The sequence below is a fragment of the Thermobia domestica genome, chromosome 7 (genome assembly GCF_964235325.1).
Source record: "Thermobia domestica chromosome 7, izTheDome1.hap1.1, whole genome shotgun sequence".
NCBI lineage: Eukaryota > Metazoa > Arthropoda > Insecta > Zygentoma > Lepismatidae > Thermobia > Thermobia domestica.
This window is the reverse complement of record NC_137460.1, coordinates 241,679,602-241,895,931: the sequence shown is the minus strand read 5'-3', so window position 1 is coordinate 241,895,931 and position 216,330 is coordinate 241,679,602. Positions and strand designations below refer to the sequence as shown.

At 35.5% G+C, this 216,330-nt stretch overlaps 1 protein-coding gene and 1 non-coding gene across 4 annotated transcripts; both read left to right on the top strand.

Moving 5' to 3' along the window:
• Positions 1-10,823: 10,823 nt before the first annotated feature.
• On the top strand, positions 10,824-203,646 carry LOC145690788 (uncharacterized). 3 transcript variants are annotated; one of them, XM_081766060.1, is made up of 9 exons: positions 10,890-10,981; positions 63,579-69,811; positions 122,124-123,383; positions 144,758-146,110; positions 151,426-151,601; positions 156,951-157,054; positions 170,283-170,631; positions 176,684-176,772; positions 195,122-203,646. In XM_081766060.1, the coding sequence occupies exons 2-9, from the start codon at positions 63,718-63,720 to the stop codon at positions 195,987-195,989; spliced, it is 10,293 nt and encodes a 3,430-aa protein (XP_081622186.1). In that variant the 5' UTR covers positions 10,890-10,981; positions 63,579-63,717; the 3' UTR covers positions 195,990-203,646. The 3 variants fall into 3 exon arrangements, with proteins under 3 accessions (XP_081622187.1, XP_081622186.1, XP_081622185.1); XM_081766059.1 differs by having other exon boundaries at positions 195,119-203,646; XM_081766061.1 differs by lacking the exon at positions 122,124-123,383 and having other exon boundaries at positions 10,824-10,981; positions 195,119-203,646.
• TRNAR-UCG (transfer RNA arginine (anticodon UCG)) lies at positions 52,484-52,557 on the top strand. The gene has a single exon. It is a non-coding gene; the product is annotated as a tRNA-Arg (tRNA).
• Positions 203,647-216,330: the final 12,684 nt, after the last annotated feature.

Sequence of the window (216,330 nt, the reverse complement as noted above, 5' to 3'; positions counted from 1 at the left end):
CACATACACACACATTTTGTAACACATACTTTTGCTGGTGCAGTTGTTAAATGCAACCCATTTAGAAATTTGTTTTCATCCTCTCTCGTATACAGGGCCGTGCCGTGGAAAATCAGCGCCCGAGGCGAGACTATACGACGGCGCCCCCATACATATATTCCAAGTAATTTTTCCTTTCTTTTGCACCTTTTTCTTCCGATTTTTTCGCCCCCTTACTTCGGCGCCCGGGGCCGTCGCCCCGCTCCCCCCACGGCACGGCCCTGCTTGCATAGTTTTCTTCTCATTGATCTGAATATCCTTCTTGTTGTCTCTGTAGTTTAATTTTCTTTTCTTCTTTAGTTGTTGCTGAATCTTCCGTTTCTCCCTCCTCTTCTTGTCTCCAGCATTTATTTCTCTTTTCTTTTCCAAATACACCTGATATTGTCTCATTGAACTTCTCACTGAATTTGTCATACCTCTTGTAATTATTAATCCTGATGGTCCACCTATTCTCATCACAGAATCATATATGATCCGTTGAGCCACCAGAGATTTAAGTTCTCAACAATGAGAATTTTATTTATTGTGAAACCACTTTCAAAAAATGCGTTTCCGTGAAAGAAGATAAAACAATTTTATAACTGACCATAAGTCAACGAAGTTCTTCCCATTTCCTAAAGTATTCGTGCCGACTCGTGAAGCTTGACCTAGATTTACTGATTTCACCACCCAATAGAACGAGAGGGTGTGTACCATTCGTCAACCCCCACCATCAAATTTTGTCAGTGTCTTCTCTCGCGCTACACGGAAAACATCTCCCGAGAGTACAGTGTTGTCGGATTGGCGCCAAGTTCCGTTTTGTTAATTCTTTTTTTTTATTGCGTTATATTTTCGTTGTTACTATTCGTGTTATTGTTACAATTTTTGAACAATTGTTACACTGGTTAGTGTTGTGGGGTGTTATTATTGTAATATTTAAATGCTTTTTAAATATTCATTTACTATGTCTTCAAAGTTTGGCAACATTGTTGGTGAATATCAGCTGTTTGACGTTTCCCCAAGTGTGTGCGAGGGAAGCGGCTCCACGAATTGTACCGAAGTTTTCCGATGCATCGGAGCTCAAGCAAAATATCTCTATGATTGGTTTAGAGCCCAAGCTTCACGACTCGGCGCGAATATAAGTAAAAAACTCATCAAGTCTAATACAATCTCTCTCATTGGCTATAAATTCACTCGGGTGTTCCTTAAATTCTTCGTGTCTTGGCTTTCACTGTAAGCTGGAGATACTATTTCTTCGCGTTCCCAGCCACTTGTCCAGATATCCTCTTGGCACCATGCAATTCTTCTAGAACAGCGTCTACCCTTGTGAGCAAATATGCCAGGGTGCAATTAGATGTTTCTCTCAGAAAATTAGTTTCAACAACTATATCTATATCAAAGAACACTGACTTTCACAATATCATCATTGAGAACACCAGATTTTGCACCCATTAATAGTAAAGAAATCAATCCTATTTCATAAATTCAATGATTGAACAATGAACCTAAATCGATTTTTCCCTGACCAATCTGCCATTTCCCTGACTTCACCTGATACATTTTACTTCCTGACCTTTCACTGACTTTCACTTATTTTCCAGAATGTGGACCCTGGTAAAGGTTTTGTATGTATTACTGTTTCATAGAAAAAATGGTGCCTTATATTCGCCGTTGCGTGAGTACGTAAGTAGTTTGTTACAAACTACTCGCCCAAATGAATATTCATGAGTGTGTACTTTTCTGACATGGTAGCACTTGGTAATGCACGTTTTAAAAAAATGGATACACCCTTTTACGCATACTAATGACACATAATGTATGCAGGTGCGGCCGGAGGTAACATGACATATAATAAATGGTTTCCGGTCAAAAGAAATGTTAATTGGACAAGCAGATTACAGAAAAAAACCTTTTCGGAAATAAAATATGCAGATCACACACGTAGAACAAGGTAATTCATTAATATTCAGCACATGTAACGCGACAGCTGCTGCTGGAGAATATTGTAGAAATTTTGATCGTCGGAATGAGTGAAAGAAAGCACTAGAAGCTTCCAGATCTTTTTTCTAAGCTTATTATTGTTGGAATAGGGGAAAGAACACTCTCGAAACTTCTGGAAAGGTTTCTTGTAGTATACTTGTTCATTTTTTATATGGGAAAGGGACATATTGTAATTGTTGGAAGTATAAGGGGGACGGAACTGTTTGTTTTAATCGGGAATTGATTGCGGATTTTCCGGCATTGAAAAAATATGACTCGGTGTACTTTTATGGAATTATAACGTGACTAAGATATAGTATAATGTAATATGTAGGGAATCATCATTAATGATTGCACTGGGACTCGAATTACTATTCTCCCACGTGGAGAACCGTACGCTAAATGTTATGCTTGCATTGCGAACTTGTTACTTATAGGTAGCTATGAATTGTGTATGACATAACAGGTATATATAAATTATTGTACAGAAAGTTAGCAGAATGCGCCCCGGGAAACGAACCAGGACTCTTTTACGTGAAAAGCCGTACGATAAACATTTTGCTTAGCAGATGTTACTTATATGTAGCTATGAATTGTGTATGACATAACAGGTATATATAAATTATTGTACAGAAAGTTAGCAGAATGCGCCCCGGGAAACGAACCAGGACTCTTTTACGTGAAAAGCCGTACGATAAACATTTTGCTTAGCAGATGTTGTTACTTATATGTAGCTATGAATTGTGTAAGACATAACAGGTATATATAAATTATATTGTACAGAAAGTTAGCAGAATGCGCCCCGGGAATCGAACCAGGACTCTTCCACGTGAAAAGCCGTACGCTAAATTTTATGCTTGCAGTGTGAACTTGTTACTTATACATAGCTATGAATCGTGTGAGACGTATAACTGGTATTTAGAAAGTATATGGTAAAAATTATTATTATTATTATTGTAAACTATTGTGTTTTTGTTTCATAAACGCTAGTGTAACAATGAGGTTATATGGCGACAGAACGTTTAACGTTACCGCAGATTGAATTTAAGGGTTTTTCATGTTGAAAGCTAAGGCAATAAAAAGAGACCCGAGACTGTTTGAACATATTACCCAGGATGAAATGTAGTAGTGAAGTTAAAAGGGAAACTTTATACTTATAGTTTGTAATTGGAAATCGTAATATAGCAAATAATTAATTTTAATTCTTTTATTGTTTTAGGTGGTGAAGGAAATAAAAATCTTAATAGAAACAGTGGAGAACAAACCTTATTTTCCTGAATTGATTGTTGTTGAAATATAGCGGAGGTTTTTTTAGTGAAAAGGAGTTATAGATTGGTCTTAAAATATGGATTTACTGAAACCGTTAGATGTTAGTTGTATGAAATATCGAAAATATTGGATAATGTGTGATATGAATATTGAATACTGAAATATCGACATAAAAGTTATTGTAAGTTTTTACATCCAACGAATATACTGGCTATACTAAAGGAGTCGGTGATGAGAAATTAATGAATATGGTGGAATGAAGAAAGTGGGAAGAAGCATGAGAACCACGACAAAAACCCACGCACATAGTGTTTGTGCACCAAAAAGCTAACTTGAAACAAGCTGGGATTGAACCAAGGACTCCATGCACCAGAGGTGAACGCTGTATTGCGTACTCACCATAGCTTTTTCTATGTATTATATTTGGATGAATAAAAGTACGCATGTATAAGTTGGTGGAACGAGAATGTAGGTGGAAACGGGAGAACTTTACACTTACACAATGCTTAAACTAGAAATACACTTTGATTAAGGTCAAGCATTTTGTTTTAGAAGTGACTTATTTTTATGATCAGCGCTATTTAATGTTTATGAACGAAGAAAGAAACTGTAGCAGTTATTGGAGAATTATACTATTGAAACTCTTTATACAAAATTAGGTGTTTATATAACTTCATACATACTAGTAAAGAAGATATATTTAATAACATGTATTGTACGTTAGGGACAATTTTGACATTATTTAAACAGTGTAGGTAACGACTCTTAAGGCAATACAAGAGACGGACAATTATTTGACAGCGCAGATTAGTTTTATATGCAGATGGAAACAATTGCTTTAAATAAGAGATAGCACTTTGAACGTATAGTTTGGTTAAAATTGCTTTACTTTAGAACTCATAACATTAAGTACAAGGTAACCAACACCATTGGCGATAACTATTAGCAGGACTGTGACCGATGGGAATTAGCGTGTTGGAGAGACAGATACATTTTGCGTACATAATAATAATGAGTATGAATATTTGACTTTGGCACCTAGAAGATTATGCAACCGACAAGTTAAAATGTTTTGAGGATTGCATATAATATTTACAGACAGTCTGATACGATTTTGTATTTTATTTGAAGTGTGATGAATGTTTGTTGAACTAAAAAAGGGTATTTTATTTATAGGTCTTGTTTGTAAGTTAGAAAAATAAGAAAATATTCTTGTAATGGTGTTATGACCACCAGAAACGAAATAATAGCTAACATGTCCTTTTTACAGTTGAAATAGATTTCTGTCAATTTAAACTTTAATAAAAACTAGTCTGAATTTCGACAATTTTAAACTTTGTTGTAATTGTTACAAGTGCATAAGAAAATAGTATTTTAATGTTTTAGTTGTCTGCATATACAGCGCAGATATATTTGTGAGTGAATACATGACATACAGTTATAACATATCAGAAGTGATGTACTCCCGAAATTAGATCTTCCTAAACGTTAAAGAGATTATATTGTGCAGTTTTCACTTATTGAGTTAAATTTGGTAATTTAAGACGAACTGTGGTTTTGCTTTTTACCCACTGCAGTTGTATTGGATTGAAATACTGAACTTACTATATCTGGATTTTTAGTTACTGTTTTACTGGTTCTGTATGGTTGCGAAACATGGTCACTTACTCTGAGGGAAGAACATAGACTGAAAGTATTTGAGAACAGGATCCTGAAAAGAATATTCGGACCCAAGAGGAACGGGAATGAGGAATTGCGGGAACTTTATAACGAGGAACTACATAGTTTATACGGTTTACCCAACATTGTTAGAGTCGTCAAGTCTAGGAGGCTTAGGGGGCAGGTCATGTAGCTAGAATGGAAGAAAGTAGAAACGCTTTCAAAGTCTTGACTGGAAGACCCATAGGAAAACGACCATTAGGAAGACGTAGGCGCAGATGGGAGGATAATATTAAGATGGATCTCGCAGAGATAGGAATACAAAGTAGAAACTGGATGCAATTAGCTAAGGATAGAAGTCAGTGGAGAGCTTTTGTGAACGCGGCACTGAACCTGCGGGTTCCATAGGCGATAGAGTTAGTTAGTTTACTGGTTTTATGAATGATTTGGGAGGGCTGTTGTTTAAATTGGAATTTGAACCATTACTAATGCTTGTAACGAGAAACTATATATATCTATTGGGAAGTGTGGACTTTCTTTTACGCAGATGAGAAGTAGCCTGTGTGTAAGACAGCAATACGAAAACGAATATTTGCACAACGAATTGAATTACTATTGCTTACAACAAGATTTATTTTAACTGTACCTGGGACTTTTAATTGATAAGTAAATTAGTAAATTATATTTTAAGCGGTGTTGAGATTTATTTTGTATTAGGTTATCGACTACTGTTTGGATTATTTTTAATTTATGTTTTATATAACAACAAGGTTATAAAGAACAATATAACAGCAATATGGGTTTTCGAACCACAATAGGGATAACTTTAATACAGTTGTTGTGTACATGAACTGTTATGGAACATTAATCACTTAGTATATATCAGTTTTATATTATTGTAACTGCAAGAGAACTGTATTATAAGACGACCTAACACATGTAAATAATAGTTAGAGCTAAAATACTAAGTTACTGGCAACTGAATTGTCAGTGAGAGTAATGTATTTTTAAAGAAATAAACTGATATTAGAAAAAATAATCTTAGTTGTTTGTATGCTATATGAAGAAACTAGTGTTTAAGAAACAGTGCATTAAAAGAAAAAAATAATTGTTTAAGAAGAATATGGTAGGAAACTGAAACTATTTAATACTTTATTTTAGATTTTTAGAGACATTACCAACGTAAGTAAATGATGAACTATTGTCGATTGAACGGGAATCACCGAGGTTGATACCTTGTGTTTAGTTTATGATATGAAGACTTTAACATTTTTGTTTACACAGTTACTTTTAAATGAATACTACATATAATCTTGTATGCAAAATGGATTGAATTAAGGGCGTACCTACGCGAGGGATTCATTGGATGCGGACCACATTTAAAACTTTATAACCCAACAAACATTTCAACACTTTTTTAAAGAGAATTATGGTTGCAGTAGGAGAGAAATGTGTGATATACTGTAGAAAACTCGATGTTACAGTACCCTTGTACTCTTTATGTCTTATAAAAAGAAGTTAGTGTACTCTTTTGCTGAGAATATAGATAACAATATTGTAAAATTACGTGTCGTTTTATTGCAACTAGAATAATGTTACTTCAATAATGCTTAAACGCAGTCACTGTTAGTGCAGAATCCACCCTCCAACAATTTTCAGGATGTGCAGACCCTTACTTGGTATATGATTTTTAAAAGAATAAACATTGTACGCCCACCCAACCAGGTACATTCTAGGAACGTGCCATTTAAGTTCCATATGTACCGTTTACGTACCTGGTACTTGAAAAATGTACATTTCATATGCATAGTACGTGTCGCTAGGTACGTGCCTTTCGAGGAATTTCTGACACTTGAAAGGTACTTTTACATGCTTCACTGGAATGTGAGGAATGTGAATGGCACATACCCCATGTACCATGGCATGGTTGTGCGTAAGTTGCTTCGTATTGCGACTAGGGTTGCCAATTTAGCCACTTTGTGACGAGATCTGGCCATTTTGAGAACGTCGTTAGTCACATAATTTCCAAAGAGCCAATAGTGGCTTTTTAGCCATATGCTTTTCACTTCTATAGCCACTTTCTGAGTTTAGCCACATTGTAATATATTGTGTGTGTCAGTTTGCAATTTTCTGACGTTTGATGCGTTCTCTAGGTTGTAACATTCTAAACCCCACTGGCAGAATTGTCCTCATAAAATTAGCATTGATGGTTATATTGTGACGTTACACAGCAGAGAATTAGTTCAAAACCTGTACGTTAAAACTAGACGTTAAATAAAATTTTCGGGAAGATGTAAGTTTAAGTATAAACTAACTCCTTAAAGAAATTCAGCCTGATAATATAGACGTCCTTCAGGAAATGGTTATCCTTCCTTTTCCATTATTATTTGGCTATGAAACAAATGCCGGAGACATATACAACCGCTATATACAACAGTGTGGTGTTGGAATGTGTAATGATTAGGATGTGATGTTTTATTTTATTTTTTTGAAAGTTCAACACTTCCAATGTACCCGTAAAAATGTACTAAAGAAATAGTGCCCATGTTTCTTAAATATTCAATTAGAACTGGACAATCTACATGAAATTTGCAATCGATCAGTGAAAACGTCATCTTTCTAGAGCCTGTAGTTTCTGAGATCTCATTGTCGAGAAACGTATATGTGTATTTTAAAAGAGCTCCAAAGATGGCAGCACAATTCATTTGCATGTATTTCGGAGAAGGCTTACTAAAGGCAAAGGCCTTTGAACAATAATTTAAAAGGATAAACTTTGTGAAAAATATTTATTTCAGTAATTTATTTAAACTACACTCTTTTAAAAATATTTGTCTTTGTTATAAGCGTGAAATCACAAATAACCGTAAATCAAAGGTTTGAATGCTAAGATTATAGGTTAGAGCTCGGTCGCTCGTAAATGTTACTGGAGTATTTTAATAGATAGTTAAATTGCCACACAGATGCCGGAGGAGGGCATATATTTTCAGAGTTAGTTGCTTGGCTTTTTATAAAAGTACAAGTTTCTAAATTCGAACGTAAAAATGAAGCGTTACGGTTTTAGCATTTAAGTACTCGCACCCCCAGTTGCATAGCACTGCCCTAAGGAACATTACTGACATGCCTAGTACATTCCTGGCATATGCCAATGCCAAGTAAATGTGTCAAGTACATACACGGTACGTGATATACACATAATAGATACATTCCTCGGTATGTGTCATGCACGTACTTTTGGGCGGAAGTAACCTTATTCCTTACATGTGTATTTCACATGATTGCTCTATTCACGTACCTATCATGTACATTCCAATGTACCTCGAGGAACATTCTTTACACATGATCAGTATGTACTTGTGTTGGGTGGGCGGTAACCTCTTGAAACTTGTAGACCCACAGTGAAGTATAGTCGGATATGGGGGAGGGCACGGTGACTCAGTGGTAGAAGAGATTTTTGATGTTTGTGATTTAAAAACCGAGCAAGTGAACTTTGTGGTGGACAACATCTCTTTTCTCCGGGTACTTCCATTTCCTACATTTATTTATTGGCTTAAATAGCTTATCCGATCTTTCTCTCTTGTAATAGAATCATTGCAAGGCTATGATCATACCTTATAATTATTATTAAATAATCCTTATTGAAGGTTTAATTTACTTCATGATTTCTTTGGAACAATAAAAATTTTTTGCTTGAGATGGATTGTTTTCTCAGGGAGGAAATGTTAGAATCATGAGAACTTGCTTACATGCTGTGTGCCAAACATAATAAGCCCTTGGCGGGCTAAGATCGAACCATGGACCCATCACGCGCCAGAGGTGAACGATTTGAAGGCGATGAAGAATATTTTATAATCCCACAGTAGTATTAATAATTGTTTGAGATTCTTAGTATACTATGTGATACACAGGTTACACGAATTTTATTTTGTTCTTTTTGAACTAATGTTTAAGAGGACCAGAAGGATAGATTTCAAGAACCACCTATGGTTCAAGGATTACAGTTTTAATTTTACAGCTTTATACACATGCATTCAAAATTATATGGCCATTAGATGGTTGTATAAGATTCTTGATGGACTTGATTTGATTTGAGTTTAACGTCTCTTTTCATCAGCGAAGCTATATGAGACGTGGACCTACTGATTAACGTGGAATCCGAACCACATGAGCTCCCACCGGGAATCGAATCTGGGTAGACTTTTGTTGGAATAAATGTTTTCGCTGGAACCTCGTATCCACGAAGTGAAATTTCTCGAGTTGCTACTCGCCAAATTTCACAAGTTTCATGGATACGAGTTTCTTCTTTTCAGGCTTGAGAGCAAATCGAAAACACTTATTCTGGCAAGTATATATGAGTTTCTGCTTTTTTTTCTGGCTTGAGAGCAAAGAGAAAACATTTTGTTCTGGCATGAGTCTTATATACTCATCTACTCGAGACATTTTACAAGTAGGCAACGTTGAATGGTTAATGATTGTAAAAATGTTGAATATGAAGAAAGTGGTAGGAAATGGAGAACCCCGAGAATATCCACAGAAAACTATAGGAATTGCGTTTTAATTGTAATTCAAAGCAATTAATATTGCAATTGCACATTTCTTTCAATGTCATGCTTGCAGTACTTACTGTATTTCATTTTCTAAGAGTAAAAACATTCATTTAATGGCATATGTGGAATTAAAAGTATAAGTTGTTCATTAATTTCTAGTTTCAATATAATTTCTGCAAAACAAGCATCATTATTCATTACTATGATCAATATTGTCCCTTCTATTTATTTGTTTTGCAAATTTATTAAATAATCTAATCACACAATTTTCCAGACAGAATTTTAAGATGTTCATGAGCAAGAACTAAAATCTCTTCTTACACTTTCGTTGTTTAAGAGTATAAAGGGTTAAAACCTACCTGTATTACTCTTATCAATTTACTTAATAAAATATTTATTTATTTATTGAACAATTCCCAGATACAGTATAACTTTGCCAGTTTACACAGTGAAATGTTAACAAAAGAAAGGAAAAAAGGAAACAAGACAGCAATAACAACAACAACATAGAACAGTATAAAAAGAGTGTAAAAGTAATATTATTCCGTCAAAACTCGTTTAATTGCTCTATCAAACACCGGGTAGCTCGAAAAAATGTCCAGACTAGTTGTTGCTTGATTATAACAGTTTGGTATTCTGTAAAAAAAAGAGACCTCTGTATAATTGCGAACCTAGGACGGGCAAGATGGAATAGGTGAGTATTTCGGGTGATGCGGGAAGGGACACGCAAGGATAGTTCCTGAAGTAATATTTCCGATCTGCGGTATTCTAAGTGAAAAAATATAGTATCCTATTAGTTATACAACCTTTCATCAAACATTGTTAGAAAAAATCAGGAAATCTAACATTGATATACAATTATTCAGATCATGTCTTGCCTCCCCACTTTTAACGTCCAACCGCCGCCACTGGCTGATGCCTAATTTCTCATCATCTACTTTTCCGTCGCCTAAACTTCAGTTTATCATCAAGTTCTAGTGGCTACAGGCGTTCTTTCGTTGTACATGATCCCGGGTTCGAGGCCTGTTGGAAAAACAACAAATATTTGAACATATTATGGTGGTTTGGTTCTACCTTAAAGTGTGAGTTCACGCCTCATACAGCCTCGGTGCTGAAAAGGAAGCGAAGTGTCAATAAACAAACAAACAAAAAATATCGTCCATGTTCCAAAAACTTTACCTCTCTCCCGATAGGTCCTATATAAAATCCTTATTTATCAGCAGTTATAAAATATAATGTACTGTACAGTAAAATGTATAGAATATCATAGTTTATTCGTTATGATATGCAGCGTTGGAGGAGAAACAGATTCGCAAGTGTGGGGATTTAAAAATACCTAAATAGTATGAAAACCTTTCCCAGGGCTTGTTCTCTGGATAGATGTTACGTGAAATTTCTCATACCACTCAAGGTCACGCGACACAAAACAAAATTGCGTGCGAACATAAAATGTGAACTCGCATGACAGTGAATGAGAAGTGCAGTTTCTTAGTTAAAATATATTGATTCTGGTAAGTAAGCAAATCCAGAATGTTAAATAAACATGTACTTTATATGTTTGATACACAGATAGGTGTGACATTGTATGTCATTATGCATAAAAGGTTTTATTAGGTTTTTAAAGAAAGCATTAAGTGCAAATCGGGGAATTCCCATTTGTTTGACAAAGAAGAATTTTACAATTCGTTTGCAACAGGGGACTTCTTTTGAGTGTTTCATACCGCTTAGAGAGTATTTTAATACATGAAAATACGATACTAGGTATGACTTCCTACTGTCATTTGACCATATTGCGTGTACAGTGTTTTATAACAAGATAAATGTTACAAGTATATGGCGTTATCAATAGTAATGAAGGAAATTCTAGGTACAAGGATGGTAGCAAAAGCAAGTTCTTGATTATTGATCATAGAAAGTTACACTTAATATAGACGTTTTCAAAGTGCAAGGCTAAAACTTCCAAAATTATTGCAGTGTATGGTTTTTGTTATTTTCTAGACCGGAATCATATTTCGATTTCGATTTCTGACACGTAGGCAAATGTGAATTCAAGGCTTTAAAGTGGTCAGAGAATTTCTATCTGCTAGTCGAAGCGAAGATATTATCGAACGTGTATTTAGACGCGCTGTTGTCCACTATTAAATTATATCACAGCACTTTGTTTCGACTGAGTTGAACAGACGGTTCTACCAAATAGAAAATTTGTAGGTAAAATACAATGTGAAACGTTTTTCGTGAAGGGATGAGAGTGTGAATATAAGTAATTACTTTCAGTGCACACCATATTGAAATGAATTTTGAGTGATAGGGAAAGTATTGTAATTGTAAGTGTACTTTTCCACTATCGGTTTTCGTATACCCTTTTGCACTCTTACCCTGACTCGGTTAGGTTGCATTCGTTGTTTTTAGTGGCCACCTAGCACAAATTAGTTCGCATTTTATGAGTTGTTGTTTTTATGCCACACGTCCCCACTATTTATACTGAGCTCCCTGCAGTCAACCTGCAATTGGTAATGGCGCTCATTTAGTGCATGATCAGTTAAAAGAAATACCAAGGTCTAGCCTAACGTGAAATGTAAGAAATGTGTCAAACTTTGGTAGAACCGTCTGCACGAGTGTTGCCCTTTGTTTGTGTAAGTAAGACTCTGAATACATTCTAAGTTTGTTTTTCTTCACATTCCCAGAGAATTGTGGGCGTATGTTTAGCTGAGGGGGTCCAGCTCTTTTCTCTAAAAAGTTTTAAAATTTTGGTAATTTCTGTTCACATTCGGTTAGTTTAGGGTAGGTTAGGTTAGTTTAGTTTATGTTATATTAGTGTAGGGGTCCCGCATAATTTTCCAATAAATGTTAGAATTTCGCTTATTTCTATTAATATTAGGTTAGGTTAGATTTGGTTACGTTATGTTACGTCTAGGTACTTGTATCATTCATTTCTCCTGTAAATCTTGTGTTTTTTACGTGCTTCTGGACTCTTTGTACTAAACATACTCTGAATTGTGTACAGATTGATAATAAGGCCGTGAAAACAACTACTTGTGCAATAAAAATGTACCAACCTTTGCTAGAAGGTGATTACAAGCAAGAATTACATTGATACCGTTCAAGGTGAAGATGGTGGGTCCATGCAGGGGTGTTTTCTGCGGAGCAGGCGCTAAGAAACAATGGGTATGCATATAAAGATTCTCTTAAAAATTACAGTCACGATTCATATAATACCTTATGTAGTATTTATATTTCATATCCCATGTTTATTTTGCACAGTACCGAAAGAAATTCCGAAAAATATATGTAGTCTAGAGTCCCAAGTTCATGCATCAAAGCTATAGGGGATTGCGATGATGATGAACGAAATGAAATTTTAGTACAACGTCCCATGATTATGTCCTTCAGCCTAAAGGAGATAGATGAATAGAAGTGAATCAGTAAAATAAAATGTTTGTGCTCTTACCGGAAGTCGAACTCGGGAACACGTACATGAAAGGCGCATACGATAACCACTGGACCTGTGGAGAGAGCTGAATGAAATGGTGGAATTAGGTGGGAGGGAACAAGAACTCCAAGAAGACTCATTTACACGATGTTCGTCGACCAGAAACTCCATTTGCGACGACCTGGGATCAAACCAAGCACAGAGATGACAGCTCAACTATTGAGCCACAGCACCTCCAGTGCAAATTAATGTCATGTTCGCCACATTTATTATACTTGATTGGTCATTGAGTAGGCCGCATTCAAATGGTTTGACATTTCATTCATTCTCACCAGGCTCGTATCCAGGGGGCCGCCCCCCATAATTTTTGCTGGCCCCCTCTAAAATTTTCACGGTAGGCTTGCAAATGAAATATAATATGGTGATGAACTATGATATTGTTGGATCGCCCCCCCCCCTAACTTCAGGCGGGACCCCCTAAATTTTTGGGCTGGCTACTGGCCTGATTCTCACCATCTGCTTTACCCTACACGGTATAACTATGAGATGTAAAGCTGAAAGCTTTGGTTCATAAAAGCTGCTTATACGGCAGTGGAAAATATTGATGGGAGAGAAATTTCAAATTACTTAACTGGGTGGGATGGGAAGATGTGTCATAAATATTGAGTCTGTTATAGTTTTTGCGCTTCGTTAGCTGCATTTATACTTTAGTTTTTCCAGGGACGGACTTCTGGGGCGGTGGGTTGTAATACTGCTACTTAGAGCTCCAAACTATGTGATGGGTTTTATTTATACATAAAATAAGAGTTTCCTCTTCTGGGGGGAATGGCCGATGGCCCCCCTGAGTTTTTCATTAGATACACCTCCTGGTACACCGTATTTGAATCTCCTGATTTCATGGCTGGTATATGACAATAGCAAAAAAAGAAAAATGACTTGCTGGAGAGAGAGAGAGAGAGAGAGAGCAGATACTGGACAGTTTTTGAGGCAGTATGCATTCTTACTGCACCGACTTGATAAGAAAATTAAAATACGGTACGAAGTTGTTTTATATTTTGATAATTCCTTTGTTTTATCCATAATGAATATTTAGGATCAGAAACGCGTGCAGGATTTTTCCCTTCGCAAAGGGGAGGAGGGGAAAGACGGATAAACAAGCAAAGTTGTAAATATACACAATTTCATGCAAACAATGTTCTTCATGTAATATGATTGTTAGTGATACACATAGCATAGCTTTATTAACTAGAGTAAATGTATTAAATACTGTAGTGAGTGAGTAAGCAACTTTAAATTGTCTCGGCATATATTTTGGAAGAACTAAGGTCCGTCATGGCTAAGCGACTAGCGTGGGAGACTCGCGTTCGATTTCCGGCGGGAGCTTATGGGATTCGGATTCCACGTCTCACATCGCCTCGTTGCTGAGAGGGTGGCTAAACTCAAAATCCACTCGACCCGATTTTGGAAGGGCCGAATCCTTTTCGAAAATCCATGGAATGGGTAGTTGTCCCTATTTACTCTCAGCTGTGGGCATCTCTAGAACTATTCTATAAAACCACCGTAATACCTAATATGGCGTATCTCAATCAGAAGAGGACGGAGTCTGCGGGCCGTTAAAGCATGACGCGCCCACCATTGCTTCCCCTAAAGCTACACTGCTGCTAAAATTATTTATTCAGTTTTGCACTACCCCCAAGCTTCTTTCCAGAAACTTTTGTCTAGGGGCCAGGATGAAAATGTGAAGGATCTGGACTGGATATAATTTATATTTCTTAGCTCCGTGGGAAGGGGGCCAAAATCCCCCAAATTATGCCCGGAAAATACCACCAAATGCATATTTGTTCTTTGCGGGTTTGTGTTTTGTGAATCAGTCTTCTCTTGTTCCCAAACTGTTGCGACTCGCCCACCTTACCAACTGAGTCAAGCTCTGCCAAGTGGAGGAATTCGTAACTATTTTAGAAGTTAACTATTTACTGATTGCTAACGTTGCTGCAACTGCTGACGATCTGTGCGGGAAGAGGGCACAAATGCAAATACAAATGCAGTCTCCAATGTTAAGAAATAGGAGCTATCTGCCATATGCTGAATGTTAATGAATCCAGTACCAACTTCGTTGCAACTGAAAATGTAAATCTCATCCTTTTTTTTTTTTTTTTTTTTTTTTAAATACAGATGCACCAATGGTGTCTTGCACTCAAGTGCAGCAAAGGATTATTTTTACTGAAATACTACTTTAATACTTAAAATAAATCTTTACGGTTAAGAAAAATATACGGTTGCACAACCATGCAACATATAGTACCAGCCGCCTCTGTCTTATATTTTTTGTAGTGGTTGGACGTGTATGGCGTATAGAAAATAAGTTTAATGTTCAAATATTAATGTAAGTGTCAGAATTTTCAAGGACAATAGGACTTCTTAGTGCCTGTAATGGTTTTAGACCAGGGTTGGCAAAAACCATGGTTTTTATTGAAAAAAAAAAACGTTTTTTTAATTTAAATAATTTGGTCTATATATTTATATTACATAATGACAAAATTAAGTTTGCTTCGCCTTGGTGTTATTGTGCGACAAGCGGGTTATGCTGAAAGGGGTCACATAAGTTGAAAGCGGAATCCAAACCGCTTCTCGGCGTACATCCAAGAGAAATTTTCCTCCATTTGAACTCGAAACCGGGACTAATTGGGCACAGATGCGATACGTCTGCCGACTCACTCAAGAAGGACTTCTGATAAAAATACGTTGTACTGATCTCTACCTGCTTATTAATATACTTGTCAAGAGTCATTTCAGAAGGACAAAAAGATAAAGCACCTGCACAAGTGAAACCATTTTACAGAATTACATATGGACAATTTCAAAATACTAGAGTGTACAGAAGAACTAATTTAGTCCAAGTTGGTTCATTACGACTTTTATTAGTTCAAGTTAAAGAAATACAACGACTTAATTTGCATATCAGTAAGAAAAGTGAATAAAGATACGAATTATTTGAGTCCACTTTGGCTCTGACCCATTTATATATAAATAAATACCAAAGATACTTCTGATTTCAATAAACGAATCTCCTGGGATTTCTATGCCTCCTCCTCTCAAACAAAAAAGTACAGCATTTCGATGTATTTTTATCAATAGTAAACATTATTAAAACAAAACAATATTTAGAATTTGTCTTTGATTGCAACTGCATAACAAAAATAACATACTATTTAAAAGATCACAAAAGAAAGCTTTATAAAATTAGAAAACTAAAAAAGTTGCTCTTGTAGTATAATCTCTTTGAGTAATGAATGAGGAATTTAGATCTGAATATAATACGAATAATGTACGAGATTGAAACGTGATAACCTACAAATGTGCGTTCATCAAGAGTTTAGGAACACTCATACTTTTACGAACATTTTTCGTTGTTTGATATAAACCAGCCAACCCTGTTTTAGACTAACAACCTTGATCTTGTACACACAAAATTCACCTGTCTTATTTTGTGGAAAAATGAAAATTAATATCTTACGCGTCTTTTTTTCAAATTGCGTTCGTTTTAGCCATAAAATTATCATTATTTGAACGACAGCTCGTAAACCTATACCTCACGGAAGTGAGAAAGTAAAAGGAAGCTAAATACGGAACCCAGGGAAGTTATACATTATGATCTAAACTTATTTACGCTCTTATATTGCTGTTTTACGGACCTCTCGCTGCGAGTTATCTCGGACTGGATTATGCAGTCGAACAATAGATAAGGAGTTTAAATAAATCTTTTGTATCAACTCAACCTCTAATGCTTTAATAATATTACCTTATGGGATAGTTTTTGGTATTTAGTATTTTTGGACGAGATGATTGGGCTCGTTCGATCACTTCTTTCAACACTGGACTATATGAGACGTGGGCTTACTGCTTAACGTAAGATCAGAATCACATTAACTCTGGCCGAGAATCGATCCCATGTGTACCCAGGGTTTGCCCAAGTGGGCCCAGCCTGAAAAAAACCGTTTTTTTTTTGGCCTGGACCCATCTGAAAAAACTCACCTGGGTTTTTAAGCTTTTTGTTAATATATTATTGGTACAACTAAGGTAATCACATTGAAAGTAATTTTTATCAGATTTTGGACTTTCTTTGGGCGAATTAAATGCTTTCACATTAAGGTATACAACAACTTTCTACATAAGACCTTTATAAAGTTCTGAATACACTGAATGAAAAAAAAAAAAAAAACCTTACCGTAGCTTGAGATAATTATATAATAACTTAATGTATGGATTATGCTTATAGCCTATTAAAAAAATGAAATTTTATATTTTACAAAATACTTTCCGTGAATAGTGTGCTCGGCGACGCCAAGGGACGTTATCCCTCATAAGTTTGACGAGTTTCAAGCCATAGGTGCCAGTACTACTAGTAAATATGTAGTGAATTAGTAAAACTATTAGTATTATTTCTTACCTTTGATGGTAACAAAAAGTATTCTTAAGTAAAATTTAGTTTTCCAACAACAGCAGTTTAGTTCAAGACTCAGGGTTGGCAAAAAACATGGTTTTTATTGAAAAACCCAAAAAACCAGGTTTTTTGGTTTAAACCAGGTTTTTTTGGTTTAAATAATTTGCTGTATGTATTTATATCAGATATGGACAGAAATAAGCTTGTTTCGCCTTGGTGTTAGTATGCAACAACCGGGTTATGCTGGAAGGGGTCACATAAGCTTAAAGCAAAATCCAAACCGCTTCTCGGCTTACATCCAAGAGAAATTGTCCTTCATTTGAACTCGAAACCGGGACTAATTGGCCACAAATGCGATACGTCTGCCTACTCACTCACGAAGGACTCCTGATAAAAAATACGTTGACTGATTTTTACATATTTGTTAATATAATCGTCAAGAATCATTAGGTCAGAAGGACAAAAAGATAAGCAATTGCGCAAGTGGATCCATTATACAGAATTACATATGGACAAGTACTACAGAGTACAGAAGAACTAATTTAGTCCAAGTCAGTTCACTACGACTTTTATTAGTCTAAATTAAAGAAATATAGCGACTTACTTTGCATATCAGTAAGAAAAGTGAATAAAGATACGAATTATTTGAGTCCACTTTGGCTCTGACCCATTTATACATAGATGGTTACCAAAGATTCTTGGTATTTCAATAATTGCCTCCAGTGGGGTTTCTATGACCCCCTCCCCAAAAAAGTACGGCATTTCGATGTATTTTATCAATAGTAAACATTATTAAAACGAAACAATGTTAGAATTTTCCTTTTGTTGCATAACAATAATAATTAACTATTAAAAAATTCACAAAAGAAACATCCATAAAGTTACATAAAAAAAGTTACTTTTGTAATATAATCTCTTTGAGTAAAGAATGGGGGATTTAGGTCTGAATATAGTACGAATAATATATGGGAGTGAAACGTGATAACCCACAAATATGTGTTCATCAAGATTTTAGGAATAGTTACTTTTACGAACATTTTTCGCTTTTTGGTTTAAACCAGTTTTTTTTTTTTTTTTTTTTTGAAAAAAAAAAAAAAAACAGCTGGTTTAAACCATGGTTTATACCAGCCAACCCTGGTTCAAGTATTTGTTGGTACTCTTCAAATGAAAATTCTGTAGAATCAACACCAACAATAGCGTAAAAATTCTTGTCAAATTTAAGAAGCTTAATGCCCAGAGTTCCGAAAACTACGTAAGGCTTACTATTTCAAGTGCTGAATTCAAACTTTCTTACGTGGGAATTTCGATGTACAGTAAAGAAAGCTGCATTTGCGAGAGAAAGTCGCGAAAGAAGTGCTCGGGAATTTCCCGCAATTGAACGCACAAAGCATCGGAACTCAATACTTCAACAATAAAGCTATTTATTTTACGCTGGAAGATATTTCCTTTCATTTAAGATATTTTGAAACATTTACTTTGTAAAATATTAATTATCTCCGTTAATTGTTTTAAATTAATTTTCTGGAAAGAACCGTCTTGCAACAAGTACTCGGGAAATTCGCGTAATTAAACGTACAAAGTATCGAAAATGAACTTCAACAATAAAACAATTGATTTTACGCTGTTAAATTAATATATTTAATGTTCATACTTGCCAAACGTCACTGAGGCTTCTAGGATGATTCGGTGTACATTTTTAGTTTGTCTACGTGTACCACACATACTACAGGGTATACTTTCGGTCTTGTAAGTTCAAATTTTAAGGGTACAAGCACGAGACACTAAATTTCCTGTATAGATTTTGGCGGCATACCAACATAAAATTTCAAAACGGTGGCTTTTTTTTTATTATTATTATTTTTTCATTTATAAATAAAGGGTATCCACGCTACAAAGCGCAGTTTTCGGTCTTTTAAGTGGAAACTTTTAGAGTAGAAGCAAGAGACACTCTAAATTAGCTGTATATATTTTGGCGGCCATTCATCGTAAAAGTTCAAAATCGCGGCCATTTTTTCTAAACAGCAGTGAATGGAAAATTGTTGCAAGTTGTGACAATGATAATCTTGAAATATAAATCACATTTTGGCACTTTTACCACAAAGACATTGAAATATTTCGAAAAAAAAAAAGAACAATTAAACCCGAAGAAACCCATATGGGCCCAGGAGGGTTGGGCTTTTTCAAAAAAGCCCGGGTTTTTTCAAACCCTGGGCGTACCACACCGAGGTTGCGTAGTTTTGTTGTGGCATGTGGGGTAATAGTCCCAACGTGAAATATGGAAAAATAGAATGTCAACCAACTGCCGAATGTCCAGATTTGCGAGAAGCTAGTTTAGTATTCATTTTATAACGATTTATGAATGGATTTCCGCTGATTCTCCACGGGTGCTTTCAGCGTATACCAACAACGTGAATGGAAAATTGGATGGGCCGCGAAATTTAAGGTCTGAATCAAGTAGCTCAATCAGAGAGTTTGGATGGCATTTAATATCTCCCCCAAATCCATCGACGGAGCCGGTACTGTCACTTAGAGTGAGGCGTTGTATACGATCTCGTTCATGTGCATACCCACCATCACCGACGCGCCTGCTCCCTACGGTGGCACATTCTCGTTGCCGCTTGGTCCACCCTAGCTTCGCTCCCGCCCTGACTCGGGTAGATAGCGTTCATGCTTTTTAGTGCCCACCTAGCACAAGTTGATTCGTGTTTTATGCAGTAGTTTTTATGACATACGTCCACACTGTTAATACTCATCTGGTTGGCGTTTCGAAATATCGCCAAGTTATGGCGACCAGAAATTTCACCAAGATGTCTGTTGGTCACGAATGTCAGGAAATCTAGTTTTGGTGTCACTATTTTTTGTTATCTGTACTAATATAAGTACAGATTGGAAACAAAATTTTCCAATAAAACGTCAAAATTCACCACCAAATTCCCTCTTGAGAATGTTACTATATTTTATGGTTTGGTAAAGAAAAGGTCACGAAATTTCATTTTGGAATTTTAGTAGACACCCTGTTCACGCAGTGTAGTAATTGTCGCTTACATATTGTTATTTCTGTCTTATATACCTTTTTATTCTGTGTGCTGTTAGATTATTGTCTGATACACTGGATGCATGAGTTTTATAATAAGACTGATAGTGACATGTTCGGAATAGAGGTGTTATGAATAAAGAATAGTGGTCTTTGAAAAAAAAAAAAAAAAAAAAAGTTGAATGGTGAACGTTGGAATTGTTTGGATAAAAGAAGGGGGTGGGAAGGTGATAAAGTAAGAAACCTTTTAAGGGAACTAACTTAAACCAAGCGGTGTTGATGCACATTCGCTTCGATGTCTCCATTTTATGAAGGATTTCAAACCAACTTTTGATACGCGGAGTTACTAAACTCTTCAATTTAGGGTGGTTCCGAATTTTAACGAAATTTAGGTATTTCGCAGTATTATAGGGTAGGCGCTGGCTAAGTTGTAGAGCGCTGACCTCTGGTGGGAGAGGTCCCTGATTCAACCCCAGGCCATGGGAGTTTGTGGTGGACAGTATAGTGTCTTCATTTTCCCGATTCTTTACACATTCTCATTCCACCGAAAATCTTTCGCTTTCATTAATTCTGTCGACTTTAGCGTACAGAGCACAGTCATGGGACATAAAGCTCGAAATTCCATTTTATTTATTTATTTATTTACAAACATAATTCCAGATACGGCTGAACGGAATTACACATATCAACAATCTAAGAGATGATAACATAAGATAATAATAATAGTCAAGTAAAGGTTGACAATAGTTGATAGAATTTATCCACTAAAATAAGTCGTAGTACAGAGTTGTACGCAGTAGCGTGGCCAGGATCTGTGTTTGGGGGGGGGGGGGAAGTGCTGTTATAGGTACATATAGAGTAATTACAAACAAAAAAAATATATAAAAATTACAAACATCAAAGTACCAAAGTACATTGTCGGACCTCTTTGGGTGGGGCGGACCCTTTGCCCCCCCTTCCCTACGCCACTGGTCGTACGCAGTTTCAGAATGAAATAAATCTACGAATGTACGTGACATTTCGTTGTATAAGTTAGAAAGCCTGTAGAACAGAGAGCGTTGAACTATTGACAGTCTAGATGTAAGTCTACTATATGGAAAAGATGTATGTTACGTGTTTGTTTCAGTGCAATTCGGAAATACAATTTTGAAAGCAACGTTTTGGATCTGAGTTGGCCATGTGTGAGTTTGTACAGATATTTGATATCGCTGATTTTATGACAAGCGTCAGGTAGTTGAATATTTTGTATTCGTAACAGTTCATGCCTTGTCTTCGCACGTGTGCGAGGTACTCTGAAATGTACTATTGCGAGGAAGAAGTTTAGAACTGGGTTTAGTTGGGATACGTTTGTAGGAGCTGCCATTGTCCAGATAGGTGAACGATATTCCAATTTAGGAGAAACTATTGTCTTGTAGAACGTTACTAAGGAAGAGAGGTTCCGTATATCTGTTAATCTATACAAAAGTTCTAGAAGACGCATTGATTGTTTAGTGATAGCGTTTATATGTTCTGTAAAAGTTAGTTTTATGTCAAAAGTAACTCCAAGATCTTTATGACCATCGACTCTTGTGATGGGTTAACCATTTATGTTGTATGAGGTGTGTACAATATTCTTTAGGGAAATTATGAAGTATGTAGGGAAAAAGTGGTTGCCGTATCAGCACGGTAGGCGTAGAATATCTCAGTCCGCGTCCCATTGACACATTTTCTCTCTGAAATTTAATTTATAATCTAATTTTAATTTTAGCGTTTTAGTTTGAATACCTAGCTTTTTAATTTTTTTCTTTCTTTCTTCAGACCCACGAATCTCCTGGCCATTGGTACCAGAGCTTTGTTCTGCTGCTGCTTTATAAAATAAATACAGGGCGCAAAATTTCAGTCAGACGCAATCCCCAATCCAAAAATGATAGTAGCCAGTATCTCTCACGTACAAATTATTAGAACACCCCCTCCCTCCCACACACATACGGGTCATTCCATGTGAAATCAACAAATTAAACAGGGATTTCTGACCCGACCATCTTAGATTTTTTACCAAATTTTAGTATTTCGTAGGGATAGTCGAGATATGGAATTGTGCAAAGTTGTAGCTTCCTGTATGACGAAGTTTCTGAATTATAGGGGGTCAAAAATACGAAAAAAATCGTCCACTTTGGTACATACACGAAACTTTCGGACAACACTGCTCTTGATCTAATTGGCGTAGAGAGCTGATTCTTGTTTTGTTTGAAAGAGCATAAAATAAGCTATCCAGCGATATATCGCATGCCTAGTCCTGGAAGAATATCTATTTAAGGTCACCCAGTGTGACTTTTTACCTTGAACTTTTGAGGATGCATATCTTCGATGTTTCTAAAACTCGCATATAATTTACACACAAGCTTACTCTATGACATAACGGAAATAGAAGTTGGGACAATAATGAGAACTTTCAATAAAATTGTTTTCTTAGTAACAATTTGTTTGTACCAAACAGAGTTTTAATGTATAAAGCAGTTTGCAACACTAACATTGCACAACAGCATGATAGGTTACGCAGTCATCTTCTACAGAAAGGTTTGGAAGATTGAGAGGAGTGGATACGTTAGTTAGAGGAATGTGTTGATAGGGGACTGAGTCCACACGTTCAAATATGCGATTGAGGTGTTTATGTGCTGGTGCTGACTTTGTACTTGAAAACAGAAGTTTGATTGTGGTGTCTGTTCCAATGGTCAGTCTTATTTAACGAATTATTATATCAGAATAGCGCCATCGTCGAGATTTAAGAAGAAAGTTTGCTGCAATCCATTTAATATAGAAGGTCATGAGAATGTCAAAAAAAAAAAAAAAAAACATTGATAAATATGATGCCATGGATGATTTCATGTTCATCGCTAAAGGGTGGATTTAAAATTGGTGATTCCTGTCGTAAGAATCTAGCAACATCTTGTGATGCGGGTGCGACTCCTGTAATAACAGAGAACGTGATGATTAGCGGCACCGATGCTGAAAATAGTGATATTGAGCAGTCGTCAAAAAAAGTACGTTAGAATCTCTGAACCGCAGCCCAAAAGATCACAAAATTATTAGACATTTCTACAGAGTATGGGAACCAAAATGCGGCAGAAAGTGAAATTATAATACAGTTGAAAGAAAAAATTCGAATAGCGGATAGAAGTGTGCAAATAAAATTGCTAATTGTACTTCCAAAAAGTTGACTTGTCAGAAAACATCAGCAAGAATTTCACTGCACTAACTACATGACTCGTAAAGCAAAAGAACTTACTCATCAACAATCTTCATATCTTAAGGATCTGAAAGAAAAACTTCTTGATAAACAGTGCATTGTTCTTTTCGATTTTACAGAAAATTATTCGTTCGTTTTCCTAGAAGCGTTACAAGGTTTCCACTGGAATAACGGTCAAGCAACTATTTTGCTTACACTCCAGAAATCTCCAGACGTCTACAGTTATAACTGACAATATGATCGTCGGATATGACTGTCTCGAACATAATACAATTTTAGTGCACCTATTGCAGAAAATACTTATTACCTTTGAGAGATAAATTCGGTTCTGAAAATTTAACAGAATTATTCTATTTCTCCGATGGAGCAGCAGCTCATTACAAAAATCACAAGAACTTCATCAATATTAGATACATTAAAGCGATTTTTCCGTACCTGTTGAATGTTTTTTTGCCGCCGCACATGGAAAAAGTACGTGTGATGGACTCGGGAAACTTGAAAGAGACTTGCTGCAAGAGCAAGTTTGAAAAGACGTTATAGTGACCAGATAATAACACCAAAACAATTATATGATTGGACAAGGCAAAATATAAAACATATGGCCTTAAAATATGTCACTAATAAGGAATACGAAGCGGAAGCGTCACTCCTGTGGCTTTCGTGGTACATTATTTAAAAAAAAAAAAAAAAAAAAAAAAAAAAAAAAAAAAAAAAAAAAAAAACTCTTTTCCAATTTGGACACAATATTTTATTAGTAGTACATTAAATGCAGTGTTGCAAACTGTTTTATACATTAAAACTGTCTGGTACAAACAAATTGTTACTAAAAAAAAAAAACAATTTTATTGAAAGTTCCCATTACTGTCCCAACTTCTATTTCCGTTATGTTATAGAGTAAGCTTGTGTGTAAATTATATGCGAGTTTTAGAAAAATCGAAGATATGCATCCTCAAAAGTTCAAGGTCAAAAGATCATACTTGGTGACCTTAAATAGACATTCTTTCAGAACTCGGCATGCGATATATCGTTGGAAAGCTTATTTTATGCTCTTTCAAACAAAACAAGAATCAGCTCTCTACGCCAATTAGATCAAGAGTAGTGTTGTCCGAAAGTTTCGTGTATGTACCAAAGTTGATGACTTTTTCGTATTTTTAAGCCCCCATAATTCAGAAACTTCGTCATACAGGAAGCTACAACTTTGCAGAATTCCATATATCGACCGTCCCTACGAAATACTAAAATTTAGTAAAAATCTAAGATGGTCGGGTTGTAGGCTTTGTTGATTTCACATGGAATGACCCATACAGCCTTTTGGTTTGACAAAGAAAGAGACTGCATCAGGGCATAAAATTTCAAAACCAGACAATTAGATTGAGGATAATCAATTTTGAACAATAAATGTTCATATACTTATTTAACAAAAAAAAAAAAAACTTACCTTAAGACTTCACGATTGTGTAACGCTCTCTCTCTGCACTGAAGTACCAGTTGACAGTTGTCGATTGCAGTTTTCGGATCCAAGTCCTTAAGTGAAGAGCCATTGATAGAAATTGTCAGCAAATCATCCAGTGTGTCAGTCTTCAGTGAATTCCTGTAGGTAGTGTTAACTCCGTTGAGACTCTACAAGTCTCTTTCACATGAAGCAGTATTTACAGGAAAAACAGCAGAAAATGTGACAATTAGAAGCAAATTTGGGAATTTCTTAATCAAGTTTTCGATTGAGGGTAGGAAAGGAGGAGCGAATTACAACGTTGTCAAGACTTCACATTCCGTGTTTTCTCTCACCCGGTGACAATTATTTTCGTGCGGAATAGAAACTGCGCAGCCCAGTGAGTTCAGGCAGAAACCATTTCTACTGAACACTGATCGCCAGCTCTAAATTTCTAGTCGCCAATGGCGACCTGGCGACCAGAAATGTTAAGCCCTGATATATTTATAAATATATATATATGCGCATTTAAATATTTTAATGGTTAAATCTAGTATCTTGCTACATGCTTATATTATGTTAGTATGGTAGTGTGATCATATTCTGACATTTAAGAATCAATTTCAATGATATGAATGTTACGGAGAAAGCATTTGTTATGATCATATGTATTTTCAATTCAAGAACAATTGCAGTACATGCAGTAAATACCACTCTATGCACAGCCATTTAAGGGCGAATTTTACGTATTTCGTAAAATTAATAGCATGTTACCGCGGATATTATTTTTCATTCTTTCCTCTCAGTGCGTCCATTACTCTTCGTCTTCGATATTGAGTACGTGTAAGTGAATAACTCAGACATAATTTCATTGTTTATGTGGTGAGAGTTTTGAACGAAAAGAAGTTAAATCTTCGTTCCCCTCCTGAGCATTCCTCAAAATCCTTTCTAATTTCTCCGAAACCTAGGGTGCAAGAAAATATTTACTCAAAATTTCAAGGTTCTACGTGTGATAGTTTCGGATATCTAGCCAAAGGCAAGAAACTAATTGAACTCCTTTAGGGAACACATTTCGCAGAATCCCGTTTTATCTGCATCTTAAGTTGCAAAGAGAATATTTATACAAAATATCAAGTGTAATGTATTCCATTGCACAAACGTTGCTTTTAACAGACTTAAATATGATTTAAGCTACACGCTGAGCAAAACAATACGTTTATCGTAAATACAGTGGAACCTGGATAATTCGAACCTCAATGGACCAGTAGAAAAATTCGAATTAGAAAAGTTTTTGTAAATGGTTGAAATAAACAATCAAACTTCAGGTTTTAACATAAAGACCATTATTGGAGCTAATAATAAGTGTTTTAAGTACCATACACTCATTGTAAAACTAGAAAAAACATAGGTTAATACAATATGAAGTAAAATACTGTACTGTAATACGTACGTACACACACTAGCACTGTATTATGCATGAACATTGAAAAAATCATAAAAACAGAAAAGAATATTACTGCATTAATAGACAAATAACTGTCATGAGACTCAAAAAAATCAACATTTTTCAAAAAAATGCGACTGCTGAACTGTGTCGGGAAGTGCCACTATTGTGATTTATAAGCAGTAGAGACGTGTGCAAAACAAAACAGGCGGCCGGCCAGCGCATTGGTGTACGTGCTGGGAGAGGATTGGAGGGGTGGGTGCGATGACCTTCAAGCTGAGTAGACTGCGGGCGGGGCGGAAAGCCTGCTACAGTACGTATCTTCATCCGTTTCTTGGAAAATCCGATCCGATGACTTGACCTCCTTTAAGATTTACACGGCAAAAACTTCGAATTATCCAGATTATAATTCGAATTAACCATGATTTTTTTTTTTTTTTTTTTTAAGCAGTGTTTGTATATAAAATTCTAGGGACCAAGAGAAAAATTCGAAATAAAGAAGTTTTCGAATTACAGAAGTTCGAATTATCCAGGTTCCACTGTAATACTGTGACGATGTGCAGACTCCAATTTTAATCATTTAGCTCGTTTTATTCCACCATAATATAGAGATCTGCTCACGCTAATTCTGTAGCGGATGTCACAAAGAAATATACTTGAATTACACCATGATTTTCATGGGAAAAGTGGTTTAATCTAGGGGAATGACAACATTATTTATAAAAAGTAAGTTTATTACATAACTAAAATGGTAATATATAACAACATTTGATTTAGTGATTCAACAAAAGTAATGGAATATCTGATAGTTCATTTGATAGATTGATACCTTAACTTATATATATATATTGATTGACAGGCTAGAGATTGAAATATTAAGTTAGAAGAAACGGAAGATGAAATACAAGTATGTGACAACAGTTCGTAATCTTGAAAGTTTTATGGTAGGTACACAATTCATTTTGAAGTACCGCATGACATCTCTAAACTTGAATTTTATGATGCAACAAGAGATTATACATACCTTATGGTAGTATTCTTGTAACTCTTAGAAACTTTGACGATGATTCTGTCCGGTCACAACCGACGTCTCGAACCTCTGCACCTTTGCACCGGAACTTGTGAACTTCTCCATCCGTTTGAGACCTTGAGGTTCTTTTATATTATTCTCGAGGGTCACACCCAAGCCTCACATCCGTCAGTACATCCGTTTTATCATCTCCACAAATATGGAAACTTATTGCTCTTTTGCATTTTGATTGGCTCTTAGAGACTGCCGCACCCAAAATACGTGGCGTGACACACATGTACATACGTGTACTGTCACAGCCGGAAGAATTCAATAGCGTGATCTCTAGACTTATCTACAGATTCATATCTGTATAACCAATTTCAACATATTAATGCGGTGTCACGTTGCCAAAATCATGATTATGTATCCTGTAGGATGACTTATGAGTAATCTTCAACAAGTAAACTTCCTACAAAATTGCGCAGCAAAAGCAACATTAGTCACTTTCAGAAAGTTTTACGTATTTCCTGTTTCTGTTGCTAGCTTGTAGCAAGTCAAGAGAGAGAAAATGTCTTTTATAATGCATATTAATCTAAAATAGCCTTCTCAATTCCTTCAATAAAGAGCAATGTAACCATATTTTTGAACTCAGCGTCACATTCCCACTGCTTCATAATTTTCGACCTCGAAAATCATCAAGAAGCGAGCGGTGAAGCTGGAATACAGATATCCTTACTTTCCGAGTGACCCTCGTAAAAAAAATTATATTGAAAAAAAAAAAGTTTTCGCAAAGTGAAGAAAGCATAGGTTATGTATACTTATGAGTCTGTTGTCTGCATAGTCGCATTTCGTCTTTCCTTAACAATAATACAGAGAACGTTTATAACAAAATGGTGTCTCTGTTCCTTCACATAACTCAGCTAAATGGAGATACAGGTGATTATGAATGAGTAACTTCTACTAACAAGAATATTTTAGTTTGACACATCATATAACTAATGTACTATAACAAAGTTAAAGATCAAGAACATTTCAATGTGCTAAAATTTGCAAGAAGTCACTCGAATGAAATACTACACTAAGGTTGAAAAGTCAATGACATATTGAACATGCTACATTAAGAGAAAAAGTCAATTTTCTCAATTATCATAAATGCTACGATTGCAAGAATGCAACAGGAGAACAACCTACATAATGTTCATTAACAACTAACAGTCCTCAGTTCTAAAGATTCATTATTTAAAAAAAAAAAAAATCTTGCATAAAAACCTTAATGACAAACATCCACATTTTATTGGAATTGTAATATATGCAAAAAGGACAGAGAATAAAGTAATGACAGAGAGTGAATTAGACTACTGGACAATAACAGAGAACCGTTCGGTTTATCATTCTAACGGTGATTTTGTAATGTTCAGCACACTATCTTAGATTCAATTCAGTTTCTTTAGTACAATAGATTCACTAATGGCAAATTCTGAACTTTAATAAAAATAAGTATTAATATACGGTTACGTACGTTAAATACTACAATCTAGTGAGATGTGTACCATCTCATACTCAACGAAATAGGGTCCCATTAGAAATTTAACACTACACAAGTAAGAAATAGTATTGTTATAATTAGTAACAATGTAATATACTCAGGAGCACAATAGTTTGCATTATTTCATTACATTATACACATATTTTAATTTCAATATTGTGCTTATGAAGTGATTGAATGAAATAAGAGAACATAAACCATTGATTAAGAGATTGGCACCTAAGATGAATGGAAAAGAAGATATGCCAATACATAATTTGGGGTAATTACATAGCAAGACAGCCGTGCTTCGTTGTTTACAAGGATAAATGAATGATTACAATTTAGTCACCCCAAGTAATTGGTAATGACTAATTAGTAACGTCAACTATTAATGGGGTTTAAATAGAGATCTCTACAGTTACATAGCTCGTAGAGATTTGGTTACATAAGGATTCGAGATATCAACAAGGGTTGAATTACTATTATTGACTACCATTGATTTGTTAATTTATTATAATGAATTCCCAATATTTAAGTTCATGTAGATTCAAGGAAGAACTACCGTCAAACTGTTGATATTATGATCTTAAATTTTAATTTATCTCTTTACTATAGGTTATATTATTTTAAGCGTGACAAAACAAACAAATAATAGTTCAATATTGAATTTACTCGTAGCCGTTGCCTTGAGTCTACATGTCATGAATTTAAAATTTATTGGAACCCTGTTTCGTTTTAAGTAATCCTCCAAAATATTGAATAATCCTCTCTTTCCTTTCTCCTTTTTTTTTTTTTTTTTTGTGCGTTTTAAAAAGTGTACAGGTGTATTCAAAGGAGCGAGGAAGGAAAAGGATCCTTTGTTGTTTTTCGGGAACTTCGGAGAATCGAACCAATACTTAGTTAGATTTGGAACCTCCACACCTAGTGGTTCTTGCTTCCGCTAAAGGTTGTGGGCGTTTATCAGGTATACCGAATTTAGCCAATTAGAGAATTTTAATCATTCACATTTTACTAACTTCTCGCTGGCATTAAAGTATATTGCCACAGGCGATTATTCGCAATCTTAGATTAGGTAAAACCGCAGGCATTTCCTGTTTACTGTCTACAATTTGCATAGACAGGAAGCGTGTGCCAATTCAGCTAGGAAAACGTTTACAAAATTTCCAACTGAATAAGAAGTAATGCTATATTCCTTTTTGTTTTTACTGTTGGAACCCACAAGAATCAGGGGCTTAATTGTGAGTGTTATTGAGTGTTCATAATTCACAAATAAAGTGTCGAGTTGGATACTCCTTATTCGAGTTAATGTTCTAAGGATGACACCATACATCATATAAGGAAAGTAATAGGTGTCTCAATTCTTTTTGGTCTATTAATTATTTCCAATAGCGGATGGGTGGATGCCGGATATTTTGTATTATGCAAAGCTTGTGACCACGTAGTCAAACGTTGGTAATTCGCGGATTGACATGCACATCATAGTTACTCTTATTCTTGAGAGTCGCGAAGTGATCGTAATGTAGGTGTTTGTGTGAATGTTGTTTAAATAAGAAATGCATATTGAATGCAAGTACAACAATTCTTACTAAAATATAAAAGTGCGTTTAATACTACGGGTAGTTTGGGACTTAAATCATTTTGGAAATATTATAATCGCGTCGGCGTGATTTACTTCAGCATCCTACCTATGGATTACCATGGGAAAAGTGTCCAGTGGTAAGTAGAAACTTAGAAACTATATTCTGACATAGTATAATACTCTAACACTTGAATGTAATGCCACGTTTTGAATTAAATACACCACTATACACCATTAAAGACAATTACTTCCTGAAGTTGTAGTCTGATGTCCGAAGTACAGTAAGGATTTCCAAATTATTTCCAATTTTACAAATTACAAATTTTACTCTTCTTAGGCATTCTTCCATTTTTCAAGGAACAGAACTCACACTCAGAAGTCAATTAGATCCATGAAAATAGAATAGAACACGATTAATTTATAATTTACCATTTTCAATTAAAAGATTTAAATAACTAATAAATAAATAATAAGGTAATTCTTCATTTAACTAAAAGACTGATATGATACACCATAGTATAAGCAGAATTTCCTAACGCAATGTTGATAAAAATTTATATAGATATAGCAAATAGTAAAAAAATGAACTTATAGTAAGGAAACAAAATTAAAAGAAAAAAGTATTTGGAGCAAAGAAAAATAAAATTCTTTGCAATAATAAATGGTAGTTACAATGATTAGAAAGTCTCACTAATACAAGGAGGGAGCGTATCCAATATTGAGCGCACAAGAAATACGCACAGGAAGCTATGCAAGTAGTCACAATGGAAGTAGTGGTACTAGAAGAAGGTATTCAAATAATATTTGTTATAGGAAGTAATACTTGTTTTATACAATAATTGTTATAGGAAGAGTAATGAGGGCAATTGTTATGTACCATGTACATTCTTCAATTAAATGTAACGAATTTAAGTAAGTGGGGATCGATGGTAATTTAGACGAGGAATCGAAAAGTGAATAGCTTATATATGCTCATTAGTATTACTATTTAACTTAGATGACAGTACAAATCACTGTTATTATTATTATTATTATTATTAGTATTAGCATTATTAGTATTGCATGAAAACTTATGGGTAAGGTTGCTGCTATTCAACTTGACCTAATTCCAATAGTAGAACTAAGAGTGTGTGCTGATAACAGTTGAGTAAGGAAGTAGATAACTTACTTCCGGAATGCAGAAACTATGCAAAAGAACATTATTACATAATAGCAGATAATACTGTCATTAAGTAAGAACGTTGAGAAAAGAAACAATATTTGATTTAACAAATATGAAGTATATAACAATATTTTATTTAATAAATATGAAATACATAACAAAACATATACTTGATTGGAGAGGGAGACCTTTAAAAAGGGTACAGAACGTTGCAGGATCAGGCCGGAAATAGACCGGAAAAAAAAGTAAAGGGGAAAGAAGTCGTCCTAGCTTCGTAACAGAATACTATACCTACATTCATGCCAATGAAAAAAAATAAAGAGGGGGTACACAGGTATTTCGGGGCTACTTATAGTGCTTACGCAAACGGTGAATTGTGAATCGTCATCCATCTGCAATATTTGTAATACAATAATGTATGTAACTATAATACTTTATATAGAATATACTATAATGTTGCATTGCAACAATACAAACAAAACAAGACGTAATTACTTACGACCAATGGCAATTAATAGAGACTTTTATCTGTAAAAGGAAGCAAAACATGATTATACAAAATTAAGATTGTTGTCGCTCGTGTTCTTTTCTTGTCTTTGTTTTTGTTTTCAAATGACAATTTCATCGTTCTCACTGCTTCATTATCTAATGCTTTAGAGTAAAATAATACTAATAGAAATATGGAAACGTACACCTTTCTGCTATACGAGGACGAAGCACACAGTGATTCATGATTGGTTATCTTATGATATAAGGGAATATAAATTATTATATCAGTCCCTTTTATATATTTTTATTTCCTTAGCTATCTCTTCTAACTACTAATTACCTGCGCAGAAATGTAAACAGTAAAAGGAAAGAAAATAAAATTGAAAGAAATACAATGAATAAGATAAAAAAAATACCAATGCTCGCTTATTTTTGAGTTTTATCTATAGGTCTTACATCTTGAGAGTTCTATCCTTATTGTTAATCTGTCTATCACGGCTGGCTTTTATTATTATAATGACCTCCTATACCACGGCCTCTATTATTATAGAATCATTGTCTTCCATGATTTAGCAGTACACTCTGTCGATTGATTTTAATTTGGGTTGACTGTATTTCACATTATTGAGTTCCAAGGGAACACCAGAAAGAACACGTAAACCTACTTAACCTTAGCAGATCCATTCAACTTTAGTCAATCAACTTTATTTATACTCGACCTGGCTTAAGAGTAAGATATTTTCCAACGCGCGGGGTCCAAACCTTCTAATATTTATCGTTTTCACTCATATTAAATCTAGTTTGTTACATACTCCTTGAACTGCAAAAATAATTCGAAAAACTTTCATGACATTTATTTTTTCCATCTTGCCAGTCAAGGCAAGTGGTTAACTAAGCTCAAATGAGGCTGCGAAGGCAAGAGCCTATCTTTACCTACAAAATACAAAGGCGTATCCTTTTTTTTAATTATTATTCTCTCTTTGTAATTATATTCTCATTAATGCGATTCTCAATTCTTCTAACGGAAGTTTTACCTTTAGCAAATAAAAATAACTTTTGTTTTTCTAACCACTTCTCTTTTTTCTTTTCACTTGGTGTTTTTTGTTTTGTCTGTCTGTCTGTCTGGCCATCGGTCTGTCTGTCAACACCAGGAATATAATACCTACGCAAGGAATCAAACTGTTTCCTTAGTTGTATATATATATACATATATTCTTCTTATTCTCTTTTCTTTTTATTCTTTTGTGGCAGGGTTTCCGACCATATATGGATTTAAACTATCTTGTACTTCTCTATACTACTCTTTTCTCTATTTATTTCTTCCTATACACATAGATATATTTACTTAATTGGTTAGGTACCTATTTACTTATTTATTTATTGATTGGTTTATTTATGTATTAACATAACATTTCTTTCAGAAAGCCTGCATCAACATTGAATTTCACGTTAGAAGTTCCTACGCCTATCGCGATAACTTATTAAAATAACATTTTTAATTTGACTATGCAGTGTGGGATGATCTAACAAAATCGATCAGGTTTGGAACTAGAGAACTATAATTTCATTCGTTCAACATTAACTTTCTTTGGCTGATCTTCCTCGTTTACATTTATGAAATAACCCCGGCTTAGTTGCCAAATTTCTAATGAAGACTAAATCATTTTCCTTTTACGTATGGGCTTTCCTACACTTATCATTTTTTTTTTTTTTTTTTTTGGCTTTTGTTTTTACTGCTGACTAATTAAGGTCTTTTGAACTAGTTTTCTTATACGACTAAGATTCTTTTTCACGAGTTTCCCATACAGGGTTCGACATGGTGTCTCGACTTCGATACCTAATACAGCCTTTCTACCAAACACCAATTCAAAAGGAGAATAAGGATGGTGTTCGTGTCTCGCAGTATTATAAGCGTAACAAGCAGTTCTAACAAATAGAGGCCAACCTTCTGGAGAAGTAGACACATATTTCTTCAATTAGTTTGCCAAATTATGATCATATTTCTCGACTATGGTCTGATATTCATCAAGGAATCTAGTAATAGATTTTTTAGGACTTCCTTTAAATTTCGGCAATTTCAATACCGGTACACTGGCTACTCGATCTCCATTTTCTTCTCTTGCACTTGATTCATCAAGGTTTTGTCTATTTTCTACTTAGGGTTCTTCCGGAGGGGGTGAATTAACTTCTATTGCCTTATTCTCGTCCAAGGGTAATGAATCCTCTGAGGGAGTTTCACTTCATGATTATTTAAAATTTCTTGCCTAATATTATTATATAACAAAAATTCAAGTGCGTTATCGACAGTGGGGGAATATTTCATTTGAGGAGGGTGAGAAGCAACTTGCGGATATGTAGGAAAACTTAGATTTTCAATACACGGTTCTTCATTTATAAACTCTTTGAGTTCTTCACCTGAGTCATATGAGAAAGGACTCGGTGTTAGTACGTCACGTGCAGTCTTTTCCTGATAGAGCTCCTTCTTTGCCAATTGTTTAATTTCGTCTTCTGAATTACATTTACTTGATTCAGGTGGTGAATTTTCTGGGAGTTTACCTTCCAGGGGTTTTTTCACGTGAGGTGGTATATCAAATGCAAAATAAACTTAATCCTCAACTATTTGCTGCTGTTCTTCTTTCTTTACAGGTGTTGACGCCAACTTGGGATCGAACTCAAAATCACTCGTCATATTGCCAGGAGATTCTTCAGAGGAACTAACTGCACCTTCATTAGAAGGGTTAGTAAGTTGTTCTGGCTTAAGGAAAATTGTGCGTTTCGCGACCACTGGTTTATACTGTGTACTGTCCAAAGGAGTCAAGGATGGCATTTTATTACAAGTTTCTTCAAACTTAGCTAAATTTTCTTTATAACGCTGCGTTTGTGTTATCGGTTGCCTATCCACAGGATCCGGTAAACTATACTGCTGTGGATGGTTTAACCGCGGTTCAAGTAAAGTAGGCGAACTGGCTACTGGGAAACTGGCTTGCTGCACGGGCAGATCTGTTGCTTCTTTTGCCAGGGGACATACTTCGGAGCGCAAAGCCTGCGTAAGCGCGGCGTTCTCAGCAAGAATTTTTCTGCAATATTTGCAACTTGCTTCCCCCGATTTTGCAATATACCATTCATGAATTTTTGGTGGGGATTTCTTAGGTTTGAAAAAGGGGAACCAATGGGAAGACATTTCGAATTACTGTTTTCACTATTTTTTTGTTACTCAAATCAAAAAAAATAATGGGGGGGTATTTCACTATGAGCAATATAATCAGATCATTAATTTCCATTAGAACACAATTGCAGTAATGCGACAATTTACATAATTCACTTAAATTAACATGCACTATGAAAATAGTATCAAAACCTAACATAAGACACAAAATAGAAAAGGAAAGATGTCATAGCAGCACCACAAAATTTTTCGTCCCGAAAAATGAAAAAGAAAGAAGAAAAGCTTTGGACGAGCCCCCATTTGTGACGATGTGCAGACTCCAATTTTAATCATTTAGCTCGTTTTATTCCACCATAATATAGAGATCTGCTCACGCTAATTCTGTAGCGGATGTCACAAAGAAATATACTTGAATTACACCATGATTTTCATGGGAAAAGTGGTTTAATCTAGGGGAATGACAACATTATTTATAAAAAGTAAGTTTATTACATAACTAAAATGGTAATATATAACAACATTTGATTTAGTGATTCAACAAAAGTAATGGAATATCTGATAGTTCATTTGATAGATTGATACCTTAACTTATATATATATATTGATTGACAGGCTAGAGATTGAAATATTAAGTTAGAAGAAACGGAAGATGAAATACAAGTATGTGACAACAGTTCGTAATCTTGAAAGTTTTATGGTAGGTACACAATTCATTTTGAAGTACCGCATGACATCTCTAAACTTGAATTTTATGATGCAACAAGAGATTATACATACCTTATGGTAGTATTCTTGTAACTCTTAGAAACTTTGACGATGATTCTGTCCGGTCACAACCGACGTCTCGAACCTCTGCACCTTTGCACCGGAACTTGTGAACTTCTCCATCCGTTTGAGACCTTGAGGTTCTTTTATATTATTCTCGAGGGTCACACCCAAGCCTCACATCCGTCAGTACATCCGTTTTATCATCTCCACAAATATGGAAACTTATTGCTCTTTTGCATTTTGATTGGCTCTTAGAGACTGCCGCACCCAAAATACGTGGCGTGACACACATGTACATACGTGTACTGTCACAGCCGGAAGAATTCAATAGCGTGATCTCTAGACTTATCTACAGATTCATATCTGTATAACCAATTTCAACATATTAATGCGGTGTCACGTTGCCAAAATCATGATTATGTATCCTGTAGGATGACTTATGAGTAATCTTCAACAAGTAAACTTCCTACAAAATTGCGCAGCAAAAGCAACATTAGTCACTTTCAGAAAGTTTTACGTATTTCCTGTTTCTGTTGCTAGCTTGTAGCAAGTCAAGAGAGAGAAAATGTCTTTTATAATGCATATTAATCCAAAATAGCCTTCTCAATTCCTTCAATAAAGAGCAATGTAACCATATTTTTGAACTCAGCGTCACAATACTAACGTGCAACAGTTTCATCAACTATCCACATTGGCTTCAACAGGCACAAACAAAGTAGTGTGTGATGAAGCCAAAGTGGATAGTTGGCAAAACTGTTACATGTTAATATTATTGACAATAAACGTATGGTTTTGCTCAGCGAGTAGTTTAAATCAGATTAAAAAAAAAAAAACATCAAGATTCTACTAGTAGTAATTTTGGAGATCTGTTGAATGAAGAAGAAGAAAAAGCCCAACAACTCCTATTACGATAAGCGTTCCGTAATAACATCATTTTATCTGCAGCATGGGGTGCAAGATACAAAATTTAAATTTTCTACGCCTAATGTTTTCAGAGATCTGGAGAGTAGGATTCACATTTCGCAAATTCATGTCGTATCTGTAGCTTAGGGTGGAAGGAAAATTATTATTATTAAATATTCTGCCTTTTGGCAGGTCCTGGGACTAGTGAGGAATTTTATTTTATTTTATTTTATTTTATTTTTTTTTTTTTTCAATTTTAGATTTTGGCCTGGAAACGTTTCTTCCACTTTTGTCGATCTTCAGCTTCCTCTTTTAACTCCCAATATTTTCTCCTATCTTTCAAATCATCGATCAACTGTTCTTCTTCTTCCTATTCCTCGCTTCCCTTCCATCTTTCCTTCTATGGTGGCGGAAGGAAAATATTCATACATAATTTCAAGATTCTACGCCTAACAGTTTTAGAGACCTGGCGTTATATTCCTTCAATACAATCGCCTTTCCCCTTCTGCCACACGTGTGGTAGGCGTCGTACACCATCAGCGTGTTCATCTTTGTCCATGTCCCGTAGGGCACTGATGATGGGTTCTCTTCTTCGTAGTTCTTCCCTCTTAAGTGGTTCTTTCAATTTGAGGTAAAGATCGTAATCGCACGGGCAGGTAAATGCAGTGAATGTACTAGTAACTGCCAGTGATGCGAGCTCCGTCACAGTATTAGACATATGGCGCCGTACATTATCTTGAAGAATGATGGAAGTCCGTCTCTGAACGTGCCGTCGATTTCTCCAGAATGTAGGGTAAAGGTGTTGTCACAAGGAATTGTGGTCGTACCCTGCATTGGCCGTCTTCCCATGAGATACAGTATGGTGCACAACAACCGAATGGATATCGTAAGCCACTATAAATCTTACATTCACACCACCATCTTATCCAGGTCGCATGTTCTTTGGGCGAGGAGAACCAGAGTATTTCCATTCATTGGATTGCCGCTTCAACCGTGGTTCATACAACCGAGCCGAGGTTTCATCCATAGTGACAATCTTTTAAGAATGTCTTCACTCTTCCTGCACTAGCGATTTAGCAGTTCCTTTGCAACTGCGTAACGAATTGTTTCATTTTGGTGATTTGATGTGCTATCCAGCGCGCTGCAGTTTTGCGGAACCCTAGAAAGTAGTACAGAATGTGTAGCGCTCTTTTGTGGCACACGCCTACCTCCGTGTTAACTCACACGCAGTTCATCTGCGATCCGTTTGCAGCAGGCTGAATTGTGTTGTTGTCCGTTAGGGTTTGTCCCGAACGAGAGCTATTTTGAGCGGCATCCCTGCGTTCACGAAACCCATCGCGCCCCCGCACGATGCCGCAACACCTATCACCATACGCTTGATGAAACCCCTGAAAACATTGTTGCCCACTGGCCACTTCAATCTTGATCTAATACACTCGTTGTTTGTCTTTCCAAAACATTGTTATGGCGCTTTCACTTTCCTTTCTGTACTTTTTAGCGCTGCTGCTTTTAACTGAAAAACACGCCACACTTCCTCGTCGTTCAGTGGTAGAGAGTTCACCTCTGGTGCATGGGGTCCGTGGTTTGATCCCAGCTCGTGCCAAGTGAGCTTTGTGGTGGACAAACAGCATGTGCGTGGGTTTGCTCGGTGTTATCCCGTTTTCTCCCATTTTCTTCATTCTACCATTTCATTAATTTCTCATCATTACCGTCTCGTTTAGTCTAGGCGGCATAATCGTAAAATGTAAAACGTAAAAGATTTTATTTCGTTTTTAGTTCCTCGTCTCACATTCCCTTATCAGCTACGGAACTCTTGTAGCGCTGCGACTTCTTTCTGATGTGAGAACAGTGTTGGCACTACATTCCATCGTACCCATGTGTATAAATACAGATTAAGTACAGAATTTCTAATTACAATTAGTAGTGCGTGTCTTCATAGTGCATAATTAGAAGGAACGAAGATCCAGCAACACATACGTAACACTTATTAGCTGCTAGATTGAATTAATAACTCTTTAATAAAGCATTTTTCATCATTGCATATGAAAATTAGTAGCCCCGCAGTTTTATGGCCTGCACTTTAACAATACCCTATATGCATTCATAAATTGAAAGAAACAAGTTATCACATCAGAAAATAAGTAGGAACGTTTCACTTACATATAGCTTTAGCTTTTATTTATTTATTTATTTATTATTTTTAAAAAAAGAAGCGAAACGTGCACTTCACATATCCGTTCACTCACTGACGTCTCTCCAAACGCGAAACATATTCTTCTAGCGGCCTCTGCCGGTTTGTTTCTTAATTTGTACTCGTAAAGCAAAATAGGCCTCAAAATTTCTCTTTCCAACCACATGTTCTGTCGAAGATTTCACTTCTTACAAAACCGATAGCAAAACGTGCGATGAACTGAACAACTCTCTACTAAATAAGGTTTTAAAGGAAATGTCATGTGAAGCGTCATAAACATATGACATCATGAGAATCAATTTGATCACACTAACGCGACAAAAGTAACAGTTCTCAAAAACCGCACCAACTTTCTTGGTTATCTGATAGATGCGTGATAGACCTCACCTCTGAAAATTAAGTACTTTTTCCCCATACGATTTATCAGAGCAGAACGTCTGAGGCAGATTTGCTTTTGATTTTTGTTTCTGAAAAGCTGTAGTTTGCTTTTTTGTAAGTGCTACATAGATGAATACTGGCGCGTTTACCCTACTTGAAGAAACGGCAGCTCAGGCCTAGTTTCCCCTTGCTACCATAAGGGAATACGGACATGATGCCGGTTTCTCTACATGTTCTTGATTCTCATATATGCTGTTGAAACGCTCCGTCCCCTCCAATCTCGCTCCGGTTTGCTTGCTAGCCTGGTGTTACTCTGGTTGTGACACAGGCGAACTTCATCCGAAGATAATTTTAAATTTTGTTGACCGCATACTTAGCATACTCACAAGCAAATCCGTGAGAATGGAGGTGGTTTCAAAAAGGAAGGTAGGTATAAGAAAGAAAATAGGAGAGGGGAAAAGATTACACTAAAAGAATCTAATAGTAAATGATAAAGAGAGGTAGAAAGCAAAAAAAGATGGAGAAAAAGGGGGAAAAGATGAAGGAAAGAGAGGAAGACTAGGGATAAGGCATGAAGGAAAGGATAGTTGGAGAGGAAGGGAAAGATCCCCGAAAGTACGTCGAAATCTAAACTTAAATTTACTTGCTTAATTACTGAATAAGTACTTTTCGGCAACTTTAAAGAGCCTTGTTCACTCTCTAACTTGAGAGAACGTTATTTACTGTGTCGATATTAATTATTCCTTACTTGCATTTTGTCTTTTGTGTCAACATCACATCTGTCATCAATTATTTATAAACACACATGTTCGAGGTTACTTTCATAAAAGAACAATTATCATTTACGCAAAGTATACGATTGAGAAAATAAATATCATTTCTTCTAATATACCTGAAAATAATGTTATATTATTACCTTATGTTTATGTAAATATATGAAGTTTTATTCTCTAAGCTTTGTTCTGTTGATTCTTAACCTTATATTAGAAAATATTTATACATATATGTACCCTTATTCTAATCATAATTTAAAAAAAAAAAATTCAAGAAGTTACGAATTAAATACATGAATACCATCTTTCCTTTTATTTCTATTATAAGCATACTACTCTACAGCATTCCAATATAAAAATGCATATAAAAAAATACTTGAAGACGATATGTATTGGCAATATCACAACACAATAATAGAATATGCGTATATTTGAATATCGCAGCAAAAATCCAAATTATCACAGTTCGTACTTAATATACTGATTAATTTTAGCTTTGCGAACGCAGTTATTCAAACCTTTATTTATCATTCAGTTATATATTATTACATAAGCACAAGTTATAATATGAGAGACAATAAAAATCCTCTATACTCAGTCTTGACTGGTATGAATATTGAGTATGGTGAAATATATATGTAACTTCTTGGAATGGTTACAAATCTTACTATAAACAACAGTAAAAGTAGCATCATTTATGTTACACGCTAGATATTAGATATTCGAGTAGTTATGGAATATAAAACACTTGACACACCATGTTTAGAATGCTTAATGATTCATGGTTAAATTATACTAATATGTAGACAATATAGAACAGTCTTTAAATGAACAATTATTTAAAACCGAGTTTAGTATTTAAAAAGGTGAAAATAAAAAAAAGAAAAAAAGTTAAAAGTTAATAAATGCACATAACATGAATATTAGTCTTTGATATTACCTCGTGTAATATCACAGTTATTTAGTACCTCACGAAGAGTCTTTCCAGTTCGTTAGTCAATATTTTACCCAACATATCTATGTGCAGTAATACTGGTAAGTTATTATTTGCACTTGAAGAAATTAATCCACATTGAGGTTTTCCTTTGTGAATTAGTTCGAAACAAAGTAATTGTAATAGTGAATAATCTGTGAAGAATGTGAGAGTGTAATAGTGAATAGTCTGTGAAGAATGTGAAAGAGTGTAATAGGAAATAATCTGTGAAGAATGTGGAAGAGTTAAATAGTGAGTAATCTGTGGAGAATGTGGTATAGCAAGTAGTCTGTGAAGAGTGTGACACTACTGTCAATAGTCTGTGATGAGTATGAGGATGGCCGGCTTTGGCATGAGTCTAAGAGTTCGTGGGAGCAAGAATGAAGTTGGAGTATGCAAGTGGACTTGTTAGAAGTACTGTGAAGAATATTATTTAGTAGCATGGGGATAAAATTTAGTAAAGTACTTTTGAAGTTTGTGTGCATGTACCCGTGTCCGTAAATAAAGAGTACCTTAGTTTGGAAGTAGTTATTTTAATAGTAAAAGTAATAGCAGTATAGCGTGTATAAGTTTCAGCAGTATAGCAACAAGTGGTATCGGATACCATTAAATTATGCAATGCCGATGGTAGACCGTTAGACACTAAAGGTAAAATAATGGTGGAAGTGCAGTGGAAAAGTAGTAAGTGGCAGTTACCATTATATGTACTGGATGCTAAACTAAACCAACCAATTGTGGGACGTTCATGGATCAATATACTTTGGCCTTGTTGGAAAGAACAGTTTAGTAGTAATATTGCTTCGATAGGAACAGATGACGCAACTGTAGCTGATAACTTAGCAAGTAAAATCAAAGATGAGTTCAAAGAAGTGTTCGAGGGAGACTTAAACACACCAGTTAAAGGGTACAAAGTAGTATTACCAGTGAAAGAAGAAGTGGTACCAATTTTCAAGAAGGCATACGAAATACCGGTAAGTTTGAAACCACAAGTGAAAGATGAGTTAGACAAGTTAGTGCAACAAGGAATTTTGACGCAAGTGGATTATTCCGATTGGGCGACGCCACTGGTATTAGCGAGAAAAAAAGATGGAAGCATCAGGTTATGCTGGGACTTTCGCGTGACGGTAAACAAAGTTCTGGAAAAAGTATCGTACCCACTACCACGCATTGAAGACTTAATGAACAAGTTGAAGGGTGCCAATTGTTTCGTATTGTGTGATTTAAAGCAGGCGTACCAACAATTGTTGATCCATGAAAATTCATTAAAATACATGACGCTGAACACACCTTGGGGCTTATACCAACACAAAAGACTAGCATTTGGGTTGAGCTGTGCAGCACAAATTTTTCAAAAGTTTATGGAGTCAGTGTTGCAAGATTTACCGTGGGCTGCATGTTTCTTGGATGATGTGATAATATGGGGAAAAGATACGTATGATTGTTACGAAAAGACACGGATACTCCTACAAAAATTCAAGGATCTGAATATCAGACTGCGGGGAGACAAGTGTGTTTTCTTCAAACAGGAAATAGAGTATTTGGGACATCATATTAGTCCAGAAGGAATTAAACCAATGGAAGATAAGGTGGAAGCGATCATGAAATGTCCCGAACCGACGAATGTAACGCAACTGAAGGCCTTCCTAGGCATGCTTTCATTTTACCATAGACAACTACCTGGCTTAGCGTCAAAAATTCCGTCGTTGTATGCATTACTAAGAAAAGGAGCCATATGGTGTTGGGAAGAACGACATGCACAAGAATTTACACATGCGAAAAAACTGCTAAAGAAGGCGGAAATACTACACCCATTTGATGAGAAGGAGGAGGTGGTACTCATTACTGATGCATCACAGGATGGAATCGGCGCTATGCTGTGTAACAAAGTGAATAACAAGTTGAAGACGGTAGCGTGTACGTCAGCAACATTGAGCAATGCAGAACGTAACTATGCCCAGTTCGAAAGAGAAGCATTAGCGATAATACACGGAGTAAAGAAATTTCATAAATATTTGTTCGGTAGACGTTTTACAATTATTACAGATTCTATGCCAGTCAAGATCATATTCGGAGAAAAGGCTATTCCAGACGCAGCTTCACCAAGACTCCAACGATGGATGCTGTTCTTGTCTTCGTACGACTTCAAAATCCTTTATAGTAAGCAAGTGGAAGTAGCAGATTTCCTATCCAGACTACCGATTAATGAGGCACCAGTGGATGTAAAAATAGACGAAAAAGAGTTCATAAGCCAAATAATGTTGGCACCATTAACGCTCCAAGAAGTCATGGAGGCATCGGAAGAAGACCGACTATTATGTCAGGTGAGAGAATGGATAATAAAAGGCTGGCCCAGGAAGTTGAAGGAAGAACATAATACTACAGAGTTAAGAACATTCTTTAACAACAAGCAAAGACTTTCAGTTGTGAACAAATGTGTGATTATGGAAGGCAAAATTGTACTCCCACATAAGCTAAGGAAGAAATATCTGGAACAGCTACACAGGAATCACCTAGGGGCTTGGAGAATGCTGGCTGTAGCTAAGGAAGCAGTTTGGTGGCCAGGTTTAGACCGTGATATCAAAAAAATGAGCGAATTTTGTGAAACGTGTAATAGCATGCATAGGAATAACTCGAAAAAGCAATATAGTAGTTGGAAAGCAGAAGCACAACCGATGGGAAGAGTGCATGTAGATCACTTTGATTGTGTGGGATCTAAATTTTTGCTGTTAGTGGACAGTTATTCAAAATGGATCCAAGTGTGGAATGTAAATTCAACGACAGCATCTGAAACTAAACAAAAGTTAGACGAGTTTTTTCAAATTTTCGGGTATCCAAAGACTTTAGTATCAGATAACGGACCTCCTTTCACATCATTTGAGTTCACGACATACCTAAAGGAAAGAGATATCAAGGCAGTGCTAACCCCACCATACAACCCAGAAAGCAATGGAATCGCTGAAAAAGCCGTGCAGACAGTAAAGCAGCTTTTAAGAAAACAGTTTTTAGACAATAAATATACATGGAACCGTAGATTAGGAGAGCATAAGCTGAAAGAAATATTATACATGCTTCGTTTCACACCGAGTAAGGCAACAGGGAAACCACCAGCGGAATTGATGTTAAATTTTCAACCACGCACAATGTTTAATGTTGTACAGAAGGGAGTGTTTGAACGCGGCAAGAAAGACAGGAAAGAAGTGGAGCAACAAGCAAAGAATGAAGTGGTCTGGGTGAAGAACTATCGCGATCGTTTTCCTAAGTTTATCAAAGGTGAACTGGTCAGGCAGATGAGCCCAGTCGTGTTTTTGGTAAGAATACAAGGAAAAATACGGAAGTGCCATCGACATCAAATAATTTTTCCGCAAGCAAAGGGAGACCAAGAAGATAACATGCCAAGAAAATGTCAGGAGGATATATGGTTTCTTTGCCGGAAAAACCCGCTCACAAACGCAGCAGTGGAAGATATACAACACGTACAACTACCTAGAAGTCCAAACATAAATTCAGAAAGTGACAGAACATCAGTCAGAGAGCAAGATCAACACCTACCAAGACAACACCCAGAAGATGGCAGAACATCAGCAGAGCAGCAAGATTGGCAGCTACCAAGAAGATCCGGAAGGATCAGGAGACCACCTAATAGATTGTCATTGTAAAAAAAAAAAAAAAAAAAAAAAAAAAAAAAAAAACCGGGGGAAGAGTGTAATAGTGAATAATCTGTGAAGAATGTGAAAGAGTGTAATAGGAAATAATCTGTGAAGAATGTGAAAGAGTGTAATAGGAAATAATCTGTGAAGAATGTGGAAGAGTTAAATAGTGAGTAATCTGTGGAGAATGTGGTATAGCAAGTAGTCTGTGAAGAGTGTGACACTACTGTCAATAGTCTGTGATGAGTATGAGGATGGCCGGCTTTGGCATGAGTCAAAGAGTTCGTGGGAGCAAGAATGAAGTTGGAGTATGCAAGTGGACTTGTTAGAAGTACTGTGAAGAATATTATTTAGTAGCATGGGGATAAAATTTAGTAAAGTACTTTTGAAGTTTGTGTGCATGTACCCGTGTCCGTAAATAAAGAGTACCTTAGTTTGGAAGTAGTTATTTTAATAGTAAAAGTAATAGCAGTATAGCGTGTATAAGTTTCAGCAGTATAGCAGTAATATGTCCTCGAAATTAATGCTCACACAATTTAAATCTCCTTATCATAAATTGGTCAAACGATTATAGTCAGATTGAGTTACTATCCTTTGAATCGGAGAACAAACACCTTTAGCTGAATAGTTCGGGTCCTTAAATGTATTGATGTTTTGAACATGGTTGTTCGATGAATATACTGCATTACTGGTAAATAATCTTATGAGTTGCTGTTACACATTAGTCGATATAAAGATCTACGAGGCAGAAGGCGGTGTAACACGCACTTGCACTAAATTCATAAGGTAGGCCTGACTTAATAAATTCACTGATAAATTTACTATGTGGTACTGGATTCACTTGCACTCGGATTCAGCTTGCACTCAATGCTAACAGAACTGATGATTTACAGATCTTTACTATCCACTGATATTAACTTAACGAGGATTGCCTGACGACTCGTATTAAATCTCACCAATAATAAATCTTTTAATAACAATTATAATACAATTTATGGCAACAGACAAAATATGTCAAACAAGCAGTTCACATTATTTTTATTTATCATAGATGGCAGTTACGACGACGCATCGAAGTTCCATGTATGGAAGTCAATGATAACTTACACGTTTCGTATGTTCTGGGCTTACGAAACTAGTACTATCTTAAAGCATTCAATGTTCCTATAATACAAACAGGGATCTCATTTCTAAATAGTCATATAAACTCACAAAATTACCGATCTCAAGTAGGCAAGAGAATGAGCTGCACTGCACTTGCCGAAAATAACCTTGATTTTTTTTTAAGATTGCCCTCTTCAATGAGCGCAGAAATCAAAAATAGCTACTAAATAGTGAAATATCTTAAACCCTTTTTTTTTTCACACGCAGTATAAATGAAATATTATGAACCTATAACATTAATCCTTCAATTGTTACTCAGCTGTCCCTACCACGAAGGCGGAAAGAAAAAAAAATGTCGGGTTGAACTACAACTGTAAACTAATTTTGTTTTCATAAACGGCTCATGAGAAATAAGTTACCTCATATGTAGTTAGCGTATAAACTATTTTGGACTACTAACGTTAGTTTCTAAAACTTCTGTTGTATTGATAGAACTTATCAAATGTCAAGAAAGCAACTCACTATAATTTCTACTATCTAATATGTACTCGACCTCTGACCAGTTACGAATTTTTTTTTTGGACAAATGTATGGAGGCAAAATGTTGAAATCCAGAGGAAGTATAGTTACGTGGCCTATCAATTTGAAAAAGGTGGCCTATCACTCGCTTAGACATACTCAGCAGATATTAGATGACTTACATTTATTTTATTTTAGGTAGACTACCCCTTGATATGAATTTATTTTAGCCTATCTCAATTATTTAGATGAAAATCAACCTGTCAGATCATATACTGTTACGATGGATACTCTCATGATGGTATTGAGTGAAGCATATTATAAAAAAACAAGCACCATATCCAAATAAACCATAAAATATGGTATCCCTTGCATCTTTGAAGCGAAGAGCCCCAAACTCAATATATTTTAAACGAAGTATTTCACAATTACCATGAATTATAACAAAGAGGCGCATACAGCTGCGCTCTAATCTACTCAGGGACTAAACATCATATACAAGATTCGTAGTATTTCTAATACGTCGACGTAAACTTACAATGGGGCTACACAAACAAACTAACAGTCACAACGAAAATAAATGGAGTAACTGGTGCCTACACATAAAAAGCTTATTTCACTCAATTACTAAACCACACTGTCATTTATTAGAGAACACTCACTACTATCAATTGAACCCATGCATAATTATACTAGCAATTTACCTATCCATCATTCTACAAAAGGTTTTTTTTTTTTTTTTTTTTTTTTTTTTGGTAGGGATAGCTACACTTCAATATGCTTAACTAGCGTAAAGTAAATAATGGCATATGCATTATAAGATTGGCACACCCACGTAACAAATTTTACTTTCTCTGCATAGACATTGGCTAATGTTTATTGAGGATGCCAAAATTTGATGTAATATCATTAATAACAGCTAACAGGAATGCTGGTTCTGATCAATGAAGGTTGAAACACTTCCAATAATTATTAGTATCGGCGATGAAACAGTAAACTCGAAGCGGCAAGGATTGTACTTCATATTTCAATTGTTAAGTGTCTATATTATTATCCTATATTTCAATTTATAAGGGGTTATTGACAGGTCCTACAACGTCATTACTTTATTACTCTAAGACAACACAACTATCTGTTCTCTAACTAAGGAAAACAAAATTTCTAAAACAGCCCTCTCTTGGGGGAAGAGAAAACAAGTTTAATATCTTGTGAAGAGAATATAACTGCGCATTAATTCGGTCAATATAATATAACATATCTGATTTCAAATATGGGATACATTTCAGAATATAAACATGAGAATTTACTAAATAAACGCGATAACGCAGGAAGAAATGACATTGATATACTAACTTAACACATGCATATAAATATTGAAGACACTCAGATGGTATTGGTTACTATTTAATTCAGCTTAGAGAACAAAACTTAATTGTTATGATTTCGGAATTCTACCTACAAGAGCGCATTGTTGACATCGTGGGAGCACTAGAGGCAATTCAAGATGTTAAGGCATTTTGCTTAATTTTGGTCGCCCTACTAAGGAGCGACCACTGACAGCAACTTCCTACATGGCTAGCAGTTCGGCAATTAAACTTACTCGCACATGGTAACACTTATCATTACGCCTATTAATATACACAATATAACTGCCATGTTTCAATACGTAAAATCTGCAAAACACGAATTCTTAACTTACACTATTCATTTGCTGTCAGGCATTTATACGATATATATATTTTTATGATATGGTGCACTAATATGTCAATCGAAGGTAAATCAGATCTGTACAATTCCTAGCTGTTTCACCGATTCACAAATTAAATTACAATCCCGTCATGGCCTACCTGGACTGATTTTCACAAACGTCCACTAGACCAGATGAAGAATGGATAATTTCTGGGTATACAACCTTTTTGTTCTACGTTTCACAGACATGGAACGTCTAAATTTATTTTAAACTTGCTTAAAATTGAACAGATGGAGAAAAGCACCTCCACTTATAAAAACCAGTTGTTCAGTACAAAGAGGATTGCGCGTTATTTTCACCTTTTCGAGAAAATACGAAAAACACGATTCGCTTTCCCACGTTTTTAATAAAAAAACGAATGCATAGCTTACAACCCACTATCTATTGCTTCGTGCAGCGATTGAGCAACCCTAAAGAAAGAAACTAGAGAAATTAGAAGGCCCGCAAAAGTTAAACCGAACGCAAAAATTAAATACAGAATTTCTATTAAAGTTTATGAATGCAAAAAGAAACGGCGGGGTATAAATTTCTGGCTAATATGTGACGGTACGTCACACTGTATATATTTAATAGAAAAATACATCGATGGCTGGTTTGAACCAGCTGTTAAAAAGCTTTATACCGAAAAAACGAAAAATGTTCGTAAAAGTGTGTGTTCGTAAAATCGTGACGAATACGAATACATATTTGTGGGTTATCACGTTTCGCTCCCGTATGTTATTCGTATTATATTCAGATCTACATTCCCCATACATTACTCAAAGAGATTATACTACAAAAGCAACTTTCGTTTTTTATAAGTTTATGAATGTTTCTTTTGTGATTTGTTATAGTTCATTATTATTGTCATGTAGTTGCAAACAAAGAAAAATTCTAAATATTGCTTCGTTTTAATAATGTTTACTATTGATAAAAAGCATCGAAATGCAGTACTTGTTTTTTGCCGGGGGGGGGGGGTCATACAAACCCCACGAGAGGCATTTATTGAAATCAGAAATATCTTTGGTATCTGTTTATGTGTAAATGGGTCAAAGCCAAAGTAGATTCAAATAATTCGTATCTTCGTTCACTTTTCTTACTGATACACAAATTAAGTCGTTGTATTTCTTTAACTTGCACTAATAAAAGTCGTAGTGAACTTACTTGGACTAAATTAGTTCTTCTGTACTCTGTAGTGCTTTGAAATTGTCAATATGTAATTTAGTATAATGGTTTCACTTGTGCAGGTGCTTTACCTTTTTGTCCTTCTGAAATGACTGTTGACAATTATATTAACAAGTATGTAAAGATCAGTACAACGTAATTTTATTAGGAGTCCTTCGTGAGTTGGCAGACGTATCGCATTTGTGGCCAATTAGTTCCGGTTTCGAGTTCAAATTGACAGTTGCTCTCGGAGAAGCGGTTTGGATTCCGCTTGAAGCGTATGTGGCCTCTTCCAGCATAACCCGGTTGTTGCATAATAACACCAAGACGAAACAAACTTATTTCTATCCATTTGTGATATAAATACATAGAGCAAATTATTTAAATAAACAAACAAAAAACGGGTTTAAACCAAAAAACAGTTTTTTTTCTTTTTCTTTTTTAAAAAGATCGTTTTTGCCAACCCTGGAAAAATACGACCTACACAAGCTCTTAAAGAAAGAAAATTAAAATCCAGATGAGATTTTAGTGTTTAAATGAATGTTCGCTGAATCCACAATGGGACTGTACAACAGCACAAATAAATGATAAAATAAGCAGAAATGCCTGTTAGCATGTGCAATTAAATCCCAACAATTATTATCGACTGACTATAGAACTAACAAAAGACAAACGTCGTCTCCAGAAAATGGTAATGCACCAACGCAGTAAATTTGAAAATGTGCTCCGAAATCCATATCGGAAACTCTGAAGGAACCGGATTTTTTAAAATTCAAGGTTGACCGAAGGAAGGACACAGACGATTGTTCTTTTGATATTTTGTGCCATTTACAAAAGTGACATGTATCAGCAGTTTGTCTGCGGTCCCGGGAAAGAGGAGGGTGGTTCGTGAAAGCCAGGGGGTGGGATTAGTAACTTATGTCTGGAAGGAACATTGTTTTTAGGGAAGATGAACTTTTTTTTTTTCTTCTGTCCTTAAGATGTGAATTCAACTTTTCCCTCAAGCTGATTTTAACTTAAAGCATTGGAAAGTCTCAAAGAAAGCTTTTGGGAAATTTTTAGCAAAATTATCGTTATCAACCCTACCTCTTTTTTTTCCTAAGATATGTATAAATTAATACGTGCAATAATTATATACGACAAATAGAATTTGTTCAAATAATACGTAAGGGAAGAGCTTTTCACACTTTTCTTTGACTTAATACTGGTAGTTTTGTTCGAACCTTTGCGCCTCTGCATCGTCAAAGAACAACACATGAAAATTATGCGGTCCCAAAAGATGTGTTAAATATTTTTGTTGTGCGTCCTTGAACAAAATGAGAGTGACTGTAGTAATTAGCTCACCTCCCACTTTTGCGAATTTTATTAAAAATAACTTAAAAAACAATCAAGGATGAAAAATGCAGAAAGTGAGACAGGCAGTATCTATGAAACGCTATGAAATGAACTAGTAACCCTTTTAAGACCTTTTCTTATAAATCAGTTTATTTGGGTTGCAGTTATGATCTCATGGTTGTTGAGCACACAAATTTATACATTAGACCAGTAATCGCCAAACCGTCGATCGGGAACCAAATCGCGTTAGCACTCCGGTTGGCTAATTTTGATTCTTCCATTCAGCTGACGCTAACGACAGGGGCCGCTGATGGCAAACGTTGGTAGTTCGTTTGGTTGGTAGGTCACAGTAAAATTTAAAAACGGTACGGTAGTTTCATAAGTTTCTCGACCAGTGCACTAGACAAAAGGTCTTCAAAACGACTATTACATGATACCCCCAAAGCAGAACGGTTTTTCTACTTTCTGGGACGAGTTACGAAAAATCCAAACACTTTCTGCTGGTATTTTAGTAATGGCATAGTAAAACTATAACAAAATTTTCATGCGCATACATTTTTATTTTTTTATTTTTATTTATTTATTTATTTATTTATTTTTTTTTGTTACTTATAGGCGCTTTATTTATGGAGAAATACACAAGGAACTTATAGGGCTGTGTAATAGCTGAATAAGTAACCAATCAAATATATATATATATATATATATATATTTCGCGCCTCTCAAGTTTATTGATATATTATTACTATCAAACGTTGTATTGTTCCAAATCGTGCTTTATTTACGGGGAAAGAAATACCTCTGCAACCGTAATTTATATTTACGGACTAAATGATCTTTTCTGAAGCAGTAATTTTCGTCTAGAGGTTAGCCAATCATTCTGCAGCCCGCTGCGACATTGTCGCCTGTTGTTCTGCTTTGGGACATCATAAAATAGTTTTTTTTTTCTTTTAAGGTACTGTCTGGCTGACTTCCTAAATTTCTGGTATTCTTCATTGTTTTCAAATTATTTACTAATATTTAAGAAAACAAATAAATAAAAGTAAGGGTGAGCTTAGGGAAGAGCCTTAAATCGTACCACATAGACACAATTAGGTTATTAGGTGGCTAAATATACAGTTACACAAATATTACTGCTCAAATTTAATTACTGGTTGCTCCTTTTCTTATTTTGAAATAATTAAATTCAGAACAATACAGGTTTTAAATTGCAATTAAATCGGTTACAAGAGCTCCTTTGTGGCTAAGCGGTTCGCGCACAGGACTTTGGCATGGGAGATCCATCTTCGATTCCCGGCGGGAGCTTGCCTTGTTTGGATTCTACGTTAAGCTGTAGGTCCACGTTAAGCTGTACCCTCACTACTACAAGGGACGCTAAACTAATGAATGAAATCGTAACAGTAGTTTTAAATAGGCGAATTCCCTGTATAGTTTAACATCCTATACCGTAGGTAGCGACATGTGTCTATGGCATTATTTATTATTAGGATATTAACCAAATCCTACGCTCTGCAAGTTGGCTTTGTTGAGAAACTCATCACTGCTCACATGCTACACGAACTTTTACTGTATTAAGACAGGAGCTAATGGCCCCGCGTAGCGTAGTCGCTAACGCTCTCGCCTTCGGTGCGAGCGGTCCCGAGTTCGATTCTCGGTGGGGGCACTCGGTCGAAAAAGTGTAACACGCTTCTTAAGGCCAGCCACCCTGAATGAGGTTTTCTTGGGTTTTCTTCATTCACACCAGGCAAATGCCGGAGTGGTACCTAACTTATAGGTCCCAGGCCTCTTCCTTCCCTCCCTTTCCCCGGATTGCGTGCTCGCCGAGGGACGTCATCCCTCAAGACGTGACGGGCTATATGGCCTTAGATGCCGACAGCCCAGAAATCTAAAACCTAAATCCTAAAACAGGAGCTGGCTTGTGTTTGATATACAAACCAGTGACAAACTGCACGACTGGATCGAGAATTGAACCCGGGTCTCCGCCTTACCATACCAATGTGTTAAAATTTCGTTGTTTGTCCACTATCTAAATAGTCATACATTCTTCACTCTTGAAGTTGGTGCTCATTTACTCAAACCAAAATAAATTGAAAATTATAATTTCCATGTTGTATTAAAAATATTTAAGTTTTTGTAAATGAACTATTACTTTGTTCCTCACTCAAGTCTTGTCTCTTAATATTTCGAGTGTGACGGTGGGAACACCTATCCTCAGGGGCACACAATGGCGTATGTCCTTTTGCACAACACTATCTTCAGTTTTTTGTGTTATTAACATTAATTAACATTAACATTTATTACCACTGTTGACACCAGGGTCGATTGATTTAAATCAGTCTGATTTAAATCACTTGATTTTTTAAATAAAAATCGTTCATTTAAATCAAATTCCGAAATAAATTAATTTAAAGTGAAAATAAGTAAAATCCAGCCTCTGTTGTGTTATTTCAATTATAGAAGATAATCATAATACAATAAGATGCAAATGTATGTACAGCACAGTATGAAAACGAGTGTTTCATGCAGATGATGATTAGGAAAAATCCCGTTTTGAACGGGTAAAGGAGGAATTCTGCTTTCTTATCTTCGTAACATAAGGTTTTTAAATCGTTAACTATTCCAACGAGAAAATCACCATGGACATTTAAGACGAAAATTCTTTTGTGTGTGCGTCAGTTTGTTTGTTCCCATATAATAGGGGCGTATTTATAAAGGGGTCCGATTCCTTCTCCAAAACTTAATTTTTTCTTTTTAGATTTTATAACTTTAGGCGAAATTTGCGTATTTTATATGTATTCCGTGCCCCTTGCTAGTTCTTTCTTTCTTTCTTTTCTTTTCTTTTTTTTTTTTTTTTTTTTTTTTTTAAGGTATGCCCCTGCCAAATATGAGTAACTTATGTGAGAAAAAAAAGTATCATGTCGATAAATCGTACTTTTTCCTTGGTGCTTATGAAACATTGTTTGTGATTAGAGATGCGAAATAGCCGGCTTTTTTGAATTGACTTTTTTTAAACATAAAAAGCCGGGTTTGTAGGCAAAAAACGGAAGTTTTGGCTTTTTACATTTTCATGATTTTTCTATCTAAATGGCTTTCTTATAGTATACTCTAAAGTTAAACAAGATTTCATGACCTAAATGCCATATTTCTCTCTAAAATTCACCATCATGATGGATGGAGCACATGTTTTATGAATTAAACATTAAGTACGTAGTATTTGAGAAGAATTTAGGCTATATAACTTTATTTTAACTTCTGACTATCGACATTTTCTTCTTCTTTAGATCATAGGTGGTAACAGATTATTACGTATGTAGTAAATGAATAGAAAATACATTTTCAACATTTCTGTTCCATTTCAAAGAAGTTTTTGTAGGGGTAGCAAAGGCGGAAGCAAGAGGTACATTAACAAATTAAGTGATTTTTGAGCGTCCCATACAAAGATTGCATTTTTTTTCAATCTTTTAAAGCAATACGTTGAATTGTAATAAAACAATGATTATTTTTCATTGTTACTCTAGTACGAATGTTTGTGAAAATCTCGGAAGTCAGACATAAACTTATAGGCTATAGCAGATTGACGAGGGAATTACATTTATTTATTTATTTATTTAACAATCACCAGATGCAGCTCAGAAGCTATTTTATACTAAATATCTAACAACAACATGGAAAGGATTTGGGAAAGGATTTGGCCAGGGCCTATTTTAGTAGGCACCATCCCGACATTTGCCTGGTAGGACTGAGGGAAACACTGGAAAACCCGTCAGGATGGTCGGCAGCGGGAATCGAACCCATGACCTCCCGAATGCGAAGCCAACGTTGTACCACTTGAGCCACTTGATATACGTAATGAACAAAGAGAAGAACATGTTATTTTTGAGAAGGCTACGGCGTCGAAACTTAAATTTGTTTCGCGCGTTTGTTCAGTAAATATATTATTATCCTCCCGATGCGTTATTTGTTTGAACTCTCACAAATAGTACAATAAATTCTGTATGTCATGTAACAGTTTTTCATTGTATTTTTAATTCACAATAAAAAATATTGCTTTAATGCATATAAAAGTTAAAACTTAACTGCAATTTATTATATACATGGATTAATTTTTTGGGAATCATAATAAAAATGTGTTAAGAATTAAAATTGTTTGAAATATGTTTTCCTAATTCATGTTTATTTTCGAGGTTTTGTATTATCTGCATCCACTACTACTTAAATGAGTTTTTGTATTGTAGAGAAAAGTAACAAAACCTGTTGTATCAATTTAAATCAGAATTTGGAAAAAAGCCCAAAATTTCCCAAGCAAAAAAGCGAAGCAGAAAAAACCGAGAGGTCCCCAAAAAAGACCTTTTTTTTTCGAACCCTTGCATCTCTATTTGGGATTGAAATAAGTTAACGACTGGCAATCAATTCAAAATTCAAGCCCAATACTTTTACTTAAATGGCATAATTAACATTTAATATTAATTTATAATGTTTTATCTTCAGTTCGTGACTTGTATTACGCGAGAAGAAAGATTTGATTTAAATAAAAAAATGATTTAAGTAAAAAAATCAACGAAAATGTTTTTTTTTTAAAAAAAAATCATGATTTTTTTCCACCCTGGTTGACACACACACACACACACACACACAAATACAAAAAAAAAAAAAAAAAGAAAAGAAAAAGAAGATCCTGTTGTGGAAATGGACATAAGCATTGTGTACCGATGAAAATGAGTATCCGAGTATCACACTCTAAATATTGCAGGGAAGATTGACAAGAACATTACTTTTTTCTGATTCTTTTTCTTTTCTCCTTCTTTATCATATTGCTTTCTTTTCTGTCTTCTTCCGTCTTCTGTCCCTCTCCTATCTGTTTTATCTCTTTCGCGATTTTGTACGGAATGCAGTTTGTTTTAGTTTATGCTTTTATTCTAAGTTAGGACAAAATTTCCATTCTACGATTAAGTTTCAAGGCCCAAGTTAGTTAACATGTCATTTTTTAAATATGTATCTATCGAAAGTGTGTCTATGATTCCTACTGTAGAGTTACAACATTCGTCGTGCATGATGTACTCCATGATGCACACTGTGGGACCTACCGTAGTCGGATTAAGACTTAACTTAGGAACTAGTATGTGCTTTATGTTTCAGAATCCTGAGGTACCTCCACAACATTTTTTATAGAGGGAGTTTGGCTGCGGGCATATAATTTGAAGCAGGGTTGGCAAAAACCATGGTTTTTATTTAAAAAAAAACAAAAAAAAAACGGTTTTTTTGGTTTAAACCAGGTTTTTATGGTTTAAATGATTTGCTCCATATATTCATATCATATATGGACAGAAATAAGTTTGTTTCGCCTTGATGTTGTTATTCAACAACCGGGTTATGCTGGAAGGGGTCACATAAGCTTAAAGCGGAATAAAAACCGCTTCTAGAGTTACATCCGAGAGAAATTGTCCTCCATTTGAACTCAGAACCAGGACTAATTGGCCACAAATGCGATACATCTGCCGACTCACTCACGAAGGAATCCTGATAAAAAAAAAAAAATACGTTGTACTGATCTTTACATGCATCTTAATATAACTGTCAAGAGTCATTTCAGAAGGACAAAAAGATAAACAGTTGCACAAGTGAAACCATTACACAGAATTACATATGAACAATTTCAAAGTACTACGGAGTACTGAAGAACTAATTTAGTTCAAGTTAGTTAACAACGACTTTTATTGGTCCAAATTAAAGAAATACACCGACTTAATCTGCATATCAATAAGAAAAGTGAATAAAGATACGAATTATTTGAGTCCACTTTGGCTCAAACTCATTTATACATAAATAGATACCAAAGATACTTATTTCACTAAATGCCACACACACACACACGAAGTACGGCATTTTCGATGTATTTTATCAATAGTAAACATTGAAACGAAATAATATTTAGAATTTTTCTTCGATTGCAATTACATAACAATAATAACAACTACAAAAAATCACAAAATAAACATTTGTAAACTTGTAAAAAAAAGTTGCTTTTGTAGTATAATCTTTTTGAGTAATGAATGGGGAATTTAGGTCTGAATATAATACGAATAATATACGGGAGTGAAACGTGATAACCTACAAATGTGTGTTCATCAAGATTTTACAAACACTTACATTTTTACGAACATTTTTTTGTTTTTTCGTTTAAACCAGTTGGTTTTTTTGAAAAAAAACAGCTGGTTTAAACCTTGGTTTAAACCATGGTTTAAACCACCTTGGTTTAAACCAGCCAACCCTGATTTGAAGTACTCACCAACTGCCTCTATAAAAAATGTTGCGGAAGTGCCGCAGGATTCTGAAACAGGGATTTTTGGATAGAGCACATACTAGGTCCTAAGTGAAGTCTTGAGCCGACTACGGTAGGTCCCATAATTTTGGGGCTATGGGCCTTTAAAGTTTATTTTTTCATGTTTTTGGCAGCTTATAACTCCGAAAGGAAGAGTTTGTACACCCAGGTTGGTCTATACTTTTTGTCTTATCTTGGTGTCAGAAAGCACCTCCCAAACGTTATCGGTGTTGTTTTGAAACACCCTGTATATATATATATATATATATATATATATATATATAAAATTAAAGTGAATATGTTCGTCTAATAACTCTTGAACCACCCGACCGATCTGGATCAAATTTTCAACGTAGATGAAGTTCGGAACTGGGATGGCTTTTATCTTTCATTTTGAGGTGCAACTCAGGGGAGAAAGATATATTTAAAAAATGATCGAAAATAACCGATATTAGTATCGAATTCATAGTTTTCGGCTTCGCTGAGATGAACAGTGACACTTGCTATGCCGTTTAAATCCAAATTAAGCCCTGTAACTTGGGGGAAGGGGATATATGTAAATTATCGAAAATGACCGATATCAGAGACCACTTTAATAAAAAAGTGACTGACTAATGGAACATATTATTATTTTTTGTTAATTTAAGCCAGCAATGTGAGTAATTGACGCTAATCTATTATATAAAAGTGAATGTAAGTTTCTGTCTGATTGCATCACATAGTAGCTACTGAACCACTTAAAATGATTCGTGGTATGATTATCAACCTTAGGCCTGTCAAGGATCTTATAATATTACATTGATTAAAATGCATATCCTAAGGGATAAACCGGGAAGTGTCAATTTCTGCGAAGAGGAAAGTGATGACGTAAAAATAATCGAAAACGACCGATATTAGTGTCGAATTCATAGTTTTAGGAGTCGCTGAGATATAGTGACACTCCCCAGTTCCCATTGGCATGAAGCAGGGATGAAGAGGAAGTGAAATCGATTTTTATTATTACACTTTCATTGTGATGTGTAACCTAAAGGGAAAAAAAGGGGGGTGCAAGTATTTTTCATCATAGACTGTTCGCCCCGTTCGAATATACGGCATGTTGTTTGGACATTTAAGCATCTAGGTTATAAAATCGAAGAGGAGCTAAATCTTCTATCGAAACTGAAAAAATAAAAGTGATTCAGAAATATAGTTTACAGTCTGTGAAAAAGAAATATATATATTGAGCTAACCTTCGACAGAAAAAAAAAGACAGTTTGAACCATTTCCAGAAATAGCCCGATCAATAAAGTTACCAAAACATCAAACTTCGGAAATAATTAGGATAAACCTGAATTTTATCCCATTGATAGACGACTAGCAGAGGAGTAATTCTAATAATCCCGGTGGTGCGTACCCCAGGCCCCACTTCAAAGCTTGACAAGATGTTAGTATTTATTGAACAATCATTATCTTTGTTACTAACGATTGAATAATGCTCAATTTTTTTTAATGGGTTAGAAGACTTTTTTTTTTTTTTTTTTTTTTTTTTTAATGATGGTTGATTATCCCCTGTGCTGTTATTCATATGTTAATGTTTTAACAAACAGTGGTGTGAAAATATATATATAAACTCTTATTGTTCTGGTACAGTAATTAGTGCAGTAACCTTAAAAACAGTCTATTCTGTATTCTTTTTAATAATATCTAGTCCTGTGACGTTCTGCTTTCCATCTGCCTTCCAACCTCGAGCAATGCTTCCATACTTTATGTTGTTGCCAATATATACAAATTTTAACTTACAATGTTTGTTCCTGTCTGTGTTTTATTTTTTATTTTATTTTTGTTTTTAAGTATTAATAAATTTTTTGTAGTCTTAATTTTTTGTTTTTATTAATGTAATTCGTAATAATCGTGTCCCGGTCCTCAACAAGGTTTCCTTTTCCGGTGTTAAAAAGTGGGTTTCTAGTTCTAATGTAACAAGCTTCAGATACATTCCTTTCGATGTTATTGGTGTCCTGATGTAATACCTTTACCTTTTGTACAGAATATTTTGTACGAAAGGAATGTACTTGAAGCTTATAAGTCATTCACTCACTCGATTGCCTAGGAAATCCTAGGCTCAATACTGCGTTCGCAAAAGCTTTTCATTGACTTCTGTCCTTGGCCAACTAGCCTTAGCTCGATGCTCTTCCAGTCCTACCAAATGTATAACATAATCTTCCTGGGCGTCAGTGTGAGCTTTTCCACAAATTGTGGAGTTTCTTCTCGCTTAGTGTTGTTGTCGGTTATGCACTTTTTATCATAATAGGATCAACCGTTTGAGAAATGGCTCGAGTGCGTTACGTTTCAGTAAAGATTTACCAATATAAATTCGATCGAGTAAATGTTCCAAAGAGACTATCCGGTTTGTCGTAAGGACTAGATTGTGTTAAGTGATCAGATCAAAAGTCACGTTGCGAGCTAAATTGAATTTTGGAGATTTCAAATCCAGATGTGAGATATTTAAAAAGCACGTAATCTCCGCGTGGGCTGCCCTGGGAAATTCGAAGAAGATACATATACTTTATCATTATCATTGATTTTACTCAAACAACTTGACTTTTGACAATATTCTATCCATATTTACCTTACGTGCGTTTAAGCTCTTCATTATGTCTTTGCAGTAAGCTTTCAATCAACCATATCCTTATTATAGTTTTTGAGATATGTGGACAAATTCATTCTCTTCATTGATTTTCCATGACTTTAATGTTCATGTTTCGTGGTTGTTTTACTATGTTCCATCCATTTTAGTACAGTTTCTTTTTTGGATGTTGAATCTGTTTAAGATGAATTTATAAGCCATTTCCCTCTTTTGGTTTTTGAGATAAGTGGAGGAATTATTTATTTTTCCATGCTCAAGGGATCAGGAAACAATGCAATGAAAGTGTTGACCTTACTTACTAACAAGATCTATCTTAGTGGAGAATGGCCAAAGGATTTTCTTGATGTTACAATGATTGCATTGCCCAAGAAGAAGGAAGCAAAGAAGTGCAGCGATCACAGAACCATTAGCCTGACTTCCCACACTGGAAAGATTGTTGCACGCATACTGAACAGGCGGCTGGAAATTAAGATAGATGAGAGGTTAGAAGAAGATCAATTTGGATTCCGGAAAGGAAAAGGGACCAGAGATTCTATTGGATTGATGAGAATTATTTCAGAAAGAATTCTTGATGTAAAGGAAGAGTTGTGTTTGTGCTTCATCGACTGGCGAAAACCTTTCGACCGGGTCAATTGGACGAAACTTTTGAAAATACTTAAAGAAATCGGAGTCAACTGGAGAAATCGACGACTCATTCAAAACTTGTACATAGGACAACGAGTGAAGATGCGCTTGAATGAAAGAGAAACCAATAGTGTGAAGATTGGAAGAGGAGGCAGACAAGTATGTAGCATGTCGCCTCAATTAGTCAACATAAAGTCCTAGGCTAGTCGAGAAAGCGTTACCCCCTGTAGCGAACGCGGCCAAAGTGGCTATTCAGTAATTTTACTTTCACCAGATGTGTAAATCATACTGTGAGCCAGTCAGGGTTTCCAGGTCTTTTTGCCAGGTCCAGGTGTGTAATAGCAGAGTTCCAATACTCTGCACAAATCATCTTCCAAGCAGCTGTTTCTTGCTACAATCCCTTTGACTGGTAACACGTCTTTCCTTTTTTCGTTCCTTTTGAAATCTTTTAAACAGCAGGCGGTCTATTGTTCCGACCCGCACCAAATACGCTCGAGCTGACGTTTTCTCAGCGATTTTTTTTTTTTTTTTTTTTTTTTTTTTGCTTTCGCGTTTGTGATTAGCCATCTACATTTAAATACATGGTCAGCGTATTCCAAGAGTACGCATGAGCAATAAATACGCTTTGCGATCGCCTCAAATAGCTGGGTACTTACAGTGAATGTTTAATGAAGGAAGCATTAATGGGAATTGGAGATTTCAAGATTGGAGGGCAGATCATTAACAAGATCAGGTATGTAGATGATACGGTTATAATAGCTAAAACCGAAGGAGGACTACAGGAGATGATTGACAAAATAGTTGACACTGGAAAACTATATTGAATGGAATCAACATCGAAAAGTCGAAAGTCATGAGAATATGCCGTGGAAACGTGCCCTTACGGGTCAGAGTAGAACAAAGAGAACTTGAAGAGGTCGATCATTTCATGTATCTGGGAAATATTTTGACGAGAGATGCTTAATGCACCAAAGTGATCAGATCGAGATTGCCATAGCTAAAGAAGCATTGAACAAGAAATGATCACTGTTAACTAGTAGGCTCAGTATTGGACTTAAGAAGAAGTTGGTCAAGTGCTATATTTGGAGCATTGTACTGTATTGTTCAGAGACGTGGACATTAAGGAAGTTAGAGAAGAAATATTTAGAGAACTTCGAAATGTGGTGTTGGAGAAAAATGAGAAGATTAAATGGACGGAGAAAGTAACAAACGAAGATTTTTTAAAACGGATAGGAGAGAAGAGGACACTTCTATCCAGCATTCTTCGTAGGAAGGCCAATTGGATTGGACACATCTTGCGAAGAAATTGTCTTCTTCACACCGCCATAGAACAGATGGAAGGGAAGCGAGGAATAGGAAGAAGAACACAGCTGATCGATGATTTGAAAAATAGGAGAAAGTATTGGGAGTTAAAAGAGAAAGCTGAAGATCGAGAAACGTGGAAGAAACATTTCCAGGCCCAAATCTAAAACAGTCAAAAAGCACGAAACATTAATTGTTATAAGTATTCTCCTGTCGGCAGGTCCTGGGACTAATGAGGATTTTCTTTTTTCAGAATCCATTTTAAGACAATTTGCTTTTGGATTATAGAATCTATATAATCTCTTCTACATTTAAGCTGAATTTCACCCATCGCCCTGTTTTGGTTTTTGAGATAAGCAGAAGAATTATTTGTTTTTCATGGATTTTCCATTGACATTAATGTTAATATTTCGTTCTTTTTGACTATGTTCCATCCATTTTAGGCCATTTTGCTTTTGGAGTATAGAATCTATTTAATCTCTTCTATATTTGAGCTGAATTTCAGCTATCGCTCTTTTTGGTTTTTGAGATAAGTGGAAGACTCCATTAACATTAACGTTTTTCATGGATTTTCCATTAACATTAATGTTAATATTTCGTTCTTTTTGATTATGTTCCATCCATTTTAGGACAATTTGGTTTTGGAGAATAGAGTCTATTTAATCTCTTCTACATTTGAGTTGAATTTAAGCCATCTTCCCCAAAGTCGGTTCATATCATTGCAATCGAATAGGCCCTTTGAGTCAGATCATATGGCACCCAAACGTCGAGCTTCTTTCTGTAATTGGCTTTCTCCAGACGGTTTAGCTCTGGTGATGAATGTTTAGGTCATTGGCGATGCCATGACTTTATCTGTCGGTCTTGCTCGATTTCTGCCGCCTGCGATTTCAACCACTGGCTTACACCGGCATGCAGTTCGCCGTCAATATCAAAACGTTGTGTAGCGAGCCATGTCTTTTTAGCTAGGAAGAGGTGGTAGTCGCTCGGCGCCAAATCCGGGCTGTGTGGTGGGTAATCGGAAAACCATCAAAGAGCTCTTGGATACGCTTGACTGTGTGTGGACGTGCGTTGTCTTAAAAACAAAACAAAACAAAAAAAAACTTCCCGCTAAGTTTTCCCAGCACTTGTTTTCTGATGGATTTTAATTGGCTTGTAGTTTTCTGTCAACAAAACTAATCACAGAACGCACCTCACAAGAGGCGGAATTTTCTATTGCAGCGCACATTGTAACAGGTCACAGAAAGCACAGTAAGAGCGTCAAAGAGTCCTCACACTACTTCAACGCGTACTTGAGTGTGGCAACGTTCTGACACCGAGATGGCGACTCTAGCCCCGCCCACTGCCGCGATAGGCCAAAATGTCTGGTACTTTCTGGACAGCCCTCGTATTCAAAGACATCAACATTTCCAGAACAAAAGCGACTGAACCACGTTTTGGCTGTTGCTTTTGATAGCGTAACTTGCCCATAAACAGCACTTTTTTTCACGTGCTTGCGCAGAATTTGCGTTTTCATTGAGATAAAATTATAAAATATAGCACAGTTTTGCAGAAAGTTCACTTATTTTCACGGCGCAATACCTTACGTCTGACTACAAGAATTCCAATACTTTTTGCATATGTACTAGCTCCCAATTGTCAGGTGTGAAATGACTGACCGTGCGATGTGGGACACTAACGCCATTTTGTGCGCAAAAGGCTCATTACTTTGTAAACTACCTGATACTTCACGAATCACGTAAAATAGCATTGCATAGTCTATAGATGGTAGTTAATACATTAGTACAACGAGGAACTTAAGATTTTTTTCTGATTTCAGGATATCAAACTGGTTAGTTGAAGTGTACTTGTTATCAGGAGGATTTTTTTCTTAATTGAACAATCATGTGACTGTCGTTTTTTATAGTCTAGTTCCGATGTAGTGTCACTCTACGTACATTATCTGTTTACAACCAAACATGACTGCTAAGGAATGCATATACGATAGAGCTGGTGTTGTTAAGAAAATGCCTAGACATGGAATGGATGGAGAGTTGGAAGCGATTTCTAAAAATTCTGTAATAAAAGTATTATTTACTTTAGAGCAAGTATACATCAATGGTTCAAAATATGTTGAGTCTGAGTATCATATGTTGAAAGGAGCGTCAGTTCACTTTGACGCGTGTCTTGTTGATTCAGAAACTCTTCTGTACTCAGCGTTGCTAGTTTGGATTGGAGTGAGACCTAATGACACAACATTTGGGGAAAGACAAAGACATAAAATTGAAACTGGGGCTGTATATAAGGTTAAGATTCAAGAACATTTGCGACATTTTCGTGCATTTGCAGCGCTGCTGGATGAATACCCTCCAGTGCCTGTTCTCATTTTGGAGACTAGTTTTATTAATCTCCCAAAAGGAGATGACGTTTTATCCTTTTTCGAAGAAACTGTTAGTAAGAATGACATGGTGAATGTTATGGTGAAACCAGTCAGTGATATGGAGCTATTTGATTGGATAGGTATTATAGCGTGGAAGGAACAAAACAGTGGGCCTCAGTCATGGACATTGAAGCAAGACAGTGCATTCTACAACCAGACCATTTGGAGAAGTATTAGACGATTTCCAGATTTAGAAGAGAATGGTGGGGCTTCGGATAGTAGGAAGCAGATTAATTTAGTTGGAAGAGTGGCTTTAGTGATCACCCCATCGATTGGCCTCATTGTGTTCCGATTACTTGATCGCGAGGAAAAGGCCTTGTTTATGGTTAATGATTTGTACATTGATGGTTGCAAAGTAACTCGGATGTCTGTGTTGAAAGACATTTTGGAAGTCGGAACAAAAGTGTGGTTTGATGCAGTTCGTGTAGATTCACTCACACGCTATGTAGCAGAGATAGTGTGGACAGGGCCGAAACCGACTGTGAGGAAAGGTCAAGTAGCAACTGCATCTTCAGCTAAACGGTCCGATAAGTCTGTGATGGGATTAGTAATAGAAATTACTTCGTCTTCATATGGTCTAATTTCCAGTTACATTGATGGGGAAAGACGTATGGTTCTCCTAAATAGAAGCCATCTGTATGTTGACGGAACTCGATGTCATACGAAGCCATTGAGTGATTCAGTGTCTGTTGGGACGTTTGTGCGTCTTATTGCTGTGAAAGACTACGATGAGAGAAACGGTGCTTCGTACCGTGCTCAGGTAGCATGGGTTGGAACTCGACCTCATAATATAGAAGCGATTCGAGGAGAACCGTCTTTACAAGTTGCTGCTTCGGATGAATTTCTGGGAATAAAATCTACTAAATATAAAACACATTCTGGAACATGTGACGTAGAACCAGAGAGAATTGTAGCAATGAATGTTCCCGGTTATATTCTCACTTTAGGGGAGGAATGTGGGACTGTTGGTTTTAAACTTGGTGACAAATCAGAAGAAGCTTTCTTGTTCAGAGAGGATGTAATAGTGCAGGGGAAAAGGATTAAATCTAACGTGCGATTAGATTTCATTCTGACTGTAGGGCAGAAGGTCATAGTGGATGTAGTAGAAAGTGGTATCATACCCTGGGTGTACTTTGTTTCGAAATTAGTGTTAATAAATGAGGAGCCAGATGTTTCTAAAAGCAGTCAGGACGCTAGTTGTTTACTTCCTGACAGCTATTCTATGTCTCCCTTAATAAGCAGCACATCTTACGGAAATGACTACAATAATGACAAAGCAAAAACTAAAAATGTGTTTGATCTCAGTACAAGTAATGAAAGTTGTAAGAGTGCCGCTAAAAAAATTATCAAAGAGAGTTACAAACCGGTAGGTATTACTATGAGTCCCAAATCATCAAACACTCATGGTTCTCCACATAAATTGCTTGTCAGTGCAGAGTGTCCTGCAGTGGTTACATCAGCTAAACCAGATTTGTATGCAAAGAAATCATACGGCTTTAGCTCATCAACGGATGGTATAGCACCTACAGTACATTCATCTACAGAGAGTCAGATGTCTACTTTAGTCTGTTCTGAAAAGAAAGGATCTTCAAATCCAGGCCCATCCTTAAAGGCAGGATCATCTCCTATTGACTTGTATAGAAAGACTACGTCAGGTGATTTGAAAGACCTGACTGATAAAAAGAGGTGTAAGACTGAATGTTCACCTAAGAAGATACAAAAAGGTAATACAGTGAGTAAATCAAATAATGGATCCTGTGAAGTACTTAATAAATCAGCAGCGAAAAGTAATCCAGATATTATATATGGAGATCCAGTTGAAATTGCTTGTACGTATTATGAGTTAAACTATTCAGATGTAATTTCATCACCTGGTTTTGTTGAACGGAAAAGCCTGCGTGGGAAAATTACAAAAGCAAGCGTAAAAAGTGGTTTTGTTGATTTCACTGTTGGACAAGAGAAGGAGTTAAAATTCCCCATGCAACACGTATATGTTGACCAGAAAAAGTGTTCTCCTGGTGATTGGAAGGAGCACATCCAAGTTGGGAACGACCTAAATTTTGATGTATTTGGACAATATAGCTCTTCCGGCTTCGTTAATTGTTATATTTCTCTAGCTTGGATAGGGAAAAAACCAAAGATCCAGAAGCGGAAACAAGCTTCAGAAACCAAAGCCACAAGGACGGAAATGTCTAATTGCAAACTGAATACTTCTGGTAGCTGTGCTTTTGCATCTGAAGTTACAAGCAAAGGAAAATTTGAAAAAACAGATAGTTACAAGAAAGAATGTACTCGTATGACAGTAACACAAAAGGACATTCCTGACAAAGACTCTAATAAGAGCTGCAGTAAGACTGAAAAATCGGAAATCACAAAAGAAGCACGAACAGAAGTAAAACATGATCTAGACAAATTCTCAGGTAGATTTGGAAGTATTACCTTATTCACAAGCAGCAGTGCTGAAAAAGCATCCCCCAAATTGAGTGCGCAGAAGAAATCGATAAATGAAGAATCGAAACAAATAAGTAAAGCGAATGAAAATATCAATGATCATAAAGTGACGTCATCGTTCCTGTGTAATGTAGATAAGAAAAATGAATCATCGACCGGTAATAAGAAAGATACTTTGTCACGTTCTGATTTGCATGTTACAGAAAGAGATAACAGCAAATTGAATACACATTTTTCAAACATACTACCAACACATGATAAGCATGAGTTGAATGTTAAACCAGTTGCTAGTGTATGTTCAAATAAAACTGATAATACAAACCAGGCATCTAACACACGCACTGACAGAACGAAGTTCACTTTCGGAGTAAATAATCGATCTGATCCTGAAGATAAAAAGTCTTTGACGAGAGACAGTGGAAGATTAAAAGATGGTGAAATTTCTGTCGAACACGAAAGAGTATCTAAACATAATCGAATTGAAGACTGTAAAACTCCTTTGATTGCTGAGGAATTATCAAGGAGTGAAGTTACAAACTCAAGAAATTCTGAAAGTCAAAGTTATGACCATGGCCAAGAATCATCGGAAATTGAAGTTGTTAGTTCAGGGATCGGGAAAGCTCACAGTCAGGATAAAGCTAAGGAATCAACAAAGGGTGAAGCTGATAGTTCAGGACGCGAGGAAGTTCATGGCGACCACAAAACTGATAAAGCATTGAGCAAGAAAATTGTTACGTCAGAAAATTCTGAAGGTTACAGCGTAATACCAGTGGGGAGTGACGTATTAAATAAAGTCGAAGAACGGTCGAAGAGTGAGATTTTTAATTCTAAACATGAGACTCGTTGCAGCAATAATGCTGATGAACAATTGGGGAAAGACGTTAGTTCACGAGAAGGAAGAGTGAATGAAAGTACATGCACGAAGCCACTGGATGATAAACATTTAGAGAAGAAACCTGAATTGGCTACAGAAGCTTCAGATGATGTAAAGAATAAGCCTATTTCACAGTTTTCATCTTGTAATAATTCTCCCTTAGAGAAACTTAGCAGAAGTGTGTCGAAGTTTTGTGAAGACGTGAGTATTCTCGTTAAGAAAATCCACGATTTGCCGAAGATTAATGAGGAACGTAAGAGCTCTCCAGGGATGGACCAATGCAACGAGGAGGCTGTAATTACAAAAGATTCAGTAATTGCTAGGGAGTCAGTGAATACTGTTAAAACATGTGAAAAAGAAGAGAAGTTACCTACTTCAACAATCAAGTCAAATAAGCGCGATGGGGTCATAGATATTGAGTGTGTCTACGATTCTGTTCATTCAGGAAGTGCATCTGAGTTTGTGAAAGGACAAGATACTCGAAAGATTGGAAAGGATTCAGGTACAGAAGTAAAATGTTCATCGTTTTTGCAGGATTTAGAGAAAATGTCAGATGATATCTTGAAGGCTGGGGAGATTTATGAAGCAGTTGTAACAGAGGTAGTGCCACCGCATGGTTTTATCGCCTCTGTGAGACTTGGTGGGAAAATATATAGTATGTTTAATCAAATTCAAAGTTTCCAAGTTGGAAGTGAACATGATAAAGAACCGCTAAGCAGTGAAACTGTAACTAAACTCGTCGCAAAAGATGACATAGTGAAAATTAGGATCAAGAACAGAATGTCAGCTGACGAAGAACGCAAATGGATGTCTACTGTTGCCTGGACATGTACGAATTTACCACAAGATTCAGCGTGTACACAAACCACTAATCCTGAACTGGTAGGCTCATCACTTCTCCCGCAGCCCGAAATGAAAGGCATAAATGCAGAAGATGAAGATGGAAATTCGAAACGTGAGCACATTATAAAGAGTAGCGATTCAACATACATGATGACTGATGAGCTCACTCAAAATACTTCTGCTGCGCGTTCAGAGCAATTAGATAGTCAGAATAAATCGGCGACATCATGCATTACCGAAGATGTACAATCACCGTCAAGTAGACCTGAAAATAAGTTATCAAAAGTTGAAGCTAAAAAAATTGCAAAACCTCTCCGCGTAACCGAGTGCTGTGGCAAAGTATTACGTTTCCTCTCAGACTCTGAAGGTATTCTGCAATTAAATATTTTCTCTGGTGGTACGAGTGAGGTTCTATTTAATAGGAACGTTTTGTGTATTAATGGATCGTCTTGTGATGGGAAGAAGCTGTCCACATGTTTGAATGTAGGAAGCAACGTTAGTTTCGATGCTGTAAAATTGGATCAACCTCATAGTTGTGGTGCTGAGTACGAAGCAACACGTGTGTGGTACTTCAAATGTACACTGAATTGCCCAAGCTCTGTGGAATCAGACAGTTTAAATAGTAAAAAGGAAGTATATACGGGTGGAACTGGAAAAATCAACTTCATAATAAATCGAAATGAAGCTGTGATTGTGGGAAACGTAAAGAACGTAAACTGCAAAATACTTTGTAATAGAAATATTGTGTTTATTAATTTAGAAAAATGTTCTCCCAAAGTCCATATCGGTGATTGTGTGATGGTTGGAGCGTGTATTTATTTTGATTGTGTTGCTTTACCAAAGAAGCACCAAACGGGAGCTGAATATGAGTGTGTGTTGGCATGGGTTGGTAAAAAACCACGAAATGTAATACCTGAGCAAGTAACAAGTCCTTCAAGCTCAGCTGAAACACAGAAATTATTATGCTACAAAGATATATTGAACGTTGAAACCATATATGAAGGTGTTGTAACAAAGTTTAGTCCACCATATGCATTTATTATTACTATCAAGCTCGATAATTGTTCTATTGAAGTGTTTGCTTTAACCAGTTTCTATAGCTTGAAACGTTTAGGTGATAAATTACGATTTGGAGTTTTCGCTCAGCAAGTGGTCGCGATTGGCGACACAGTGGAAGTTAAAGTACAGAAATCTGATAAGTCTAAGGTGCATAAGAATAAGTACGATTGGGTAGCAGCTCATGTTTGGAAAATAAACCGTGAAGAAGGCAAGAGTGATACGGAAGAAAGAAACGTAGTTGGTGACAAAATCAGTGCTGCTGTAAGTAACGATGAAACCAGTGCGTCATCAGAAGACAAAGTTGTTGTAGTGTGTGGATCTGGAAACTCAGTGGAATTCGAGAAGAACAAGTGTGATCTTGGAGTGCCCATGCGAAACGTGAGTTTGGCGGAGGTTCCTTCTAAAGGTGAGTACAGCTTTTTCAAGTACGTGTTTCATGAAAACAACAGTACCGGTCTATCCCATAAACTGTGCAACATATCTGCACTTGAAATACAACACAAAAGTGACAAAACTCAGAACACTTCCTGGCGAATTCAGCTCCACAAGATACATCACTATTAGTGCTAAGCAGACATAACATGTATGACGATAAAATTGTTTCGTTTTGTGCCTCTGTCTTTTTCTTTTTTAAGACAAAATAAAGGGCATGTCGCCAAGATCGTTTCGTAGCGTCGATGGCAGAGATACAAGGACTCGGAAAAAAAGGACTCTTTAAAAACAAAGTTTTTTTTCTGCTTCGCTTTTTTTTTTCTTTTTTTGCTTGGGAAATTATTGACCTTTTTCGAAATTGTACTGCAAACTGATAAAGCAGACTTTGTTTCGCTTCTCTACAACACAAAAACTCATTTAATTAGTGGTTGATGCAGATAATAATATGAAACCTCAAAAATAATCCATGAATTTGGAAAAGATACATGTTTACATTATAAATCCGAAAGGATTAACCAATATATATAATAACGTTTTTTTTAATCCTCTTTTATACAAAAGTAAGTACTTTTTTTAAAAAAAAAGAAAAAAGAAAATACAATCCTGAAGGTTTCGGAATTTTTTACAAGGGAATTCAACGTATCATTAACCGGCTTCTATCGAGAAGTCCGGGATTGAATCCCGTATTCGACCATTCGGACAAAAGCTTTTAATAACGTTGGTGAATGTAGAGATAGTGCGTGTACTATGAGTCGTGGCCGTTTAAATCGTTTTTGTTACTAATTATCAGCAGTGACGGATTTTCGAAGTGGGTTAAGGTGCGAAGTCTTTCGGTCGGAAGCGTGTTCCACGAAATTACGGAATTTCTAAATCAAACGAAATATTAGTTATGCCTCTACTCATAAACTTCAATCTCCTCCCCCCAAAAAATTAGAGATATTTACAATATATATATATATATATATATATATATATATATATATATATATATATATATATATATATATTAATCAGAGAAACTCCTTCCAGAATACTTTTCTAAATCCGCCACTGATTATCAGTAATGTCCGGATTTGTATGTAATTACATATTTTTCCTTCATATGTAAGTTCGTCTAATCCTTAAATCTTTGTGATACACACCTGTAGGGTGCTTCAACTCAAGTTTCATATTAAATATTTTTACATATTTTGACCAATATTACATATTTCTATGGTTTCTACATACTTTTTACATAACACTGTCTTAAAATTTTGCGTTTACTGAAACTTTAATTTAAAAAAAAAAAAATTAACTCCTACTGTGCAAGGCTTGCATCTAGATTCAATCTTCATTTTAAACATATTTCAAAATCATGAAATAACATTTATTAAGACCTTTTTGCTCCTGCAAGCGATCTTTTCATTTATTTTACTCTCGTTAAGAGTACACGGAGTGGGCTACAGAATATTTCAATATAAATTAGTAATTCTCAACTTATTCCATATCACGCCTCCCTTTTATTACATCCTCTTGCCAGTGACTCTCGTAAGTACCTTCTTGGTTGTAATAAGCGTTTTAGGTAGATTTTAAAATTTACCTACTATGGAGATTTCACACAATCTATCAATATATACACGGCAAAACAAAAGTCTTCACCATTCTTGTGTGTTGAGAACGGGTTGAGGGAGAATGATGAAACTTGAAAGTGGTCTGACGCATCAGATGGTGCTATCAAGCATCATGGCGTACATCTTTGCTTGGTATTCGAAATTTCAAATACAAAGGGAGTCATGTTACATGTTTTAAGGTTAGAATTTTAGATTAGATTAGATTTATTAATCATTCTCTGGACCATGCTACATGTAGATTTGTACAAAATGGTATAGAACTCGTCAGTACATAATTTCGATACGATATTTAAAACAAATACAATGCTCTAGTGTTCAACAACTTGTGAAAATAGATATAGGCTAAACCAATTCTACAATCTATATAATATATATATATATATAAACTTAATTATTATTTTAAGTACTGTATATTTGTATAAAAACTACATCAACTGACATAAATCTAGTATATACAATTGGAATTTAATTACTTTTGGAAGTTTCAAAATTTACTGCTAAGATATTCATTTACAGTATAAAATGTGTTTTCTAATAGCAGTTTGCGCACTGAGTTCACAAAGAAACTCTTTCCATGACTATTTTTGATGTACCCAGGTAGTTTATTGCACAGCTTTACACCCATATAGATGTGTGATTTTCCGTATGCTGATGTTCTATGATACACAGTGGATAAGTTATCTTTTCCACGCGTAAGGTAGTTGTGAGTATCACCATCTCTTTTAATATTATCTAAATGATCCCAGGTAATTTTCAGAAGTTCAAATATGTATAAAGAAGGGACTGTCATCATATTCAAGGATTCAAATATTTTCTTGCAGCTGGTGCGTTTCGATGATTTAGTAACGATTCTTAAGACACAGTTTTGTTGTTTAAATATATTCTGAAGCTCCGGCGAAGACCCCCAGAACGCAATTCCGTATTTAATATGAGAAAAGAATATGGCATTGTACAGGGACAGAATTGATTGCAGATTAAGTATTGGGACTAGAGTTCGTATTATGTACATAGCCTGGGCTAATTTTTTGTTTATTTTCTCTACGTGTTCTTGCCATGAAAAATTATCATACCTAAAAATTTTACAGTATCAGTACAGTATTACAGTATGATTATTATTTTACAGTATTGTACAGTAAATGTACATACTTCATAATTCAATGATATCTGTGGCAGTTGATTTGATATTCTGTGAGATAAATGGTAGAAATCACACTTTGTTTTATCTGCATTTAGTTTTAATTTATTTGAAGAAAACCAATGCGTGAGTTGGGATGTTGTAAGATCAATGGTTTCGTACAAGCTATCTCTGTCTTTCTCAGTTACTATTACTGTTGTGTCATCAGCAAAAAGGAGTAAATTACCCTTCTCTATATTTAAGGATAAATCAAAGATATAGAAGAAAGAGTATTGGTCCTAATACCGATCCTTGTGGAATACCTTTTCTATTTATTCTTTCATTTGAGTTTATTTTGCTCAGACTTTTAGCTGTTTCGTCCATATGAAGAATTTGTACGATTTATTTACGATTGTACAAGTATGATTCGAACCACTCCAAATGCCATATTTTTCTAATTTACCAAAAAGTATATCATGGTCTACACAATCAAACGCTTTTGCCGACAGTATTGGCTTTCTGATCAACAGACGTTATAGCTACTTTGATATGTTCATATATGGTAGTAATTGTGGATTTGCCTTTTATAAATCCGTGTTGCGTTTTCGTGATTAAGTTTCGTTCATTAATGAAACTTAGTAGTCGCTTACATACTATTTTTCAACAAGTTTTGAAAAAACAGAAGAAAGTGATATGGGACGGTAGTTTTCTATTTCGTTTTTACATCCTTTTTTGAACAAGGGTTTAACGACTGAGAGTTTTAGTGCATCAGGGAAGATTCCTTGGGAAAATCACTCATTAATGATGTCTGCTAATGAAGGTGCGATAATGTGGACACATTTCTTCAAAAGAAACTGTGAAATATGATCCATTCCTGCAGATTTTTTATTATCCAATTTACTTACTGCTTCCATGAGCTCTTGTGGGGAAGTTGGGGTAAGGAAGAATGACCTACTGATGTACTTAAGCGGCTGTATTCTACTTGTGTCACTTGGGGTAGGTATATCACGTATAGCTTTCTCTGCAACCGTACAAAAGTAATTATTTAAGCACTCAGAAACCAACTTTGGGTCATTTGTAGTAAAGTTACTGCCTTTTATACGTAACCCTATATTTTTGTGTTTTTCATTTTTCTTTCCTAATTCACACTTTATTATTTTCCACGACTCTGCTTTTATTCTGTGCGTTGTTTATTTTATTACTATAATAGTCCCTTTTGGCTTTATTAATAACTTTTTTGTACAGGGATTTATATTTTTTATAATAATCAAGATTTTTTTTTTTTGCTGAGTTTGAACAGCTCTTTTAGTTTCATACTAGAAACCCTAATGCCATGTGTAATCCACGATTTGTTACGTGTGTTGTTTACTTTTCCATTGGATAAAGGGAAGGCACTTTCAAATAATAGTTTAAATTTACAAATAAAATATCTGTACATGTCATTAACGTTAGGATTGACAGTTTCGTCATTTACAAAATTTTCGCTTTCAAGCAAAGAGAGAAATGTTGCTATTTTGTGTTCGTTATAGATCTTTTCCCTAACATCCTTATAGTTTGTTCGCTATCTTTGGAAAAACGTGTCAAATACAACGCTTGTGCTACGTGGTTATTCAATGTCATGTTAAGAGTATGGGATCTGTAACAATTTAGATGAAGATTTGTAAATACATTGTCAATTGAACTGCAGGAAGATCTCGTGAAATGAGTTGGTTCAAATATTGTCATATGTAAATTAAAGCTTGATAAAATATTGAGGAATGTATCACGCATTGTGGTTGATTCTTTTGCATCTATGTTAAAATCACCACATAGTATAACTGTATTATATTTATTGGTGACTTCACTTAAAACCTGTTGTAGTTTTTTTGAAGAATATACATACTTTGGAGTCTGGGGTGCGATACACTACAATAATAATTTAATTAGTTGTTTTATTTGGTAACTCTACTGCAGTATATTCAAAATGTCTATCAATGTTTTCTATTTTATCAATTACTTTGGGGCGTGAAGGGTTAAGTGTGTTTTTCATTAATATGCAAACACCCCCACACTTCATTGTATTTCTACAATAACTACAAACCAAACTATAACCCGGAATAATTATTTGTTCATTTACCTCAAGCCAGTGTTCTGAGAGACATAATACATCATATATCTCTAACATAATTTCTAAATCAATTTGTTTATTCCGAACTGATTGTATGTTTTGATAATTCATTGGACTCTTTGTATTTAATTGAAATCTAAAATTTATTTTCCATTGAATTATTTTCGTCTGTAAGCCTCTGAATTGAACTCTGTACGAAGGACAATTCAGAGACGTTCACATGTTTCCCTGTTTCTGCCACGAAAGGGTGAAAGGAGAAATGCAAAATGCACTAGTCCCCTGTTTGTTCAAAATAGCATGGAGAGCTTTTGCAATAACGCTCTTACCTGATCTATTTAAGTGTTGGCCGTGGCGTGTGAAATATTTTCTTTCTACTGACTCTGTTTCCAAAAAAACTAAATTTTCAAATTGTTTATATACCTTTTCTATCTTATTGTTTGTTTTTCTAATAGCAAGATTAACACAGGAGTTTTGTAATAGATCATTTCTAAGTGGTAGACCAACAACAATGACTTCACTTGTTACATTTCTTTATAGAGTGGAGAGTAATGCTGAAACTGCCTTATTTCCTTCATTATAGGCGACGTCATTTGACCCACTTATAATAATTATACAGTCAGAAGGATTCCTAGATGTATCAATACCTTTCATTACTTCATTACTTCTAGCACCTGGTTTCACGTACCCAGTTATAGACACTGATGGGTTCTTTTCTTGAATTATCTTGGCCAGACCTCTACCATGGCTGTCAGCATAAACACTTATGCATTTCTTTCCTTTATCCTTACCTTTTTCTTTCATTTTTAGATTTCTGACTACCACTTTCATTACCTAACATACCATCACTTAATAAAGGAGCTATTTCTGTTATTAGTCACGGATTTACCACATGTCACCGTGACTGCTTTCTTAACAGATCCTTTCTTTCCAAAACCTGACTCTAACCTATTTTGCACTCTAGTTACCTTGGTTTTTTTCTGGTGAGATTTTATTGTACTCTGCACCGTTTAAAATCTGAAAACGATTTGAAGTACATATAGGTGAGGGGTTAACACTTAAGCTGGAGGAAGGTACTGTTCCTTTCACAACTGATGACCACGTTGGTTTGTGGGATGCGATTATATCCGCATTCCTAGTTAACACGTTGCTTCCTGCATAAACTTCGTTCACTCTGCTAGTGCGTTCTTTTAGTCTATTAATATCTTCAAGAAGTATGTTTGATTTCTTCTTTCGAAGCTAATTCAGCAGTCAGCTTAATACATGAAGAGCACGGGACCAAAGAGCACACATTTTCATGTTCGTCTTCAACGTCCCTGTTTGATCAGTAGTATGGACATACTGTTTCGATTTAGATCTTGTTGTTATTTGTGAGTAATTTCTTATATTGAGGTTACATGTAGAACATAGTGATTGTACACTATTACTGTTTTTGCACCTTTTGCATAATGTGTTATCCAAGTTCATTCTAGATTGATACATTGTGGGCATTTTCTGCCTCAATATTTATAATAATGCACTGATATATAAAATAATTTAAAATATTTTAGCACTTCACTGTAGTAATCACATTGTTATACATAACCATCTACACAACGAAATTATTTCTATTTATTATAGTACGTATTTTCCTTATTACTATTTATTAATTTATGTTAAATTCTTGATTAATTTCTACGATTTTTATGCATACTTAAATCCTCCGTTTCGTTTAATTTGAAGAGGTAACACACTACGATTCACCATCGGTCGTTAGTGAGTGTAAAGCGGTCCGCTCAAACTGTAGAATCGCATTCTGTGATGCGAGAGGAACGTGCTTTATATGGTGGGAAAACAATGGCGGCTAATTAGCGTCCCTTGCGTCCTTGAAATTTCTAAAGAAAATAGTGTATTGCTAAACTGTTATGTGTAGCCACATGAAAAATGCACGTATTTCTTCTGCGAGCACTATAATGTCTTAGAAAAATATGGAATGTCCCCCAGAAATACAGTTATTTTAGCCCCAAAAGCAAGTCATTTCGGAGTTACCACCGCTTCTGAAAATGTTCTAGTTATGCCTTTAGGGGCTAAGCTCGCGTTTCGTGGAGGCGGGTGAGATTTTTGTTGCAAACTTTGATTACTATTTCAGAACACGATGCTAATAAAATTATTTTGAAGTAATAAATTTTCGAAAAGTAATGTTTGAAGCACACACCATGTTGTGCTAACTCTAGAATATATTTCTGGAAGCCTATGTAACTGGTTGTTTTTTGAGTCAATAATTTATTGAAGAAAGGTAATACTTGGGACATTCAAAGCCCAATGAATCCAAATCCATTGTCAATCAAGTTCAGTTTTGCTTAGCAAATGAATTCTATTTCAAAACGTAATACCTTCGCAGTCAAGAGTTCAAAACAAATGTTATTAAAACCATGCAAAAGGCGTGGGATATTTTCATAGGACAGCCGCTAGACAGGTGCGTCAGTGGGACTTGAGGGCAACCGCTCCCATTCCCACCCTGAATTTCAGATTTTGAGGACAGCAAGGCAGTTTTAGAAATCTTTTAATGAGCAAACTCCAAAGGAACAAGCTTGAGGTCCTTACACCGAATAAATACGGAGAACATTCAGATGATTAGAAGTGGGAAGTTAGTTAGGCAAAATTTCCAGAATTTTAAGCAGGCCCAAAACTTGAAAGTAGAGCCACCTTTGGAATCCTTGGGCCAAATATATATATATATATATATATATATATATATATATATATATATATATGAGAGAGAGAGCAATATAGGCTTGTAGCTCTTTACGGCCAATGGTAATGGATTATAACTGATCAAAATCCGTATTTATTCTATGTAAGGACTTCAATTTTTTTCTGTTGGACTTTGCTCAGCAATAGATTTCTAAATCTGCATTATTGCCCTCAAAATCTGAAATTCAAGGTAGGGGGCGGATGACTTCTAAACAGATGCACTTTTAGCGTCAATCATATAAAACTAGATTGCACCTTGTCCGTCCTTGTCACAAAGTTTTTCTTTCTTTCGTTTCGGATTCGTGGTTGCGAAGATATGACGCTTTCCGTCAGTATATTCTTTTTGACACACCATGCATTTACGTAACGTAATTATGCATCATTGACTATGACATTCGGAGCTTGACTTGTTAACAGGGTGGAAAAAAATCATGATTTTTTTCAAAAAAATCATTTTTGTTGATTTTTTTGATTTAAATCGATTTTTTTGATTTAAATCAAATCTTTTTCTTCATATAATACGAGTCGCGAACTGAAGAAAAAACATTAGGAATTGGCATTAAATGTTAATTATGTCATTTAAGTGAAAGTATTGGGTTTTAATTTTGAATTAATTCCCAATCGTTAACCTATTTCAATCCCAAACAATTAGTTTTAAATTAATTCCCAATTGTTAACCTATTTCAATCCCAAACAATGTTTCTTCAGCATTAAGGAAAAAGTACAGCAATGTATATCAACATGACACTTTTCTTTTCACGAAAGTTACTGATATTTGGCAGGGGCATATTTTTAAACAATTGGAACTAGCTAACGGCACGAAATACATATAAAGTACGTAAATTTCGCCTAAAATTAACTAACTCACTCTATGACCTATGGAACCCGGAGGTTCAATGCCATGTTCACAAAAGCTCTCCACTAACTTCTATCCTTAGTCAACTGGATCCAGTTTTTACTTTGTATTCCTATTTCTGCGAGATGCAACTTAATATTGTCCTCACATCTGCGCCTAGGCCTTCCTAATGGTCGTTTTCCGATTGGACTTCTAGTTAAAACTTTGAAAGCATTCCTACTTTCTTCCATTCTCGCTATATGTCCTGCCCACCTGAGCCTCCAAGATTTGATGACCCTAACAATATTTGGTGAATGGTATAAATTATGCAGTTCCTCATCATGAAGTTTTCGCCACTCCTCATTTCTGTTACTTTTGGTTCCGAATATTCGTTTCAGGATTTTATTCTCAATTACTTTCAGTCTGCGTTCTTCCCTCAGCGTAAGCGACCATGTTTCACAACCATACAGCACAACAGGCATAATTATCGTTTTATATATTTTAAAGCTTCAAATTCCTCGACACAATTCGCGACGATAAGAGATTTTGAACTGAATAATAACACGAATTCCCTGCAGCACTTCCAAAATAAAAAAAAAAAATCAAGATGATCAGTTCCAGAAGAAGAAACACTTGTGATTGTTAAAAATATGCTTTATGTGACGTGAAAAACAGTTTAAATGCGAGTTGTCCGTGCATTTAAGACATCTATACAGCAGGCACGTTTTTATACTTTTCTGTTGGCTATTTTATTTCCTCTGACAATTTTTCCTGCACAGGCGCGGCAAATTTTCTGCGATCACATCGCAGATCGCGGCATGTTCTGCAATGGGGTCAAGTATACACTTTATCAAAAGTATTATTCGATATTTTAACGCATCCAAAATTTGTCATATTACGATCCCGAGGAACTTTATGTATTTAGTACATAAATTTAACCCCAAATTTTTAAATTTTTTTGTTTGTTTGTTTCGGAGAGGGGATCGGACCCCTCTAAATACGCTCCTATTATCTGGAAACAAACAAATAGACGTAGACACAAAAGAGTTTACATCTTAAATGTCCATGGCGATTTTCCCGTTGGAATAGAATTTTTAAAACCTTGTGTTACAAAGACAAGAAAGCAGGGTTCACCCGTTACCCGTTCAAACGGGATTTTCCCTGATCATTCTCTACATTATACTTGTTTTCATACTGTGCTTACATACATTTGAGTCTCATTGTATTATGATTATTATCTTCCATGATCGAAATGATAGAAGAGAAACGGGATTTTACTTACTTTCACTTTACATTAATTCATTTCGGAATTTGATTTAAATCAACGATTTTTATTTAAAAAATCAAGTGATTTAAATCTTGATTAAAATCGTGATTTAAATCAGACTGATTTAAATCAATCCACCCTGCTTGTTAATCATTCTCACCCTGCAGCGTGCACTATATAATGTTAATATCTTAAATTTATGACAGAGGAGGGGGAAATTAGCCCTTTTGTTTCATTTATTTCGGACTCCTGGCTACGAAGATCCTACCTTTGCTGAACAAAACTGAACCTTTCTGAAAATGGACTTGGATCGCTTGTGCTCTAAAAATATTTTATAAAAACTGAGTTGGATGCAAATTTATCCTGCAATCCAAGTTTGTTCGAAACGCATACAATTAATTTGTTTAGTTAGATTGATTACAGTCTTACATCAGTAGCAAGGATATATTAAACAGAGCTTTTTGTTTAAAGTGGGATCCGAACCACAAATTTTGAAATTTTATTTCGGATTTCAGTCAAAATCTATACAGCAAATTCCGACGTCTCGTGCCTCTACTCTCAAAATTTAATGTTAAAAGACCGAAAATTGCTCCCTGTAGCGTGGTACATACATACAGACAGACGAACAAATTGAGATCAACTTGTCCCAGAAACACATTCGGCACTGATGTTACAATAAGTATCACGCTTTAATGGTTAATTACGCGGGAGACTGCCATACCTTGTGCATTCTCTCGTGGTCCCTTCATACAAGCTATGCCAAGATGTAAAGTTTTTAAGAAAATTTAGGACTGAGGTAGGGAAGGGGGACGAAATAAATTTTTCATAATATAAGGAAAAAAAAAATTGTTGATACAAAATTAATTCTTACCTGAAGTTTCTAGTTGCATCTCAACCAATTCACTGACGTTAGAGTCATCAGAAGCAATTTTCGGATCAGCACTATTACCAATTTGTTTGAGTTTCCAGTTTTTTCACAGTATTGTATTTTTCGTAATGATTCTTCATTCATTTAACTAAACCAACCATTTCTTCCTTACACGTTTTGCAACGAGCTCGTATGGTCATTTATCTGATGGAGTTTGAGTTACTTTAATAAATTTCCTCGAAAATATGTACTTTTTTCTTCCCGTAAAACTCATGTTAAACGATTCCAAGTTGTGCGGAAACTGAGAACCAACATGTACTGTATCAACGAATGCCTGTGACGTTTTTATTTCAGAACCCCAATTTAGCAAATAACCTTTGGTTGCTTGCTTTCTGAATACAAAACAAAAGATTGTTTCCATGATAATTATTTTATTTATTTTTTTAAATATCAGTTCTACAAGTAATCCAACCTTAGACTACGACACTTTCTCGCAGGTTAACTGAGAAGCATTTAAACAATACAATATACGTTAAAAATAAGGGAAAAAAAGAGATAAAATAAATTGCAGATCACCATATTGACTTGCTGTAGCCACGAAAAATCAACACATTGACATGGGAAGAAAATAGTCTTCTGAATGGGAGCACTTTTTGACAATATTCCTTCTCTGGCAGATTTTTTCACAAAAATAAAATAGAATAAAAATAAACATGTTTAAAACAAGTCTTAAAAAATACACGTGTTTAAAACAAAATGTTTAAAACGTATACATAATTTGTTTTAAACAAAACAACCCTGGTCCAAAGTAGACAAAAGGCAAGCCTTAACAAAAGTGGACGTGAAATACTTCGGGGGGAAGACGGAAGTGTTAGGGACCACCTGCTCCACGGTTCATCGTGTTCGGAATAATGCGTCTTGCGATGTAATTTGTCACGGTATATTTCACCTATTTTTCACGTATAAGCGTTAAACAAAACATCAGAGCACGCGTTATTCCGAAAACGAGGGACCATAAAGCTGGCTGTGTCTAACACTTACGATTTTTCCGCCAAAGCATTCTATGTCCTCTGTTGTCAAGACTAGTCTTTTATCTACTTTGGGCTCCCTTGAAATCTGAGAATTCTGTTGATAACATGTCTGGGAATTATACCTTATAGAGAATCTATTGCACACCCATCGCACGTTGATGAAATATGCATTTTTGGATTGCATATGTATGACTTCCTATGGTGCTAATATGAACCACCACTCCACGGTTTCTCGAATTAGGAATAGCATGTGTTGAAATTTAACTTTTCGATGCTTTAAGACAGCCCTGGCTCTGAAATTATGCACGTTTTCCAACAGATCTATATGACCTTTTTCGCTGACTTTCATGTGAGGAATCACCTCGTTTATTTTGTCAGTATCGTTCGTTGACGCCCTGTATAATATATATTGATTGTATTTTAATCTTATAACTACTGTATAGCAAAAAAAAAAAAAAAAAAAAAAAAAAGTTATGAATATGGACCTACCATAGAGCTCTATATTTTCGACTCGAGGAAACTTCACAAAATACCTGTCATATGCCCATACACTACTTGAGACGCTTCCTCTGTGAGAGTCAGCTAAGCTAAACTTATATGTTTAAGTATAACGTGCTTGTGTGGATTTAAATGACTCAAAACTACACTTGAATTGACATTAAATAAACGTTTGGCAGAAAAGTCAACACATGTTTTGTGTTGATTAGTGTAGAGTCCCTGGTTCGACCCCAGCCAAGTTTGTCGTGGACAACATCGTGTCTATGGATTTTCTTGGGGTCAGGGCCGTTTTTAACCTCCCCGACGCCCTAGGCACTTCAAATTGTTACGCTCCTCACTATTTCCAGAGAACCCTTACCAGTTATTACCTTGCCAGTTTTGGTTCGGAAGGATTTTCCCCTTTTAACTCTCTTACTCTTTTCCTTCTCTTTGTTTTTGCTCTTTGGAAGGTCTTTCCATTATCCACCACCTATGGACCCGCTTTGTCCCGGACTGGCAACCGGCAGCCATAAGGAAAGGATGGTGGCATGATTTTTGCCACCCTTGTTTATTTCTTACGTTGTATTGCATTTATAGGTTTCTCGTAAATTATTGTAATTAAAAAATGCACAAGAAATCATTTCCACTGTTTCAGCTTTTGTCTGCTAATAGCAGAAAACATGCATTTTTCCTAATATTAGTACAGTTAATAATTTGTATTCACCCTCATTTACCAAGTAATATAAATCTCTATTTTCAGTTAACAAAAGTAAAATTATACATACCATATTTACATTAGCCGCCGAGATCTAGTTTGTTTGTAACCAGGTAGTTCAACCGGAACGGAAATGACGTTTTCTGCACCAGCGTATTTTAATTTTTTCCCTTTTTACGCCCTCCAATTTTTGCGCCCCAGGCACGTGCCTAGCGTGCCTAAGTGGAAGAGCGGCCCTGCTTGGGGTACTCTTTCTTCCACATTCTCATTCGACCAATTCTTCCATCATCATTCACTTATCTTAATCATCCATCTCCCTTAGTCTAAACGACATATCGCAGGATGTTAACCTGAAAGATTTTTGTGTTGATCAATTCATCTGTTCGTTATGTATTAGTATGGAGCAGAATTTATAGGACGGCTTGATAGAAACATTTTTCATACTAGCTCAGTTACCATAGGCTTTCGTTACTCATAAAAGTGCATAAGATTCTTCCTACCTTTGAACAGTTGCCAAAAATTTGAACAGTATGCATACATTTGATGGCGTAATCAACTGTTTTCGCTCTGTGAACACTAATCGTGACTGCTGCTTTTCAGAAAATCGAAATGTGATCTTTTATAAAGACGTACAATTGTAAGGAAAATCAGCGAAGCAAATCGATCACGAGATTGAGAAAGTATAAGTAAGTAATTTTCCGATGTATGAGGTTCTGAAAATAATTATTTCAAGCGCGCAATCAAATTTGGAAAGTGTATCATTAAGCAGTGGAGAATTTTTTCTGCTTATGCAGGGGTGCCCACAAGGGGGGCTATGACGCAAACTGCGTCATTGAAATATTTGGGGGTGTTAAAAATCTATATAAATATGTTTGAGGGGGTGTAAAAATTAATCGAAAAGTTTTTTTTCCCCATGGAAGAACACCTACGGATAGACAATTGAGGGGGGGCGTCACGAACATGAGGGGGGTGGGCACCACTGGCTTATGCAAAGAAAAAGTGGGATAAGAACATCAAACACTTTGTGGGTAAAAGAACGAAACTGTAAACGAGAAAAGTAGAAACCCTATGAAAATGCGTTCACATATTTCCTGTTGCCCATAGTCATTCATTGCGCCCATGTAATCGTGAAACTTCGTTGTGACTTAGACTACGAAACTTTGCACCAATCACCGTATTCCTGGACTCTACTTCTCGTTTCGTGTTTCGCCGACTCAAAGAGACTCTGGTAAAAAATGGTGATGGCTGAAATGGAAAAACTTTTTGCAACGCCAAAGTACAGAGTTCTATAATGGAGGCATAATTTAGATGTTGCCTGAAAAAAATATATATGAAAGTTCGCAAAGTTCACATCTAGACTAGTGAGAAATATATGAGGGCTATTTTCATCTTCATTAAAAGCCGTTAGGGGAGAACCACTTGAAATGACGAAACGAGGATTAAACAGAACTGTTCATTGGACGTTGTCGCCATTATTATTTAACTTTGTGCTGGAATACGCCATAAGGAAAATCAAAGATAGCAACCAGGGCCTAGAGTTGAACGGCATTCACCAGGTTATGGCATATGCTGATGATGTAAATTTAATAGGGGATGATAGGAGAACAGTAGAAATAAATGCAGAGATCTTATTAAACGCTTGCAGGGACATGGGTTTAGAAGTAAATGCAGAGAAAACTAAATACATGGAAGTGCGTCGGGACCGTAATACGGCAAATTGTGGAGGCGTTAAAATATTAAATAATGCTTTTGATAAAGTGGATACTTTCAAATATTTAGGATCAATATTAACAGACGAAAATCATATTCACGAAGAAATTAAATGTCGACTAAAAGCAGGGAATTCGTGTTACTATTCGGTTCAAAATCTCTTGTCGTCGCGAATTCTGTCGAGGAATTTGAAGCTTAAAATATATAAAACGATAATCATGCCTGTTGTTTTGTATGGTTGTGAAACATGGTCGCTTACTCTGAGGGAAGAACATAGACTGAAAGTATTTGAGAACAGGATCCTGAGACGAATATTCGGACCCAAGAGGAACGAGAATGGGGAATGGCGGAAACTTCATAACGAGGAACTACATAGTTTATTCGGTTTACCCAACATTGTTACGGTCGTCAAGTCTATGAGGCTTAGGTGGGCAGGTCATGTAGCTAGAATGGAAGAAAGTAGAAACGCTTTCAAAGTCTTGACTGGTAGACCCATAGGAAAACGACCATTAGGAGGACCTAGGCACAGATGGGAGGACAATATTAAGATGGATCTCGCAGAGATAGGAATACAAAGTAGAAACTGGATGCAATTAGCTAAGGATAGAAGTCAGTGGAGAGCTTTTGTGAACGCGGCACTGAACCTCCGGGTTCCATAGGCCATAGAGTTAGTTAGTTAGTTAGTTCATTGGACATTGCCCTGTCCCCATCCAATAGACAGACTCTTGCATTTAATCATTGTGGAGTGGTAAACTTAAAAATATACAGAATACAATCGAAGCGCGCACCAAGTATGAACTACATAATGATTCCTGCAGGCAGAAGGGTATAAGGAAGCCACAATTCGTCACAGAATGAGTGGAGATAAAACAGAGGTCTGTATTGGCATTGCCCTCTCCCCATCCGATAGACAGACTCTTCCGTTTAATCATTGTGGAGTGACAATCTTGAAAACCTGTAGAGTGCAGTTAAAGCGCGCGCCAAGTATGAACTACATGATGATTACTGCAGGCGGAAGGACATAAAGCAGCCTCAATTTATCGTCGGAATACTAAGGATTATGTCTATGGTGTGATGCTTGTATGCAAGACTACGAAGGCGGCGAAGGGTTAAAACTATGGCGGCAGACGATGTTGAAGCGTGAATCACGTGATTCGCGAACGGCGTCGATAACTGTTTCTGAAACTGTCTGCCGAGTTCCTTGTAACTTCAAAATCAGCACTTGGAGAAATCTGGGCGACTCTAATGACTAGTTTTGTCTTGTCTTCGTTTTATTATCTCATCTTCGTTCTTCTTTGGCAGATTAGCAAAAAAAAAAAAAAGTCTTTTAGCATTTCTTTTCGCTTTCTTTTCGCTTTCTGCTAAGGTACGAACTTCATGCATGGAATTTTAAAATTAGAACGAAGGCCTTTCAGTAGGATGTGTATCCTTCTTCTAGCCTTTAATTAAAACGGATCGTCAGTGGTGGAATTGCAATTTTTAGACCCTCCACCGGACTACTACTCAGGACTCAAGTGATAAAACGTTCAGTCTAAACCACCACCTCTTGCATTTTTCTGAAATCACTGTGTTTCATTACGCTCGAAAAGTGATCACAGATAATAAGAAAGAGAGTATAGTTGACGTATTTTGTGATCACTGTGAATGAAAAGTTCAATAAACATACTGTTACTCTCAATAAAATTTACCTAATACCGGTTAACACCTTTTCTGTCCTGAATAACCGTCTAAATTCTGTTCGCAAGTGATTTCACAAAGTGTGCAGGCGATGTGAATCCACTTACCCGTAAGTGGATTACGTAGTGTCAGCAAAGTACGAGGATACCTATTTCTGGATTTCACTCGTTGTGAAAGGTTTAAGTATGGGAGCTTCGATGCTAGATCAGGTGCGAAACAATGCCTGAATATTCCTCAAATCATGTACGAATTCTTTGAACCTTACGAACATAGCAGTTGGCGTCTTGGACGATGAAAGTGTCCGCCGCATATTCATCATACAGATATTAAAGAAATGACAATAACTGATCAATGAGAATGCTAAATAAATATGCTGGTTCATGTTCCCATTCATCTGTATGAATAAGCCCATTCGATACTAAAGGTACCCTTACACCATAGCAGGACCGGCATCTGCTTTGAACTACACTTTTCTTACACTAAGTGCACTCGACGCCTTGCGTCGTTGATTTACAGACAAAAACGTGACACGTCGGATTACACTACACGTTTCCAATGTAATACAATTGAGTCACAGTGTTCTTAAACCCATTGAAGACGTACAGCTTGTGGTTAGCCGCATATTGACCAGAGGAGAGGCCAAACATGCTGAAGGACAAGAGTGCGGAGCAGGCCTGAGTGCATTGAGCCCCATCAATCAAAACGTTTGTGAGGCCTTTATCTAGCACCAGCGCGGATGAGTATGCGGTAGGATTTGTTCCATTGTTTTCCTGCCTCGCCTTGGCTGTCGTACTCGTTAGCCAATATATGGCTACCCTCTTACCCTCACAAATTGACTCGTTCGTGACTCCAAATCATCCGCGAAATTCATTTTGTAGTGTTCTGTCGGAAGTTCGTTGATTAGGATTTAGGAATTAGATTTCTGGGCTTTCGGGATCTGTTAGCCATGTGAGCTCGTCACGTATGAAGGGTGACGTTCCTCGGCGAGCACACTATTCGGAGAAAGGGAGGGAACAAAGGATTGGAGAAGGAAGGAAACTGCCTGGGACCTATAAGTTAAGTACCTTCCCGGAATTTACTGGCCTGAAAAACCTTTTTACACCTTTTTCAGAAATCGAACCCAGGGCCTCTCGCACCGAAAGCGAGAGCGTTAGCAACTACGCTACGCGGGGCCACGGAAATTCATTAAGATGGACCTGCATTCACGGAGTGCAGTAATTCCCATCATATTTAAAAACGATTTTCCTTGCGTCGTCGTCGGTTCCTTGGTTCTGATGCAGTTTTCTGTTTAGACGATGTTAGATCATTTCTGACACCAGGTGAGACAGCATCTTGGCGGAGGAGTCTGGGTTCAGTTCCTAGTGGGAGAGCATGTGATTCGGATCCAATGTTAAGCACTAGGTCTATGACTCACATGGCCTTGGTGCTGAAGAGGGAAGTTAAACTTGAAACCAACCAGCCAATCTGCATTAAGATTTATAAAGCACGATGCAAATTACAACACTTCTGAGCGTGTATTGTGATGCTTTAAGAATATTATAACGTGAACACGACTGTTTTTAGCAGGGGTGCAGAAGGCGCGAAGTATGCAGAGCTTACGAAGGGAGGCGCCAGGTGAAGAAGGTTGAGAACCACTGGTGTAGAGTAGTGTCAGCGAGGGGAAAATTTGGAGACTGGTTTCCGTTAAAACTCCTTGCTTCGGCCCTGCTTATGTGTATCATCAGATACAGTAGGAGTACAATAGATTACAAACACAGAAGATATAAATTTGGAGCATTTCCGTTGGTCTAGTATTAGCGTGCGTCTTCGGTGAATGCAGTCCCAGGTTTAATTCTCGGTAGAGTTGCCAACTGGCCGGTTTTTCACGGGCCTGGCCGGAAATATTGCTATTATTTTCATTAAAGCCGGTGACCGGTATAAACTTCTTGGCAGCCCCTGTATGACCGGTTTTTGTTTCAAATTTATATTTAGTTGGGAACAATTTCATGTAGTTCGAAGTATAAATTTAAAAAGTAAGGGAAGTTCCTCTAAGAGCGCGCGGCCTCTAAGAGTACGCTCAACAATTTGCCAGATCTGGCAACGCTATACGATGTTTGTTTGTATTCCTGCAGAAGCGTCGTTGTATGAAAGGTGGTTGTACGCAAGTTGTTTGCTGCCAGCATCTGTGCTCCACGTTTTATTAGTAAGTTAATATTTTTGACACTTCCAGTGTAATAATTGAGTTCCCACTAATTAGTGTGTGTAGTTGAATACAGATATATTCTGTTTCTAAACTTAGTATCAAATGTTAGGTGTCACAATCAAGTTTGGGCATAAGGCAGATAATACCATCATATCTGGAAATTACTGCACACTTGCGATAGATTTGTAAAATGAGTGCGATTCCTCTAAGAGTACGCAATTTCTTTCCTTCAAGAGTACGCGCGCACTCTTGGGGACCGGTGATGCCGTACTTTTGGAGGACTGTGTAGACAATTGAATTTGACTATCAGAGAAGAACACCTTGTCAAATTCTTTTCCAATTCTGACACTGCGGGGTTACTTTGAGGCAAAATGAATAGGTTTCTCTAATATAAAAAATAGCAGTGTGCATCGCTGTTGATTCGCATAGCCCGAGAAAGTAGGTTGGCCTAGGTATGATGTGAATCGCTGGCGGGTTGTCTTTGACTACTTCTCGCCCGCTCACTTTTAAGCCATTTGAAACTCTCGAAAATTTGTAGTCGTGATAGACAGTTATCTCTGTACGCTCCTTTTAGCAAATCGTAAGATAAGCGGATTTTCCTGGTTCGATCCCAGCTTGCGCCGCGTGTGGACTTTGTGGTGGACAAACACCGTGCTCGTGGTTTTTCTCGGGGTTCTTCCGTTTTCTCCCACTTTCTTCGTTCCACCATTTTCACTCATTTCTCATAATCACCGTCTCCTTTAGACTAACCGGCATAATCGTGGGACGTAAAACTCATTTTTCATTTTTTTCATTCGTAAGATTTCATTTCATTTTTTTCCCACTGTAAAAAAAAACTTCTCGTTGATACTGTTTCATTTTAACACTTAAGCATTTTATTCGAGAGCTCCCTCGTGGCTAAGCGGTTAGCGTACGCGCCTTTGGCGTGGGAGACCCAGGTTTGATTCCCGGCGGGACTGATGTGGTTCTGATCCAACGTTAAGCAGTAGCTCCACGTTTCATATAGTCTTGCTGTAAAAGGGACATTAAACTCAAAATCAACTCCTGGGGGGCGCGGTGGCTCAGTGGTAAAGCGTTTACCTCCGGTGCTTGGGGTCCCTGGTTCGATCCAAGCTCGCGCCGTGTGGACTTTGTGGTGGATAAACACCGTGCTCGTGGGTTTTCTCGGGTTCTCCCGTTTTCTCCCACTTTCTTCATTCCACCATTTCATTCATTTCACATAATCACTGTCTCTTTTAGCCTAACCGGCATAACCATGAGACGTAAAACTAAAGATTTCATTTTTTTTTTTTCAAAATCAACTCGACTTTCCCCTGAGCTGAGCGGTTACACTCCGGGTAATCACTCATTTGATAGTTAGGATATCATGGTATACAGTCATGCATTGATTGGTCTTGATGTGCTCGATGCTCGTAAATAGCAAAATTAATGTTTTTTTTTTTTTTTTTTTTTTTTTTTAGCTACACCTCGTATTTGTTACCGTTTTTTCTCTATGGATATCAGTGTTGAAAGAAGCACCACTTCCGGTTTGAATAGAGTTTAAGGGAGGAGAGGGAGACTGTAAATAATAATAATAATAATAATAATATGGATTCTTGAAATAGTGAATCCACTTTAAAGAGCTCCCTTGTGGCTATATGGTTAGAGTACGTCTTTGGCACGGGAGACCCAGACTCGTTTTTCGGCAGAAACTCATGTGGTTTGTATTGCACGTTAAGCTGTAAATAGGTCTACGTCTCACATAGCCTCGCTACTGAAAGGAACTCAGACTTAAATATCACTACAACAAAAAAAGAAGAGTTTCTTGGTAATGCTGTTTTTCCTTTGATACCTATCGACAGACAGATGAACAGTTATATAAGGATTTCCATACTTATGCATAGCATAGTGTGGCGGAAGATTGCATCTGTTGACATCAAACGTAATTATAATTTCAAAGTTTAATTTTCGTTGTTGCGTAAATGTTGTGAAGAAACAAAACTCTCGTAGACGCAGAATGTTTTCTTATCGATTTTACTTGTCTTTCTTGAAGTAGTGTGAATGTGACAGTTGATAAAACAGCTGCTGTGTTATCATGATTAGTCATAGCATCAACGACAAGCTGTGTGGTCTGCTTGTAACAAAGTGCACTTCTCGTCACGTGGTTTCTTCCGGTCCCGGTTTTATTTGCTTGTCACTTGAACAGTGTTGTTGTCTGTATCAGTGAAAACATAATAGTGTTGTGTTTGGGTGTAAAATAATTGTTATCCATAGTGTCACTTTCGCATATTGAGGCATGTGGAGCATGATAGGATAGTAAGCGAAGCTGCAGGATTTTTTCCTTTTAATATGCATAATGAGGTGTAATCATTATTAACTCAGCTGTAACTTTCTGCTACAGTACTTAATGCTCAATGTTTCCCGCAATACTTTCAGAATAGAATTGTGTTGACTGAAGTTTAAGGTTGTTCCTATGGTTATAGGAAGCGCAAGGTGACCAGACGTCCTGTTTTAGCCGGGACAGTCCCTTATTTTCAACCGTTGTCCCGTTTTTTTTCTGATTCTCAAACGGAACGCCTAAATGTCCCGTTTTTAAGCAAACATGACCCAGGTGTCCTGTAATTATTATTCAAAATACAAATGGTCGATGCAAATTCTGCACTCTTTCGTACCAACACTCATTGGGAAGGTTCAGCCGTGCCTAAAACTTCTGAATATTCAAATGAAAATTGAGTGTTGTGTGGTTCAAGTGGGAATTGAGTGGGAATTCTGAGTGTTGAAGTAGTTAAAAGTATTGTTGGGTAGTACTTAAGTTAGAACCGTTGTGTTATCATTCTTACTTGTGTATTTTGTAAATTGAAAACACTGCTGAGTCCCAAAATGCAATGTGGACGTCACCCTCCCCCCTCGTTGCCGATTCGTATGTGTCCCGTTTTTGAAAGTAAAAATTGTGGTCACCTTGAGGTAGCGTCGTCAAAAATGCAACTTCAAAGATTATTACGGTATTATTATCATTATTATTACCAGTTCTATCCAAGGCTTTGGCCCGCTGTACACTATAGGTTAAAATGGGGGGTGACCAAACGACCATTAAAAAAAAAAAAAAATTAAAATCCGGAAACTTCTTTCTAGAAAAACCGAAACCCAAGATTTCATTAAGTAGAAGCTTTGCTTTGTATAGTTAAACCAACTATTTGCTGAGCAAAACAGTATAGCTATTCACATTAAAAAAAAAAAAAAAAAAAAAAAAAAAAAACTACATACGTGTGACAGTTTCGCCAACTAACACTTTGGCTTCATCAGACACTAACTTTTGGATAGTGTCTGATGAAGCGAAAGTGTTAGTTGGCGAAACTGTCACACGCATGTATTTTTTTTTTTTTTAAATGTGAATATATTGTTTTGCTCAGCAAATTGTTTGTGTTTAACTAAGATTTCGGTTTTCTTCAAAAATTGATTTTTAACTGAAACCAGCGTGACTTTCGCCGAACTCAATGTCCTTTCTTTTCCTAGTAGCACTGGCGCAAATCCAGGGAGAAATGAGGGGGATATGTCCCATCCGATAATCCAATTTGAAATTTGTTTTGGGGGAGAAATGTGATGATTTTTTCTGATTGCCACAAAGGAAAGTGAGATGAAATTGATGTCCCTTGTTGTATAATATACAGCAGATTCACGTCAGAAATCCAGATTCATCTACTGTAATATGAGTCTCATCTTCCCTCCCCCCATCCAGAATAAGCCTCAAGTCTGCCCGCCTCCTAATGTTGAAGACAACTATGCTCCCCTGATCCTCCACAGCATTGTTTTTCAACTTCATATTTTGAATATTGCTTTAAATAAGAAATATGAGAATGGTCTTACCCGTCACCCTCAATGTTGATGACAGATATCTAGTAGTACTCATTTCGAAAGAAGTTAACAGAAAAACCAGAGATATTCTGATAGAAAATCAAATCGCTTTTAAAACGTTTGGTAGGAAACGAAACCTGTTTTAAAGATTTCTAAAAGTTTTCTCTCTAAAAAACAGAAACAGTTTTTGTGCCCACTAGTTAACCCTTTCCAGCCCGAATTCTTTTGTGCGTTGGAAAAACATATGTTCACAGTATTTCCTGTTGCAATGATGCCACGTCATAGATCCTCTGTTTTGCTTCACCGCGAGTAAGTAGAGATACCAAATTTTGAGATTGACCCGAAAAGAAGGGTGTTATGATTACATGGGGAAAACTGCATGAATTAATATTAGATTTATGATTATAAAAAGATAGTGATTGCAAATGTTATCATCGGGCTGGAAAGGGTTGGTGCTTAATTAACTGCTCTAATTGTTTAACAAATTTATTTATTTATTTATGTTGATGACTTTTTCCATTATACACTTCTAAAATCGTAAGGCGTAGCAATTCCTATTAACGAGACTGTTCACTATCATACGAACCGGCATGATATACTGAGGCGTTTATCGTGTGTTGCAGAGAATGTTCATTGTGCCCCTTATATTTACAACAGGCATTACAAATCATCTAAGCTAGGTTGTATAACATTCCAGGATAAACTGACACTATTATTATTATTATTATGTTAAATTATTTAATTGAGGGGCAACCAACGGGGATGAATTCCTGTACTAATTTCATTGGTGAAGTTGCGCAACTCCCTCATCAAATCGCTTAGTTAAAACTTAACTTTCCCTATGAGATGTGAGTAATTAGGTTGGTAGTAGTTGTTTACTCTGTGTGTACATTATTCATATAATATTTAATGAATTAAAATCAACCACTAGAATGAGGTTACAAGACCTAAGTTATCCTCTCGCGTCAAGAAATGTGGTCGAGAGCCTCCATCGATGACATTAAAAATGAAGTATTTCAGTTTAACGTTCCACGTTAAACTCCTTTAGGCTAAGGAAGAGATGATTAAGGCTAATGATGGAAGAATTACTGCAGTGAGAAAGTGGGAGGAAACTGGAGTACCCCGAGAAAACCCACGGACACGATGTTGTCCACCACAAATTTACTTGACCGGAGATCGAACCAGGGACCCCATACACAGAGGTAAGCGCTCTACCATTGAGCCACTAGTGTTGCCACGAGACGAAACATTTCTCGTATCTTGTCTGGTCTTGTAAACGAGACGAGACAGAAACCCTTGAAGCAAGACACGAGACGAGACGTCTCGTGAAATGTATCGTGTCTCGAAAATGCAAACACAGTTTTTGAATTTGCTTAAAAATTTATTAACTTGCAATAAATGACTTGCCTTCGAAATATATACCAGCGTTTATTATTTCAAATGAGGACTATCCTACAAATAACAGGGAATACCTAAAGTTATTTCTTTAAAATGATTCTTACAAACAGCTTTCGTTTCCATTTTTCAATCGATTTAAGTTTATTTTTTGATAGTGCTGTAAAGCATTCACCGAGATCAGTTTTTCAGAAGATTTCATTCCGAGGGTTGGTGGGAATATCTATGTATAAAAATCCTGTTATAGAAGTACAGGTTCTCTTAATGGCTAAGGGTCTTTCCTAGTAAGATAGTGAAATCGGCCCTTGATCCAAATTGGGTCGCTATTGACCTCAAACTACCTCAAATAAATTTGACCCCTTACCGAATTATATCATACATGCTCAACACTGAAAAGGTACAGAAGAAAAGGGGTTGTTCGTTGTAGATTATAGGAGTTTTAAGTTTACGAGTGTAGTTAGAATGCCGAAATGTTAAAGTTGTCTTCAGTTTTAATTATTACTTGGCACTAGTGTTAATTTGTATTCCAAATACAGAAAATTTCAAAACTTGTAATTTTTTTTTAATAGCATTCGACAGCAGTGGAGATGGCCGATACCGATTTAAAAATATAAAATAAAATGAAGTAAATGGTACGGTTCACTTACTCGCAACTTAGGGAAAATTTACTTATCTTGCCAGGAGAAATTCAGGGAAACCAATATCAAAATTTCAATGAGAAAAGCAAAAAGGCTAATATTCACCGCAAAAGATATACAGCAGAATTTTCTTCTACATCTAGCAAGTAGCGCTTTGGGAAGAAACTTCTTTCTTCATCGGATTACTTAAAATTCAAAAAGGATTTAAAACCTGAACAATTTCTTTTTCTTTTTCTTTTTCTTTTTTTACGTTTCCAAATTATACTTCATGTTTTAAATCAATTTTGAATTTTACCAAGCCGATGAAGGAAGATGTTTCTATGTGCTATTTGTTACGTGTAGAAGAAAACTCTGCTATATATCTTTTGGGGTGAGTTCTAGTCCTTTTGCTTTTCTCATTAAATATCATCACCACTCGCAATATTGTACTATTAGAATTTCAGTTTAAACCCAGTTGTACTCAACGGAAAATCTACCAGTTACGCATTTACTTTTTTTTTTCAGTAAACTTGGGAAAAAACGTAATTTGGTGTTGCTTTTTCCTCACGGTATCCCATTCTCTCTCTCTCTCTCTCTCTCTTAAAAATGCTTAAAGATGAGAATAATGAATAACTCTTTTTGTAGTTAATGGAAAGTGTTTGGATATTTTGTTAGTAGCCGTTTTAACAATTAGGAAGAAAAGTGTATTAATTAGTTGTCTTTGAGCTTATTGTCGTTTATCATTTGGTGAATAAATAAGAAATAATTAGCGTAAAATGTTGAATTATTATTTTTCCAGGTCTTTTCAATTAGCTATACTCAAGGGTTATGTCGGTGGGCCGCGGTGGCTCAGTGGTAGAGCGTTCACCTCTAGTTCTTGGGGTCTCTTGTTCGATCCCAGCCCCCGCCAAGTGAACTTTGTGGTGGACAAACACCGTGTGCGTGGGTTTTCTCGGGGTTCTCTCGTTTCCTCCTACTTTCTTCATTCCACCATTTCATTCATTACTCACTATCACCGTCTTCTTTAGCCTAGCCTGGCATAACATGGGACGTAAAATTTAAAGATTTCATTTCTAGGCATTATACTTTACATTTTTTCTGGTCTGTGTCGCTATTCAAGTAACGGAAATGAAACATTTTCGCAGTAGAATTAGAGAAGTTATTATTATCATTATTAATGATTATTTCATTATTAATAATTCATGGTGCAACAATGTATGAGCGCCTGGACTGCCACATTACAGTTTTGTGTGGACATAGGAAAACATTGTTTGGACGATATTTCGTATTTAATTACAAGCATTGCAAAAGTATAACAAAGGTCCATAGTTCCGAAACTATTGGACCTACTGTACTTGCTCAGTACTTCACTTAGGAACTAGTATGTGCCCTATCCAAATATCATAATTCTGCGGTACTTCCGCAACAGTTTTTATAGAGGTAGTTGGTGAGTACTTCAAATTACATGCCCGTAGCCAAACTCCCTTCGTAAGATTTGTTGCGTGAATACCTTAGGATTCTGGAACATGGATTTGTGAACAGGGCACATATTAGTTCCTAAGTGAAGGCTTTGGTCTATACTTTTTGTCTTATTTTGGTGTGAGGAATCACCACCCAAACGTTGTCGGTGTGGTTTGGAAACATCCTGTATACAAAGAACGTAAAGTGGCTCTGAATGCTGATTGGTTTCCTGTATCTAATCATCATCGAGATATAAAAGGGAAACAAAATCCCTAAAGTCCACTTCTCCCCTAATTTGTAACGATACAAGTTATAAATTGAAATTCTTTCAGTCGCTTGCCTCACTGCTCATTAATTGTGAGATCTACATTTCAATTCATGAAACCTTTTCCATTTTTCAATAAACTTGTAACCTTCTTCCATTTTCGTGTTAACTTTTTCCTTTGTTCACGGCCTAGTACTTTACTAATTAATATCATCATATGTGTCACTTGAAATATATCCAGGGAAATTCTCGCTCTGACTGATTCACCAATATAAATAGTTAACTTCTTGTTTTCTTTTTGGAAATAAACCAATACAATAGCAATAGTTTATATATATATATATATATATATATATATATATATATATATATATATATATATATATATATATATATACATACAGTGAAACCTCTGAATAACGGACACCAATGGGTCATGAATTTTTGTCCGTTACATAGAGGTTACATAAATTTGCTTCTCACAACGGTAATTGTATGCAATAATATATTGTAAATACATTATATATGGCCGTAAATTACTTATAATTCAATATGAAAGTACTCTATTTAGTATGTACATTATTTTAATTACTCGGAGGGATAAAGGAGAAATTCATTTCTGTTAAATAATATTTTTGCTGTTGATGTGTTAATATATTCATATACTGCAAAAGATAATGCGTGTATGATATTTTTCTTAAGTGCATGTCATCACCTCGTAAACCTTGTCAAAAGATGCGTTAGGAACCAATTAACGGGCTAACCTCTTTTGTTTAGCGAAAAGGGCATGCTTTTTCCTCTACAAGGGTAATAAAACATTTGCAAATGTCCTCTGCGAATCATCAGTACGGTTGCGGAAGACACATGTGTGTGTGTTTGTGTACTGGCGCGGTGTCTTCGTTGGCGGAATGGATGAAAAGGAAAGTTATTCGGAGTGCATATGTTTATTCCAATTATAAAGAATAAGTGAAAAAGGAAGCCGGGAAAACTCCAACTCAGACTTGTTGCAGTATCATAAGTAAACCAAACGAAAAACGTTGCTTTTCGAAAAAGAAGTAAATTGTCTGGAAAGATGCAAGGAACAGAGGAAAAAGGACTAAATTTGTTACGGAAGGGAAGATCTTTCACATTGATTCCTTGGCCATACGACTGACCTTGCATGAGTATTATTGCAGGTTTTCTAGGATTTCCACCAGAAAGCAGTTTTTTGCGGGCAGAAAAAATTTCAAGTTCAGCTTGAAGATGTTCTGTTTGATGGTTCACCAGGTCTAGACTCATGATGATAGATATAGTTGTCGGGAAAAGACTTTTCTGCCTACTGTAATATATTGCAGAACCGAGAATAATTCCTGTCCGTTATGAACAGGTTATTGAAACGTTTGGGGGAAAAAAGGACTGTCCTCGTCCGTATCTGAGAGTGTCCGTTAAGGGAGGTTTCACTGTATATATATATATATATATATATATATATATATATATATATATATATATATATATATATAATATGTACAGGGGTTAGACAAAAAAATCTAAAAACACTTCAGGACACGTAAGTTTGGCCCTCCACTGTACAACACGTGTTGCGGTTGCCGATCGTTTTTTGTTTTCAATGTGTCATGTGGACCTTCCTCTTCCGTCGGTAGTAACCAGTTCACCTGTGAGTGTGAAAGTGGTGCGGTAAAATGGGCGACCTGACAGACTTCCAAAGAGGCATGATCGTTGGTGCCCGTCTGGTTGGAGCTTCAGTGGCAACAGTGGCGAACATTGTGGAGGTATCGAAAGGCACTCTGCCCAATGTCACGAGAGCATACATAATTCATGGGCAAACGACGTCTGCAAAGCACAACAGTGGTCGAAAGACAGTCCTGTCAGATAGGGACCGGTGGGCATTAAAACGGATTGTAGTACCTAAAAAGAAGACCACTGCAATTAAAGTTACGCCTGAACTCAATTCCGGCCTACAGAACTCGGCTTCATCGAAAACAGTGCGATGGGAACTTCATAAAATGAAAATTCATGGCAGGGCCGCTATCGCCATACCGCTGGTCACAGCAGTAAATGCGAAGAGGCGTATCCAGTGGTGCGTGGACTCATGAACAGTGGAAACACGTAATGTGGTGCGATGAATCGACCTTCACCTTGTTTCCAAAAACCGGCCGTGTTTACGTATGGAGAACACTGTCGCAGGCCTATGATACAGACTGTCTGCTCCCAACTGTAAAGCATGGGGCTGGTTCTCTTACAGCATGGGCAGTGATACCGTGGTTTTCTGCAGGTCCCATCATAGCTCTGCATGGAATGATGAATGCTAAGGCGTATGAGGCCATTTTGGGGAAGCAGGTTCTACCCATGGCCCAAATATTGTTCTCTGATGGTGATGGCATCTACCAAGATGATTTGGCGCCCTGTCATGCTGCAAAAACGGTGAAATCATGGTTTGAGGAGCATGACTAGGAGCTATTACACCTCCCCTGGATCCCACAATCACCAGATCTGAACATCATTGAGCCATTGTGATCTGAGTTAGAAAGGCGTATTCGGTCTCATTACCTCCACCAGCATCCCTTAAGGAACTAGAGCATGTTTTGGAGAAACGATGATACAAAATTCCACTCACCACGATTCAGGAGCTGTATACGTCCATTCCAAGTCGGATCCAAGCTGTTTTGGACGCAAAGGGAGGCCCCACACCATACTAGGTACGATTTTCACACTTTTGCAAACGTTTTAGATTTTTTGTCCGACCCCTATATATATATACAGTGTCTCACCTAACTTTGCGATTTCAAATATTTCCGAATGTACACATGTCAAGGGCCTATAAAATTCTGTAAACAGCAAGTGCCCCCAGGGGTCCCATCATAGGGCCTCAGGGGCCAACTCGAAAATTTCAAATAAAAAATCCCTATTTTATTGTAGATTCTGATTCTACGATCAAAACCAAGCAACTTTTACTTGAAGCACTTTTTCCGTATTCTAATAGATTGCGCTGTAATCGTTAAAAAATGAATATCATACGTACGTCCCCTAACTTTGCGACCTCAAATATTTCTGAAATAAAAAATGTGACAAATCTAGTTACGTAAGAATGTACACATGTCAAGAGCTTATAAAATTCTGTAAACAGCAAGTACCCACAGGGGTTCCATCATAGGGCCCCAAGGGCCAACTTGAAAGCTTTAAATGGAAACTTCCTATTTTTGTTGGAGACTCGAATTTGGAATCGAAAATACTCAAATTTTACTTGAAGTACTTTTCGTTACCCGCCTAGATGGCGCTGTAATCACAAAAAAGAAATATCGTACGCTACCTGGGGTTGATAATAAACTAAATAACTCGAGAAATGCACGTGCAATTAAAGAGCACGAAATATGTGATCAATATTTTAAAAAGGCTTAGCATAAAACAAAATTGCTTTCATTTACATTTCAATGCGACTATGGTAGACAATTATGATATGGAAAAGAAAGATTTTGTGTTTTGCAGCAAGAAACATCTTCCCTAGAATTGTAAAGGTCAAGTAGATCAATATGTTTACTAAATATCACGTGACATAGACGGATTAAATAAAATCATTATTCCACACTATAGTAGTAAAAGCACAAATGACAAAGGAGATTTCGCAGAACAAATTTACAAAACCTGGATAAAGCGAAAAGAAACTTAATTGATATACAGGACTGTTTAAATGATCTTCACGATTTTAAATGTTAGTAACTCAAGTTTGTAACTAGTTTCAAAGTTTAGTTACAATGGCATGCTGCTTATGTTAAATTAGAGAAAACTCAAAATATTTTCTTATTTATAAACACATGCGTGTTATGTTCCTTGTCAAAGCTGCTCAAGATGAGTGCAGTTTGTAATTTAACATATATCAGTTTGATAGTATAATCCTTGGCACACTCTTTTTTACATTCCAGAGGCAGGAAATCCATCTACTTCTTAAATACGTTCTCCAAGTTCAGTTAAATTGTTAGGGAGGGGGTGACTTATACACTTGGATTTAACATAACCCAAACTTCGTTGAAAATTCCGTTTCACATGAAAGTAGAGAATAAAAAAAAAAAACATTGTCCTGTCTTCGTTTCCTGCTATCTAAATTTACTGTTACCCTGTTACGGAATGCGTAATTACACATCAGCTGTACCAGCCACGTAGTGTCTTCTCTCTCTCTCTCTCTCTCTCTGTCTCTCTCTCTCTTTTTTTTTTTCGAAGAACTTGATTATCATGAATCCTCTTGCCTGTCTCGACTTGGTTGTCTAAAATTGGCAGATGAACAAAGTGTAACTGATGTTTCACAACATACGCTCAACCTGCACACCTTTCTTGGTCTGGCAGTAAGCAATTCGATGGTAAAACACAAATACTGCATTCCTGGTGACGTTCAGTTCAATAAGTGCAACTTCATCAACAACCCTTTGATGAAGATTATCTAAAGTGGTTGTTATTGTTTGATATAGAAAAATACTCGGAGTTTTAGATAAACCCAGAAAAAGTAGTATAGTGGCGATAAATCAGGGAACAGAGAACGAGCGGGCCACCCAATCTCACCTCTTTTGCAAATCCGTTATTTAGGAAATTCCGTGTTAAGAAATTGCGGCATATTTACACCGTTGTGCGGTCTTGTACATCTTGCTGAAACCATCTGTGAGCAAAACTGTATTCTGCAGTATCTCTCATTGCTGGAAATATTTGATTTCGAAGCATCTCCTCACACAGTTCAAAAGTCAAATTGTTATTAATAAAAAGGCCCAATTATTGTATATTTAGCACTGCCGTCCAGATATTCAACTTTTCAGCATGTAGAGTGTGTTTGAAAGGACCAATCAAAACCTGCTTTTACGTCTGTTAATGTAGCCGGTTAGGTGGAACGTGCCTTCATTAGATAACATAATGCTGGTAAGAAACGTAGGATCATCATTGATTTGTTTCATCATATCTTTACAAAATTCTACACGGCGATCAAAGACATCTTCATTCAGTTGGTGTATCACATGAATTTTGTATGGGTAGAACTTCATTTTCTTCAACTTTCTTCTCGCAGACTTGGACTAATGTCGTATTGTTCCGCAGCTTTATGAATGCTGAGTATTTACAACAAATGACTGCAACATCAAGCTGATTGTCGACCGATTTCGGTCGACCAGGAATGTTACAATCCTTTATAGTTGTCGTTTTCTCGATGCGTCTTACGATACACTCGACAGAAGGTCTCGAAATGGGATTGTGTGGAATGCGAATTTTTTCGTTAATATTATCCTTACTTCAGCACATGACCCTTGGTTATTGCCCATCCTCGTATCATCGAGAGCGTTAGAAGTTTTCTTTGAGAGCGGTTGTAATACGTCGAAATACAGCTTGAGTGTTGAGAGGTTCTCTGTAATAATGCCTACTGCTACCAATATCTAATCATGGCTTCTACGTTGCTGGACCGTAATTTAAATCAACCATAAGTATTTACAGAACATAACATAGGGGTGACACATATATGTCTTCTGGTCAAATGTTATTTGTTCCGTTAAACTTGTAAGATCCCATTTGCTCTCTTACAAGGGAACCTTCCGAAAATGATAGTTGCAGTGAAAGATATGGCCTATGTCAATTGAAAGAGCTGTAACAGAGATAAGCATTCCAAAAAAATTAGCTGCCCATAGCAATAGGTTCAAGAAATATAAGGGGTGGAAGTTCGGGAAACAGCAAGGTTGGACAAGGGGGAAAAGTGCAAATTCCGCAACAAAAAAAAAAAAAAAAAAAAAAAAAGGAGGCGGCAAAATACAATGCTGACAAGTGATGTATAGAAAGAGACTTGCCACAATAGGGAACAAATGAAGGCCACCAGCGGGGTTAACAGAGTTGCCAACTGCAATGAAAAGTACATGTTTTGCAAAGAGCACTATATGTATACTAAACGCAATGTTAACTTGAGAGCCGCATCACAAGCGCATTAATACATGTCGGCGCGCGAACCTTTTCACAGGGAAGCCTTTGTATGTGTGTGTGTGTGTGTGTTTTGGTTTGGCTCTCAATCGCCAGGGTTTCAACTGGCGCTGTTCTGAGTTTCAGTTGATACGCGCGGAGCGATGATTTCTCGTCATTTTCCTGCCGCTTACGAAAAATATGTTTCTTGGTCTATTTGTTTTAATAATTCATGAAGACACGACAATAGTAATAAATGTATTGGAAATTCGCACGTCATGTATTTGCAATCCTCACAATAAAAACCCGAGAGCATGAAAACTATTTTGCTTATTCATTTCAATTGATTAAGGTAAGAAAGGATAAGAAATGAAGTTATTCTCATATATCTACCTGGAAAAGCTCAATCATAAACAGAAACATACGAGCAGCCACCCTCCCACACAATAAATTAAAAATACGATTTTTTTTTCTAAAAGCACAGCAACTCTACATTGGCACTGAGTAAACCACAGCGAACCGGCAACAATCACATTAACAATTTCTTCAATAGTTTTGTCTGCATATTTTTCTCAGTCGAGCGTACAAATTGTTGACAATTTACTTTGCTTGACTTTAAAGAGGTTTCCCTTGCGATAATACTGAGAAGATGATAATTCGGATTCATTCATATTTTCAACTTCGCGCTTAACACTCTTCATGGTTTCAGTTTCAGTACACCCACGTACCCACTCTAACGCACGCGCGAAGACGATATTTGGCAGAGCAGTGTTACTCTCTGCACAAAAATTGCAGAAGTTACATGTGAGTTCCGTTATTTCTTTTGTTTCATTTATCAGCAGGCAATGAAGGTTCTTACGGGGTAGTTACTCTATTTAATTTATATATCTTATAAAAATATTAAGCCATTTCCTATCCATTGTGGACGGTTTCTAACATTGACCAATTAAGTAATTTTACTGGTCCTCTGCTTTTGTTATAAGATTTTTCAAGTTTATAATCTTGCAACACTTGCAAGAGACTCGCATCTTAGCTGCCGGCTTTTCACTCCTTTCTTTCCTTTTCTCTTTCCGATTCTGAGTCGTGACGTCATTTTCATAACCCTTTACTAATAAATGTAGTATCATTTATTTTAAATATTGTTTCTGTATTGACATTTTTATATACTTGAACTCAATTAGCTCTTTGAATTGATCTCCTAAGTAATGTTTTACTTGTGTAACGGGAGGAACTATGTAATGTGCGCGGAGTCGCCTGAATTGAAGCTGCGTATCTCGGCTATCAGGATAAGGTCGCGGCAAGTATAGTGAGTGCAATATTCAGTGTCATGTAGAACATAAGATTGTACCACTGATTATACACGTCATATCTTATGTTCTACATGACACTGAATATTGCACTCACTACATATAGTGCTCTTTGCAAAACATGTACTTTTCATTGCAGTTGGCAACTCTGTTAACCCCGCTGGTGGCCTTCATTTGTTCCCTATTGTGGCAAGTCTCTTTCTATACATCACTTGTCAGCATTGTATTTTGCCGCCTCCCTTTTTTTTTTTTTTTTTTTTTTTTTGTTGTTGTTGCGGAATTTGCACTTTTCCCCCTTGTCCAACCTTGCTGTTTCCCGAACTTCCACCCCTTATATTTCTTGAACCTATTGCTATGGGCAGCTAATTTTTTGGGAATGCTTATCTCTGTTACAGCTCTTTCAATTGGCATAGGCCATATCTTTCACTGCAACTATCATTTTTGGAAGGTTCCCTTGTTAGATCTACCGATCAACTTTACATGTTCATATTTACTTCCACTTCTCAAATGGAATTATATGCAGTTTCAAATCAAATCGTAATTATGTACATCTACATAATCATAACAACAAAATAATGATGTCCTTTTAAACTTTAATAGATCTACCGATCAACCTTACGTGTTCACTTTCAGTTTTACCTCTCAGGTAAAATCACATGGTCTATATTTAAATCAAATCGCATTATACATATCTACATAAACATGGCAAAAATGAATAACTTAATTCTCTTTTCATACTATGTCCGTTTATTAATTGAAACTTCATGTCCCAACGGAGAGCTAGAGTAAATCAACTTTCATAGTGTCCATAAGCTCAGAAAAAAATCTCAGTTCCTGAAGAATATTATTATCACAAACTTGTGTTCTAACTTTGCTTGCAGGTCTTAGCAACAACATCACACAGAATGTACAGTTCTTGAACCAGCTTTTTATTTATCAACTTCAGGTACAACAATATTATTATTTTTGCGATTTATGTGTTATCTAGGAGGACAACGAAAAATACTTAAACGAAAAGTTGCGTATTTTCGGTCGCAGTATCTGAATCTGCATTAATGCAGAGGATTTCTGTTTGGAATTTTGGTAAGATGAAGCTAACTTCATTTTATGTTAGTTGAATAGGTCTCGTCTCGTGTTCTCGTCTCGCAAAATATTATAAGTATCGTCTCGCGTTCTCGTCTCGTTTGCGGACACTTGTTGTTCACAGAATTTTATAGGCCCTTGACATGTGCACATTCGTACATAACTAGATTTGTAACATTTTTGTTATTTCAGAAATATTGAGGTCGCAAAGTTAGGGGACGTACGTACGATTATATTCATTTTTTTTTTTTTTTGCGATTACAGTAACATTATTAAAATAACGAAAAAGTGCTTCAAGTAAAAGTTGCTTAGTTTTGATCGTAGAATCAGAATCTACAATAAAAATGGCGGATTTCCATTTGAAATTTTCGAGTTTGCTCCTGGGGCCCTATGATGGGACACTTGTTCACAGAATTTTATAGGCCCTTGACATGTGCACATTCTTACATAACTTGATTTGTCACATTTTTTGTTATTTCAGAAATATTGAGGTCGCAAAGTTAGGGGACGTACGTACGATTAGGCATGGGCGCAAGACCAAACGAGACGAGAACTGAAACAAGTCTCGTTTCGTCTCGTCTCGCAAAATCAAAAGCTGTTCTCGTCTCGCGATCTCGCAAATCAATACTGGAATAATGTAGTCTTCATTCGACCCTTCTAAAATAATGTATACTCAAAGTTTACGTAGTTTTGTTTTATAGTTGCATTGTTACACAATGCTTATCCACTCATTCCGATTCACAATGCTTGGTGGGCAGGGGGAACAAATCTGTTCTAAACCCAGAGGCTTTACATCACATTGGAACTAAACACGTGTCTTTTTCCCTCATATATATAGCATTGAAAATAGGAAGAAGAAAGTCAGTGTGTCAGAGACAGACAGAAACAGAGAGAGAGAGAGAGAGAGAGAGAAATAAGATATGGTATCCTCTGCCGACGCCTCGAATTTCTGCACTGAAGGAAAAATCAAAGCGAGCCGTATATTTTTGAACTTGGATATTTTTACCGAGGGCGCAATAACAGAAGACCGGAAACCGCAGCCGCGAATATGCAATGTTACCTAAGTTCATTGTTTCCGTCTACAAAATTTTCCGAAAAGACAGCTTCCAAATATGTCCTCAATAAAGAAATTTAAAAAAAATGTATTGTAGTGGTGTTTGCTATCCTGCTTTTATGATTTGTCAAGAAGTTCTCTCATCATCAGGAGGAGGGTGGATACACAAGACAAAACGTGTCGTTTTCCCCCCTATTTGCCTCCCCCTCCTCATGAACTTTATGACCAAATATCTTGGCTCACGACCCCAAAGAGAAAATAAAGAAAACAGTGTAGATAATGGAAGAATCTATTTTATTGCATTTTGGGAAAGTAGTGACAAAGAAAAAGTAACACAATCTTTATTTCTTGAATCTTTTGTCATGAGGAAATCTCCTAAAATAACTAGATTCTGATTAACCTTGTTAACTTAAACCTATCATGAAATCAGTAATTGTGACAACCTGATCAAACCATTTCAAGAAACAAGAACAGCTAACTAAGCAACTATCAGTGTTGCAGAAAAGTCACAACACTTACCCCGTTAACTAGATACTTTGAAACTACCAAAATAACAGTAAAACAAAAAAATCAATACAAATTTCATAATACAAAGGAAAATTGTATTTTTTTTTTTTTATTTCCACTAGTCGACATAATTTGTAGTAAATGTTTAAATAAATGCTAGCCCAAAAGTTTAGAAATAAACTATTAGTTACTAACTTGCCTTCGTCTGCGATTGTCTACGATTTCAGGTGATGATGATGTGTGGAAGGGATGTTTCGATGAGAACCATGCACTTCTAAGATATCAATTTTGTAGAACATTAACATCTTTGGGGAGTTCATAATTATGACAGCATTGTTCCTTACTGCAAAGTACAGCACGAACGCACAATATTGATTTACCTTTTCTGGACCCATTCTTTTATCGAGGGTTGGGGACGAGCAAGTTCAAACAAATTTTCTTTAAATTTGGCTTCACTCGAAATAAAAATATTTTATATCCACTCGAGAACTCGGTTCAAAAAATCTCCAATTCGACTCGATATTTGCTCAAGTTTCGAGTAGTGTCGGGTCCAAGCGAGTTTAATTCTATAGTATTAGTAGTTTTTATATTAACTAGTGATGCTTACGAGATGTGACAAGAGGAAAAATTAGTCTATCTCGAGATGTCGTTAATGTATTATCTCGAAACAAATGTGAACTGTTTCTTGAATATCACCAGTCCTGGTCACGAGGCGAGACAGATTTGATTTTGTCTCGCCCAGTCTCTATCTCTCGCCTCAAAAACAAGATTAAACAAAATAAAATACGGAAATTTAGCTATTTGTTTAGGCAAATAGTAAACATTTTCACTTTTGGTATGACCAGGCCTTAATTTAATTCGTTTTTGGTGTTTATTAGCGTGGTAATGGTACAGGAGGAGTTATATAAAGAATAAACACGCGAAATCAGTGGACAATTTACTGAAGATATTTTCAGCGAAACAATTGTTGTTGTTCTCCTTCTTTTGCGAAAGCTTCATCCTCAACCATATAAGTGTCAACACGTTCAGCCGAATCTTTATCGAATTCATCGTCTGAACCGTCTGAATTCTTGTCAGCTTGTCAGAATTTCTCTCGAAACTATTTTCGTATTGAAAACATGGATGATAAGTTCCGAAGGCTTTTGGCAACAATAGATCCTTTCATTTCTTCTTTGGGCAAATCATTTCATAAGAAAATGAAGAATTTGTCATCTGAAGCTGTAAACCTTTTAATTATTTCCAACACGGAAGCTGACAAAAATTTAGACGACTCAAACGAAGATGATGAAGGGAATAACTTCCATGGAGATTCGGCTGAACATGTAGCTAATACCTATAGAGTTATTCCATGTGGAAACGACAAATTATGCCAAAATCTTCGTGCTGTCGCATTCGAGATTTGAGTGTTTGTCTCAACACTTACCAATATGTGATAGGAAGGAAAATGGAATGGTTTGTAATGCACGCCATTCATGTTGAAGATACGGCCATAATTGAATCTTAAGTTATGTTCATTTTCTTGGAGCTCTATCGAAAATGAAATAAATAAATAAATAAATTCAAAATTGCACTATAGATATGTGGACAGTCCTTTTTTTTTTTTTTTTTTTTTTTTTACCACGTAGTAGTGACGCAAATACACATTTTGGGTTACGAAATATTTGGATTTTTTTAGTCCAAGTCGATGAATTAAACCAAAATTATATTTTCGGAAGAAATATTGAAAAATTTGTTGTGTCAAAGGGAACGTAATTTTAAGAGAATAAGTATCATCTGTACTTTCTATAGAAAAAAAATCATCTTTTGTGTTTCTAATTCCTATTAGTGCTAGTGGTATAAAGTATATAGTGCATAGAGAACGGATGCTGAGCTATGCCCCCTCTAACTTCTGAGCGGAAATGACTAAAACGCTCAAATTTGTGTTTCTGAGCCTCACTAAAGTATCTGTTTTCATGTTGTCACTCTATATTGTTGTTGTTGCTCCAAAATTCAAAAAGAAGAAGAAGAAGAAGAAGAAGAAGAAAGAAAGAAAAGAAAGCAATACATATCAATCTCCAAAATAGATGTGCCCATTACAGCCTTTTGAAGCTCCAACGCTACATCAAGATTGTTGTGTTGTCTGCATTCCAGGGTCTGAAACCGCTACAAACAAAATCAAATTTTGCAAACAAATCAAAATCAAATTACAAACAATCGTGAACTGAGTCTACTAAAAGGAGTGAAAGCAGAAAAACACGACTCTCGTTTGTGATTGTATTCCTTTTTACACCCCGACTTTGTTTACAAGAATGTTTTTGTGGAATTTTACAGCTGCTAAGGAACGTGAAGCAGCAAGAGACGTGCAGCCACGTAAACACATGCCGGGACAGAAGTAAGTCGAAATACAAATTGAAATTTTCACCACTTGTGAAGGAAGCATATTTCTTGCTGGAATCAAAATATTGTTAGTATTCCACTGTGCCTTTTTGTTCCACAAGGTTTAGAACTTTATATTTCTGGTTATCATCATTCACATAATCGACCGTCTTGCTCGATTTTTCGCTTTCAGGTGGAATGACTCTATATGGTTGAGGACTAAGCTTTCGAAAAATAAGGGGGAGAAGAACAATTGTTTAACTAAAAAATTAAAATGACTTCATTAAGTTATATTTTAATTAATAAATGACTGGTAGATTGACTCTGTCCTAGCTATTGAAGTAGACAAAGTATCCTTCCCTCTCGAATCTCAAACTTTTTCAGACGCAGTCCGCTAAGTGGATCCGCCATTTTGAATTTTAAAATTTTAATGTCAAATTAGTAAGTTTGTAATCAACGAAGTTAAATGTACCAAGTTCAGTTTGCCAATTTTACTTTTTCCAAATTTGGTCCTCCATTTTTTTTTATTTGATGTCAAATTGATAATTAACAAGATCAAAAGCCTCATTATAGCAATTTTTTGTCCATTTTTACTGATTTTGAATTATGACCACGTTTCAAGCATTTGATCCATAGTTTATCGATCTCTGTGCGTCGCCCTTTTGGACCGTCGCTCTCCTGGCTGTCGCTTTCTTTGTGCGTCGCCTTTTGACCCGTCGATCTCTTGGCTAACGTTCTCCTGGTCGTCGCTCTTTTGCCTTCACTCTCTTTGCTGGCGCTCTACTGTCGATACACCCATGTTTATTACAAAACTCGATCCTGACATTATTAACTATCTTCTCTTCAATATGTATGATGGTACTTGCAAAAGAATACCATATCAATATCACAAATGTAAACTATGCGAGACCGTGAGAAGTCTCGCGAGACTTCTCGCGCGAGACTTCCTGAAGTCTCGTCTCGCGCCCATTCCTACGTACGCTGATATTCATTTTTGCGATTACAGCAACATCTATTAAAATAACGAAAAATTGCTTCAAGTAAAGGTTGCTTAGTTTTGGTTGTAGAATCAGAATTTGCAATAAAAATAGCGGGTTTCCATTTGAAATTTTCGGGTTGGCCCCTGGGGCCCTATGATGGGACCCTGGGTACACTTGTTCACAGAATTTTATATGCCCTTGACATGTGCACGTTCTTACGTAACTAGATATGTCACATTTTTTGTTATTTCAGAAATATTGAGGTCGCAAAGTTAGGGGACGTAGGTACGATGATATTCATTTTTGCGATTACAGCAACATCTATTAAAATAACGAAAAACTGCTTCAAGTAAAAGTTGCTTAGTTTAGATCGTAGAATCAGAATTTGCAATAAAAATAGCGGATTTCCATTTGAAATTTTCGAGTTTGCTCCTGGGGCCCTATGATGGGACACTTGTTCACAGAATTTTATAGGCCCTTGACATGTGCACATTCTTACATAACTTGATTTGTCACATTTTTTGTTATTTCAGAAATATTGAGGACGCAAAGTTAGGGGACGTACGTACGATGATATTCATTTTTTGCGATTACAGCAACATCTATTACAATAACGAAAAACTGCTTCAAGTAAAAGTTGCTTAGTTTTGATCGTAGAATCAGAATTTGCAAAAAAATAGCGGATTTCCATTTGAAATTTTCGAGGTGGCTCCTGGGACCCTATGATGGGACACTTGTTCACAGTAGTTTATAGGCCCTTGACATGTGCACATTCTTATGTAACTAGATTTGTCACATTTTTTTGTTATTTCAGAAATATTGAGGTCGCAAAGTTAGGTGAGACACCCTGTATATATATATATATATATATATATATATATATATATATATATATATATATATCGGGTGTTTTAAAAATGGCGCCCACGAACAAAGCGCTGTTCTTTAGGCAAAAATGAAGTGAAAATCTTATATAATGGCGTACCCTCCAGGACCTCCGCTATAGGGAATCAAAAATTCCTATGTGTCAACGTCGCAGATTAACTTCAAACCATTAGCATTTCTCTACGAATCCATCAAGCAGTTACATTGATTGTTATGCTCTTCAGTGGTGCTATTGTGAACGTATATCGAGTTTAACTTCCATCTGGAAAGAATCGATGTAACTATTTGAAAGACATAAATCTTCTCTGTGGTTCTTTATCTGCGACGTTGCCACATAATGCAATTCGCGTCTCTAGATGAGGACCCGAAACAAGGATGTTATAAAAGAGAGGATCTGTCTTTTCAACAAAATCTTGAAGCCATACATCACAGTTTCACCACTCCTACTCTGCCCAATAAGATCGCAATGTTTTGAGCCAACATTCATGGCGGAAACGAAAGTAGCCCATCAGACGATGGTGGAAACGAAAGTAGCCAATCAAACGTGCCGATGCTTTTTTTTGGCTTCATTGAGTTAATATGATGAAGATACATATGGGCAGATCCTCTATATTATAACAACCTTGACCCGAAAGGTATACAATTATATATATATTTCGTTCTATTTTGACTTGGAGAAAAGTGCTCTGTAGTTCGGGAGCCCCATTTTTAGAGCACCTATATATATATATATATATATATATATATATATATATATATATATATAATATAAAATAAAGGGTTTGAAAATGAGATTTCTTTCTTTTCCTAACCTTGTATCGCCCTTGTTCTGCTTTACACGCTTTTTAAATTTTTTTCCCTGTTTCACCTATGAATATAACAACTGTTTTGTTTCCTTCCTGTTCCTCCTCCCTCGTATTATGTCGAATAGTGTCCTATTTCCTTCCTATATGTTTAGACATTTCAAATTTTTTATACACTCTTTATTATCCTAGTATCCTTTCCTTTGTTTTGTATGCATCCACCATTAGTTCCTCTTTTCTCTTCATTCTTTTTCCTCCTTTTCTCCTTATTGTTGCGTTCTTCTCTTGTGCTTTCCATGTCTGATAAAGCCAGAAATTTATTTAGTTCACAAAACAGTTACACATCGATGTTTTAATAGAAACATAGTTCTTTCCTCGGAGACTGTGTTACTTTTATACAAATCCAATTTAAATAGGACGGGTATGACATAAAACTTTGATGCAGACAAAAATTATTGTTCTTGTCTTTGTTACTTGGTTTCTATGAACTCATCGATATCAATGTTATGATCCACAGGGAACAGTTGATGCTGTTCCCTTGTTTATGACAATGAAGATGATTGACGTTGTTATTGTGTTCTCATATAAATTGAGCGCAATAGTCAAACTATTTCTTGGGGGCGCGGTGGCTCAGTGGTAGAGCGTTCACTTCCGGTGCTTGGGGTCTCTGCTTCGATCCCAGCTCACGCCGTGTGGACTTTGTGGTGGACAAACACCGTGCTCGTGGGTTTTCTCGGGGTTCTCCCGTTTCCTCCCACTTTCTTCATTCCACCATTTCACTCATCTCTCATTATCACCGTCTCCTTTAGCCTAACGGGCATAACCGTGGGACGTAAAACTTAAAGATTTCATTTTTCAAACTATTTCTTAACTACAATCGTATCAGTGGTTGGTGTAAATCTTGTTTGAAACAAAAGATCATCCATTTCCATCCATCCATTTCCATTTCCATTTCATTCATTTCCATTGTCAGTTTTCGACTTGAAATAAGTGTCTTAACTCTTTTAGATTATGTATCCTAGTTTCAGTATATTAAGTAGTGTGTTCATTATTCGATTAAAAAAAAAACCAATAAAGCTTTGTACTTCGTTTTTTTTTTTTTTTTCCCCAAGCGTGAAAGCATTGTAGAACAAGTTACGTATGGTTTCATCGTCTTTCTGCATCGAGACATAGGAGATGATGGCGTCATAACTTACAAAAAAAAAACAACATATATTTATGATTTTTTGGCGGGCTTATTTTTACGCCTGGAATAGTGACGTAGGGAAGGGCTGGGCTCGGGGGGGCCGAGATCCCCCCCAAAGGATTCCGACAATGTACTTTGATGTTTGTATTTTTCTCTCTCCGAAAAGCAGCAATTGCCTTCCACGTACCCTATTTGAAAATAAAACATGTCACTAAAGAGTTTCTAGACCAGCTAAATGAAAGAAAGGAGGGGTAAAAATACTTTCTTTGTTGTTTTCGTTTCATTCAGATGAAAAATATTTGAGAAAAAATTGTTAAGAGGAGAGGGTGGAAAACAATAGTAAAGTTTTGTAGAATGTGACTGTCTCACAGCAATCTCTGATGTTTAATCAATTAGAGCAGTTTAGAATATTTGCTTGAGTTAGACGTGTTCAATGCGTCGGAATAAGAAGTTACTTTGCAATTGCAAAATCTCGCAAAACTTTTTACAAAAGCGGATAAAGCAGAAAGAAGGCAGTTGTGCTAATTTCGGTGAGGAAAATTTGCAAAGAAACCAAAAAATAACGGAGAAAAATTTAAACAAGATATTAATTCAGGGGAAGACTCGCAAAAAGTTCTAGAAAAAATGGCTAGAACATAAAAGGAAAGACAGTAGTGGTGTGCAAAAACAGCTATTGAGAAGAAACGGAAGAAATATCTACGGAAGTCAGGATTTCAGAAAATATAATAATAATAATAATAATAATAATAATAATAATAATAATAATAATAATAATAATAATAATAATAATAATAATAATAATATTATTATTATTATTATTATTATTATTATTATTATTATTATTATTATAACTAAACATTCTGACGCAACAAACGCATATATATATATATATATATATATATATATATATATATATATATATATATAACTGTAAGGCCCCCCCAAACAACAATCCTGGCTACACTACTGGCCTGGAAGATTAAAATTTTGCACACACACATTGAGTGCACCCCTTAGTACTTTCAGATTTGTTTCAGATCTCTGCGTTAACACAAAAGACGGTCCAGAGGGGAAAAGTTTAAAAATGGGATATTTTTTAAAACAAAAAATCCACTTTTTTCGCTATTTTCTCTCCTCAGATACATGGTGGAGACATATAAATGGTACCGTTTGATAGGCTCCTCTATTGTGAAGAGAATGGTGTACGAACCAGGGATGTTTTAGGAATTTTTTATATTACATCCGGGTCTTTTGGAGTAATTTGGGGCATTGGATCTATGTTTTGTGAAAAAAATTTTTGCCCGTTCTTACTACTCAAGATAGAAGCTTGAAATTTAGTACACCCTTACTATTTTTTTTTTTTTTTTTTTTTTTTAGTTGGGTGTGAGATCTGTGCGTTAACACAGGGGAAGGGATCGAGAGGGTCTCAAAATTTGAAAAGAAAAATATTCAGAAAAAATACCAATTTTTCTCAAAATTTCCCGCAGCAGTGACATGATAGGAAGATGTAAATGGTACCGTTTGAAAGGCTGTTCTGTTCTGAAGAGAATCATGTGCGAACCATTATCCTTGGATAAATAGGAATGATGCTATAGCTGCTTGACTGAAAGTCTATAATATATCTTTAAAAAGCCAAAATGTAAAAGGGTTAAATAGCAAGAAAAGATAATACTTTTAAAAAAAAGTAGCAGTGAGTGTCCATGATTTTTCAAAACAACTGTACACTAGGGTGGAGCGTTTTGCACTTTTGTTGGAAATTCGATGACGGCTAGTGGAGAAAAGGTGCCATTAGTGATTTACTGATTTTTAATTTTTTTTTTTAGACAACCCCTTACCTTGCCCCAACGGACTTAAATTTTTGGTTAGGCAACACGCATAACACCAATGACAGAAAAGCTATTTGTGGTCGCTGTTAGAATTATCTGATGGCTATAATACAATTATTTTATTAAAGAAAACTTGTAGCAATGCCAGTAAATAATTTTAAAATGTTTGAGTCAAAGTACAGCCATATTAGTTAGGTTGTTGGAATTAATGTCCAGATTTTGTTTGGAATGCCGCGTTAACGATGATTATAGGCATAGCCCTTGATATAACACGATTTTCTTTGTTCAACCCTTCGCTTATTTTGCTCTGTACACAAAATAACCCAGAACTCACCACGGGGTGGTGGTTGCACATAGAGTTTCGTCCTCCCATCCACCCAGTAGGCATACATTGACATTTGACCTTAGGTCACGTAGTTCTTCTTGGTCTCGTAGCGGGGCATTCTTGTTCTAGACTTCAGTTTGTCTCTAACGTAGATATATCTTGCGTGCTGGCCGCACTTTTTCGACGCTCCCTCGGACACCAGCTTCACTGTGCATTCCACAGCTTGACTATTGCAAGGGAATGTTGTTGTTAGAGTAGCTGAAGTTCGGATGTTTTCTTCAAGCTGCTGATCCGTTAAGTTTCGTGTGATTGGCGGCTCTGTTACACATTTAGGCCAATTAATCATGTTGTAGTAATTTTCAGCTGTAAATTTTATTTTCGGAACAATGAAGTCACGTGGGCGGCTTGATCTCGGAGTCTTCTGGCTGCGGCACTTTTTTCTTTTCTTTTTTTCTTTCTTTTTTCTTTTCTTTTTTTTTTTTTTTATTCTTCTCCAGCCTAACGTTCGAATATGCGGATTTTCATCTGCTGTCATCGCTATCAGCAGGTTTTCATGATGAGCGTAGTATCCGTTTGTTTGTAGAACAGAATGAACTATGTGTTGTAGATTTTCTGGCAGAAAACGTGATACCTTAACTATGCTAAACAGATGCATGTCGCCCATTTCGCACGAAGGATTTCGCCGTATTGAAAGCCAGACGGGAGCGTATACTTTAACAATGTATTTCCAAAGTAGACACAAACTTGAACTAGGTTTATTAGTACTGATGTAGTGGCGAAGCATCCTACAGGCCAATGTAAGCCATCGTGAATGTGATAATGGTCCTAGTTTTCTGTTTGCTAGATCGGTAGTACACATTCCTGTAGCAACAGCCTTACAAATTTCAAAGATATACGAGGATCATTCAATAAGTAAAGAGACAAAGTATATTTTTAACACTAATCATTTTTTTTATATATATACATTCAGGGGTGTTAGCTGGCAACTTCGGGATATGCTCTGATCTGCTGTTTCGTAATTTGATGTCAACATAACTTCAAAAATATCAATTCATCATGGCAAGTCCTCTAGAAGATTGCTCCTTAGAAGAACAGCGCTCAGTCATTAGGTTTTTAGTCGCAGAAGGTGTAAGTGAAATTTTTTCTCGAATGGTGAGACAGTACGGTAACAGTTGTATGAACCGTGCGAATGTGTACAAGTGGGTTGATCGGTTTAAAAATGGCCGAACAAGTGTAGGTGATGAACCCCGATGTGGACGTCCAGTGGAAGTTTCTGGTTCTTCGTTGGAATCGAGAATTGACGGACTTATTCGTGATAACAGAAGAATTACTGTTAAATGATAGCTGAGGAAGTTCAAGTAAGTGTTGGAACTGTTCACAATGTCATTAGGAACATTTTAACGTACAGAAAAACTTGTGCCAGATGGGTTCCCAGACAGCTTACTGACGCTCATAAAGAATCAAGGCTTTCCATTTGTCAAGCCTTAACGCAACGAAGTTTGATTGAAGGAGACGCTTTTTTTGAAAGACTAGTGACTTGCGACGAGGCCTGGATCCATCACTACGACCCTGAGACCAAAAGGCAGAGTATGGAGTGGAAACACACTAGCTCTCCAGTTCGCAAAAAATTCAAGGTTCAACCTTCCTCTGGTAAAGTGCTGCTGACCATCTTTTGGGACTCACAGGGTCCAATCTATTGCGATTTCCTTGAAGATCAGCGAACTATCAATAGCCTATACTATTCTGAGATGCTAGAACACAAAGTTAAACCAGCTATCAGGAGCAAACGCCGTGGACTCTTGTCAAAAGGAGTCATTCTTCAGCACGATAACGCCCACCCTCACACAGCCCAGCTGACCCGCGATAAGCTTCAAGAATTGGGTTGGGAGGTCTTACCTCATCCTGCCTACAGCCCAGATCTCGCCCCATCTGATTTTTACCTGTTTGGACCACTCAAAGACGCCCTACGTGGAAAAAGATTTGCTAACAATGATGAAGTTAAGGCAGCGGTGCAAAGGTGGCTTCGGAGTAAATCGAAAGATTTCTTCGCCAAGGGAATTAGGAAGCTGCAAGAAAGATGGGACAAATGCATAACTGTAAAGGGTGATTATATTGAAAAATAGCCTTAGTTTTGAAAGCGTGAAATAAATCTTTATTGAGCTATAGTAATTTGTCTCTTTACTTATTGAATGCCCCTCGTAATTCTGGTCGCTGCTTAAACCACCTGGGTTTTCCATTTCAAACACCCATTTAACGGGAATGGGTGTAAAGGGGACGATCGGTGAACGTTCACAATCCTTTAATTTCTTTCCGATGGGGCCGGAAAAAGCGTTGGGTCCGGTCGTCCCACCATCAAATTCGGTAACCATGTGTCGAAATGGCAACTCGTTGGTATGAAGAAGGCAAATGAGATTACAGTTCCTTTCCTAGGGATCTTTGTATCTGACTTATCACGCCGTTATCCCATCCTGTGTTCGTGGCTTTACCATCGCTACCGACTGCCTCAAGACTTGATAAGTCGTACTGGTACTTCTCTAAAAGCTCCAATATAGAGTCGGCAATGTCCTTGCCAGTGCCTGACTTATTAGGTGTGTCATGACCCAACTATTCTGAACCGGGCTCCGATAGAACTATGATATGCTTTTCTGTAACCTCTCGTCTTCGTAGTTTGCCGTTAATTTCTCTTGCACAAGAGTTGCATCATTTTTTCCGTCGAAGTAGATACTTGTAATCGCCCGGCCTAGGTGAGCCTTTTCTTTCTGGATCTTCTCACCCAGTTTATCTTTTTCTCTTCGTACCTTAGATCTGTCAACAACAAGATTTTTGTTATGAGTTTCGCGTCCTGAAGTACGGCAGAAGCGATCAAAGCAACTTGTCTGTCTGAAGCTACAGTTCTAAACGCTGCCTCCACTGTATTTTGAAGACAGATGCGTTTTAGGCTATGTTTCCTTCTTGGTCGCGCCTCGAAGTCAGATCCCGACGTGCTTCCCGATTAAACAGCTTCGCTGGATTCCCCTGATGACGCCAGTATCTTTGACCTGTGCCTATGCCTAATCCCACTAGTTGGTGGACTTGCTTCAACACTTCCAGCGTCTTTCTTGGTTGTCTGCCCCTTAAATCTGCTCACTTTACGGAAAAACATCTTTGACAGAGATTTGCTTGTTCGGACGTCAATGTTACCAATGCTCATTTTCTGTGATGTTCTCTGGTCCAAAAGAAACTTGAATTCTCGTTCTGAAATCTTGCGTGTCCTCTCACAGTTGCAATCTTCGGCGGTTTTACATTTGCAAGACGCAATATCAAAAAGAGACTTTTCCGCGTGTGCAACAAAACCTGCACGAAGTGTTGCTTCTTGTCCTTGTCGACTGAAATGTTTTTCCTTGGTGCGACACTTATTATAAAATGTTTTCAGCATGTCAAAAACTCTCTTCTCTGAAACTACAGGAATGCTTGCTTTACGCCAAATATGTATAACTCTTTGTTCAACGAGTTTACAAATGTCAGTCACTGGTAATTTAGTTACACTTTCATCACCACTTAAACCACTTCGAAACAAATGATAATGTCGCATAACGTCAGCGTACGTGGGTAACTGCACTTCACTCATTTCACTTGGAGTGCCAAATAATCCTAGTTTCACACTTTCCCGTGTTGGTCTGCTATGAGGCTTCCATAGCTTCCGCTTAATCTTGCTTTCCATTGCTTCCGAACTTGGAAACCAAAGTATACAAAATGTCTCTGAATCGTATCGCACTAAGAAGACTGTAACTTTAGGTACAATGCACAAAGTCTCTGTCTTAACAGAAAGAGTAGCGAACTAAAACCGTTAAAGCTTAGGCTATAATAAACTGGCCTGTTGGATTGGTTGGCCGAAGTACGCAATATTTATACCATCGCCGAACTTCGAGCGAGAATATTCTAGGAACGTCTGCGTAGGTTCTGGAGCCAACGAGGCGAGCGGGAGGTGCGCGATTCTTCTGGACTGAGCCGGGCGTTTCGACGACGCTCGAAGAGCGTGGCCAAAGTAAGCAACCACAAACTTGTGTAGCCTACCGCTAGATGGCAATTGCTGTCGGTGTACATAAGCGAAGATTTGCCAAAAACAAATCGTGTTATATCAAGAGCTATGCCCATAATCATCGTTAACGTGGCATTCCAAACAGAATCTGGACATTAATTCCAACAACTGAGCTAATATGGCTGTACTTTGACTCATAAACATTTTAAAATTATTTACTGGCATTGCTACAAGTTTCTTTTAATAAAATAATTGTATTATAGCCATCAGGTAACTCTTAAAACTACCACAAGTAGCTTTTCTGTCATTGGTGTTGTGCATGTTGCCTAACCAAACACTTAAAAACTTTAAGTTCGTTGGGGCAGGGTAAGGGTTGTCCAAAAAAAATATATCAGTAAGGTCGGTGCCACTAATGGCACCTTTTCCGCACTAGCCGTCATCGAATTTCCAACAAAAGTGCAAAACGCTCCACAGTACTGTACACATCCCCTTGATTATGTGAGATGTTATTGTCATACTTTGGATAATTTGTCAAGATATTAGAGCGAACAAAATGTATGATACACACAACTGCGAACAAGATAACCATGTTTGAGTAATCAAGGAAGAATTTATCAGAAGATTGAAATTTAGTGTTCAGGAGATGACGGGATGTTATGCAATTCAGGTCTTCAATTATAAACCTAAGTCCACTCTTTTTCTTCATATTTAGCGTTTTTTTGTTTTTTATGTTAGCATCTATGTTTTAAGAGCTATTCACTTTCATAACACGTAAGTCCAAATCAAAACGTTAAAAAAAATAATAATAATAATCTAAGCTAAGCAATAGCACGCCAAGTATAATCTTCATGTCTTTCTTCTAAAATCACAAAAGTACTCCGGTGGACTTGGAATGTTCTGTAATTCAGGTCTTCAATTGCAGTATTGGGTCATATGAATAACTGGTCAAGGATCTGACTTTTTGACGCCATACAAAGTCAAGAGTGCCGTTCTCTCTCAGTAACATTAGTTGACATGTACATGTAATTATGTGCAGGGTTGTAAATAAGCGCGCTCATTTAAGCTAGCTTGCGTGAATACGCTCGTTTTTTCTGAGTTTTATCATGAGTTAGCTCACTTCCAAAACGGTGACGCGTGAGTTGAGTTTAGCTCGAAATATATGCGAGTTTGAACTCAAAAACCATGCTCAGATTTATAGTTTTGATAAACCCAAACGGCTGTACTGTGTTGCAGGTTGTATCGGTTCGGTTCATGCTAAAAAACTGAGACTTCTGCTAGTAGCAAATGTTTTTAGTTGGTTAATCATTAGACAGTTTTATTTGTTATTTTCTTGAGCGTAAAGTTGAGCTTATCTTAACTAATATTTGAACTGAGTTGAGCGCGCTTCTTTTGAAAATCTTGAATTAAACCGTGATAACTCTCATTTTACTCTCTGAGTTTGAGCTGAGCTAAGCTTGTTTTAAAAGTGAGCATTTACTTCTGTGGTTATATGTGTAATTACAGAATAATTATTTAGTTACTCCCAGAGACTAAATCGTAATCTATCCAGTTTCGTAAATTTTCCAGTTATCTCTAATAAATAAAAATAAGTATATAGCTATATAAAATAAAGCTTCTTAAGGGTTTTCACTACAGCAAAATTAAACTACCGCTAATTTTAGAGTTTTTCTGTAATATCTTGAAAACAAATAAAAATATTCAAAGACCAGAAACGTAGTGAACTAGACAATACGATTTTGCATGTGATATCTTTACCACAACTCACCTATCTGCTTTTGGCATGCCGCTATTTACAGAAACCGCAAAAAATGCGAAATCTATCTACAGTTTCAAATCGAAAGCAGATAGATTAGTAGTGATAACGGTATCACATGCAAAATTGTATTGTCTAGTTCGCTACGTTTCTGCTTTTCGAATATTTTAATTTATTTTGAAGATATTACAGAAAAACTCTAAAATTAGCGGTGGTTTAATTTCGCTGTAGTGAAGACCCTTAAGTCAAAAATCGTGAGTTATTGTTGATTTTTAATTCTTATAATAATCTAATAATAATAATAATAATAATTTAATTTAATGCGTAACATATTTAAAGTGCTAAGAACAGCGTTAGCCAAGTATAGCACTGTACAAGATAATTAAATATTTAGTATATAATACAATTTAATGGCTTAAAATTCAATTTTAGTACCGTATAAGAGTACAATCGTAATATATCATAGTGTAAAACTGAGTCATATAAAGTAAAATATAACAAAGTAAAACCACTAAAATAGCCCTAATCTTACTGATTAGACTGTCTAATAATAGAATATAAATATAACTATTCATGAAAGAGAATCATGTATGACTTGTTATAACAGGATAAAACATTATAATAGTATTAAAAACCTAACACAACACTAATTTCTAAGAGTCCGATCTTCTGTTATTAAACAAAGTAAGTAAGGTACTTAATACAGAGTTCTTTGTACCATTCTTGCACCATAAATTTGCTTTCCTTACTCTGTGAGTTTGTACTCTGTGTGAGATATTATTTACAAGGTACTGACTGTATAATTTATTTTCTAGAATGGACTCTAAAAATCTTAACGCTTGTTGTCCTCTTTTTTGTGATAAACAGTCTAGATTAAAAACCTCTAATAGTCCCTTGTGGTCACAATGGCATTGGTACAAATGGAAATGGAAATATTCATATATATATATATATATATATATATATATATATATATATATATATATATATATATATATATATATAACCTTTCTGTTCGATTATTATTTGTTCTGCTAATGTTTGACTAAATCGCACTTGCAAATTCAAGTTTAAGTCTGATAAGAGTTCTATATAGTTATATATACGTGCTGTGGTTCTTGAAATTCGACCAGTTTCTAAGTAAATTATCTGTTGCGATGTTTGCATGTTTGATAACGTCATTCACATGGAGGTTGAATGTGAGTTGATGATCAGAAGTTACTCAATAATAATAATAATAATAATAATAAAATCCGAGAATATATGGCCAAATTAAAATATAGTGTAAATTTTGTTTAAATCACGAATTTTCATGTTTGTTGTACGATATTATTAGTTATGTTTTGTTTCAAGATGGTAGTGTAGCGCACTGCTGATAATGTTCACTTTTATAAAAAGCTGGCTTTTACTCAGTTCAGACGTTAAGAGCGGAAAATAGATTATTGGTAGCTCAGTGTTAACTGTAGTCCGTGATTTATTTTTCGTGATTGTTTGGGAAAAAAAATCAGTTTCTTTATGTAGACCAGTAGGACAGTGAATCAGAAAATGAGAGTACTGTTAGCGGCAGTATATATATATATATATATATAATCTCGGATTTTATCTTAAATCATTGTAAATGGCGTGAAATGCGTATTTTCCTTGCGTGTATTTTCCTGCACAGTTTTTAAACGATTTTAACGTAATTTACTATGAAATGCTCACTTCAGAAATTATTTTCCGGTCTGTATATTTATACTTTGACAGAAGGACTTTATTCGGGTTTTAAAGTGACTAATTTTTAAAGCATTATAACTGGTATTGTTGGTCATAACCTTGAAAATTATAATAGCCAATAACATCCATTGGCCATGACCATTAAAACTTTATCAGTAGTTAAATAAGTTTTTTTTCTTTTCTTTTTTTTTTTTTTTTAACCGACATGTGATTGCAAGCTAAGGAATTAATCACCGAAGAAAAGACCTGACAACTCTAGATTACTAGTCTACTAGCTTAATTGCGTCACTAGCTACCCTAGGTAGTGGGTTAGAACCTACTTTCGTTCTAAACACTCAAGACTAGATGAAACAAACATACGTGGTACAGTCCGCAACAAGAAACCTGCAACATGAGCATGTAAGTTCATTGTGAAACTACGCCTGACAGTGCAGGGAATCAACATAACGTCTAAGTGGCACGAATCACGTCAGGAGAAACCTCGCCGTCCTCCCCTGCACATTTATTTTGGAACAAAAGACTTCGTCGTTTCACAACAAACTTACATGCTAATGTTTTTGTGCTGCAGACTGTACAATGAGGTTATGGTTAAATTAGTAGTTTGTTTTAAGTAGAAGTTTTATCATAAACGCAATAAACAATACTAACGAAAGAGACGTCGTGCTTTTTTTTTCTTTCAGATGAGAGTGGCAGCTCTATTGCTATTGTAGACCCAACTCGAGACTTGGCAGCTAAATCAGACGAACACGAGAAGGAATTTTTAATAATCGATCAGACGACCAAGACAGAGAATATGGAGACTACTATTTTTCCAAGCAGTGTTAGAAACTGTTGGGGTTACGTATTATGCCTCATCTCAGATAATGAAGGGGTCATACTGTCCCAAGTTTATCCAAGCGGTGTATTTAAAGCAATCTTTCATAAGAACATCCTGTATGTGAATAATGTACCATGTGATAAGAGAATATTATCTGAATGTTTTTCAGTTGGCTGTTTGATGAATTTTGATGCTGAAAGATTAAACAGCCCTCATCCATGTGGTGCCCAATATCAAGCAACGTTGGCTTGGATTGGAGTTAGACCATCTGTGTCTGTCTCAGTTACTCCAACTGAGATGATACCCGAGACCAGCACACAGAACACTGTAACACCAAGGCCTATAATAAAGAATAACAATGATCCAATAGTCTATACGGGTGAAACGGGTAGAGTTTATAAACTTCTAAATGAAGATGAAATTGTACTTCTTGGAACCTTAGATGGTATAGGCACAAAGATTCTTTGCTCCAAAAATGTCTTGTACGTTCATTCTAAGCCTTGCGCCTCGGTCACTGACATTAAGATGTGTGTGAAAAATGGAGATACTGTGTATTTTAATTGTACACCTATAGACAAGAAACATAAAAGCGGTGCCAAATATAAATGCACACTGGCGTGGGTTGGAAAGAAGCCTTCGCAACTTATAGGAAGTGCATTTGTGCCAGAAACCATTCCTTCTGCTTCTATGGCAGTACAGAGTAGCAGCCCTATACCAGTTGAGAAGAAATCACCAATTCGTGGTGAAATATATCACGGCGTTGTAACAGAGGTATATCCTCCGTATGATTTTGTAGTTGTAATTGCTATCAATAGTAAGACCTACACTGTTCTGGCATGGACTGCTAACTTCAGTAAGGAAAAACTTGGTAACAAAGTTGCGCCCGGTACTCCTGTGGATGGTCTTGTGTCCATGGGTGATCGTGTTGAATTAAGAATACAAGAATCAGCTATTTCTTACAATGGAAAGACGTATCATTGGTACGCAGCGCATATCTGGAAGAAATGTTTAGATCAGCAGAAATCTTTAGTTGCCGATAGGGGAGTGACGGGCATGAACGTCGGAGCAGTAAGCGCTAGTTTGCCTGACAGTAGCTGTAATGCTGTTGAAGGAGCTCCCAGAGGTAATTAGTCTTCATGTAGTACTTGTTGAAAAAGTAGACGTTTGAACACACGTAATACGTTAGCATTGGCGTTTAACGATTCTCACTGGACTCCATTGCACTATTATTACTTTCGTAAGAGTATTGCAGAAAATAATGCGTAATACTTTGGCTTCATCAGACACTATGAATCTTATTTACACTCATGAATCTATTAGTTCAAGTCTGATGAAGCCAAAGTGGATAGGTGACGAAACTGATATACGTTAGTAGTTCTTACAATAAAAGTATTAGTTTGCTTAGCAAGTAGTTTGTATCTAATTTAAGTCTATAAAAAGCAACGCTTGTACAGTGAAAAACAACATTTTACAACAGAATTAGTTAGTATTTAACAAAATCAGGAGTATTAGTTATTTTTAAGATACACGTTGTCGAGTTCTATGTCACTCAACTATATTAAACTATTTATTACTCATTACTGATGAAGCTTGTTGAATACCCTATTTTAAATCAGTACTTACTTGTTAGTGGTCAATAATGTAAATATTGTAGTGTAAAATTACAATGGTATTTTGAAAATCAGTGAAAGTTTATAGAAATGAACAAATCAAAGTATGTAGTATTTATTATCTAAATAACAATAAAATATGACCAAACTAATCGGTACAGTGTTAGTTTCGGCAATATATATGTCATTGCCTTTATCATACACATTATTACACATAATGTGTATGATGCAGGCATTAATATCTTGCTGAAATTGTAAAACAGATTATTAATGTAGGTGTTTGGTTTGATGATATTTTATTGTTGTTTAATTATTTGCAGTTCTACGTACGACTTAAATAAAAATAAAATGTAACCAAAAGCTAGAGAGATCTACGTACAACTTGAATAAAAATAAAAATATCACCAAAAGCTAGAATGATCTACGTACAGCTTAAATAAAATATGGCCAAAGGCTAGAATGATCTACGTGCAGCTTAGATAGAAAAAAAATATGACCAAAAGCTAGAATGATCTACGTACAACTTGAATAAAAATAAAAATATGACCAAAAGCTAGAATGATCTACGTACAGCTTAAATAAAATATGGCCAAAAGCTAGAATGATCTACGTGCAACTTGAATAAAAATAAAATATGGCCAAAAGCTAGAGTGATTTACGTACTACTTAAATACAAATAACATATGGGCAAAAGCTAAAATGATCTCTACGTACAGCTTAAATTAACATATGGGCAAAAGCTAGAATGGTTTACGTACAACTTAAATACAAATAACATATGGGCAAAAGCTAAAATGATCTCTACGTACAGCTTAAATTAAAATATGGGCAAAAGCTAGAATGGTTTACGTACAACTTAAATAAAATAAAATATGACCAAAAGCTAGAATGATTTACGTACAACTTAAAATATATCCAAAAGCTAGAATGATCTACATACAACTTAAATAAAAAATGTCCTAAAGCTAAAATAAGCAGTATAAAGTGTTAATTAATTTGAAATACACTTTTAACATTACGAGGTGGGACATTTTAATGGAAGTGCTAAAGAAGGTGAGAATAGAATGGAAAGATTGAAGAGAAAATTATTTGGTCTAGGAATTAATTCGTGCGGTTGGTACGCACACATTGAAGCTGTAGTACAAACACAAAATACATAAATACCTTAAGAAAAATATTGTCCATCGCTAGCCACCACTTTCGCCCATCTGTCAGGCAATGTACGGATTCCGTGGCGAAAGAAGTCCTCATCCTTGGAAGCGATCCAGTCAGAGACCCATGTTTCGATATCTTCTGAAGAAGTAAACCGCTGTCCAATCAAATCGTTGTTCATGCAATCGAACAAGTAGTAGTCCGAAGGAGCAACGTCTGGTGAATACGGCGGGTGGGGTAAAACTTCCCATCCGACTTTTTCTAAATAGGTTTTGACCGGTTTTGCGACATGTGGGCGAGCGTTATCATGTTGAACAATAAATTTATCATGTCTGTTCTCCCATTCTGGTCGTGTTCTGGCCAGAGCTTGCTTCAAACGCATTAATTGTCGTCGATAACGTTCTCCATTCATAGTTTCACCCGGTTGCAGCAGATCATAGTACACCACACCTTTCATATCCCACCATATGCACAGTGAATATCTCGGTGTGGTTGTGATGGACCTGGTTCACCTGGTTTCACCCAGGCCTTTTTTCGTTTAGGGTTCTCGTAATGGATCCACTTCTCATCACCCGTAATAATTCGATGCAGAAACCCCTTTCTGCTCTGTCGTTGAAGCAGCAATTCGCAAATGGTTTTTCGTCTTTCAACTTCTCTGTCTTTCAATTCATGTGGAACCCAATGTGACATCTTTTGAATCATTCCCATGGCTTTCAAGCGTTTGGAGACTGTTGTTTGATCAACGCCTAATGCTGCTGCAAGTTGTTCCTGCATTTGACACGAATCCTGCTCGAGCAATGCTGTCAATTCTTCGTCTTGAAATTTTTTTGGCTGTCCAGCTCGCTCTTGGTCTGCCAAGCCGAAATCACCACTTCTAAACCGTGCAAACCACTTCTGACACGTTCGCTCAGCTAGAGCATGGTCACCATACACTTCCACCAAAATACGATGACTTTCAGTCGCACTTTTCTGCATGTTAAAGTAATGCAGCAGGACACCCCGCAAAAACACTTTATCAGGCACAAATTGCGCCATGTTCACTTAACTACAAACTGGTGTTGTTGACGCTTTAATCCACTGCCCTATACTACGAACGATACGCGATGACAGGGGTTTGCAACACATGTGTGGATACACGGAACTGTGGGACGCTCCGTTCGTTGCGCCATCTCTTGTCCACCCGCACGAATTAATTCCTAGACCAAATATATACAGACCAAGGGTTTGTTTGTCTCGCTTCAGAGGATAAGAATTGCAATAAAAAAACACGTGTGATTAAAAAGTTAGTTTGGCTGAGCTGTTACTTATATAAACTTAATTCAATATTTATGAATATTACAGAGGGATGGTGGATGGTGCTTCGAAAGAAAGTTTAAGTGTATTTATTCAATGTGGAAATAATAATACAGCTTTGGTTGTGAAAGCTGAAGCGAAATTGTGATTATATTAGAAAATGTGGGAAAATGAACTGAAGAATATTGTTTAAAATTGATGTTAGAAGGACGAACTTATAGTAATTCGGATGAAGGGGTAGTTGTAGAGTTTAAGATAAAGTATTTAGCATAAACGGCCAATGTTCGGTATCTCTGAATACTATATTTGATAATGAGGTTAAAGCAACTAATATCGTTTGATATGTGGATGTATAATAAACTGGAATGTTAGGAAGAACGGAAAAATAATGGAATAGGTTTGAAAAAAAAGTGGGAAAGAACTTTGTCGTGCATTGGAGGTTAAGAGCCTCCAAAAAAACTTGACTTGTCTTTTCTTGTCTTATAAAAACTTGAATTGTTTTACTTAAGAACCTGACATACTACAAATAATACAAAATTTACTATTTTTCTTTTGCTTGTTTTTCGTAAATGAAAGAAGGTAATGAAATACAACTTACCACAATCATAGATAATGTTATTTTACAACACAAAATATGAACGTAAAGAATTTTCACTGTTGCCATCCATAGAAATTACAGTGTTGCCAGAATAACATCTTCCCCCGAAATCTAAGTTAAGGCAGCGTATAGAGGAACGAATTCAACTGCGTTTGATTACGTATCATGTTGTTTTGGTATCCTGTGAACTGTTTTTAATAGCAGTTGTATTTAGTTTGTAATAAACAAAATAATTTTAACATACAGTTATTAAAATTAAATAATAATATTATTTAAAAAGTACTTCACAGGATTTTAAAACAACATGCTACGTAATCAAATACAGTTGAGTTCATACCTCTAGTCGCTGCCTTAACTTAGATTTTGGGTGAAATGTTATTCTGGCAAAACTGTAATTTCTATGGATGACAACTCTGAAAATTCTTCAGGTTCATATTTTATGTTGCAGAATAAGATTATCTATGATTGTTGTAAGTTACATTTCATTATCTCCTGTCACTTATGAAAAACAAGCAAAAGAAAAATGGTAGTATAATTTTTAGTATGCCAGGCTTTGAAAAAAAGGAACTGATTAGCGTACTGGTTGAGGAGAAATACCGTGTTTGAGAAATGCGATAGGAGGTTTGGCAGAGGAAAAAGATGAAAGGAAGATAAAATAGCAGTTGATAGGTTGGTAATCTTTTTTTAAGATTTAGTAACTGTTAATAGCAAAATACATCTGTTGATAGAGATGATTTTTTTTAATACGCTTTGAAGTTCAGTGAGTAACGTTAAATTCCCTAAGTGTCGGTCGTAGAAAATATATTACTCGATGCATAAAACACTTATTAAGCATTGTTTTAAATTGGGAAAGTGAAATCTGTGTTTTGTAGGTTTCCTGCACTTTTCATTGTTTGTAATCTGTGTTTATGTATGTCTTTTGTCTCTATATTATTCACTATATACATATAGACTCCACAAATGACCATGCAGTCATTCTGTGTAATTTTTATAATACTTTCAATGAACCGCAGATTTGATACCAGGGTCATATCATGTCAACTCACCTAGAGCAATGTGCTTCAATGTCTCAGATTCTCTTCACAATTTTTTCATACTTAAATACCAATGAAGTTATGCTAAATTATTATTTTCTTCGATTTTTTTATGAGAAATGGACCGCGCAGAAATTGTGAATTTGTAAAAGTAAAAAATGTGAATTTGGTGCCAGTTTCACTTTCCGGCACTGAGCATCATGAAAATAAAATTACCATAACTTCGTTATTTTTCAAGTTATTGGGCTCATCCAGGTGTCAAATGAAAGCTTAATTTTTGCTCTTTCAGTAGATCCTAAGAAATCTTGCAAAAAAAGTACACTGTCAAACATGAATGGGCATGCAAAGCAAATTTTAGAATTTTTACAAATTGTGCCATTGCTCAAAAGTTACAACTAGGAAACTTTTGAAACTTTTTTGCACATTCATCTTAACATGTATATGGTATGGTTAAAAGAGTATTTTTTATATTTTTATAATTCTTCTTCTTCTTCTTCTTCTTCTTCTTCTTCTTCTTATTATTATTATTATTATTATTATTATTATTATTATTATTATTATTATTATTATTATTATTATTGTATTTTACATGCATGAAAATATACAGTTTTAAGTTTTGTTACAAATTGTGTCATTGTTCGTAAATTACAACTATGAAACTTTTTTTATAGAATCATTTTAGCACATACATGATATGAGTAAAATATGAAAAGGATGCTCTTGGTATTTTTGGAATTATTATTTTTGTACGTCAGAGTGTAATTCATGAATCGCTCGGGACCTTATTCTACTGGTCAGAAAATGAAGACTTTCATTGGGTACCTTTTGACAATATCGTCTGGGAAGTTTCTGTTCCATCTCTTACAAGCCAATCAGCCCGGACTGACGCAACTGAAAGCAAAATTAAAAAAAAAATACATCAGTGAAAACAATGAGCTTTGAAATATAGGATACAACATTTGGTATGTAAATCTATGTAATTTAATTTTGAGAACTATTACCGGTATGTATGTTTATTGTTTCCATCTATGTACACTCATGTCCAAAATTATTGTCGCATGTCTATAAATACGTTGTTGTAGGAATATAATTTGATAACGAATTCGCCCGGTATTTCTTACAATGTTAGTATGTGTATAGTCGGCAAAGACATGTATTGGCAAATTTCATGTCAAAAGAACTGTAAATAAGAACAGTGAAACGAAAATAAAACTTTCTTGTCCATTTAGCAAATATTGTTTTACTCATTCTAACTTTCATATTTATATTCTTTTCCTATGAAATTTACCACAAATGTGCATTTCCCGATTATACACATAGTATCAGTATTAAAAGTACGCTGCAAAATCATTATCAAATTATAATCTTACAAGAAGACAGTTATAAATATGCGACAATCATTTTGGACATGAGTGTACATTAGTCTATTATTTCTTATTTTTTTTGATAGGTTTTGTAATAAAGTTACTCAACCCCTTACATTTCTAGGCCTCCATTTTCCATTCACAAAACCACAAAATTATTACATAAAGGGCCTCCGTTTTTGTTATTTAATCATACTAAGTAAATGCAAACTAATCCTATAAAAAGTTATAAAAGTTTGATAGTTGTAAGCAATGGTACAATTAGAAGAAAAAGAAAGTCATAGTTAAAGTACAAAAATATAATATTATGGTATTAGCAAAACTACATATTACACCAGTTCTATTTTTAAGCATACCTAATATTTACTAAGATGATTATTTGAAAAGGTTTTAAAGTGTGACAGTTGTCACTGCAGAGTAAGGATGGCTAAAATTTTCTGGCATCGGAAATTTCACTTTTCGGATTTCGGAAAAATTCCGGATTTTTTCCGAATTATGAAATTTTTCCGATTTTACTTTCCTGAATCCGGAAAGTAAAATTTCCAGAATTGGCCATCACTACTTCAGAGGAAAAGCATAATATTTTAACAATACTAAACTGTATATTTCTGTACATTTAAAATAATAATAATAATAATAATAATAATAATAATACTATAATTACAAAAGTACCAAAAGCACCTTTTTTATATTTTTAACCATATCAGGTATGTGCTAAAATGATTCTATGAAAAAAGTTTCAAAAGTGTTATAATTGTAATTTACGAGCAATGACACAATTTGTAACAAAATTTAAAACTGTATATTTCCATACATGTAAAATAAAAAAAATAATAAAAAAATACAAAAATACAAAAAAAAAAACACTTTTTATTTTTTAAATCGTACCATGTACGTGTTAAGATGAATGTACAAAAAAAGTTTCAAAATTTCCTAGTTGTAACTTCTGAGCAAGGGCACAATTAAAAAAAAAAAAAAACTAACATTTGCTTTGTGTGCCCACCATTAATGTTCGACAGTGTACTCTTTTGCAAGGTTACTTTGCAAAAAATAAGCTTTTATTTGACACCTGGATGAGCCCAATAACTTCAAAAATAACGAAGCTATTGTAATTTTAGTATCATGATGCTGAGTGCTGCAAAGTGAAATTGGCACCAAATTCACATATTTTCAAAAATTTCTTCCCGGTCCATTTCTCATCCAAAAAATTAATTTTGCATAATTTCATTGGTATCTATGTATGAAAAAATTTTGAAGAGAATCTGAGACATTGAAGCACGGTCATGTATTAAAATTAAGTGATTTGACGTGGAATGGCCCACCAAGATCCGTTGAATAATAAATAAATTAGGTGGGACATTAGAGAGCTAAAAAAATTTAATTTCTTAAATTTGATCAGACTTCTATACGTAAAACGCTAGGTAGCAAAACTACTGTATTTACGCAATTTTAAGACGCACTTCCCTTGTCGATTTTTTCCCCCTTCAAAATCAAGGTACGTCTTAGATTTGAGTTATGCAAATTTAGGCCAGATTAGATGGAGTTTTGCCAAAAATTGCTAATCCCGTTAATCAATATACCAGTATAATACACATACCGATAATGGATTGCTATAAAACTGATGTAAGCAAGTGTTGTACCGTAGATCACATTAGCAAAAATAGTACCAGCAGATGCACATGAATATACCGTAAATTCCAGCAGTAAGTTCAGTATTTCTTTTTTTTCCCATAACATTATTTCTTTTCCCATGTTTATCAATCTTTTGTTTTTTTATTATTTAAAATCAATACATTATAGTTTTTTTATTATTATTTTCGCCAAGGGTGCGTCTTACATTTGAGGATTTTTTTTCCTAATTTTTCCTTCAAAAATTGGGGGGGGGGTCGTACGTTTGAGGGCAACTTAGATTCGCGTAAATACGGTATTTGTTGGTTTAAAAAAAAAAAAACGTGATTAATAAAGCTGTCGAAAATGAATCAATTCATGCAAGTAACGACATTCATACGTGATCTATTTTGTCATCGTGTAATGTACCATTACAGTTGAAAGTAATGGCAACTTTTTTATTTGTTGCCATAGCTTTGACACACTATACACTTTACAAAAGACAAGATATATATCAAAAATACACATATACTATAAAATACTTATTCGCTATCAAGACAAGTATTATTCATAAATTAAAGGACTCCCATTCTCTTTCCTTCCTTGAAACCCTTCTAGCGTTTAGTTCTAATTTAGAAAAAATTTTGACACTCCTTCTCTTTTTCCCCCTTAGAAAAGGAAGCAAAAATGACAAAGTAGCCAACGACTCTACTTGTTTCATTTGACTATAAAATTTCTCTTATTAATTTCAATGTTGTAATCAATTCAACATGCCTTCAACCTCACTCTTTGACATTCTTAAAAAAATTCAGATCTATCGGTCGCCATTTAAACTGAGATCCGTTGCCATGGGAACAAACGTTGCCATGACAACCATTCTTGTCGCGGTTCACCAATTCAAACTGATTGGCATGATAACTGGTATTATTCAATAAGCATTTTCAGATCCGTTACCACAGCAAACATGCGTTACCATGGCAACAATCTTGTCACGTGTCGCCACTCTAAAACTGAAAAAAAAAAAGAATGAATTTGCAACAAATGTGATGCCTGGAATAAGTCGTGAGTGGGAACCCTTCACCCCTGGTGGAGATATTCATGAAGCTATCAGCTTATGTCTAATTACATTGGAATATATTACCCATTTCTTAATTTCGAACATACTAGGTTAGATCAAAATGAGAAAACTTTTTTATCGGACTTCTGAAGAAAATAAAATAAAATAAATACATGACCGTGTTTATTACATATAGAATTCCCAGTCACGACCCCCTTTCAGTTTTATTAAAAATAGAAGAAGAAGATGAAGAAAGGAAAAGGAAGATAGAAGAGGAAAGAGGTAAAGTAAGAAGGTGATAAAGAGGAAACTGTTACTGGATATTTTGAGAAATATGGTAAAGGGAAAGTGAATAATTATCGAATTGGGATCATTTCCAATAGCTATTGGGTGAATATTTGGTATTAAGGTGATCAAAGGTAGACACATGTTAACCCATACATCCCCGATCTAGATCCATTTGACCCCAACTACCGAATTATCCCAAACTAGCTCTGAGATAGATGAGAAAGTTTAATTTTACCGTTTATTCAATATTTCCAGAAGTTCTAGACTAATATCTAATATTTGAAAAATGAACGACGAAGTTGATGGCATGTTAGAATCGACCACAGAGGAAAGAAAAAAAAATCAGAGTATCACATATTTGTCGAAGATTTTGACTTTCACAGTTCTCCCATGCTGATCATTCGTTCAGGCTACTTCAGTCCTTTTTACTTCCTTCATAGAGCCAACTTAAATTAAGTTAGTATTGACATTCAATGACTTTAATTGCCAACTACCATTAATTATAATAAGTCACACATATATGTCAAAATAATTTGTGCACTTAATACTAAACCTACATTTCACTCACACACACATTCATACAGGACAATGTATACTTCAGGTTGTATTTAGTTGAATTAAACTAACCTAACTACATTTCTATAGACATTTATTACATTTCAATAAAAGAAAACTTAGCTTGACATAACAGGAAAAATTTAATACATGAAAAGAATGTTTCATAAGCATGCACAGAAATCCGCTACTTTCAACAAGATCAAATAACACATTTCTCTTTCTAGATATATTAAAAGTTGGATTACATGAAAAAAAAATCGACAAAAAAAAAAAAAAAACGAAAGACAGAAAATAAAGGAAAAAAAAATTCAAAGGTCAATATATTTAAGATTCAGTGCAATGAATACATATCATTGCGGGCAAAAGAAAGAAAAAAATATAATTGGTTAATCATTCTTAAAAAAAAAAAAACACTGTAGTAGCATTTTATTGAGTCTCTGTCCCAAGAGGAGACATTTCGACAATTTTATGAGTCTTTGTTCTCACGTCGATAATAACTCCTTTTTCAACTCTCTTTACGCACTGTGATTTGTGTCCATGAGAGTATTTAATCGTTTTTGTTTTAACTATAGACAAATAGTTGCTTCATATCACATATATATTTATATTTCTCATTTCGTCACTTGACGCACTTGATATAAAATTTCAAAGTTTATCAAGATTAAAGAAAAATTATCGAATCCAGTCCCAAACATTGGGAACATATTTCCGTATTTCTGTATTCACATTACTAAATTATTAACCTAATTTCAGTTCGTTGAATTTAAGATCACTATTTTTTTTTTCTAGTATAGATCGTGTAGTCGAAGATTCTAGTCACTGAATAGTTAGGTTTCCGATCGTAGGGGAAGGATTTGTTTCATAGTTTACTGATAGAAGGATTCGTTGGAGGGGCACACTGTTTCGTAGCTTACTGATTTCACTATGATCTCGCAAATAAATTTGGATAAGGATTAGGGTTATTTTTACTTTTCTTACGACCTGCTACTTGTTTTATTTACATGCCGTATTTAACATGATATTCAACTTTAATAGTCACAAACATCAATAACAACTCAACAAAATGTCATTTATTACAATTTACGCGGTAATACTATATATCACAAATAGTTGGTAAATGTCGGGTGTCAAAAATCTATGGCAACCTAAAACAACCAGGGTAAATACCGAGCCCTCTACATACATACTCACATATATATATATTCATATTACTCAATATAATAAATTTCATTTTAATATCCATCGTAGTATTTCGTCGACATTTAATATCTACATAACCTTTTTATATTCGACAAGTATTCATATTTTATTGGCTCAAAAACAAAACAAAAACCCTGACTATCAAAATTCACTTTTTTTTTCTCATAAGGTTGCAATATTGTACTTTATATGTAAACCCGATAATCAATAATCATTCTCAATTCACTGAAGATCCGCGTATAAAGAAATAGTTGGTGTTATTTAGTAAGTTGACATAAGAGGTGGAAATACAACAAATAGAGCAGGCACGTAACTTTTAAAACTATGTAAGTACATATATAGATGTATATACAGAAAAAAAAAAATCAATGTTATTCGAAACTAGTGGGCCCAAACTATTAATACATACACACTATATGACCAATCAATAGAAAGAAAAACCAGAAATCAGTAATCAATGGATATAATTTGTACGATCAATGAATAACAAATGTTTTCAGGAATCTGAAAGCATAGTGTACCTTCTCGTCAGTTTCTCCCGTGGTGGATTAAATATCGCGAAAATGGTCCTGAGTTGTGCTGCAATACCTCCACGAATTGCATCCCTCGATGTCTCAGTTAGTACATACGATCGAAATAAGTGATATGAATATTGTACGTTTTCATGAATTTCAGAAACCGGGGGGGGGGGAAGGTTGAAATTTTGAAAAAAAAAAAATCTCGAAGTAATGAAGACAGAGAGAGAGATAGAGAAGAAGGAAGACGAAGAATAGGGGCGCCAAAGACTTAAGTGGGAAATAACTAACGCTACAAAGATAGAAATCGAATTTCGCTCTCAACAAAATCCATAGCCAAAATATTCTTAACATGCCAAAAGGGTGGTCTACTCAAATACGTAGACTCAAGGAGCGCCCTGCTGCCAAGGATGCAAGTTCTGTGTCCATCAGATCCCAATCCCACAAGAGTTTGGTTGTAAGATTGAAATCCGATCCCCGTATCCGGCCCAAACCAGCAGGGTCCCGAAAATCCTCCGGAAGGTTAGAGACGGCGTTAATTTAGAATTTCAAAAGAAAAAAAAAATCATCCGACCTCTTGGAAACTAGAAGATTCCAGAATAGTAATGAAATTAGAGTAATAGCTAAGATATCCCTAATTAGAATTTGCCAAAATAAAAAAAAATTAAATAAACTGAATTTTGGATCGGTGATTTCAATAACCAAACATCACCGATGGCTACCCTGCGCAGACATGCCACAGTCTGGGACGTCGTTAATTTCCCTCATCTAATTAAACTAAGAAAAGACATGAAAATACTTAAGGGGACTAGGGGTCGACGTCCGGGTACGCTAATGACATGAATATTAATTTAGTAGCAGTTGATTTAATCGGATAGTCCGAACTGAGTTATATGAACACTGCACAATAAATAAATAAGGTAAGCAACGAAAAAAAAAATCTCGGAGAGGCTATGAATGTTAAAGGTACAAATGACCGAACCTGTACTTTTCGATGATCACAGGAAATAGTAGTTATTTTTCTTAATTATCATTTCTGTCAACCTTTAGAAGTAATTCCCACATGATGCTACCCTGTCTATTGAAAGGCTTAAGATCTGGGGCTGTTGTTATGAGGTACTTAAATACGAAGTAACACACAATTCCCAACTACAATTTACTATCCAAGTAGCAAACTCGGTTGGATGAATGTACTGGTGTAGAAGTCAAAACGCGAGAGATTTTTTTTTTTTTTTTTCGTAAACGTATTCATATTTTCACTATATAACATACACTAGGCCTATCCATTTAAATGTAGGTGTCATATCATCTCATTCATATTATTTTATATCATATTATTAATATATCATTACATTCATTCATTATCTACTAATTTTCGCGCGAAGTAATATTTTATAGACACCCTATTTCATACATTGTACACGCAGGCCATACACATATTTACATTACACAGTAATAAATATATATAATTATCACAATCTATCACGCTCAAACTACTACACAATAACATTCATCGAACCACGTACTCCTTGTTTCGAAACACCCAAATTGTATTTACTTCGCAGTTTAAAAAAAAATCATATGTGCATTTACTGAAAGTTAAATTGTCAACGATTAATCTATTTCCAATTTGCTGATAAAACTAAAGCAACAATGGAATTTTCTACAGCCACGGGAAAAGAGAATTTAATACTACATTTTGAAACAAACAGTAACAGCATATGGGCTTTACTTCTATTAAGAAAATAGGTATTCTTTATTTTAATGGATATTTCGGGTTCTAAACGACATAGCAAGCTGTAATTTTCAGTACAGGAAGATCTCATGCTATCTCATATGAAGGTATACTCATCTGAACCGAAAACCATGTCCACGGGAAGTAATTTGAGAATAAATGGCCAAAATCAAACAATCTAGATCACTAAGTTATGCGATGTCGTAATGTCAACAAACAATTGACTACCGAAAACAGACACTATGGCGCTGTAGTGGAGGCATAATTTACCGTGTACTGAAATATATACTTGTACTCATTAATCAGAAATTTAATATTTACTCCGGTTTAGTATACTTCGAGTTAGACAAATGGTACTAAATTAACGCATATTTATACACTGTCCTAACCGAAAATTCACACACTCACACAAAACTACTAACTACATACACCACTGTTAGTACTATACATAAAGACAACTAACTAAACCAAACATGCACCATTTAATTACATGCATGTTGACGAAAAATACTCCCTTGTTGTTATATAAATTTTGGCTCTATTGAACTTAAAGGGGGGCAAAATGAGAAAAGTAACCCTAGGTCCAATTGACCTGACCAATTATTTACATGATGATTGCCAAAGATTGATGCCCTGGGGGCACCTTAACGAGGTTTATTGAGGGACCCTTCCCCTGAGAGGGGAAAAGGCCCTAAAACAAACAATAACTAACCCATCCCCCGCTAGAACTGGTTCAATTTGGAAAATGAATAGGAGCCCCTTTTTGTTAGCTTAAGCTGCCATTCCGAAAGTTAACATTGCAACTATGAAACCTACTGTGTACATGCACTTACTGACTAATAAAAAAAAAAATCACATTTACTATACACACTATAATATATGTACGAAACCAGGTCGTATTGTACCTAATCCCTAACCGAGTTTTAACAGATCAAAAATCACTTTCCTATATTGTCTGTTCTTTGGCTTGGATAACGAGCAATATGGCGTCTGTAAAGCTGGTTCCCATTTCTCCTTTATTTTTTACAGTTCACTTCACGAAAAATGTAAGTTTGTCAGCTCCTAAATCATTATACGGCGTTTATCAATGAAATTAACTGGATATTACCTTGAGATAGTTAGAATTTCCATCCTTTTACCGCAGATATGTAGAAGAAGAAATCACGGGCTGCTCCTCGTAGTGTGTCTTCGATTATTCTGATAACATTGCGCCGAAAAAGCCAGAGGTAGGAGAATTCCTCCAATCAGAACGAAAACTTTAGCCGCGGAAATTACAAAGCAAATAGAAATTTGGCAAATCCAGATATAACCGGATCTGAAAGTGACTATGGACTAATGAGAGGGGGTGAGGGAAAGATTAGGTACCTGACTAAATTCTACATTGGTCTGAAATTAAGAAAATTTATATCCAATGACGGAACTATGTTTCGGTATGACGTCAGAATGGTAAACCTTGTAACTATTCAACTTATATATCCGAAAATGGGATTTACACTTAATCAAAATATAATTAAATATATTATACAGTGGGAATATGGTTACTAATGAAACCTTTCGATTCATTATATTTAATTCGAAGTAAAGAGAGTAAATAAATTGTGTAACTAAACCGAAATTGAATATAAAAAAAAAATTACTAGGTACAGGGTGCGTAAAAAAAAAGTTGCCATTACTTTCAACTGTAATGGTACATTACAATCGTCCATCAGGAACTGGAAATTTGGTATTTTTCTTGTTTGCTGATTGAAATCCATTGTCTTTCATCGTAAAACATGAGCTGAAGTATTCTGCGAAAAGGGTGTAAGAGATTCTGAGTGTCAGTGTGATGTGTTTCGTTGCTTTTCGTAAGAAGAATCACAATGATACGTGACTGAAGTCCGGAGGTTCCGATTAAAACTAAATTACAGATTTAACTGTACTTGAAGAAGTTGGGGAGTTCAAGGAATCGATCACCAAACGTTATAAATTACATGGGCCATTCCCGGTTGACCGGGACTTTTATTTCTTCGAGGAAACAGATAGCACAAAAAGCACCAAACTATGTCAGCTTTTCAAAGTATTCTCCGTGCGCGTCGAGGCACCGTTGCCATCGTTGTGGCAGCTCCCTGATTCCTTTGGCTTAGAAAGAACTTGGTTGTTGTCGTAGCCACTGGAGGACATTGTTCCGCAGTGCTTCATCTGTCGTGAATTCCTTCCCTATCAGATGGTCTTTAAGGGGTGCAAACAAATGATAATCACCGGGGGCTAAATCTGGACTGTAAGGGGGATGGGGCAGAACTGTTTACAGACCGTCATGCGTGTCCGCTTCTGATCAAACGTCAGTTGGCGGGGAACCCACCTTACACAGATTTTATGGAAGCGTAAGTGGTCATGAATGATTGTCTCAACACTCCCGACACCGATATTCACTTCGGCAGCAATATCCCCACTGTTACTCACCGGTTCTCAAGAATCATTTGCTCAACACGTGCGATATTCACTGGTGTGACTGCAGTCGGACGAATGTGTCCATGCGCACTGTTTGTCACCAGCTTCCGTCCTTCGTGAAACTGTTCACACCATTCGTACACTCTTGTCCGTGACATCGTTATTTCACCATACTGTGCTTGCAATCTTCTGAAAATCTCAGTTGGTTTAACTTTCTCCTTCACAAGAAATTTGATTACAACCGCTGTTCCACAGACACAGACACACTGCTTGCCGCCATGTTCCCTGCAACTACTGCGCATGTGCCAAATACGTCATGCTGGGCGCTAGTTACTCGAGAAGAAAGAATACATTACGTCAACCCCCAATCAGAATGACCTGATTTTAGAAGTCCATATGTATTGATGAAAACACTACAAAAGCGGGATAAATTGCAAAATACTCAATAAATCTTCAAGTTTTAGCTATGCTATTACAAATGCTCCGCCCAGAGGTCTGCCGAATTGTTTCTACCATTTCATCAGAAGAGCGAGGCCGACTTGGACTCTTACCTTAGCACAAGCATCCTGTCTCTTCAAATTGGCCATACTAACGAATGTTTTTGGGTGCAGGCGGATCAGTGTCAAAACGTCGACGAAAAGCACGCTTGACCAAAATCACTGACTCAGTGTTTACAAACTGCAGCACACAACACGCCTTCTGTTGAGCGGACGCCATCTTATTTCTGACTGCAAACTGAGAAGACGCGTTGACTGACATCTAACGGTGATTTTCTGAAACTCTAGGCCTCGCCCATTCAAACAACACTCATTTCCTTGCCGGCACGTTCCATGTTCCGTAATTATTACCGCCCAAAATCAGGTCACTCTTTTTGAAACACGCCGGGAAATGTTTTCTAAAAAGTCCAAAACTTCCTAAACAAGAAAAAAAGTGGAAAAATAGTTTCTTCTTCTTCTCCAAAAAAGCTTTTTTTTTTTTTTTTTTTTCGAGATGTTTCGTATCTTATGTACAAGTAATAACAGAACCTTGATTTATATAAGTACAGCAAACAGTTTTCTGCATATAATCTTTTTCTCTATATTGATATCCGTTACCAGTCTATTTAGACGCGTGTTACCTGTTTACTGTTTTCTTCACCGTAAGTTTCACGCAAAAGCGGAAGCCAATATTAGCCGAGTGTTGCTGCCCTAGTGGTGACTCATCACAAAAAATATACATACGTTTAAAAGATCTAACAGTGAAAGTATGCGTCTTCCTTTCCAAAGCCAACAAAGTTAAGTGTAAGGATTAATGAAATAATTTACCCTGAAAATATTGAATTATGCCCTTTTACTATTAGATATCACCCACAAATCTATAAAAAGAAAAAAAATGGTTACAAACATTACTTTGTGGATAGTAAGGCTAATTCAGCTATTTACGATTCGATTCCTGATGGGGACACTCGGTCTAAAAAGTGTAAAAGCTTTTTCATCCCGAGTGAAGTTTTCCTGGGTTTTCCTCATTCACACCAGGCAAATGGAGGGATAGTACCTAACGTACAGGTCCCCGTTCGCTTCCTTCCTTCCCTTTCCTCAGATAGCGTGATTACCAAGGGACGTCATATTTCATACTAAGATACTGTATAGGAACAAATTAAGAATTCTTGAGATAAAAATTGTCTGTTTTAGAATTGTCTAAACGCTTAAGTCAAACTTGGTCCCGCATAGCGTAGTCGTTAACGCTCTTGCCTTTGGTTCCAGCAGTCCTGGGTTCGATTCTCGCTGGAGACATTCGGTCGAAAACATTTTCATGCCATCCATCATGAGTGATGCTTTTCTTATTTACATCAATCGAAAGCCGGGATGGTATCTAACATACAGGCTCCACGCCACTTCCTTCTTTCTTCTCCCCTCCCCCGGATAGTATGCTTGCTCCCATACGTGACGGGCTTAAAGGTATAGATACCGGTAATGTGCAGAAACATGAATAAAACAAATAAATGAATAACCTAGGTGAAACTAAGCTTGGCATAAAAGTAGTAAAAAAATTTCACAGAATGTCTCCGTTTTTTGAAAGACTATTTTGACAGTCTTACTTGATTAGGACCAAGGACCAGGGAATTGAGAAACAATGGGATTACAATATATAGGAAAGTAAACATCATGTCAATCATTTTAATCACACATGATTGGCTACCAAAACTCTGAAAACAATTAGTTAATTTCTCTACCACTCAGTGGCGTTAATTTCAGTTACTACATTTGGCAACATAGGCTACTTATGATGTGCAAATGGCGCGCAAGTTTCCTGATACATTTTAATTCCTTCTTTCAGTACATGCTCCTAAGTGATGTTTTTTTTAGTTTTCTGTAATCTTGCAGAAGGTAGTTAAAAGCAGTGGACTAGTTATTCTGAATACAACTGTTCGTTGAAGTTTACAGTAAGGAAATGAAACATATAGTTAAAGGACATGATTCTTCGCTTCCAAGGCAAACTTCTTTCATTAATTCTGGTTAAGAAGGCCTTACTATGTACTCGTTAACATTTTGAGTGTAAGGGATTTTGTAAAGGAAGAAAACATTTTGTGTGGTTGAAGCAAATCAGAAGCAATGAGGTAATATGTTTCGAATTGGAATGGAAACAGCAAAAATGTATGTAAAGACCACGTACACGTACATGAATGACAACCGTGACTATATACAAAAGTAGCGTAACTTTGGAAACTATTCATTGTAGTTTTGACAGCTTAAATACTATCTGAATGCAGGACACGCTCATTTTCTCTTTACCAAACGTAAACTTTTAATTGGTTCTAAAAAGTAAATTTTTAATTAGATGTTGTCACTTTCTTTTCTTGCGCACCTGTTTATAACCTTTTACACCTGTTAGAAAACTTCTAGTTGGTTAAGAACTAAACTTTTAATTTAAGTGTTTGTCACTTACACTTTTTGTTCACTATTATCCACCTGCTGTTTTCCATTATCACATTTGATTAACATTGTACACCTGTCCTTGTAGCTCGTGTTAATCTTTTTAATTTTTCTTTCTATTTCGTATAACCTAGAATATAATAGGTTAACTAACTACTAGCTAACATACTAGTCTAACCTAGTATATAATCAATAAATCTTTCGTGGGTTAGCGATCAAGTTTTAAAATAAATGTATTAATATCTGAAGAGAAGTTTAATAGAAACATTTAATTTCGACAATGTTATGTTTAGTATCTCTATAAATTTAAAATTACACATTTGTTGTATGTTTAAATTGATACCGATATTTTTAATTGGATCTAAAAATCCAATATATTTTAATCAAAAATTTTCTTGTAGGCCTTATACCTGGAGAACTACATATAGTGTATCCGAACCCAAACTATCGGGTATGATGTGCTTATTCCGTATAAAATACGAAAACTTGATTTAGGGTCCGTTCAAAAATTGTGTGGCTCCTGATCCAAAAACTAATTATTGGTCCAGATCGCAATCCATTTTTGGTTTTCCTAAAATCCTTGTTTATTTTAAACTTACTGTTAATTTATGTACCGATATTGTTTAAAAATGATAAAGAATAACTAAGAATTGAAGACTCCAACAAATGCTGATATAATATAATTTTAAATACAATAGTATTAGATAAAGAAAAAAGATTATTATTCTTGTAACAGACAAGCTATATAGATCCAACAAGTGTCTTAATGTGTTAAAGTTACACAGTAAAGTGCTAGTGAAATGATAAACGAAACAGTCTTCGGGGAAGATAAAAAAACAAAGCAAGGTTGATTGATTTAAATCAATAAAAAAGTCAATAATTTCAATCAAATTTATTTTTCTAAAAATTCTTAGTTTCTTCATTACTCACTGTTTCTAAGTTTTCTATAAAAAGAAAATGATGAGGTTGCACCAATGGCATTCTTCATCCCAATACATTATATTTTTAAGGGGAACGGTGGTACAGTGGTAGAGCGTTCGCTTCTGGTGTGAAGGATAATCCATGGTTCAATCCCAAGGCATGGAACTTTGTAGTGGACATCTCAAGATTCCACCAGTTATTAACGTCCGTCTCTTTTAGCCTAAAAGTCATAATCGTGAGTCTTTACGCTTTAATTTCATTTTGAAGTACATGAAAGTTAAGCTGAAATCTAATTAAATATCAGATCATGACCTATGTGTGCTATCGTATTTGTGAATATCCTCTGTAATTCTATCTTAATCGTAATAATTGTAGTTCTAATGATTTATACAGTGTGTGTTAAAAAGAACATTACAACTTTGAAAACTGATATTGATTGATTCATTTATCTTACAGACATGGTTTTGATGTTATTTTGTAGCAAAATACATCAAGTTTTGACTCACGTAGTACACTAGTTCACAAACAAGCCACCGCAAGCACTATGGGCAGTTGCAGCAAATTTGGCTGCTTTTACTGGTCCCGAGCGTGCTAGCTGTGTGTTTTGATTTGAAGAATCCAAGTCCGCGACAACTGTACAGCGAATTTTCGTACTACAAAGTATGGTAAAGATTCTCCCAGTAGGCCTACTGTTTATCGGTGGCTTAAGTATTTTATTGAAACTATTAGGCACAACAAATCTTCAGGTCGTTCCCGTGCATTTGAAGACGTTGTAGAGATCCCCAATGGAAGCCACATTAAAAAAAAAAAAAAAAAAAAAAAGTATTTTGCTACAGAATAGCACCAAAACCGTTTCTGTAAGCTAAATAAATATAGACCAGTGAGGAGAATTATTAAGCTGTAGAGAAAACTCCCATTTCCCAAAATTAATTTATGGATCGCATTTTCACCACACACTTTCACATCTTAGGATTAAATATATGGTGTTCACTTTTTTGTTCACTGTTGCTGTAGAATCATTCCTTTGGCATTCCACCATTACATGCCCTCTACATTAAGCAAACTAATAATTCGACTGTAGTCAAGTTCTAGAGAAGAAATTGAAGATATCAAATTACGTACTTGTTTTTGGAATTCCTGTATTCGTTTTGTTCCAGGGAGCGCGGTGGCTGAGTAGTAGAGCGTTCACCTCCGGTGCTCGGGTCCCAGGTTCGATCCCAGCTCGCGCCGTGTGGACTTTCTGGTGGACAAACACCGTGCTCGTGGGTTTTCTCGGGGTTCTCCCGTTTCCTCCCACTTTCATCATTCCACCATTTCACTCATTATCATCGGCTCCTTTATCCTAACCGGCATAACCGTGGGACGTAAAAGATTTCATTTTATTTTTCGTTTTATTCCATTTGATGTAACTGTTTAAACGAATAAGATTGATACATACATATCGAAATATAAGAAGCATACATATCGAGATATCACATGGAGTTAATAGTTGTAAAATAATACAGGGTGAACCTGAAAGACATGCACAAACTCGGGAGGTGACGTGTGACATCAAAAGAAGATTAAAAATAAAATCCTCTTGCATGTTGTTGAATTCTGCGTTGTGCAAGAGAAAGAGGGGTGGCAGCTTGGAATCGAAAATCGAATCGTGACAATTGGAGCGAAACAGAAAGATGTACACATAATTCTGGAGGTAATTCGTAACATCGAAAGAAGTCAAAATGTCCTCTTTCACGTTGTCGAATTCCGCGACGTGTACGAGTGACATGAGTGCCAACTTGAAATCCAAACTCGAATCCTGACAGTTGCAATGGAATAGAAAGATGAACACAGCGTACACGATGCGGAATTCGACAACATATAAGAGGACTTCTGTCTTTTGATGTCCGGAATCACCTCCCTGAGTTTGTGCACATCTTTCAGGTTTACCTCTATATTCGTTCCTCCACTTTCAAACCTTATGACCTTTAAAGTTTCCTGTCCAGAAAAAGCGTCATGAACTTAGACCCAAAAGCTGTCCAAAAATTAAGTAATTTAATAATTTTATCAATACATACGAGCTCATGTTTGTGGTTTTGTTGTGAAATGTAAATGATTGCTTGTGGATAAAATTGGCTGTGTTTTTCTTTCGCTAAATGCATATTCTTTGCTAATACATTTACTAATATTAAGTTCCGTGATTATAAATAGCAGAAATAAAAGCTAATTATTTATTTATTTTTCAGGTGAAAATGCTGCTACGAAGTCTGATAACCGACCATTGCCATTATCGATACCCGACTCCAAAGTATCAACCACTACGTTAAGAACTACAACGCAGAATATGCCTGACTTCAAAGTGTCGACTACTGTATTAAAAACTACAACGCAAAGTATGCCTGACAGTGTAACTGGTGTGTGTAACCGTTTAGTGCGTTTTGTGTCGGATTCTGAGGGCATTTTGTTGCTACGGTTTGGAGGAAGTGAAGCGGAGGTAGTGTTTCACAAGGATGTTTTCTATATCCATGGAGCTTCGTGCAGTGATGAGCCGTTGTCCAAATATGTTAGCGTGGGCACTGTGTTGAATTTCAACGCTGAACGTCTGTCAAAACCTGATAAGTGTGGTGCTTCATTTAGAGCTACTTTGGTGTGGGTTGGTTATAAACCTATACTTTCCAGTTCACCAGCAACCTCAACGTCATCCCTGTCGGTGTCTACCAGAGACGGACATTCTCCCACGCCTCCAAAATGCGAACAAGCAAAGAAAAAGGAATGGACTTTTTTGGGGGGAGCAGGGGTGGTTCTTCAAATACTGAATCAAAATGAAGCAATTGTTGGTGGTACTTCGGACAAGGCAGAAAAGACACTATGCCATAAAAATATTCTGTATGTTAATTCTAAAAGTTGCTTATCGGTTGAAGATATTAGTACTTGCATAAATGTGGGAAGTACAGTATATTTCAACTCTGTTGCTCTGAGCAAGGTACATGAAAGTGGAGCTAAGTACAAATGCGTGCTAGCGTGGGTGGGTAAAAAACCACGGACTTTTAACTACAAGAAAATTGCTATTGATTCTACGTCCGATGTTACGTACAGTGATACGACACTGATTTCTGGTAAATCATACACAGGGACTGTTAGCAGGTTTCTTCCGCCGTTTGGTTTTGTAGTGACCATTAAACTTAGTAGAGGGCCAGTGGAAGTGTTTGCAATGTCAAAGAATTTAAGTTGGGATGAAAGTTCTGTTAAGCTGGGCTATGATGCTGCTGTTGATGCCTTTTTGAACGAAGGAGAGTTCGTTGGGTTAATGGTACAGAAAGCAGTCATTTCCGAGACGAAGCCTTATGGTTGGTGTGCCACGCATGTGTGGAAATTCCTTGAATACGAAGATTATCCGGATTCGCCTGCTAAGACAGCTGCAGTGAAAAACGAAGCCATTTCCAGTGTTGATATTCATGAAGGCGAAATACAAGAAGTGTTTGCAGATCATGGTGTAATTAAAACAGTGTGTGGAAACATGATAAAATTTTCGAAGAACAAGTCAGAACTGTTGGGTGTACAATTAACTCATTTCGATCTGACCAACATATTTAACAAAGGTACGTAAAAAAGTTTCATCTCGCTAAAAATAACGACAGAAAATTAGTTATTTGTCTCATAATTGAAGAATATAGATAGAGATACTATATCGTTTGTATAACGTATTGCAGGTCTTTCTGTTCTAGTGCATGCTAGGTCCTTAGAATCAATTTGTTTTCTTATAGGAGAAATCTTTGAGCTATCTAAATTCTCAAATATAAACTGTAGTTTAAATTAAGACATCGTATTTTATTGGAAATTTTATGAGGAGTTCGATCGTAGTGGAGGAAAATAGATAATTTCTGTACTTTGTTCAGAAAAATATATATAAAAAAGACAAATTGTTGTAAGAGGAAATGATACGTAAGGATAAACAAGATATTTTTTAACACTTACAAATGACTTACCTCGAAATACTACTTAATTTTAAAATAGTCAAACTGTTTCAACATGACTTCGTTGCCTTCTTCGGTAGCTTAAAAACTTCTTTTGCAATCTTATGGCGACTCGTATGGGCCAAAATCATAACTATCCTCTACATCACCGTTGCGCGAGGCTTAATGCGATCGGCTCTCGTTAGACCTGGCGTTATCACCGTATGTTCCAATTCAGAGAACCGCAGTTTTCTAGACATGCTCAAAGTTATTTTCTAGACATGCTCAGTTGTTTTGTAGACATACTCAAAGTTACAGATATGAAGACGTCGCCGACGACTCGAATAGGGCAGTTAAGTGTCTCACAAGAAACCTGGCTACATTGATGAAAGAAAATCAATTATTGTCATAGGTGCAACCGCTACTGTGTTTTGAGAAACACATTTTTACAGCTTTCCAAATAATTACTAATTTTTCTTACCGTATACAGAATAGTAAACAATTTTCGATGTGGATACGGTCAATTTTGTTGAAAGTGATATTATTCACTTACAGTATTAATCCGTAAAATATTGATTTAGCTCAACTTCCACATAGCTTCGTGAGAGTGCAAATATAATTTTTATCATGATTTCTTTAATGCTAATTTTTTCTAATTTCACACAGGAAATCAAAGACCATAATGTAATTTGGTAATGTATTTCACTTTTTACAACATTTTTAAGATTGCGTATTTTCTAACATTATACTTCAAGGTTCAGACGAGTGGGAGGAAGTGCATATTACGCTGTTTAATTACCTACAAGAATCTAAGGTAATTTCAAGGAATTAAGGATAGTTTTACAACTTGCAGTTCTAAATGCGGAAAAATTTCTACATTACAGTAGTTCTACACTCTGCATCTGTGTAGTGCTAGTAATAGTGCAAAATGTTTTGCTCAGGCCGAAGATATGGTGTAAGTAACAGAAGTTTCTAAGCTACCGAAGAAGACAAGAGGCTTTGTTGAAACTGGTTGGCTAGTTTAGAATTAAGAAATATTTGGAGGTAAGTCATTGCTTATAACTAAGTATCAAGGTGCGTCATTTATTTCATAAAGTAAGAATTAGTATGGTTTAAGAAATCAAAATAAATTCTTTAAGTTTTACGTTCCACGGTTATGCTGACTTCTAAAGGAGACGGTGATGATGAGAGATGAATGAAATGGTGTAATGAAGAAAATGGGAGGAAACAGGAGAACCCCCAGAAATCCACCCCCCACACACGGTGTTTTTCCACCACAAAGCTCACTTTGCGCGAGCTGGGATCGAACGAAGGACTCCTTTTACCAGAGGTAAACGCTCGATCACTGAGCCACCACGGCCCACGGGAAATGATTAAAATGGTAGTGAAAAAAGTGAGAAAAAACGGGAGAACCCCGAGAAAACCCTCCACACGGTGTTTGTCCAGTACAAAACTCACTTGGCGCGAGCTGGGGTCGAACCAAGGACCCCATTCGCCAGAGGTGAACGCACTGTCACTGAACCACCGCGGCCGTGGAGTGAAGAAAGTGGAAGGAAACGGGAGAACTGCAAAATGAAATGAAATGAAATCTTTTGAGTATTACGTCCCACGGTTATGCCGGCTAGGCTAAAGGAGACGGAGGGTGAACTCCGAGAAACCCACGCACATGATGTTTGTCCACCACAAAGCTCACATGGCGCGAGCTGGAATCAAACCAAGGACCATATGCAACAGAGGTGAAGGCTCTACCTCTTAGCCCACGTGCCCTTATAGTATGGCTTATGTATTAAAAAGAAAGGGTGAGTTACTAGATGCGAAATAGCAATTATAAGTATGGAGGTTTATTTTTTAAATTACATGACATACGTATATTGCAAAAGTGAGCTTCTGAAAGATACAAAAATAACTTTAATTTTGCAGATTACAAGCATTTGATAATTCCATAAAATATTACCTGCCAAGAATGAGGTCATTCACCTTACATATTGCGTAAAATCTGAAGAATTCTTGTATGCTCGTCGTTGTAATACGAAAAATTCATGTTTGTTTAGGTTTTGAACAATTAACTTTGTTCTCCGTGCACACCTATTGTTTAAATAGGATTTACTGTTCCTACCCTTTCCCTTTCTCTTACCCTTTGCAACTAAACGTACTAATGTTAAACGCGTGACAAGACTAACCGACCGATTTCCTGTCTACCTAAATAAATAAATAGCAAGGAACCAATACGTTGTTTGCTTTATTGGGAAGCTTGCACTCTCGTAAAGAATGTGTTAGATCACTTCGTTCTGAGTTTAGTTCCAAGTCTGTTGAAGAACTTATTCATAAAATTACCATGGTCATAACTAACTCACTCTATGGCCTATGAAACCCGGAGGTTCAATGCCGCGTTCACAGAAGCTGTTAACTGACTTCTATCCTTAGCCAACTAGATCTAGCTTCTACTTTGTATTCCTATTTCTGCGAGACCTATCTTAATATTGTCCTGCCATCTGCTCCTAGGTCTTCCTAATGGTCATTGTCCGATTGGATTTCCAGTTAAAACTTAGAAAGTGTTCCTAGTTTCTTCCCTTCTGGCTACATGATCTGCCCACCTAAGTCTCCTAGATTTGATGACTCTTAACAATGTTCGGTAAACGATATAAATTATGTAGTTTTTCGTTACGAAGTTGCCGCCATTCATCATTCCCGTTTCTCTTGGGTCCGAATATTCGTCTTAGGATCTTGTTCTCAAAAACTTTCAGTCTGTGTTCTTCCCGTAGAGTAAGCCATCATGGTGATATGAGGAGTTAAATAATATTAAACTGGAATCAGGACCTAAAAACAAGGAAAAGTCGAGAAAAAGTGAAAACTGAAACGTAGTCTGTTGTCTTCCATAAAATAAGATTTTATCACAAAGCCACAGAACAAGCATTTTCAAAATTACCATTGAATATTCCACCCACCCACCTCCCTCCCTCCTATCATCGTTCTAGCCTGAGGACGTGAAACTGGTTCTTTACAGCCTTCCGCGTTGGTCTAGTAACTAGCACATGGGCTTTTGGTGCATATGTTCGGGGTTCGATTCCCCGGGTAGGTCTGGGCGAGGACAAAAATTTAATTTCAAATCATTCACTTTCATTAATCGTCCATCTCCTTTCCCCTAAAGGACATAATCGTTGTACGTTAAACTGTAAAAGTTCATTCAAATATCCACTTCACTTGCACAATAATTTCGTTAGTGTCACTGAATGAAGATGTCGTTTCTGAAATTTAGGTTGTGTTTTAAATTAATATAAAGGATTAAAATGATGCAAGGTCTTTTGTGAATGGCTTGTAGGTTCCTGTCAGTTAACATTCAAGTAGTGATTTAGCGCTTTTTTTTTTTTTTTTCTCGTATTAATCTTCTTGACACAGTATTTGTCAAAATGATTCCCAATGATTTTCCCTCAATCTCTGCAGTAACATTTTGATCTCATATAACAGTCAGTCTCGTGTTCGAAACTACTGTTTTTAAGTATGTGATTATCTAAAACTGTGGAATTTATTCTTCTATACCTAGAAATACGTTCCAATCCGAAAATGCCAGACGGTTTCGACCATACCTCTCAGCGGCTCGTAAATTTCTGCTGGATATTTCCTTCACATCTCATGACAGAACAATAACCTCTTGCTCTACTGTACAGATAAAAAGTATATTTTCCCCTTGAATAAAATACTTTAGGTTCTTGGAAATACATAGAAAGAACGAAGTACGTAATACCTTGTACCCTTGTGAACATTGAGCATAAAAATAACTTAGTTTGTAAATACATGGTTTGTAAGTGACAGTTAACAGATAGAATATGTTACCAAATTAACCGTTGATGTGCCATCAAAAAAATAAATAAATAAAAAAAAATAAAAACATAAAATAAAGAAATTGTCATTTAAGAGAAACATCATTAATCATGTCATTTAAATATGTTCTAAATTATTCATTGTGGCTTTGGAAAATTCAAGATTACTAATAAAACTCCAACTGACCAAAGCAGTGAATATATTTTAAGATTATATATATACTGCTTTGGTCAATTGGAGAATGTTCTCTTAACACCATTGAATGTATCACCACCATGTGCAATAGTTTTACAACCTACAATTCCAAGGGAAGCCTACATTTCTTATCTGTGTAGTATTGTTAATAGTGCAAGATAGTATTGTTCCGCTATCAGATGTAAAGCAAATTTACAGTAGTAATTTTCGACCCGCTGATGAAGACAAAGGGCCTTATTGAAACTGGGTATAAAGTGAATCATAGCTTGGTATTGAATATTAATATATTGTATTTTAAACTATGTATTACAGTTTCGGATATCTACCATATTCTTCATCAGACACTATATAGGGACTATAGAACATAAATGAAGATATAGACATATATATAGTCATCCTTATGAAAAAGTCTAAATTCTACTGACTGAAGCTTTCAGCCAATCCCGTAGGTCCCCGTGTCCACTTTCTTGCTAATCACGTGCCGCCATTTTTTGTCTTTATAAGGACCTTTTCAGTTCCATCTTGTCTATGCTATCCAACATTCTCTGCCATAATTCATTAATAGGTAAGCCCCCTGTCCAGTTCATAGCCAGACGGAGACCTACGGGGTTGGCCGAAGACTTCAGCCAATACAATTTAAACTTTCTCATAAGGATGATGATATATATAATATGTGTGTGTGTCTGTATCTTCATTTATGTTCTATAGTGTCTATGCAGTTTCTGATGAAGGGTATGGTAGATATCCGAAACTGTAACACATCATAGTTTAAAATATAGTCTGTGTTGAAGCTTTGGTGAGTATTTCTTTTGTTACAATATCGAATCCAAAGCCATGGTTGGTGTTGTTAATATACGGTAGTACATCTAAGTAATTATGGTATTTATTTATTTCATATTCTTAAAATTATATGTGGCTTTCATTGTACAGCACATGTTATCTTATAGGTCAGAAGGTAAACTTTGTATGGAAGACACCGAAAGCAAGCGAGACAGGAAAGGCTGATGAAAAGAACCAAATCCTGTGTTTCGGTGGAATATTTGAAGATCACTTTGACCAATCTGCCAAGATCTACAAATACTGCGAAGAGAATGAGATCAAGAAGGAAGTGGTTCATAAGCTGGTAAGTGCTAATAGTATTTTTCACTTGTATTATAAGTTGGTGTGGTTAAGCAAAAATTGTAATTGACTCTAAAGTTACCAGCCTGAGTAGAAAGAGTCTTCAACGGGTATTCATTCAAGATTTCTGACCCACTTATCGCTAACAAATACGAAATTTGGTATAGACATTAGTCCGTCTCTACATAGGAACCTGCGACGATCTCACTTTTCCCATCACTTTATGCACTTACGGAGATCTTATTTGTGTAGGTCAGCTGATTGTTCCAGAAGTCATGACTTTGCCTCAGAAATAAGAGTTTCATCGTCTTGGAAATGCTTTCGCTTCAAAAGTGACTTAATGGTTAAGAAGAAGTGAGTGTGTAATGGTGCAAGGTCAAGAGAGTACGTGCGATGGGGAAAGATTTCATACTTGCAGGATCGTGCTTATGTCTGGACAGCATCCAAGGTATGAGTTGAAGCGTTGTCTTGAAGGATACGGACACCTTTGATAAGCATTTCACGCATCTTGTTTGAAATAATAGTAAAATATCTCGTTCGAGGTGATTTCATTTTTGCCCAGACCTTATAGTTACTCTGTATATATAATTTCCCAATAAGCAACACAGGGGAAAGCACATCATCGTCTAGTAGAAAAATTACTAGAACAATAAGGAATAACTGTGTGTACGGGTACGTGTCTGTGACGAAATAGAAATTACATGTAAATACTTGTATATACAGGGTGTTACAAAAATTTGTTACAATATTTTGGGAATAGATTCCTCACATCAAAATAAGAAGAAACGTTCATATGGTTGTAACGTAATCGACACATAAATGGAGAAAATTGTATAATAATAATAAGAAAAGTGTAAGTTTGGTTATAGAATGAGGACGCTCACTCCTACCTGTAATGCGACCGCCTCTAGTGGCGATTCTCAGTACTAATAAATCTTCTTGCTCGATGCGGAAGGAACATCCGCCATTGCGGATTGTCAATTCAGACAGAGAACAGTGGTGGGATTATCTCTCCTCCAAGAAATTATGAATTTAGTTACTTTTCGGTCGTAAATTTCCTCAAAAGATGCAATTCCTTGAAAAACAGGTTTGGTAAAATGTAGAAATTGATTTTTAGGCTATGAGTTTGGCTATTTGAAGAGAAAGAGAAAAGAAATTACGTGGAATTTTCACTTCATATTTGTGCCATGATATATATTTAAAATTACGTATCTTAGTCCTCAATTCTATAACTCGTATTTATTAATGTTTAAAAATGCTTATTATCATATGTCTTGTGTTTATATACATTTTCTTTTGTGCTAGTAACACTATAAAGGTGATTTTGGCTACTTGAAAATTCTCTTGTAAAACATGTTCGAACATGTGCTAATCGGTCTTCAGCTCACGTAACCTTTAATGGCTGTTAATTGGACTAATGGAAAGGAACTTTTGAAAGTGAAATTAAATTCTAAATTGAACTAACCTAAGGAAAATACTTATACTTTAGTGTAGTGAAAATTTAAAATTGAACTTGTTGAAATTAAATTAAAACTGAATTACAGCCAAAGGAAAATTTTCATGAATATTACATATTTAACTTGTTGTTTCATATATATTTTGTTACTAGTTATAATAAAACGAGGACTAAACTTATATAGTATTAATTACAGCTATTTCCATGCGTACGTCATTCCGCCACCACTATAGTTTGTATGAGCATTTTTTTTTTTTCTTTCGAAGTATAAACCTCTAAAACTGCTACATGGTCCTGTGGTCGGAAGGGCATATTTTCCTAGTTATAGGCTGCCGAAAACGTGATAAAATGAACTTTAAAGGTCCATATTTCCGCTACTGTAGGACCGATCTTAGTCGGATCAAGACTACTGAGGAACTAGTATGTGAACTATCCAAATATCTATCTTTCAGAACCTCTGGTACTTGCACAATCATTTTTAGAGAGACTGTTTGGGAGTATTTGATCACTTTCCACCTATTTTTGTGAAAATTGGTGTGCAATTACTGAAGCACTCTTAAACATGGATATTTGGATAGCTCATATACCAGTTTCTCAGTGATGTCTTGACCCGACTACGATAGGCCCCATATGATCTTTTTTACTTGTCTACCCATAAGGAATCCACCCCTGAAATTTTGCCGTACCTTTTTGTTACACCCTGTATACGAATATATGAGAATACAAGAAAAGAATAAACTAAACATATTTTTAGAAGAAAGAAGTGTAATGTCTTGAAACCACCATCACAACTACAAACACTACCATCGCAAAAGAAATCTACAATACGACAATAAATAACAATAAAGACAAAATAAAGGATATAGATATTAATGAAAGAGGAAACACCCAATATTTTTAAAATAGATCCTCTGTAGATGTCAATTCTATAACACAAAGAGTGAAAAAGTGACTGACTGGAACTCGAACCCGGGACCTCCAGCATACCTTGCCGATGCGTTAACCAATACGCCTCCCAGTCCGCTTCCCAGAACAGCCATTCACTCTCTCTCTTGAGGTCAGTACTCTCCACTCGGACCAAGTGTGTTGTACTACAGACTCCTGTTGTGCTTGGACAATCCCTGTGTTCATACACTGAGCACCTATGACGGTTGTCAGTCATTTTTTCACTCTTTGAGCATTAAAAAATTCAATCTACAGAGGATCTGATGTGTTTATAAAATCGGTTGTTTCCTCTTTTATTAATATCTATATGAAATTTCAACCGTCATAGGTGCTCGGTATAGGGATACAGGGATTGTCCAAGCACAGCAGGGGTCTGTAGTACAACTCACGTGATTCGAGTGGAGAGCACCGACCTCAAGAGTGAGAGAGTGAATGGCTTTTCTAGGAAGCGGACTATGTGTCGTAGTGATTAACGTATCGGTACGGTATGCCAAAGGTCCCGGGTTCGAGTCCCGGTCCTCGCAGTCACTTTTTCACTCTCAGTGCATTACAAAACCCCCTGTGGGTTTTAGTTGTTTTAAGCATCTTGCTCTTATGTAGTTTTCCGAGATATTTATGATCAATTTTAGATACTTGTAGTATCCTATAGGATGGATAAATACTTGTATATAAAAATGATTACTCATGTATAGAAATTGGTATTGGTATCTAGCAGGGTTGGCAAACACCATGGTTTTTATTGAAAAAAAAAAACCGGTTTTTTGGGTTTAAACCAGGTTTGTTTTTTGGTTTAAACCCGTTTTTTTTTGGTTTAAATAATTTGCTCTATGTATTCATATCATATATGGACAGAAATAAGTTCGTTTCGCCTTGGTGTTACTATGCAACAACCGGGTTATGCTGGAAGGGTCACATAAGCTTAAAGCGGAATCCAAACCACTTCTCAACTTACATCCGAGAGAAATTGTCCTCCATTTGAACTCGGAACCAGGACTAATTGGCTACAAATGCGATACGTCCGCCGACTCACTTACAAAGGACTCCTGATAAAAATACGTTGTACTGATCTTTACGTACTTGTTAATATAATTGTCAAGAGTAATTTCAAAAGGACAAAAAGATAAACAGTTGCACAAGTGAAACCATTATACAGAAACCATTTCAAAATACTACAGAGCACAGAAGAACTAATTTAGTCCAAGTTAGTTAACAACGACTGTTATTAGGCCAAGTTAAATAAATACAACGACTTAATTTGCATATCAGTAAGAAAAGTGAATAAAGATAAGAATTATTTGAGTCCACTTTGGCTCAGAGTCATTTATACATAAATGGATACCAAAGATACTTCTCATTTCACTAAATGCCTCTCGTAGGGTTTTATGAGCCCCCCGCCACACACACACACAAAGTACGGCATTTCGATGTATTTTATCAATAATAAATATTATTGAAACGAAACAATATTTAGAATTTTTCTTTGATTGCAATTACATAACAATAATAACAAACCATTAAAAAATCACAAAACAAACGTTCATAAACTTATTTAAAAAAAAAAAAAAAAAGTTGCTTTTGTAGTATAATCTTTTTGAGTAATGAATGGGGGAATTTAGGTCTGAATATAATATGAATAATGTACGGGAGTGAAACGTGATAACCCACAAATGTGTGTTCATCAAGGTTTTACAAACACTTGCACTTTTACGAACATTTTTCTTTTTTTGGTTTAAACCAGTTAAAAAAAAAAAAAAAAAAAAAAAAAAAAAAACAGCTGGTTTAAACAACCAGCCAACCCTGGTATTTAACAAGATAGGCGATTAGTATGGAGCGAGTAAGTGCTCCAGGTTTTTCTATTAAATTGATATGTATCTCCTGTATAGAATAGGGGAGAAAATATGTCGAAAAAGTTGGTGTATTGTATCATGAAAGTAAGAATCACTGCAGAAGGACGAACAGTCATTGCACTCTGTATTCATGTAAGAATCAGCCACCTAGACTTAGAAGTCTACACGGAGGAATTTAGTAATCCACAGTGGCCATACTGTATAGTTCACACATTCACTAGAGTGTTGCAGGTTTTGGTTCTTACCATTGTGGTCGCAGTTCCGCACTTTCTCCTATATTCCTGATTTGACACCATCCAAAAGATTCAGAAAGAAAGAAAGAAAGAGGGTTGTGTTTGACAGCATAGGGGGAAGATGACTTAGGAAACAATTTTAAACGTGGTAGAATCCTTAAAAAAATGGATAAATGTCCAGGTTCCTGCACAGTAGATCCCGAGTAATCCGAGCCTCGACTAACCGAGGTGATAGGCGCGAAGCGCGTGTTGTAATGTACAAGCAGAAGCCAAGGCGACGCAGCAGTTGGCATAAATTAAGAAAAATAGGAAAAAAGATGAAAAGAAATGGAGAAGATTTGGATCTTTAGCATAAAGCTGTAACACGCGTAGGTATCGAACCGCTGTCGCTGTTGTATTTGGAAAATCTAGTTCTTCTGTAGTTTCTGTCTCTTATAAACCGTCACGCCCCACGCGTAGTAATGGAACATCTCCCCAACCATGTGGTACTGCTGTGGTACTTGAAGAATCAAATGTGCTCTCCATCAATCAATATAGGCCTGTTTATTATACTGTATCGCATGCCTTTACTACTGTACGTACGGTACTGCCCTTTATTTGGCAAAAAGTCTTATTTGAGCCCCGATTATCGGAGGCTGAATGATGAGGTAGGATAGTCGAGCCTCTAGTATATTGTCATTATTGAAATTTCAGATCTTCCATTACTTGTTATACAGTCAGTTTGCAAATTCTAATAACACCCCGTGTATGTAAGTTGGATTTCATGGATACTGCAAAATTGACTTCATTATTCTAATTTTCTTTATAACAATATTGTAATTGTATGTCTTTCTAACTTAAGCTATAATAGTCTGTTTTTCTTTCTTTTACAGATGTTGCAACTAGGTTCTCAGTTTGATAGTGAAAAGAAACCTGATATTGAAGAAGATTCCATAGAGACAGATAATCCTCCATTATCTGCTTTACATGAGAATGAGTAAGTTATTATTATTTTAGAAAACACAATATTATGTTAGTAAATATGAAGTTAATGGTGAAAAAGAAAGAAAAAAAATAGACATTATTAACACCTTCCGTTCCAGGTGTCATTTTCCTATGTACGTGCTGTAATACCAGGTTTCATTCACTGTTAAAAGGCTGTTTAGACCGTTATATAGGGCATAGTTATTGTGCAAGCGCGAGGATAGCATTCACATTGCTGATTTAAGAAAAAAAAAAAATGCATTATGAAACATTTGGACTAAGAAAGGGTAATTTTGATATTCTGAAGGGATTTTCTGCTGCTGCAGGTTGGCAACATTGACCGTAGATCAAATACAGTGTGTTTCTTTTTTCTTTCTTTTTTCCCATCTCGAAATACGATCTCAAAGTTGATAGTTGTTTATCGTTAAAACAAATACTTGTGCGTTGTAATTGAATGCTTCCTTAGACCTGCCATCTACAGAGACAACACATTCTTTGTCTTTTCTGTCAGTAAAGTGCTGTCACCTAGGGAGAAATAGTAGAACTAAGTCTTGCCTTGCAACCACTAACAAATTTCATCATCTCCAGTATTAGTACGACTCTTAATAAGGGATACGTTTTCATGACATCCACATGAATGTCACTGGTACGCAAGAGGTTAAGGATCTGGGAATAACCTTTGATAGACAGATGAAGTTTTGTTATCATATGAATTCTATTACTACAAGGAGCAAGAAGATCAATTGGCTTTATTTATAAATAGTGGCCTGTTTCTCAAAACGGTTGAACGTCTGTGTATTTATGGTGCCTTCCATTTCAATTCAGGCAGAGCATGTACCATCACCATCTCAGATATTGTTGAAACTTTTTTTTTTTTTTTATAGCAACTAGACATGTTTTTAAGAGACCCATATTTTTTGTTTTGTCGAAAAAGTTTTTCCCACCAAGTAATGGGCCACCAAAGACGGGGAGTACAATTTATGAAGTGTAGAAGACCTGGAAAATGGTCAACTTCGGAGCCCCACCATTCAGCTATGGAGACAGGTAGAGTTATAATTCTTATGGTATGTACATAAGAATATAAATAAACTATATTTTATTATAGTTTCGTTTGCGCATGCGTATCTTTTTGCACATAAATTAACAAATGAACGTCAGTTTATCTGAAAAGTCGAAGTTTGCGATATTTTTTTTTTTTTTTTTTTTTTTGGAGCAGTTCCGGTTCGAATTTTAAAATTCTGTTTTCACGTTGGTAAGACCTAGTTCCCCGCTTTGCGAAAAAAATTTGTATCGCTTCTGTGCGCTACCGTTTTGTCGCAAAAAATTCGAGAAATTGTAAAATTTTCAAAAATCGCCATTTTTGGGCGCCATTTTCTCGAAAACACCATCTTTTAAAATTCTGAAATTTTGTCAGATGGTTCAACTTTACATGAATAATAAACACACCAAATACCATTCCCGACCAATTCTTCATGAATTAACTACAGCCTTTTGAAGTTAGCGAAGTTTCATTAACTTTGATGTCACAGTTAGCAACACTGGAAACAATAAAAATACATGATTTGATGTTTGTGGTTCACATTCATTAAATGAAGAATAAAAGGTTTTCCTGGCTGGTTCTTTTTATTATTTTGATCAAAAAAGCTCTCTGGAATAGTAAAATGAGCCTCCCTCCTACTCCTCCGTTTTCATAAACCGAAGTAATCTGAGATGGAAATTACGATTACGAAACACACAAATTTTAAGTTTAGTTAAAATGGCCATCCAATAAATTCTGATGATCTATAAAAAGTCTAAACTATTACCTCAGTGAATGCTCCAGACGAAGTTTCAATTAAGTGCGATGTCATTACAATGATCGAAAAGAACAAAAAGTTTAAAAAAACTCGAAACATTTTCTTATGCCTTCCATCAAAGAAATTTACGGACTTTTTAAACTGAACAATCCCAGCATAAGAATGGGTCACTCGGAATTTTATAATATTCGACTAAAGTGAGTCAGTCCGCAACCTGCGAGGGAAGTGTGTGTGTGTGTGTGTGTGTATTGTGCAAATTTTAAGTTAGCTGCTACTGCGTTGCAACAAATCAAAGGTGCAACCTTTATTGAAGCTGTCATGAGTGACCTATTTCCTTTAGTAGTATGATCCGTAGAAAATGACAGCTGTCTTCTTCAAGAATGTGGTAAATGTCCTGGAGTGGAAGGAATAAGTGTGGAGTCTTTAATTGTTGATCCTGTTGAAAATTAAAGTGTTACGTATGCCATATGGGAAAACAATGATCTCGTTAAAAGAAACTGTGCCACTTTCTGTTTTCGTATCGTACATTGCTGGTTTAACTGTAAGAATTGTAATTCATGACTACATCAAGAAAATCCAAAGAGAATTAATTGCTACCGAAAAGCATCGTATAATATTTCAAGATACAAATTCTATTTCACTTCATGTGGACTTCGCTGAAAATTGGACTGTTATTCTGCAAAGTGAAATTCAGAGTTATCACCGGAATATGAAAAAACTGACAGTTTTGTTGTAATAAACGAAGATAAAACACACGATTCGGCTCATGTACTCATAGCCATAGACAAGATTCTTAAAATACTCGGAGAAAAGCGAAAATATATTTTATAGGAAAAGGTTTGAATACGTGAAAATAAGTGTCTACAATTTCCCAAACCGTGTCAGTGATTTCTGATGGTGCTGCATCCCACTTTAAAAATAGCTTTCAGATGTTCGAGATGCAGACAGGTACGATAAAGCAGTGGTTTTGCAGTGAAACCGGCCATGCTAGGTAGGGTCTCTGCGATGGTATTGGGGGGGGGGGGGGGGGACGGCTAAAGAATGTGGCAACGCGGCATAATCTTAGGCAAAAACAGATCACAGTATTAAAACCGCAGAAGAATTCGTGAGTATAGTGCAAGTACAAACTCCGGGTATTACTCTCGTTTTGTTGCCTGGAACTGAATTCGACAACTTCCGGAAGAAAGAAAAGAAAGAAAGAAAAAAAAAAAGCAAGAATGGGAAAGTATGCGACCGGTAAGTGGTATTCAACGAAGTCACCTTTGGCTTTTGGAAAATGGCGAAGTTTTTATGGCAGTAACGGGTCACCATAAAGTAACTTCATGCTTCCGCCAGAATCGAGCTTCTGCAATTCAAAGTGTAGATTTAAGAAGTCTGCAAAAAGGAACTTTTGATACATATATATGCGCAAAGGCGCCGATTTCTCTGTAAATTTGGGGGGTGGGGCATTCAGATGCAGAAGGCATATATATATATATATGAGGATTTTAACACAAATTACATTCAAATTATGTCAAATATTGTATATTCATAAGTACAATAGGAGGCCCGGGTTCCCCCCCCCCCCCCCCCGAGGATCGACACCCTTGTATATACAGTGCTGGAAATTGGTATAAAGGTAGAGGGACATTTGAAAATAGGAGGAGGCAAGAATGCCGAGGATGGATGTAAGTGATATATTTACAAAGTAATGTTGTATACTGTACAAAATCAAAGGCATATCGTTTGCTAATACGTCACTGGCACACGTAATTTAAACAAAAAGAGAAATGAGACGATTGTCGGGTGGAAATTGGTATAAAGGCACCCATGGTTACTTGTCGATTGGCGCCCTCTACACGTTCAACACTACACCTGATACGCCTTTGAGAATCAGCTGACACAGTGCGATAAGAGAAACGCGGGTGTGAACGTCTGTGAGCTGTTGTGTGGGTCATGCCTCGTGGAAAATTGTAGTCGAGTGAGGAACAAGCATGTGTCTGTGCGTACAAGGACATGGGCCTGTCAAATCGGCAAATTGCAAAACGGTTAAATCGTTCAAGTTGTGTAGTTGATAATTACGTTCGGTTGGGTGCACAATATGGAAAGAACGGGAAGTATGATAGAACGAGAAAACTCGCGGAGTCCACGAAACGATTAATTGTGCGCAAGGCAAGGGCCGGAAATATTCATCTTCCCAAATTGTTGCTGTTTGCAAGTTACCTGTCACATCCAGAAGAGTACGTCAAATTTTGAATCAATATCCACATCTTACATTCAAGAAACGGAAGTGTAAACCACCCTTAAGTCCGATGCACAAGCAGGCGCGACTCCAGTTTGAGCAAACACATATGTCGTGGACATCCGAATGGAATTACGTTGTGTTTAGTGATGAGAAGTTCAATTTAGATGGTCCGGATGGTTTTCAATACTATTGGCATGACCTTAGGAAAAAAGAGCAAGTGCAAATGAGCAGAAATTTTGGTGGAGGAAGTGTTATGATTTGGGCAGCGTTTTGTGTTAAAGGTACAACCAACATTGCATGGCTCAACCCCAAGATGAATTCATCGACGTACACAGAGATGTTAGAAATAGAATTGCTGCGGATGTATGAGGAGTTGGACGATCAAAACCTGATTTTCCAGCAGGACAACGCTGCTATCCACAGGGCAGCAGCAACTCTACAGTGGTTTCAAGACAAAGGCATTAAGGTCATGGAGTGACCAGCGAGAAGCCCTGATCTTAACCCGATAGAAAACCTATGGGGCATCCTTGCGCGCAATGTTTATCGCAATGGACGGCAATTTGGGACCATTGCTGAGTTGAACAATGCGATACGAGAAGAGTGGTCAACGATTCCACGGCAACAACTAACATATCTCATAAAAACAATGCCGAAGCGCACATTCCAACTCATTCAGAAAAAGGGAGGTACAAACAAGTACTGAACACTCATTTTCCATTCTGCACTTTAAATTATACTTTCATTTTTGTCAAAGACACTGGGTGCCTTTATACTAATTTCCACCCGAAAATCGTCTAATTTATCATTTTGTGTATACTACACGTGCCAGTGACGTATTAGCAAACGATATGCCTTTGATTTTGTATAGTATACAATGTTACTTTGTAAATAGATCACCTTTATTCATCCTCGGCATTCTTGCCTTCTTCTATTTTCAAATGTCTCTCTGCCTTTATACCAATTTCCAGCACTGTACGTATGAAAACCAGTGGTGCGTAGCAGAATTATGAATAAATCATGAATTACGTAAAGTTGAAGTGCTGTTTATGCTTCCACATGGGCCTTCAGCAGGTTTCCAGAAGAGCATAAGAGAAGTGAAAATAAGTGTTTTGTGATTATCGACAATGTGCTACACAGGGGCGGATCCAGGACGGACTTCTGGGGAAGGGGGAAGTGTAATACTGCTACTTAGAGCTACTTTTAAGAGCTCCAAACTCTGGGATGGGTTTTATTTATATATAAAACAAGAAAGTTTCTTCTCCTGGGAGGGAGATCGCCTCCCCGGATCCACCTCTGGACGAGTTGTAAGCGAACCTACACCTATTGGAGCATCTGCACGGTTACATGCTATTAGCGAAGAAGACACCAAGCAAGCAAATGATTGGTCCATGTGAAAAAAAAAAAAAAAAAAATCAGTGAAATTTTGTTTCCGAAGACCATTTTAAGTAAGTGGACTTAAAATTTGTGTGTTTCGTAATCGTAATTTCCATCTCAGATTACTTCGTTTTTAAAAAAACGGAGAAGAAGGGGGGAGGCTCGTTTTACTATTTCAGAGATTCTTTTTGATCAAAAAACCAGTCAGGAAAACCTTTTATTCTTCATTTAATGAATGTGAACCACAAACATCAAATCATTGCATTTTTATTGTTTCCAGTGTTGCTAACTGTGACATCAAAGTTAATGAAACTTCGCTAACTTCAAAAGGCTGTAGTTAATTCATGAAGAATTGGTCGGGAATGGTATTTGGTGTGTTTATTATTCATGTAAAGTTGAACCATCTGACAAAATTTCAGAATTTTAAAAGATGGTGTTTTCGAGAAAATGGCGCCCAAAAATTGCGATTTTTGAAACTTTTACAATTTCTCGAATTTTTTGCGACAAAACGGTAGCGCACAGAAGCGATACAATTTTTTTTCGCAAAGCGGGGAACTAGATCTTACCAACGTGAAAACAGAATTTTAAAATTCGAACCAGAAGTGCTCGAAAAAAAAAAAATCGCAAACTTAGACTTTTCAGATAAACTGACGTTCATTTGTTAATTTATGTACAAAAAGATACGCATGCGCAAACCAAACTATAATAAAATATAGTTTATTTATATCCTTATGTATATACCATAAGAATTATAACTCTACCTATCTCCATAGCTGAATGGTGGGGCTCCGAAGTTGACTATTTTCCATGTCTTTTACAATTCATAAATTGTACTCCTCGTCTTTGATGGCCAATAACTTGGCGGGAAATTTTTTTTTCGACAAAACAAAACAAAAAAAAAAAATGTTCCTCTTAAAAACATGTCTAGTTGCTATAAAAAAAGTTTCAACAATATCTGAGATGGTGATGGTACAATTTTATTTATTTATTTATTTTTTGCCTGAGTTGAAATGGAAGGCACCTTATACATACTGTTTGTTAGGCCTAAATTGCAATTTAGATTTGTAATATGAAATAGCATTTTTACAAATTTGACAAATAGAATTTCATCTGTACAAAACAAATTGAATTTCATCTAAAAATGAACTACTATAATATATTTTGATATATAACTAGCTGAACCTGTGCTATTTACACAGTGCACAGTTCTAATATGAGCGTAAATCTCCTTCTCACTATATCTGTGCAAATCCCTTTACGGAACAGGAAGACTCTCAAAGGGAGTGAATTGCTATAGACAAACATGTAAATAATTCCATATCTGAGTACGCCTCACTCTGGATCCACAAGCCTTGGAAGTTGCTACCTAGAAATAGGTTTTGTCATTCAGATTAAAGTAAAGCGTCTGAAATGTCCATCAACCCGCTATACGTAGCTCTTCTACTGGTTCCTTTTCACAAAGGTATCAATCTAGTTTTAATATTAAACTAATAGGGCCAAAACGATGCGTAAAATATAGAATAGAAAAATAAAGACAATCTTTTTTGAAAATTTGAATGAGAACTGTGTCATTCCATATCAACTCAACACACCGTTTTGTGCGGACTCCTTCAGATTTTGATTATTTTTACGTCACATAAAGATATCACAGGAAGATTGAAAAATACCAAATTTCAGCCTTCTAGGTTTATTAGTTTCCGAAATTTTAGGATTCGAAATTTCCAATTTTCATCCAAAAATTGCATATATTACCTTTTTTAATTTGATATATATCGGCCCCTAATTAACGTACCGAACTGAGACTTACGTCATTGCAAAGCCATTATTTTAAGCTTTTCTTTAGATATGTAAATCAGTGTGGTGTACTAAAAAAAAAAAAAAATTCGAAAATTCGAACTCGAATTTCTTAAAAAAAGGTCAATTTTAAATTTGTAAAAAAAAAAAAAAAAAAAATCTTATATGTAGGTTAGGCCTTTATAAAGATACAATCAAAATATAATTATTGTAGGATCGTTATGAGATCGGAGAAACGAACTTCGAAGGAAATTGTGTGAATAAAGAAAAAAATGTCTTACATGTTTGCATAATATTCACTGAACTTTCCTTACGCTGTAACTTTTGGCAATCATTCAAAGTACTTAACTGAAGCACATCTATAAGCAGAGACTAACCTTTAGCTAAAGTCTTTTGAAGAGATGTATTTCTGGAATGCTCTGGTAGTTGTTTTGCCGTCATCTTCAGGAATGCGGTAAACACGACCAGTAGGTGTCACTAGGCTCTCTTTGCATAGAATGCCTCGTGACTGAACCCGCAATATGTCCATCTTATTTGGATGAAGAAATGAAGGTGATGTTCCAGCAGGATGCCAAAATATTACCTTCACCTGGCCATCTTCTTGACTAGAAGTGACGACATGTCCGAGCCACCAATTTCCTTCGTAAACTGTAGTCACATATCCATGAATTTCACTTAATAGAAGGGTCCGTAATGTCCAGCTGGTGTATGCTGGATGTTGAAGAAAAGAAGAACTTAATCACTACATACACAGACAAAGGATATATCGTTTGTCTGTGACTACATACGTTCTATCACGGGATACAAAGGCATGGAGTCTTCGTGTCCCTGAAATTCCGTGAATATTTTCGAAACTTTTTTTTTAAGAAGTTCACCAGTCGCAGCATATTCTGAGTGAGTAACAAATATGAACTCAATCCCTAAGATACTCTTCTTTGCCCAATCATAAAGTTGTAATGGTTCCAAAATTTGATCTGAGAATGGGCACTCGAGGCTTACTTTTTGCCAGTCTCTTCACAGTGCCTCCTATACCATCGCATGACCATTTACCATTGGTGTAGCAAAAAAGTACCACTCAGCCTGTATTCCTAAGTCTTATTGGTGTAAGCATAAGTTTAGAAAGTTTTTACAGTTTATATACTGTGCAGCTGAACCATCCGAAAAGTATAAAATTTTCTCAGGGGCAGTACTATGTTCGTTTCGAAGGAATTCCAAAAACTTCTTCTGAAAAGATTGTGCTAAGAACACGGTGTTGTGCTAAGAACAGTAAGATACTATAACCACGTTGTAGTGATCGTTTTTGTTACATTTTCGGTGATAAATTACGAAGGGGTGGACTGTAGCTTGGTTGGTATTCGAGTGAAATGATTGTGTCTCATCTTGTACAACAAAGTCATAATTTTCGACGAAGTCACAAACAACAGCAAATTCACTTTCAGAAATATTTCCTTTAACATGGTTGAAAAATAAACGTTGTTGCTTCCCTATGAAGTCATAATAAAGATCATTTAATTTTTGACAAAATAGCTCAATAAATTCTGATGATGGCTTCTGAAGAGTTTGTAATGTACATCTATCAACAGACAACCATTGACGGAAAGTCACAGTTTCGATTAAGTTTTCCTGTAGGATGTCTTCCAGCAGAGTTTTGATGACGTCAGTTCCAGGGCAAGAAGAGCAAGTTCCTATAGAGCAGTCCTCAGACACAGGTTCACACGTTATGAGGTGTAGGATCACGTGATAGAGTTGCAAATCGAAAGTGGAAAAACCTTAATGAAAAGAATATATATATATATATATATATATATATATATATATATATATATATATATATATATATATATATATATATATAACTATTAGGATAGTTTGGTAGGTGGATAGTACAGAAAGGAGAATTGATAACTAATGATGAGAAGGAATAATAACGCTAGTCAACAAGTAGACTTTATATTTATCTGCTGCATAGACAAAAGTAGCTCATTTTAACAAAATCAACCCTCTTGAGCATGAAAATGATAATAAAATGTTCGTAACACGTAACGCTTTTGTGTAGCAGAAGCAAGTTGGTTCTGGATAAAATTACAGATTAATTAATTTTGTTGATGGGCAGTTTTAGTTATATCACTAACAGTTATTTAACTACGGAGTCGTCAACGTATCTACACAATTAACGCATTTTGAAATCAAACACAGAATGTTGCTTTCGCAAAATTAGTCTTTGAGTTTGAGACGACTCAATAAATATATCTATTCTTAATAGTTACTTAAACTTGCTGTAGGTACTAAATAAACATTGAAATGTTTTTCTAAATTAAAATTTTCATCAATATTTCAATTTTTGTTTACCATTATATATATATATATATATATATAGATAAATAGATAGATAGATAGATAGATTCATTATTATTATTATTTATTTTAGTATTATTTGTATTTACTATTTTCTTATAATATTTTTAGTGGTACTTAAGCAAAGTATACAGGTAATGTACAAAATATCATAAAAATTCTAGAGTCAAGTTAATAGTTTTTGAGGTCGCTGAGATAGATAGTTGCTGTTGAAATCCAACTTCAGCGCCCATTGTCATGGAGAGGGGAGAAGGCCGAAAAATAACACGTCCAGTGACAGATGTTAGTGTCAAATTCGTAGTTTCTGGGGTTGCTGAGATGAATAGTAACACTCCAGGCACTTCCAACTTTCGCCAACTTTCGCCCCCGTGGTCATGAGGACTGGGGGCGTGAAAAGTATGTTCAAAATTACAGATTGGTATTAGTGTCGAATCCATAGTCCTGATGACATTTGAACTCAAGTTTAGGCAAGAAGCGACATGGCAGTCGGTCCGGGAACTGACAGGAGCAACATCATCTGTGTTTAATTATTTCACTCATATTGAAAGGGATAACGTCGAAGGCGCGTGCCTCTTCCATATTTCTTTTACTAGTTTGTTTACCTTTAAATGTAATATATTGCATAAACCTTATCTTCCCTCTGCGAAAAACAGGTATTTCAGCTAGTGTTTTAATAAAAAGAAAACAAAATTACGGGAAATTTTAGGCTTTTATAAATATTTCCATTTAAATGAAGAAGTGCGAGTTTGTTCTACTGTTCTTGCCGATGTAACACGAAAAAGAAAAATTTTACTGACTCGTTATGAAAAAAAAATAGGAAGATTTTCAAGAATCAAAGAGAATTGGTAATTCCTTAGAATAGATAGGGCAAGTTGTGGATGCTGTTGATTCCAGCAACTTCTTTATAGTATTTCTATAACAATGTTTAATGAGAGAAATATTGTGGTAAAAGGATTAATGGTGTCAGTAATAATTGTATTGAAAATGCATTACATAGTGTTTCATGGAAATTTCATTTACAAGTTAAGTGTAAACTTCAGTTAGTCACATAGGAGCTTAAGTTACATTTTGAATGTGCGCAGAGACCGACAATGTATTTATCGTGCATTTATAGAAGTCATGGAATCTAAAGAGGAGGAAGTGATTCTCAAAGGGATCCAATAACAGTAAAGAAAAAAACAGGTTCTGTAATAAGAATTGCACTCCTGTGCTAGGTACAAAAATGTTGCTCTCAAACTGGAAAAAATGTCCAGTTTTACGTCCCACTATTATGCTTTTTAGCCTGAAGAAGACGAATGATTGATGAAAGTGAATGATTATGACATATTTAGTAAATACGAGGGTTTGATTTGTTGACTCAGATAGAGAAGCATTCTTATACGCACTTTACCGCTTGTTTTATTTTTGCGTAGCCTTCCATATTTTAACTTCTTTTCTGGTACTTACCAGAATTCTGTAAGTGTTTATTATTATCTATATATATAAAAGAGAACGCACAAATCCTTTGTTACCTCATCACGCTAATACGGCTGAACCAATTTCTTTTATTTTTGGGGGGTTATTAGGATTTGGACCCTAGATGGTTTTTATCATATCACTTTAATTTTTAATTACCAGTGTCTTGAGATAATTGACCATTCAAGTGTCCATAACGTACAAATCCTTTGTTAGTTCATCATAGGTAAAAATAAACGTATTTATATGCAACCCGCATGACCGTGTCACTCGGCGGGTTAACATAAATGACAGGCGATATAATGTTAACATTTACTGCAATCTACTATGATTTTTATCATATCACTTGAAAGCGACAACTTCCGGGGTGACCGCAGCGAAGCGGGGCGGGTTAACATAAATGACAGGCGATATAATGTTAACATTTAATGCAATCTTCTATGGTTTTTATCATATCACTTGAAAGCGAAAAAGTAAAAATTATCTAAGTAACAAAGTTTATTGCGTTCCGGGGTGACCGCAGCGAAGCGGGGTGAACGCTGCTAGTTATTATTATTATTATTATTATTATTATTCTGGAAAGCTATCCTCAAATTGCCACACATACGGGACTATAAGCACCTCGAAATTAAAAAAATAAAAAAATAAAAAAAATAAAAAAATAAAAAAAAATCATTCGTGTAACTTGCGCTATTGGTATTTCTAAGGATACGGGAGAGACAGGAGATTACAAAAAATGAGTTTGAAATGTAGGTAAATATAGGATTAAATGAACAAATTAACACTAAAATATGGTTTTAAAAAAACATTTATATACTGATTCATGTTTTGGCTGTGGTTCTGCTTTATCCTATTCTTACCGAGTTACAGTCTCTTTATTTGTTTTTATCCTCTTACCGTGAAAAATATCAACAAAATGAGTTAACAGAACTTACCAAACTAGGCTTCTTTAATCTCGGCGGAAAGTAAGTATATATATATTTTATACTTCGAAATATATATATATATATATATATATATATATTCACATCTTGGAACCGCCGTTTTTCTTTTCTTCTTCTACAGAAAGAATTACATTCTGAGGAGCGGGAGATAAACTGTGGGTGGAAAGGAAGAGAAAGAAACGAAAATCACAGTTATTAGGTGGTATTAAAATCTACAATTCCCACGTGAAGACGGAGAAAAATAGTTGCGGGAAACGGTAGTGCATGAAAATATTTTAGTTCTGGCGACTGATAGCCAGTTAATGACAAATACTTGCGAAAACAATTTTAACCCTTTCGAGGCGAAAGTGGCATATACCGGTAAACAGTCGATCTGTCCATCGAGGATGAGGTGGTATATAAAAAAAAAATACGTGAACGAAAAGACGGATGTGGTATATAAACAAAACATGAACGAAGAGGACAGGTGTGGTATATAAACAAAATATGTGAACGAAAAGGACGGGTGTGGTATATAAACAGTATGTGAACGAAGAGGAGGGGTGTGGTATATAAACAAAACGGGAACGGCACGATGTATAAACAAGCAATGTGAACGGAGAAGACGACTGTAGTAATATAAACTAGGTATTGAACGGGGAGGGCGGGGTGTAATATATAAACAGTATATGTGAACGGAGAGGGCGGGTGTGGTATATACAAAAAAAAGTGAACGGAAGTGGCGGCGTGGTATATAAACAAGACATGTGAACGGGGAGGGCGAGTGTGGTATATAAGCAACATATGTGAATGGAGAGGGCGGGTGTGGTGTATATAAACTACATATGTAAACGGAAAGGGCGGGCGTGGTTTATAAACAAAATAGGTGAACGAAGAGGATGAGTGTGGTATATAAACAATATGTAAACGGAGGACAGGTGTGGTATATAAACAAAATATGTAAACAAAGAGTACGGGCGTGGTATATAAACAAGATGTGAACGGAATGGATGGGTGTGGCGTATAAACAAAATATGTAAACGCAAAGGACAGGTGAGGTATATAAATAAAATATGTGAACGGAGAAGACGGGTGTGGTATATGAACAAAATACGTGAACGGAGAGAACGGGTGCAGTTTATAAGCCTCATTTGCAGTTTTGTAAATAATTCATTCAATATAGAATCATAGGCTTGGATGGCTTTTAGGGGTTTTTCTCTCTTTTCAGCAAATACTTTACTTGTTAGAGACATTTATGTTGCAGCATCATATTTTTCCACAGTAGTTTATCGTATTGATATTTTTCTTTGTATATGTTAGTTTCAGTGAGCCAGAATATGACATTGGAGAAGAGATTTACGTTTCTGATTCCGCGGAAGACAGAGACACATCGTTTGAAGACGCGGACAAAGCAGATAGCAATGAAGTGCCTTTAGATGAACAACACGAGATTTGTCCAAGTGTTGTCAAAGCTACAGACCCTGATGGAAGTAATAGTACAGTTGATTTACCAAAGATAACCGAGGCAAGTACCAGTACACTAAATAGTATTCCTGATGTTATCCCGCAAACTTCTAGTCTTCGAAGTAGAGATGCCAAAGTGTCTCGAGATGAAGCCACAGAACAGAATACATTGCTTTCAACGAAAAAGGATGCGAGCTCTCAACAGGTAAGTGGAAACATCAAAATATTGTAATTTAAAATTCATTATTCATATAATCAACATCGAATTCTTTTCTATACAGGTCAAAGAAGAATTTGCAGTTGCATTTTATTTTAAAAGCAGAAATGAAATTGCTAAGGAACAGTGGTTGCCTTAGCTCTGAGATTTGTATCATAGTCGCCATTTTGAGTTTAAGGACTTATTTCAATGTAAAGTAATGCTTCTTATAGTGAAACAAGGTTAAAATTACTACCAGTTTATTTATTTATTTATTTATTTATTTACTTATTTATTTATTTATTTATTTATTTATTTATGTATTGGTATTCGTCATTTATTGTAACTGTATACAAGAGGACAGAATATTATTATTTCGGTCTAGCGTTCTCGAAGCACTCGTTTGAAATTGATTTTTTTAAAAATACAATCAATTTTATTGTTTAGTTTAATAAATCGTCTCTGAAGGCTGATAGTAGTGTTGTAAGTAAAAAAAACTTCGTATTTTTTCAGAAACGTACGTTTTTTAGAAAAAAACATTGCCTCATTTTTTCTAAATTTTGTATTTTTTCAAATATTTAAATAGACGTTAGAAACATTACAAATAACTAAGAAGTATTTTTATGTATGTAATTACCATAAAATTAACATAAATTAAACGCTAGATACTGATACGGTACAAATATTGTACAATATATATATGAGCAGCATAGCTACTTATTACCGAGTTGCAGCAGTGTTTCATCATTATCAACCAAGAAATAAAAGTATAAATGAAAATTTGTTTTTTTCGTGAAAGCAGGCCTTTAATAAGTACGAAAATAATCTCATGTACAGTATAAAATGCAAATAACTTGTCTAAAGGTAAACTCTAATGATATTAAATTGCTTAATAGTATATTTCTAAATTCAACACATAAATAATTTATTGACTAGATATATATGATATGTACTGTGCATACAAGATATGAATATGGGATGACATGCAGTATTTCTCAGCAACACTATTGGAACTAAGAACAAGATGTAAAACGGAGATTTTTTTTCTTATGAAGATATTATTTACAACAAAGAGACTATTAAATATAATTTTGTACAACTGTAAATACTATCAAAAAATGGCATCTGTTAATTTTGAAATTGCTACTAAAATAACTCATCAGGTTAAAAAGATAAAATATTTTTAAGTGGCTACTTTTAACAAGGCCTATGGTTTTATAAACATACAAATATCGTCCAAAAAAATTGTTACATTGTTTTCATCAATTTTGTTTTAAAAATCGTCTGAAGACACTTCGCTCGAAGTAGCGTAAGTGGAAAAGTATCTATAGTATCACTTTCAGTTTCAAAACACTAGTCGATTTCTTTCGCTGTAGACGTTCCTGATGTGCTGGACACGATGTGGTGACAGTTGCAGATGTTCCGGAATGTTCGAAACCAAAAGTTGATTCAAAGATATCGAAGGCAGTCTTACTCTTACATGCAAGTTTAATGTTGTGGTTGATGTAAACAAGCTTTTTAGCCCTTTCGTTTGTGAATCTATTTCGTCTACACGAATGTACTACGGTATAGGTACTGAATGACCTCTCATATACTGCTACTGTAGCAGGCAATGTCGGAAATCGAGCAGCAATAACAGCTCAGCAAAAAAATGTGGTACTTTCCCTTGCTTGTGTAACAAGAGACAGAGATACGGGAGCCGAACGGGAGATTGAAAGATCAAAAGATCAACTCGAGTTACTAGTTATTTAGAAAAAAAAAAAAAAAAAAAAAAAAACACGTAATCCAATGTGCAATAATCACACCATTTTGCTCGTAAAGGTACAAGAAAACGAAAAATTTGTAAATAACAAGAACTTCGATTCAAATTCTGTTGATTATTTCACTTATCCGCAACATGATTCAATAAATAATAGTTGCCAGAATTAAAAAAAGACATTTAAAAAAAACAAGAAAAAGAACGATGTTTTTATTGATAAAACTTAACAGAAAAACTTTTAAAAAAGTAGCTGATAACCTGAAAAGATACAACCTGTTGTGCATCCATAGAGTATGTCCTGTAACACCATGCATACTGCTACTATCTTGTCTATTATATTCTAATTATACAACACAGACACCGCTATTTTTTTTTTATTTTAATTTTTTAGTTTTTTCCCTTATTCTCTACAGTAGTTACTTATCGTCAACATTAAGTATTTTTCAAATAAACGTAATCTTATTTCTTCTTTAACTAACTCTCATAACTTTTTGTAGTAGGCATGACAGCAAGTGCCACGAAAAAGTAATATGACAGCTATTGTAGTTATTAGGCAGAGTGTCTATGAAAGCAAGATAACGTTCTAGAATAGATTCCAACATTTCCTTCCTTTAGAATTTTTGTAGAATGCCCAATACATTACTAACTCTAACAAAAAGTATTTGAAAATCCCATTAAAAAATAAAATTCTTTGGGTTTCCTCAGGGTACGTCGTATTTCATGAAGGTTCGTCCAATGCCGTGTCATGGGTTCTGACTCCTCCTCCTTCCGCTTTCGCCAGTAATATCTTTTCAAATCCATTCATAATTATTTTTATAGCAGTGTTACGTTGCTAAAAAGAAACATGTTATCCTTAAGCTTTTTTATTCTATTTCTAGGTATTACTGTGACAAGAGATATTTTATTTATCAATTGAGTTCCGGCAATCCTAAATTACAATAATCGTTTACCATAGGAGTTTGTGGTGGACAGCACCGTGTCTGGGTTTTCCCGAGTTTCTCCCTTCTTACATTCTTATTTCTACTATTTTTCGTACATTCAGTAATCATTCGTCTCCTTCAGCACGGTTCACATTGACCTTGAAAGTAAGGAAAAAATGTTATATTTCACAGAAGTGACAGAGAAATTACTATATTTCACAGAAAAGTTTGGGAAATTGCTCTATTTCACAGAAGAGTCATGTAAATTGCTATATTTCACAGAAGAGCCAAGGAAATTGCTATATTTTACAGAAGAGTCAGGAAAATTGCTATATTTCAACAGAAGAGTCGGGTCTTTTTTTTATCTTCCTACAGATCAAGGCACATTCAAAGAGATGATAAGAAAGAGTCTGAAAAGAGGAAATTATCTTTAGGAATAAAGAAGCTTGAGACGTACCGAAAGATGTTAAAATTTTCAATCTTTAAAAGAAAATTAAATTTAAAAACTCAAATGCTACAGAAAAAGAAATCAGATTTGTTGATTGTAAGTTATCAAAGAAATATACCAAATTATGATACGTGTTTATGTTTTTAAGTGTATTCAGAATGCAAAGATGTTATAATTACCGTTAGTGTATAATTATTGTTTTCTGCAAGTGTTTCATTGTATTTCAAATACAAGAAGTTTGATTTACAGTAAGAAAGTCAGTATGGTGTATTTATTATAAAAAAAAAAAAAAAAAAAAAAAAAAGGATGATGAAGGTGAATAAAGAAAATGGTTTCTTGTAAACCTCATCATAAACGATAGTATTCGCTATGTTGCGGGTGAGGGAAAATTTACCTGCTCAGTTAGGGAAGCTGTCAGTGTGAAGCCTGTTTAGCCTAAAGGAAATAGTTGTGAGAAGTAAAACTAGAAATTTAATTTAAATATGGACATCATTGTACATAATATGCAAGCAACCTAATATACAGAATTCTGTATATATATATATATATATTGGTAATGGGGAATATTATCAAGGAAATGACAGAGTAAAATCAACGAAAATATTAATCTCTCTGAAGTCGTCTCGATTTGACTTGGTAATGCCAATAGTTGTGATACAGCAAAATGAAGAAGCGGCAACAATTTTAACATTTCAGATAGGGATTGGGAAGTATGTATTTAGTTTTGTTGCACCTAAACATGATCTCCTTTCAAACATCTTGTTCACGGCCGACACAAACTTCACTAGAAGTGTAATAAAGAAGCGAGGTACAATCATATGTGGGCACAAGAATATCCATATAATATAATCGTCAGCAACTTTCAGGTACTCTTTTCGTTTAATGTATAGATCGTTATTATAGGTTATTGTTCAATGGACCTTACGTGTTAGAAGGCATATTGACGGCGGTACGGGGATTTTATAAGCTATCAATTACCTCTATTGTTGAAGAATGTTCCTCTGGATATATGTGTTGAGTTGTTTAATCTTTATTCCACGAGTTTGTAAATGCTGATTGTTATTAATTAACCAGTTCACTTTACAAGCGACTACTAATGAATATAAAACTTCAGTTCTCTATCTCTCCACCTTTAATATCCACATATACCTCTGGCACCTAGCTGTATCTTATCGCAATCACTAATTCAGTAACATACATATACTCTTCTACAATCTTATTTGTGGTAATATATTCTACAACTTCCACATTTAACACAGCAATTAATATTTTAATTTAACCTCAACCACTTTTGGCTGTTATTCCCTTAAATCACATTAGCCACTAATGGCTCAAATCCTGACATGAACAATGGTTTCACTATCAACAACTTAATACACATAATCAACATAACATAGTAACGTTATTCACATGTTATTTAAACTCTTAACACTTCGTTCGATTATTTTCAGTTAATACCATGTCCAAAGCTTACAAACCCCAACAGTATGCAAATAAATATGGCTTCAGCAGGACAAGTCACCGATGCATTTGGGACGAGATGCCCAGTTCTATGAACAATGTTTTTCCAAATAGTGGATTGAAAGGGAAGAGACTTCCACTGGTCTCAGAGGTCACCGGCTCTCACACTCTGGAATTCTTCCTTGTAGTGCGTGTACAAAAGCAGTGTGTACAATCGCAGTAAACCTGCGACATGGGTCAAATTGCTCGAGGAGATAAATGAGGTGGTGTTACCATTCGCAAAAATTTACACCTCATGCAATGACAAAATTCAATGCAAGAACTCATGTGAGGGATGTGTTTGGAAATATTTGCGAGTGAATGTGCATTGTACTTTCGTTCTTACTGACAGAATAATAAGTTCATTGTTCTAAAGGTATTAGCTCAGTCTTTCATATGTTATTTATACATATGGTTGCGAAGTGGCAAGGGTCATTGTAATACTATCTCGTTGTAAGAGAGAGCTCCAGAGTAAACTCGAAGTTTGTCGGTTGTTTTATTCACTAATTAACTAATTCAACTAATTAACTTTAATCGACTCCATCTCCGTAACTAGGAATTTCGATCAAAGTCACACATGAACTTTTTTGTACACTTGAGCCAAGTAACCGCGCACCTACAATTTGGTATCTTTGAATCCCTTTAGAGATTTCTCATTTTGCATCACCACCATATGCCCTCTTGAATATGCCTCCGTTCTATTCCATTTGATGTACTACAGACGATCACTTAACACACTAACAACAACAGCCTGGTGCTACTTGCGCATGTTCAGTTTTACCAGCTCACATCTTACCTGTTTCAAATTGGAGGTGTTTCGACTATTTTGATAACACACTTTCTGTATATATATATATATATATATATGAACAGCTGAACCTGCGCTCGCTACACAGCGCATCATTCACATATGAGCATAAATCTTCTCATTCCTCACAACATATGTACATGTCCCTTTACAGACACAAGTGAAAGACGTCTTGATTTTAAAAAAAAAATCGGCAAGGGGTATCACAAAGGGGAGATTTTCTCGATTATTTTTTCTCAATATCTCGCACCGTTTGCAAGATTTGAGCCTACTTCCGGTTGGAGTTTCTAATTCATGTATGACCAGTGTTTTCTTTCTTCTTGCATGCAGTATGTAATAAGCAAATACATTTCATATACAATTAATTATAATGTCAGTTATATAAGGTGTTCATTGGGCAAAACACTCAAAAAATAAAGATTTATCTTAGACTTGAGAAATGGTTATCCTTCCTTTTTCACTATTATTTGGCCATTGAACAAACGCCTGAGATATATACAACCCCAATATACGACATTGTGGTGTTGGAATGTATAACGCTCAGGCGCTTTTAATTGCTATTGTACCATTTTAATAGATAAATTATATAATAATTGGAAGTTACATGTATTTATTTAACATTGTAGGATACCCCAGAAAACGCCAGTGCTTGTGAAGTAGCATGCCAGGTGGAGAATAGTGCTGAAATGTCTCCTGGATCAATATTTCGCGACAGGTATGTTATGTGTATTTAAAATTTCTTTATTATAAGTTACGTAATGTGAAGAAGTATAAACGTGGCACGTAGATATAGATAGATATAGAACAATCATTTCCAGCTGGATGTTGTATGACTAGGATCTCGGTTTTACAGTCAGAGAAAAGAAGAGGAGTTCAAGAAAGAAAGGAGGGGATGAGATGACATAAGTAGGTAAGTGTTGACAATATACAGGCATTAAAGGATCCACGAGAAGTATGCCTGAGAAATCATCAACTTCGCTGTCGATGTTCAGATTTTCAGGTTTTACCTCTCACTGAGGAGAGGTAGGTGTGATCTTTAAGGGCAAGCATTGACAATGTACTGGTAGTCGTGGATCTGCGACTAGTATATCTGAAAAACCATCGACAGGTGTCGATGTTTGTCGTTATCTGTCACTTTTTATTATTATTATTATTATTATTATTATTATTATTATTATTATTATTATTATTATTATTATTATTATTATTATTATTATTATTTCGTTCTCTGCCAACTCCTTCCCTCCTACTGAGAAGCGAACTGTTACGTCATAGAGCTTGTAGCTGGAAATGACTGTAACAGGGGAAAAAGTTTTGGGGGCAAAATATCTCAAGTTGGGTGTGCGGTGTAGTTTCACATGTTATCTCTATAATGAAAGAATTGTTTCTTTCGTTCTATACGGTTTTATAAGCTTCAGCTTGACTGCTATGTGGTGTGCTTGAGTTTTGTAACAGTAGTTCTTCTTTCTAAATTCATATTATTTTCGTATATCACTGAAGAAATTTAATGATTAAGAAACCATAAATACAGTCAAAATAAGACAAATCTTTTGTGCAAAAGAGAAAGTCACCTTGTGTGCTAACAAATCACTGTAAAACAGCTGAACCGTTTGAAGTGAAGTTTTTCTGTATAGTTATGTACTATTTCGGAACTGGACTTTTATCTTGTTATTTTAATTAAAATGTATATTTGAAAGCCAAAGAGAGGAGGGGGAGGGGACGGAGGAGGAGGCCATAATTTATGTGGAAAATATAGTATCTCTTGAGCCCAAACATGAATGAAACTTTAAATGAATTTCTTATTAAATATAAGGCAAGACCTGTCCCAGCTTTTGTGAAAATTTCCATTTAAAAGGGTGAAGGAGAAGGATATTTTCTATATAATTAAAGATGAAATGTAACAATATTTGACGGTTAATCATCTAAGACTACTGCACCGAAGTGAATGACTTTTTGGTGCATGAGTGGTTCATGGCATATCTTAGGTTTTAATCACATCGGCATAGGAATAGGAAAGTTGTGACGTAAAAATAATCGAAAACGACCAATATTAGTGTCCAGTACATAGTTTCTGGAGTCTCTTGAGATGAATAGTGACACTTCCGTTGTTGTTTAACTCCACCAGGGGGTGTGGAGTGTGCATGGAGTGACATGTAAAAATAATCGAAAACTACCGATGTTAGTACCTAATCCATAGTTTTTGAGATTGCTGAGGTGAATGGTGACATTTCAGATGTCCTTTAAATCCAAACTCAGCCTCATCTGTGCAAAGGGTGTCATAAATCTTTTCCTGCATTATTTCTACGTATATTATATTTTCATGAAGTTTAATCATTATTGTTTTAAAAGGCTGCTATTTTCTTATGAAGATTAAAAACTGTTCCTCTTAGCATCCTATAGTGTTGCTAGCTTGCTTCCGCTGTATGCAGACGTTCTCTCTACGTATATGCGTTGCCTAGCAACCAAGGTCACCGTAGCAGAAACAAGCAGCCGAAGACAGTTTCCCCCTTTGTATTTACGTCACAAGATTATCGTAACCAGAGCGTCAAGTGGTAAAGTAAGAGAAAATGACGTGTGTGCGACCGAATTATTCACGCCTGAATCAGCAGAACAGCAAGGCAGAAGAACTGCTGGGAAAGGAATTATAGCCGACATTTCTCAAGTCTATTTGTGCATCAACGTGTAAATTGTTACACAATATTAATTCCTGATTTTCCTTACTTCATTATGAAGGTATGTGAGTGTAAAACGCATGATAATGTAACATTTTTAATTATATTTTAGTGTGTGATTGTGGTTTTAGGAAATTACCTCTTGTGTAGTAGTTCTTTATTGGAAGCACATGGTTTGCGACATTTTGATGTGCGTCATTTTATGTTGTGTAATGTATTTCAATACTGTTTTTGAAGACTAATTGTGATGCTGATATTATCCATAAGTATTTGTCATCGAAGTTGCTATTTGAATGCCGCTTATGTGCAGTTATCGTTGAAAGGAGCTAGTACAAAAACTTACTTCATCGTCAACGCTCGGGCGAACATACAAATAGCGACAATAAATAATGATATTTGCTCTATTTAGGGCCAGCCAGCCTAATGGGAGTAATCATCATAAGGGATAATATATTATCATTACATTTTCACTGAAATATGTATCCTAAGTGGGGAGGAGGAGAGAGGATTCAAATATTCTCTACAAACCTGTTCTCCCTGTGAGAGGAACGGGCGTTTTAGCTAGTAATAAGAAAAATATCTATGATTTTAAAACCTTAAAATTTTCATTGATTAGAAATGACAATCGTGACGTGATATATCATCATCATCATCATAAGTATTCTGCCTTTATTAGCAGGTCACTTGCCGCAGCTGAGAACCTTCCATGCTCCACGGTCTTCCGCTAACTTTTTCGTCTTCGCGTATAATCTTTCTGTTTTAATATCATCCATTAATTGTAGTCTCCTTCGCCCCCTCCCTCTCTTTCCCGCCACCATACCCTCTAGGACGTCCTTCATGATACAATCTCTTCTTAGGCAATGTCCTAACCAGTTTCTCTTCCTCTTCCTAATAATATCTAAAAGTGATCTTTTCTCACCCACAATTTCTAACACTCTCTCATTCGTTTTTCCGCTCGACCCAACTAATTCTTTCCATTCTTCTCCACACCCACATTTCGAAGGCTTCCAGTCTATTTTCATCACCTTTACGTGATGTCCACGTTTCCGCCCCATACGTGATATATAGCAGGATAAAATTCAAATGATGTTAATTCAGGAAAATATAGAGTTACTGAAATAAATAAATAACGTTTTGCTTCGCTTTAATCTTCTGCGTAGTGATCAAGCTGATGTAGCAGAGAATTTGGTAATATATTGATGCATTCGAAACAGTAAGTTACAAGTTTACAGTTACATGGACGTGGGTGTGTGACGCCATAAGAAATTCCCTCAAGAGCTCTACATAGTTGATGGAATTCATGAACAGAGAAAAGGCACATAGTACATGTAAGCTTTCCGTGAAGATCTTTATAAAAGGATTTGCTGTAAAGGAATTCATACTTCCGAACACTTTTGGTGAATAAGCCTACAAAATTTTACGAAATTCCATTGATAAATATAAAAAATGTAGACACTGAATCGTAAAGATGCGAATTCGTGTCGAAAGGATTAAGGTAGTCATTCACCAGAAAGTATTTAGTTAGCTCATTCGCCTTATTTTTTCACTTTTTTTTTCCCGCTGAATTTCTAAAAAAGAATACGTATTTATTGAGCAGAAAATATTTTTTAGGCTAGCTTTGGTATAAAATACACAACACTTAGATTTAAGGGACTGAGGAAATAGTGGGATGCGTGATCGTGAAAGGAACATTAAAAGAATTACTTGAGGTGTCGTTCCAAAGCTGTGAGATGTAACTGTATCACCGGAAGCGAAAGGGTCAAAGGAGTTACGAAGTCTGTGCAGTTTTCGTAGTTTGAGGGAAATTTCCCTAGTTCGTAGGTAAATATAGCAAGAAAGGGTGTTTCAGATAAAACGTCCAGTGCTTATAAATCCGAAACGGCTGAGAATAAAAAGATGAAACAAAACTGAGATAGGAAAATGTCATAGGCACATCACATGGTGTTGTTGTGGAGACCCCCAGGGCCCTCTTTCAAGGGGTCCCAGGGGCCAACTCCAAACTTTCAAATGGGAACACGTATTGAATCATACCTCATTAGTACTTGAAAAACGAAACAACTTTTGTAGGAAACAATTTTCGATTTGGGCCACCGTTTTCAAAATGGCCGCAAAAAGTGGGTCCTGTATCAGATAAAACGTCCAGTGCTTATAGGCCTAAATCAGAAACGGCTGAGAATAGAGAGATAAAACAAAAACTGAGATAGAAACGATGATAAAGCATATCAAGTGGTGTTGTTGTGGTGACCCTCAGGAAACTCCTTGAAGGGGGCCCAGGTGCCAACTTCAAACTGATACAGGACTTTTTGCGGCCATTTTGAAAACGGTGCCCCAAATCGAAAATTGTTTCATACAAAAGTTGTTTCGTATTTCAAGTACTATTGAATGAGGTATGATTCAATACATGTCCCTATTTGAAAATTTGAAGTTGGCCCCTGGGCCCCCTTGAAGGAGGGCCCTGTGGGTCACCACAACCACACCATGTGATGCGCCCATGACATTTTCCTATCTCAGTTTTTGTTTCATCTTCTATTCTCAGCCGTTTCGGATTTATAAGCACTGGACGTTTTATCTAAAACACCCTATATATATATATATATATATATATATATATATATATATATATATATATATATATATATATATATATGCATAATTTGCACCCATTGTTGGCTGTTTGTATTTTTTGTAAAAAGTGAAGGAAAACTTTTTAAATGAACCAAACGAATGTGATTGGCACTTCCTTTAATATAGCTAAACTAATCTTATCACTGAACTTCAGTCTTGGAAATGCAACACTGAACAAACTAGGGAAATTTTGATAAGAAAAAGGGAAATTTTGTGTCAGTCGAAGGAAATTTTCTTAAGAAAACCAACGAACACTGAGTCTACGGCATATTAATGTTAGGCAACACTGTGTAGTATCTTGAAGTTGCAGATTTATGATGATTTCAGTCTGTCCTCTTTTGAGAAATCCCTTCTCATTTCTTTATGAACCGCAATGTAAAAGTATTAAAAACATTTTTCTGTGCTTTTCATGTCTTTCTTGATAATTCACAATAGCCTTCCATCATATCGTCTGTCCACGAACTACTGTTTCTGAGGAAAAAATTGACGGATTTCGATTAAAATGGTCATGAAGGTAATGGAGGCTACTTCGATTTTAGTGATATAAGTCAACACCAAGACATGAAACGGACAAGATTTTAAGACTAATGTCGTGATGTATTGTACAAAAAATAAAATTTAGATTAGTTTTAAGCCAGAGTAGGAAGCCCATGAACTACCAATAGTGGATAATCAAACGTCATATATCAAATGAATGAAACAAAAAGAAAAAAGAATAATATTACGTGAAGCATGCACTGATGTAAACTAGCAGCAACAAGCTGAGACAATGTTAGTTCTTTTTTCACAACTAATTCACATGTTCTCTCGTGACAACTTTGTTATGAATTATCATCTACGATATATTTAAAGAACAAATCTTTCTTCTTTTTCAAGCAGCAGAAATTTAGAATTTTACTTTTTTTTTTTTTTTTTTTAACTCCTACATTGTTTCATTGGTAATTCTTAAAAGTGTAGATTCCTTGTTAAACTTGAATAAAAAAATGTACGTGAAAGAAATAATATTTGTAACGCGTAAACGAAAACCAGAAAGTAATCAACCCCATAATAACCAATAAGCTAGCTTATTTATCACAAATTAGTAATTTGTGGTACATCCAGTGGCGCTATTCAGCCGATTCGCTAGAACCGGTTGTTAAAATATTTCCAGTTCGTAGAACCGTTTGTTATACCCAGGCATAACAGTAAATTTTACCCAGTTATACCCAGGAACAGTAAATTTTAGTTTAACTGTCATTTAGGAATTCTTGCAGCTACAGGGTTAAACATACGATATGTCAGAATAAGGTATAAGCATTTATTTCTTAATCTCAAATGCTCAGATATCAAGAATGAAAACTGGGATCACATGATTGAAGTGGTGAGGGTTATTTATATTTGAAATGCATATACACCAATATCAACAATTTTCGATCCATTGCTGGATAAATGTCTTTCCAATACTTTTTGACAACCTCGGATAATTCATTTCCAAGATATTCGCAGTGCTACCGGTACATAATTTCGTCACACCACTTTGATTAGGATGCTTGTCTACTTGTCACTCGTGATATCCAGTAAAAAATTTGCTTTTGGCTACTTTGTATCGTTTGTTTCGTAAGAGTTACATCCATCCATCTACTCTCTTTCTCTCTCCATAGATATATATAAACCAGAATAACACCACTGGATAAACATAAATCATTTATACACTGTAAAAGCAACTATACATGCATAAAACGCATTGAGTAATTCACTCTGAAGTTTCATTGAATTAAATACGTAGAAATAAGGAATATAGTGATTATATGATCCACCATTTTCATTGTTTTGCGTTTATAATTTCAAATATCATAAGAGGTCAGTTCATAAATATTTTGTTTTATATGGTAATTTTTATGAATAGTGGGTAGTTTTTTCCTTCTTTTTTTAAAAAAAAATTATAATCATCAATAAATATTATATATAAGGTAAACACCCCAGTAATGGATATGGATAAATTAGCCGCCAGTAATGAACACTTCGGCGGAAATGCGTGAAAAATAAGAAATTGTTTAACGCAGGGAAGTTTGTATTGTGTTGGAAATTATCTACGTGATATACTGGTTCCACTCAAGATTGTTAGGCTGTCATCTGCTTAATCTATGGACTCTGCAGTTGTGGTAAAGTCGTGGTGTCGATTGTACGCGCGTGTTTTCACATAGTGTTCAGAAGTTGAATAAGCTAAGAAATCACTTGGCAGCTCTCCTATAGTAAAGCTATGAACAAAATGAAAGGTGTGTGTTTTTCTACGCACTAATATTGGTATAAGAAAGGCATGTGTGTGGCAAAAATGTATATTAATATACTTGAACCGTCAATATTTGGGGTGTCAAATATTGGTAAGATAATGGTGCTATTTACCAATGTCGGATACCCTGTCCATTACTGATAGATTTTGAAAATGTGTCAATAATACAAATATTCACTGCAAAAGTACCATAAAAGCTATATGAACAAACTGGCTCAAAAAAAAACTGATAGCTTGTGAGGTTTACCAGTAATGGACAGTGGGTGTGTATTACTGGTGTAGCTTAGCAACTTTCGTCCAATTATGGCCACTTTGCACACGTTCCAGTTCGTATATACGGGATGATTCAAAATAATTACTACAATGCTTGCGAGGTGGTTTTAGAGGTCAAAAGAGGACGAAAATGTATTTGGCGTTGTTTCCTATGGGACGTCGTTCCGTTGGTAGGGCTCCTTAACACTAGAACGGCGGTGTTTTTGGTACTCTCTAGAACGACGGGAGTGGGTCAAAAATGACCCATTCCATTTTTATTAAATATTTGTATTCTAAACCACTAATATTTATTGCATAATAATACGTGACTTTCATTCAATAAAACAAAAAACTTCTTTGAACTCTAGCTTAATATTTATTGATCAATGTGTTTTTTGCCAATAATACAAATTTAAGAAACATGCTATTTTTTTATGAATATAATAGTATTAGAATGATATTATTGAATGTATTATATACAATGTCAGTTTATTATATAGTAATGTTATTCATAGATAGTTTGTTCAAGCGCATGACCTAACTAAACTAAACTAACCTAATCTACACATATCTAAATTTGCAGTCTTACACAGAACAAAGTTCAGTCACTCCTCTACAAGGAGAAGGGTCATACAAAAACATTGTTCACAAATAAAAAAGTGGCGTATTACACAAAAAATATTTTACTAATATGGTTGTAATTCCCATCTATGCATTTCTATAACTTTCCTCTTCCTATTTAGAATTTGTGGAAACACATAACCTGACATAACCTAAAATAGCATACACAGTCGTAAACTTGCAGTAGTTCAAACCAGAAAAAGTCAGTATAGGGTCATTGTTTTATAAATAAGATATGCTAGGTTCTAATCATGAAAGCTCTGACATCAAAAGAATGGTAAACTACCTGTTCTTTCGAACAACTCCTTTAGAGATTCTACTTCTTTGGTTGAAATATAATTATCCAAACATAAGAGAAAGTAAGTTGTCTCCCATTTAGACCTCTAAAATTTTTGGTTTCGGTAGCTTTGAAATTTCTGGTTACGCCACAGGCTAGTAGTCTAAGAATTCTTGGCAGAGCCGGAAATTGAACTCGGGATCCCTCAATCCGTACTCAGCCACGTTCACCACTAGAGCAGCGGGGCGGTCATATAGTGGCGATCAGAGTGAAAGCTTCGGCTTTCTTCTCCCACCCGTCTGGTATATAGGAACCTTGTCCCAACCCGTCTGGTCAGCGTGGGAGCAGTAGACCAAGTCCTCCCTCCGGGGAGAGGCTTCATCCAATAGTGGATCGAATATGGCTGTGGTTTATTTATTATTATTTATTTTTGCTATAAACGTCTTCTCATGAAACATTTCAACATAGTGATACTAACAAAAAACACAATAGCATGCAAATTGCAAATTTTTTGTTAAAATGATTGAAATTATTATAAATATTTTGTTACGATGTAAGACATATACTTTGTGTTTAATAATAATAATAATAATAATAATAATAATAATAATAATAATAATAATAATAATAATAATAATAATAATAATAATAATAATAATAGTCACCTATTTTACGACGCTTATTGGCAGAAGTATGGTTTTCTGTGCTTATCTCTTCCTCTTTCAATATTTCATCCGAATCATCATATTCGTTGTTATTCGGCAGGTACTCTTAATCTGAAGAAATATCAAGGCATTCAGCGTCAGACTCGGCCTCACGTATGTCATTGAAATTTGCAAGTGTTTCATCCAGTGTCATCAGTTTCTTGCTCATTATGAGTGTTTGAAATAGCACATCTGTCCGAAAATAATGTGATTCTCCTAATCAACAGACTTTCTAAAGTATTACTGTCTCCAACTAAACTGACAAAATTGCTGAGAAGCTGGTCTTGAACACGAGGTGGAATGGGATAGTATTAGGAGAAAGAACGGTCACAAGATAAAGACTCTAGCCAGCAGTGTTGCTACAATGCAACAAAATACCACTAACAAAAGAGTTGGGTCAAAATTGACCCACGCCGCCGTTCTAGTATAATTGTTTGCTATTTCAAAAGGTAAAGTGTGGATAAGAGTGATACTTAGTACAAATATTTCTTCAAGAGAACGAGTAAAAGTCACAAAAATTCGATCCGATTCATAAAAAAATAGAAAAGTTGTTAAAACGTAAAGTTCGAAATGGGTCAAAAAAGACTCAACCGCCGTTCTAGTGTTAAGGAGTCCAAAATGTGAATATGTTTGGCTTTTCGGCAACTTTGGCTGAACGTAAGACAATGAAATTGTGTGGGATATTGAGAAGAAATTGTATAGGATCCATTCGTAAGATAGCATCCCGGCATTTGACCGTTGGAAGTCAGGAACAGACATAAACACAAACGGCTCAATTAGATATCACAGTTTCGAATTAAGCCATTTATTTCCATGTCTGAGTCCCAACGGAAAAATGTCGGGATTTAGTTTACGAATAGGTTCTATACAACTTCTTATACGTCCTATACGAATAGGGCCAATATCCCACACCATTTTTGTTCCTCATGTTCATTTGCCGAAAAGCCGAAAACAATTAAAATCTGAACTCCTGCAAGGACCCTACCAACGGTACGAGGTCCCCAAAGGAAAACATGTCGAATAAATGGTATTTCAACGAGCGACTTCAGAACAGTTGTAACAGTTATTGAGTTTCATATTTCACTATTACCATTTAAACGTTTTTTGGAGGACTTGCAACCATGGAATGGACGCAACGAGGATACTATCTTTGGAAAAAATTAAAGTCACAAATTTTCAACAAGTTAGTACAAACCGAAGATGTATCTCATATTAATAATGTTGCTATACTTGTCCCAGAAATTCCTGCACCTTTGCAAAATCCAACACAAGCAGATTTGGATGAATCTTTCAGAGTTGGACTCTAGTCAGACCGTAAACCCCGCAGCAGATGACGCGTGGAATAGTTTGTTCCTGTTCTCTGAAACAATGTCAATGTCGGCTCAACATTTTTCTGCATTTGTAGAAACAACCAGAAATCCAGAGGTCTCTACAACAGCTTCCTTGATGACAGAATTTCACACAGGGAACATCTCTTGAGAAACCGCAGAAGCCAACAATTCAGAACCAACAGTAATTGCTTCCTCATCATCTACATCCAACAATTCAGATCCAACAGCAGTTGCTTCTTCATCAACTACATCCTACAATTAAGTATGGTGTTATCCTGATGTTCCAGAAGAAGGAACGGATTCCTGGAGTTGTCATATCTGAACAGCCCCGCAACTAGAGGGGGGCTAGGGGTCCAGCCCCCCTCCCCCAAATCTCTTCGTGGACCCACTAGACCTCAATACAAAATGCCATTTTTAGTACAAATAACACAATTTAGATATTTGTAAGAGAATTTTTAAATACTTGGTCCCCCTAACATTCATGGCTCCCCCAAACCTCTGTGGCTGGTTTCGGGCCTGCATCTGAACAATAGCGACTCTATAGTGAATCGAAACTTGAAACCAGAATTGAGCAGGAGAAATTACAGATAAAACGTATGATGAAGTTGAAGAGAGAAGTAAACCGACGCGCAGAACAAATAAAAATGGAACGTAAAAAGCAGAACTTGAAATAGAGGCAGAAAAAAATACAATCCTTAAAGAACTTTTTTTTTTTTCCAATAATAAAAGTGATATTTATTTTCACCAGTTGTTCCCAAACATCTGCAATTTCTAATGAACATTAGGATCTTTTCTTTCGTTTTCACACAAGTACTGGTTTTGCTTAACGTTTTTCAAGTGTAAAATAGATAAAAATCCTACGCATAAATACCGGTTACATATTAAATTACACCTCAATAGGTTAGACGTAAAAATTTGCTGATTTCTCTTGTATGTGCATCACTGGGTGTCCATAATTGGGGCATCCACTTTTTTAAATGTCCATAACTGGTTAGAAAAATAGGGTTACAAGAACAACTCAAATAGTACGTTTTAACTCGTTTTATATAGTAGTAATGACTACGCTTTAATAGGCGAAAGTATAAACTATGCCTACCACTACGAAACAACAAGATTACTACAATTCTCTTCCATCTACAACATATTTTGTCAAAAGTGCTCTTAATAGTGTCCATGACTGGGGTGTTTACCTTAATGTTAACAGCTCTTCTTATTGTTGATGAAGTTGGTAATAGCATCATCCGATTTCCCGTTCAGATTCCTTTTATTCTTTCCCAGAATTACTTTAATTCAGTCTGGATGTTTTGTCTTAATAAAAACGCTTCAAACATATAGTTGACTGATACAAAATTTTAACATCGTAAATGTGTTTATAACTGTGGATCTGGGTTCCACCGACCTGGAAATTCTGAAAAAGTCAGGGAATTCAGCTTACTTGTAAAAAGTCCTGGAATAGTCATGGAATTTCATGAAAGGTTGGAAAAATCTGAAAAGTTACAGAATTTTACTTCTCAGAGGCTATTTCTGTTTTTGCCTTACCTGGTTATTTGTTAGAGGATATTTTATAATATAAATTAGTTTGTTTTAGTTTGTGTTGCAAAACTTTTTACTTGCTCACACATGTGCACACTATATACCTATATCTGCTTAGTAGATTACGAATCCCCTGGTAGGAAAAAAGTATATAGTTTGTGTTTACATTTTATAAATAGACCTGATAATATGTAAATCGTTACGTGGAAAACATGTAGAAGTAAGAGAATTTCTGTCGCCAAATAAATGGCAACCCTGTAGATGGTTAGAAAGACTAGACACCGTGGCACTATATCTTGATCCTTGTAATTCCCTACATTCGCTCATAATTTCATAAATTTAATTTAATAAAAAGCAATCTACAAAATAATTTTTACATTTGATGAGGCTCATTTTATTTTTTGATAATCTTAAGTAACCTTAAACGAAAAGCAAAGAATCCCTGTTGTGTTCCTATATTATAGTGTTAGTCTTTCTCTTTATTATAAATGTTTGGTCACAATTAGATCTGACTTCATACGCCGAAATTCGTTCTTTTCTTGTTAAATCAACATAATAAATTTTTATAACCCGTTATAAAATTTCCCCTTTCAAGGTTATTTAAGGGAATTGGATGGCAGCACTGTCACCGAAGATTTCCTTCAACAACTTTCTTTCCAAAGACACCACTGCTACATACTGCAAACAATTGTAAATGCTCTCTTTCTCGCTTGTGTAGTGTAATTATGGTATGAGTAATAAACACTTTCATTCAACATAAGGCCAAAATGGTTAACAGTCTGTAGCTCCTGAACTGTTAAGAATAAGCTCCCAAAAGGACGCGATTTCCTCCCGGGACACCCTATATATACAAGTAAGATTGATTCGGTATAAAAGTGTATTTCTTTATCTTTATGAATTGCCTTTCATTTAGGTTCCGTAAATTGACAGAAAACACAAGACTCAAGTCGCCATAAAGGCACGGAAGATGTCTCACCAATATAAGAATTATTTTGTAGATCGCATCTTATTAAGGAAATGAGTGGTTCCCAACCGGTGTGTCGCTACACACTGCTGCATCACGCAGTTCCATAGACTGTGTTGCGAGAGTTTACGGTTTAAAGGTCATGAAGGTCAGTTAAAATAAATTTTGAGACAGAATGTACGTCAGCGCTTTCAGCGGCAACAATAATGCTGAGTACTACTATAGAGTCACTATTTCATAAAAACTATAGTCTTACATTACTATAATTTATATTTTTAAAAAAATGAGTTTCTTTTCACAGTGTGAAACTACGGTAGACTTCCGGATTATGCGAATTCAATACTCAAATTTGAAGTCGTACATCTATAACTATTCATTTCCAATAACTAACTAACTCTATGGCCTATGGAACCCGGAGGTTCAATGCCGCGTTCGCAAAAGCTCTCCACTGACTTCTATCCTTAGCTAACTGCATCCAGTTTCTACTTTGTATTCCAATCTTTGCGAGATAAATCAATATTGTCCTCCTATCTGCGCCTAGGTCTTCCTAATGGTCGTTTTCCGATTGGTCTTCCAGTCAAGACTTTGAAAGCGTTTCTACTTTCTTCCATTCTAGCTACATGACCCGCCCACCTAAGCCTCCTAGACTTGACGACCCTAACAATGTTGGGTAAATCATATAAATTATGTAGTTCCTCGTTATGAAGTTTCCGCCATTTCCCATTCCCGTTCCTTAGCGTACGCGCCTTTGGCGTGGGAGACCCGGGTTCGATTACCGGCGGGAGCTCATGTGGTTCGGATTCCACGTTAATCAGTAGGTCCACGTCTCATATAGCCTCGCTGCTGAAAGGGACGCTAAACTAAAATCAACAACAACAACAACCCATTCCCGTTCTTCTTGGGTCCGAATATTCGTCTCAGGATCTTGTTCTCAAATACTTTCAGTTAGTCTATTCATTTCCAATAGAGTAATAAAATCAAAAGTAGAACCTGTTCTTCCGACGCTGAATCCAAATCAAGAAGCCGTTAGGCCTACTCGCTTTCCGTTACTGTTTTTGTTCTATGGCGATAAATGTTGAAACAGGAAATAGTCAATTTAAACTACTTACAGCGGAAGAGATGGAACATACTCTTGGGACACAGAATCGGTTAAAAAAAAAAAAAAAAAAAAAAAAAAAACTTCTCGATATCTCTTACAGTTTTTGGTCTGATACGTGTCGACCGACGGAGAAAGCTGATCTACAAGACTTCTGACATTTATGCGTAGCATAGTTTTTAATATTTTCCATAAGTAGAAGCTTTGCTTTGTATATACTTAAAACACAAACAAACTATTTGCTGAGCAAAACAATTTATTCACATAATGAAGTACATACGTGTTACAGTTTCGCCAACTAACACTTTGGCTTCATCTCGATAGGATAGTGTCTGATGAAGCCAAAGTGTTAGTTGGCGAAACTGTAACACGTATGTACTTCATTATGTGAATATATTGTTTTGCTCAGCAAATAGTTCTTAATTCTAAAAGCCGTGTGTATCCCAATGTTGTTGAATGTTAAGTAAAGCAGTCGTAAATCAAAAAAGGTGAGAACCAATGAATTAACGGTATGAAGTGATGTGCAAATGTAAAGACTTCCATTTGTATATATATCAAGCCATGGGCACGAGGATCAATGAAGACATAACAAATGCTAAAGATTATCTCCGTCTATCTATACAGTTGAAAGCATCTATATAATTACAAAGATGTTCAAATTCTGCACCAAGCTCTGTCCCTCACAGAAAGAAATGTATTTTAAGCGCATGAAAGTGGTATGTGAAATCATAAACGCGAAAAAAAATGAAAATGGCGGATTATTAAAGTATTGCATTCATCGTTTCTATTTAATTTAATGAAGCTTCAGAATGAACTAATCAAGGGATTTCATACATGCACAATTATTTTCACTGTGTATAAATGGTTTATGTAATTAGGTGCACCAAAAAGTACTAATTTGTGATATATAAGCTAGCTTATCGATTACCGTGGAACTAGTGAGGTTGGTTTACTTGACGCGCTGAGAGTTGCGTTTCTTTTCTTTTCTTTTTTTTTTTTTTCTTCCAAGTATGAGAAAAAATTAACTTCTGAGGATTATTCACGAAACATTCTCGAAGAAAGAAATAGGAACATGTAAAATTATCTGGTTGTCGCTGTCTGAAAAGAGAAACGAGCAACATGGAGGGCAGTGCTGAATATTTCCTAATATTCTTTAACTAATCAATTTAGGTTTTGTCCTATATTTATACAGTACTTTCATTTTTTTTCAATTTTCCTCGGTATGATGTTGTTTATTGTTTTTCAGTCAATGTGTTTTTGTTTATTGTTTGACTAAAAAAGGAGCAAACATTCGTCAAAAATATTTGTGAATTGATTTTCCTATATTACACTGTATTATATCTTCAGGACGAAATAGGGAAAGTTGGTCACCCTTGACTTTGCGGAAAAGTTCCACCATAAAAGGGACAAAGTTGACTGGTTAGTGTTTTTGCTTCACAATAAAGGAAATCTCGAATTTGAATCTGGTGGTCGATCATTTCTGGCTGAGATCTTTCCATATTTTCCTTAGTTGCACTAAGAGAATTGCGGAATGGTATCTTTTAAATATAGGTCCTAACGTATTTCTTTCCATTAGAATTACTTGAAGTGTTTCATAAATGTTTATGGCTTAGTAACAGCCAGTTATTTCAGATGTCTTGCTGTCATCTTTTCTGAAGACAGATGACGTTGAAGTATAGCGGTTCTGAACGTATTGAATAACTAATCAGGTTGTTCACTATTAACGTTTCTATGATGTAGAATCACAGTGATTTGTACTGCAGCTTGTTCAAAGTTAACATTGTCGACAATTTCAGTTTTTGAATATAGATATTACACTAACCACATCGTGTCTTCAGATACACAAACAACTAAGAAACTTGTCGTATATGCACACACAAATTAAATTAACGTGTTTGTGCGTCACGCAGTCCCCTAAGGTGTGTCGCGAAATTTTAGAATTTAAAAATCATGAAGAATTTAATAATAATTTGTTAAAATCGAGATAGACTGTACCAGTCAACACATCCAGCGGTAGCAATAATGCTCAGATACTATAAAAACTGATTGGTGTCACTATTGTAATGGATATTATTATTATTATTATTATTAGTAGTAGTAGTAGTAGTAGTAGTAGTAGTAGTAGTAGTAGTAACAACGAAGATAGGATTGGAATGGAAACATAGAAGACTCATAAGAAACTTATACACGAACCAACAAGTAAGTGTTAGGATAGGGGAAGAACTGACGGAAGAAAGTGTAATTGGCAGGGGAGTTCAACAAGGATGCTGCCTCTCGCCAACACTATTTAATGTCTATCTAGAAGAGATAGTGAAAAAGAGCCTACATGATGATGATGGCATTTCGGTAGAAGGTAGAATGATTAGATGCATAAGATTTGCAGAGGATATGGCGCTTGTTGCAGAATCTGAAAAGAAAATCAATAAAATGTTGGAAAAAATGAGAAAGGGCTTTGAAGAATATGGGATGAAAATAAATGTTAGAAAGACAAAAGCCATGGTGATTGGAACGAAGGGGTCTGTGTCAAATATAAAAGTAGGAGGGGAGAAAATAGAACAAGTGAATAGTTTTCAATATCTGGGTAGTATTCTTAGTAATAACATGAAGTACGAGCGTGAAATAAAAGCAAGGATAGGAATGGCGAAAGAAGCCTTTAGGAGGAAGAAGTCTGTTTTGTGGGACCTTGAAGAAAGAGTTGAGAAAAAGACTCATAAAATGCTTCGTGTGAAGTGTTGTACTGTATGGGGCGGAAACGTGGACATTACGTAAAGGTGACGAAAATCGACTGGAAACCTTCGAAGTGTGGGTGTGGAGAAGAATGGAAATAATTAGTTCGGTCGAGCGGAAAACGAATGAGAGAGTGTTAGAAATGGTGAGTGAGAAAAGAACACTTTTAGATATTATTAGGAAGAGGAAGAGAAACTGGTTGGGGCATTGCCTAAGAAGAGATTGTATCATGAGGGACGTCCTAGAGGGTATGGTGGCGGGAAAGAGAGGGAGGGGGCGAAGGAGACTACAATTAATGGATGATATAAAAACAGAAAGATCATACGCGAAGACGAAGAAGTTAGCGGAGGACCGTGGAGCATGGAAGCTTCTCAGCTGCGGCAAGTGACCTGCCAATAAAGGCGGAATATTTATGATATTATTATTATTATTATTATTCATAATAAAAAATATCAAACAAGTGTGTCGCGATGTCCTGGACGTTTACTAAAGTGTGCCGTCAGTCAGAAAACGTTGAGAACCACTGCTCTAAACTATCAATGTTTTTTATTATTATTTTCTTCTTCTTCTTCTTCTTTTTTTTTTAATCGTTAGCTTCCCTGCCAGCCCCTTCCCTTCCCTTCCCTTCATTGAGAAGGCGAGAAGTATACTATTAAGTCACAGAGCATACAGTTGAAAGTGAGTGTGTAACAGAAGAAGAAGTTTCGGGGGCAAAAATCTCAACTTGGGCTGCGTAGTTTCTCGATACTGCAAGAATTGTTTCTTTTTTTGCTATAGGGATTTACAAACTCCTGCTTGAATGCTATGCAGTGTGCTTGAATTTTGTAATAAAGTTGTGCTTTCTAAATTTATATTATTTTCATTTTATATCACTGGAGAAATTCAATGATTAAGAAACCATTAAGAGAATTAGAATTCTACACAAATCTGTTGTACAAGAGTGTCATCATGTGCGAACAAATCAAAGTAAAACGGCTGAACCGTTTCAAGTGAAGGTTTTTTATTTAGTTATCTACTACTTCGGTACTGGGGTTTTATCATGTTACTTGAATTAAAATACATATTCGAAGGCCAGGGGAAGGGTGGCAGTGTGGCGCAGTGGTAGAGAGCTTACCTTTGCTGCGTGGGGTCATTGGTTCGATCCCCGGCAAGTGGTTGACAACATCGGGTCCGTGGGTTTTCTCAGGTTACTCCTGTATCCTTCTACTTTCTCATTCCATCACAACATTGTCGACAGTTTCGATTTTTGAATATAAATATCACACCAACCAAATTGTGTCCTCAAATACACGAACAACTAAGAAACTTATTCTATATGCACACACAGTAGAGAAAAATGACGAATCGTTAAAATCTAACTTTAAATTAAGTGTAAACAAACGTTTAATCTAATTAAGAAATTATCTTCATGTCTTGTGATATTTTTGTTGTTATTATGCTTTAGCCTATAAAAAGAGCAAAAGAAACATTTCTTAAAAATTGCTTGATTTAGTAGCATTCATTAAAAATTACTTTCCTCAAAGTTCCCTAATTGCGAACATTTGATAATACCTAATTGTGAACGTCTCGGCAAGAAGTTAATTTTTGGTACTTTTTAGGGTAGGTTCTTTTTGGATCAAAAGATTCAATATATTTCAGTCAAATAATTTTCTTGTAGGCCTTATATCTCTAAAACTGCATATAATGGAGCCAAACCCAAACTCAGTATAATGTGCTTATTCCTTAAAATCGATTTAGGGGCCGTTCAAAAATTTTGTGGCCCCTGATCCAAAAACTAATTATTGGCCAAGATCGCAATCTTTTAATGCATTTTTTTTAATCATTGTTAAAGTTCTTGTAAAATTAGTTTTCTTAATGACAGTCATATGATGGTTTCCCTTAAATTTAACAGTGTGTTATATAAAGTTCAAGATTTTTTTTTCTGTAAAATTCTTTACAACGCATATGTGATAATATATTGAAATTTATATATGCTTATATTATTATTTAGCAGAGAAATAGAAGCAGAAATGCTGCAGAAGATTCGAGATGGGAAAGATGATAGAACACCTTCAGACGAATTGACCCAAAATGGAAACAAACCTGAGCAAGGTACAGATGACAGGACACCACTTAAGACTGAAGAAGTAGCCAAAATTAATACTCAGGAAGATAAACTGTGCTATGACCAAAATATTCCATCTTTACCAACAGATGTTCTGACTGGATGTATGCACCGTATTTTGGAGTCTTCATTACATGATATTTTGCTCAATTATGGATCTTCTGCTGCATCAGCATTTTTGAGTAAGTATAGTTTAAAAATCGCAGAACAAGAAGCGAAAAAAATTCTACTTAGTCAGAATTTCTTACAGCATGTTTTGAAAAAAGTGGTTTCCATTCGTGATGAATTAGAATCTACTTCGAGCGAGCTAGTTTCCAGCGTTGATAAAATAGTTGCTAATTCTGATGTACAGAAGGCTGTGGAAAATGTTAGTGAAATATGGCAGCAAAAAATCGTGGAAAGTGTCGAGAATAATATAGTTCCATTTCCTTTGACCAAAGATGTGGAAACTATGGCGGAGATTCCTAATATTAAGAACGAAACACAACCAACAACTATGGAAAAAGGCATACAAACACCTCATGTCAGTTGGCCTAACGAAGAAGAATCCATTGTTTCTAGCTCGAATATCTTTGTACCTTGGTTTGCGCAAGCTAAGAATTCCCAGAGTATGCCTACTCAACCAAGTGACGCTGCTAGTCGCTACCATGTACCCAGCACATCAACAGCTGTTCAAGTTACAGAACAAGTTGAAAGGGGAACGCAGACGGTGTCATGTGGCCCAATCATATACAAAAATATTTATCCTGATGCCTAATTCGAATGGTGTAGAAGAACATAACTTTAATTGTGATAATAACTTTCTTTTTTTAAAAAAAGGTATAAACTATTTCCGATCTCGACAGATATTAATGCAATATTGTATTACAGTATTTTGTTAGGACTAGTAGATTAAAGGTTAAAGAAATGAAATAATATTGTTGGCTGAAAATAAATCCTGGAACTATCAGGATATTAAGAGCCTGACACTAAAAACAATAAAGAATTTACCATTTTTCTTTTACTTGTTTTTCATAAGTGAAAGGAGATAATGAAATGCAACTTACCACAATCCTAGATAATGTTATTCTACAACAGAAAATATAAACCTGAAAAATTTTCAGTGTTGCCGGAATAACATTTCCCTCAAAATCTAAGCTAAAGCAGAGACTAGAGGAACGAAGTCAACTGCATTTGATTACGTATCGTCTTGTTTTGGTATCCTCTGAACTACTTTTTAAATAACATTATTATTTAATTTTAATAACTGTATGTTAAAACTATTTTGTTTATTACAAACTTAATACAAATATTATTTAAGAAAGAAGTTCAAAGAATACCAAGACAATATGATACATAATCAAATGGACTTGGGTTCATTCCTCTAGTCGCTGCGTTAACTTAGATTTTGGGGGAAATGTTATTCTGGAAACACTGTAATTTTTCAGGATGACAACAATGAAAATTCTTCAGGTTCATATTTTCTGTTGTAGAATAACATTATCATGATTGTGGTAAGTTACATTTCATTATCTTCTTTCACTTACTAAAAAACAAGCAAAAGAAAAATGGTAAATTTTATATTATTTTTAGTATGTCAGGCTCTAAGAATGTTTTGTAATATAGGTATGTTTCAACTAAATACATACTTACCAGAAAGATACTGTTTCACTATTTTTATTTTGAATGTTACATCGTTTTTTGTGTGTACAACTACTTATTGTAGAAAAATAGATTTTATTTGTTTCAGATTTTTTTGATCTTAGTTATTGTTTAAAGTGACAGTGTAATCGAGAAAGTTCTTATAGATTTTTTATTCCCTTACCACAAATAGTGTTCCTTTGTTCCTTAGTCAAGCGTATCATTTGTAGGGGAACGAACAGATTTCCCAACTAATGCGCATCTAGGATTTTTTAAAGTATTTTCTTCTTCTTCTTTCTTGTTACTTACACTTATGTATAGATAATACAAGGAAGGCCTTTTGTGCCTTTTGAACAGTCTTTAGGTTTTGCCAATTTGTCAGTGTATTGATATTATTTTTCTTCTGTTTTTTGTAATGTATAAAAGAAAGACGTGTTCTCAGTATTAAAAATAGCTGTTTTCCAATGCATCCAAGGAGCTTAATATTTTACTTTTGTTGGTATTGTCTATTTTTTTTTTCCTGTATAATCTTTGTAAAAAGTGAATTTTTGTTTTTTAATTGTTCTAAGTCGTATTATGTTCCTTAATTATAAAAATGTATATTGTGTCAAGAACTGGTATAAGGCTAGCTTAAATTTTATTTCAGTTTAATAGTGATTGTTACCTAGTGCAGTGTAAAGTTTATAAAAGTCGTAGTGTTAGTTTATAGAATGTAGGGCGCTAATTCCAAATATCAAATTTCAGTATACTTGCAGTTTTCAACTGGTTGATTCATAATAATAATAATTTCACAACATTATCGTATTTATAATGCTTAGAAGTGTTCTAGTACAGTGTCAATTGACCAACCCTTTTTCACATTAGCGTCAGCAGCACACAAACTTTAGGGGGACAGACTACCGGGGTTGACTCGAGTGTATGGAATACTCCTAGAAAACCAGGGAGTCCGGGTGTCCTTCCCGGGAAACTAAAAGAAAATAGTCTTCGTACGTTGCATTTTAAGGCATTTTTGACTTACAAAGCAAAAACTTAAAAATTTGTTTTTCTTTTCTTTTTACTTTTTTTTTTTTTTTAATGTGATGCACTTTTCAGTTCGTGATGCACATATACTTTTCAGTTCGTTTATTTATTCAAACAGTAAAATTTAACATTGTTTTACAATTTTAGTTAAACTTAAATGATACCAAAAGTATGTCAAAAACAAAATAATGATAAAAGGTAGTGTGTACTCAAACATTAAAACTTTGAAAACAGGTTTTAGGCCTACAAGCCGACAACTAAGGTAAATGAGGCTCAATGTATCTTTTTAAAAAAGCTAAACTAAACTAAACTCTGCTGCTCGCTATCTAAACAAAAACAGTTTGTTACTTTACAGTTTGTTCCTGTTGTCTTCACTTTCATAGGAATAAAAACTAACTGCCTTTTTTGACAATTGAAAACAAAATTTTGTGCTTTTTTTTTTTTCATATCCACTTTGTCTAATGTTGTTTTGTGAGTGTGGCAAACTGCTAAATGGTTGAGTCTCCTTTAGGTCATTGTTGACCTAAGATACTTGAAATATTGGGGAGATATGTCCCCGGTGGGATTGACGCCCGTGTTTTTCCATTATCTCGACAAATATTGTCCGTTATAAAACACTAGAATCAGAAAACTGAACAATTTGCCTTTCAAATTCTTTGTCCAATGCACAGTGTTAAAATATCTATATTTAAGAATGCTTCTAATGCAGAAATACTGTTAAGTCAAACTATGTTGCATGTTATAGTCATCTTTATCCCTTGAGCTTCTATGTGGATACGGTGGGGATTAGTTCAATATATATCTAATAATTGTGTAATAAACCGAATAACTCATCGTTGTTTCTAGAGGGGTAACAATTTTCATGTAATTGTAAAGTGAGTTAAAAGGAATTATTTGATTCACTTTATATATATTCTTAATCAGTTTGTTCAATACTCAAAAGTATGAGAATGTAAAATTGGCGACCAAAAATCAATAAACTTACACTGAAATTTCTATAAACTTTACACTGACACTTTGGGATTATCTTCAGTCAAGTTTTAAACATATATTTTAGCAAAAAGTAATAGTAGCAGTGGTTCTGTTTGATTTGAAACTTGCAATTTTATGTTCATCATTGTACTCTTTTCTAAAATTATAAATTGAAATGAAATTAGGGATATTTTGTACTGCCTTACAAAATAATATATATAATGTTACATTTCAAAATAATGAACATACATTTGCGCTATCAACGCGTTTTATTTTTGTATGTGTAATAGATCTAAAATATTGTTTGTAAATGTTGGGAGCAGTTGGGCTCCTGTCACATATGCAGAATCGTCTTGGTGTGTTTAGTTTTCTAAATTTATCGTCCACATCATAGAAAATACGAAGAAAATAAAATACGTAAGCAGGACCGGATTTAGGGGGGTGCACTTGCACCCACTCATTTCGTTGTAAATGCACACTATCTTAAATAAGAAGCTAGCAGTTAAAATAGCAACACTTTCATAAGGATTCTGTACGATACAAGTATCCATCATATTCCAAATGTCCGTGATTTAAAAAATTCCTAATCTAAAGCAGCAAGCTAATTATATACTGAAAATTATACCAATACAAAGCAGCCATGGCTCAGTTGGTAAAGCATTGGCTTTGCATTCGGAAAAGTAGTGGGTTCGATTCCCGAGACCAGACAGCACTTCCAAAACAATTCCTCATTCACACCACAGATGCTTTAAGGCATTTTAAAAATTCAAATTTAATTCAAATGTAGTTATTGGTGCCTTCCCCGTCAGATAATTGCGGATCCGACCCTATACGTAAAGATTTATTATCAAATGTAAATTGCATCGTTCGAATTTACCTATAAAATGATGACTGAGAAACATGACATAAAATTAATATACACATCTTTAAATTGACGGTGGAATTATAGAATGCAATATGTTTGCTGTCAGAGGATGAACTTAAATTCGTTGACACCTTTTCTCTGCTATCATTATACAAACCTTTGTGTTATACTTACTAACTGCTCCAGGATACACAGAGCAAAACATGTGTGGTATCTAAATCTTAATTGTTCTTCCGTAGTTAAAAAGACAACGGTATCGAGACAAAATCATAAATCACCCTTTTGGTTTTCCAAACAGGACATATGTCTTAAATTAATTTATTGTTTATAATGAAGAAGAAAAGCGGTTCTTTAATTGGCTGATGGTTCTTAATCTTAACGGTTCACTACCTTTTCTGCCTGCTTCCGGCATTGCTTGCAAAATAACATATCCGCAGAATATTTCCCGCGCAAAATTCGCCATAGTTGTCACCAGGGAGCAATAGCTGCTCTACCATCGCGAAAAGTATGTACACAAATAACTACAACGAACAATACCCGAAAATAATGCTCTTCAAACGCAATAGGCAAGGTCAAAAAATGTGTAGCCAAATGGTAACGAAAACTCGTTAAGGGTTAAGAGCCTGACATACTAAAAATAATACAAAATTTACCATTTTCCTTTTAATTGCTTTTCATAAGTGAAAGGAGATTATGAAATGCAACTTACCATAATCATAGATAATGCTACTCTACAGCAGAAAATATGAACCTGAAGAATTTTCAGTGTTGCCATCCATGTAAATTATAGTGTTGCCAGAATAACATATCCCACAAAATCTAAGTTAAGGCAGAGACGAGAGGAACGAACACAACTACATTTGATTACATATTATATTGGTTTGATATCCTGTAAACTACTTTTTAAATAACGTTATTATTTAACTTTAATAGTGGTATGTTGAAAACTATTTTGTTTATTACAAACTAAATACATCTAGGCCTATTATGCAAAAAGTAGTTCGCAGGATACCAAAACAACATGATATGTAATCAAATGGAGTTGAGTTCGTTCCTCTAGTCGCTGCCTTAACTTAGATTTCGGAGGATATGTTATTGTGGCAACTTTAAAATTCTTCAGGTTCATATTTTCTATTGTAGTATAACATTATATATAATTATGGTAATCTGCATTTCATTATCTCCTTTTACTTATGAAGAACAAGCAAAAGAAAAAAATTGTAAATTTTGTATTATTTTTAGTATGTTAGGCTTTTAAGGTGGTGTTTGACTAAAGCAAATAAATCTTTTAATGATTTATCGTCTTTACACGATAACATAGCAAACTTCAGGAGCAGCATACACTTGAATAGACAAATGTATTCCCATTTGATGTTATGATTCAATAGTATGAATATGTGAAAAACTATACTTATATTGTAGTTACCATTATTTCGTATGTATATTTGTACAATATATGATTTTTAATGAAACTCTACAGACATGTTCCTTTGTTTTTCCTTCTGAATATCAGTTTAAGTTATATGTACAGAAAGAGTATCAGTCAAAAGTGAAAACTAGCGTTTGTTTTCAGTTACATAGTATAGTGTTAGATTTGTTGTAATTATCGTCCAGTAGAGGAAGTGCCTTCTTAGGTAAAATTAAGCTGAAATAAAACGGAAAGTAATGTAGTTTTAATGATAGCATTGTGATTGTTGGAAACAAGACAATAATTGTGATCTCCGAGAGCGAAACAAAAATGTCTCAAAATGAATGGGGATAAGATTACCAAATAAATGAATAAGCCAGTGTTAAAATTTATTGCTTTTGTTTAGTAGTTGAGATGCAGTAGCTACTGTAAATTTTCATTTTGAAAATATGAAAACAACAATTTTCAAGTTACATTTTTTAATTCACAGTCGAGTAAAAAGTAGGGGCAAAATGTCATGGACTCGTAAAATACAAAAGAATGTTTTCTTGTCTTATAAAAACTTGAATTGTTTTACTTAAGAATCTGACATACTAAAAATAATACAACATTTACAACTTTTCTTTTGCTTGTTTATTCATAAGTGAAAGGAAATAATAAAATGCAACCTACCACAATCACAGATAACGTTATTCTACAACAGAGAATATGAACCTGAAGAATTTTCAGTGTTGCCATCCATAGAAATTAAAGTGTTGTCAGAATAACAATTCCCCAAAATCTAAGTTAAAACAGCGACTAAAGGAACGAACTCCACTGAATTTGATTACGTATCATGTTGTCTTGTGTGGAGTGCAGGGGAGGAAAAGAGAAATCTCCGTGTGGAAATCATATGCAAACTTCTCTCTTACTACCCCTTTGCCTACAAGAATGTTGTATCATACTGATACGCTGAAAATTCAATATTATGCTAAATAAATAATATTAAATAGTCAGATTTAGATAAAAGTCGGTAGAGCCAAATAAAATAAAATGTTTATATAATTTATATAATTCCATTCCTGTAAGTGTGAGTTCCTTATTTAAAGTCCTGTAGCCCCTTTCGGACTTTCTTTGATATGTGGACTTACGCATGACTTATCTGCCACCTTAGTATCAAATAGGTGTGATTACTTTCGGATGAATAGCACATCTGGTATCAGAAAGAATGCAACTCAGAAGACTTGCAAGAGAACAGAATTAATACATTGGTACTTAGCATACCTGTTGAAACTCAGCTTGGAAGAGAACAACTCCAAGAGAATTGAGGTGAAACACATTTATTCCATTCACTCACTATTACTGAACTTCACTAATAAAACATAATTATGCACACGATATTTACACTTCACGAAATAATAATAAAAAAACTGACATTCTCTCAAATGTCTTCATTAGAAAGTTAGCTTAATTAATTAATATTTTAAAATCACTTCTAATAGGTATTTATTTAACAGTTCTCTTCTTAATCTTCCGGAGAAGTCTGTCCGTTATTCCACTTCTTTTTGTTTTCGTAGATAATGAATATTTTTTCTATCATGAAGAAAAAGTATCCTTTCTTCATGTATTAGTAGCATTCATGCTAAATTAATGCCCTTCTTGCCTGAGAATGACGGTAATGCCACTAATTAAAATATGCAATTGTATATTTTAGAATAAAAAATAATATAAAATAAAATAAAGAATAAAATATGTGTATAAGACAGTTTTAGTTTGCCGATGTTCCACTTAAAAACTTGCAATAGAATATTGCCACTTCCCTTGGGTCTGATGATTATGTACACTCATGTCCAAAATGATTGTCGCATATCTACAACAGGCTTGTTGTGCGAATATAATTGGATAATGATATCACACGATACTTTTAACACTCTTACTATGTGTATAATCAGCAGAGACACGTATGTGGTAAATTTCATGTCAAAAGAGCTGTAAGAACAATATAACAATTTTTTTTTTGCTTTTTCATTTAGCAATATTTTGCTATACTCATTGTAATTTCCGTATTTATAATTTTTTCTATCAAATTTACCACAAATATACATTTCCCGATTATACAAATAGTAACAGTATTAGAAGTACCCTGCGATATTATTATCCAATTATATTCGCACAACAAGACTGTTATAGATATGCGACAATCTGTTTTGGACATGAGTGTACATTGTCACAAGATAGATCATTTCCACTGAAGTAATATGTATTTATATATATATATATATATATATATATATATATATATATATATATATGAACGACACAATCTGAGTATGTTTTCACTGTTTCAATTCTTCCACCGGTTTTATGCTTTATCTTGCTGGTACTAAGAATAAACTAGACACTAAAAGAGCGCCTTGTGTGTTAATTCGTATTTCACTAAGATTCTTCAAAATTTACCTAGTATCAAAATTAGCGTCTATTCTCTGACTCCTTTGTAGCTTTTTAACTACTAGAGTTGTGATGCTAAATCAAACTATAATTAATAGCAAATATATATATATATATATATATATATATATATATATATATATATATATATATATATATAATATGCATGCATCGTGGTTGTCAGAACTTAAGTGTAACTGTTCGAGTCTTGATCATTCTTCCAAAGGTACAAAAATACAAAGTTCTTGAGTCTAAACCGCTCTCAACACCTCTTCACCTGACACTATCGTATTCCACACAGAACTAACTGTTGAAACCTCAAGCTTCTAGTTTTAATTCTCTTGCAGTTTGCTCAAAAACATTACACTCGCACCGCATTTGGTCACTTTTTCATATGGAACAATAGATATATCCTTTTTTCTTTTCAACTTTAACCGCCTAACGGGTTTTGGTAACGGAAGTCTCTTATTATTGTTTATATCGAATATAATGATTAATTTTATAATTACTCTTGATTGGCATTTCACACTAACTACTGTACTATAAACTCCATAGTTTTAGCTTTACATTGATACCAAATACATAGTAATATCTTTTTGATAACCCCTTTAAATCAACGCTTTTTTAATTTTGATATTAAATATTTTACAAATACTTCTTTGTCAGCATGTTTCCATTGCTCTGGTCTTTACTTCCACCAATTGGAGCTATTTTGCAACTACCTAGCGTTCATGGCGCGCAACTAGTGTTTTTATACTAGTTTCTGCTAGTGAGTGAACTTGTACTAATTTTATTAATAATTAAACAAAGTTAAATATACATGAACATTATAAATACATCCATACACATTCCTTTTATCACATACATATGAGAAAATGAGTTGTCATCTTCCAATACCCAAAAAAAAAAAAAAAAAAAAAAAAATGAGTTTCTAAGGGCATAATGCCAATTTCCTCTGCTTTCTGAGGCCCTCAGAACTTCACACTCCAGTAACGTCAGATGTATTTGGGAGTTTCTATTTCTTTTTCCGCGATGAAAAAGAACGTTTGAAACTACAGTTCCACGGAGGGATGACTACAGGAAAACAAAATAGGATTACGCGTAGCTTTCCAGAACATAGTTGTTCAGTATACACAATACTTATCTTTATTTTAATTATTACTATTGAATGCTATTACTCTAGGTTTAATTCTGATAAGCTTGGGGAGGAAATTCGCGTGTGTTCCGATAGCTTCGCTGGCTAAGATAAGGATGGTGTGGGATATGCGGTCGTCCTTCAAATTTCACACGTTTTGTTCTTTCTGTTTTGATATATAGGTGTTAAATTTTAATAATAGGTAAACATCAGTCTTTGTCTTCTTTCCGGTAGTGTTATAACTCAGGTTGTTTTATAGTTTTTCAGTTCTATGTAGCATCCTTATGGTTACTTAAAAAAAATAAAACAGTAATTTTTAGTTCCAGCTCACAGCAAGTGGTTGGCAAGGCTGACCCAGCATAGGTGACTGACATTTTGAGCGTCGTTGTTTCCTACAAACCTAAATAATAATAATAATAATAAAATAATGTGTAACTCAGGAGAATCTTGCTTTCTATATATGAAGTTCACTATCTGTAATTAGTTTCTCGATATAAAACTTGGATATTATAAATCCTCATAAAATGAAATAAATACGATTCTAAGTTAATCAAATATTATAAAATAATATATTAAAATAAAAAAAAATCAATTTCCATTATGATATGTAAATTAATGAAAAAGTATAAATATAATATAATATAAAATTATTAATACAAATAATAAAGATTGCCTGTCACACTTGGAATCCTGTGAAGTACTTTTTCGATAACATTATTATTTAATTTTAATAATTCCATGTTAAAACTATTCTGTTTATTACCAACTAAATCAACTATTATTTAAAATGTAGTTCACAGGATTTCAAAACAACATCATACGTAATCAAATGCAGTTGAGTTCGTTCCTCTAGTCGCTGCCTTTACTTAGATTTTGAGGGAATTGTTGTTCTGGGAACACTATAATGTCTATGGATGGCAACACTGAAAATTCTTCAGGTTCATATTTTGTGTTGTAGAGTAACATTATCTATGATTGTGGCAAGTTGCATTTCATTATCTCCTTTCACTTATGAAAAACAAGTAAAAGAAAATGGTAAATTTTGTATTATTTTCATTATGCGAGGCTCTTAAGGCAAGTATAAGAATGTAGACTATTTTCTTTTATTTATTTATTTACTTATTAGAAACGAGAATATTGGGGATAAGTGAATGTACGAGCAGAAGCATCTCTATAAAAGAAAATATGAGCGATACCATGGTTTCATAAAAAATTATATTGTTTCCATGTTTTGTTTTTTATTCTTTGTACGATAGCTTATTAAGATTTGCTGCAACAAGTAGAGTTCTGTTAAGAAAAGAATTACTGTTTAGTGTGAGGGTTTTTTTTTTTTTTTTGTTTTTCACTTTTTAAATTTTTGTGATTTTATAGCGACCTGCTACGTGTATTTACGTACAGTGATAACTTCCTTTCGAAAATTTTAATTTCATTCGTGAGAAATTTTTGTTGCAAATAAATGAACTCTGTTATAGGGAGAGTATGAGAAATTTGTCTTCGTCACTGGGTTTCGTAAATCTTTTGTTTCAGTATTTTGTCGTACATCGTTAAACAAAAATGTGATTTTTAATTTTTAAAACGTATAAAAGTGTAGGAAAAAAGTAGTATTGATATAAACTTTAAAAAGTTACACGGTTGTTGTGTGTTAACACTTAGTGACCTCATTTACTTTTTGTTAAAGCTTCCAGTGAGTATTACTAACAATTTGCATTCAGTTGTTCTATTAATAAGCAGAAAAGATGGTTTTACACTGACATTTTGTTTGGAGAATTTTTTCATTGTTTTATTTCACTGGGTAATCATTTCATTGGTAATGAATGTATCAGAATGTTTCGATTGCTCAATTCCCATTATCGGGATTAGAACTCGTTGAAAATCGTGTGTGATAAAGGCGTTTCGATTACAGCACTACAAGACTTGAATTTCAGACTGCTATTTCTCCGCGTGTGCCTTGAACTCGATAGTAATCTAGACTTACGTGTGTTCAAACAGAAGCCAGAATTAACAAAGGAGAAATACGGCTGTGTTAATGGTAGAAAGCATTGATAAAAGCGAGTTGAAAATAGTGCTAGAAAAGTGGATAGTCAGAAAGTGTATTAATTACACCATTAGAGAACGAACAGCTAAGCTACTTAGCAACGAAAGTACATCATAAAGCTACTTCCAAAGTATGTTTTAAGAACTATCTTGCTTTAGATCCGAAATTTTGGTGCTTTCTTCAATGCTTCCGTTATTTTGAGAACTATAAGACGGAAAATCGTTTTAACATCTCAGTATGTAAAAATAATAGTGATTTTAATAGGGTGTTCAGAGAGTAAGGTTACAAAGCTTGCAGTGAAACGTGTATATATATTATTTCATAGAACCAATACAGGCAACAGATAGTACAGCCATTAGGTTATTTTTCGACATAGTCTCCATATCGGTTGATACACTTATCGCATCGTGGGATGAGTTTGAAGATTCCCTTCAGGTAAAAATTCTGTCCTTGCTTGTTCAGCCACGTTGTCACGAAGTGTTTCACCTCCTCGTCTAAAGCGAAGCGACGACCTCCGAGGTGCTCCTTCAACTGCGTAACGTGATTTTTCTGTTCTGAATCAGCTCTTCCACGCAAGCTGTGTTCAAATCTGTTGATGCTGTGCTGGGTTGGCCACTGCACTTCTCGTCTGTGACGTTTTCTCTAACAGCTGCAAACTTTCGACACCATTCTGCGACATGCTGATGAGACATTACAAGCTCTCCGTAAACCTCTACGAGCTGTCGGTGAATTTCAGCCGCGGTTACAGGTTTCGTCCACAGAAATTGAATAACTGAGCAGACTTCTTCGCGAGACTGGTTTTCCAAACGAGTCGCCATTTGTATTTATCTACAACTAGCGCCGTAGCGAAGTGGCTGAAACTCTGCACAGTTGCCAACTCCATGTATTAAAATCACCGCACATTCCTCATTCCTCTATAACAGACAGAACTTGAGAAATATCGGCCTTGTAACCTTAGTTTCTGATCTTCCCTCGTAATAATAAGACAAGTTTTTTTTTAAAGAATGATTTATAGCAAATTCAGTAAAAGACTAGCACTCAAACCATGAGTATCTATTAATTCATTCTCACTAACCATATTGTAACGCAATTATTAATATTTGATTTATCTTGCCCAAATTCTGCCGTTATGTTACTTTTCATTTGTAAGTTAGTTTACAGCCATTAAATTCTCTATTGATGACCGAGTTTCGTGATATTTACAATGTGAGACCAAGGTCTTCTAAGAGTATTGAAGTGACAAATTATGCAGAAAGAATGATGTAGTTTGTAGCCTCTTGATATTTTTATACATAGCAGATAGCCTCCCATATGAATATATGTAAATGCATGTGCGTCACACAAAATTGAATTATTCTAAGATTGAATAGTGATAGTTCCGTCCTCTACCCTGCAGTCTTGAAAGTGATATTTTATACCTTGTAACTTTTGTAAGTAAAATTCAAAGAAGTTCCACATAACAGCAAGGAATATAAGAAGTTCTGTACTTAGGAATGAAAGTTTGATATACGGAAAAATTAGATAATACGGCGATTTATCCGTTCTTTTCAGTGTGAACAACACACACACAAAATATTTCTGTTACCAGAAAATACAATCTGTATATTGTTAGAAGTAATAATACGAAGACGTGGGAAAGCAACAGTAAATTTCATCTAAACAAATACGAACTGAAGTTTTTATAAATGTATAATATACACGTTTTACATATCTTTAAATTTATCGTATTTCAAATTGGAGCAGTAGATAAGTAAGCGTATGACGATAGAGGTATTATTTTACAAAGTTAAAAAAAATTGTTCCTAATATTTTTAAGCAGGGTTTCTTCCCACCGACCTGGAAATGTCACGGAATTTTAAGTACTGATTTTTACATCTCAGCCGGGTAAAGCAAAAAGAGAAATGGGTTCTATTTGGTAGGATATGTTTTATAAAATAAGTTAGTTTGTTTTGCAAACCTTCTGTACCTCTACATTATACCAGGGCAGTCTAAAAGTTTGCCGAATGTTGTAGTTTTAGCATTTGTGATTGCAATCACTATGACTCTTGTACAACGCAGTCCTTAGATTGCCTAATTATGGAATTGACAAGTGTGAACAGGTCTTAATAGGCAGTATACAAGTAGTGTAGCTGGACGGAGGAATGTCGCTGTCGGAGGAGCAAGGCGTAAACATCAAGTTCATGTGCGAATTGGAGAAATTGCTTCAGAGACTTCGATAGCCTTAAAACAGTTTACGGTGACAACTTTAAAGAAAAATTGTCCTCAAAGATGCTCGTTTCACCACAGTATAAGGCGATCAAAACCAACATGACGGCTAAATTGCGGAAAATCAGAACAGATACACTTGCTCAACTGCTTTTGTCATTGCTGGAAACACAGACGAAAGTCCTCATTTGGTTCCGTAAGAAGCCCACTTTTAAGGCAATTAAGTACTTATATTGTGGCAATAAAGAGCTGTAACCAAATTCCAGGAACTTTTTGACTGCTCTGGTATACATGTACACTCATGTCCAAAATTATTGTCGCATGTCTATAACTATGTTGTTCTAGGAATGTAATTTGATAAGGAATTTGCCCGGTATTTCCTATAGTGTTAGTATGTGTATAATTGGCAAAGACATGGATGTGGCAAATTTCATGTCAGAAGAGCAATAAATAATCATAACAAAACAAAACAAAACAAAAAAAAAAACTTTTTTGTCCATTAAGCAACATTTTGTTTTACTCATTCTAATTTTTTTTTGTATTTATAATTCTTTTCCTATGAAATGTATCACAAATATAACATTTCCCGATTACACACATAGTATCAATATTAAAAGTACCCTGCAAAATCATTATCAACTTATATTCTTACAAGAAAACAGTCATAAGATATGAGACAATAATTTTGGACATGAGTGTACATGCATAGGAGATGTCGAACCTCCTGGTGGGGAAAAATATAGTTATTTTTTTACACTATATATAGCCCAGGAAATTTGTAGAACGTGATCTGGAAGAGTCTGAGAATTCGTGCGCGCCAAATAAGTGAGAACCCTGTTACTGCAAGCTTTTTATCATTATTATTATTATTATTATTATTATTATTATTATTATTGATAGCATAAAGCATATCTAGTTACGTAAATGTGAATGTAGGCACAAGTATTCAGAGAATTTCACTTCTATTTCAACTCTTAAGAATGAAAGTTAGTAATTTTCGCTTTTTAAGCATAGTTTGTATTTTACAAATATGGGTGGAAATAACAAAGTAACTATTACCATCTTAAATTGGTAGTGATAGAACGATGGTAGAACTTGAGCTTGCTACATGTATGAAATATTGTATTGTTCAGGTCTTTTGGTTCTCGAACTATTTGTCATCGAAGCATTGGAGTCCAAACCCTGTGTTTGATAGCCAATAACTGAAGAACCAAATGCCTGCACACGACGGTATTTCAGACGCACATTGAGCTCGTTAAGGTCTAGCAACATTACAAATTTGACCAAGTGGAGACCTTTAGTTCCCGAGGCATTGGCCATCAAATTTCGGTCTTGGACTTACCAATCCTATTACGGGATCTAAATGCAGTATGTATTTATAATCAAGGTTTGCTAAAAGTCAATAAAATATAAAATAAAATAAAAAACTATTTTGTCTGCTATAGAGAAATTTACTATTCTAATACACGGAATGTGTCATGAGGAATAATAAATATTTTCGTAAATTTCTATCACTAAGTACAGTTGACTGAAACTGGATTAGAAAAAAAAAGTAATTCGTTTGTTTCTTCGTTTTCTGTTACATTATTGCAAGATATTGATAGAAGAAACGAAAGAAAAAAACCCATCAGAGTTCCGACAATTATTCTGCCTCTGTAAGAAAGAGTTCGTCACATCGCTTCTTAGTAAAATGTAGTGCGGTATGATAGTAGATTATTCAGTTTGCAAGTTACATAAGCATGTTGTTGAATATATGTCGCTAATGTAACTTAACTTTATGTTACCAATAAAACAACTATTGAATTCCATGTTAGAAATAGAATCTTTTCTGTTACGATACTGTTTAGTTTTGGCTATTGAACACGAGATAAGACTGATAATTGAAGAAGTGGCCTATGCATTATACGGGCGAATTACAGAGACCTTTACCATTTTATCAGCCTATAGCTTTTAAGCAAATCCCAACAAATATGTGCAGTCAGTCCTAAATTATTACCTGAGAATTATTTGTGCCCCACTTCCTTTAAACATCACTAAACCCGTCGCTTTACATTCTGGGATGTTTACTGAAGTGAGTAAACAGTAATGTTACTAACTTCATTAACAAAGAGGCTGGTTATGGTTATAAGGCGTGTGGGACCACCTTGTGAATAAGCCTCCGTCGAGTTGTTTCATAAAAATCATCAAATATGTGACCATCTGCTTTGCAAGAAAGAATTTCTTGACGTCAAATCTTGAACTTCTCTCTCCTTGTTACGTACTAACATAAATTTATGTACTCCGAAGCATAAGTTACAATTATGCAGTTTGGTTTTAAAGTAATGATATACTCCCATTATTTGTCAGGAGTACCTTTATGTAGGTCTAATTTATTTTGATTTGGTTCTGACATAAGATTCTTAAAGAAGTAACAGCGATGATGCTTTATGTAGGATGTTAAATTTCCTGACGGAGTGTTTTAATCTACTTAAATACTTGAATAATTGAAGACTGATGATTCCTCATCGTGAAGAGTCCCGGATATATTCTTTTATCGTTTTTTTCCCCCCCGTTATATCTGTGTGTTATAATTAGCACTTACAAACTGCTCCGTTAAAGCCCAAATGTATTATACGTTTTGTGCACGAAAACAGAAGAATACAAAGCTGAGAAGCGTCTAGATGGACCTACGTGGCCCTGTATTCGTAGTTTTAGTCAGACATATACAGGTATAACCTACATGGTTCATCAGGTTTCAAAGCAATGTATATGCAAACTCACTGTATTTCTTGCTAAATTTTTAGGAGAACCACGCAAGTTAAGGTAAATATTTGTAGTTACTTTTAGAGATGATTACATGCATGGAGTCCCTGGTTCGATCTCAGCTCATGCCACGTGAACTTTGTGATGTATAAACACCGTGTGTGTGAGTTTCCTCGTGGTTCTCCCGTTTCCTCCCACTTTCTTCATTCCATTTCATTCATTTCTCATCATCACTGTCTTCTTTAGCCTAGCCGGCATAATCGTGGGACATAAAACTCGGTTAAAAAAAAAATGATAAGCACAGTTGATTCGAAGAAGCCATGTACACTTAACCAGATACCTTTTTTTTTTTTCTTATGGGATGCCTAGGAATCGTCTCAAAAAAGGAATGAAGCTGACATTACTTTGCATGCACTTCAGTAACCATTCCAGAATATGGTGTGACGAATTGAGTCAAGTATACAAGAAGAGGGAGTTCATGTGGAATGTTTGTCGTTACAAAGTGATTATCTGGCATTTATTGTATAATAGCCTACCCCCGTTTTTCTTTGTGTGTGTGTGTGTGTGAGAGAGAGAGAGAGAGAGAGAGAATAGCGTAAATACAATGAATAACAAATTTGTAGAAAGTTAGCCAAATAGTATCTACAAAATGCTGTTGTATAAACTCACTACTAATTGTTTTCAAGACCCTCCGTATAGTAAGTTTGGGTGCCCAGCAAATGACGTCATGAATTGCGCACACAAATTCCTGGTCTATAAGGAAGGGTTTAGAAGCGATTATGTAATAATGTTATGTAATAACGTTTTGTAGACACTATTTGGCTTACTTTTTACATTTTGTTCAATGCCTTTAAGTTTATTTACTAAAATTCAGAACAATGGGGGTGGATTTAGCGCCTTAACCTAATAAAGTGCTAATGGTTTAGATGTCGGATCACTTGTATAAATGGCTGTGATTATAAGATATTAAAGTGAATCGTGTTGTTTCACTGCACAAGTTTATCTGTGATATCAGTGTTAAACATTCCATCATTGTGATTACGAAAAGTATTTTTGAAAAGTTTGTATGAATATTTGTCAAAATTAATTCATTATAAATTTATGGAATGTTCTGCCTTTGCCAAAGTTAACAAGGTTAGCTGCCATAATATTGAAAAATGAATCTGAAGTGAAGATGCGATACCTAATTTTGGGTTTCGCGTTATTCATAATAACCCTTGTATTGTAACTATGCCACACGTGGCTATAATGACCAAAAGTGAGTCTCAGTTGAACCACAAATAGTTGTTGCTATTGTTTTGAATTATGTGTCTAATAATAACAAATGTATTCATTTTTCCCAATGCTAAAAGGTGTTAATATCAGAACAACAATCTACTCTTGATAGCCAACCTGTTAAATGCATAGTTAGCATTAAACGTTTTATTTGTATAGTCACGTTCAAAATTGGTATTTCTGTAATTAAAAGATTTCTTTTCCAATAACTGCTAATACAAGTTTTTCTGTCTGAAAGCTAATAATATTACTGAAGTTACAGAAAAAGTTCCTAATACTTGTGCATAAAAATGGAAGTACTTAAAAACGCTTTCTAAAGAATAGTTTTTTTGAATGTGACTGTACTTGTAGTAGAGGTGTAGAAATGGTATTGAAAGTAGTTTTATGTGAAAGAAATACGACGATTATTGAATAAAAGACTTTACTTGTACTTACTTGTTGAAACGCACACCTGTACAGTATGTCTTGACGTTTAAAGATGCAGCCAGGGTTATAACTTTGAGGTTTGAAATCATAGCACGTGTGCACAAAATAGAATTTAAAAAATGCATTCTAGATGGATTGATCGTTGCTAAATTGAAAACTAAAATTGTGAATACCCACAAAAATGGTTATATAAGATAAATGGAGAGTAGCGTAGTGAACGATGATTATTCCTGTATGAACTACTAGTGAATAAATGCCGATACTAGGTTGCGTCGGTTGCCAATAAGTCGTAATGATTTAAATGTATTACGCGTCAAGTCATTGTGGTTACGCTGTAGCATTTCAGTCTTTGTTTATATTGTTAAATTTTGTGTTGTGCTGTTACGTTGAAAAAGAACTTCAAAGATATTTATATGTATATATACTAGTATATGCGTAAAATTCTTAAACCCTATATGTAACACCCATCTCTTTGTGGAACGTTTCACCAAGGTAAATAAAAAGAGAATTACGAGGTGCATCCAGAAAGTAAGTTTCCCACGCGTCCTATAGCTAGGATACCGTATGTTGCGCAAAGCGACTGCTTGCACGTGAGAGAGTGAGGTCCTAACATGGCGCATGCGCCAGCGGAACTTCCCTAGTTTTCTCAGTAGCGTCGTAGCAGTGGTTGAAGATGGACGTTCCTATTCCAGCTCCAGCCACGTGTGAAGTGCGAGCAGTGATGAAGTTTCTGAATGCACAGGGCATAGTGCCGATTGAAATCCATCGTCAGCTGTGCCAAGTCTATGGACCTAACGTCATGAGCGAACAGATGGTGTGTTGCTGGTGTAGACAATTTGCAGCAGGCTGCCAAAATGTGCATGATGATGAGCGCACTGAGAGATCAACCGTCATCACAGATGACCTCGTGGACCTTGTTTGGGAACGCAAAGCTCACGATGGTTTCCAATCGGCGGTTTGCCCTATGTATTCAAAAACTTTATCACTGCCCGCACTTTACACGTGGCAGGAGCTGGAATAAGAACGTCCAACTTCAACCACTACCACGGCACTGCTGGCACATGGGCCATGCTATAGCACCTTACTCTCTCACGTGCATGCAGTTGCTTCGCGCAACATACGGTTTCCTAGCTATGGGACGCGTGGGAAAGTTACTTTCTGGATGCGGCTCGTATTAATGGATCTTTATTTTGCGTTTGTTTCGAAACGTTTGGATTAAATGATAAAGTGTAAACAAAAGGCAGGGAAATGCTTTAAAAGATCGTTTCATACGAAAAGTAAACAGTTGAAAGTGTTTTATTCTTTTCACTGGTAATGATGAAGGATCTCTCAAACATCGTGCATTCACTGGAAAGTTTTGGCAAGAGTGATTGTATTGATCATTTTTGTTTCGCTTACAGGTTTCAGAAAGTTTATTCAGACATAATTTCTGCATGCCTGTGCGTCATTTTTTATACCTTGTACCGTATTAAAATATAATATAATGAATTACGCTTGTGTAGTTTGGTTCCTAATGTTGTTACTTGCTGGTGCCATACGTATTTAAAGAACAGCATATTGAGGATTCTAAGAGTTAACATTCCTAAGAGTAATTATTTTCGTATGTAATTCAATAGGGTAGATTTCAGTATAATGCTAATAGTCTGCACCTTACAGCCAGCAGACTTTGAAGAGAATTGTATGAAAAACACGAGCTTCAACATAAACATTTTCAACAAAGAGGACATAAATTAGAGATGCTTATTCCTATCAGTAGTTCACAGTTTAACCTTTTTAATTTTGGAAATGTGGCTGTGAACAGTCAACAGATTAATTGTACCATTGTCTCTTTAAGTATAGTGAATGCGTAGTTTTTTTTTTTTTTTTTTTTTTTTTTTTAATGTGACCACTCACTTCTCTTTTAAAAACCTTGTATTTTCATTACCTTTATAGATGAAGCTAAATTAAATAGGCAAATGCCAATGTACTGTACTCAACTGAGATCTTTTTGCAAAGTATTGAAATTTCTACGGACAGTTGCTAGATTATGGACTGTGAAAGAGAGATTCGTAACCAGACGTTTTTGAACAAAACTGTATATACATCTTTTCTTTCTTTCTTTTTTTTTTTCTTCATTCCTAAGGAAATATTACCCAATATTTCGGATACTTTTATGGAGTATCTATTATCAAGGACCGTAGAGACACGCAGCAACAGGATCACATGTTTAAACAAATTATAATTGGTAAAATTCAAGTGTTGGTAAGTGCACGTACACTAAACTTAATTCCAGAAAAGGGAAATGTATACAGTAAGCCTTAGAAAATAAATAAATACAGTACATCGTTTTTTAAAAAAGAAAATCCACTGAAGTTGAAACTTTAAGCCTCTATGGTCTTTGATATTGGATACTCAATGTTATTTCCGTCTATTCGCACTATTAGCCATTAAGATCGCATGTCCAATTTTGTACTTCTTGGAAAACGTTGTTTGATTATTATTAGCAATGAAGAATTGTTGAAGCTGTGTTTACGGTTGGTTTAAAGGGACAAGTTTTGCCGATAGATGTCACTACAGTCTTCGTATCTCATATATTTTTTACCTTTCACGAAAATTCACGATTACTCTTACAAATTTCAACCTAGACTCTTCAAATTTTTAGAGAAGGAACTTCATAATCTGTCGAAGGCAAAAATCTGTGCCGATTTTTTATTTAGAATTTTCTTCATTGTTGAAATGGATATCCAAACCTTTAACAGTGGAACTGTTCCAACAATGAAGAAAATTCTAAATAAGAAAACGGCACGGCTTCTTGCCTTCGATAGGTTATGATGTTCCTTCTCTAAAAATAAAAATTTGAAGTATCTAGGTTGTAATTTGTAAGAGAAATCATGAATTTTCGTGAAAGGTAAAAAAATATATGAGAAAGATATGAAGACTGTAGTGACATCTATCGACAAAACTTGTCCGTTTACACCAACCTTAAATG

What these genes read in the sequence shown, in the direction of transcription:
- LOC145690788 (XM_081766059.1), top strand. Translation starts at nt 63,718, where the DNA reads ATGACTGCTAAGGAATGCATATACGATAGAGCTGGTGTTGTTAAGAAA. An exon ending in GGCGGAGGTTCCTTCTAAAG is followed by an intron (nt 69,812 to 122,123) that starts GTGAGTACAGCT and finishes TTTTTCTTTCAG; the next exon opens with ATGAGAGTGGCAGCTCTATT. An exon ending in TGTTGAAGGAGCTCCCAGAG is followed by an intron (nt 123,384 to 144,757) that starts GTAATTAGTCTT and finishes TTTATTTTTCAG; the next exon opens with GTGAAAATGCTGCTACGAAG.